The 288358-nt window shown below is 46.7% G+C and overlaps 3 protein-coding genes, 3 long non-coding RNA genes and 1 pseudogene across 9 annotated transcripts; 3 read left to right on the top strand and 4 right to left on the bottom strand.

Annotated features, from left to right (window-relative positions):
- Positions 1 to 775: 775 nt before the first annotated feature.
- LOC126546895 (beta-1,3-galactosyltransferase 4-like) lies at positions 776 to 19603 on the bottom strand. Of its 2 annotated transcripts, XM_050194615.3 has the most exons (3): positions 19130 to 19591; positions 4676 to 4914; positions 776 to 3426 (listed from the first exon to the last, which is right to left on the bottom strand). In XM_050194615.3, the coding sequence occupies exons 1-3, from the start codon at positions 19511 to 19513 to the stop codon at positions 3009 to 3011; spliced, it is 1041 nt and encodes a 346-aa protein (XP_050050572.2). In that variant the 5' UTR covers positions 19514 to 19591; the 3' UTR covers positions 776 to 3008. The 2 variants fall into 2 exon arrangements, with proteins under 2 accessions (XP_050050572.2, XP_054918891.1); XM_055062916.1 differs by having other exon boundaries at positions 3339 to 4914; positions 19130 to 19603.
- Positions 19604 to 23345: 3742 nt separating this feature from the next.
- Positions 23346 to 32678, bottom strand: LOC129380743 (beta-1,3-galactosyltransferase 5-like). Its single transcript, XM_055062603.1, has 4 exons — positions 32584 to 32678; positions 30393 to 30692; positions 28085 to 28411; positions 23346 to 23741 (listed from the first exon to the last, which is right to left on the bottom strand). The coding sequence occupies exons 1-4, from the start codon at positions 32676 to 32678 to the stop codon at positions 23393 to 23395; spliced, it is 1071 nt and encodes a 356-aa protein (XP_054918578.1). The 3' UTR covers positions 23346 to 23392.
- Positions 32679 to 46680: 14002 nt separating this feature from the next.
- Positions 46681 to 144513, bottom strand: LOC126546998 (uncharacterized). Of its 2 annotated transcripts, none has more exons than XM_050194792.3 (3): positions 144144 to 144513; positions 60162 to 60578; positions 46681 to 54853 (listed from the first exon to the last, which is right to left on the bottom strand). In XM_050194792.3, the coding sequence occupies exons 1-3, from the start codon at positions 144405 to 144407 to the stop codon at positions 54659 to 54661; spliced, it is 876 nt and encodes a 291-aa protein (XP_050050749.2). In that variant the 5' UTR covers positions 144408 to 144513; the 3' UTR covers positions 46681 to 54658. The 2 variants fall into 2 exon arrangements, with proteins under 2 accessions (XP_050050749.2, XP_054918892.1); XM_055062917.2 differs by having other exon boundaries at positions 54761 to 54849.
- On the bottom strand, positions 63783 to 66060 carry LOC129380837 (uncharacterized). The gene is made up of 2 exons (XR_008609051.1): positions 64030 to 66060; positions 63783 to 63948 (listed from the first exon to the last, which is right to left on the bottom strand). It is a non-coding gene; the product is annotated as an uncharacterized lncRNA (long non-coding RNA).
- On the top strand, positions 141728 to 230580 carry LOC129380838 (uncharacterized). Of its 2 annotated transcripts, none has more exons than XR_008609053.1 (2): positions 141728 to 143530; positions 230266 to 230580. It is a non-coding gene; the product is annotated as an uncharacterized lncRNA (long non-coding RNA). The 2 variants fall into 2 exon arrangements; XR_008609052.1 differs by lacking the exon at positions 141728 to 143530 and adding an exon at positions 144160 to 144245.
- On the top strand, positions 144999 to 153161 carry LOC129380839 (uncharacterized). Its single transcript, XR_008609054.1, has 2 exons — positions 144999 to 145075; positions 151025 to 153161. It is a non-coding gene; the product is annotated as an uncharacterized lncRNA (long non-coding RNA).
- A 22480-nt stretch (positions 230581 to 253060) lies between the features above and the next one.
- LOC126547488 (U2 spliceosomal RNA) lies at positions 253061 to 253224 on the top strand (annotated as a pseudogene).
- The last annotated feature ends 35134 nt before the right edge of the window (positions 253225 to 288358 follow it).

A 288358-nucleotide genomic window follows, 5' to 3' on the forward strand; every position in this document is an offset into this window, starting at 1 on the left:
AGGCTTTCGCCTTAAGAAACAGAGGACTAAGGGAGACAGCGACGTCCTTGTCTGTCTCCCTATGTCGTTTTTTTTTTTTTTCACTTCAACTGTTCAAGCTCTTCTGAGTATAGTCTGATTTATTTCAGTGGTGGGAAGTACGCAATGCTGTCTGTTTAAGTACAGCTCCGAGCTTTCTAGTGCGCGCACTACAGGGCGTTGCTCGCACTATTTGGACAAGGCGCAATAAAGTGCAAACTTGGGCCGGCTGGTATATGTTGCATCAAAAAACGAGCAAAAGTGCAATATACAGGACAGCGCCCGTCTCCTACTTGTGCCCTGCGTTTCGCGCTTTTACTCGTTCTTTTTTTGGCGGATATCAGTGTTGCCAACCAATTCTTCAAGGACGCTGCGCGGCGGTCGAAGATACCCTATGTTACCCGGTGGGTATTTCGCCAAGACCTCAAGTATGTCTCACTCTACGCTTTCATTTCGTTTTTATATAGTTAAATACATTAGTTAAACAAAGTTAAATGTTTATAATAAATGACGGGATGTTAATGTACTCGACCGAAATAGCAAAGCAATCAAAACAAGCAGTTTTGCCAAATATGTTTCAAATTTTGCGACACAGGTACATTTGCAAGCAGTCTCTTATAGCTAAAATTGAATCTTTAAAGAATGCGCTGCAATGTCGCCTAAGATAATGTTTTGAATATTGTAATACAAGAACAAAAATGAATAATATTTTGGTATGGCAACAAAGGACTGGACCCAAAGGAAGTTTATTAGCACATGATCCATCAACGCTATAACGAACATAAACAGACAATGCAAGCGAAAATATCTGTTTAACTTCTTTTGAAAGCATGACCAAGTGTCCGTTCAGTACATTTCCTTTCGATGTAGTCCATTATGCCCTTCGACGTGCATATTTACACAGTTCCGGCTAGTCGCTGCTAAGGCTTATTTCATTGCGAGGACGGTGTTCCGGTTTTTAACTCCAATTGTACTGGGCTTGTTTGTTTTGACATCAGCCATACTAGAGCAGATCTTTTCAGTATCTGCGTAAGCGCGTGGCAAAGATAATCTGAGCTGAGTCGATTCCGATATATGCTCGAATTCTTGCGTGCCCTGATATGTTTTTATCTCTCCCATTTCTGGCCCAGAATGACGCGATAGACCTTTTTTCTAGGCTGTCTTTCACGTGGCAAATAACGTTGGAAGGGAGAGTTTTCTACTCCTGTTCAATTTTTACAGGATCCGTCAGAAGATTAGCATAACGCTTCTGTAGTCTGTACAGCGCTTGCATCTCCACTCTGCATGGCCTCCGCACGGAAAATATAGGCTCGCGGTATGAACTTGACCGCGTTAAAGAAAATGGGCCAGAGACCGGAAGTTTTTTCTGGACCTCGCGGAGAGTTTTCTGATAAAACTTCTGAGAGTGAACTTGAATGTCGTTTGCTCGCCTGCTTCAACGCCGTGTAGCTATGCAGCGCTTGTATTCTTTGCTGAAGTAGACATCTTCTAACAGCAGCAAAATTTCTGGGTTCATGGAGATGATATCACTGATTTCTATTGTGTTGGTTGGACCATGTTCTGCAAGAAGACACTCGCTCTCTGTTCGGAGCTCTGCTATGAGATTCTCACGGTGAATGAATAATGAATTAATGAATCTAAAATAGGCTTCAGCGACGCAGTTCATGTCAGTCAGGATTTTCTCGTCCTCTCTCTCTCTCTCAAACACACACAGGCGCGCACACGTACGCGCACTCACACATCTGAGACTGAGTGGCAGTTCAGATCGGAGAACGCTGCGTGGTTGGGTCTCGCTAAGCGTTGTCTTGCGACATTGTCTTGCAATTGTCTCCCGATTCCACAGTGGCAATGAACGCAGACTTCCGGATACAAAGGAAATCACGTCATTTCCTGACGTGGCGGCATTTGGCCCGCTTCAGGCCGACCTCGTCGCCGTCTCCAACCCGGTTGCACCCTTGACGGTGTGTGAATGGCGTTGCAAACTTTCGCTACGCTTCATCTCACCTCGGCAGCAAGTGCATTCGTTATTTCGGTGCTCTTCTCCAAATTCGTTTTCTATAGCTAATGGTGAATGCATAATTTACGACCACACACAGGCAGCTCGCAACGTCACTACAGAAGAACGGAGGTGCCATGTGTCACCGCTAATAAAAAAGAAAGAAAGAAAAAGAAACACGGTGAGACACCGTGGGGTGTGCCACTGTTCAGTTGCTGAAAAACAGCTATACTTTGAGTCGACAGGCACTAGCCGATGCCTTTGATTGACGTTACATCAGGCAGCATACACCAGCATACATGCTGACCTAGAGCCGGAATCAACGCTCGGACGCGTCAAACCAGTTTATAAATATTTAACGAATCCTTACCGCATCATATGCATGTCTGAGATTCTCGTGGCTAAATTTTCTGCTTCAGTGAGGTGTGTGACAATCCCGCATGCCTCCGTCAGGAGCGATGGCTGCATCGACAGCAAGGAATTCAACAGAGCGCTCTAGGTTGCACCACTAGATATAGCCTATGGCTGACAATCCACTAGGACCATCAAAACGAGAAAGGGACGCTGGGACCGGGCTAATTGCTCAAGCGATTTAGATCTAATAAACAGATTTAACGCGCTAACACACATTTCATTGCTCATTTACATTATGAATAAAAGACCATAGTGGGTGCTGACAAATAACTTTTTATCTTGTCTTCTTTTCTCCTCGTCTTTTCTGCCCTCACCCGATCACCCTGTGCAGAGTAGCCAACAGGACAATTAATCTGGTTGACCTCTCTCTCTTTCACCTCTTGTTCTCTCTCTCTCTCTCTTTACATGCAAATATATTTGTGACTGCTTGTACTGTTCCTGTGGCACTGAACGGTCGCAGCTATTGCGGCAACCTACTTTGGTTCAGAAACGAAAGTAGTCCTAAATTTTTTTTAATAACAGCCATCTTCCTAGATTTTCTTACTACCCAGATGGCAGAGTCCAGAGCCTTGATGGTGATCTAAACAAACAAACAAACAAACAAACAAACAAACAAACAAACAAACAAACAAACAAACAAACAAACAAACAAACAAACAAACAAACAAACAAACAAACAAACAAACAAACAAATAAATAAATAAATAAATAAATAAATAAATAAACAAATAAATAAATAAATAAATAAATGTTGAGGAATCTCGCGCACCTTCTGCGCCACGATGCCCGTGAGGAAGACGTCCTCCACGTAGAGGAAGGGCGTCGACAGCGCCTCGGTGAAGAGGGGCCGCACTGCCTCGCGCGACATGACGTAGCCGCTGCCGTAGACGTACGAGGGCAGCCAGTCCGGCTCGTACACGGACAGTGGTAGGTACCACTTGGACCCGGCTTGGCGCACCGTCTTCCGGCCCTGCAACACGTTGCCTGCCAGGAAGGGCCTGCGGGCGTCGTGCGCCGCGACGCCTAATGGTCAGACGAGGCATCAGGCCAGCCGCATGAGCGCTATCGGTGCGACGAGGCAGCACAATCAAGGAGCCACACGAGGGCCCATCTCCGCGAGCGTAGGATAACTACTTCCCCGGAACCATGGCGTTATGCTTCCGCCGTAGGTGTAAGTGCTGCGACGTTACAACACTTACGAGCTAGTCGAGTGGCATTCTGGTGGCTCAGCGGTTAAAGAGTGGTACGCGACAGCGTTATCGGGCACCGTTGACGCCGACACTGAATATTCCGCGACACGGAGCCCGATAGACAACAATGGTGGGCCGATCCCGGCGGCTGTGCAGGGCACAGCTCATACCCTCGTAAGGTAGAGGCTACAAGCAGAGGCTCGTAAGCAAGAAAACAGGGGCTTGTGTTTGAGTTTCCGCGTAACAGAATTATGTTTTCTCATATATGCAAATTATTTTCTCGTATATTCAAATTACAGTCCGACGCTATCATGTCTGTAGGTTGTGTGTAAGCCGGACTTTACAAATTTTCTGACTCCTTTTAGTTTGAGAAATTCAATTATTTCAGTAGCGCCTCTGCGCCACGCCGAGGGCCTGCGTCGTTGTGGTTCGGGCTGATTTCCTTCCCTTCTTTTGGGGGGGGCGGGAGAGATGGACAACGCCGCCGACGCCGGATTTTCTGCGACACGAGGCCCTTAACGCTGTTGCGTTAAAAAATACCGTTCTATTTGTGAGATACGTGGCATAAGCGCATGTGACCAAAATTAGTCCTGAGCCTTCTACTACGGAACTTATACTTCGCTGCTTTGGCAGGTTAATCAATCAATCGAAAAATTATAATTCCACGCGCACAACTTTACGGGGCTCTGGACAGTGTTCTGGATAATATTGGTTCTCTCACTGGAACTTAGTTCTACCTATCTATATTGTTGTGTGAATTTAAAAAGTAATATGTTGAAACATATGGAACACCGTTTCTTAAAGTTTGTGATCTTATCTGAAACGCGGTTCCATTTCAGTAAATGGAAAATATTTTCAAAACTTTTTCGCCTTATACTGTTTCTGGAACATAGGCGGAACGAGATTAAGAGTGCACGAATTGGTGGCGGGCAGTCGTGACAGCGGGTGATATCGAAGGCTTCGAAGAAACATATATTCCGAAAGAATAGGTCTGCGAATACAACGCATAAGTGTTCGATCCCTATGTGTAACGTCTGTAGATTGCAATGCCCGTTACCGCGCCCGGTTTCCACCGTACGCCTTGAGGAAGCTTATCAGCCTTTCCACGTTCACGAACATGTCGTCGTCCGCCTTCAGCAAGAATCGGGTGCTCGAGCAGTTCACGTAGGCCCATTTAAGCAGGAACAGGGTCTTGATGGTCAGGTTGCGGTATGTGTCGCGGAAGTCCGCCTGGATGACGTCATTGTGGCGGGCACTCTCGTTGATCAACCTGTTCTGGATGTCTTGACCTCTAGGCTGCAATGAAACAGGGAGAAAGAGAGAGCGGTAATTAGGCTAATGTATCATCATCATCAACCTGATTACGCCCACTGCAGGGCAAAGGCCTCTCCTTTACTTCTCCAACTACCCCGGTCATTTACTAATTGTGGCCATGTTGTCCCTGCAAACTTAATCTCATCCGCCCACCTAACTTTCTGCCGCTCCCTGCTACGCTTCCCTTCCCTTGGAATCCAGTCCGTAACCCTTAATGACCATCGGTTATCTTCCCTCCTCGTTACATGTCCTGCCCTACGTATGTATGTAGGCTAATGTATGGACCTGCATAAATTGGAATGTATGCATAAGAACAGATCGGACCAAGTTCAAAAGCGAACGCGCCTTCCCGTACTTCTGAGTACCGCACTTCGACTGCGAAAAGGGAAAGGGAGCACTTTTTGTATATCGCCACCGCCATTACGACCATCGTCGCCTTAACTATTAGCAAATTTATTACCAAAGAAATATGATCATCGGATGACCGTTAGGTAGGTCAGCTAAGTATTTACGACTGCGTCAATGTTAATTATTGCTTAAAACTTATATAGCTGATTGATTTCTGCCGTTTCCCTTGGGACGGAAAATTACCGGCGATACATAAACAGAAAAAGATGGAGGAATGCATCGCATATCTGATTATTATTATTATTATTATTATTATTATTATTATTATTATTATTATTATTATTATTATTATTATTATTTCTCAAGCGGAGATTACGTGGGTCTTTACCACTATCTTAATATTGCCGACGGGTCTTCAATAGTAGAACTAAGAGATGTTAATGACCAAGTCACGGCATTTTCAAATATTATTCACGATGGAATCAAGAACTTTATGCCACTAAAATGTGCTAAACACTCCAAATTCCCCCACTGGTTTCCTGTTGAATTGGAAACAGCTTTAAAGCTGTTTCCAGACCGTGCTCGCAGGAATGCACAGCATTCAAATCAGGGACACTGGCATATAGATTTTAAAATGTACAGGGCACTCACTAAACGTCTTTAGAAGCGTGATCATTCCATCTATATAGCACATCGGGAAGCTCCGACTTCTAAAAATTCAAAGTCTTTTTGGAGACACGTTCGTGAACAGTCGTCCAACAATACGAAACAAGATATCTCTCTACTTAGCGGCGACAGCCAACATGTTCCAGATGTCGCGGGCGCCTTCGCCCTACACTTCGGGTCTGTGTACGGTGAAGGGTACAGTGACGGAGTTGGTGAGCTTTCCAATCACCCTTTCTTGGATTCAAGTCTATCGGTTTCAGAAGAACTTGTCTTTAAGAGCATCAAACGCTTAAAACAGTCTTTTTCGTGTGGTAATGATGACATTCTACTTGCTTTGATTAAGTCGTACGGTCCTTGCTTGTTCCAGTGCTTACTTGTATGTTTAATTCTGCTCTAAAGATGAACACATTCCCAAAGGATTGGAAAATAGCGCGGGTCGTTCCCGTCTTTATGTGAGGGGTAAAAGCTGCTGCGAGTAACTATAAGCCTATTTCTCTCCTATGCGCAGCATCTAATTTATTCGAGTCAACTCATTAATTTCATGTTTTATTAAAAGTACTATCATTCCTCAGCAGCATGTATTCACATCGGGACACACCACAACTACCAACATGGTTCGCTTCATGATGCATGCCTCTCAAGCAGTGTATAAGAAAGGACAGCTGGATGTCATTTATTCCGACCTCAGTAAGGCGTTTGAATACTCCTTCAAAAGTTGACAAAATTTGATGTGCACCACTCTGTCACATCGTTGATAAAAAGCTACCTAAGCTACCGGTACTGCTACGTTAGCGTAAATGGTCTCGTCAGAACTTTATGCGGTTACAAGTGGAGTTTCTCAGGTTCTGTCCTGGGTCCTCTTCTTTTCTCGCTGTTTACTAACGACATTTCGGCAGTCATTCAAAACACTTCAGGTTTGTTATATGCTGATGACGTGAAACTTTTCAAAGAGCTAAAGAATGTTAATGACTGCGTGGTTCTTCAGAAGGACATTACGAATTTTGCGTCATGGGGCGCTGGAAAGAAGTTTGTCATAAATGCATCAAAAACGAAAGTTGTAAGCTTCACGCGGAAGACTAACAGGACTTCTTTTCCCTATAGCGTTAAAGATGTTCGCCTGCCAAGAGCTCAGGGAACGAAGGACATTGGAGTATATGATTTCGATAACTCTCTGAATTTCTCGCCCCACGCTAAACAGACGAAGCAAAGTGCACTTCGAACACTCGGCGCAGTATTTCGGGTGACGGGAGACTTCAAACAACCTGGGCCATTTGTAACTTTATAAAAGAGCCTATGCCTTCCAGTTCTTGAGTACGCCTCTGTGGCTTGGGGCTTCACTTGTAGGTCAAATTGTGAACTTCTCGAAAATGTGCAAAAAAACGTTTACATCTATATTTAAACATCGATTCTGTCAAAAGCCTTCGATCTCCATAAAGCTAACACAGACACTCACGTTACCTACCCTCACCTGTAGACGCAACAAATCGGATGTGCTTTTCTCCACGAATTAATACAGAAAAAAATCTGCTGCTCGCACTTGCTTTCTAATGTGCGCTTTTACATTCCGCATAAAGGCACAAGGAAAAAGCGCGCCTTTCAGCCTTCATAATTATGTGGCCCTCTGTGTAGAGTGCAGGCGACACATAACGCCCATTTCGAGTGCTTGGATATCTTCATGCCTAATTTTAATATTTTCCTGAAAGGAGTTGCAGAGGAATTTCAACAACTGAACAACAACTCTCATATCTGTTATGTGTTCCGTCATTCTGTAATCCTTTTTCTGTTTGGATTGGATTGGACTAACTTTAATAAAGGTCCTGCAGGACGCACGTCAGCGCTCAGTGGGCGTCTCCCACGCCCACTATTTCACCACTTTTGTTTTCTATTCTCTTCGTGCACGCATTTTATGCTTTTAAAATCTGTATTCGCGAAATTATTATTGTTTTTTTTATGTGCGCGCGCGTGTGTATGTGTGTGTGGGCGTCCACTGTTCTTTTTCTGTGCATTGTTTTGTCGAGTGCATCAGCACCAAGACCTTGGAAGTTGGTCCTGGGCATTTAATAAACACATTTGATTGATTGATTGATTGATAGTGGTGGACCGTTGGTGTGTGTGTCCATCTTTTTACTTGTGAAGGTTACCGCGTGCTTGTTGTCCAGACATCTAGAAATCTCCGTAGATTCATTTTTCTCTATGTCATGTGGTACATTTTGTTGTGTAATGCTATCTTGCGCTATCTTATGTCCTGTTGTGCCTGTGTTGTGTTACATTATGTATGTTATGCATTGGAAACCGCATATGTATGTAACGTAAGCTTATTGTTTCTGTTGATATATATATATATATATATATATATATATATATATATATATATATGCACGGGAACCTAGCTGCCGCTACTTCCCGCCCCCCTCACTCTCCGACTTACGTCTCCCTCCTCCTGTGTGCTTTTTTCTTTTTTTTCCTTTTTCTTTCTTTTTCCCTTTTTTTTCCTCACTGACCTCCTTGCTCTACATACATGTGACTCCGCCTTACTCTTGCCCTGCATAGCTGCCAAAGGCCGCTGTAAATCTACCAAGGCGCCGAAAATCAATCACTGTCACAACTGTTCCTCTCGGTTTGATGTATGTAAGAACGACCGGGCACCCGGTCTGGTGTCTTCACTACCAGGGCCGAACTGCCATTTTTTTGTAAACCCTGATGAAGATCGGTCCACCGATCGAAACTGTCGAAATTAAATACTTGTTCTGTTTACCTTGTAGCACCACTCAAGTTCTTTACGTTTGAAAGGTAGCCTGAAGAATCCCTCTTTGCCTACTACTATATATATATATATATATATATAATGCTATATATAATGCTATATTTCTCACGCGCGCCAGTACCAAGGCCACCAGGTTGTTCCTGGCCACGTTAATAAAATTGATATATCGATTAAGTGCTTGATTGATTGATTATGTCCGCTGCTATGTCGCTCTTCAGAGGCTGTTTTCTGTAATTATCCTTGTAACCTGATTGAATTCATTTTTCATCATTATCATCCGCCCACGCTCAGTGGCCGATTCGGCTATATAGTGGAAGCGTCTTCCTGCGAGCCAATGACGAAGCGGAAGAAGAATAAAATGAAAATAATCTTTACAAAACACGACCGAAAGGCTCCAAATAATGCAGAAGTTCGCAGGAAAGTGAAAATCTGAAATGATTAACAGTGATCGAAGAAAAAATGCTGCTGAAGCCAACTGCCTTCCTTGTTGGACTAGTGTTGATCCCAAGGGCTGTTTTTTAATGGGGCTATGACGAGGGGTGAATCCCGTTCTCCTGCGACTGGCAGCTGGTTTGGCTGTAGTGAATGCAGTGCACATCTAGACTTTGAGTACGTGCGCCGAATCTATGTAGTTCGAACGGAAGTGAATCGCGAGGAGTGCGGTGCCGTTAGATTTGGTGACGAATTACATGCAGGCACACCTGTACATGTACAAGCGCGCTGCCATTTGTGCACATTCACGAAACGTCACCGAACGGTCGGTACGACGCGCAGTGACGCAGCTATAGACCCTCGAAGCATGGCGCTGTTCATTCGACGCCTTCAATGCTGTACGTAGGAAGTGTATACGCCCCGACTGCAAAATGCCGATCGAGCAGTGATCGCGTTCAGACAGAGGATAGACAAAGCGGAGTATCCCTTCATCGCGAAGACTTTTCTGGCAACTAGCGATCACAGCTATTACAGTCGTACCTATCGTAATGTGCATCCTATTGTTACGTGGTATCCTTTCTGTGCCGGCGCGTACAAGCGAACGCCGGCGGCGCTGAACAGCGGCGACTAGCTGATTACGCCATGTGCGTATCGCAAGCTCTGCTCGCGTGCTTTCCGTTTATGGAGCTAAACAACGCGCCAAGGCCGCGAGCCACTGCAATTTCCTGTTTATCTTCTCCTGTGGCTGGATCGCGCGGCTATGTGTGCCTCCAGAAAAATAAACCTTAGTCCTGTATGAATCACACACTGTGGTTTATATTTGTCAAAATGCAAGCGAGTAAACGTCGTAGAGTTCATCAGACCCGCGTTTGACTTTAAACAGAGGGACATAGACGTTTATTAATGCTGAAGAAATAAACAAAAGGCGATCCGTGAGGCGCTTCCGGTTGGATGTACGGATTAAGTGTATTGTTTAGCTCGTATACGTAGGTATAGCAGCAAGCTGTCGTAGTTGGTTTTTCGATGGAGCTCGGTGGACACCGGCACCATATCGACGGCAGGGCCAGATGTGAATGTCCTACGGACAGCAAGCCTGTATACCTTTCAATGCTTCGGCTGTGAACAACACTAGGGGCGTTATAATGTAAAGCTATTACTATCTATTTCCTATTCCATGTTGGTCACTAACCCTCTACAAGTGCTAAAAAAAATTTGCAGTCCACCCCCACTACGCCTGTCTGCCACGCGACATCGCGAAAAACGCGAGAACGCTTGCCATGACGTGTGCACACTGGTTATGCATGATTACGCCGAACAAAAGAAAAAATAATAATTTTCGATTCTACGCTGTTTTAGCTATTACCTCTCCGCTATCTGTCAGAAATTTTCGGGCCGCACCCACTTTCCTTGTCTGTCACGCGGCATCACAAAACCACGAAAACTCACCACGTCAAAGTGACGTGTACGTACTAAAGATGCATTAATATGCCGAAGAAACCCGAAATTTTTTTGGGATAGCCCGAGACTGGGGGGCCCCATTCCAAAAGAAATAAAGGTTGGCTGCGCGCCGATCGCTCTGGCACTTGCTACTTGGAGCTGCCAGGGAAAATGAATTTCTCTCCGTATAATTTTTGCATGGGAATATAACGTTTTCTAGGTGAATCGGCCCGTATACGACATCACTCTGTCAACTCTTGTTCGCTGAGGATCTGCTTTAGTAACGTTTTTAGCCTTGCATTGTACGCCACAGTGATTTTCGACCAGCCACCGCAAGCTAAGCGAAAGGGAAGCCCAGAAATCGCGGACGCAGGCCCCGCCCTCCTTATCCGGTTACCTATACATTCGCTGCGCTATGTCGGACCCATCGAACCCCTCTCCACTTTGGCGAGCTCATCGCGTCTAGTCAGCCAAATATGAGGGCGAATAAAAAATGTTCGCTCCCACTTTTTATTAGCCAATATAAGGTACATACAGGTAATTACAAATTTAACGTACTATTCCACCTACCTTACACTATTTTTCCACATAGTCCCCACACCGGTTCAGATATTAGTCCCATCGCAGCACTGAATTTCAGATGCCCCTGTGCCTTGTCGTCGTCTGTCAGCGACGCACGCGGCCTCCCCAAACACTCATTGTCATGCAAGCCTTCACGGCCTTTTGCGAACTCGCAGCACCACCACCTCACACTTCTCAAAGCGACACCCATATGTGGGCTGTTTTTCCATGTGGATTTCGTTGGTCGTTCGTCCCTTGCTCCACAGAAAACGAATCTCACTTCGTTGCTCGTACGCCGTGGACATGTGAAGCACAACCGCTATCTTCAACAACTGACAGCAGCGCCGTGCCGCGGAGCCACCGGCAGATAAGGCCGCGCCGGTCCAGGAAATGTACACCGCTGGGAATGGATATGTTGGTTTCGCATTTACAACTGTAATTTGGAAAAAAAAAAGGAAAGGGGCAAATACTTTTTGATTCACCCTCGTAGATCTGAAAAACCTGTCATGGTAGACAATGCAATTCGTCAAAAAAAAACAAACAAACAAACAAACGAGGGCCTCCTATAAACGCGTAGAACGTTTGATTGGGCTGGTAAAACAACGCTACGCGTCACCGCTCGATGATTGCTTCGGCGGTTGCGTAAATTTGACGTCAGGAGATTGGAATAAAGTCCGCAGGAATAGTTTTATGTTATATGGCCCTTGAACTCGTACTTCACTTCGTCATTTTTGCCTCTACGTCATCAGATCGTATGAGGCCACGCCTCCGCTGTCTCAGCAATAGGCCACGTACCGGCCGCGACCAATGACAACAAATACGTGGCCCATGGATAAAGTATACATAAGACGCCTGTACGTGTGTATATGTGACAGTATACAGTGCGGCGCATTCATAAGAAGTATTTTCTAGATCGCGATCGCTCATTCAAAGAGGGATAAATCGTGTTGAAGGCGCACCAAAACGGATTAATGCGCCGCATGGGGGTGTACAGCTTTCGGAGCAAAAGCCGCTTGGGGTGAGTTCGTGTGCAGAAAGCTTACGCGCGAGCTCGTGTTTCGCGTAAGCATGGATCGAAGCGCCTACAACATTTCGTGGGGCCTGGTGCGCCGCATACGGCGAATCGAATTAATGGAATGCCTGCGCTAGAAAGCGCAATACGTTATTCTCACATGCACGCAACACGTCTAATAACAGGCGCGGTCATTTTGTTCGCACTTTCCTGACGGCAAGCCCCAACCGGGATCGGTCACACGCACTCACGCGTTACACAGAGTGCCAGAAGAGTTTCTGCAGAGTCGCTAAAGGTCTATGCACAACTGAAGATAGAGCCATTCTCTCCTTAGTGTTTGGTTCTCTTTCTAACCCGCCACCGCCAATTGTCGACATCGTCGCTAAGTCTATAAGGTCTATACTGTAGACTAATCACTGCGGTACCCTAAACTAACTATCGATCAGCTTTGGAAAGACAGGGGGGAAGCGGAGAACGCTCGACAATGTGAAAGAGGCCGCGGCAGCACGAAAGAATGGCGCCTTGTACTTCCCTTGAACTGCCGGTCGATACAGCCGTGCATGAATTCGCAACACCGGCACAATGCGGAAGTGCAGTACCGCAGCGTTTCTGCAATCCTCGGGTGGTGAGAGCGAGCAAACGAGCCTGCTCGAGATGTATGGCGCGCACACTCCAGTGCAGGGCAAGATGCAAAACAATCTCGTCAATCCATCGCAATATTTAGCAAAGCTGCACAGCAGAAATTGGTAGTATCGGATCAGCCTACTATTTTGGTGCGGTGGCAAAAAAATAAAATAAATATAGCATATACAGTGCACATGTAGGAATCTATGTGAAGCGAAACGTTCATGAAGCGTGTAATTAAGTGATATCTCCGACTGCTATATATTCTGCCCACGTCTGGCAGCAAATCGATGACCTTCCTGCGAGACAAGACGGCCGGACGCGCAGAGCCTACACCTTGCGACCTGCGTGACACCGGACTGCACTGTCTTCGGGATTGGCCAACTTTGCTAAGACGACGAGGCTCCGACTGGGGCTAGTTTCTTTCGTCTGTTTATTGATTGCAGGCGCACGTCAAATGTAGAGTGTTCTTTTAGTTGCAATAAAAATTTAAAAAAATTGCCCGTTGCATATAGCACAATTCTAACCCATGAACTCGATAAGGCAGCCGAGAAATCGAAATGCTCAGTTGAATAATTAACATAATTTCACTAGCTAACGTTTTAAATAATTAAGTTAGGGCACATATTTCAATCTACCAATCATAGCTATAGTTAGTTTGCAAGGCATATAGACTTGGAACGAATTCTGAGGATGACACCGGTTTCGAGATATGCTCCGTCAAACTTGCGGTAAAAAGTTCGCTATTGTTACGCTTATTTTTCTGAGTAAATGCTGTTTTATGCATTTAACTACAATTACAAAGTAACTGGAATGCCAATGCATTTCGTCGGACACTTCGATAATTGATATCTCGAAATCGGTGTAGTCCTGATAATTCGTTTCAAGCGAATATGCCTTGCGAATTCATTGGATACAGTTCGTAGGTTAATATATGTGGAAAAATAATTAATAAGAATGTTAATTAGTGTAACTATGTAATTATTTAAATAATGAGTTTGATTTCTAGTAGAAGTAATGGCCGCCTCATCGAGCAATTTAGCTCAAGAGTTACAATTGTGCTATCTGCCACAGGCATTTAATAAATATGTGACGCAGCTTCACACACCTGGTGTATACAGCAAGATATGGTGACAGAGTGGACGCGAAACATGAAATGAAAGGCCAAAAAGGAAAGTCAGTTAAGCACATCTGATTTCACAATAATGTGAACAGCTTCATCTAATGCTCGTCCATGAATTCAGAAGCTGTTTCTCCCAGTGCCACAGAAGGCGTGCTGACGTGATTTACAGAGTAATTTTTAACACAAAATAAGTTTCCGAGATATCACGGGCTTTTTTAGAGCTGCAGCGAGCCAAAACTTTGGCTTCGTTGAAGATAGGCTTGCAGCCGCATGGTATGCTATGACATTGTGGTCTCCAGAGTGGAAGCCCACTTTACAGTTGCACTGTCGCGAGGATCGGCCCACTTTATTCGGCGGGAAACATACTATGCAGACGCACCGATCTCTGGGAAAGCAGGCGTAGAAATTTCCGCGTTAATAAAGAAATTATGCATTGGAAGACGATATTTGTTGCTCTAACGATATTTGGACGCTGTTTGTTGTTTTACTGCGTAATTTCGCAGAGAACAGAGGCCGGCACAGGGGCGGTATACAGAGAAGGGGCTAGACATAAGCCGATTCGTTATACAAGTGCTGTCGAGTGTGTAAGCTATTCGGCAAGACGACGATGACAGCAGCAGCAGCACCAGTAGTTAGCAATGTCCGGGAGGCTTCGTTAAGAAAGCTTCACTGTAATAAGTGACGGTGTCTCAGCCGCGAGCAAAAGACATGTGTGGTTATCACAGTTTTTTTTTATTGCGATAGCAATTTTATGGACACTCCCCAGGCGGCACGTCAGGTCGGGCCAACGTTGGAAACATATTGGCACTTCCTGGCCCAATGACGGCCCAAGATTAACAGCGTGGTTCCAATATTGGCAGTGCCATTCTGAATCCTGGCCCAATGATGGCCTAAGGTTAACAGCGTAGCGCGAATATTGGCTGTGCCATTCTGATAGAGATCCAACGTTGGCCCACAATACACAGTCAGTAAACAATATTGGCTGTGCCATTCTGATAGAGATCCAATGTTGGCCCACATTACACAGTCAGTAAACAATATTGGCACTGCCGTTCAACAAGGCGGGAATTATTGGACCGACTTTCGAACGGATTTGCCAATATGGGTTAATAGTTGGCTTTCTTTGGAGGACATTGGCCCGTAATAAGCCGATTTTCCCATTGTCGGTTTTTAGTGCTCTACGACTTGCTGATATTGAACAACGTGTTTTGAAAACTAATGCACTGATCACAGGCACACTGCGCAGGAACCAGAAATATGCTCTCCCGTGTCAACTCCATGCACGGTACACCGCCATTTTTGTACTTCGCGTTCAGCGAAATGCGCCCCCTAAAGAGAAAAGCCAGTGCACCACGTAGCAAGCAGGGGAAGTCGCATAAAATTAGCCGCTGCTTTATTGATCGTGCATGGGAACATGAGCTTTCCATAAGAAGCAACGGTATTGCGAATTTGTCTGCGCATTGTATATTTTGCATGTACGCTCCGCGGCTTTGGATGATCAGGATTCCGAGGGGAATCGATAATTACAGTGCCACAGAGTTGATGGAATCGTTTTATATTGCATCGAGATGGAGCGCATATGTATTAGTGAAACTTTTGCTTGTTTGTTTAGCATGCATGGCATGTTGCGGTGACATAATCATCATGCTCCTATTCCAATATATTTGTTTTTTCGTGCATGTTTAGTAAGCTCCTTGTATGAATGCCCCTGACAGAAAAAAAAAAAAATTTTATTGCACGTTTTGGCTTTTCCTCTTGTCTTTGCCTGTAGTTGGCACGGCGCATTCCGGATTTTTTTTTTTCCGCCTAACTTTTCGTCCTTCAGCCCCCACTCGCCTCTCCTCCACACACCCACGTGAGCCTGTTCAAAGCTATCAGCCAAGCACTCAGGCAGCTATAAGCTGCTGTGTCGAATTGGCTGCTCTCGGAATACGGGGAAAAGCAGTGGGGTCACTATTGTCCTCCTTGTCTCCCTCCGTCGCTGCCGCCGAAGGAACGCGGTCGCGCTAGGTCCAGCGGGGGAAAGTGGCGTTTACACCGTTTTCTTCATTCACCCTTTCCTTTCACTCTTTCCTTCTATGCATCGCTAGCACGCCGACTGGGTGCAACACCGCCTGAGTGCTTGCCGTCTTGTCCGTGTTTGTCAGCGCACTCCTATCGTGAAAAATGCTCGCTTGCGGTCGTCATTCCTACTGAGAAGCCTGCATCTTGAAATACACAGCAAAGTGGCCACGAATTTTCGTGAGTGTTAGAATTAATATAGGCGAAACAACAACCAGAAAAAAAGTCGGCGCTCGTGGCCACCGTCTTCGATGTGGGATGAACTCGGATACACATCGCATGGAGCATGGATCTTACAATGGTGAGTGCATTTGTTTTGCGCATGTTATAAGTTTTATAAGGAGCAATATCACGCGGTATATATATTACTGAAACAGGCCTGGCTAATGTAGAGTGCCTGTAATTACATAGCTCTTTTTATTTGCAGCCTTTGAATAGTGCCCGGAGTAGAACCACGTGTAAATCTCTGTGAATTTCACCCAAATTCCAGGACTATGATTTTATCAAGCCACGCGCGCGGCCTGATCCTGCTAGTGATACCGAGGAACCACGCTTCTTCTCACTGTTCTAGGTCAAGCATCATTTCCAGCCGACAGTATTTCTTTCTTTTCGTATAATAAATGCCTCTTTTACTAGTGTTTCCTGACGGAACTTCTCGGTTTCCACATTAAAAATTTCGCACGAAGATCGCATTTTGTCTACACAGTCTGAAACTAAGCTTTTTGTGCTGTAGCAGGTTTTGCTGCAATTTTTCAATTATAAAGTGCTACGCTGACTAGGTGTGGGCTGTAAACAAGGCGGACGGATCCTGTGCATTTTATGTCTGTTCTAAATATTACGTTGCACCTTGTACAAGATATGCCATATATGTCGAAATAGTAAGAAGTGTTACCTGACAAATCTCTTGCAAGAAAGTTTCTTGATTCACCCCTTCGAACTCTCTGATCAGACTTATAATATTGTTGCAGTATGGCGATTTTTCATATGAAAACGCTGCCACATACATTTGTCATACCAACGTCTTTGATAATGTTTCTTTTTATTTTACAGTGCAAGCATTTCCTCCAAGTAATGATGAAGTCGCTATAGAATATGGTAGCAATATCAACGAAACCACCGGGTTATCGTGGTCCTCGTGGGGCCTGATCAGCCCGCCGAAATCCAAGCACTGACCAACCTGCCTACCGACGTCAGCTCCCTGCCCTGAAACCTCTGGCCAGCCCACCGTCCTCGGCACCTTGCCCAATTCCTATCCTGAGGGCAGTGCCTGTAAATAAACTGTTTGAAGATAACCCAGCGTCACCCATCTAGGTCCACGGAAAATGCCTGTTTGTGAAAATTTATTCGCAAATAAATTGTCATAAACGTCAATTTCAGTATTCTTTTATTATTATTTGCAAGCATATATGACTTCTGCTTCTTGACATCTTTTTGTCGAGCTTTCCTAGCTACTATTGAGGAAGAGGGTAAGGGGACAATTGCTACAAAAAATGCCGCTAGCAAAATGTTTGCGGTAAGAATGTGTGCGTGCTCTAAAGCCAGCATATCTAGAATATTCGTCATGCAAAGGGCATTGGCTCAAAGCTGGCATTAATAATGGCAACGATATGGCTCAACACTGGTCCTACGCTGGCAGCACGATGGCTGCTGCATTGGCATAACATTGGTCCAATCTTGGCTTTAACGCTGGTCCTACGATGGCTGCTGCATTGGCATAACATTGGTCCAATCTTGGCTTTAACGCTGGTCCTACGCTGGCAGCACAATGGCTGCTGCATTGGCATAACATTGGTCCAATCTTGGCTTTAACGCTGGGCCAGCATTGGATTGGGTTGCACTTTGCCAATATGCCAATATTGGTCCAACATTGGTACCAATTTCTGCCAGCATTGGGCCATGGTTGGACCAATGCTGGTGTGCTGCCTGGGTCCAGGCGCATTTCCAACGTCTCCGTGATGTTCTGTATAACGTGGCCGCGCGCCGTGTACTGTGTGTGCGAGTGAAAGCGTGTGAGGGTGAGCCGAGGACGGAGGTTCCATCTCGCGCGCACAAGGCAGGAAGATGTGTGTGGAGAGTGCCGTCTTTCCTCACGAGCAAGGCTCCGGGGAGGGCACTCTGCTAAAGCCGAGACCACACGTACGCTTGCAGACGCGCGCAAGCTCACGTCTGAGCGCATAGCGCCGGCCGCGCCTCGCGAGGAATGGCGGTTTGCATCCACAAAGACGCGCGACAGCACGCGCTTATACTGGGCTCACTCACAGACGCCTTGGCAGGCGCTGCTTCGTACTTTGTTATCGACAGTGTTTCAAAATGCTTCAATATTTGTAAACGTAATTGTTATATTTTTATAGCAGTTATATCAGCGCAAAAAGGAAAGAAGAAGTAATTTCTTGCATGATATAAATCTGCTTCACTGAGAGTTGAATGTTCCACGCCGTAGCTGCGTAGCCAGGAGCGCATCTAGACGCGTGGCCAGCGTGGCAGCCTGGGCAGCCCAAGCGCGCGATAACAGAGAGGAGCTGTTCCCCGAGATCGCGCCGCGTGTTGACGCGTACGAGCCATACCGTCTGGGCATGCGTGGGCGCGCGGACCCGAGCTTGCGCGTGTCCGCAAGCGTGCGTGTGGTCTGGGCTTAATGCGGCTGCTGCGTATGGCGCGGCTGAGCACGGCCGCGTGGGCTCCATCTTGAAAGCGATCTACGAGAGGGACCGCGTCTAGGTGTGCCGAGGGTTGACAGCTTCGTGTGCGCTGTGTTCTCGCCGCTTAGTTCGCGTCGAAGCGAAAGGCAGCACGAAGGTCAATTCGCTCGCTGCTGCTGCCGCGCTTCCTCACGCCAGCATTTTGACAGTGAGTGTCCGCGGTCATCGAGTGAGATGTGTTCATGTTTGCCTCTGCGAGAGTGACACCATGCGTGCTTGTTAATTTTGTCAATAAGCGAATGTCTACAAGTATATCAGGCCGATGAAACTGCTGTCCTTATTTCGTATAGCTGTCTAATAATGTGCTGTCGCAATCGATGCTTCGGCTTTCGGGCGAAACTGCGAATTATTTTAATGGCACCGGATGACCTGGCTCACAGATCTCGCCAAAAGCAACAAGGTGGGAAACTTGCAGGGTGCGTCGTGCTCGTATTGATGAAAAGAAAGTAAACGCGCTTGGCGCCGCATACCGTGGCATCGGGCTTGCCGACGAGGAAGAACACGCCCGAACCCTTGTCGTCGCCGACGTCGCGGCCCCATGTGGCGCGTATCGCGGCCCGGTGTTCGAACCTGTCCACGGCGCTGCAAACGACGACAGCCAGGTATCGCGGGCAGGCGACGCCCGGCAGCACGGGGAACCCGCGGGTGCCCACCACACGCGGGATGATGTCAAGCTGCCGAGCGTGCCAACGCATGTCGCTGACACACATTCGCAGAAAGGCGTAGTTGAGAGTGAACAGGACCGCCAGGGTCCACATGCCGAACACAGCAAATTTGAGGCGAATCATCATGTGCCTCCCTTCCCACAGGGCCAGGCACGGCTGGGAAAATCCGGAAGCGGTCGCGTGCGACATTCAGTGCGGAATAAACACATGAACCGCAACACACAATCAAATCAAGCGAAGCATAGGGGATGTTAACTGGTTTCTAAAATTGAAATGTGGAATAACGAAAACGCAAATGAAAGTGGACGATAACGTGCCGCCAGTAGGAGCCGTATCGAGGGAAGTGGACGAGGGAACAAGACCACCGTATATTTGCGGGATATACGTATATTATGCGCAGGTTGTATGTTCAGCTTGCACCGATGCCAGGTTTCCTTTTCGTTCGCCTTTCATTATATGTGCTCTTACTTATTAATTTTACATTTCTATGAGCTAAAAACTATTTTCCTGTGTGCTTTGCTTGGCTTTGTTGGCTTCATTTATGATTCTTGCTAACAAAAAAATCGAGTCCCTCGGTTCTGATTATTCCGTGCGAAAGTCGGCATGCTCGGCGTGTGCGTCACTGAGGCGCGTCCCTTGTTCTCAAAGTTTAATCCTTCGACCGCGGCGCTGATTTTGCGGACAAATATACACAACATTAAGTCGGATCGTGAGGCGTCATTGAAATGAAACATTCACGCCTACTTGTCGTGGTGTGGTTTCTTTTTTTCATGCAGTCAAGCGTTCACGCCTTAATTTATGGTTTCAGTGGATAAGAAGGGAGAAAACCCTGTCAGCATTTTGGCTGTCGCCCAAGAGATCTGAAATGCTATAGCGTTTAACGGTGTCCATTTTCTCAGGTATGCACTCCATTTATTTAGCAACTCCCCCTCCCCCCATCTCCCTATACCCTCACCTTTCGCCAAAGGTGCCCGTGTGTGTAGCCCATCTATACGGGAAAGACATGGTTGCCGCTAAATGAACACACGCAGAAACAGAGGCAAAAAAACAACAACAACAACAACACACGTACACACACGCACACACAAAAAGAACGCAGTAATCTGTCATAGGCGAAGTGTCTAGAAGTTTTCACCTTTCATTTGGCTAACCAGCTAGACCGTTCGCGGAACACTTAGTCCACTGCCGAGAATGGAGATGAAAATTTCGCGCTACATATTAGAACGGACAGTATCACGCGGGCGTTCAACGTGCCCCTCGACGATGTCACACAATCAAAGGGGGCCCTGGTGTTTCATGGTTCCAGCCATTTCCTCCCATTAAAGACGACGTATCTGGCTCAACAGGTTGCGGCAACGATGAGACTAATGAACACGTCGACACCAAGGTAATGTATCCAGAAAGGACACGCAAGGAGGAGATCGGAGTGTGCGAAAATTTCGCTGGGAAAGAACTATGTTACCTTAACTTCTATGTGTGTCTCTGTGGGTGCAGTCGTATCCATCAAGTAGAGAAAATAGACGAGTAGCAAGTTCCCTTGAACAGCACGTATACGAGTGGCTACATACGGCGTTTATACGAGTGAATCGAAAATTTCGCCGATATATAGGTTAAGTTCAGTCGTACGGCCTACACAATATGTCTCCATTTCGTTAGTCTATTCATACTTTTTTTATTTATGACTAAGTTGATTCTTACCTCAGTAAAAGTTTTGAGAGTCCAATTTCCTTTTTATTCTTTTAACTTCTTGAACTTGTTGACGGGCCCTTTCACATGCCTTTTACTCTCCTTTTTCAGATAGGACTGAAAATGTCAACGTAACACTGCTCGTTATAATTTGGGCTGCCTGCCCGTCCGAAATGTTGGCAGTATGCTCGCTGTGCGGACGTCATGACTTGCGTTCCCAACGGCGCGAGTAATTCACTCAGTGCGCAGCATACATTTGTGACGGAAATGAGAAATATATGGTATGCGTCCTTCGTATGTGCATTTCAGGGCGCTCAGACCCACTTGTGTGCGTGCGTGCGTGCGTGTGCGTGTGTGCGTGTGTGTGTGTGTGTGTGTCAAACCTCTATACAGTACGCGGAGGTTGGACGACGAAACATTCTCTACGCACGATAAAGACACCGAAGCATGAACGTCTTACAGGAGGAACCACGGATGCGTCGGGTGAGCCTATCAGTCTAGTAGCCCTTACTCACGTGCTGCATTGCGTTATCGCCCAGCAGATGCGCAAAACACATACCTCGAGATAAGGCTGCCGTAGAAGTCTCCTGCCCGCCATGTTATTGTTCTTTTTCTTTTCTTTTACTGAAAGGTGTTCGATTCTGACGCGGTCTGGCGAAGATGATGATTCCACGCACATGCTCACAAAGGACGATTGGTAAAGAAGCAAGCGGTAGAACAATAAGAAAAGATAGAGGGAAATGGTAGTAGCAGTAATATTAAGAATACAAAACCTAGCAAAATGTAAAAAAAAAAGAACAGCCTGGGAAAAAAAGCGATGACACAAGAAAGAAACACACACCACACCACTGCGCTCGTGGTGTGGTGTATGTTTCTTTCTTGTGTCCTCGTTTTATTTTTTTCGCGCAGTCAGAAGAAACATTTAAAGCTATGAATCAACTAGCCTGCCAAGCCGTCCTACTAAAGTACATTTATTCTCCTCTGGGCTCTATTTTATGTGCGCAACCTAAGCAACAAGCAGCAATTTCATGTGTGAACCTCATCGCAGTGTCTACTTGCCAGTCCCGCGTCCTGGCTTTTTGCCTACTGCGCTCGTGGTGCGGTGTGCGTGTGTTTCTTGTGTCCTCGTTTTATTTTCCCGCAGTTAAAAGAAATGAGCAAATAAGATCAGCACTTTTAAAAGCGGTCTTCTATGCACTACCCAATACGCTAATGATTTCATGAATCAATCACGTGAATTCTCCACATTGAAATAAAAATAACTGGCACCAAAATCGGTCAGCTAACTGCAACGTCGTATGCCTTTTTTTTTTCTATAAAAAGTAATATCGGTGCGCTTAGAAAACTTGCTTAATGCTATGTTATTCGTCATTCCAGGGACACCAATTAGAGCTGTGTGAACATATTCTGCGGTTTTACGTGCCAAAACCATGATCTGATTATGCGACACGCCGTAGTGGGGGACTCTGGAATAATTTTGATCACCTGGAGTTGTTTAGCGTGCACCCAATGCATGGTACACGCGTTTTTGCAGTTAGCCCCCATCGAAATGCGTCCGCTACGACCTCATGCTTAGCAGCGCAACGCCAAAGCCACAAAGCGACCACTGTAGGTACAGCAGCAGGATACCTGCACAAAGGTGTGTGCAGCACTTTAAAATGCGTTGTCTACAATTATGCGTTAGGGAAAACACCTGTTATTTCAGAATCATACAATTAGTTGTAATTCGTAATAGTAACGAGGAGGGGGCATGAGAGTGTCATTACACAGCGTAAAGACTGACGACGACAACATCTGCTGCTTGAGCTAACTTAACATTTGCGTCAAATGATGGTCACTTGTGCTATACCGGTATAATGTGAGCAACTGACGCGAACAGAACGAAAGTAGTCGCTACCTTTTTACGAGATTTTTTCTTTCTTAAGTGCTTCCCATTTGCTCGTGGCAAAAAGCCGTCAACTATAGTGTCGCAGTGTGTGTGTGTGTCTGTATGCCATCTTGTAATACTAGACTAGCGCTAACAAAACAAGGACACGAGTAGATACACAAGATCGCCGTGTCTTTGTGTTCGTGCGCTCTTCTCTCCGCCTCATCCTTGTTAGCACTGCACTGGTATTCCAAGATAGCAAAATACCGACACCACGACGAGCGTGCGATACGTGCAAAATGGCCCAAGGCAGATTATTCAACTGTTAAATTGTTGTCGCTTAGTCCTGAGAAACAAGAAACGGAAAGAAAACGCCGTTTGCTGTAGACCTACAAATACGTAGCCGCTACGACCCTCCGCAGACATGTACAGAAACACCGTCGCATATCGTCATTTTCTATTCTCGTATAGCGCAACAGCACGAAGGCAGCAATTGCGCGCGCGCGCGTCGGCCATCAGCAGTGGCGGTCGGTGCCGTTGAGCGGAGTGCAGGCCCCGGCCGTCTGACCACGCGCGAGCGCCCACGCCGTGCGCAGGGTGTCGGGCTTGGCGACTGTGGCGGCCAGCAGCCCGCGGTAAGCGCACGGGTCTGCCAGCTCGTCGCAGCAGGCGAAGCAGGGCGAGTTGAACAGCCTCAGGTGCAGCTTGGACGCGACGATTCCCGTGAGGAAGACGTTCTCGTGGTGCAGGGCGGGCGTCTCCAGCGCCTTCCGAAGCATCGGACCCACGATGGCCCCCGACATCACGTACGCAGCACCGGACAAGTAGACAGGCACCCATGAGCCGGCTGGGCTTCCGTAGTACCTGTAAGCGCGCAGAGATAGGTGACTTGTGTATTTCGCAGTTGCGGGAGGGCTTTATTATTTGTTTATTTAAACGCGAATCCTTCTTCGTCCCAATCCTGCACCTTACGGAAGTACTAGTACACTCAACACAAGTTACAACGCGCGAGCGATTTGCCACATGCTTTCGCGTTGTAGCTCATACTGAGCGCAATATTACGTATCTCTCCGGCATTGCACAATCTTAGCGACAGGCCCAGTTTACCCAATGCACGCCCTTCCTAATCAGGTCAGGGAGACACCGAGTCCTACTTCAGAGTTTTAAGCTAGGGCAGCTTATGCGGTTTTAGACCACACTACGCTTGTCCCTGCGCTACTTTCGTGTCTATGTATAGTTAAGGCGTCGTTGTTTTGTGTGGCTGCTGTACGGCTGCACCCCACAACCCAGCACAGGTTTGACAGCCAGACGTGTGGCTGTGCGCCTCGCTTTTGCGCCTCGCTTTTGTTGAGCATACCAACGTTACACAACTCGCAGTGACGGGCACGCCCTTTTGTCGTAATACCGAGCACAGGTCCACGGGTGTCCGCTTTGTCGCGAAGCCACAGGACGGTTTTCACTTTCGTCTGTGCGACATCCTCTCCTCACAAGCACTCCATCTACGCATCGCCCGTCGCCGCATCCCTCCTTCCCATAGTGCAAACACTGCAGCATCATAATCTGTCCGGATCCAGGAAAAAAGTTGCGCTTTGAAAGCACGCATTAATGTAGAGTATTAGCGAAATATTTGCGGTGAGGAAGTTCCCAAATGTCCATGCATGTGTGGAATCGGTCGTCGTTGATAAGAACACCATGATCCCCATCAGAATTGCCCATGAAATGAGTCGGTCGTATAATCTAATATTTAAAAAGAAGAAAGAGAGAAACTTTTCGAAAAAAAAAGAATGATAATCATATATGACGTACACTTGTTGCTCAATACATTGTGGGTTTAGTTAAAATTTTACAACACCTGGAGATTTATGCAGGGTGTCGAACCAAACTCAAACCGGTATTTTGGGTGCAGATGAACCCAAACCCAAACCGTTACTTTTTTTAACGTGCCTGAACGCGAACCAACCAGAAAGAAAAAAATAGTCGTCAGTTTGGCCCGAAACGGTTCAAGAATATAAGTCTACAACAGATGCTCAATAGTTTGCACGATTGTTTTATTAACTACTACTTCAATCGGCGCACCCTACTAGCGTATTGTTACGACTCACGAGTTGGATTGTGTGCGAGAATGGGGATAGACGGTGGGCGTGTGCTGGTATAACTACGGCGACCTACGCTGAGACACTTGCACTTTTCAAGTCGGCCATGCCAGTTATGTTCCGCGGCCGAGAAGTTGTTTCACGGGCTCCGCGTAGTCAACATTTCTGGTGACGCGCCAAATTGGGCCCTTAGGCCAACTTCTTACTAAAGATAGACAAACACGGAGAGCGAGAAAGACGACGCCCTCGAGGATGGATATCGACCAGTTAAGCTGCATGACTTATTGCAACCACAACACTGTGGTCGCTAATGAATGCCGTCACCTTCTCCGTGAGTGATAACCGCGTCTATGAAAGGCACGCGAAATCGGCTTTTATTGTGTGCAATGGTTCAACGCATGTTTGATGCTTAGTCGAGAGCATCACAACGCTTTTCGAGTTGGAGAAATCATTGGTGGGGCACAATGTGAGTGCTTTTGACTTGCTTTTACGCCGTTAGCAAGCGCAAGACACCGTGCCACGTTCAGGTGCGCGAGCAACATCGACGTATGGCTCAGCACAGTATGGCTCGGCACGAACAGTCCTTGCTCATCGTGCAGAAGCATCGTTGACCTCACCTGCATCTCAAACAGCAGAAAACTGAGCGCAATGTGAAATGCTGGCTTCTTTCTTTGCTACAGACTAGAAGTGTGAAGTTGTAATTTATGTAAAACTATGCCAATTCGCACTGTCTTCGACACCATAGATCACATGTCACAGTTACTCCACCCCAGTCCTGTGGTAAAACCTGAAGCAAAACAAAGATTAGCTGATTCCGCTGCTGTCAAAGCAACGAGTGTGGAAGCTACGCATACCTTACGCTGACGAGGGGATTCTCGTTAATTGCCTCTGTCTTCAATATGAATGCATGAAAGTTCCCCCGTATATGTGTAATTAATTCGTCAATTTCAGCCTCCTCTTGATTAAACATACGCATGCACCATAAGGACAAGTCGATAGTACTATGCAGCATATCGCCTTGGGGTAGGATAAAATGGACTGCGCCGAACCGCTTTGCGAACCGGTTCAGGGTTGTAAACCGGTTCGCGAACCGTTAATAATTTTTATTCCCCCGAACCGAAACCCAACCGGAATGAAATCAGAGCTCGTTGAACCCGAACCCGAAACAAAGAGGTTTTTTCTTCTATTAGACACCCTGCCTTTAGGGGCTCATCGGTTTGCTGCCTCCATGTGTTCATGCTTCACCGTCAACGACTGAATGGCGAAAGCTGGCGTGACAAGCAATAGGTTAGATACACACCAGTCCACTTGTGGGGGAGTGCCAAACTATAGCACAAATAGCAAAGCGTGGAAAGAACGACACCAACAATATATATATATATATACAGGGTGTTTCAGCTAACTTTAGCCAGAGTTTAAAAACATTCCGATGCACTCCAAGCCGACGCGACCAAATGCATGGTGCTCAGTTTTGTATGTAGTGTGTCCCGCTATCTTTTTATTTTTGCTTAATTAGATAATTAGTCAAGATTATTTAACCAACTTCTGAAGCAACGTAGTTAGGCAAAAAATTCAAAGTAGAAAGTTGTAGAGCGCTTTGCAAAGCGTCCGATTAGACAGTTTATAACTTTCTGTCTATTAAGTATTAGTGTTTTTCAGCTTACTGCGGATGCCCGCGAAATACAAAACAAAATACCACGTGGTATACCCGCCTGCGCGTGGTGACTGCAGCGCTCCCAAACTGTCCACGTACAAACGAACATAGCATCTAGCAGGGCGAGCTGCCGCTTAAAAGGCGACAGGGCAGTGACGAAGGCGTTGGCTGCGCGATTTACGCCGGCGATGTGCTTCCCTCGCGGCGCTTCATGACAGCGATTAGCAGACTCAGCGACAGCACACGCGGTTGTGCACGGAACGCTTGGGAGTAGTGCAATCAAGAAGCGAAAGTGGGCATGTCACGTGGTGTTTTTTGTATTTCGCGGGCATCCCCAGTAAACTGGAAAACACTAATGCTGAATAGAGAGAAAGACAGAAACTGTTTATTCGGACGTTTTGCAAACCACTCTGCAATTTTCTAATTGGAATTTTTCCCTAGCTTCGTTGCTTTAGAAGTTGGTTAATTAATCTTGACCAATCATCTAATTAAGCAAAATACAAAAATAGCGTGACACACTACATACAAAAGTGAGCAACATGCATTTGGTCGCGTCGTCTTAGAGTGCATCGGAATGTTTTTAAACTCTGGCTAAAGTTAGCTGAAACACCCTGTAAAGGGTACTGCATAGTACTAAATAAATAAATAAATAAATAAATAAATAAATAAATAAATAAATAAATGTGAACGAGAAGAAAGGGGGTTAACTGATGGACCCGATTTTTGTTGGTCATATTATAAGAAGCCAACAAACACTGACACCACGGACAATAACATAGGGGAAATTACTTGTGCTTAATAAATGAAAAAGAAACGACAAATTAATGGAAATCAAAGTGGATGAAAAAACAAATTGCCGCAGGTGGGGAACAATCCCAGAACCTTCGCATGCGAAGCGAAGGTTGTAGGATTTGTACTTTTGACTAAATTTGTACTTTATACGCAGCAGACTACATCATTGTCATAGTAAAACCTTTCGTCAGCATTTAAATGACCTTTTTTTTAACTGTAAGTGTGGTAGCTAGTGAGACCTACGAATCTGCGGAAAATACCACGTTGTGAGCCACAAACACGTGTTCCTGAGATATCAATGATTAAGAGAGGAATAACAGCGCTTAAGCATACGGGACATAAGGCAGGCAGAGACGAGGATGCGCTAACTTGCACTCGCTACCAGAACTGTAAAATCACACAAGCCATTGCCCACGGACATCAACAATACCTCTAATCAGTTGATTGTTTTGACGCCGTACTCCATTATATCTGATCATCATTGTCGAACGCAAACAACATTGAGGGATGACGTGTCTTCATGAGGGTATCAACAGTAATAGGCGAATACATATACTGCGTCTGTTAATGAAGCTCCCTGAAAAACCGGGCTTAATGTCCTTTTCTCCTGCACATGCTAGAGAAAGCCTAAGCTATAGCTGTAGTACGACAGCTACCGCCACACACACCTTCGGCGTTTGCGACCGATCGGCCTGCTCTCGTGTCGCTTGCCGAGCAGGAACCCAGCGCTGTTGCCGCGGCGCGTGTCGTTCTCGAAGGCGGCCTTCTTCGCCTCTAGTAGTCCGACCAAGCCCGGCAGGTCCACGTAAGCGTCGTCGTCCGCCTTGAGGACGAAGCTGACACGCGGACAGAACGTGTGCGCCCACTGGAGAAGGAGCAGTGACTTGAGCGTCTGGTTCCTAGTGGTATCCTCGAAGTCGGCGCGGATCACGTCTCCGAACACCGAGCTTTCGGGGAGAACCGACGAGTCGTCGCTCTGTACCGAGCCGATAGACCTGCATTTAGTTGTTGCCCGACAAACTAAGCTAACGATACTGTGTGCTTGTAATTTCTTTTTTCACCTCTGCTGTGCCTTAAGCTCTCTCACGCTTCGTATCTGCTATCAGTGCTTTACTTTCAACTCTTGAGCAAGATGCGGTTGCAACATCAGATTGTTTTGACGTCGCAAGCGTCGTATAAGGTGTCACGCATAAGGTGTCACGCAAGGCTCCTTGTGTTAAGGAACCTTGTGTGCACACACACACACACACACACACACACACACACACACACACACACACACACACACACACACACACACACGCACGCACACACACACACACACACACACGCACACACACACACACACACACACACACGCACGCACACACGCACACACGCACACACACACACACACACACACACACACACACACACGCACGCACGCACGCACGCACGCACGTGCGCACACACACACACACACACACGTGCGCGCGCACACACACACACACACGCACGCACGCGCACGCACGCGCACGTACGCACGTGCACACACACACACACACACGCACACACACACACACACGCACGCACGCGCACGTACGTACGCACGCACGCACGCACGCACACACACACGCACCCGCGCAGGCATGCACACACACATACGCAAATACACACACAAACACATGCTCATGTGTACACGCACGCACATCATTAGCGTAGGCGGCACGCCGATGGCAAAACACACTCACGGACCAATATCTTCGCGAAAACGGCCAAATGTCTTGATGGTGAGCTGATAAATGTAAATGTCAGGGGCCCAATTCACAAAGATTTTGTTCCAAGTGTTCTTTGCCATTGGCCAACCGCCTTCGCTAATAATATATCCAGCATCAGGATTAGATGGAATTTTCTCTTACGAACACTTATAGGGTAGAAGCTTTTTTGTGTCGGAATACGGGGTCCCATGAGACCAACGCGGTTTGAGCAGTAACATCAGGCCAGAAGGCAAAATTCCATGGACTGCTATTGGCAACACATGTGATGTTCACCCGTATTATCTGTGCTCTCTGCGTTCTAGCTCTATATCTCGCGACTCATGCAAGAATGCGTGCAGCCGCTGTGTTTTTCTAGTTTTCTGAGCACTCAGACATTGGGCTGTCGAGATGGCACCACTTTGCTGAGCTAAAGCCACGTACGTGACACTGGGACACTCTTGTTGCTTAATTAAGATAAGCGACTTTGATAAAGGCGATGCTTTTTAGCCTACTGTTCAAGCGTATTCCGCAAACATTGGGCTGTTATAATGTCAGCGCAGGCCCCTTGCAAGGTCGTGTATAACCGGTGAGCAAGTTCCTTTCAAGAAAAATTTGCGCCTTATCGGGCTTTTCTTGTTCCCTAAAAATAATCGTCAATAACTTTGGGTTTACTTACTTGCTGTAACGCTGCGCTACCGCTACTTTCAGATCACAAATGGCATACGCGTATAAGCGTCACAAAGCTTTCCTGACAGGAAAGCATATAGCAAGCGCAGAGTGTTAAGCAAAGGAAATGTGCCCAAGATTGATGACGAATATTGTTTGGGGACCCCATAAACACTTAAGGAGATAAACATTTTCTTTAGAGTGTTGCAACAGCAGTAAAATAGAAAGCAGTGATGTCAAGGTTTGGAAATGGCGCCCATATATCACTTCTCAAACGTTTCCTGGATTGAGCTGTTAGTTGACTCAGGAACTCGTGAATCTAAGCATCTGAGCACTAACCACGGGCAGGAAAAGGAACCGAACTCAGTGCGCTTATCAACGGTAGGCAAAAATAGTTGGGGACGGGTGAAAGTTAGAGGCCAGAATAACGAAGAAGTTGATGCGATATAACTCTTCGTACACAAGCAGGCGCCTTCCACTCGGCGGATACTAGGGTAACACTGGAAGGGGTCATTTTGTCCTACGGTGAACTAACAGCGGCGACGAATAGTTTCAACCGTGATTTGACAGCCACCTTTCACGAGCGCTTTTCAGGGCCCTCTGTCTGGCGGCATCCTCGGTGTACCGGCCGAGTAGGAAGTAGACCGCGCTGTGTCCCGGCCGGGCGTCGCGGGCCCACGTATCGCGGATGGCTTGGCGCTCGGGAGCGTGGTCGGGCGCCGAGCACACCACTACGGCCAGGAAACTCGGGCACGACGCGCGCGGCAGCGTCCCGAAGGCGCCTCCTCTGGCAGACGCCAGAAGCCTGAGATTAGCGGCCGCCGCTGTCGCTGCCGCCGGCGGCGGCTGCGACCAGGTCGTGTCCACGCGGCTCCTGTTAAAAGGCAGCGAAACGTAACACCCCATATTTTTGCACATTTGTCCTCTATATGTGTTGCGCAATCGGACACAGTCTGTCTCGTGTTTACGTGTCAGTGTCCTCGCGTGTGCCACCTAAGCAGCTCAACTTTTGCACCACAAAGTCACGCTATATCAACTAGTCACGCTATATCAACGTCGAAGTGCTGCTGCTGAACGTTATTTCAAGTAGGCATTGAAAGCGGCTCGTGTTCCGCCTCCACTTTATAGAGAATGGAGGGAAATGCCGTTTCTCGACAGAAGTGGTCATTAACAACGCACTTCGGCGATTCCCGAGCTTATCTTTTGTTTGCAACAAGGAGCCACTTTCAATGTCTGCTATATACGACGGTGGAGGCAGAGGGCGTTTCCGACAGCCGGACGGTGCGCATTTCCGAGTTGAGACGAAACTTCACTTTGACCTGCGGGTGTGGATGCCTGCATTTTCGTGAATGCGCTTTCTGTATAGTTTGCCCCAAAACAGGTACTTGATCGGGTTCATCACACTCTGCTGTCAAGTGCCAGCTTCCGTCTGTTCCGTGAGTGATCCACGGTATATGCGTTAGAATCTTGTGCAGCCGAAGATAATTAATATCGCTAGGCAAGACCGGTACACATAGGGAATAACTAAATACTGCTAAATTGCGGCACTACAAGCGCTCGTTTCTCATGTTCGACAGCAAGATGTTAGTGAGACTTTGCCACCTGAGGGTACAGCGGAGAGCGCATTGAAGTCTGCAGGGCACCGTGACCGGAAGGTCAGAAACCGGGACCATGGTGCCTTCGCACATGTGAGAGGATGCGATGTCACCAGGATGCCATCAAGTACTGCCAGAGGATGCCATCAAGTGCTTCACATTCTCTCATTGTGTGAGTCCTTGATGGACGGACGCTATCTCCAGTTCATAAATTGAACAGATCTCGTACTCATGTCATACTGGTGTCTCCTGTAGAAATTTACAACTTTCCGCAGAAGGTTCAAACTCAAGGGCAGAAAAACGAAGGAAAGTGAAAGTGAAGCAAGGCTGCTAAATGAGGGAGGGCAGCGATACCCGCACAAATTAGTGCCTTATTATTTCTAATACCGCGCAGCGCAACACTTCCTTTAGAACTTGTGCAACTGTCAACGAATGAAACGCGATAATGTGTACGTGCGACATTTCGTTGCATTTGGCACCTCGTGTTAAGCGTATTGCGAAACCTTAAACGCTCATATTTGGATCTCTGAGGGCTAAGAGCGATATTCATGTGCTTTTCGCTGTATTTGCTGAAGCTCGTGTGCATCACCATGCCGCATCATGTATTCGCGGTTAAGCATGCACATTGTTCGATAGTTCAATTATCTGCGCTTAAAAACAGAATGATGTATTTTGAGGCGATACAGGCAATAAACTCAGTTGCCAGTTCGTGCTCGTCCTGTCGGTGTGTTCTTGTGTGGGTGGGTTTTCGCGCGCAGACAATTGTGGTATCAGATATGCACCAACCAACTCACCAAAATGTGTTAGCACTCACATTAGCCCATTTAATTCGTTGAAGGCTGCCATACTAGCCCACAAGAGTATTCGAAACGTTAAAAAAGTGTGCGTATATATATATAGACATTTAAACCACGCAGCCTCAAATTCGCTGACACATTCCGCTCTTCAGTGATGAGGTTCATACGCTCTGTTGGGCTTACCCTTAACTACGATGATCAATATGCCTAGAAGTGTGTTTAGCGGTGCCCTCGTTCCGAAAACTTGGAAGTCGTATAGAAACAGATGCGCATGCTCGGGCGCAGGTGGAGCCCAACCTCTGCACATCTGTACGCGTCCCCGTACTGTACTTGCCAACACTGTTGCCCTGTCGCACTCAGTGGCTCGACTCACCTGCGCGCAAGCAGGAAATAAATAAGCAGTGAGGTGAAGCTCAGCCAGACCGCGATGGTGACTCGGCGCAACAGGATGATCAGTAGCTTACTCATCAAGAACGTTCTTTGCTTGTTTGCTCCTCAAATAATGGCACTTACCCACTACAGGATATTAGCCAAGAAAGTGGCGCTAAATAAGAAAAAAATATAGTTGAAGAAAGAGAGAAGAAAACTATAGTGCAAATAGTACAAATGGTAATAAAAACTAACTGACTAGATCTGCGTTGGTTATAGTGAAGTAAGACGCATGGCTTGTACAAGAAGAACTGATTTGCAGGCATTTTATAAAAAAATATTTCAATGACAACTATAACATTTCCGAAGGATCAAATTATAATTTCAGTCAGGATTAACATGATGATCATTCTGTGCCAAATAAGAAGAAATAAACGGCCATGAAAACACGTTTGTATCGCTGAAGGCCGAAGCAGAGAACCCGAAAGAAAACTCGCTACACTTTCACTTTCAGTCATGTATTTACAAGCGAAAATGAATGTTACGAGTGGGCGCTTAGAAATAATGCACATAACGAAGACATCCTGAAAAAAATGAGGATCACGCACGTGCATTAAAAAAAAGAAAAGGAAGAAGACAGAGAAACGAGACAGAGGGAGCTCGAGAATTCGAAGAGAAGCGCATGAGATTACGAGTAGCAACACAGAATGGGGACAAGTACTTACATCCATACTAACAAAACTTACCTTACGTTAGTAAGAGAAGTTTCGTTCTCCAGCTGCTCCCAATCGCTTCTCGAGCGTAACCAGAGTGAAGTTTGCAAGCACAAACTGTTTAGCCCAGCAATCAGCGTTGCTAAAAACTTAAAATACGCGTATATAAACGTTCAAGGCTAGTACAGGACATTTGATGGTGCACTAAGTGCACTCTCGATGCTTTGAAGCGCAGTGGTACCACGTGCCCACCTTCGGCAAGTATAGGCACGAACCAGAGTAGACTTCGTTGCGACTTTCGAGGCACACGCTAGGTTTATATATACATATATATATATATATATATATATATATATATATATATATATATATATATATATATATATATATATATATATAATGAACGAGAAGAAAGGGGGTTAACTGAGGGGGCCGATTTTTATTAATCATATCATAACAGGCCAACAAGAACAACTAGGACAATACAGGATAAATTACTTGTACTTGCTAAGTAAAATAAACAAATTATAGATTAATAAAATTGAAAGTGGATGCAAAAACAACTTGCCGCAGGTGGGGAAAGATCCCACGTCTTCGCATTACGCGGATTATCCCCTACTAATTGAGCTACTGCGGCGCCGTTTTCCCATCGATTTTCCGGGGTATTTATGTGATGCTACTAGAACTAACCCTGTGAGCGTTAGCCAGCGCCACCACTCATAAGCCGGATGTGGAACATCCTTTCTGCCGCAGGCGTCATGAGTACGTCATCTTTTTGGGTGAAGACAACTGGTCAATAAACCCACACGTGTTACCTAAATACATCAATGTTGCCGGATTCGAGACCCTCGTTATGTATATAATGCACCAAATTTTAAAAAATTGCCTGTGACAAACAGCACAATTCTAACCCGTGATATAAATTACTCGATGAGGCGGTCACAAATCGAATACTTAATGGAATAAATAAAATGATTCCGCTAATTAACTTTTTAATTAATTTTTACGCACATGTTTTAATCTGCGAATTATAACCGGTGATTTCTCAAGGCATATACAGTTCGAACGAATTCTCAGGACCGCACCAGTTTCACGATATTAATTTTTAGTGCGGGACGAACTGCATTGGCGTTCCAGTTAGCTTTTATTAGAATGCTCTCTTATGCTTTGGAGCACTGAAGTTCAGCTTCGTCATCTCGGGCTGACTTTATGCAGTGCTTTGGTACCCTCACTTGACTAGTTCCATTCGCCATTATGTTTCTTTCTGTAGCGAAGATGAAAGTACCGTCTTTTTCAACGCTTAATAGACACTCAATGAAACTACTGACACTCAATAAAACTATTTAGTTCCCTTTTTTGTAGGCGTTTTTCTGCATTACAAAAAACAATAGAGTATTAGAAACCTCACTTCGCTGTCTTGATTCGGACATATCTGTTCCTTAAGCCTGTATTTAATATTAGAGTCTGCAACAGAAATGTTTGCTACGCAGTCCGGCGCAGTGTCATTGAACCTAATTGATTACTTTGCTAAATTGTATTTTTCTATTTGCCTTTTCATTGATTTTTTTAGGTTTCCCCACATGCTAAGCTCTTTACATCTATGCGACAAAGTCCACTAAACCGTAACTAGGCTGGCTTCAGAGGCAGCAAATGAAGTGGGAGGGCAGGCACCAAGGCAACCAATAGGCAAGCTCTCCCACGTAACAAAGGACCTAATAAAGAAACGACAAAGAATGAAAGTGTCCAACTCAAGAGATAAGATAGAATTCACGGAACTGTCAAAACTGATCAACAAGGCGAAAATAAGGAATATTCGAAATTATAACGCGAGAAAGACTGAAGAAGCCTTAAAAAAATGTACGCAACCTGAAATCAGTGAGAAGGAAACTTGGTATAGGACAAACCAGGAAGTATGCACTGAAAGATAAGCAGGGTAATATCATCAGCAATCTCGAAGGTACAGTAAAAGCAGCGGAAAAAATTAAATACTGACCTGTACAGTACCCAGAGGAGCCACGATACCTCCATTCGAAGCGGTAATGAACAGGTTGCGGAAACTCCTCCTATAACAAGTGATGAGGTCAGAAGGGCCTTTCAAGACATGAAAGGGGGAAAGTGGCAGGAGGAGATGGAATAACAGTCGATTTATTTAAAGATGGACGAGACATAATTCTTGAAAAATTAGCGGATCTCCTGACTGGAAGCTTGCCATTATCATTGAAAAGGAAGGTGTACAATCAGTGGATTTTACCGGCGCTGACATATGGGGCAGAAACTTGGAGACTGACAAAGAAGCTGGAGAACAAGTTAAGGACTACGCAAAGAGCGATGGAACGAAGAATGCTAGGCATGGGACTTTAAGGGACGAAAAGAGAGCGGTTTGGATCCGAGAGCGAACGGGTATAGCCAATATTCTAATCGACATTAGGAAAAAAAAAAAAAATGAAGCTGGGCAGGTCATGTAATGAGAGCAGCATTCCAGGCAAGTTGGTAATCCATTACTTAAATAATATTGCGTGACAAAAAAAAAAAAAAGAAACGGCACGGACGTGAGAGAAGACGACGCACCAAGCGCAACCGGAGGGGTGGTCTTCATGCGTAAACAATTGGAGAGCGTCCGTGCTTTGCAAACGACAGCGGCAATGAGGGAAACAGTGGCACAGGGATCAAGAAGAACATTTAGAAAAGGGCCCGTTGAACTAGAAATGAACTTAATGAGAGCAGCATTCCGGGCAAGTTGGTAATCCATTACTTAAATGATATTGCGCGAAAAAAAAATAAACGACACGGACGTGAGAGAAGACGACACACCAAGCGCTACCGGAGGGGTGGTCTTCATGCGTAAACAATAGGAGAGCGTCCGTGCTTTGCAAACGATAGCGGCAATGAGGGAAACAGTGGCACAGGGATCACGAAGAACATTTAGAAAAGGGCCCGTTGAACTAGAAATGAACTTAATGAGAGCAGCATTCCGGGCAAGTTGGTAATCCATTGCTTAAATGATATTGCGCGAAAAAAAAAAAAACGACACGAACGTGAGAGAAGACGACACACCAAGTGCAACCGGAGGGGTGGTCTTCATGCGTAAACAATAGGAGAGCGTCCGTGCTTTGCAAACGATAGCGGCAATGAAGGAAACAGTGGCACAGGGATCAAGAAGAACATTTAGAAAAGGGCCCGTTGAACTAGAAATGAACTTAATGAGAGCAGCATTCCGGGCAAGTTGGTAATCCATTACTTAAATGATATTGCGCGCAAAAAAAAAAACGACACGAACGTGAGAGAAGACGACACACCAAGCGCAACCGGAGGGGTGGTCTTCATGCGTAAACAATAGGAGAGCGTCCGTGCTTTGCAAACGATAGCGGCAATGAGGGAAACAGTGGCACAGGGATCAAGAAGAACATTTAGAAAAGGGCCCGTTGAACTAGAAATGAACTTAATGAGAGCAGCATTCCGGGCAAGTTGGTAATCCATTACTTAAATGATATTGCGCGAAAAAAAAATAAACGACACGGACGTGAGAGAAGACGACACACCAAGCGCTACCGGAGGGGTGGTCTTCATGCGTAAACAATAGGAGAGCGTCCGTGCTTTGCAAACGATAGCGGCAATGAGGGAAACAGTGGCACAGGGATCACGAAGAACATTTAGAAAAGGGCCCGTTGAACTAGAAATGAACTTAATGAGAGCAGCATTCCGGGCAAGTTGGTAATCCATTACTTAAATAATATTGCGTGACAAAAAAAAAAAAAAAAGAAACGGCACGGACGTGAGAGAAGACGACGCACCAAGCGCAACCGGAGGGGTGGTCTTCATGCGTAAACAATTGGAGAGCGTCCGTGCTTTGCAAACGATAGCGGCAATGAGGGAAACAGTGGCACAGGGATCAAGAAGAACATTTAGAAAAGGGCCCGTTGAACTAGAAATGAACTTAATGAGAGCAGCATTCCGGGCAAGTTGGTAATCCATTACTTAAATGATATTGCGCGAAAAAAAAATGAACGACACGGACGTGAGAGAAGACGACACACCAAGCGCTACCGGAGGGGTGGTCTTCATGCGTAAACAATAGGAGAGCGTCCGTGCTTTGCAAACGATAGCGGCAATGAGGGAAACAGTGGCACAGGGATCACGAAGAACATTTAGAAAAGGGCCCGTTGAACTAGAAATGAACTTAATGAGAGCAGCATTCCGGGCAAGTTGGTAATCCATTACTTAAATAATATTGCGTGACAAAAAAAAAAAAAAGAAACGGCACGGACATGAGAGAAGACGACGCACCAAGCGCAACCGGAGGGGTGGTCTTCATGCGTAAACAATTGGAGAGCGTCCGTGCTTTGCAAACGATAGCGGCAATGAGGGAAACAGTGGTACAGGGATCAAGAAGAACATTTAGAAAAGGGCCCGTTGAACTAGAAATGAACTTAATGAGAGCAGCATTCCGGGCAAGTTGGTAATCCATTACTTAAATGATATTGCGCGAAAAAAAAAAAACGACACGAACGTGAGAGAAGACGACACACCAAGCGCAACCGGAGGGGTGGTCTTCATGCGTAAACAATAGGAGAGCGTCCGTGCTTTGCAAACGATAGCGGCAATGAGGGAAACAGTGGCACAGGGATCACGAAGAACATTTAGAAAAGGGCCCGTTGAACTAGAAATGAACTTAATGAGAGCAGCATTCAGGGCAAGTTGGTAATCCATTACTTAAATAATATTGCGTGACAAAAAAAAAAAAAGAAACGGCACGGACGTGAGAGAAGACGACGCACCAAGCGCAACCGGAGGGGTGGTCTTCATGCGTAAACAATTGGAGAGCGTCCGTGCTTTGCAAACGATAGCGGCAATGAGGGAAACAGTGGTACAGGGATCAAGAAGAACATTTAGAAAAGGGCCCGTTGAACTAGAAATGAACTTAATGAGAGCAGCATTCCGGGCAAGTTGGTAATCCATTAATTAAATGATATTGCGCGAAAAAAAAAACGACACGGACGTGAGAGAAGACGACACACCAAGTGCAACCGGAGGGGTGGTCTTCATGCGTAAACAATAGGAGAGCGTCCGTGCTTTGCAAACGATAGCGGCAATGAGGGAAACAGTGGCACAGGGATCAAGAAGAACATTTAGAAAAGGGCCCGTTGAACTAGAAATGAACTTAATGAGAGCAGCATTCCGGGCAAGTTGGTAATCCATTACTTAAATGATATTGCGCGAAAAAAAAATAAACGACACGGACGTGAGAGAAGACGACACACCAAGCGCTACCGGAGGGGTGGTCTTCATGCGTAAACAATAGGAGAGCGTCCGTGCTTTGCAAACGATAGCGGCAATGAGGGAAACAGTGGCACAGGGATCACGAAGAACATTTAGAAAAGGGCCCGTTGAACTAGAAATGAACTTAATGAGAGCAGCATTCCGGGCAAGTTGGTAATCCATTACTTAAATAATATTGCGTGACAAAAAAAAAAAAAAAAGAAACGGCACGGACGTGAGAGAAGACGACGCACCAAGCGCAACCGGAGGGGTGGTCTTCATGCGTAAACAATTGGAGAGCGTCCGTGCTTTGCAAACGATAGCGGCAATGAGGGAAACAGTGGTACAGGGATCAAGAAGAACATTTAGAAAAGGGCCCGTTGAACTAGAAATGAACTTAATGAGAGCAGCATTCCGGGCAAGTTGGTAATCCATTACTTAAATGATATTGCGCGAAAAAAAAAAAACGACACGAACGTGAGAGAAGACGACACACCAAGCGCAACCGGAGGGGTGGTCTTCATGCGTAAACAATAGGAGAGCGTCCGTGCTTTGCAAACGATAGCGGCAATGAGGGAAACAGTGGCACAGGGATCACGAACATTTAGAAAAGGGCCCGTTGAACTAGAAATGAACTTAATGAGAGCAGCATTCCGGGCAAGTTGGTAATCCATTACTTAAATGATATTGCGCGAAAAAAAAAAAAAACGACACGGACGTGAGAGAAGACGACACACCAAGCGCAACCGGAGGGGTGGTCTTCATGCGTAAACAATAGGAGAGCGTCCGTGCTTTGCAAACGATAGCGGCAATGAGGGAAACAGTGGCACAGGGATCAAGAAGAACATTTAGAAAAGGGCCCGTTGAACTAGAAATGAACTTAATGAGAGCAGCATTCCGGGCAAGTTGGTAATCCATTACTTAAATGATATTGCGCGACAAAAAAAAGAGGTCATGTAATGCGCAGGTTAGATAACCGTTGGACCATTATGGTTACAGAATGGGTACCAAGAGCAGAGAAACGCAGTCGAGGACGGCAGAAGACTAGGTGGGGCGAAGAAATTTGGAAATTCGCGAGCATAGTTGGAATCGGTGGGTGCAGGACAGGGGACAGGGCATAACATATGCTGCTGCTGCTGCTGCTGCTGATGATGATGACAAAGTCCACATCTTTAATTCACCTGACATCTTTTGGCTTTCTGTAATCGCGGAGTTCTTGGCTTATTCCGCATTGTGTGTAGGCGCCATGTACCTTAAAGGGCCCCTCATCAGGTCTGGCCATTTCGATCTGACAAGCGCAGAGCATATAATGCGCAATAACGATCGTGTCTGCAAAGTATATCATCGCTACTCGCCGCGGAAGGACATGAAATTTCAAACCGAACGCCGTTTTCCCTTCTCCTCGCGGCCGCCGCGTTCTAAGCCGGAGGAGGACGTACATGTGGTAGTGCGCCTACGCACACGTGTTTGCACTGTGATGTCCCTCGTGGGGACACGTGACTTCGAAAATTATTCAAGGCAACATCTGTTATTTGTGTAATACGTTGCTGGAATAGACAACTTAAAGCTTAGAGAAATAGTAAGACTAATAAGCCAAATGTGTGCATGTTTTGTTTTACTTCGCACCGCAGCAGCAGAGATGTATTTCCGTTTCGTCTGCTTGTTCGTATACGTCGTGTAGTCGCGAGCGCAGACACCGAAATTATGTCATGTTCTACCGTGTTCCAGCGCGGGATCATGCTTTGTGATTAGCTTGCGTCTGCCTCAGTATTCGTGTAGCCCTGAATTATATCGCTAGTCAGTTGTCCTCGTGCATAGCGGGCAAAATCGTGCGCTGTGAGAAACGAGACAATCATAACAGCTCGCGCGCGACGCCGTCAGCGGAAGCGCATCGCACCGCAAAAAAGCGAGGAGAAAAAAAAATGAAGGCGTATGCGTGACGTATGCGTTACGCGATCTTCGAGGTCCTGTATGGGAGAACGCAGGGAAGGAATTTCGCTCGCGGAGGCTAGACGGGGCAACTGGAGAGAGTGTGTCGTTTGGCAGTGGAGCTCGCCTCTGGGTTCCCGGCACTGAAATATTTCTGTCCCGGCTATTAATGCGCCGCTTTGAAAAAAATTTGTGGCAGAACGCTTCCTAGCGGACACGTAACAACTTCCAGCGTATAACCGAAATTCGGTATGGGGCCTGGTGAGGGGCCTTTGAAGGTCAACAACAGCAGCAGCAACGCCGACAGCAGTATCACTGCGTGGGTTAAAATTACCTAAAAGAAGATGTTAGGTTTACCCTGTTGTGGGTGCGAGCCATAAGTGCAGATCCTCCTGTTCCTCCTTCTCCTCCTCCTCTTCCTCCTCCTGCTCCTCATCATCATTATACACAGTGGCCACATGGCCGACTTTTCGAAGCCGCTCACTATTCTGTTGTGTGCCATCGCATAAAACGTGTCCAAAGCTGCGACCGATGGCGCGCTTTCGTATCCGCGTGCTCCTGCGACTGGTATTGCTAGTGTGGTTCACTTTCGCCTGTCTCCTGGTGAATTACGTCCGGCTCGTCAAGCACAGCGGCACGCCTTCGGCGAACAGTAGCGTGCAGGTGGATGGTGGTGGCAACGTCGGCTCGTCTCGCACCTTTGCCTCGACGGCGGGACTGCGACCTGGCTCGCGGAGCTAAATAGTGGCACTCCGGGTCACTACAGCTTCTATGCTAATGGTCCGGACACTGATCCGAAGTACATCGTTCAGGAGCCAGTCGCGCCAGTTGCTGCCTGTAAGAAAGTGCGCCCAACGTGAATTGTATATAGCGCATGTACGCAGCGCTCGTTTCCGTTATGCTGAACCACGTACATCGGCCATGTTTGTGAAGTCAGCGAACACCGGCAAGACAGGAAGCAGACCGTGGCTCCCTTGCTCGGTCGTCCAATGAGCAACGGGGCGAATGGTTGCGATGGGACGCTATTTTCACGGTGCCCGCTGCGTCGAGCTTCGTCAGAGCAGCGAAAATAGTGATGCACCAAGACACTACCGCATGTTGGAACTTACCTATTTCTTACTTACTTACCTGTTTCTTACTTACTGTGGGAAAACTGTTCAGTGAATCCAGCTCTATAGTTACGTTTCACTGCTATGCTCTCCAGCCGCTCGCCCTCTCGAGTATGCTTTTTTGACCAGTTCCTGGCAACCCTGTCCTGTCAGATCAACTCTGAATCATCGTCCCGTTTCGCCGTCAGTGGGCAGAAATAGGACAGAGTGCAATGTTGAATATACTCTCGAAGCGTCCGCTTTCAGATACACTGTCCACGCACTGGCTCCCGGTTTTGCTCAGACGACCAGGCGTATTCGCTAAGTTACCTATATATTATTTGAACGACTCCTATAGTCCGGAATCATTGGTCTTTCTAATTTCTGAAATAGCTCCAGTGAAGAGCGCACAGTCGTGCGACTGCCTATACCACACGACAACTTTACATGCACTTGCCTTGCGTCATAATTCGCACACTATACTAACGCATAGAAAGAACTGTGTTAAAGCGACTACGCGCGCAGGAAAACCCAGCCTGTTTTGAACGAAGGTGCCAGTGCTGATTGAGTTCATATGCACCCTGAGCCAGAGAGAACCGATATAGCGAAGAACCGAAGTCAGCAAAAAGACCAGCAGTCGGGCTTAAATCGCCGAACTGAGAGTTCGTTCCAGGTTTGTATGTAGGGAGCCTTGTGTTAATGGCGGCACCGTCTTCGGCACAGGTCGATAATTTAGCGGCCGGCTGAATTTTTCTGCTAGCGTCTAAGAGACAGACGGGCGATTTTCCAGTAATTCATCTAAAACATAATCGTCAACCAACCACTGCTGGCAATGTCATCGCTACGACAGCAATAGCAATTGGCAGCTTGTTTTTCTGTCATAATTTTTAACGAAACGTTAAGAAAACACATCTATATAGAGACTATATAGAGGCACGTGTCATTGAGTAGTGATGTTATTAAACTTACGCTGGATATATATATATATATATATATATATATATATATATATATATATATATATATATATATATATATATATATATATATATAGTATGGCACATGATCTTAGTGAATGAGTGAGTGAAGAAACGTTACTGCAGGTCCGGCGAGGACGTGAACTCGTCGCCCAACTGGCTAGTCCCAGGTCGGGACCGGCAGGTCTAGCCCACTGGGCCGGTTACGGGCACCACGGACAGCCAGGATTTGCTTTTCTAGAGCGGGGCTACGCAGAAGCGAGTCGCACTCCTCCTTGATGAACTGGTGGTATGTCGACCCACACTCCCAGAGCATGTGCGCTACAGTGGAGGTCTGCCCGCAGGAAGGGCAGGCGTCGTCGCGATACACGTCGGGGTAAACCTCGTGGAGAACGGACAGACACGGATATGATCTGACTTTTCCTTTTTGCAGACCATTGTCCGAAACATTTTCTCAGTAGCGTCTCACTCCTGACTGAGTATTAGGAGGTAAATAAGGCGTGGCTGTGGCCAGGTAAATTACAACAATTCGTCAGATGCCGCAACTATAGCGCTGAGTGCCGCAGCCATGGTTGTGTGCACGTAATTGGTACCATTTGCTACAGGCGAAGGTGGTTCAGCCTTTGCAACTGCTTCTTTCCTTTCTTAATGTAGACGCGTACCCTTTATCTTTCTTGGTGGAATTTCGGGATGTGTGTTTCTTTCTTTTTTTCTTTTGTTGCTGTTTTTGAACTCGCTGACCTTGGGGTTGGTGTTATGCGTACTACCATGGCCGGAATGAAACGTGGATTGTTACTCCTGTCCTTGATGTGAAACTCCGTGTCTGATAACAGGCCGTTTGCGAGAACACTTAATAACAAAAATAATCGCGATTTTAATACCGCGTTAATAAAGGCTTCCTAGGGGTGGCCCACTTCGTACCAAGTGGATATTTAATTAAGGTAATCTCAGTCGCGCAATTACACATTGAAAGGTGGCGATAAATTCTGCGTAATTCGCGGGCTAGACTTGTTGAAGAGGACTAGTTATTGATTTCACCGTCTGAGAATTCTTCAGGAAAACACACTTTGCAGTAAGGAAACTCCTATGTGAGCTCCTATTGTTTGCTGTTATTTCGACAGGCTCCACGACGCATGGTGAATTCGTCAGATTATTATTATCATTTTTGTAAGTACGCGTGACCTATTTGATGCGATGGGTGCATGCGAAATCTTGGAATGATATAGTAAAATTGCTGGGAATGGTGGGGAAGAGTTAGCGCAGCCAATGGCCGTCAGTCGTGTTAACATGGCTTCCAGCCTTAGTTCGCCGTGCACACATCAACAGCAAAGCTTTCAATTAACCGTCAAATATATTAGGAAAATTTTGTACGCAATTGCTTTTACCACTACAGACTACGACGAACTAATGAGGCTATGGCTACTTCATGCGGGGGAGCAAGGCGATATGTCGTTGTGGACAGTTCCGGCGTTGTTACAGTATTTTAATTATGCCGGTGTGTTGTGATCTGCGAGAACGTGTGGGTGCTTCAGTCAAGAAATTTCGACAAGTTGCCCAGTGTTGCGGCTGTGTAGCTATAGGCTTACGTGTGCTCCTATTTATATCCTAGCGAAATGAGCTGATGTGGTGGCGTAATGGCCATGTCCTTGCGTTGCTAAGCCCGAAGGCGCGTGATCGAATCCCGCCCACGGCAGCTGCATTTCGATGGGGGCGAAATGCAAAAAGTGCCCGGGTACCGTGCATTGGGTGCACGTTAAAGAACCGCAGGTGGTCAAAATTAATCCGGAGTCTCCCATTACAGCATGCTTTGTAATCATATCGTGGTTATGGCAGGATTTAATTTAATTTAGAGAAGCTGATAAAGTGAAGGCAACTGCGTCGGTTTCCATGTAAGAGCGTTTTTATGTGGGTGGACATATCAAAGGTTAACGCAGCATTCGTGCTTGGTCTGCAACCTTTGTAGCCGCTCCGTTAGCCCCTGAAAAAAACAAAGTGTGCCTTGTCGATTACTGCTTGTCGTGATGAGTTGTGTTTACACGCGGCTGGAGCTAGTCGCATAAACGTGTCTCGCTGTAAGTGTCAGTACACGGTGAGTAAAGCAGCTTAGTTATAGGTGCTATGTCATGTTCTACATCACAAACTTGTAATACTTTCTTGGGATCGTCAACCTTGCCGCATATTATATCTCCAATATCAATTTGTGTAGGAAAATTACTGACGCACAGCTATACCCCGCATATATACGACAAACAATTAAATTCTTATTCATCATGTTATCTTCTCTGTCTTTTGCTACGCAGAATCTGACGTAGAGAAGGTCATATTTGCGCTATATCTATCAGAAATAGCAGTGTTCAACAATACCCACATAGTGCGCTTGAAATTGCAGTTGTACGAAATAACGTTCAATAAAGCTTCGGCTGGGGCTGGTTGGTATGGCATCGTTCTGCTTGCTGCGCTATACTGTTTATACGAATGACAAAAAACAAGACAGACACACATGTGCGCAAACTTTCAACTGTTTATTATTCGCGCACGTGAAGGGTATCTTTTACACAAGGTTGTCGACACAATCCGAAAGCCTGTTTTCTTTTGCGTGCTTTATTTCGCATTTGTTTTTGTCAGATTTTGTTTCGTTATTTACTCTTTTACATAAGCCTTTCATCTTTAGAGTAGCTGAAAAAAAAAAGCACTTTGGCGCCGTATGAAGTTGTATGAAGCCTTATGCGATCAAGACTTTGATACCAAATAAGTGCCGTGGGGAAGCCGCACTTACGTGCTGATACTCAATTATCATTGCTCGCTTTGTTAGTTGGCGCTTACTCGAAATCTGCCATTCTTTCACGTTTTGTACATGACTTTTTTCAACGGAAGTAGCCAACCTTATCTACTGACCGCTTCTTTTCACGTGATTTGAAGTGGGTAACGTAAGGGAAACGTGTTCTCGATGCATATAAAATGTAACTTCGTGTTGCAAATAACTGGACCTAAATACAAAAAAATAGTAGTCAAATGAGAAAGCGGTCTACTAAGAAGAGTAGGGCAGACCTACTACATGTGCATCTTTATTGCCAATTTTTACTGTTCACACTAACCTTTCGACTAATAAAAGTATACTTTTATTTCATTCCTCATAAATGCAGTCCAAGCGCTATCACAACACTCGGATACGTGTGCCAGCCCCCAACAAACAACTCACACCTTTGTTTGCTATAGGTGTCCACCCTTTCTGAAGCATTACAGTCGTACCGACTGCTGCATCAAAACAACCAAATCTTAATTTACTTGTGCTGTCCGCTGGAAGCCATGGTGCGCACAGTTTTGAGGTCCGGTGAAGGGGAAAGGTAAACTCGACTGGTGCACACCCTGCAGACCCACCTATTCTGCGGAACCATAGACTTGGCATGCGCACTTGCCAGCGAGTGCAAGGGAAATGATTAAACAATTATTTTCCCCGCCACCTCATCGAAAATCTCCGACCAACGCACATGCATCGGGCTTGAGATAACCGCACCGCTGGTCTTCAACATGGCGGCATAACTTGCGCAGTCTTCAGTTGCAGACACCTGTTCGAGTAAAAGAAGAGGCTTGGGCTTATTCTAAAGGGGGTTCATAAGTGTTACACATGGCCACACAGGCACGGTAATACCTCACAGGCGGGCGCTCAGCTAAATATGGGTAGGTCAGTGTCGCTTCGAATCTACAGGCAACTCTTACGTGTGACCCGGACTCCGCCAAGACTTGCTGGCATGCAACATAAAGAGCGTTCCTATAGGGGGTTCCAGCGATCTGCCAACATTGGAAACAACTATGGGATGGACGTACCTTGCAGCCTAGGTACACAACTCTGAGCCTGATATAGGGAACAGTGAATAGCGCGCACTATTGAAATCGTGCTCACCTTCATTACTAAACGTTCTCGCAAGCTGCACCAGGTGAAACGTCAGATGAGATGCTAGGTGAAGCCTGGCGTACTAGGCCGGTAATTGTCACTCACGCCATAATCAGGCGACATAAAGCGCTAATGTTGAGCATCGGGAAACGGAATATTGATAACGCGAGCAAACAGCATTGTCATCAACGACACATCTTTGCCGAGCGTCTTTTCTGTCGCGTTGTCACCAGGAACAGCCAAACAAACCATTAAAAACCTTTATTAACGTATATCGGGGCTTGTACAAAAGAAAGGCCATAACAGAACAGAAAAACAAGGTTCACTTCATTCGTGCGCATCAGCAATGCTAGACAGAACAGAAAAACAACTTAAAGAACAACCATATGCGCTCGAAGTAAAAAGAATGCCCTTTACAAGCACAACTAGACAGAAGTCAAGGGGAAAGGTTCCCGGAGATCAGATACGGCCAAATTTTTAACAACGCGGGCTGCTCGTAATAGAAGCTTCGGTCGCATCAAACACCTGCGGTATAGATTAATTTATCTTGCGTTAGACTTCTTGCAAAGCGATTTAGCCTACAGACGCACATGTTTTATTACATGGCTAAATTTTTTTTAAGGCTCAAAATTTTATCGTTGTAGGGAAACAAAAGGAAGTGGGGACGGGGTATGCGCGTGCCAGCACGCAACCTTTTTGCGCCGCTTCCATCGCAGCGACTCTGCAACGACACACGATTGTGATATCAGAACTGCTTGCAGAGGCGGTGTCGATTACAGTCAATGGCGTATTATTGGGTTCGAGCCAATTTTTTATATTTTTTTTGGACATCACATTCCGAACGTTCTTTCCAAAATATTTTGTCTAAGCATGCGAATGTGCTGTGTAAGACAGGTACGGGTAACACGATGATGCACAGCTGCAGACGCAAGAGTCAAGTTCTCTTTTTTGCCTTACGTGCGCTGTTTTGCCTTGTGGTCAGGTGTGTCCTCATTCTTTTTTTTTTTTTCTACTCTAGTATGGCATTTTCGTACTAAGTGGTTTTTTTTTTTTCTTGACTAATGTGCAAGTAGTTTCTTTTCTCTCTCTCTCTCTCTCTCTCACTCTCTTCAGTTACTATCTTAGTCCTATCTCTCGTAGTCGTGGTCTCATGTCGTAGTTGAAAAAAAAAGAAAAGTCGTGCAGGCTCAGGGACGCAACCGCACTAGGGTACGGTTGCAGACGGTGCATGGGCACCGTGGTATCAAAATTATTCCACTAAATACACAAGTTGCATTTATTCGCGCACTAGAAAGCTTTGATGACGAACTTATGTTTCAGCGAGTGCGTGGTCTAATTTCGCAATCGTTCTCTGCTCGCTGCCTATTCGTAGTGGGGCCGTTTGTTTTGCAGAGGGTGCTTGGACACTGTAGGGCAAAAAATGACTTTTTTTACTGGTGGCGGCCGAGAGTGCTTTGCGCCGCTCGAGCCCCGCGTACGCAGTCGTATAGATGCTTGGGGCTCCTGCGCTTGTGGCCCCTACGATGGCGGACACGCTCCGCCGTGGTCAAAGGGGTTGGATATAACCCCCTGTCTTCCTGGCCGACCGAGTGTCTTCGCGTCATTTCTGTACCGTATCTACGTGGGGAACGCAGTGGGGGCCATAGCTGAATAAGCGTGAAATTTCTGCAACAAGTTGCACACTTGTAGACCCTGTAACTACTCGCGAGGATTAGAATGAGTTTAATAGATTTTACCTACCATGGCGGAGTGAGCTCTTTCAAACACGGCCGTTTCTGCTCGGATGGACAAACATACTACCGAGCTACAGCTCTCTGAACGCACCGCGCGAGGCTAAATTTAGCTCCGATTGCGTCCCGAGTGGCGCGAAAACAGCCTCACATGAGAATGCAACACATGCATGATCGAGTGATGTTTTTTTTTTTCTTTTTTCGCTCTCTACACAGTGATACCAAAGGAAGAAGAGTGGATATTACCGTTGCAAAGATAGAAGCGATAATGGTACAACATGTTTTTGTTACATGCGGTTTTAGCAATAGATTCCCTCGGACCGATTTTAAAGACATTTCCCGTCAGAAAAGAGCGAAGCAACTTTCGGTCGGCTTCATGAATCGTTTCGTTTGTGAGAACGCAAACCGCGCGACTGAATGTGTGGGCACCATTTGATTTCCTAAAGGTAGTTCAGCACACTCGCAAAGTGCAAACATCACTTGGGCGCGGAAACGCTCGGTTGGTGCCAAGTTGCACGAAACCGTATACTGTTCATAGCATTCTCAGGCTTTATACATAATATAGGATCCTTGCTTGAAGTTACATGCAAGTATCGCCGACAAAACGTTATAACGTAACTCCTCCAACGTATGGCGACCGTCCTCGCATACACGGAGCCCTATGATAAAATAGAGAGGGATATGGTCATCTTATATGTTAGCCTTTGCTAAATCCAGCTATGGTTAAAATTGCGAGGATACGCTTCCTTAAACTTACGCGTCGATTTAGTGACAGGCTGTCCTCGCGGAGGCAGAACCCGGGGAGGAGCGCAGTTGTAAACTTATCCTTGACATAATGTGAAGATTAAATGGGTCGCTTGCTCTGAAGAGCTGATTGCCTCAAAATAGTCCTTTCAATACATACCTCTTGTGCGTGTCAGTCGAGAGTATTTGGTTTATAAATGTATAAATTGAGTCCAGAATTAATCCACCACGTTCAATACATTACGCAATCATCGCAATGCGCGAGAGTCTTTCTTAGAACAACAAGTTCTTTGTGCTTGCTATTGCTGCTACACCACCTGATGGCGATTTTCATACAATTTTAGGTCACCGTTAATTGAGGCGTTGATTCTTCAAGACCCCATGCATATATCATGGGCGAACAACGTGCTTACAAAAATGCGCCGATGCTATTTAAAGGAACGCATAAGAACAATCCAGCTATGAACGAAGTCATAGGGGCCTATGGTGGTTATAAGCGCACTACGGGTCACTTTTGACAGCGAGACATCTAAGCGACGCACCTAATAATTTGCGCTAAATGCAGTGTGCCTTACGCCATCGTCATACAACAATCAACAACGCAACGGAATCAAAAGATCTCATTGCAGTACTGAATCCACAAAGAAGTGAACCTTCCGGCTCCTGTTTCCGCCTACTCTGAGCTGGAGACATGCACTGATATCCTGGCGATATCGGCGGCTTAACGAGGTTAATTGAACGAATGTTTTGGCGGCAGTTATTAATGATCTACACGAGCCATTTTCAAATTAAGAAACAAGAAACTAGACTTCCTTTAACGATTCCCTTCAACTTCTCGATATAGGTGTATTCCTTGAAGTTGTAATTAAAATGTTAATTGGCGTTTGCTTATTAATTGAATAAATTGATTTCATATTCTTAAATTATGTTTATCTGGACTGGTAATTCATCCGCAGTGATGTGATTTGGGTAAATTTTGTAGGCTTTTTGAAAACAGTTGTTCGAAGTAAAAAATAAAGCAAATATCACGCATATGTTGTATATCCAGATCCATAAGCAACTTTTCTTACGTCTTTAAACAAAATATTATACTTCCAACGCATGTGTGTTCTCTTGTGTGTGTCCGTTTATTTGGCGTCTTTATATTTTATAATGAACAGCTACCAACTAGCCCAACAGGAAGTGCTCCAACGCATGGTTCGACTGAGCACTTGTGTTTTTATTCTCCAACACAAATTTTACGCACTAAAGTATGGATAAATGGACTGCAAATATATCGATCCACTCTTAACACATTGAATTGCCTGGATATTTTCGTTAGTGGACCTGTAGGCCACATCGCAGAGTACCAGTCTTCCCTTACGAGAACTGAAGGAGCTGTGATTGTGCGGTGCAGCATTAATTGCTACAATGTGCCAAGATTAAAACTTCTTTCTGGGCGAGTTGGTGCATACTTGACATAAAAATTGTTACAGCGCAATCACATGCAACCACAAGTAAGAAGGACGGGACACAAGCGCTGACTGTCAACTAAATTTTATTGATGGAAAACGGATATCTTATATAAGGGGAAAGGCAGAAGTGAAGGGGGAAGGGAGTGATACTATCGGGGAAAAATGACAATGCGCATCGATGAACGAACGTGCCAGCAGTCAACGGAATCAGGCGCCGAAAAAACAAGAAAACGAAAAAACTAGAAAAACACTATCAAAAGGCGAGGGATACTAACATACATTGAAATCAGTAAGCAGTGTTCCACAGGAGTGGTCTACGCCATTCCCTTGAAGTGTGGAAAGGCTTATGTCGGCCAAACCGGCCGCTGCAATAATGAACGCTTGGGGGAACATGCCCGAAATTTAAGCAACTTAAAGGACAAGTACGCACATTTGGTCGCGCACGTAATTGAATGCACAGGATGCGAGGCTCGTTTGGGAGAGACAAAGATTCTCGGCAAGAGTGCCGACGCGACGGCGCGCGTCTCTTTGGAAGCGTTCCACATACACAAATATGGCAGCAAGTGCGTAAGCACCCCTTCTGTATCGCTTTTTGCTGCAGAGCTTCATTTTTTGGAAGCGACTGCTTACTGATTTCAATGTATGTTAGTATCCCTCGCCTTTTGATAGTGTTTTTCTAGTTTTTTCGTTTTCTTGTTTTTTCGGCGCCTGATTCCGTTGACTGCTGGCACGTTCGTTCATCGATGCGCATTGTCATTTTTCCCGGATTGTATCACTCCCTTCCCTCTTCACTTCTGCCTTTCCCCTTATATAAGGTATCCGTTTTCCATCAATAAAATTTAGTTGACAGTCAGCGCTTGTGTCCCGTCCTTCTTACGTGTGGTTGCATGTGATTGCGCTGTAACAATTCTTATGTCAAATGTGCCAAGAAGCACTACAAACTAAAGTAGATGAATATCTGGGATAACGAAAGTCTCCCGCAAAATATAAAATAACATAAAAGTAATATTACGACATCGTCACGCATGCACACTGATGCTTTCGTGTAGCGAACGCTTAGTATAGGAACTTAGGTGTTATAAGAACGTCACGTAGGAAAAGGACGCTACGTTTCAATCACCACATTGGCGTCCAGATGAAGCTTTCTTTGGTTTCTTTTATTTTATAGGGAAAAAAAGCTGGGGTATGTATGCTCGAATGTTTTTGCACGTAATTATGCAATTTGCTTGCGTGATATTATTGTTGGTGGGCTTCATGTGCAAATTTTGCGAGCTCGTTTCCCTCTGTAACAGGCTACACCATTATGGTGGGTTTGCGGCCACGTGATGGTGAGCATCCGGTAGCGGCATCCGAATCGTTGTATGCATTGCCCTTTGCGAGCACACACACAGAAAAAAAAGTGCAGCACCTTGCGTTATAACCTCGAAAGAAGGGGAAAGAAAGGTTGCCAATAGCACAGTGCTTTAGGCTCCCTACCCGTATTTAATACAAATAGGTTCTTACTCTAGAAGTGTTCGCAATAGTGAGTCCAGATATAATATTATCGTAGAAAGCCGGTCAATGAAGAACGCCTGTGACGAATGAAAACCTTTGTTAGTTCGGCCACCTATTCATAGGTGTATAGGGATGCTGTTGAAAGACGGATGTCCTTGTCGACCAGACCGCCTTATACGACAACAGTCTTCTGAGCCTTTCACAAAGCACAGGGACTTTGCCCCGATTAGTCGTCGAGAAACAAGTAGCTGACGCCGTTGCAAAAGCTAAAAGCTTTCTTTCTCTGAACTGGCAAGTTGAGAGTTTTTCGAAAAGGTATACGCTTTGAGGGGAAGAACTCGTGCGCGTCTTCGCTCCGTCCACGACGTGGGAGTGAGCGCTATATAAGGGTGAACGTATTTCAATAAATTTTGCTGATATAGGTGCGAGACTTTGTGTGTAGGCATAATTCTCGCTTCTTGAAATGGGGAGAAAAAGAAAGCAATGGGACAGGGTAGAAACGACTTGGACTATCATGAGCTGTGGTTCTATTCATACGCTCAAAGAGGCAGGCAGCAGTGTTCAGTGTAGGAGACAGCTGCCAAGAGCTTAGAATAGTTGTAATATCATATGCAGAAGCAGGCACATTTTGTGATGAAAACTTACTGGACGCGCGGCCTCACGCACGCTTTTCGTGACACTTAATTCTCCCCGAGCAGACACCAAGCGTTTAGCATACCATATAGCATTTCGCAAGTAGAAATAACTTAATAAAGAACAGGATATATTGATTTGTCAATCAACCATGCGGTCTATCAACACATTTGCTTTCAGTTGGTATGCTATCGTCATTGTTGACGTCGTGAAAAAAAAAAAAAAACGTGACCATATATTGTCCGCCATTGACATTACAGTACACGAAACGACCGGTGAGATCTAGTCAGATAGATCATCGAACTATTGTGTTTGTTAACGCCAGCGACAAAAGGCGTCTTTTGGCATCTAGACTTAATCTTTTTTTTTTCTTAACAGATTTTGGCAGCACGTCACGCCACAGGCTCAAGGCAGATGTCAAAACACAACTTTAAGCATGTAACTTTTTGCGACATCGACTTGCACCGGAGGTTGCCCCATCTAACCCATCAGGTCAAAACTTCCCTAGCAAGCGTGTACCACAGCTGTGCGTTTACGTCGGGGCAACGACGTTGCCTTTGTTTCTACAGTGCAGCGCACGTCACGCTTGTCGTAAGTACTGCGCTGCTGTACGTTGCTGTGTGCTTCGGCGCCGTCTGTCGAAGGCAGAGTGAGTCAGGCGCATATCAGCACGCGCTACCAAGCTGATCCTGGGCCTCGCCTTTCATTGCTTTAGCTAACTCGATCCATTTAATCAGTGCTTCACCGGCTTCACCTTACGCACCAACCGGGCCTTCGCTATCGCCAGGCAGCGAAATAGCCCAATTTCTCATAGTTGCGGGTAACCAATTGCCCGGCGCTCATGCCGTCATCGTCACTGACGAGAAGCGCAACTGTCAATGTGGCTCCCCCGTTTGGCAGCGCGTGCTAAGAAACAAAGCTCCCCTCGAACTGAGCCTCCGGTGTAGGAGGACCAAACACACAAAGAAGCGCACGAGTCGCGTGCTAAAGACAGCTGCGGCGGGGGCTGTGTACGAGACAAGGAAAAGTGACGAAACGCGACATACTTGTCAATATGCGTGAGTATAGTAAAGCAACAAAAGGCGAACGCTTGAGATAGTACCAAGCCTTAATGATAAAACCATTAAGCCTTTTCATAACATAGATGATATAGCAACAAAAGAGTATGAACATTATTTCAGTACTGCGGTTTCCAGCGACCAAAATGTAGCGCAACGCTTTCTCTGCAGAAGGGAGGAAACTATAAGCGATACCTCGTAGGGTCCCTTCGGGACCAACAACAGACGTAACGTTGCCACGAGGCCGCGTGCGTACCTATAAGAGAGGCACAATGCTTAACTATATGGGTGCGATTAACACAACCAGGTAGCGTCAATTCCTGTTCTTTTATTTTTCGTCTCCTTTTTTTTTTCTTCTGCGTAAACGCAGGTAGAACTGCAGCGACGGCGTGTAACATGTTTAAAAGGCATTGAGTGCGTAGCCGTACCTGTCACCTGGCCGAGCATCATTCGTCACTCCAATGTCTCAGACATCAACGGGGACAATGGTGATCTATGTTCCGAGGCTCAAGGCGCTATACGCTCGCTGCAGTAAATGCCCTGCAGCGACGCCAATCAGCAGATCTCATCACTCGCGCAGCGGCTTTGAAAATTTTGACAAAGACTGCACCTGGGCGCTTTAAGTCCACCTCAAATGCATTGGTATTCTCATGACCCGTAATGTGCAGCAAAACTAAGGTTTCCATTCACACTTAAGTTGGGCCACCGTGTTCCTTAGCGCTACAAAATACGAAATCTGACAGACAGCAGACAGGGCAAGCGCCTTGTCGTGTCTCCTCTCTGTCAGTTTCCCACGTGAAAGGGCCGAACGTCAACCTGTTGACTGTATAGTACATAAACTAGGCCCAGCCAACACAAGTATAGGAGGTGTTGGCCCAGCAGGCAGAGCCATTGAAAGCCGGACACTAGTGGCGCTCCAGTAAGGCCGCTGGAATTCGCTGTACGATGTCAAGTATAGGGCATTCCGCAATCAGGGCCGAGGTGCGTGTGCGACTGCATGCCGTGCGAGTGACTGATTCCGGCGAGCATTGTGCAGGGTGGGCGATGAATACACGTCGGTGGGGTGCGAAGGTGCTCGTGACAGGCATCGAGGGCTTTCGGTGACAGTCGGTCACCGAACGGCCGCTTGCTGCTGCACCGCGGGGGTCGTCGCGTGCCCCGCGCTGCGCCAGCCCAGGTACGGCGTCCGTAGCGATCGGTACACCCAGGGCCTGACAGCGCTGCGTGACGAGCCCTTGTCGCGGAAGGTGACCCGCTTGGGGATCACCAGATTCCTCCGGTCAGCCGGCAGCGATGTCTCAGCTGTCTGCGACAGGATGAGGGCGAGAGAATGAAACAAACTGTGCAGCTGTACAGATAGGCGCACATACTAGCTTTACTGAGTAACTGACCGAGCAGACTACTGATGGGTCAGTCAATGGCCACAGTTATGCGAAAACGTCGCATTGTGAGTGTCTAGTAAAAACGAGCGTAACGGTAGTTCATCGTGTACCAGCAACGCGGTCCTTCGTGGTTCATGGGCCGAATTCGCAAATTCGTTCGTTAATTGGCTCAGAAACTCTCATCCATCAGCATGCAGTACGTATATTGTGATATAATTTGCGGTACTGTGACCACTCGGCATTTTTTTCACGAATCGATATAGCTTACCAACGGCTTCGTAAATATGCATAATGGCTTAGACTTGTCCCAGAAGTGCTCCCGCCTGCCTAGTCTATATATATATATATATATATATATATATATATATATATATAGTTTCAAAGTCAATCTGCACCTACCTTGAAGACAAGAAAGCTTTTTTTCCCAACCAGCAAGGGTTTCGACAGCACCTTTCGACTGTCACACAGTTGAAAGAAACGATCAACGATTTTCAGCTTCCTTGACCAATAGAAAGCAGGTCGACGCTGTATTTTTAGATTACTCGAAGGCTTTCGATCTGGTCGTACATAATGAATTAATTAAAAAACTGATGGAAATGACTATAAATTATGATGTTGTTATGTGGATCCGCTCATGCCTTACAGATCGGACACAATACGTTGGAATAAATGGTAACAAATCTAACCAATTAAAAATAACCTCAGGCGTTCAACAGGGATCCGTTTTAGGACCACTTCTTTTTCTAGTTTACATAAATGATATTGCTCATAACATAAGTAACGACATAACCATCCGGTTATTTGCAGACGATTGTTTATTATATCGCGAAATCAATAACCAAAACGATCAGGCGTCACTTAGTCAAGCCCTTAAAGCTGTAGAAGTCTGGGCCGCAAAAAGTAAAATGAAAATTAACGAATCTAAATCATTCATGCTCAGAGTTACAAACAAAACAAAGCATGTTATTGAGTGTAATTATGAGATGAACTGAACAATTCTAACCGAAGCTGAAACGATAAAATACCTAGGTTTAACAATTTCGAAAGACTTAAGTTGGAAATCACACATAGACAGAATTTGTGGAGCTGCAGAAAAAAAGTTATGGTTCCTTCGCCGAAAATTAAAGCTAGCAACGACACCCGTCAAACTACTTGCATATTTAACTTACATTAGACCAACGTTAGAGTATGTCAGTGTCATTTGGGATGCGTTTCAATCAGGATTAATAAACCGCATTGAGAAGATACAGAGAAAATCTGCAAGGTTCATTCTTTCCCGGTATTATCGTACTGACTCTGTTTCCGAAATGCTTCGGTTGCTTGATTTGCCTCCACTGGCTCAACGACGGAAGTTGGCTAGACTTAAATTTCTTTTTTTGTTATCAAAATGCCACTTCAATTTTGAAACCACACCCTATCTTGCTCCCAGGCAGGCTAGAAACGTCAGATCAAGCAATCATTGCATGTTCTCAATTGCAAAAGCATATCTGGACATGTACGCTTATTCATTTTTTCCGCGAATGATTAAGGAATGGAACAGTTTGCCGGCGTCTGTTTTGCAGTCGAGTAGCACTGAAATCTTTGAGGAACGCGTTAAAAACTTTTTATGAAATCTTAGTGGTGCCGTGCAAAAATTGTCACACTATTCTGGAAATACACACAATAGTCTTTCTTTTATGCTGCTTCCAATATCACTGTCACAATGTTAGAAACATGTATTTCTTAGCCAAACTATTGTATTTGTATTCCGCTATTGGTTTTGCATTGTATTTCCAACATTCATTGCTAACATGTCCTATTTACGTTTGTAAAGTGTTTACATTTTTCACACTTTGTGCAAACCTGCTGTACTCACCCTGTTACGGCCAAGACGGCCAACAGTATTTGAAAATATATATATATATATACCTCTCGCTTTTAGGCGCTTTGTCATCAGCCAGCGCCTTCGCCATGTCGACTAGTACGTTATTGCTCAAAGATCGGCTCAAATTGTTGCGAACTGTTCTCGGATCGTGTCTGAGTCCCGCTTTGACACGTCCGGGATACGAAAATATGTGCAGTCTCGATCGTATAGCGTAGCGCGATACACGTACGGCGAAGATTACGTGGCTGTGGCAGCACGGAAGCATACGAGCAGTCTCTCTGCGAGGAAGAAAAAAGAAAAAGTTCTATATCTCGGCTTCTGAGAATAAGGCCGTGTCTCACGCTCTGCTGGCTGGCTAGCTGGCGAGACTCCGTTCAAGTCAAACGTCGAGCGCCACACACACACAGAAAAAACGGAGCACGTCTTTTGGCCGCAACAATGAAAACTGCTTTCGAAGTTGATTCGCGTATAAAGACGCGAGACATGGTTCATTTCTCGCGACCAAAGTGCATTGCGGAAGCGCAGCCGCCTTATTTCGGGCAAACTATACTTCGAAACTATTTATTGGTTTTCCAAAGATGGAATGTGTAGCTGGCGAGGCTATAGACTCGCAAACATCGCACTGCAGATTTCACTCGAGCACACACTTTCTGTACAACGAGGCTTTCAGCAAACACAGCCATTAATTCCTTCTGATCTTTAGCAGTCGGTGAATTTGTATTCCGAGAAGCGTTGAAGAAGTGAAGTTGAAAGAAATTTTACTTGCTGCGCTTTTTTGCCCGCTTAAGAACGAACGTCAGGATGAGCGATTGATTCCTTCAATATATGCAGCGTGACTGAATGAATGAGATAAAAAAAAAAAATTAATCGCTCGTTAGGTGTGAGTTCGTCGAAACACAAAAGAAGGATTAAAGAAAGGAAGAAGTAGACTTTGAAAATTCTTTCGGCTCTGACAGATTTACTGCAACAGCAGCATTCTTTCACAGTGGAGACCGCCGTCTTATTTGCTTGCTCGTTTGTTCCTTAAACAGTGGCGCTCGCCCATTACGCGGGAATGGGCGATAACCAAGCTGCCATAGGGTGGTTTGAAGTGGGGGTGTTGCGGTTGAAGAATAATATAGTATTAAACGTAATTGTGGGCTGACGTACACGGTGAGCGCAGACCTTTTCACCAGTTTACGCATTGAAGACTACTCGTTTTTCAGCCTCAGGACTCGGAAGCCACAACTTATTTTGCAACGGACGTCCTGAAGCAAAATGATGCCGTGCCACCTATGAGATTTGCCCAAAAGAATGGAATTTTTTCCTCTACATTTGCATTGTCGGTATATCGGGCGCTTTGTCGCTCTGAGCCGCGCGCGCGCGTGCGTGTGTGTGCGTGTACGTGTGTGTGCGTTAAAAAACAAGCAAAAAAAAACTTGAAAATTTACCCGAATGACGTCACTAAAGATGAATTATTTGCCCAGGCGAACATCATTTGCCCTGGCGGAAATCCTTTGCAAGATCAGTCAAAGCAATCTATTAATGAATTAACTAACTACATTATTTAATGTTTTGCTCGCAAACTTTACGGCAGATATGTTTAAATTAGAAAGTTGAAGAGAATCTGGATAAAACTACAGTTCTGTGTTTCGACATTTCGAGATGGCCATGCAGAGTGAAATATTTGGCATTAAATTATTCGTTCAATTTACCTGATTATGCGCAACTGCGAAGCGCGGCTCGCGGTGCAACTCCTCGGTGTTGTTGCTGGGCGATGTAAACTAAAGCTTCGACATACCACGCGATAAAGTAGTCTGTCTCACCCCTGCTGCTGAAGTGACTCCGCATTGTACAGGGAGCTGCGCAATGCGCCAATCTGCACGAGCTATTGGGAAGTAGGAAGCGCGAATTTCACGCCAGTCTTCTACGTCGCGTAAGCGTTGGACGGCGGGCCGTGCTTTGCGGTGCCGCGCGCGTAATCAGGCAAATCTAGCGAATCATGTGACGCCAGTTCTTTCGGTCTACGTCGTCCTTTCTTAATGTAGAAACACGAAACTAGACTTTTAGGACGATTCCCATCAACTTTCAAATATAAGCATGCGCTGCAAAGTTGGCAATTTAGAAGTCGATTAATGTAATTAGTTTAATTAGTGTATGAGGTGCTTTGGTTTTTCTTGCAAAGTAGGTCCGCCTGGTGAGATAACTTTTCTGCAGTTACGTAATTCGGGTAAACTGCTTAGACTGTTCTTACAGAAAAGAAAAGAATGTGTTCAAATTAAAAAGAAATGCGCACTGTATATGAGCTACTATACAGGTTGTCCCACATTACTCGAGCCAAAGTTTAAAAAATGAAAGGCCCTCCGGACGCGAGTTGAACCGAACGCATAATATTGGCACTGGTCTAGAGTTACTCAGGCAATTTTTTTTTTATTTTTCCCTTAAGTGGTGGATTAGTTATGTTTAACCAATCAACTTTTTAAGTATTGGCTGCAGACCCCAAGTGTGATATTCAAAGTTGTAGAGCACCTTGGGAAACCTCTGAATAAATTGTTTCCAACACGATATATCTCAAGTAGTCCTTTTTTCCGCATGCCAAAGAAAGCCCGCGAAATAGGAAAAGATACCACGTGACGGGGCGATACCACGTGACAGTATGCGTTATTACTTTAGCAGGTCAGTGTCCCTTATAGGTACCAAGGAGGCAAATATATACTACGCGGGGATTTATTATTTGATAACGCAGAACAACCATGCGCTATCTGGCATCGCAGTGTATACCTTAAGAGGCTGTTCTACTACAGTACAATCCAGTTCGGTGTGACTTGGATTGCTTGCAGCGCGAGCAATGTAGTGGTGCTAGTGAACGAAGTTTTCTTTTTCTTCGCGCTATGCAGATGGCGAGGCAGCCTGACGACGATACCATAACGTCGTTAGCGTAACGGCATGGACGGACGCACGGAGCAAACGCAATTTCAAGCTCGCAGTTGATGTCGCAATAAATTCAACAGTTTTCAGCGACTCCTGCGCTGCCATGAACTCTGTACCTATGACAGCAGCGGATTGCAGATATTGCAAGCGGACACGACCAGCTTCGTACGAACAACTTCAACAAGATGGATCTTTTCCCATGCCCGAAAATCTTTTTACAGAAATTACACACTGAAGTGTTACCCGTTTGGTGAAGTGTTAGCGTTGTTTGCTATAACCGAGTATAATTTTTTGTCCTTGTCTGTTGAACTGTGTGTAAAATTTGTTGGCGTAGCGGGCAGCCCCACCGCACACGCCGACACACGAACAGAAATAAATAGTACGTTCACACGCGCACACGTGGATGCATGCAGCCCAGGCACGCTTATACGCAGATGACTCGGGCAACGGGAACGAACCTGGGAGGGCCGGAGACCTGCCGGCAGCTTGGCGTCTTTGCCTGGAAGCGCGCGCCACTTGGGCCACTGTGCCGCGTCGTCGCCGAGCCCATGATCCCTTCTGGGAGGCCTGTAGTGCTGCCGGAACCAGTCGGGTAGCTCGAGTTTCAGGAGGGCTCGCTGCACGCGCAGGCTGGCCTCGGGAGTCGTGGATCCCTGCAACGGCTGCAGGCCGCGGTCGCAACCGCGCGCCGACGCCAGAACTGCGGCCATACCCGGAGCAGCCCGGATCTCCGCCGCGTCAAGCTGCGCCCGAGGAGACACGCCGACGACGCGACAGCTGTCGCTGGGCGCCTTGGCTGACGCAGTCGGCATGGGGAGCCGCCGGGGGTGCTGCGTCGTCGTCGCCGCCGTGGTTGGAGCGGGTACGCCGCGCACCTGCGACAGGGGTTCGCGGGAAGGGGTGCAAAACGCAGCAGCGCCTCGTTAAAATTTTCAGCGCGGATGGCGAAGAACACGCGAAAATAAAAAAAAAAAGAAGTGCCAACACGTACCCGCAACAGCCGCCGTTTGCCCAACGTATATACACGCGCGCTCCTTCGGCCCGGATTCTAAAGAGAGACCAATTTCTCCGCCCCCCGCCAGAAGAGCTGGACGCCGAGGCGGCACGAGCCGAGCCGGTCAAAAGGCTCGAGCCCCCTTTTGAACCTTAAGTGTGCCTTTGGATGAATGGCGCCCATTTATGGATTATGATGACTGCATGCGTAGGATGAGAGTGGGCGGAAAAGCATAGGCGAATTTCGCTTGATCTTTTCTTTTTTTCCTGTTTTATTGCTTGTTTAGTACATTCGCATATCCACCCTGCTGGAAGGAAATCCTTGACTGTCGCTTTTATACAGAAAGCTTGCTCACAGTGGTCACGTACGTGTTTCCTTTCTTGTGCATGTTTTCTCATCAGTTTGTCATTCTCAAGTACACGTAGCTCTGCATATAAAGTGCTTTCATTAGCATCCGCAAAACGTCAATATAAAGTAAAACAGCTTTCGTTGCACAATAGAGAACGTAAAACTCTGGGCCCGCATTCACGAAACCTTCTTTCGCTAAAATTGTTCCTAAGAGAAAATATTCAGCCAGTCGTGGTGCTGCACATATTATTAGCTAAGGCGGCTGCCCAATGGCAAAAAGCACTTAAGAACTAAGGGCCGAATTCACAAAGCATTTCGTTCGTAAGTGCTCTCTGCCATTGGCTGGCGGCCTTCGCTAACGGCATGTCCAGCATCAGGATTGGCTGAATTTATTTCTCGCGAGCAGTTCTAGCGTAAGAGATTTTTATGAATACGGGCCCAAATGTCTCGTGAATCCGGTCCCCAGCTCTATATCGTTGGACAACCAAATGTGGAAAAACCGGCGACGAAAACTGCCAACATTTCCAATATCACCAGGTAATCAATCACGCCCAACTGCTTTTACTGTGCTCGATGCGCGCGTATCAGGGCTCATTACTGCGAAAGTGCACAGGCAGCTGCTTCTCTAAACAACGCCATTAGCGAATCATCAATATCTAGCGCGCATAAAGAGCGCAAAGCGCCGCAGCCACGAAAACGACCTTGCACCGCGTGAGCCGGCTTTGTGTGCCGCTGCGGGCTCGCTCACTGGCAAGCCTCTTCCGCTGCGCCGTGCGCGTCGTGATGGAGCAGGGAAGCGTTCGTTGTTTTCCTATAGGCCCGACGGTACGAACAAGGTCGACACGGCTCGTAGCGAGCAGCGCAGCTTAAATTCGCATCACTCCTCTTATCGGCAAAGCATTGTTCAGCAGAGGCGCGTTGAGCACATTGCGAACGAGTTGCCGTAACAGGGCAGGGCGCGCTTTTTGATTATTTCTTCCGTAGTGCATAGCGAGCAGTTGTTAACGCAATCCGCTGTTTGCGATGACAGAATACGACAGTCTTTTGCAATTAGAGCTTTTAGAACGATTTTTTTTAAACTGTAATCAACGCAACTATATATATATATATATATATATATATATATATATATATATATATATATATATATATATATGTATATGTATATATATATATATATATATATATGTATATGTATATATATACACAATTTTCTCATTAAAACTTTTCATATAATTGGAATATTTCAGAAGCTGATCAATTAATTCGGACTAATTATCTAATTAGGCAAATGAAAACTAATTTGAGTATCTCCGAGCGACGGTAAACAACATTAGATTTGTTCTGTCCAGCTACGTGGCCCATGCATATTTTAAAACTCTGGCTAAAGTTAGATGGGACACCCTCTATATTCGCAGTAATTTTACATTGATTTCAGTACACAAACGGAAAGAACAATACGAGACATTGTAGCGGAACCAAACCGTGGGTCTTAACTGTCAAGAAAAATGTGTTCATAAAACTTAAGTTATAGACGCGGGGCAGCAGACTCAAGACTTAACGATTAACTTCGCACATCCTTTGCCGGCGGTCTGCATTTGGAGACACTGTGTATGACACAAGTTCGGGCCAGTGCTGACAACTTGCGCACCATGCAGATGCATTTGCGAAGGCAGAAAGGTAGACGAGAGCAGCATCGTGCTCGTCAGTGGCGTAGCCAGGGGTTGGCACACCGGGCACGTGCCCTCTCGCCGTCCCGAAATTTCTGTCTTAATATGGGGCGTGCCCATATTTCCCTCTTCTCCGCCCCTTCACCCTTCCCGTACCCCTTCAAGTTGATTTCTGGCTGCGCCACTGATGCTCGTGCATTGCTGTTGTCGGAAGTACACTTTCTGAATCATCGCCGTTTCAACGCCTCGATGAGGTAGTCGTACTCCGTACCAAGTCTTACTTATTATCGCAGCACCTCACAAGCGACAAACCCATTGTTTTTACAAAACGACCCGACTGCATGGACGATTTAGGTTACTTGTGGAGGTGGTGTGCTCATTCCTGTCTGGTCAGCTGTATATAACTGGCAGTAGTGCTCGGGTTTTTCTTGCTACTATGAAAGTGGCGAAAAATTAATGCGGAACTCCGATAAATGCTGTAAGAACGAAATTGAAAAGTACATAGCAAAATCTTGTATCGAAACGTCTCATAATGAGTGTCTGCAGCAATAACGTCGAATAAAGAGACCAATGCAATATGACGTCGCCTGTCACTCATACGCAGCGCCTAGCACAAACTACGTGTGCTTCAGGTCTGATCATCGCACACACGGCAAACGGCTCTCACGAGGAATACGGACGTCCGCTGGTACGCAAGCCCGTATAGTCCGCGGCATGCGTTTGCTGCGACCCATGTTGCTCGTAGGTGTATCACGTACAGGTACTCGAACTCGCGATTACGAGCACATTAACTGCATATAACGGGCGACAGTATACCTGTGAAGGGTGGGCTTACTGCGATCGGCTTTTTTCCCCCTGCCTCGCCATCGTGTACAGCAGCATCGTGCTGTCCAAATGGCGATAGTGCACGCTCATACGCATTATTGCGCTGCCACCGCTCTCTCCTGCTCGGGCCTTGTACTCCGTCGCGACCCTGCAACTCGACCACCAGTCATACTTGCGACTCACTAACGCTTCGCCGCCACCACTGTCAAAATTATCCAAGAAAAAAGAAATGGCGACAAGAGTAAGCTGTTCGTCGTGCTTTAACTTTCGCCTTCGTGTCGCTTGGTTTTCCTTTTCCTCTTCGTTTTTCGTCTCCTTTCTCCCTGCTTTCTTTTCCTTTCTTCCTATCATTTTTTTTTCGTTAAGTTTCACTACCCCAGCCATTCCCCCCTAGCTGTTCGCTTCCATCTGGAACGAAAAGACACGATCAGCGATGGGGTCGTAGCGTCAGCGCTGTGGCGGCGCGAGTCTGCTGTCGCCGGGGCTCACCGTTTTTGAAGAGGCTGGTCACAGTCGTCCCCGGCTGTGTCGTATTGCCGGAACAAGAAGAGGGGGGGAGGCCCGACCCGCTCGCGTTCCGAAAGCGACGTGCCAACTTGACGGCCGGGCTTCCTCCACCGCGACGACCGTCGAGCGTGAATGCGACGCCGGCCACGGGGTGTATTATACTACGCGCTCTGGCGTATCTCGAGCTCGCGGCCCCGGCCTGCGTACATCCTGTGTTCTACGGACGGCGTGCAAATCGACGTAACGCGTGGTGACTCAGCCGTTGCCCTCCTCCTAACACCTTGCTCGTTATTGTACAAGCGGATATGGTCATTCGTCCCATTTCCATCACTCACCTGCACCCCTCTCCACCGCTCCACTTCCTTATCTTATTTCATTATCACTGTTTATCATCCTTATCGCATGTGACATTTTATTAAACGAGCAATTCTATCTCGCACATCCGCTGTGTTCCAACCCCTACTCAATAAGGTGGGTCCTGATAAGGGCACTAATCACCCTGCCGTGTGCAAGTTGTTCGATATATTGCACTTTGCGTGTGTTTTATCACCGTACAAATACGAAGCTGGGTGTATAGCAGGTGCAAGTGCTCATGCATTCCATTCATGTTGTCCGAAGCGTTCGATATCGGCACTGGGCTCAAAGCGTTGCCAAGCGCTGCCTGAAGTCAACACATTATAGGCCGAAAACAGCCCTAGAAACGAAGCTGTCATTACGTCACTGCCGCAAGGAGCAGTGAATATCGTATCCCTCTGATATTAAGTTACTGCTGGTCTCAAAAAAAAAAATAATTAAAAAAATAATAAAAAATAAAAGAAATAAATAAAAGGAAAGAAAGAAGAGAAAAAAAAAGCATTTGGTAAACGAAGTCGCCGCATAACTAAAGCAAGGCGTGGCTGCTCAATCACGCACTCTCGTGTCCCGTTTTCGTCATTTGAATTTGTGGAACTTTAATGCCAATAGTAACGCATTTCACCTACGCCGCCTGATTGTTGTGCAGTCTCTCTTATCGGGTATGTGCCATTGTCTTTGAGACATCATCATCATCATCATCATAATTACCACTACCAACCGCGCCGCATTCATCATTATCAGCCCCGTTTGTCTTTATGCAAGGAGTGAGGAGGATAATAAGGAATATGAGAAGAATTGAGAACAGCCGCAGCCAGATGGCGCAATTTCAAGGCTTACGCAAAAACCATCGGGGACATCTTCGGCTTGGTGTGGTCGAATCCGCGCAGAGTCATTCAAAAGCCGGGTATAGAAGTCGCTGCATCCTTTTTCCTACCCCTGCGCCGCCAACAGCTGCCGAAATTTTGTAAAGCGGGGCCAATTCCTTGGCACGCCAAACAGCTGCGCGTGGAAAATCAAATAAACAGGCGACACTTTCAGCGTCGTCTCCGTGGCCTCCATGGACTCTTAACCATACGCGCACGTTCGGAACGTATAGTGATGTACTGTATCATTTAAATAATGCAGCCTTGTATGGCTACAACGAGCGTTGATTGCACATTATGCACATGAGCTCCGACGGCTGCAGTCCTGCCGATCATAGGCGCTCGAATTCGCACTTATATCACTGCTACTAATGACATTCACGAAATTCTACCAAGGATGGATTTGTGGCGCCATCGAGCGCTCTGTGCATAATGTGTCCGTAGAGATCAATAAGCATAACGCTGCATTTTCTGTTTCTTTCTTTCTACGTTTTCCTTGGTTTTCTTGTGTGTACTGTTCCTATAGCACTTATCTATGCGCATTTGCGCTGTCAAAAGTCCTGGACACATCATTAAGAAAATGTAGAGGAAGAACAGGTTCAACACACATGTTGGAATATACGTGAAGCGAAGCTTTATAGTGAAGCGGTTAATTATATGTGCTATGCAATTAATTGCGATGCGTACAATTATGTTTACTCTACTGCGCAACGTGTAATCTCATGGAATGTTTGTTTAGGCACCACAAAGCTGACAACTTTAACCTCATGCAATTTTTATGCTTATGCACTACACCACTGACGAGCCAGGCCGAAATGCAAATACGAAATCTGGAGGACGCAGCGTGTGTGAGACGTCTACACAGCGATGTCACGAGGACGAAGGCTGTGGTGACTGATGCTTCTCTAATAAATACAATCATAACAGGTGTGCGCAATGAGAAGTACAACAGATATATCTAGCTACATCTAAGGATTCTGCATGTCTTGTGTAACAGTGGCACACATATCCATCCTGGATAATTAGTCAATAAAGGGCGCACCCTGTAGGGGTGGGGGACATACGGTATGGCTAAATCAAGGAAAGTGAAGCAAATCATAGAATCCGTTAAATATGATGGGCGCTGTTACATTATAATTGTCGGTGTGCTTTTTGCCTATGAGCCGACATTGTATGTACAGGCTTTATGTCTACGAATACATTCTTTTTTCATTGCGCGGTGCAGAGGTGCGCTTTCCGGCACTACTTTGTCGGTCAGTATACAGGGCTTATTTACTTACTCTTGCATTCGGACGCTCATATAACTTTATATTACAGGGTGTCCAAGCTAACGTTAACCAAGCTGTTCAAAGAAAAAAAAAGATTTAGAAAGCACGGTGCAATATATACGATCGTAAGACGTACGGTGTTCTGAGTACAGTCGATGAGGGTAGCTATATAGGGGCTTGTTGGTACGGCATATCTTAGTGTACAGGACACCGTACGTCATGCAACTGTAAGTTGCACTCTGTTTTTTTTTTTCACCTTTTTTTTCCCTTGAACACCTTGACTAATGCTAGCAGGGACACACGGTTTATCCGCCAAGATACCGACCAAACCATGCAGCATACAGCGGCCAGCATCAGCAGCAGCCACGCCAAACCAGGCGGAGCAGGAAAATAAATCTTCGCTTTAAAAGTGCTTGCAGTGGATACTCGTAGTAAGGGCAGTCGCCACCCAATCGTATTATTGGACATGTCACTATAGCGAAGGCGGCCGGCCAATGACAAAGAGCAGTTACGAATGAAAAGCTGGGTACCTGGAGTCCCTTGCCAGCTTAACTCTACGAGTTACGACAGGACACACCAGACGCTGCTAATCAGGGCCCATGTTAACAAAAAAAATAATAATAATAATCCTTACACAGGAGGGTTCCTCAGTGGCCAGCGTTCAGGTGCCCGCCGCTCAAACAGAGATCAGTATGATAGCAATGTTACCGCAGCGGTGGTGGCCAATCGTTGATAGTATAGCACTTAGAAAAGCTTTGTGAATATGGGCGCCAATTTCTGCAACATGCCTGACATGTGATCGGAAACACCTCTCCGAATTCATTATACACAAGCCAATCATTTAAATTTAACCAGTTTCTAACTATGTATCGTCAGCTTCAATACCTTCCAATGCTTTCGTGTTTCTTTTATCTAGATGCCAATACGGTGTTTGGTTTTGTTGTATGCTGTTCTGTATAGCATATCTTTTTCTTGCTTTAGCCTTTAATTTCGTGAATTATTCCTATATTTTCTTCCCTACCTCCCCGCTTTTTATGTATCATACCCCTTGCCTGTTACAAGATTAAATGACGATGATAATGATCAGTAGCAGTCAGCCTGTCACAGAATCAGCCTTTTCATTAGTACACATAAATATTTCCCTTGATCCCAGCGATAAGGCCCGTTTCCCTGGCTCAGTAGCTATGGCGTTCTACTTCTCAGCACATGGTCGCGGGTTCGTTACCCAGCCGTTACGGCCGCTTTCGTAATGGGGGCGAAATGCAAACAAGCTCGTATATGGATGGCTCTATTGGTGTTCGTTAAAATACCCCACGTGGTCACGATTAATCGGGAGCCCTCTACCACGACGTTTCAGCCCCTGTATAATTTTGGGCCGTTAAACGCGCTCAACCAACGCATCCAACCATGCATCTATACGTCTACTCAGTGTTGCACACCGCTTTCGCAGTCGACACGCGGACTAGACTCTCCCTAGCTACTGCAGTCGATGTCCAGCTTATACGAAGAGAAAACTAAATAAAAAATAAATTCAAGGATGAAAAGGCGCATGGAATGCTGCGGAGGACGTACTGCGTCGAGTGTGCTTTTGTATAAACGGGCAATGACGTACGCTTACGGACTCAACGCGAGACAGCGGGTACAAAAGGTGTCGCACGGCTTAGTGCCGTCGATGGCTGCGGGCCAAGCAAGGCAAGATATATGCCGTACATACGCCGCGCCCGGGTGCGAGATTAACGCACAACAAGGGCGACGAAGCGGCGTTGTCATGGAGGCGTGGTGGCTGATGGAACGTTTTCTTTATTTCGGTCAACAATGCAGGCTTGCTTGATAGACACAAAGGAACGTCACGTGAGTGTATGCGTACGTCTAGCCGCATAGTTGAACTCGTCATCCGAAGCGGACTTAGGTGCGCGGCCAAATATTTTGGCGCAAATGCGCAAATTCGTTCAAATTCGAGAGACGGGGCCCCCGCCTGCCAATCGCGCTACGGTAGGTATTAGCCGAAGACAAGCGGTGTTTACAATCTGCGCGGTTTTTGCGAGCCCTAGGCCGAATTCACAGGTCTCTTTGTTCGTAAGTGCTGTTATTCATCGGCTGATCGCCTTCCCTAATAACGTGTCCTACATCAGTACTGGCTGGCACGAACGCGTGTAGCGTATGAACGTTTTGTGAATACAGGTCCTCGTTCCTAAGTGTTCCTTGCCCCATTAGCCAGCCGCTTTCATTACTAATACATCCAGCATCAGAATTGAAGGGAATTTCGCCCTACAAACAATTCTAGCATAAGCGCTCTCTGTGAATACGGGTCCTAGTCCTTGGATATTCTTGCCGGCCAAAGGAAAAAAAAAAAAAAAAAAAAACGACAGTGATTAAGAAAATAGAAAAAGCAAAAGTAGTTCACTTGTAGGAAAGTACCGTTACTGTGCGCGCTTCGCTTACGTTCGCGAGACAGCTTCGCGCGTGTTTCTGATGGAACTAATGTTTTCCGAATCGGCCAATACACAAACACATTTCTCGGTCGGCTTTATTATTTAAATATCTCCGCATTGCTTACATTTAGTGCGTTTATTTCATTCTGATTCTTGTTGTTGTTGTATTTCTGTTGTGCAACTTAAGAGTAATGTGAAATTCTGCAACCTACACACGAGGCTCCAAATTGCCGAATAATGTATACGTGCCTCGAAGCAGCTGTTTCTGCTTGGCAGAACCGGCGAACCCTGCAGATATCCCTAAACGGCGTTTGGAAGGTTGCCCACGCAAGTGCACGAACGTAAGCTCTCCTGAACAAATGAAAAAGAAAAAGAGCCAAGAAATTATACGAGAAGATAAACGAGCTGTCACTGGGCAACCTCATACGCGAACTCAACCCCGGCGAAGAGCTGTATATATACACGTGTTTCGCACGGGCGGCAGGTCTCGTTTGGGATTAAAGTAGTAATTATACGGCGTGTGTGTATGTATATATATATATATATATATATATATATATATATATATATATATATATAAAGGGGTGAATGTCCGTGCATAGAGTGCTGAGACTAGGGCGTTACATTTCACACGGCGAGCAAATACAGTTCTACAAAGCCAGCAGCAGCAGCCCAGGTGCGTAGGTGCCCGCTTTCGCTTCTCGGCCCCTGTGCTGTGCTCTCTCTTTAGTACAATGGCAAGCATGCACGGTGTGCGCAGGGATCACCGACGAGCACAGTACAATGCTTTTTGCTATGAGGTCCGTCTGTAGCGAGCACTATACACAAACGAGCGCACGGGCCCAACGTTGTGCCCCACTTTGTCATTCTCGGTTTCCCACGGCGTGGGCGCGTAAGCATGCCGGTGAGAATCAGAGTGGTGAGAATCCAAATGAAGAGAAAGAAATAATAATAAAGAAAACATGGAAATAAGTAAGAGTGAACTATTCAGCGAAAAGAAGCTCGCGCTGCCTTTCTGCGGAGGTTTCCTGCTCCAGCTCCCTTCTTCGGCAAGACCCGCGTCAGCTTCGCCGTTTTGATGCCGTGACGCGCATGTCATGTCTGGTGAACAAGCGGCTACATGAACGAGAAGGACAGATAGCTGGAGCGGTCACATTGTTTTGTGTCGCAGGGTGCGCAGTGACGTCGGAAAGTTTGCTTAACTAATTATATGTACGACATCACGGTTGGCGGGCACCTATACTCTTACGACGTGTTCTACGTTATCATTATTAGTCATGTAAAGATATATCTGTATATATACAAAAATCACCAAGAGCAAGAAAAGCTCGCTAGGAATTACCTCCTAAGCGAGACACGCAAGAATCTGAAAAACGCTAAATATTAATGAGGCAAGGTATAGCCAGCGAGGCATTCGTAAGCCAACATCATCCTTTCTTATCGTGTCAATAAAACATAAAAATAATAATAAAAAAGAACACAGAATCGTGAATAGGGGCTCTGGTTGTAGGCGGGGCAAAGCTATTTAATTGGCGGGGTGATCAGCAATTAGTCGGTAAAGATACAAAGAAAATAAAAAGAACAAGCCCTGTGCGTGCGTGCGCCAAACCATCCATACTAGTTTAATACGTATCAATTCTCAACAGTCCGGGAGAGTAGATACTTTTCTATACGAAGGGTTCCCTATCGTCACACGATCGAGGAATTAACCATAAATAAATCAACTCCACCAGACTGTAGAAATCTCCCGCACACTTTCGCCGCGGCTACCCGCCGATAGGCAAGAAGGGCTGCGCTGTCGGCTCTCTCGAACATGCGGCGCGTTTTCTTCCTCATGGCGGCCCCTGAAAGATCGCGGGACTCCACAGCAAGCATTGTACTAGCCAAGTGTATGCCAGCGTTGTTTACGCAACCTAACGAAGCAGATCACGTCATGCGCCACGCTTTGCAATCCCGCGCTGTTCTGACGCAACGTGATGCGGCTCTTCGCTGTTCGCGTGACGGGGCGGTATAAACCGCGCGTTAGACCCAACTGCGCGCTGTCGGTTGCGTTTTATGGTGTGTGCCACGTCATGGAAAATTAACTTTGGCGAAAGCCATCAGAAGAAAGGAAACTTGCGTTTAAGCATCGCGGTTACAGTCGAGACTGAAACGACACGAAGAAAGTAATGATAGTGGCGGGCAAGAATGGAAGTCTATTTTCGCTGGCGATGGCAAGTTGGAGGGGATTTCAGTGCTGATCTTGTCACACAGCTGGGGACGCGTGGATCGGTAGGCGGAGTAAGCTATGCGGAGAAAAGCCAAGGTCCAGCGTCAGCGTCGCGCAAGAAAGATGATGAGCAGCGCACGGCGGCCACACTCGGAACATTTTTACACCTTTATGAGTGCATAAAGGGTGTTCAGTTGTCCCAGGGCTAACACCCTCACGTTTAAAGGGTAAGATCAAATTGCTGGTGGGAACCAATGATGGTGTGTTGTTTGCCGACTTTTTTTTTTTTTTTTTGCGAGTAAAAATGATGGCAACCGTGACAGGTGACATAAGACGTGCATTAAATAAAATTTCAAATCTATTGTTGTCAAATACTCCTGTCGAATATTTCCGTACGCCCAAGGCTGTCAGAATGATTAAATAACTTTGGACTACGTCTTTTATCACCGCCGGTCTAGTTTGAGCTCCGCTGTCGTGCTCAATAAATTTTAAAGGCACTAGCGGTAGGGGTGTTACTCATGGGACAATGCATCGGCAAAGGGTCGCAGCAGAGAGGACCAAGCGCAACGCACTCGAGAAACAAAAGCTGTGAGAAGGAAAAGAGAATGCCCGGCCTATCGTCAACAAGGAACTTAGGCTAGCACACAATGCGACTGAGGCACTGCAGAGATCTTACACAACGTATTCGCCGAGTTTAATGTTGAATTATTGAATACAGGCACATATTCAATATCTAATATTGCAACAGGTATACCGAGGGACATACGGACGGACAGATGCCATGGAGCCGTCACCTAGCATAATAGCGGACGAGTGTACTGATATATCGTGTGGGTCGCGGACTTCGAAACGCCACCAACGCATATGGTGAACATATTGCCCAGCAGATATGGAGAGAAAGAACTTCAAGTGTTTCGACTATGCTTAGGGAATGCCCCAGGAATTAAGAAATAACTGCGACAATTACAATGCCATACAAAGTTACAATGTCATACAAGCAGTTACAATGTCATACAAAGGGCCTAAAGTCCTGCTGCACAGCATTTGTGTCCACACATTATACGGTGTGCGTATATGATATATTTCCAGCCAAATGTGTATTTAGTAAGGGTGTTCGGAAAAGTGAAACACGTGCCGTGGTGGTGTATGGTTGCTCTGGCGCTGCGCTGCTGAGCCCGAGAATGCGGGATCACATGCCGGCCTCGGGATTTGAAATGCAATGCAAATATTCCGGTGTACCGCGCATTGGGCGCACGTCAAAGAACCCCAGGTGGTCGAAATTAATCCGGAGTCCCCCCACTATAGCGTGCCTCATGATCAGGTGGTGGTTCTCGCAAGTAAAACCACAGAATGTAATTTTTTTTTATAAGTGAAGCTGCCGAATACGCATATTTCGAAAAAAAGTGTAACCGAATATGGCATCAAATACTGAATACTTTGTGATTCCTAAAACAACAGGAAATAAGAAGTACGCAGCAAGTCCGTCTGATTAAAAAAAGAAAAAAACGAATTTACATTGGCACGCACATGTAATAGAGTTCACAATTAGACACTCGGACAACTGATTAATTTATAAATGAGAAAACAACTGTTTTCAGCTATCTGTGGCACACCACGGCAATGTAAGTAATGAGACATGTCACTCGGATGCACGTACAGTGTTCTGTTCGCTGAAGGAGAGAATTGTGATGGTACAGCGCTGCAACTTGTTTTAATGGCGGGATGAAAACATGGTAAGACTGACGAAAGAATAAATCAGAACAAATTTATATATATATATAACTTGCTTAAAAGCGAGCCGTTCTTATTGAATGGCGGTAATTTCTTGAGCAGAAGTTATCCATCTCATGCGTTTCGCTCAGAAATGATTGTCCCTGTGTAACAACCGCGGCTATCCTGCAGCAGAATCAAAAAAAAAAAAAAGTTCACATCAATCGTTCTGTCACACTCGCGAGTCCAGCAAATGTCTTTATTTGTTATATATTCCAGAGAAATGAATATTCAACACCTTCGAACAGTGAAATCTCGAATCGAAATGCGAATCGACTAGCGGATACTATTCGATTTGTGTTATATATTTCGAATATTCACACACCGCTAGTAGTTAGAAATCATTGACATCTTGATGAATGCCAGATCTGACGAATGTCGTTCACTTTCACGCTGCACAATAAAAAAGAAAAGAAACAACAATACTGAAATTTGCACACAGTATAGCACAGAAGCTGCACGTGCACATTACTTTTTGTGCTGCGTGGTGCATTGTACATGTTTGAAACATATGCGATCTGTCTGGGAGCATGTGCGTGTTAACGGTTTACTTATAGAGTGTTGTGCAACGCACGCGTTTAAGACTTCCGGGAGCGCATTAATAGTGCTCGGATGAGTTCGTGCCGCGGCGCGGCCAAAATGCTACACGACGCCACCAAGGTGCCCAACAGATGAACTCGAACGCCTTCAGTTCCTGTTCCACCTCGGTTCGTGTGCCGTTTTTGTGAGCGTGACGTTTAGCTTTGCAGTTTCTCTAATTTATGCGTGCGAGATCTCTTCGGACGTGACTACTAAGGGCAGAAATGCCGACGGCAAGAGTGAGCTGCCGGTCAGGCCTGCCGAGAACACAGCACGTTTAGGGGGGGGGGGGGGGGGGGGGCGCTCACCCGTTTGCAAGAGCTGCCGCCTGCAGCCGAGAGTGTTGAGAAGTGGGCAAGCATGGATACGCCGTTGGAGCGTGGGAGGACGTCTCAAAATAGAACAATTTTTATTCTTTAATTTCTGAAACTGAAAGGAAACAACAAGGATGATGATGAGAAATGAAGTAAAGCGCCAGCAGGTTAATGAAAGAGGAGCAACGCGGACGAGAGGCGTAAATGATTGGAACGAGATGAAAACGCGCAAGGGAAAGCGCGTGAGTCCTGGGAAAGAGGAAGAAAATGAAATTGTGCTCCGGGGGAGAAAACAAAAGCGCCGACACCGAAAAGAAAAAGAGAAGTGAATAGAAAGAAAATGCAGCCGCTGAATCGTGGCAAAAGAAGGGTCGAATGCATGCGACGACAACCACAGCGCGAGAAAACAGAAAACAAAGAAGGATAAATCTTTGCACGAGCGTTAATCAACTGACCAACCCGTTCCGCTAGCGTGTCGCACTGCGAAGAACCTCCGTAACAAGCTGTCTCGTCTCTCTTTTGCGCGTGCTATGCGAACGCGGACGGGCGAAGATTCGCAGCGCCAGGAATTTCCTGGCGCACTTCTTTTGTACGCGGCGCGCCAACCGAGGCGAGACAGGGCGTTGTGTGTGAAGAGCGCACGCGCAGAGAGAGAGAGGGGGGGGCGCAGAAAGGACGGACGGATGGACAGACGGCATCGGCACCGCGTCCAGGTTGGCGCGTTGTTTGACCACCGCCGCAGATGAGAAGGGGGTTCTTTGAGGCGCCCGCGTGGATTGCGGGTAGAAAACAAGATAGAGACTATAGGGGCATGGAAAAAATAATAAGCAAGAAAACAGACGCGCAACGCAACGACGCTAGCAGCGCGACGTGCGCCGCACGCGCTGCTCGCGCGCGCGCGCGTGTGTGAAGAACCACGCGCGTCAGGAGCAACGACCCGAAAGGTGCACCACAAGTGGCGTCGTCCGAACTGTGCTCCACTTTTGTTCCATGCGCTTGCGGTTATAATAAGACCGTTGCTTTTTGAAGAGGTGGATTGCAACAGGGCATGCATGGGGGGCGGCATGGCTGGGAGATGCCCGTCTGCACGGATGGTAGCGTGCTCAACTCCAATTAAACGGAGGCCTCAAATGGAGCCGTTGAAACCACCGACGTTGGCCACCTATAGCTCCCGTCTCCTCCTCGTTAGTTCTTTGTTCGCTCCGGAGAACTCTTTATTTATTTTGCTTTCTTTCTTGCTTTGGGCACAGTGCATACCCGGTATCGTGTCTGTGACAAAGGTGCGTTCGCCAGAAAGCAATTGCAACACATTGTTATCGATTGTCGCCGTGTAGGAAAAAAGGAAACAAGATAAACCTCGGTTTTTACGTGCCAAAACCACGATACGATTATGAGGCACGACGTAATGGTAGACTCCAGTTTTATACTGACCGCCTGGGGTTCTTCAGAGCGCACCCAATGCACGGTACACGGGCGTTTTGACATCTCGCACCCATGGAAATGCGGTCACCGCGTCCGAGATTTGGCTTAGCAGCGCAACACCGAAGCCACTACCCCACCACGGCGGGTGATCGTCGCTGTGGACAGCAGAGAAAGAGCAGGCATAAAGGGGGATAATATGGACGAATCGGAGCTTTCGACAGCCTGCGCTGCAAAAAATGGTACTTAGAGCAAGTCTCCCGCGGACATGTTTTCACTGATCGATGATGTGCGTGAACGTAAATGTCATGATGGATATGGCAGCGAAATCCTGACTGGTAGTGGTGGCATGTACAGCACGTAGCCGACTTCATTCAGTCGATCACGCTTTGCAGAATGACGTCAACGCCATACTAATAAAATTGGGGCTGTACTCGCAAAAAGCCCTTATACGTTAGAACGATTCGTAAAAGCAAATTCCAGCCTATCCTGATGCTGGACATGCTAATTAGTGAAAACGGTCAGCCAATGGCAAAGAGCACTTGCGAACGAAAAACTTTGTGAGTTCGGCCTCTGAAATCATGAAAACCGATTCGACAACGCTTGTTACGCACAGTAATGTGAGTGCGACTTTGTAGCCGTTGTCTTGCAGCGCTCTACTCGAGCGAGCTTCTGAACAGACGGGCAAAGGATATGCCACTGAAGCAAATGCATGGAGTTTCGCCCCATCCACAGAGCTAGCACAATTGCACGCGGTATAAGCACATGCGTTAGGACAAATCGGTGCGTCTCCAATGCCAAAATACAAGTTCACCGACTGCTTATCACCACCCCAACTCTCGCACCAATTGGTTTGGTCGGCACACCGCGTTAACTACGAAAGGTTGGTGAGCAGAGTAGAGCCGGCTGAAGATGGAAAGTAATGACAACGCTGCAAGAGAAGTATTTTCATTTTTACTTTATCTGTGTTTTTTTGTAATACGCGGTGCAGACACAGATCAATATAGCGGCGCCTGTTTGCGATGTGTTGTGCTGGAACCGACGGCCTGTACAGCGGCGTCGTAAAGCGTGTTTACGCGCTCATAATTAGCATGCCAATTTACTTTGCTTTCTTATTTTTCTCCGTGAAGTCTCGCAAGACACAGGTCCGTTAGCAACGCCAGGTAAGGGTTCTACTATAATGTCACTGTGACGCTGAGAAGTGCATTTTTCTTTCTTTCTTATTAAATTTCTTCGCCTTCGTCCTGCAGAAAGCTGTAACTGCGAATGCGTGAAAACGCGCGTGCGTAATATTTTACGCCTAAATTGACAAAAAATGCTTCATAAGTGTAACAGCTACTTCAACGGCCATCTTGTGATCCTACGACAGACAGAAAACAAAAGGCGGAGCGCAGGAAACTTGAGCCTTCTAGCGGTGGCATGATGCCGGAGGCCGGAGGAGGAGGAGGAGTAGATTTTAATGGAGAGAAAGGAGGAGAGGTCGGCCTGGAGAGCGTGTCTCTAGCCTGCTACTCCTCACTGGGGAATGGGGAAGTGGGAAATACAGGGAAAGGTAGGTGGCGGATGATTATGATATGGTACAATGAGATACTATATACACGTTGTCCAATATGCGGATGCGCACTGGAGACGCAATACACTAAGAGCAATCTTGTCCATACAAAAAGTAATCTTGCCACAAAAAGTTTTTGCGCAAACACATTTCGCACTGACTACACGTCTCACAGCTTCTATAGGCGATCATCTAAACCAGTCTCACTTAAAAAGTTCGAAAGTGCTTTTATGGCACGTTGGGCACAGTCAACACTCCTCCACGCGCCCAAAAGCTTTTCTTCTGAAAAGGGGCGGGAGTCCAAGCTGTCAACTGTAGATTTGAGTTTTCTGCGTTCGGCCGCATATTGAGGGCACACGCAAAGTGCGTGAGCTATTGTCTCGAGAGTGTGACAGACGCTACATTCAGGGTCCCGTGTTTGTCCAATCTTGTGAAGGTATCGGTTGGTGTATGCCACACCCAGCCGTAATCGATGAATGAGCGTTTCCTGGCTTCTCCGCAACCGAAGTGGATGCCGGAATTGTAATCCAGCGTCAAGTCTATGGAGGCGCTCTTGTCGATGTTCGGGGTTGTCCCAATGTTGCGCCGTAGAAGTTTTAAGGGAGGTATGGAGCAAGGCGTTAATGTCATACCGGGAAAAATGAATTTTTATAATAGTTCCGTCAGTGTGCGCCTGTTTTGCTTCTGCGTCAGCCTGTTCGTTTCCAGCTATTCCACAATGGCCAGGAATCCACTGCAGCACGATGGTATGTCCGGAATGAGACGCCTCAGCAAGCAGATACATGATGTCAGAAACCAGGGGACTATATGCGGTTCTGTCACTCATATAATTGCTGATGAGTTGCAGTGCTGGTTTTGAGTCGCAGAACACCGTCCACTTCTCGAGACTTTGTTGCAGTATGCAACGTACTGCTTCTCGAACTCCGGTCAACTCAGCTGCTGTAGACGACGTCCTGTGTCCTATCTTGAAACGTTGTGCGATCCCCATTCCTGGCACCGTGTAGGCCGCCGCGGAAGAGGTCTGTGTCACAGAACCATCTGTAAAAATGTGTTCGTAATATCCATACATGTAAGCAATGTATGATAGCGCGAAATGCTTGAGGCCAGCAAGCGGCATCTTCGACTTCTTCGTTATTCCAGGGATTGAGAGCCTGACCGTTGGCTTTGCCATCGTCCAGAGTGGAACTTCGGGTATGTCATACGGTTCGAAGTCCGACGGCAATAAGTCTTGCTGCGACAACACGGCTTCTGAGTAGGCGGACACAGGCCGTACGCTTGTGACGTTCGTGAGTGGATGGTTCCTGTGTCTAGTCAGTACCCTTAGATGCACTCGCAATGGCTCATGTTGCAGATAAACTCGAGCTGGGCACGCACGTGCCTCTGCAATAGTGCCCCAAGTAGACGCACATCGTGGTAGTCCTAGGCAAATTCTCAGTGCGCGAGCCTGAGCACTTTCAAGTGTGCGTACAGCAGTTGTCCGGAGGCCGGAGAATGTGTTGCGACAACGTGCTGCCGTGCAAGCTTATTTAAATAAAGAAGAAAAACAAACGGCACTGGTTTTCGGCCGCCAAGTGAGAACCGGCACTATGCCCCCCTCCCGTCTCATTTTCCTAACTCGATTTCCTAACTCCTAACGCGAAGTTTTCGCTATTGGTCATCGTGGCTGTAAATTGAAAGGAACATGCGGCCCCTTGGAAGAGAATGCAGGAGGGCAAACACGCCGTCAAATAATGAAGGTACGATTTTCAACAAGACACCATCGCACGCACATCACGAATTCTCTGCGGGACCTCTGTCGCACCGGCCCAAGGGACACTATAATGGCAATGATAATAAATCTGTTGACTCGGAAAGTATCCATTATTAACCTCATTTCCTTCGTTTCAAGGCTGGGGGCGGGGAAAGTCGATTATTACTGGAGAGAAAAAAAAAAACGACGTGGAACTTCTCTTTTTTGAACTTCGCGTCAAGCTCAGCGCTACCACGTCTGCATGACATCGCGAATTTCAATGTCGTACGCAGATAGGGCGCAGGAAAGGCTCACGAAATTTGCCCGGCCGAGCTTCTGCATCCATTAGATTGCAACGAAAGCGTTCTTTCCCGATGAACCATTAACTACACCCGAGTAGACACTGTCATAATCCATGACGCCACGGTGATTATTACTGCACAGAAACTTCGGGGTAACGTAACCCCCCATCTTTAGTCTTTTTTTTTTTCTTTTCCCCTCTGTTTTATGATTGTCATCATATCTCCTCTCATGCGGGAGCAGTGGCCGTTTTACTGTTGTAGATAAATACTTATACAGTTCAACTTAATATTCCTATTTTGCGTCCATATACAAGTTATAGCGAATAAACATCTTGTATCGTGTCGCATTATTAAGTTGTACCGTATAAAGTTCTACTGTATAAAGTTGGCTTAGTAATGAAGGCAGCTCGCATAGAATTAAAAAAAAAGTACTTGTTAAAGAGAATAAACGACTGAAGAGAGCGAGGGGTGTTAACCGGACCAGCGTGCAAACGCTGTTCTAATGGGGAGCTGTTAAGATTAATTTTGTTACCCCCCCCCCCCCCCCCCCCCGACGTGTCAGCTCTCTAATGGGCAGATCAGGGTACGAGGTAGCGCGCCACTCTTCCGTGAGAACAATGATTAATTTGCATTCTGTCGAGAAGTCCCGAGAGCCTGCCGGAATTCGCCTTCCGCCAGCACTCGCGGGCGGCCTCAGTGGCAAAGAGCGGAAGATGCGACAAAAAACACGCTGCGTATATATCCCGAAACAAAGGGCACCGAAAAACCTAGAGCGCATTGTACACGGAGAATCGTAACGAGGTTGCGCAGTTTACGTTCGCTCGCTCGCCGTTGGGATGAGGGCCATTCTGGAGCCGAGCTAAACGGTAGAACATATTATAGCCGGTCGCTGAGCTCGAGTAGTAGTATACACATATACGACCTGGGGGGGGGGGGGGGGGGAGCGCTTCGTAACATCCAGACCCGACGGCTCGTTGCGTCCGTCCTTCTTCGCTGTTCATCCTCCTCCTCGTAAAACGATCGGCCGCTCGATCGCTCAGTCGCGGCGTGCGCGCGAGACGGGGGGGGGGGGGGGGGGGGCAAGAAATCGTGACCGCGAGGCTCGGCTGCCCGGCCTCGCCCCGCCACTCGATCCCATTCTTTTCCGCGCACTTATCGAGCGCCAGTAGCACGGAAAACGGGCAGAAGAAGAAGAGCGTGTTTTGCATAGAACGTCTCCGTGCAAGCAAACATCCCAAGACGCCATTGTGATCGGAGCGTGCACTGCGCGGGAGACTGGCCTTGAAACGCCAGCGAAGGAGCGAAAAAAAAAAAAAAAAAAAAAACGAAGCAAGAACGACTGAGGCTGATCGTCGTTGGGTGGTAAACAAACGAGGAAAGTAAGAGAAGAAAATAAACACGACTGTCTTTTTCTTTTTTTGGCACTTTGGGGCGCCACCGAAATGGCGCGTGCACTCCGCCCCTTAACTCCCGCCCATCCTTGCCTCTGCAGGATAGTCGTTGCATCTATCCTATCTCTCCTTCCTTTCTTTTTTCTTTTGTTTCGCTTTCGCGCCTCACTTATATTTCTTTATATTCTTTTTTTTTTCCCTCTGGCAAACGCTCACTCGGTGGAACGCTTATGTATAGGTGTATTGAAGCGCGCGCGATCGCTATCATTGTATCCCCCCTTTCCCAAGGAATGCATACGCGACGTCTTTCTTTGCGCTGCTGCCTCAACCAGCGGTCCTTTCTTTCGGCGCCGCCGAAAGAGGCTGGCCATCGCACCTTGTTTGAGCAACGATGATGGTCACGCCGGCCGCCGCGCGCTGCATCGCCGCGCCGACATTGCTCGTGGCCCGCCCGGATCGGGCCATCGGCAAAGAGTGAAGATTTGGCCCCGACATTGCGGACCTACCCCGGCCGCGCTGAAGCAGCGGCTGGCGAATCGTGCGAGCGGAGCATACGTTGGCGAAAGAAAGGATTCGGCTCGAACAGACGCGGCCCTTTTATGTTATTCGCACTCTCCGCGAAAGGAGATCGTATAAAGAGGAGTCAGAGAAGCGATCGGCTTCGTACAAAATAACTCAATGGTACGGCGCCATGAAATCTCCCTCTCTCCAAAGGTGCCATAACCAAATAAAAAACTGTAACAAGACAGTCTTATGTATACATGATTGCGTAACGTCCCGGCCGTCCGGTCTTGGCGGCAAGAAAAAAAAAAAAGTTTGCCAAGTTGCGTTTTTCTTTCTTCTTTGTAAATGTTTCACCTTTTGATCTCTATGCGCCGAGCTGCCGAAGAACTGTAGATCGCGTCAACCACAAGAAGTCGGCGTCACATTCTTACAAGGAAAGCCAGTTTTCAAGGTAACTCGGTAACCACCACACAAGCGCTATGCGGTCTGAGCTGCTCTGAAACTTTGTATAACTACGCAAACGTCTTTGAAAGTGGATTTCTCATTGAACTATAGCCGCGGTGCACCCAAGAAAATATTTTCCTCCTCTTTGCCACTTTTTAAGCTTCTCATTTTTTTCGTCAGTGAACGAAAAGAAAGGGAACCGAGGGGCGCGATGTTTTGTTAGACACCATCACATGAATTCAACGGACAATGAAGCCAAGTAAAGCACAGGGTAAATTAACCGGGGTTTTAATCGCAATGTACAAACGAAAAGATAAAGGGCAATGAAAGTGGACGGAAAAAAGCAACTTGCCGGCAGTGGGAGCGGACGGGGGTGGTGCTCTCTATTGAGCTACGGCGATGGCTGTCCTTCCGTCCACTTTCTTCGGTGTTTGTGTAACCTGTACCAGATATTATCCTGACAGTGTTAGCCAGCACCCGTCAATGCCATGACGTCGGATATAGCGCATAACTTTAACCGCACGCGTGCCGCGGTGCGTGAATTGAAAAGCAGACAAACTCGCCAAGGAACCCCCGTATGCTAACTGAAGGCATCAAGGCTGCCAGAGTCGAGATCATCGCTTTTCAATGAACGAGAAGGGGATTTTTGGTAAGTTAAGTACGATGTCGAAAGACAGGAGGATGAGGAGGTTACAATAGCGGTGAGGGTAGTAGTAGCGAGTAGTAGTAGTAGTAGTAGTAGTAGTAGTAGTAGTAGTAGTAGTAGTAGTAGTAGTAGTAGTAGTAGTAGTAGAAGTAGTAGTAATAGTAAGTCGAGATAATTCAGTCATGGAGATCGGTCAAGAATCGGATTTCCCAAATGCGGGTAATTAAGCGATATGGAACCCGCCGTGGTTGCTTAGTGGCTATGGTGTTGGGCTGCTAAGCACGAGGTCGCGGGATCGAGTCCTGGCCACAGTGGCCACATTTTGATGAGGGCAAAATGCGAAAACACCCGTGTACTTAGATTTAGGTGCACGTTAAGAAACACCAGGCGGTCCAAATAACTCCGGAGTGCCCTACTACGGTGTGCTTCATAATCAGATCGTAGTTTTGGCACGCAAAACCCCAGAATTTGTCAAAGAAATCTGTAAACAAAAATAAGTTCAAGAAAAGTGGAGTACACTAAAGCTGGCCTCAGTTAAAATTAAAGAAAGCGGAGAATTCACGCTTCTGAAAAAAAAAAAGAAAACGAGAAGACGCAAACTGGACTTAACAAGGTGACCACATGGAAGCTTGAGGGACATCCTGAACAGCTGAAGAAACATTCCTATCGTTGAGCCCAAGGGCCGAGGAACAAGAGGAGAGCAGAAGGGGCACTAATGTGAAGTTTGTTTCTTTCATTGCTTATTTCTTTCCTCTTTCGTTTTCAAGTTTCACCAGTGCGATTGTTCAGCTTTGCCGTCGCTTTTTGTTTGTGTGCAGTCTCGTGCTAGTCTCTCGTTTAAGTCCAGAATCATGTTGTCTATTCCACCACCACCCCCATCATCACTTCCAACGCCACAGTAACCTCCGCTGCCACCACTACCTCAACCAACAAGTTCTTCTACAATCGACAGGTTGCTGATATATCCCACGCCGATCATTTTACCCCGAATCATTGCCAATCTAGCTTGTTGAATACTTCGTGCAATCAAACAGTGAACAACGTTGGGAAAAATGCACTTCGCTGCCTGACGCCCATCTCAACCGTTATATTTCCGCTTTTCGTGTAAAGAGTTATGGTGCGGAAGCTCAGTAGATATGGTTTAGCGTAATTACGTATGCGGTATCTAGACTTCTTGGACTATTGTATGCCTCGATGCACAACTGTTGGGACTTTTGGTGCATATTTTAGGTGCATCAAAACAAACTTTTCGATGTTCATTTTCGTGTCGCTCATGGCCTATACTCTGTGGGTTCCCTGTCCGAAGCGCTCAGACTGGCTACACTAAATAAATAAATAAATAAAAAATGAATAAATAAATAAATAAATAAATAAATAAATAAATAAATAAATATGTAGCAGTCTTTGGCTAGCTTGAACAGCACAGCTTTGTCCTGAACAGTTGTCTTTTTGCCTTGACCAGACCTCCTAAAGGTTACAGTGAAATTCCTGCATGAACGAGAGGGCAATAAATTCGAAAGAGCGTTATGGTCGCGCTGTACCTGCCATGAAGCTTCCCCAACTAGCCCAACTTTCCATCTAATTGAAAGAGCGAGCAGCCTTCGCTCTACATGCAGGCTACCTTCAAGCCACCGCACTTGTCCCAATCGTAATCACTTTTTTATGGCCTTTAGCTCCACTTTGCCGTTTTTCAGTGCCGAGTGGGTAGCCAGAATTTTCATTACCGCCTAGCGTTTCCTTCATTATGGTGCATTACGGTGATGCGACGGTCCACCAGGTAACTCAAAGCAGTTTGTCATTTACGGGCCTATCAGTTGACAGCACGCCCAGTTGTGTGAACGGCATTATATGCATGCATCGAATGATGTAAATCACCCATTTTTTTTTTACCAAACTCTAGTAAGGCGAACGTTATATTTCGCCTTGCTTAGGAATGAGAAACTATTTCGTTTTCGATGAAAGGTCGTTTCCTCGAATATTCGTATACGATTTCAAAATTTCGCTATTCAAACACCCACACTTTTTTTTTTTACATGCAGGTGAGTTCATGCAGAGAGTATAGCTTTTTCATGAACTACGAGCGATGGCCGTCTTTGTATAAGCAAAGCGAAATACGCATCATGATTCGACCACGGACGTAAACAGAACAATTTCCAAGAAAAGGAGAAAGAAACATCCGGGTTTACAAACTCACGAACGATGGGATCTCAGCGCGCTGTCTGACTCAAAACATCGACGAGAACCAGGCCGCATATCTTTTTTTTTTTTTTTTTTTGCTTGTCGTTCGGACCATTATTAAACGACCGCAGTCGGCGGCCGCCCGCCTGCATGTATAGACGGCGCGAACTCTTGCGTTCGTTAGAACATACTCTCGCGCTCCGTTACTTGCCTTCCACAAACGAAGCCATTTCCTCAAGACTATATACGCAGAAAGATGCTCAAGGAAGGGGGGGGGGGGGGGGGGGTATGCCGAAATCCGCACGGTTAGCCTTTGTTTTGACTATATGGGTAATGGGTTTCTTTCGCCGTAGATGTAGACGACCTACACTTTTATTGGCGCAGAATGGAGCAAAAGAGCAGCAAGGAAGAAAGAATATCGGGCCACGCGAACAGAGCAAATGATTGTCGGCTCTTTATAACAATCCAAAAGCGGGGTTATACGTAGCAGAGTCGTTCTGCAAACGTTCTCATTTTTGGTCCCTTTGGATACATCGCTGACATTAAGCGTCTGAGTCCATCCCCGTGTTTCTTCCAGTTTCCTTTTGCCTTCTCTCCGTATGCCAGCTTCCTCGGGTGTATTATAGCCCATTCGCACGTCCGAGCTCGCGAGACAGTTATAGGTCCTCCGCAGGATGGTCTTTCTCTAGAGGCACCCAGGGGCGGAAGTTTCTCATTCTGCCCTTTATTAACTTTTAGTTCGTCTTTCGGCAGCGAGACAGGGTAACTAACACAGAGGAAGGAAAATAAAGAAAAAAAGAAGAAGACAGGGAAACGACAGAATGATGGAATGAAACACAGAGGGAACGCTGGCCGCTAGCGACCATTAACCCCCGCCGGCGGTTCGTCCGTTCGCCTGAGAGAGAAGGGTCAGCGTGCAGAGCTACATACACACACGCACACACTCACGCGCGCGCACACGGACACACGCACGCACGCGAGCGCCGAGCGCCCAGACCGTCACCGTTTGCGTGGCTTATTCGTTCGTCGTCGGGAAGGACGAATTCGCCGAGTGTATATACGCGAGCCTGCGTGCGGCTGTTTAAAGAATGAGAAGGCAGGGGCGTGGAGCGAGGCAGAGGAAGAACTCGGCGCCGCGATTCAGCGAGGAAGATGGAGGTGATTTTGGCGGGGCGAAGCGTTTTAGCGTTTCGGCGGAATGGCGAAGCCATTGTTGTCTGCAGGCGACGACATCATCTCGTCGCTCGCCCCTCCACCACTACGAGCACACGACGACCCCGCACCACCTCCTTTTTAACGTCGTGCCAAGGCGCAATGTAAGGGTCAACGCGACGAGTTCTCGTGCTTGGGGCTTGGTTAAGTCCGCCGGGCCGAGACCTCGCTCGCCGCTCCACAGTGCGCGGGACCTTCGTGAACTTTAGGCTGCGTAGCGGTCCCGCCAAAAACGTTTCTCTGATTCCTCGTTCCCCTTCCTTTCTTGCTTTTAATTTTTCGCTTTTCATTCTCGGGTGAGAGAAGCATCTGAAAGGTGGGTCGCAATGGGCGCGCGCGCATTCTGCGCTTTTATTTCCCATCCGTTCGGTGCTCGGCGTCGCATGCTTCCTCCTCCCCCCGTTCCGGTTGCTGCGGATTGCTGTCACCTCTGCCGGGGTTAAAAGGTGATGGACAAAGTGGTGGCAAGGAGCGCGGTCGGATAAATGTAGGGGGGGGGGGGGGGGGACGTTGCAGGGCGGAGTGCACTGGGAGCAAGCGCGACATTAGTGGAGTCGACAACCGCATGCAGTCACGCTTTGGCGTCACCTGTAGCTCAGACGCGCCCGCAAAAAAACTCTCCGAAAGCAAGTTCTGACGAAGCGCCGATAGCCTGCCACTTTGCATCGTCCTCCTTTATGCTGTAGACCCGCGCAGCAACTCGTACCGATGCCTTGAACTCGATGTGGCGGGTTGCGACGCTGCAGTGGGATGGTGCCACGCATATGGAGTGGGGGCTATACGTCAGAGCGTGTAGAGCTGATAGCTGAAAGCTCGTCTGTTACGGCGCAGCTGGCGCGAAGTAATCCTTTAAGTGGCGAGAAGCAAGGAGGCAGCACGTGAGAAAATATTTAATAGAGACGCATGCGCTTGGACGCGTGTGCCGTTAATAACTATAGACCAGGCAGCACTATTAAAGCACACTGCGAAACTATACCGGCCCATGCCGCACCATTAAACTCGTCAATGTGAGAGCGCATTTATATACGTGTTTATATATAGCTCGGTCAGTAGCGGCCGGACCTATCGTTATCATGCGCCCGGCCAGGTATACTTTGTTGTTTACTCACTGGAGGAGAGCGGCGTGATTTATTAGCGGGGCGTTACAGACGACGATGAGTGCTGGCGCGATTAACTAGGCTTCATATGGCAACTGGGCGAACAAAGAGCTATAAGGACGCACTCCGCGCACGCGTGTGTTCACGTGCTTACGTAACGAGGGCAGCATCAGAAAGGAGACGCAAGGCGATCGTGCATCGGCGCAGCCAGGGAGACAAAAGAGGCGCTTGCTCCACTTGTAGCGTAGCACTGGGCTCGAAAACAGAAGGCCGCGCGCGCGCAGGTGGCAAAGGTTGCACGTGCCAGCTATAGCATTGCCGGTGCGGTCACTTGGCTAGCACGTGACCCGCGGGCGGGAACGCGCGGAACCGTGAAGTGAGTGAGCGAGCACGCGTCGGCTTTATTGTCTCGTCGCTATAGCTGCGGTGCAACCCCTTTTGTCCGAGCAGGTTACAAGAGCGCCGGGCTGTTATTGTCGTCACAAGGCGCGCGATCGCGAGTAACCCTTTGGAAAGGTGTGCACCCGAGGTGTATACGAGAGATAAGTGCGCTCGCAAGCTGCTGGGTCGCGTGGTTGCCTCCGTCGCTTGGCCACGCAATCACGAAAGGGCACGGCCCCGTGATGGCGCCGTCCGAGCTGTGAGTGAGGTGCGAACGCATCTGAAGACTGCAGCTCGTCTGGCTACACGCTGACAGGAGATCCATTACCCCTGGAAGGCAAATCGCAAGATCTCCATGCGCTGGCGCCGCGCATACTTTTTATCAACAACAAAGCTGCCGAATACGCAATGTCTCAGAACCGCTTTTGCTTTCGTAACAATGACGTTTAGGAGTGCGAGAGATAACCACGCTCTATAAGCGGCTGCTGCTCAGGGTTGCGTTTTCTCCTCCGCTACTTGGCCACAGACGGAACCAGTGCACCTAGCGCCATAAAATTAGATAATCAAACAGTTCATCGTTAGACGTGGATCGACTGAATTTCCGAGTATGCGAATCGTCGGATATACTTTAATTGGAAATAATTTTACAGCGAAACTGCTAAGCGGTGTTCCACAGCCGTTTTCATATGACGTCAAAATCCGGCGTGAGATGGCGTGGGCGATATCAAATATTAATGAAAGGACAGCCATATTCCCAAATTTTCGCTTAGAAACCTGCTTATCAGCGATTATAAGATCAAGTTGCCTGGCGTATACTTCCCTCGAAAAGACCGCAACTTACTTGAGCAGTTCCTTTGCCAGTAATTCGTAATTCATGTTTCTCACGTCGTTCTTTACCGGTTCCACGTTAGAGGTTATCGTGAACTTTGTATGGCTGCAGCGGTAGAAGGTGATCCTTCGCATTACAACGTGTGTGTGTGAGTGATTTCTAGGAAGGGTGAAGAGATAATTGCAGCGCCGTAACTGACTCTCAGGCGAGCTCGCCGCGTTGCTGCTGCGTGGCTAGCTGTTGGTATTGAGCCGTCATTGTGACTCAATATGTTCGTATTGCTTTTTGTTGATATCAACTTTTTCTAAACCGCCGTTCTCAGCTCGCACGTAGACTACGTTGCATGCTGCTTCGTACGAGCGCCGTCATGTCCGGCTGTTCTCTGTGACGGCTCCGACGCAAGCTATGCAGTGAAAGCTGACGGCGTGGTGCTGCAACGCAGCCTGTGCCGTGGAAGCCGTCACGCAACGCAGCCAGAAAGCAGACACCCCTAGAACTTCTGAAGGTTGTGAGAAATAGCTTATAAAGCTTCGAATGTCATTGATGTATCACATCTCAATTGGCATAGATCTGGGAAGGATTCTTTTTTAAATACAGGTTTAATGTATTCTAGAAGAGTTGATTGTTCGGCTAGTTGGTATCCATACTTGAACTAGTAACTTAGCGCAACAAAAAACCACAGACACAAGAAAGATGGGCAAACACAAGCGCTACTCACAACTGTTTAATGGAAGGATAGAATTGTAAATCCTCTTGTCACGCATGCGCATAGCGAGCAATAAGAACAGTCACATGCACATCAAAGGCGGTTGCGCAAGAAGTCAAATTCAGCATCGAGCAATGAGATAGAAGGCTCACTTATACAGCTATCTCTGTTCTTCTTGATACAGAAGACCTCAAGTGCAAGCCTAGAAGAGGCGTTGCCGCTCCTGCCCAGAATGGTAGTCTCAGAAAATCGAGCGTCGCACCTACACACGCGGAAACATGAGCCACCATATGTGCGCCATTATCCTCCTTTTTCTTTGTGTTTTCCGCATGTTCCCTTAAACGGCCATTCACGCAACGCCCGGTTTGTCCAATGTACAGTTGCCCACAAGGGTGCAAGGGGATGGCATATACAACCCCTTGAAGCACTTAACAAAGGGCTTCTCATACGTAGTGCCGCAGCGCCGGCTGTTCTCACATCAAACTCGAGAGCACAGCTTCGAAAGCTTGTTGGACGCAGAAAAAAACAAGAGGAATGCAATGACGGTTAACAACCTTTTTAAGGTTGTGTGACACATTGTGCACGTAGGGTATAACCTCCGGCCTCACCTTCGGTCGTTGGACATTTCGTCTTGCCCTCCTTGCTCCAAGCTTTACTTTTCTTCTTCTTCTTTTTTTTAATTTTTACGGTGGAGACTCTGCTATAGCGTTGACGACCGTCAAAGGGAAATCACCTGCCAAAATGTGCCCAACTTGGTTTGAAGTTGGACGCCAAGTTAGAACCAAGTTGGGCACATTTTAGCAGCTGATTTCTCTTTGACGGCTGTCAACGCTATAGCAGAGTCTCTACTGTAAAAAAAAAGAAAAAAAAAACAAAGCTTGGAGCACGGAGGGCAAGAGCATAGGTCTAACGACCGAAGGTGAGGCCGGAGGTTATACCCTACGTGCACAACGTGTCACACAACCTTAAAAAGGTTGTTAACCGTCATGGCATTCCTCTTGTTTTTTTCTGCGTCCAACAAGTTTTCGAAGCTGTGCTGTCGAGTTTGCTGCGAGAGCAGCCGGGGCTGCAGCCCTAGGTATGAGAAGCCGTTTGTTAAGTGCTTCAGAGGAGTTGTACATGCCATCCCCCTGCACCCTTGTGGGCAATTGTACATTGGTCAAACCGGGCGTTGCGTGAATGACCGTTTAAGGGAACATGCGGAAAACATAAAGAAAAAGGACGATAAGGGCGCAGATGTGGCGGCTCATGTTTCCGCGTGTAGGTGTGACGCTCAATTTTTTGAGACTACCATTCTGGACAGGAGCGGCAACACCTCTTCCAGGCTTGCACTTGATGCCTTCGTTATTAAGAAGAACAGCGACAGGTGTATAAGTGAGCCTTCTCTCTCATTGCTTGATGCTGAATTTGACTTGCGCAACTGGCTTTGATGTGCCTGTGCCTGTTCTTATTGCTCGCTATGCGCATGCGTGACAAGAGGATATCCATGTACAATTCTATCCTTTCATTATATGGTTGTGAGTAGTGCTTGTGTTTGTCCGTCTTTCTTGTGTTTGTGGTTTTGATTGCGCTAAGTTACTAGTTCAGTCAGGCTTAATCAGGAAACTATACATCGGCCCATTCAGAAAGGAATGCGCACCTAAACTAATTGTGGAGAATTTGGCAGATCGACCTTTTTCTGCGTGTGGTTACTCATAGAGATGGCTACAACGATGGCTTAGTGGCAGAGTACCCGCCTATTGGGAAGGCGGCGCTCGGTGCGAAACCCGGAGCCGTCAAGAACGCGCTGGGTTTTTTTTTCTTTTTTTTTTGTTTACGTTTACGCGAGTCCATCGGGTCAGCTGTTTATGGTGGATCGCATCTCATTTTCTGGTTTTGGTCTCTGGCGGTCCCTTATTCATGCACAGAAGACCCTGTAGTAGCGCATCCACAGCTGTTTCTGTAGAAAGACTAGAGCATTCCACTGAGAACTAAACCGATAAAATTTATACAAGCGCGCCTCCGGCCACGTGCTCGGAGCCACTACGCGCGGATTCGATCACGTACCAACCAAGGCGGCCGCATTCCGGTGTTGACGGAATGCAAAAATGCTTCGCACCACCATTTCGGTTAACATTAAAGAAGCCCAGGTAGCCGAAAATTTACACGGAGCCCTCCAAAACGGCGTCTCTCTAATAACTCCCTCTGTTGCTTTTGTACGTTATACACATGAGTAAATCAAGTCGGCATTAGGGGGACATCAGTGCTCAGAAAAAAAAAGGGGGGGGGGGGGGGGCGTCTCCACACGGACGCCCACATGGGAAATTGCTGACGTGGAATCGGAGGACCCACTTTCTTTTTACTTTTTTTGCTTTGCCCCGTCTTTTGCTTTTGATGTGCGTATATTATAGCGCTGAAATAACGTCAGATGTAAAGGTAATATAGATACGAAGCATGCGCTATTTTCAAACAGCCTATGTTCTAGATATTGCTCTTTTTCAGACGTCTTGCTTTGGAATCAACGTAATGGATCAATCAATCGTTCGAGGTTGATGAATAACAGATGAAAAATGACACAGATGCGGACGACTTTGGCATTCGTATGTCAGTTAGTACGTATTGCAGTTAAAGGCAAAATAACGACGACATGATACAAGTGACTATTATGTCGGGGCGGCGTCACGATTTTGACGACCTGAGAACAACAATGTCGATGACGTCGACAGGTGGTATGACGAGAAAGACACCACGATGACGACTTTTTGTAGAGTGACATCTAAGGCGGCGAAGTCATTGCGAAAGGAATACTGGGAATGGCTGCTGCGCTGAAATTCACACTTCAAATGAACGCGCTTCACTTAGCCTTGTATACCATTCTGGGAATTAGTTACGCTTTTGCTAAATGCTACACGACCTTGAAATACTGGGAGCATCCTCTTCATTTCTTCGAGCCTCTTCAGGCCCATTATTATGCAGGTAACTCTTGCAGGTAGCTTATCATAACTATTTAAATGACGCCGCTTGAGTTATAAGTTATGAATTCTCAAATACGGTTCCTTATAGGTCATTAGTGCTGTGCGTGGCAGAATTGAATTGATGCCCAGCGCTAGTAGTCGCTCATTATTATGCAATTTCCAGTGTCAAGTAAGGCGAAAAAGTCTCTCTCTCTCTTTCTCTCAAAAAGAATGAAGTTAGGGTAGAAATTCCCCTCTGGGGAATTGTCATATAGTGCGTAGCATTCTTTGTAATCATTGCTTATGAAGCATATACTGTACCCTTGAAACGAAGACTGCCGTATTTTAAGACATAAGGAACTGCAAAGAATACCACGCACACTTTGACGATCTCGCCGGTAAACTTATTTTTACTATGAATCTTGTGCTTGGTAAATAAAATTAATGCTGCTGTAGTGCTTTTTCTCTCGCTTAATTTGCCTGCTGATGCGCTCGCCTTCGTTTCAACGCGTTCTCTTCAGAAGCCTGTGGTTGCAAACGCAATTCTCTGATTGCTTGCACCATCCGCGCCTTCTCTGTCCGCACAAGCTCTCGCCTGCGCTCAACACTGCGCCTCGATGAGGCCAACACGAAACGCGCCAAGCGTCTCAAGGCGCTCGCTTGCTCGCCAGGATACACTGGACGACTTGCAGAATGGTGCGCGTCCTCTTACGTGCAGCGGCAGTACTACAAAATTTGGTTGGAAAACGAGGCCTAAGTTCGACCCCTTCTCTGCGAATTAAGTTCGAGTGCTTGCACAGGTCAAGTGCTTTTGCTTTGTTCATGTAAATACTAGGGTTCTTATAAAATAAAAGCTACGTGTTCCAGACAAAGGTGTCATCTTCGGGTGAGTATTGATGACGTGATCTACAATAAAATTCGCTAGGACGTTCAGAGTTCGTCCTAAAACCAGTAACACAAAGGCACACGTCGACCACGTATCTGTGAGGCAAAATCAGCCGTCTCAAGTAACTTTGGTTGGAAAATACCTTTCTTGCTCATGAGCAGTACATTTCTGCAAATGGCTCATTCACACGGGTGTTTCATGCTGTTTGTCGATGCGTGTGTCCAAGGCGTAATGGTTTCGATACCGGGCTTTTCTACTATAGGCGTCGCGTAGTCGAATCCTGCGTCGGACAACTTTAATTGTATTTATTTATTTATAAAACCACTTTGTTTAAAATGATGAGCTTACGAAGTTACAACGCCGTTTGAAGCCAGAAGAACGAAGTTTAGGCAAATATATGCACTAACCACCACTCTCATGCTGGCTGACAAAATATCGCGTCGGAGGTTCGTGCGACAAGTAGGTGGTGGTAAGCGTACAGAAGTTTGAGTATTCACAGAAATTCACCTATACAAGCCTAGATGGTGGTACGGGTCCTTTGGGACAAGAAGCGGAAGAACTAACGGAACGAAGCAGAAAATGACCACGGGCACCTAGGTAGCGAAAGAATACTACGCATTAGAAGTACAGCAACAATAAAACAAGAAAAAGCAAAAACAACTTTAACCGTGACTGCAACAACAAAATAAAAAATAGCACATTTCAGTAACACCTCCACCTCTGAATTCATTTACTGCGACAGCAGCAGGCCCTCACAGCGGACATCTTTCTCGAGAACAACTTCTTTGCAATGCATACAACGTCGTCGTCTACGGTGTTGCTCACTGTGGCCTTCGACATACATGCACAAATTCCACTGCTCTCAGAGCCTGTGTGGAGGCGCAAAAGCGCGCTCACACTACCCCAGACTCTGAAGCTGCGTGATAACGGCGTGGTTAGAACGTACAGCTCAGAAATGCACATTGCCCCCCCCTCCCCCCCCACCGGAGCATCAATGCCAATCCCAGTGGCGGTGGTAGTCTTCAACTTATCTTCGCCTTCGCACTGCAGTTAGGTGGCGATGACTGCCTTCATTGAATTCACTATTTCATCCGTGGACCATAGCCCAAAGAGATAGAGGGAGGGTGTGGTGTTAGTGATGCCTGCAAAAAATGTGCTGGCATTACTAGCATTCTTGTGACTTGTGATAGCATGTGTAGTGTGTATTGTTATGATTATCTTGATTTCTCTTAATTTAGATCCCTCTTTTGAGTAGTTTATTTGAGGTCTTGGGATAGTTGGTCCTAAAGCGGCCTGCCTTCCCCAATTTGGTAAATTTAATAGAAAGAAAGAGAGATAGAAAGGGAAGTAATAAAATGCAGGAAGTTTTACGAAACTTCCGGCCATTTTGCTACCACACACTTAGGGAAAGAGTAGGGTGGAGTAAAAAAAAAAAATAACGACACATAAGACAAGAGTTCCGACTATACACCTGCATTTGACGAGGCGCAGCATTTCTGCTGTGCGGCACTCAAGTCTGTCGCTTTCAGGAACTGAAGAGACGCTCGTTTAAGGGAGGTGCACTAGTCTATGTACCCATTGGCTAGCCTATATATTACACTGGAAGAAGGAGAAAGCGGCTCAGAGGTGAAGCAGAAATGCAGAACTATGGAGCGGACACACGAAGTACCACGCAGCAGCCAGACTCGGCCAGTCATTGCAGTGAGTGAAATGAATGGAGCTCGTAGAACGAACAGAAATACCATCGATACCACGGCCTTTGGGAAAGCACACGTCTACTGCGAGTTTTAACCTGCCACTCCGTGCCCCCTCCTTGCTGCAGCCCTTTTCGTGGCTAAAGCAAACTACTAATATGCCAATAATGTTTTTAGAAAATGGCTGCAGATATATTACAATTAATAACATATATATATATATATATATATATATATATATATATATATATATATAACCCAACAAACAAAGATACCAAGGAATAAATAGGGGAAATTACTTATACTTTGTAATTCAATTGAAGAAAATGCTAAATGGATGGCAATTAAAGTGGATGAAAGAACTTGCGGCAGGTGGGGAACGATCCCACGTCTTCGCATTACGTGTGCGATGCTCTAACCAATTTTGAGCTACCGGTGTTTTCTTTTGGCTTCTCATGATATTGTCACTTGGTAGATGTCACAGGCTAGTGACGGTGAAAAAAAAATTAAATTATGGGGCTTTACGTGCCAAAACCACTTTCTGATTATGAGGCACGCCGTAGTGGAGGACTCCGCAAATTTCGACCACCTGGGGTTCTTTAACGTGCACCTAAATCTAAGTACACGGCGTGACGGTGAAGAAAGCAGCCAAAGTGGGAAAGACGAAACTAGCGTTTTGTTGGGAGAACCTGTGTCCAGAAAAAACAGGCTACACTCAATGCTCAGCGAAAACGGCGAACCCTGTCGGCGATCGTCGAAAATCTGATCTGCGGGTCAAGCGCGTCGGCTTTTATACATCAGTCGTTGAACGTTCCAGAGTAATCGCTGTGCCTTCAACAAAGATCTACATTATTCGCGTCGCGCACAAATGCAATCAGATTGCACAAGTTTCGGTCACAAACAGCGGATGGAAGCATCGATAACATTCCAGAAGCTTCCGATACATGCAGGTGCGTAATGCCCTGTGCGATAACAGTTGTTAGGCGGTGAAACGCGTCGCCCGCTAAAGACAAACAAGTACACGTGTGCATATGATGAATAAAAATCGGACCCCTCGGTTAACCCCGTTTCTCCTCGTTCTTATATATATATATATATATATATATATATATATATATATATATATATATATATATATATATATATATATATATATATATACTTGTTTTTGCTTTCTGACAATTTATTTAACTTTTTAACTAGTCCGGAGCCTACGAAGTGACCACCACAGCAACTTCCAAGTATGTCAATCTCGTGTGAACACATACGCATACTCTTTTTTCCCTAGAACCATAAGAGACTGGAATGATTTACCGAACGCCATATGTGATTCTCAAACTGTAGAACATTTTGAAACCTAAGTTGCAAAATATTTTCTAAATGAATCCTCATGATCTAACATTTCTCGTGTAAGATTTAGAATCTAGTATTGTTATATGTATAATGTTGCGATGTATGTGATGTAAAATGTATGATGTAAGTTGTAGAATGTAGTACGTGATGCATTTTTCGGCTACACATTGCTGCTTTATGTTTCACATAACGGTTGTTAAGTCAGATTTTGTATGATATTTATGTATAATGGCACGCTGTGATTCTGTATTAGCTATAGAGTGCTGCTATATGTAAGCCATGATGCGTTTTGTGCCATATATTTGTACCCTACCCCTGTAACGGCCCAATCGGCCAACAGTACCTGCATATATATATATATATATATATATATATATATATATATATATATATATATATATATATATATATATACAAGGGGTGTTTTATTGTATCGTTCACAGTCACAGTTTTAAATCTTTAAAAACCACCCGGGACATACGTAGCAAAATTTTACTTTTGAGCTAGATTGCTCTCAGAGGGAGAGATTATTTGCATGCAGAATAAAAGTGAATGTCTGACAAATTACATTTTTTTGCTTATTAACTTTTAAGCAAATTACCTTACGCAGTGTATTGCAATTTCCAAATGCATGGTAGCCGCTGATTATTCAGGTCATATCCACGTGGAACGAACTCTATGGATGACACAAGTTTCGAGATAAGCGTTCCCAAAACTTGCGATGAAATGCATTGGCGTTCCAGTAACTTTTGAGCTTCAGGGCATAAAAAGGCGTTTTGTTAAAGAAGTAAATGGGACAGATTTTTTTAAATTATGGAGTTTTACGCGCCAAAACCGTGATCTGATTATGAGGCACGCCGTAGTGGGGGACTCCGGAGATTTGGACCCCCTGGGGTTCTTTAACGTGCACCTACATCTAAGCACACGGGTGCTTTCGCATTTGGCCGCTATCGAAATGCGGCAGCCGTGGCCGGGATTTGTTCCCGCGACCTCGTGCTCAGCAGCCCAACACCATAGCCACTAAGCGACCACGGCGAGTATGTGGAACAATTCATTTTCGTGGCAAATTTGACCGCGCTTATCTTAAAACTGGTGCTAGTTTCAAAATAAGCTCCAAGTGGATGTGCCTTGTGGAATCATTGGCTTCAGTTCACGTATTATACGTGCGCTAAGGTTATACTTAGTGAAATTTTGTTATTTAGTCGATTATGCGCACTGATTTTCACTGCAGGTAATGTACACCTCTTCGAGTATTACAGCTCAATAAGTAGATTTGTGTTCAATACTACAGGCGATTAAAAAAATGCAAAGTGCGCACGTCATATGTATCGTGCTACGAAATGTTATCCGATGCGGTGTCCATGCTTTCTCCGTAACGTACCAAATGCAACGTGCAAAACTTGGTTGCACAGTTAAAACTAGGCGGTGAAAGTTTTCTAATTGTACTATTTTCGTTCGCTTTTCTTTTTGCACGAACTTACGCATATTCTCGCTGTAATATAACGGTAAGAAGAACATAGGATAACAAAAATAAATAAAGATTAGAGTAATCTGGGGCGCTATAACGAAAAGCTATACCAAACTTTTCTATTCCAATTGCGCAATCAGCCCTCCGCGATTGGGTAAAAACTTTTTTTGAGCCAGCCGCACTTCACGTGTCTGTCACGCGACGTCAAGAAAACCGCGATAGCTCACCATCTGATGTGACGTGTACACAATGATTATGCATGATTTCACCGAATAAATGAAAAATAGTTATTTCTGATTCGATGCCTTTTCGCCATTAGCCCTCGGCTATTGGTCAAACGTTTTCGGGCTGCACCCACTTCACCTGCCTGTCACGCGACGTCACAAAACTGCAAAAACTCAGCGCGTCAAAGTGACGTGTACGCGTTAGAGGTGCATTAATATGCCGAACAAAACTGAATTTTCTTCTGAATAGCCGCAGGCTGTCCCGTTCAGAAAGGAATAAAAGATGGCTGCCGCCGATCGCTGTTGCATTGGCTACTCGCACCTGTCGGAAAGCATGGGTTTATTTGCGTATAATAAAACTTTTTGCGTGGCTGTGTAACATTTTGGAGCACTTTCGGAACGTTTACAACCGCGTTCTGCCAACTATTCTTTGCCCAGGATCCGTTTTAGTGTCATTCTTAAGCTTCCGTTGCATGCCGCCGCGATTTTCGATCAGCCACCGCCAGCTAAGTAAGGGAAAGCGGACCAATCGCAGACGCCGGCACCACCCTCTTCATCCGGTTATCGATATTCAGTGCAGTGGCTCGGCCCAATCGAATCCCTCTCCACTTGAGCGTGCTCCTCACCTCTTGTCAGCCAATTAGATAAGACAAGCTGCTCAGTGTAGGCAGTGTTATTCGTTATTCAAGCAAACAAAAGTGACCTCCTATGAACAAGGAAAGCGTTTGATTGGTCTGTTCAGACAACACTGCGGGTGACCGCCCGATGCTTGCGTCGGCGGTTACGCAAGTTTGACGTCAGGAGATTAGAATAAAAACACCTTGGAATAGTTTTGCGTTATAGGGCCCCTGGACTGGTATTAAGAGAAATCTTTTACGCTAGAATCGTTCAAAAGAGCAAGTTTCAGCAAATCCTGATGATGAACATATTGTCAGCAAAGGCGAATGGCCCCAATGGCAAGAAGCACTTACGAACAATAAGCTTTGTGAACTCAGCCAATGAAATTTGCGGCCGGATATCTTGGCAAGTGTCTGAGGAATGACTACGTGTAGATATACGCCATGACGACGCAAAGAAGAGAACGGATTGACACGAAAAACCACCGCTACAAGTTTTCTCCTAAACACCTAACTGGACTGGAAAACTTTATTATGGTCCTGAAGTCCTAAACGCCTAAAGAGAAAAGAAAATAGCTGTGACTGCACCAGATGCAGTAAAGCACAACGTAAAACACAGGTATTTCACCAAAACATCCGGGCCCGATTTACCAGGCGTATCTGCAACCGGCGGAAAAGCGTCGTCCGCACAAGGATCGTTATCACATAGACTACGGCGAAGACGACGCGTAGTACACTGTGCTCTATATGTGTGCAATGCGCGACGAGCGTGAGCGTATACCCCATACCGAGTGGATCGGTTCTGGTTTGCGAGGCAAGAATAAAATAAAGACCAACAGGCCCTAGAAGAAAACCACGCGCAAAGATCAATGAAAACGAACCGGCACATCAATAACAAAGGGGCGCAGAAAAAAAAGAACAGAGAGAGAGAGATAGAGAGAGACGGCGTATCGCGTTCACGCGCTAACCATTTACGATCTCCTTCAGTCGTTCAAAGATCGCGATCATCGAGCGCGGCGATCCTCGCGGAGAAGGGACGCGTGGGGCTATTAACGGGTTCCCGCAGCCAAGCGTGACTGTACTCCTACAGGTAGGCGCTCGCTCGCGCGCGCGCGTCCGCAAAGCAGTTCACGCTTGCAGCGTTTAGTCGGCCCTCTTGCCAGCCAGTCGCCTCCCTCTTTGCTCTGCAGCTCCGCTACGCTTTACAACTGCGCCGCTTCGCGCAGCATTCGCTCGGCAGGGCAACCTGATTCACTCGCCGCCACCCCGCCCTTGGACACAGCGGATGATTCATTGTTCCGATTGCGCGATCGCTCTCTTCAAACAGCGAACGCGCCGCGACTGGCAACAATTGCGAAGTGCCCCCCCCCCCCCCCCGCCTCCGCCCCGAACCCGCGCACACGCAAACCCCTATCTTCTCAAGTGCCAGACCATGCTTAGAACGGGCCCTCCACCGAGGCCGCGACTTCTGTGAAAACTCGCTTCATAAATAATAATAATAATAATAATAATAATAATAATAATAATAATAATAATAATAATAATAATAATAATAATAATAATAATAATAATAATAATAAAAGAAATTCGCGACCGCCGTCGCACATGAGGTCGTTTCTCGGTCGCCATTCTCTCATCGAGCAGAGACGTTGCAAATGCGTTTCGGTCCCCTTTTGTCTCGTCGCCATTTCCTTCGTGCGAGCGCGATAAACGGCACGCCCTTTTCGATCATTCCACTGTACTATACTGACAGGCACGCGAAGCAGTGAAGCGCTCGGGGTAACTGCGAGTGATTCCAGCTGAGCGCAGCCACGTGATCCTGCACTGTATATGAGCGGCGGGCGTCGTTTGTCCGGAGACCTCATTGAAATGACGCCGTGCGTCTGTGTGCACGTGCGTGGCTGCCTTCGAGCATGCATTGATGGAACCGTGCGCGCCGGTGGCCTCGTCGCGGGCGGGGCACTGCAGAGCCGTTATGCGTGGAACCGGAGAAGCTGCGGACCCGTCTAAAGCTTACCTCGAAATCAATACTGGTGTTGGCAGACGCGATAAGAGTGATGGGAACATCAAGGCGGAGATCAACGTCCAGCGGAATTATTCACTCATTTGGCATCTTGTGCCATTCCTTCCGATAAGGGAGACATAGTGGTCGATTACTACGTTTATCTATTATTCTTATCTTCTATTGCCTCTTCTGTCGTACAAGTAATGGCAGCTGCTGATTGGTGGCTGAAAAATTACACGACCTCCGTTGTGACCCATACACGGTGCATCAGGGACTAATGGACAAAGCGATAACGGTGCCTGCACCTTCCGCGGTAACGCAACAGCAATGCATTTATCAGAAAACATGCAATTAAATGGGAGGCCTATATATGAGAGATATTTATCATTTGTCCTCTTCGCCTGAGGATCACCCTCAGCTGTCAGCACTTGTAGTGGTGCTAGGTAGTGTTTGCTAAATCTTTTGGGCGCTTAAACTTCTGCACTGGAAGCTTTACTTCAAGGACGTGAGTAGTTAGTTTACATGTGCTGCTGACTCGATCGAACGCAAAAGCAGAAAACGATACGCAAGTTTAATGCTATTAAGTGAGAAGACTACTGCTGTTTTGTTTAAGGCCACTTTAAGTACGGATATGCTTTGTAGATATCTATACTCGAAAAAAAAGAAAGAAATAAGTGCTACAACAAATAAGTGTGCTGACTCGTGTGCATTTTATGAGGGCGTGAATTGGAAACCGAAAAAGAGAGAGAAAGAGAAATAACTTCATTTATTGTCCAGCGATTTCGGGGGACAACTGCCCGCCTAAATGGCGCCCAGTAGCCCTTGGGCCCTGGCGGCGTACTCGGCTACCTGGACAGGAAGCCGAATAAGACAAAAAAAAAAAAAAATCACCGACGAGAACGATACTCCCCAATGCGAAATTTGACCGCAGGTCTATACGTGTTTTCATTTTGCGTGTCAATATATTGTGTTATGATTATATAGGTACACAGTTCGTATTTTAAAGAGAACGCTATGAGTAACGTGGCTGGCGCGGGCAATCTGTCTCGTGTGGTACATTGCAAACCAAGGGAAGTGTGATGCAACTGCCTCGGTAATCGGGAGATCGCGAGAGGCAGCGCGTGGATGATACGTGGACGCGATTCACAGCAGCCGCCGCAGACAAGACTTTCGTTCGTGCCCCGTTTTCTTTCCATACAGACGACGCGCGCTACTCTGGTGCCATATCGCACCATCATCGGCGAACAGCCCGTCTTGCGCGGCACTATGCTTTCCTTCTCACGCTTTCGATCCACCAACGACGAGAGCGGCCCTTCGTCGTGGGGAAACCGTGCCACCGGTGTCAACGGCGACAACACTCAAGGGAGCGTCACATAAAGCCTTACTCGTAGCCGCTCGCCATTGCCCCTTGCTGGAGCAGTGATCCCCGTCAGACACACTGGTAGCGCGGACTGACCTCAGAAACTGACGCCGCAGACGAGCGTAGCCCTCCCCACCTCACGCCATCCTGACTGCCCCTCGAAAGCACAGTAGAGATCACCCGCGCAGCTGCGGAAGCCATGGCCGCCGGCAACTCGGCGCATGCGCAAGTCGCTTCCCCTCCGCTCCTCCTCCACTTTCCGCCTCATGCTTTCATTGTAGCCTCCCCATCCACTTTCTTCCTCGTGCTCTCTTCTTTTATCTCCCGCTGCGCTCAGCGTTCCCTTTCATCTTTCGCTGTGCTCGTTCGCTCGGTTACGAGGTACGACGCCGAGGCACGCCGACGCTCACCGCAGGAAGGGGCGCCTAAGAGCAGCGCTCTAAAATTAACAGCTGTCAGCTTGAAGTCGAATCTTCAACATGTGACACGGACAGTTCCTATCGTTCCATGCACGTCAGAAGTCATGATCTGTCACTTTAAAAAAATTAGCGAGCCCAGTCGTAGCAGAGCCACTGTAAATAACAGGGGCTGATCGTCATTTCTCGCTCTCTCTCTCTGTCTATATTTACCTAAGTGCGCTCACGTGCCAATTCCAGGTGAAATTCATGAGATGATGCGTGCTTATGAGCAGGTCACATCAGAGGCGTGACTGCGCCCAAGCTCAACGTTATTGACCTGACCGCCGCGATGGCTTAGCGGTTGCGGCGTTGCGCTGCTTAAGCACGAGGTGACGGGTCCGATTCCCGGCCGCGGCGGCCGCATATCGATTCGGGAGAAATGCTAAAAACGCCCGTGTAGCCCTACTTAGATTTAGGTGCACGTTCAAGCAACCCAGGCGGTCAAGATTAACACGGACTGCACTACGGCGTGGTTCGAGGGGCACCTAACTCCTGAGAATGTGTGTGTGTGTGTGTTTTTTTTTTTTTTTATTTTTTTTAGCGTCGTCGATATCATGAAATGGAATAACGCAGTTTTCCACGAATGGAACTCGATACTGCATGAGCGCAGGAAGTTCCTGCCATCTGCAGCATGCTGACGTGTTCGAAAAGTTTCCCCTCATGGTTGTAGCTTTTTGACGCGACAGGTGTGGCGTGATGAACGGGCACTTGTGCGTACATGTTGCCTTTGTTTCTTGATTACACTTGACTTGCACACGTCGTCTTTTCTCATTATTTCCTACTGCCCCCAAAAAGAAATTAAAAGACAGAGAGAGAGAAACAAGTTAATGTAATATAAAAGAACGCGAGACGAGCTAGCAGACTTCACTCTGAAGGTGTAGTGCGTCACCCCTAAATGTCGCAGGCTTCGTTACTATAGCATGAAATCGAGAGTTGGACGAAAACTCGTCTGGTCGGGATTGCTCATATAGTAAAAGGTAAACCGGACGCCGAAAAAGAACATAAAAAGAAAAGAAAACGAGACGCTTCGGCACCCGTACGGGATCCTATATAGTTCACAACCACGGACAACAGTTGTGAACAAGGCCTCCGTATGGGAGCCGAGACGTCTTGTTTTTTGTTTTTATGTTTTTGGTCGGCGTCCATTTTACCTTTGACTACTATATAGTATCAGCGTCGACGGGGTGGCACGATGGCACGATGGTCACAACGCGTGCGGGAGGGGGGGGGGGGGGGGTGTTCTTTCGCAGCTGCGCATATATTATAATACTGGACACGCTCTTTCTTCGCACGGGTAATTCTCGAAATGCCATCATCGCGAAGCTCTCCCAACGGTATGGGCGAGTACACTGCCGCCCCAGTCACAGCTACAGGGTATATGGCACAACGTATACCGTTCCCGTGTGTACATACAGTGCCCTTTGTCCGTGATGTTATCTCGCCTTTACGCGAAGTCGAGCGGTGGCAGCGAGGCAGGCGCCGCCGTTTCGCAATCGAACACCGTGATCAAAGGCGTGCGCGCATCTTTCTTCGCCTCCGCCTTGCTCCCACAGGCGGGCGCCGATTGCGGTGCCGTCGTGTAGCGGCCACGCGCGGGTGCACGGCGCGGCCCTTTAAGGGCTGCTGTGCGTCGTGGGCTGCTGCGGGTCTCCTCCTGCTCATACTTTTCGGTAGCCAAGGGGGGGCATCCCCGAAACAGGTTTCGATTGCTATCGCCGCCATTGTTAACCCTTCGCGGAGCGCGCACCTCGGCTGGGGCCGGGCCAGCCGATCTATCAGCGGCCGCGCTAAAAGGGCGGCCCGGCAACCGAACGGGGGGTTGGGGGTCTCTCCGTATGCGGGTATATGCGCGCTTGTGCGTATACGCAAGTGATCGCGCCTGGCATTCGGCTACGTCCGCCATTTGACTGCCTTTCGATGCAACGGAGCGTCGGTATGTGTACAGATGCGGTCCACGATTGCGTTTCAAAAGGCAAACTTGGGCGGCCTCGCGTTTTCGACAAGATAACGGCAGTTCGGGAGAGGGAGGGGGGCAGCCGTTCCGGATTAATTTAAACCGCAGCGGGGGGTTCCTCTGCGAAATATATGAGCTCCGGCGAAGGCCGTCGCGTTTCGTTGGTGCAGTAACGATCGCGAAAAAAAGTGAACGTAAGTCGAGATCGGGTATACACATAGCCTCCGGCACTAGGCGCCCCGGTCCTGTTAGCCATTGCGGTGACGCTGAGGTATTGTTATATCCAGGGAACCAATGCAGTCCAGTAGACTGTACGTGTGCAAGATGGTCACACGCGATTACAGTTTAGGGTGTACATGCCAAAGTGCTAATTTTATTTCTTCTTTTCTTGTATGTTGACTCGCGGTCGGTACAAGATTGTGGCGTACTCAGGTGGTGCGATGGACATAAGGAAGCTGCTGTACACACAAACACACTACACACAATATGCTTTCTATTAAACAAAAAAATTAAATTGTGGGGTTTTACGTGCCAAAACCACTTTCTGATTATGAGGCACGCCGTAGTGGAGGACTCCGGAAATTTCGACCACCTCGGGTTCTTTAACGTGCACCTAAATCTAAGCACACGGGTGTTTTCATATTTCGACCCCATCGAATTGCGGCCACCGTGGCCGGGATTCGATCCCGCGACCTCGTGCTCAGCAGCCCAACACCATAGCCACTGAGCAACCACGGCGGGTTCTATTAAACAAGGCAAGATATATGAATTAATTCCAACAAAGGTCTCCATGAGAGCTTCGCGCAATCTCTTTTGGTTGAAATGCACAGATATAGGCAGTATGTTGCAATTATTTACAGAAAGCATTCTGCCACGCCAGTGCAGAAATAAAAACGCAAGTTATTCACTTGAACTGGTATAGACATGTCTGTTCTGATGTTAACTATTGCGTTACTGATAACCAAGAAGAAGAAGAAATCGACTGGCAACTTATTGGAAACAAGGATGAAATAAATGTGCATGGCGATTGGCTAAACGAAGAAAGTATTAGAGGGAAGGGCGTCAGGGGCCTGAGTTTTGAGCTTATACGCTGCAGCTGTTTCATCTCCACGCAACGTTTTATGATCGCAAGATCTGCTGCAGCGAAACCGGCGACAAATGATTTTTCAGCAGCGAATGAATGAATGAATGAATTCCTTGTTAGCCCTTGATGAACAAGCCTAATACCTGTCTAAATGCCGAAACCGAAGCTTTGAAGATGACCGCCATCTTGTCTGTTTTGGCAGCCGGCTCCCCTTGCAGGAGCAGTGCGATGTCGCTCGCAGTCTCAACTAGACAGAACTCTTCCGCAAATTCGAGTGTATGCGCTCGCATCGCTGCGCTATTTGCGGAATAAGTCACGCACCACCACTTCACTACAAGGTTGGCTTCTCGTGCACGCGTGCTGGTCCTGTGGTCTCTGTGAGAAGAAACCTCCAGGAGGACGGCTATACAGGGCGGGAAAATGTCATTCACACGCACGCAATTAAGTGCACAGAGGAAGTGCTTTGAAATGCTACTCATAATTGGTCGTTTAAGCGTGTTGGTTCTTAAAGGGGAATTGCATTGTGTAAACACGGAAGTGCGTTCCGAGAGTAGCCCCGACAAGTAGCTCCGTTTTGATTTACTGCGTCAATGCCGTGCTGAGTCAAGCTCGGGTAGGCAATTGACATGACGGGGGCTTTCTTATCTCGACCGGCACCGTGTTTGTGAGGGAATCTGACCGAGCTATGTGTTATTATCAAGTTATTGCTTTCTCGGTGATGTTATCTGAAAGTATTGTTTGCTAGCCTGCAGGCGGTGCCAATTATTCACACCACTGTTGCCACATACAAAAGGATGTACGCTTTATTTTTTTTTCACAGTATATACTCTTAGTTGTGCCGTTAGACGGTGTAGGAAAGTTGCTCACGACACTGAAAGACACAACTGCAGGACCCAAAGCACCGAACTGGCGAAGTACCAAAGCATTTTCTTTGCATTAACGGCTTTCACTCTTCGTTTTTATCAATGCAAGCGCATTGAATCAGCGACTCCTAGGCAGCGCAAGGACTGGAAGCTCAAAGCCGTGACGACATGTCGTGGCAACTACAGCTTGCAAACTATAGTTGGTCAATTTCCACGATGTAGCGAACCCATAGAAACGTTTCACAAGCCCTTGATTATTGCGGTATGAATTCCATGAAATTAATACAAGAATTATGCGGAAAGTCAAGCGAAGTGATCAATAGCCCTTTAACAAGACAAGAAAATTATGGAGCGGTGGCAGAAGTCATAAAGTGTTTGCCACTGGACTGCGTCTTTGGCTAATAATGTGTCCGAAATCCCGATTGGCTGCCACCTGCTGTTGCAAAAAGTTCGCGCGCAAGCACTTTTTCATGATTAAGGGCCTATACAGCTTTATTTGTGTCGCATAGAGTTACTCCGATTTTGTTGATCAATGTTAAGCAGACGCAGCCAGCAGCAATAATATTGCACGCACCCACTTTCCCACGTGTTTGTCACGCAACGCGATCAAATATTAGACCACCATTTCCCGGTGTTGTTGTCTTTCCGCAAGAAAGAGGGAGAGAGGACGCTGTCTGTGTGGCAGGCAACGCGACCCTTGCAAAGGTTCGGTCCGCATTTCGCCTGCGTCAGCTCTCAGAAAAGGAAAATAAAACACGTAAATTTGTCTGATATGCGAGTGGCGGCCCCCGGCCAAATGCAACAGGTGGGGCTCCGCATGAAGTGATAGACGTAGCGTGAATGAAGAGAGCAAGCTGCGTGTAGATCCAACAAATCGGTATAGAAAATCGCAACACAGCGACCGACTAGGCTTAGCCGACGTCGTAAATTCCAGTTAAGCGGTCCTACACAAAATGAGCAACCGCTACCATCCGCACGGCCGGCGTACACAACCTTTCATTATTGTGCCAGTCTCAGCACTTATTCAATAAATATTTCTCTCGCGCGGTATCTGAGATTAGAATACGATGAAAAGTTGCTGGCTATAAAACATGCCGCCCTTGCCGTCCAAGGGTGCAGAAAATTCTTGTAGTCGCTTTGCTGAGAAGCCGCTAATTTAAAATCTGAAAAATAAATAAAGAAACCGAAAACAAAAGTTCTAACGATTTGCCTTTCGCGCGCGCGCGCGTACAAGAGCGCCTAAAAACGAAACAAAAAAGGAAAATGTGTTACGTGCGGAGATTTCGCATTAGTCACTTTTGTGATGCCCTGAGATGCCGAACATGTCTTATCTTCGCCTCACGAGCACCCTCCGTGACTTTCGACACAAAAAGCGTCGAAAGAAGTATACAAAAGAAAATTCCGCTGGATCGGACGTGACCACATTAGGAAACTCGCAGTGGCGTCGCGCCGAACGTGAAGAAACGATAGGGCCTTTAATTAAGCCAAATTAAAGCAGAGCCTCGAGCAGACTCGCCGAGCCACAAACATGCCCGTCACGTCGGGTAAAGAAAACGGCCCGAGCTGCCGAGGAAGCGGCCTCATAGCGGAAGCGGGCCTGAAGCTAGCTCGCCCCGGCGAGATACTTCTTCTGCAGTTATTATCCTTCTGAGGACCTCGCCCCCTCCGCAGACCCTTTCCATCCTTCGCTGCACCCTGCCTTTTTGCCGTTATTCTGAAGAGCGACGGGTCCACGACACGTTCTCTAGCGGTCGGGCTGCGTGAGCGCGCGTATGCCCATTCCCGCGCGCTCATCGCTGCCCCGCGGAAGATTGTGAACCCTATTAAATCGCGCCCTTGTGGCGAGATTGCGGCAAGAGGCACCGACCACCGCTCGGCTGTAGCCGGAGCCTCCCCTCGCCCTCCTCTGTCGACCCTCGACTGCGCAGACGACGACCAATTAGCCGCGCGCCCGAGAAGATCCCAGTCTTCGCATACGCGAGAGAACGAACGGCCGCAGCCGCAGGCTAGCCGAGGAACAGCGAAACAAGAGCCGGTGGGTTGGTCGCTCCTCTAATTGAATCGGTCAGAAGAACAACGTGACTGCGCGACTAATAGTTGCCTCTTCGCAAAGGTCCGCGCCGAACGGCACGCATTTATACGACGGTAGTAATGTTAGGTGCGCTCGTGCGCCCGAAAGCAACACTCTGGGAAGCCGTATGCAGAGGCACCGCGTAGTGGAGAGATAGAGAGAGAGAGAAAGAGAGAGAGGAAGAAGAGAGGCCAATGACAGGGAGGTTAGCCAGTGTATAGACTGGCTAGTTGCCTGTGATGGGATAAGGAGGTAAAGGGAATTAAACATGATAAGAGAGACGAACTCGAATAAAACAAAACAAGAAGAAAGAAAACTGTACTTAAGCGCTATGTAGCACACTACAGTTATCAGTCAATGCACATATGTTCTCAAGAAGTAAAGGGTACATTTGTGTGTGCCACCTGAATTTGGTCCTAAACGATAAGCGGCGACGCGTAGTCAGGGCTTTGGCGTTAAAGGGGGTGCTGTACATTATAAACATTTGTTTGGTTCGTCCCAACATTTAACGGATGGATTCGAACGATTGGCCTAATGAGCCTGCTCAGTGCACGGCTCGACATTGTTCAAGTAGTAAAAAAGATAAATAAAGAAATTTTCCTTCTTCGGACCATCTATGCACTGTAAATTACTGGTTACAACGTTGTAAAACATTTAAATATCCCGGTAATGAATGAAGTTGATTTGCCTTGTGTATGTTGTTCGATTTACACAAATGTCTCCCTTTTGAATATTGTTACTGTGCTTGACAGATTTGTGACAATTTGTGCTTTCCAAAGATGTATCTTTCTTTTCTTTCGCACTTCTTATCTACGATTCGTTTTGTACTGAATGCTTGTAATAAATGTTGCCCTTTAAGTTATTTCTAAGTACGAAGCTACATTGAAAAAAAAAAATGTTTTTGCTAGTAAGTATGAAATGCGGATATGCAATGGCTTTCCCCAGTATTATATGACGCATGCATCCGCAATGCGAAGCGGTTTGAATCGATTATTTTCTTTGTTATCTGTCTCTTTCGACACTTATGCTTCCTGTCCATGTCATCGTGTACAGGGATCAGGGCTCGTCAGGTTGTGCATTAACTTTTTCTTTCCCGATTCTTTCCGTACGTATAAGTTTATGGAAAATAAACACTCTATTTACAGTGCCGAAGAAGGCCCAGCCGCTTTATACGCTTGGCATTTCCTCCGGCGTGCTTGCATAGCCCATGCTCGGCTCCATCTATGCATCTTGCTTGTCATGTGAGGTCCAGACAAACATGAGCCATCAGCATTTCATGCGCCCAAGCCAAGGAGGCTATCCATTTAGTAATAGCTTCCTTCGTCCAAGCTAACCGTAGCGGATGCAATGCAACATGACATGCGCCAAAAGAAGGAACAGAACGATAGAAAGGAAGAGAAGGAACAGAGAGGAGAATTCAACTGCTTTAGCGCGGGGAGTGGTCACACGAACGAACGTCGCTTCCGCTGAGGTTCCAGATGACAGGCTGAAATTTTCATTCAGCCAGCAATAGATGCAAATCGGACATGTGGTCACCGAAAGGAAAGCACCATCCTAAACAGCAGCAGCTGGTGGCTGGCTGGCTGGTTGGTTGTAGGGGTTAACGACGCAAAACAACTGTCCACATGTGAGGGACGCCGTAGTAGACTGTTACGGATTAATTTTGAACCACGGGGGATATCTTAATGTGCTCGCGAACGCTTTTGCATTACGCCTCCACTGGTCGGTAATCGAGATATCTCGTGCTCAGCAGCGCCGTGGCGGGTCAGCGGCAGGTGCCGAACGACGACAGCCGACAAAGACCGTGATGGTACAGTGACGCGTTGGTCTGTTGAAGCGACGTAAAATACTTCGTGGGTAAAAAGAATAGCCACCAGTCACCGTACTATAGTCGGTGACAGCCTAAAAAATTACAAACAAGCTCCACCCACAAAGATGCAGTGGGTCTATCCTTCACATCTGGAAGAGAAACGAGCCAGCATGAGTCCCCCCGCAATTACACACATATTATATACAACCAATAGGCTTTGATTATTTCCCTGAGCCTGTTTTTTTTTCTTCTTTATATATATCTGTCTTCGTGACATTGGTTTCAAGGCCACACATGAATGTCTAGGGCAAATTTCATGGGTGATCCTGATATCGTGGCTCAGGCAAAGATAAGCTTGAAACAGCGAGCTTTTATTTTTCCACTTCGCCAGCATTTATACTAACCAAGCGAAGTCATTAGGCTGCACGCGTACTACAGCTGGATCGGCTCTCTTCCAGAGGTGAAGGATAGGTGTAGGGCGTTTTTGTGGGTTGGGCTTGTTTGTAATTTCTGGGTTGTCAGCGACTATAGAGACAGATAAATGAGGAAAGAAATTACATGAAAATTGGAAGAAAATATTCCTTACAAAATACTGTCACAAAGCTGTCAAATCTAGCTTGTCAAAGCCGTGCAGAAACTTTCATGCAAAAGCGTGAGCGATATTCTTTGTCCATGTTTTCAGTTTTTTTATTACTGCAATGACGAGCGGAAGCGCACTTCTGGTAATGCGCAACGAAGTTTTGTTCGTCTTTAAAAATTATGTGGTTTTACGTGCCAAAAGTGCGATCTGATTATGAGGCACGCTGTAGTGTGGGACTAGGGATTAATTTTGACCCTCTGGGGCTCTTTAACGTGCACCTAAATCTATGCACACGGGTATTTTTTTTCTGCGTTTTCCCCTATCGAAATGCGGCCGTCGTATCTGGGATTCGGTTCCGCGACCTCGTGCTTAGCAGCGCAACACCAAAGCCACTAAGCAACCACGGTGCGTTTGGTTCGTCTCTTTACCAGAGACATGCGTGATACGGTGACCACGTTCTTCCCCAACTCATTTATAGGAATTGGATTGTTAATCACACTGTAACGATGCTTTTATTAAAAAAAAAACAACCTACTTTTGCCACAGGTTCTACCTAATTGTGGCGTTCAGTCAACAGGTTTTTACTTGTAAATTCAGCTGGGGAATATTTTTACCCAATGAGAGAGTAAGAATAAGTCATTGCTTTAATCATTCAAAAAAACTCTGAAGTCATACCTTTCTACCTCTGCAGTTGATAATTTGTAATTAGCATAATATAATCATGCATAGCATAATCATGCAATACGTTATACTTACGTTTCATGTTTTAATCTGAACAATCTGTATAGTGGTGTTCTGCCTTTATTTTTAACTTAGTTAAACATGGTTTACGTCTTACCAGATTTTTTCTTTGTGAAATTAATTCAGGAGTCTCAATTCAACGAATTCACATTTATTGTGTATATTAGATCGCCAGATGTGTTCTTTCATCGTACAGGATGAATAAAATTCAAGTTCAAAGCAATCTTTATACAGGGAACATGTGCACAGACCTTGCAGATCGAGCATAGCTCGAAGCTGCACACTAGTATGAAAAGCACTGTTTGCGCGGGACAAAATACTTACATTCTAATCTCAACCATTTTCGACTGCTCTGAAAGGAAGCTAGCCTTTTATTTATTTATTTATTTATTTATTTATTTATTTATTTATTTATTTATTTATTTATTTAAAGCGATAGCCTTCTGTAGCTACTTTGTCCACTTTGGATGGACGTCGGCCGACCTCACACAATGAAAACAGGGATGAGAGTCAACTTGGGGCCGCTGGGTATGGGCCCGAACAGACCCGAAATTGCTAGCTGCTGTCTGGCCTAGTACGTGTCAGTGGGTACGTGTGCGAGCAGACAACTTCGGTAGTGTGTACGTGATAACGGTATGTGTCAATTCTTCGCCGATCCCCCAGGAGAGCAAGGCACTTGACTGGTTGGGGCGCGCGCTGGTGATGTCACGCACTCGAGTTGCAGGAGGTGAGGAGGACGCGTGCCAGCTGCGAACACCCCGTCGGCAACACACACCTCCGAGGCCCCTTGATGGATAGCCATTGCAGCGAAGCTTCAGCCAATATAATATAGGGCTAGTGTGGTCACTACGGATTTTCAACTGGGGTGCTGTGATTACTGCGAGGTACACTGTTTTGGTACCATTTGTCTTTGTGGTTGGCAGCGAGGTCGCCACTCTGCTCATGCGCCCGTAAGGTTTTGTGGTTTACGGATGACAGGGTGATATGCAGTAGGTTTCACACGAAAGTTATCGTTGACTGACAATCATCTTTGATGGCTTCTGCCGGTGTACTTTGTATTCTTTTCTTTAGCGTTGACCGCAAATATACTGTTTTTGTCCAGTCACAGTATACCATGACAAGCAACCTTCTTGAATCATTTGGCTGTGTCATAATAGATCGTGTGCATCGCAAGCAAAATACTATGATAGGTCATTCTGACAATCTGACGTTTTCAGAAATGACGTGATTTCTGAAAATGCTGAAAGGCGTGGTGCGATGAAAGTGACGAGCGCGGGAGAGCCTAGCGCTGAGCGTTGCACCACTATCCAGTGCGACTACTTAACCAAAATATATGGCCAAAATATGTGGCCAAAATATGTGGCGATCTCGTAGGAAGGGTCACTCGAACCAAGTGCGAGAAACATTGCTACAAGAATCGCGCTATTCACAGCATCAGAACCTTACCTGATGGCAAAGAATAAGGTATAAGGCGATTATAATCCTTTCATAGCCAGTGTACAGCTGGTTCCAAAATTGTTCCAGCGAAACTATGGTGCGACGGCTTGCAAACAGATCACGTGGAAGGGAGGCTATAGCGTAAGAATAGATTAACACAACACAACACAACACAACACAACACTCTGCAGGGAACGCCTCCGAAATATGTGATTAGTGAGCAACTGTATAAAGGTCAGCCCATAATTTCCTATATCGTGTAATCACCAAGCTTTGTTTAACTTTGGCAATTCCTATATTTTCGGGATTCTATGCTCGGCCCGGAAACCTGTATTTTGCAATGAACAACAAAGAACAACAAGGACGACGACGGCAATCACATTTGCAAAACAGAGGTAATTTATGGGACATAGCAGAGTGTGAGTGTAGACCAGTTGGTTATTCATGATTTGGGGAAGTTACCGCAAGAAAACACGGCGACTTGAAGAAAGGGACAACACGAAGCGGTTGTTGTCGCTTTCTTCAAGTCCCGTGTTTTCTTGCGGTGACTTCCCAAAATCATGACTAATTTATGACTAAAGAACGCCGTTAATGGGGACACATTTCTCGGAAGAATGGCTCTAAAGTGACACTTGTAAAGCTACACGTAGAACTATTTTGTCGCTCCGCTAAGGCAGTGTTGGTTACTATTAAATAACAAGGGAAAGTGCTATGCCAAACTGCGCAATTAAACGCGTTTTTAATAGTCAACCGTGGACCCTTCTAGGTGCGGCCATAAAAATCAGGAGGGAAAAAGAGACCTACTACCTCGCGAACGAGTTCCATTCGTGCTCTTCAGCGCCCGACTCCTCTTCGTTTGTTTCTCGGGCCACACGTATATAGCGTATGAATATTCCTGTATTTACATCGGTTTATCGAAGTGAACCGTTACGAACGTTATCGGCGCGGCCTCCCACGAGGGTGTCATGACACTGCAAGGCACTAGGACGGCACGAAGACGCCAGTTCGATTGGGCCAGGCAGAACAGGTTTAGAGTTGAACGCCAGAGACGGACAAAGGATAACGCACGGAGCGGAGGATGCTCTCCCGATAACCTTTTCATAGAACGTAGCAGATTCAAAAAAGGACGTTGCTGCATGCACGCTTTCTTTTTTCTCCAGAACTCCATGTGGAGCCTTTGCATGCACATTCGTTTCTTTGCATGCAAGGTCGGTGGCATACGCTATCAATACATCACCCCTGTCGACTCCTACGAATATTCGCATGCTTGCCTCCTTACTGCCTGTATAAAGAGCAGGGTTACCGGCTATGGAACTTCTGTTTTTATTTCGCTGTGTTATCGTTGCAACCTGAAACCACGTGGATGACCCATCTTTCCGGATTCACTAACTTTTCCTTCATGTTCGTATTTGACTTGCAATATGAGGCGGCTGTGTAGGCAACGGTGTCACAACGAGTTCCCCGCTTCGTTATTGATGGCACTTCTGCGGATACTCTGTAGGTTGTTCTGTTTCTTTTTTTTTCTCTCTTTTTCACAGTCCAGTAAATTACAACCTTGTCATTACTTTGAGGTTACCATTGCAATATATCATCTTTGCTTTTCACGAGGTCCGATTCAAAGTTTCTCTGCTATCAGGACAGCACTTCTTTTTTCTTTTCGCCTTAACTATCAGGACGTTCATCGATGGTGAAGAAGTAGAGTGCTCTAAGCGGCCGAACCGAATCACCTGGGAAAAACGTGATTTGAATAATACTGCAACACCGCTATAACCAAAAACCGTTTGGTGGTCTGGGCCCGGATTTATTTAGCTCTGACCTGCACGGAGCCCTTATACAAAGCTGTCATCCTACACCTAACTTCTCTCTCTCTCTCTTTCACTCCCCATTCCCTTCCCCACGTGTAGGGTAACAAACTGGACTCAGTCTGGTTAACCTCCCTGCCTTTCCTTCTTCCTCTCTCTCTGTCTCTCTCAGCGAAGCCACTGCAGCACTGGAACGCTGCGGAATCCACTATTTCGACAAATTTGGTCGCACGCGGCGCCGGCGATCTCTCAGACGCTCCAGGACCTCAGTATAGAAAACTGCATAAACAGTTTGACCCTCAGTTACACATTCGTGATGCACAATTCCATGGCAGTCAAAAAACATGATCAATATGATTAATTTTGGTTTATTCTACCAAGCCTTTTTTTCCGCGCAGGTCAGCAGTACGGCTTCAAACTTTCACTTAAAATTTAAAGGCGACCTCGACTGCGACACCAATAGCACTGTGTATATGTTTGAATGTACGGTATGCAAAAAACAGTACGTTGGGCAAACAGAAGTATCTTTCAGATTGCGCATTAACAATCATAAAGCCCGCGCTAACACGTTGCCGAACCTGCCCATCTCAAAACACGTATACTTGCCTGCCACTAATTTGATAAACTGAGAATCAGGTCGCTTGAATCTGGGTTCGGTTCGAATACTTACAGAGAAGCCCGTGAATCTTTTCATATTTATAAATTTGATACCGTCGCTTCTGGTTTGAATGAAAGAGCGGGATAATTGAGTTGCCTAATTTTGTAACTTATCGCTTCTTAGCACGTTGCTTTTTCTTTCTGTTATTCATAGAATGTATTTCTGTTATTTTGTTTTACTGGATGGGATGGAACGTCTCTTATCACGTGTTTGTGTTAACCTTCGATTGCCTTTATAACTTCTATTTTTGTGCCTTTTTCTGTCTGTATCTTCAGACATTTTGAAAGGGCCATCCATGTATATATACATTACCTGCATTATCACCTGATATGTTGAACAATTAACACGCGTTTATTAACATGTTTATGTTATGATAAGTATATATATATATATTCGTTTATTTATACAGTGGACTCCGGACAAACGGAACGCAACTTTATGTGAACGCTGGTTAACGGAACTTTAAGCAGAACTACCACCTGTATCATCGGTGCATGTAACAGCAAAAATACGCCAAACATATAACATGGTAAAGCTATAATAACGAAAAAATACTCCAATCCACCTGGAAAGTTGCGGGAAAGTTCATGCAACAAGAACAAAAAAAAGATGTCGTAGATGTAATGGTGTTTCCATCATGAGGACTCCTTCAGCGGGAAGATCTGTACGGTGTAGGTGGGATCTTGCAGTCAAACTGCCACTACTGCTTCGTTCACACCGCCAAGAATGAGAGATCTGAGATGATGCCATTGTTACTGACTTTGAAGAAACAGTTGAAAATATCTTTGGTGAACTTCGAGACGAATACTATGTTTCTATTGACGAAGGCATAAATATTAGTGTTCCGGACGTAACGGCAAGAGATGCAGTTGAAAGTCTCCTGCGCTATTTTGAATGCGAGGGCTGCGTTGAATTATTGGGAATTTTTTTCGCGCGTGAACACAACCTTGCACTAAAGAAGCTACAATACTAAAAGCCTAACATAGCAAAGTCCTTTTTTTTCACCGCAGTAATATCAGAACATTAGGACGCTTTTCGAATAAAATGATTCTTGGTGATTTTTGAGACATTCGTTTAAATTAAACTTTGGATAAGCGGAACATATGTTTCTGTCCCTTCGAGATCCGCTTAAGCGAAGTCTGCTGTATATACAGTGATAAGTATAATACACACAATACGCACTGTTCACACCAACATGTAACCTGCATATATAGTACATCCAAGGACACGCGCACACTCATTAGAGCTGTACTTATTGGAAGATTATGACATCAACAAGTTTGAATAAACTAACAATACTTCAGAGGGAGGAAGAGGAGACAAAGGGGAGGAAAGACAGGGAGGTTAGCCAGTGTAAGTACCGGCTGGCTACCCTGTGCCGGGGAAAGGGGTAATGGGAATAAAGGGAGAAAGAAGAAGAGGGAGAAAAAAAAAACGAAACCGGAAAATTCACACAGGAACGCGATACTTCGCGCTACAACCCTCAAAAACGGTCGCACAATTCGCATGTCCTTAAAAACTTCAGCAAAGCCCTTAAGGCCTTGAGTGCCGAAGTCCGTCTGGACCAGTGTCCTAGAGTTTTTTCCTCTGTAAAGGGGCGATTGTCTTCAGACTTCAGATTGACTTCAGAAATGAGCGCAAGGACAATAGAGGACATTCTATACGCTGAACACACTAGAGTTTTTCGTCAAATATAAAATTGCTGTGGCAAATGGCATGTACACGTACGTGATGATGTGATATACTACATTAAGGCGAATCGCGGGAAGCTTGGCACATTCTTTACTCTTGCTAACCTTGAATGAACTCATAGTGTTTACTTCCATCGGTGTAAGCGCCCTGGAAATTCCCATTATCACGTAATATTTACGGACTACAAAGATTGAGTCACACGTTACCAAGCACTTTTAATAGATATGTGCATCAAAGTATCGAAACTGAAGCACTAAACACTGTCAGTGCAATCTAAATGGTCTTGTAATCGCGAGAGCTATATCTATAGTGTTGTTTAGTACATTTCTTTTCAGTCTGCTTGGAACAACAATGCTAGTTATCTTCTTTTACTTTATTATGCATGAGTGTGATACGTTATGTATCAGTTTCCTTTATTATGTATCAGTATATTTCATTTATTTCTTCTCACTTGTTCTTCTTAACGTTTTTACACTTTTTTCCCGCTGCCATTGCTCCTACTGGGTGTATGGCGCTTGGTCAAGTTGCAATATTTGCAGCTTTTTCGCAGTCTCCCTTTTTCACTGATGTATTTCACCGATGTATACATTTGGAGAAATGATTGATTGATTGATTGATTGATTGATTGATTGATTGATTGATTGATTGATTGATTGATTGATTGATTGATTGATTGATTGATTGATTGATTATGTGCGCAAGCGGCAATGTATAGTAGCGCAAGAGTATTTCCGCAGAAGCTGCAGAACAATTGAATTACACAGTGTTGTGAAGTCGTAAAACCGAATGGACGTTGCCAAAAAAATACCGCAGACACACCGGAGCTGCCACCACTAACGTATGCGACGGGAAGTCTCCAATAGAAGTAATAACTGCCTGCTTTTTTACGGCTCCCCAAAGATAGGAAGGACGGGGAATGAGGGACGGCGCAGTTAGGGTCCCGGATTAACTATGAACCCCTGTGGCTTCTTTCGCATGGTCCTAAAGGAACGTGGCCATTTACACAATACCACCCCTATTAGAACGCAGCACCATGGCAAGCGTTCGCTCCCGCGACCTCGCACTCAGCAATAGAATTAAGCCATGCAATGGGCCACCGCGCGGCGAGTCGAACGTCGTGAACGAAGCTCCCTATGCCTTAAGAAGGCGGGAGGTTAACTACATTGTGTGAATTGCACACGTTTTTGTTTCGCGAAAGGGCAGCATCTTGGCGGGGTCTGATGTCGACAACCTCGTCGGCTCGCTCGCACATCCGTCGATACGGGAAGAGCGATGCTGCACGCCGTTTCGTGAGCATACACTGTATGCGCAGGCATGGCAGCGTCGCGGCTGCGGGTCGCAATCTTTGGCGACGACGAGACCCTGCGCGGCGGTGCGCGAAAGGTGAGTAGACCCCCGCAGGCGAGTTTTCTTTGCCACAGAAACTGATCCGCATGCACGCGTAGTCATCTGCATTGCTGATTGCTAATGCTGCTGAATCAACGAGCTTCACCATACTGACCCCAGACGTTGCACACATTCACAAGGTTCAGGTCGCACCGTCCAGCAGGGAGAAAATGTTGAAAAACAAGGACGCAGACACGGTTTAGAAAAGAGCGGTAGGAAGGTACAGCGTGGAGTGGGAGGGAGGCGAGGAAACAGATATAGGTGCCCGGCCGCGCTTTCACCCATGAGCCCCCGTTTGCTTCCTTTTACTCGCCCTCTGCGCGATCATCGGCAAAAGCACGAGGGCGGGAAGCTGCGCCGAGTAATGAGGCATCGCTGTGGGCCACTCACGCAATTCGGTCCGGCAGTTACATGCACCACCGTGAAAGCCACAGCAGAGTTCGTAGTTGCGAGAGCAGGAGAGCCTCCGCCAGACGACATCCTCCGTACAGTCATTACCCTCCCCCTCTTCCCCTCCTTTTTTTTTCTTCTTTAAGGAGTCTAAATCACGGCTGTTACGCAAGGAGCCGTGCCACTGTGAGAGCTGTGCAGTTACCTATGCAGAATTCATGCCACTTTTAGTGAGTTCTTGACTAAGTGGTTCGTAACTGAACCTTCCAGGTGATGACGGCGTGGAGCGTTTCGCTGACCCGCTGGCGCATCTTTTCAAGCAGCTCAAGAAAAAAAAAAAATCTACAATGTTCCCCTAACATGAGAGACTAAGTATACGATGTGAAATAATGCTTAGTTTTACCGTGAAAAAAAAAAAAACATTTCGGAATTTTGGAATTTCGGCCACTCGGCAGGAAACTCTTCATTGGGTCATCGATCGCACGTTTTAACTTTGGAGAATTCCGCAGCATTCCTTCCTGCAGGAAATGTTCATAGCATTTCCTTTTTGTTTCAGGACAACACTGCGCACCATCCTCTATAAAGTTGGTAAGAACACCACCCGTTTGGAAAATGCCAGGCTAACCCCGCCTGCTTCACCACCACCACCACCACCACCACCCATTTGCTGTGTTAGGCACGATAGTAATCAATCACGGAATAGTACAGGATGCATTTTTGCTATATACAAATACGCGTAGCCTGAGAACACTTTTATCTTGCTGTATTTTGCGTAAATACATCGTAAGAGCAGTTTATAACAGCTGACTAGTAGTAGTAATTGAGTGGAACTCGCTCGTTCAAAAATGTCCCTGGAAAGTTATTTTAGCAGCTTCTTCTGGCGTATGTTTTCGCGTTTCTACTTTCGTACGCTGTCGTAACAACGTGTTATGTTTGAAACCAACGACATTGGGCTTTGAGAGATGGTGCTGTGGAAGCATCTGGTTGACTTTGGCCGCGCACTGTCATGAGGCCACAATAGACGGGTGTGTGTATGCTATTATATTTAATTATATATGTACATGAAATAATTGCGCTTCTTAGAAGAGTCGGCTGCTTCTCCCTTCCAATGTGCCAAAAAATAACCGCAAATAAAGAACGCCCTCGACAAAGAATAAATCGAGCGCGGAATACCAAAAGCAATTGAGCAAGAGCTCGTGGGATCACTGCATAACCATTGGCGTTCATAAAATTAGTTCAGAAATAGTTGTCAGATTGGCACTGAAAGGACACGTCCGTGGTGACCAGGCTGGAGGGCGACCGCCACTTCCGGCAATCTAACCCGCGACCTCGTGGTCAGAAAATTACGAGCTTACGGCTATTGAACCGTTGCGGTGGTCCGTAAGATGATCGTCGCGTTGTCATTTAGCAGATACAGCATACGTACGACAGGCAGCCGTACTGTCGATGTTCTTTTGGTTAGCACAAGTCGTTTTCCTGTGCAATCATCAACGCCCTAACGAAACGGGTGGAGAAAATACTCAATTCCTATCTTCGTATATCGAAGATCTAGTTAGGTATCGGCAAGCTGCTGCTCATGACGCCAGAGATGGCAGGCACTCTCAAATCATTCTCGATAACAGCAGCTTACCGGTAGCCTTCAAAAGAGAAGTCTATAATCAGTGAGAGAGAAAGAGAAGAGGGAAGCAAAGGCAGGGAGGTCAAGCAGACTCACGTCCGGTTTGCTACCCTATATGCAGGAAAAGGGTGTTAAGGAATGAAAAGACAGACAGACAGACAGACAGACAGACAGACAGACAGACAGACAGACAGACAGACAGACAGACAGACAGACAGACAGACAGACAGACAGACAGACAGACAGACAGACAGACAGACAGACAGACAGACAGACAGACAGACAGACCCGAAGATGCGTTCATTCGGAGGTGCACACAGATACTGCAGCCTTTCTGTACGACACACGTGTACCGCAACACGTGAATTGCTCAAGTTCCTGAACTCGACAGATCTCAATTGACTATAATCAGTGCATTCTACCTGTGTCTATGGAGCCGACACTTGAAGGAACACAAATGAATTTCCGAAGAAGCTATGGGCCATGGAATGAGCGATGAAAAAAAAATCATGGGTATCTCGCGCACTGTGGGAACCTATAAGTGAAACTTTCTTTGCTGTTTGTGTTTATTGAGGATATTAGCCTTGATGTTGACGTCGAAAGTTCAAGTTCTTGAGCGGTTAGTGTAATACGAGAGCGGTGAGTTGATGCTAAACGTTACCTTGCGTGTACTACTGCTCTTTGTCTGCAAAGTACACAGAACACACAGCGAGATGTGTTTGCTTGAGGCGCTGTTGTGCGACAGTGTTCATAGCTGCCGAGAAGGTTAGCATTATCATTACCACACTGAGTGTCGCATTGGGGCCGAAGCGTTAATCTTTAATTGAATTATGGGGCTTTACGTGCCAAAACTACAATCGGATTATGAGGCACGCCATAATGAGCGACTCAGGATTAATTTTGACAACCTCAGGTCATTTAACATGCACCTGAATCTAAGTACAAGGGGAGTTTTGCCTTTCGGCACCGTCCAAATATGGTCGTCGCTTGTTACGATTAAACCTACAACCTCAAGCAACGGCATAGTCATTAAGCTACCGTGACGGGCACAGAAGTGTTGATTTGCACGGCGGCTGCTTGCGTAGTTGTCTTGACGCTGCCGTGCTTTTAAGACTGCACGCCCAGCGTCAGTTGCCCGCTAAAAAAAATTTGCATGGTTTTTTTTTTTTCAAGAATAGCAGAAATGCACAGTTGTTTTTCATGCCGTACCTTGAATTTACATTCATCCAGTTTGTGCCCAACTTTTGCCATGTCTGTAGTAGAGTTTCCTTTACTGAAGGGACGCCAAACGAGGCATGGTTTTTGACTTCGGCTTTTCCCTCTTTCGCGCCCCCATGTATGCGAGCTGTCACGAGCGAAGAATGGGGAGGTTGCTATTCTCTCGTTTCGCGACTGCCGTCGCATCTGCTTATTCTCTACCTCCTCTCGCTACCTCCTCCCAAGCATTTTGTCTACATTCCTTCTGGACTGTCGCGAGAGTACAAAAGCTAAGTCGCGTGAGTCCAAAGTAAGCGCTGCAGCTTCTGTTGTGCTTTTGCGGAGGGCTCGCGCTTAATTACGGCAGTCTGAATGGTATTGTGGTGATGCATTGGAAAGGGCTAGTAGAGAGGGAAGTTATTAGTTATGAGAAAGGAAAAGTTGGCGCTATCTTCTGCAGCTCTTGAGGGAGCACGGCTCAGCGCCAGCTAGTATGCCCCAAACGAGTTTCTGACGCCGCCTTACCTCTGTGCTGCACTTATGCCATGCATATACGCACTATCAACCACCCCGCGACGCGGTATGCCAGACAAGCAGTAACATCAGTGGAAAATAAAAATGAAGATGCAAAAGAAAGCTTCGCTTTAAAATGGTAGCCGTAACGTATATATATAACGTTGACAGACAGGAATGTTGCAATATGGGTTACACAGCAAATACGGGTAGACGATAATTGTAGTTGAGATGAAAAGAAAGAAGCGGAGTTGGGCAACTCGTGTCATGCGAGATCAGATAACTGGTGGTCTATTAGCGTAACAGAATCGGCTGGAAGGGAAAGGAAACGCAGGGGTGAAGTGGTGGGGTGAGATTAGAAATTTAGCAGGCATAAGATTGAGTCAGCTGGTGCAAGACAGGGCTTCCTGATAGCTGTGCGAGAGGGCTTCATCCTGCAGTGGACATAAATGGAGTGATGGTGAAGATGACTCGTATTGACCGCGCTAGCCAGATGTACAGCATGGAGCAACAACGCCTCTGGCGAATTTTTTTGATACTTCCAACACTGGTGCCTATGATGCATGCTTTGATGTAGGACTGTTCTGCGACAAGGCTGATTAAAAATCCAGTTCCGGACACTTTCACTCAAGGAAGGCTCGCAAAATTTCTCTACTAGCACTGCAGTCTACGCCTATAACGTATTACGGTAATTGAGAAAAGGAAACACACGTACGTGTGGCTAAACTTCTCAATTACTAATACTTTCTCGCTATCGCGCTTGCGGACGATAAGATGGCGCACTTGGTGTTGGACCCGTGCTGCCGCACCAAAATGAAACGCGAACACGAGAAAACGAACTATAGGAGGCGAATTTCCCTTTACAATTTCACCTCCGTGTATGTCACTGGGTTGATTCACCGAGAGGCATAATTTTGGTGCCACAGCGCCTTTAGCACTCGGCTGCGCCACCATCGCAGATGTCGTTTTGAAGTAATCGGGTGAAAGTTGTGTAATGTCTTCTTGCTCGGGCGATTCATTCCAGCGTGGCTACTAGTAATGGAATAGTACGTACGACTACACTGATGCTATCCAATTGACACTAAAACGTTGTCTCTTGCTGCACACTGAAGGAGTTTCCACATTATGAGGTAAATATTGGTCTGGTCGTGGGACGTTAATCAAAACCACGTATGGATAGCTACGCGTCTTATCGAAAACGACAGGCTGTGAGGTATATGGAGCCGGGTTGTTACGCGTAAGCCGTTTTGCTTTCAGCAGCGCCGCATGCGCTACATGTGCGCGATCGCGCTGCACAGAACGAGTGCTTAGAAGCGACATTTAAGCGAGCGCGCGTGCTTAGGAGCCGATCGGGGCCCGCAGCAGGCCGGCTGTTCACGATTCATGCGCTTTCTCGCTGCATCGTGATCGAGTTCGAAGGTCGCTGCGCACGAGGCCAATGAGCGTCGTCTCCCGCGGAGTTCGCAGGCAAACGGGGTTCCACGCAGGCCTGCCGCCGTTCCTGTCGCCGCCGCCGCCGCCGCCGAAGCCATGATGGCAGCCGCGCGATATTACATAGGTATACACCGCATTCGAAAGCAGGCTCTATCCCGCGAGCGTGACCCAATCTCTCTGCAATACGACGCGCTTTGGTTGTATAGTACGCGCAGAGCGGTTCCGCTGGCGCTGTATGGTAACACAGTCCTCGTAACGCCTAATTGTCAGTAAACTAGTCTCGTTCTGTTCTTTGTGAGCGCACAATCGAGCGCGAGTCCAGGACCGCGCATACGTGGCCGTAGGGGAATCGAAAGTGTTATTGGGAGCGAGGGGGGGGGGGGGGGGGGGGGGGCATAGCTCTTGGTGCTGGTTGTGGCCGTTGATGTATCCTTATTGTGGAATAGTGTGGAACGTGCGCGCGCCATGCGGAAATGATTATCGGTAAAAGAAAGAAAGAAAGAAAGAGAGAAAGAAATCAAACTGCCTGATTTGCAATGCCAAACATGACTAAATTACTCACATATCCCATTACCTAAGGTAAGAAATGATTTACAAGCCGCTCAGGCAGTAGCAAATGAGCAACAGACCAGGTGGCTGAATGAAACGATTCCCGCTGAGCTCAAAGCCCGATGTTGAGCAAACTATGCCATGGCTACAGACATGCCTGAAAGCTGTTTTCAATGGCATCAGAGTCTATCTATCTATCATTTTACTTTCGCCGAACGGAAGTGTTCCTGAAGAAAACGCTCCTGCACTTTTGTATTTTCCTTCACCGCTGGCTTTCCAATGCCACGCAATATTTTGCTCCTAACTTTCCAAATGGTCACAGACAGTGAAGTACGTACACAAAAAGGACGATCGATGGTACAGCTGTAGTTATTTTCCAGCTAAACACGGACACCAGAAATGGACGTTAGCCCGTGGTCTATACTTCGCATTTCATAAACATGAGCACACTCAAATGTCTAGCCAATACCGTGAGCCGCCCTGTATTGTTTGTTACAAGTAGATAGCTCCTATTAGCTCGTAGAAACAGTCAGTTAAATGGCGAAATCTCGCGCGAATACACGGAAAGTCTCGAACATCGGCCAGATACAACAAATGCGCTTATGCTATACGCTTGTGGGTGATTAGCTGGCGCAAGACAGGATCAGTTGGAAATTGATGGGAGAGTCCTTCGGCCTGCAGTGGACATAAAATATGATGATGATGATGATGATGACGATGGCGGTACGCCGTTTGATACTCATCCTGGCAAGCGCGAGCGCCCAAATGTCGTGGCTTTCAATTTTGCGACTTGCAGCGTATGCAGCATGCTGCAGAGCGTCGACAAACAGCGTGGTGTTGCTATGGTTCGAGTTCCTTTGGCGCTATATACAGTGCGCGCTGCGTGCCGTGAGCCACTGCAATGAGCATAACCATCTACTAAACTGTGCAACATGCGCGACGTCTTCATCAATGTGCGACGAGCAAAATGCTCGGTGCTGCTGCCTCCTGCATATGCAGCGTGCGCAAAGCAGGATCGCTACCAAGACTATATGGCGCTACAAAGCGGCCAAGAGGCGCCTTGAGCTTGCCTTTCTTTCTTTCTATCTTTCTTTCTTTGTTCCTTTCTTTCTTTCTTCCTCGTGGCCAAGCGCGGCGCCAATGTGCGAGAGGGGAGGCCAGATGATCACGACTTTCCTTCAAGAAGCGCCGCCGTCGCTGCATGATCGACTTAACGCGCGCCGTTTTTCCGAGGTCTGCGCGGTACACAAGCCGGCGCGCGCCCGTTGACTCGAGACCCGTGCGTGCGCACCAGGAAGGCGCAGCGTGGTGGGCAAATGATCGGCGCTCCGGCGTCCATCTTTTGTAGCTACGTCGGCGGCGCGGAAGGTTTTGCGCTAATTGCCCGAGTATTTCCCGCTCGCGGACGTATATATACGTGCGCGAGACCCGGCCGCCACTCGCATACGCCGCAAGGTTCGCGCATGGCCGAAGCCGCGGCACTCGAGAGCTTCGGGACGCAATCGACGATACACGCTTGCGCGGTGCGGAAGATAAGCCTCCCGCCGCTGCCAGATGCCGTTTGGTTGCCCAATTTCGGATTCATATCTGCGCGTCGCGCTGGGTGGTGCACCAAAACCAGTCGGCCTTCGAGTAGACGTATAGAGAGGAAAAAGGTGGCGAGGTTTCGCTTGCCGCTGGGGCTTCTATAGTTAACCTAAGCTGGTATAGTAATGTCTGCAAGTTACCCTTCATATATATATATATATATATATATGCTGAAGCATGAAATGTCTCCATTGGAGCGCTTCCTTCTTTCGCATTCCAAAATAAAGACAAGCGGATCGTGGTTTTTATTTTGCTTAAGCAACGTATCGAATCAAGATCTTCGCCAATGACACCTTTAGGCTACACTAACATTGTACGTTCGGTGCACCCGGCAGTCTCGACTGAGTTCGTTTCATCTCGCCTTTGGTGCCACGGCGCACTTTATTGCAGCTCTGCTTATTGTTTTATCCTATAAACTGTCTCCCGCATAATCGATATTTGCGGCAAACGCGCCTGATAGCATTGTCTGCGCCAGTGTTGGCATGGAACCTCTGCTAGCACAAATGCATTTAGTTCAGAAAGCTTTCACAAATAAGTATATACATAGCAATAGTTGAGCTTTGTTTTCCTTTCTTTTTCTTTTTCGACCTAAACGAGAAAAATTTTACAGATTATATTGATTTTCTTTCCCTCATCATCAAGCTTTCCTGGCTGCATACCGAACGTGCCACCTGCTTTAGCAGGTCTGCTTCTGATCTCGCGTTCATAGCTGATGATTGCTGTCTAAGCTACAGTGCGTGCATACTCACTCGTTCAGGGCACCTCACAGCAAATAATTGCCCTTGGGAATTCTACGCCTGTCTTGGGGCGCAACGCTGTTTTCCAACATAGTAGATCATCTGAAGGTCTCATGAAGTCGAAACCCCATGTGGCAAAGAAGTGCCGTCATTGACCGTAACGATGCGCGTCGGCAGCTTCAGTCTTCCCGCATATAAGCGTTATAAGCGCAGTACGCCTGCTCTGGCTGCACGACGTTGTCTCTTCTGCGCGCACGTACATGTTCATCGAGTCTCTCTCTCTCTCTCTCTCTCTCTCTGCCGCATATATCTTAGCCTCTCCCCACTGGAGGGCCCGCAGCCAACAGAACGCTCTTCTGGTTAGCCTCCATGCCAACCCGTTCCTCTTCATAGGTCAGGAATGAAATGCAACCGAAAATTTGTCTTCTGTGACCCTCTAAGCAATATTGTCTCTCCCATAAGTCTGTCTCTCTACGAAGCCCGAAACATATATTTGCACTAGGTTTGTTGCAAATGCGTCGCCCAACTAAAAAATTGTCTTCTCTAGTCGGCGACAACCTAAGTATGGAAAAGTTCCCCTGCGATTACGATACTCGCTAAAGCGAGTTTTGAGCGCAGCTGTTGTTTTGAATTCGCGATATATTTTGGCAAACAATTTGACACTGAACGACAGAGTCCTCTCGGCGGCGGCGCTGAGCCTCTGCTCGGGTAGCTCGTTTAGCAGCTGCGGCAGACGAAGCATTTCCACCGGTTGCGTTGCTCATTGTTCAGGAAGAAATGGCTGACACTGCTGTGTAGTATGTTTATATTGTCACGTGGTAGTGGCAGTGAAGAACGACACAGTGTCGAAACTATGAGTTGCAAATTTAACTCTTTATTGGGCGAGCTTGTGCCCAGCAAAACAAAATAACACTCAAGCACAATGGTATGGCGAGCGGAGTCGGCGATCGTCGGAAATCTGATCTGCGGTTCAAGCGCGTTGGCTTTTATACATGACTCGCCGACGGTTACAGTGTAATCGCTGTTGCCTGCGTGGCTTCCAGAAAGTACTGCACAGCTCGCGTCGCGCATACAATTAGATTACAAAAAGCTTTGGGGACAACAGCCAACGGATAGAACTATCGATAACATTCGAGAAACTTCTGATACATGCAGGCGCGTCGTGCGTCGAGGGATAACGTTTAGCATTTGTTAGCCGGTGAAAATCAGTGAACGATGAAAGATACAGGAGTGAACGGACGATGCGCAGAACTCTGGCGCCATCTCATGGAGATCGTTGCAGAATACGTCTTGTGCGGCACTACGCTTTTCTTCTCACGCTTTCGCCATGCCCTCCTCCCCCGCTTTCCGCCTCACGGTTCCCCTGCAACCTCCTCTCTTCGCGCTCTCTTCGCTATCACCGCCTTTCATTCTTCGCTGCGCCCCTCATTGCTTTCATTCTTCGCTGTTGGGCTCGTTCGCTCGGTTACGTCGACGCCGACACTTACCGAATGAACGGGCGCTGCGCTGTAAAACGACGGTCATCTTGACCCTCATTGTACGTATCGCCTTTGCAAATCAAATCTAAATGTCTATTCAATCGTAGGCCGGAGGAAGGACAAGTGTATCCATTAATGAGGTCAGTCGATTTCATAAAGTGAAATAACGCCTGCCTTGCTTCGTATGCCTGCGAAGCATAGAGCCATGGTCCAATCATATTTGTCTTGGGAAATGGCCTACGATCTAGCCAGTTTAACAATGCCCGAAGAATGTTGCGTTCGACGTTATAACTACGAGAAAGACACAATAAGTGTTCGCGAATATCTCTTCAGAGTTGCATGAGTCACCCATGGTGAATCTGCCATACCAATGAGAAATGAATAGGCTCTTGTAAAAACCACCCCTAGCCAAAGGCGGCACAGTGAACTTGCATCCCTCTGGGGAAAGGTGGTCATGATACTTGCAGCTTCAGTGAAGGATCCAGTCTGTGGATGCGGCAGATCGAAATACTCGGGGTATTCGAAGAAGTTTGCGTCTTTGTTTGAGCAAGGAAATATATCTTCGCAAACCGGATTCCCGTGCTTCTTATTTGCTCACCCAACATTCCTACTCCTACAAGCTGTCAGGGTACAAATCGAATATTCGTCTCATCGACGTGTGAGGAGCGCAGCAAGGTTGTTGCATATATTAAAGGCTCGAAGAGTCGCAGCAACCTTGGCCATCCATGGCTCAGTTTCTTTTTCCACGGCGAAAGAACCATAGAGCGCCATGTGGTCTTATAAGTCAGGCACGTACCCAGAGGGTGTCCTGGGAGGCCAGCCCCCCACCCCCCAACAAAATTAAGCGGCATAACGCCCCCCCCCCCCCCTCCCCGCCGACGCCACCACTCCTCACATACGTTCCTCAGGCGCCGCCAAATCAACCTTGGGACTTGACAGCTATTCGGGGGGCAACATTTTGCTGCCTTTTTCACTCCTTTTGGATGACGGTATAGTTATCGGCATTTCCTGGGGTGTGAAGGCCAGTTTTCTCATCGATTTGGTGCCCGCGCGATTAACTTGAGCTGCGTTCAGTTGTCACCATCTACTGCAACGGTCACGCGCATCCCTGTGCACCGCAGTAGACACAGCACCGATGAAATCCGAAGAACAAGCGACGCGCGGGAGGCAGCGACGTGACGTGTGCAATGACGCACGCACTAGGCACAACTCATGATTTGGCGTCGATAGTGCATCGTAGCAGATGCAGCACCGATGAAGTCCGAAGAGCAAGTGACATGTGGGAGGTAGTGACGGAAGCAGTGACGTGACGTGTGCAATGACGTGACGTGTCCAGGCACAACTTTAGTCAGCCGTAGCTCTGAAGGCCGTGGCGTCGGGGTGGCGTACTCGGTTCGCACCCAGATCGAAATTTACCCAATTTTTTTCGAAGGCATTAATTTACATGGAGACAAAGCCGGAAATATCATTACTAATATGGATGAGATCGTTGAAGTGGCTGATGAGTTTTATAGAGATTTATACAGTACCAGTGGCACCCACGACGATACTGGAAGAGAGAATAGTCTAGAAGAATTTGAAATCCCACAAGTAACGCCGGAAGAAGTAAAGAAAGCCTTGGGAGCTATGCAAAGGGGGAAGGCAGCTGGGGAGGATCAGGTAACAGCAGATTTGTTGAAGGATGGTGGGCAGATTGTTCTAGAAAAACTGGCCACCCTGTATATGCAATGCTTCATGACTTCGAGCGTACCGGAATCTTGGAAGAACGCTAACATAATCCTAATCCATAAGAAATGGGACGCCAAAGACTTGAAAATTTATAGACCGATCAGCTTACTGTCCGTTGCCTACAAAGTATTTACTAAGGTAATTGCAAATAGAATCAGGAACACCTTAGACTTCCGTCAACCAAAAGACCAGGCAGGATTCCGTAAAGGCTACTCAACAATAGACCATATTCACACTATCAATCAGGTGATAGAGAAATGTGTGGAATATAACCAACCCTTATATATAGCTTTCATTGATTACGAAAAAGCGTTTGATTCAGTCGAAACCTCAGCAGTCATGGAGGCATTAGGGAATCAAGGTGTAGACGAGCTGTATGTAAAAATACTGAAAGATATCTATAGTGCCTCCACAGCCACCGTAGTCCTCCACAAAGAAACCAACAAAATCCCAATAAAGAAAGGTGTCAGGCGTGGTTCCGCGTGGTTCAAAGAAAAACTTCAAATCGATTGCCCGAGTATTGAAGGGTGCCACAGGATTGGTCGAAGGCATGCCGATTGCCTACGCTCCATTATCATGAAACTGCTTTACTATCGCGAAAAGATAAACGTCCTTAAAAACTGTCACAAACTTAAAGGTTCTAACTTCCATATTTGCGAGAATTTTTCAATGCGCAAATGACCAATCAGATAAAAGATATGGGAGCATCTAAGCCTTTTCGGGATAATGGCTCCATCGTTCACTTAAGCTTTGACCACGCATTTCTTGATAGCATCTAAGCCCTTTCGGGATAATGGCTCCAACATTCACGTAAGCTTTGACCACGCATTTATTGATAAAGTTAGGTACAAATTGGGACGATGATACTAACACCCTCACTAAGGTTCTTTCTCACCCAAAAAGAGCTCTTTCCAACGTCTCCACTATTACCCCCTGACGCCTCAGCAACCAACCAAAAAACCCCTACGCATCTTAAATGTTAATGCCAGAAGGTTCATTAACAAGTTCCCAAGTTTTCTTTCACTGATATCCGCCCACTCGCCACATATTGCTGGTGTAACAGAAACATGGTTGCATGATAGCATATACGACTGCCAAATAACACCTCCAGGTTTTACAGTTGTTAGAATTGATAGACGTCGTGGAAGAGGAGGTGGCATTGCAATATTTTTGCGGTCTGACATTAAATTTTCTATAGTCCCCAGCCCACCTGATACCGAATCAGTTTGGTGTAAGGTCTTTTTCGGAAGTATTTCTAGTATTTGCTGTTATCTACCGGACACCGTCATCCAAACATAGCTCAGCTGCTCGCTTTAACGACGTTTTTTCACGAGCGTATCTCGTCTTCTTCAAAATTGAACTGTCTTAGTGATTTTAACGCCCCCGATATTTTATGGCCATCTTTACGCTCACCGGCTATTATGTGGAAATAAGCAAAGCGCTTTTAAATTTTTCATTATATCTGGGTTTAAAGCAAATTGTTCAATCGTGCACAAGAGGCGCTGCAGTTGTAGACTTAGTTTTTGTTAGTCCCCGCCTTTTAGATAATGGTTTCTCATGTGAAATTGCAGATGGTATTTCAGACCACAAGGCAACGCCTCCTAGATAACACAAGGCCGGTGCACTCCGATTTGTGACATCATGCTACTTGGACCCGAATTTCCATTGCCAAGCCCAGCGTGACGAAGACGATGACGCCAAAACCACCGCGGCTCGATCGGAAGCGTCCCCATTAGATACAGTCGGGCAAGGTAGCATGACGTCACGGATCGAAGTGCACCGGCCTTGTGTTATCTAGGAGGCGTTGCACAAGGCCGCTCTCGTATCTATTTCCGTTCCGGTTGGTAACAATCCTTTTGTTTATTCCACTTTCCCTGATTTTTCACACACCAACGATGCATCTAATATTGATCTTTTATGTGATTCTTTTGGTGATTTCGAACGTCTCGGCGAATATAATGACGTGAACTTCTTGGTGGCTTCTTTTGAAAATATTGTGGCAAGCTGCATCCAACGCTTCGTCCCTCGGAAAACAAAAAAGAAAAAGCCTAATCTTTCCTGGATTTCGCGTGAGATACTTTACCTGTCGCGTCACGTTACTAGGTTAAGGCGTTTAAAACGAAATGGTGACGCCCTTAAAATAGCCGAATTTAACGTAACCAAGGCGGAACGTCGCCTCAAAATTAATTCATCAATTCATTCAATTAATAAAAAATCCGCCTGTATGCTGACGAGTGTATGCTGTATACCGTAATTAAAATACACCTTTCACTTAAGGATTCTTTCACACAATTTTGCAGGTGGTACGACAAATAGCAAATGAATATAAACTTTGTAGAAACAGTCACTTTATCTTCGAGTAAGCGTACTCTGTTTCTTTGTTTCCCGATTCGTTTAATGGCTCATCCCTTGAACGGGTGTCTGAATACAAGTGCCTTGGCCTCATCTTCACACCTAAGAAGTCATGGTCAAGGCATATCGAATACACATGCAATAAAGCACTGAAGAAAATAGGCTATCTAAATCATACATTCCAAAAAGCCCCGCGTGAAACAAAATTGCTGTCATATAAATCGCTCGTCCGACCCATCCTCGAATATGGTTGCCCCATCTGTAACCCTTATAAAGTATCTGACATTAACACCCTCGAATGAGTTCAAAAGAAAGCAATCCGTTTCATATACCGCCGTTATGACTGGGACTTCTCACCCTCATCTCACCTTGTTGCGCTACGTCTACAACCTATGTCCGAGCGGCGTGATTGTGAATGCCTTAAATTGTTGCACAATTTCATTAACACCCCACGCTACTCATTAAAGAACAACTATCTGTCTCCTGATAAATTGGAACCTACTAGGAGTAGCCACAAACTTGACCTTGCACCATTTCAACCACGTACTAATCTATTTAAAGGGACACTAAAGCGAAACAATAAATCAGTTTAGACTAATGAAGCATTGTTTGAGAAACCTGCAGGCACTCATTTAAAAAGAATAGTTTGGTTATTAGATGAGAAAATGAAGGTCCAAGTATCAGTATTTGAATTTCGCGCCGAAACCCCAGCGCCAGTACGTCAGCGTGACGTCAGTGATACCATAGTATGTTTCCGCATTTGGGCCGCGTTGGATAAATAAAGGTTTTCGAACCTTGCCATGTTTAATATTTGGTTCCTTTAGAACACAATGTAGTCCATCTGTACCGCTATATATAATTAGTAGGCCCTAGAAGATGCCATCAAAATCCAAGACGTCAGAGCCCCCAGGTGCGGGAACTTAAGTAGGTGTCGCCACCCGTATTTCGTTCTTGCGCTTTTTCTGGCTTACCAAACGTCTTATCGCCGTAAGAGTGGTGTTTTTGGTGTTGTAGAACGGCAATTTACTGATACAGAAGAAATCATTTTTCACTTTAGTGTCCCTTTAAGTATAGCTTCTTTCCTCGTACTATTGAAAAATGGAACTTACTGCCAGTTGAAACTAGGTCACTGCCTTTAGAGGAATTTTGTTTAAGTTAACTTGATTCATGCTGTGTTTATTATTACTCATTGTATGTTTTCTTTTGAGGTTATCATGATTCCTACGGTGTCGAGGTTGATTTGTGCAGAAGAACGTTTTGTTATATGAAATGCACAAACCCACTCCTGCGATAGTCCAATTGGGCTGCAGCATGTGTAAATAAATAAATAAATAAATAAATAAATAAATAAATAAATGCTTTCACATTAATAAAGTGCTCAGTGAAGGGTCATTTAGGCAGTGACATTAGAAACTAACTGTAGCACTAACTGTAAACGAAACATTTCACCTTAAGCACGTGGCTTAGAACACAACGCAAACAAATACACCTAGCAACAGCATATACTCAATCCCGGCACCTTAACGATTTATCATTACCTTTTCACGTAGCATACAAAAGAATCGGCCCGAAAGATGAACGGTTCAGTTACAACAACTCGCCGTAGAGCGAGAACGACAAGCCGTTATCGCTATTTACAGCGTCACAGATTTCTCACAACAGATGAAAACGATTAGTTGTGTTATTTATATTACGCCCCATCGCACGCGATGGTATCTTCATCAGATCACACATTCAGTCTTTAACTGCACCATCTCTCTCACCTACGCTGCTGCATCACGTTACCGTACCGATACTCCTGGCCCCCTTGTAGCTCCTGCCGCTCTTCCAAGGCTGCAAATCAGGTTCCCACGCGCTGTTCTCCGTATAGCCATAGCGGGACTCTGAGGATCCGTTTCCTATACCAAATGCGTAGCTTTCGAACTGCGTCCACGGGCGCCAACGAGCGAAAAAGAACAGTTTTCGGATCTCATCTTGGCAGCGTGAGAGAGCAGCGGCACGAAATTGGCCTCCGTCCGACCCATAGGGGAAAAAAGGAAGAAAAATTAAGAACCGATCTGGGTGACGGCGGTAGCGCAGGCCGGGCGCGGAAGCTGTTGTGCGATCCATTACGGCTTTACGACCAATTAGGCGCTTTTCTGCCCGCGGGACGACGACGTCGCGTCTGCTGCGCTCGATCGCGACGCCCCGCACCAGCCCTTGGAAAGCGGCGCTCGTGCGCGTGAGTGCGCGCGTATGCATACTACGCTGACGGAGAACCAGAACTCGGGCGCGCCGACAAATTGCTTCTGGACGTTGTGTGGCGGAGGCCGAGCCACCGGCGCGGTTGTTCAGACTGCAGCTTCCGCCGCGCTGCAGTCAGGCCCGGCCTTGACCCGGCTCCGCTGAGGCGATCCGGGACGCGGGATTAATTCCTCCCCGATGGGCGGCAATGTGATCGGTCGCCTCCGTCGTGCGCGCGCATGCAGAATGTATACTCACGCCCCGGCATTGTACGGCCGCGGGCGATGTGTGGCGCCCCCTTCCTCCGCAATTTCCTTGCCTGTATAAGCAGGTGGGATTCGAGAGCGCGCCGTTATGACGGAGCTGCCGCTGCTTCCTGGCTCGGATTGCGCGTACACCGCGCTCGATGATGATGGGAGATTTTTTTACGTGCTTGGACTCGTCGCTCCTCTTAACGCGAGCGCAGCTCGGAGAGGTGTCGTCGAGACGGCGCCGAGACAGCGAACGGCCGGGGGCTAAATTGGGCAGCGCTTCGCCGGCCGAACAACCATTTTCCCGCGAAACTGCATCCTCTCACAGCGTCGCGCCCTTAAGCCTTGCAAGCGCTTGCTGCGCAGTAATTGAGCGTGCGACGCCGCAAGTCGTTGCTACGCACATTTCTTCACGCACTATAGTTTTGTCATGCGTACGGCGGAAAGGAGAAATACTGTCGATCCCAATATGACCCGGCGTAGCGCATGTATGGACCTTTCGTTAAATTAATTAATTAGATTGTGGGGTTTTACGTGCTAAAACCAAGATATATGAATATGAGGCACGCCGTAGTGGGGGACTCCGGAAATCTGGACCACCTGGTGTTCTTTAACGTGCACCTAAATCTAAGTACACGGGTGTTTTCGCATTTCGCCCCCATCGAAGTGCGATCGTCGTGGCCGGGCTTCGAACCCGCGACCTCGTGCTCAGCAGCCCGACACCATAGCCGCTAAAGAACCACGGCGCGTCGGACCTTTCGTTGAGGCGCATGTTTCACCGTAAGCCGTCGGTAACTGCCCAAACTTTAATATACGAGGGGAAAGAATGATTTGCATAAACATGCTGAACATTGTTACTGAACGAAGAAATGAGGACGTCAAACGTTGTAGCGGCGTCGTTAGTGACACGATATTGCGCGTACCAGTGCCAACGTTGAATCACAGTCCAACGGAAGTATGAAATATTACGTTGTGCTCATATCAAGAGAGGAACACGAGATACAGTGTGGGTGAACCGAAAGCTGCTATGGCGGACTTCAGTGAACTGCAAGTCTGGTCGGGAAGAAGAGTTTTTCTGCTGTTAAAGCACTAATTGCTTGTCAATAACCTGCCGCTTTAATCAAAAGCGAAATGCTATTTCACAATACAGAAAACATTCGAAATTAATTAACTTTTTTTTTCATAGCTTACCCTGCATTGACGTCTGTCGAGTTAAACACCAACCAGTGTTTCTCGCATTGGTACTTGCGCAGTGTGCCAAGTATAAATGCGAGAAACGCCGTCCTTTCATAATCGCGTAGTCAAAACACGTAAGTTGCTTTCCGCACAAAAGTGGCACTAATTAGGGGTAAAAGCAAAAGAGAACTCATAGTTTGTTGTAGCGTGTATTAATTAAGCAACTCGCTTCCTGTGGTTACATTAAAGGAAAACTTCATTCAAAGGCCACATAGAACAGCCTTCTATGGGCAGTGGCTGGGACACACGCAGAATCATGGGTGATGGCACACTTCATATAACTCAATCGAAACACCCGTCTGATTTTCACATTATCGCTCTGTGAACACTTTTTTGAAAGAAGTCGTACAATGACAGCGTACCTTATCATCAGTAGTTGTAATAGGGCCGAAAAAAAAGGAGGTTACAACTAACTGCACGTTGCCGCAGCGGTTGGCAGTGGTGCGAGTTCGATTTCCTTTGCGGTGGGCAAAGTTGCACATGCTGCTGCTGCTGATTGCTAATGGCATTCCTTTTAAATCTGTGAGGTGACAAGCAGTAACCTAGCATTTGTAAGCTACTTACGAGCTACTGTATCGCAATCTAGCACCTCGCCTATCAGTTTTATCTCGTAATGTTACCTGTGCCCTGTGACGATCGCGCGCCATATCTTCTGTGCCTTTTTTTTTCACCCACACTCCAAACGTCTCTTGGTTATCTCGACTGCAGACCCCTTAACGCTCCCATCAGCTTTGAACCCCTGCGCTACTGGAAGGTGGACGTTCCCTACGGTTCTGGCTGAGTGAACATCTTGATATTTCATTGCAACGTGCTGAGGAATCTCCGTATTCTTTTTTTTTTTGTTATGTAGCAGACAAATGCCTCACCCTGTTCCGAATATTTGCTCTTGCATGTAGTTGTCCTCATGCAGTGAGCCTGCTCGTTCCTCTCAAAAAACAAGACACTGCCATGGTAAAAATTTTCTTTTTCGATTCTCTTTCTCACCTAAGGCGTTTTGATAGCAGCGCCGCCATTCACGGTGGTACACTCTTTGAGCAGCCCGCGCCACTGTGTACCACAATGGCGTCCCAGACAATGATCGGCGTGTCTCCTTGTGTCACTGGTTTTAGGATGAAACTTGAACATCTTGGCAAATAGCCAAGATGTTTATATTATTATTAATTATTAATTAATTATTATTATTCATATTATATCCACCAGATATAATATTTTAGCCCGGAATAACGAGCTTTTATTTTTCGATAAGCCTAAAACTTAATTTCACATACTAGAGGCCGTTCAACTGTGACCGGCTTCCTGCTAGCGTGGTACTCATTCAAGGGTCAAATATAGAGGCAATTCCACCTTCCATTTAACCGCAAGGGCGCGGCTATGCGGCGCGTGTACCTTGGGTGTACTACAATGGCGAACGTGTCACCACCCTAAAAAGTGAGAAGCAGTGCTATCGAGAAACCCTATTGTGATGTTGATTTCTTACAATCCCCTTTGAAACGGGCCAGTGACCAATAGTCACCTAGCCTGCTTGAGTCATAGCTAGAGCTTGAGCTATACAAGCTTTTCATTCTCGGCTTTTTGTATACATCTCTTTAATCTTTTTTCTCTTCCTCAGAACTTCCCTATCTACCTTGTGCCACTCTATGCCTGTAACGGATCCGCTCGTATCACTCGCTTGCCTGCCTTTTTTTTTTTTACACCAATACTCTAATTGTCTCTTGCTTATCTCGACTGCTGAGTGGTTGATACTTCCATCCACTTTAAGTCCGAGCGCTTCTGGCAGGTGTATGTTACCTACCTACGGGTTTCACTGGGTGAATCCATTCGCATTCCGTTAGGATGTGCTGAATTGTCGCCGGATTTTTACTGCAGTATACACGTACCTCATCTAGTTGCGAATATCTGCGCGACCCTTCGCAACTGAACCGCCCCATAGCGGCTCCTCCTGGAAGCTCTCTGGTGCCACCACGGTCGCGCAATGTTTTCAAGCATTGGGTCAACTTGCGCCGGTTACATCGGGCCGCACCTTGCGATGAGGTCTTACACCCAGCACGAGTTGCTACGTATTCTGCGTCCTTGCGGTGATTTGCGTGTTTTCTGCACGCTTTCTTTTGAGCATACTATAAGTCTTTACTAGCCGCGTTTATATAAATGCGACAGTGGCACATCGCGTCGCACTTCTAGCGCATCGCATCCATGTACACAGGGGCAATTGTACAGTGTACAGTGGCAAAGTAGGAAGACCAATCGCAGTAATGCTCCAGAAGAAGGTAGACTGAAACGAGTAAGTGACTCAAGCGGTGTATACATAGGCTGGTGTATCGAAGGCGGTTACAGAAAAACTGATGGAGTGGACATGATATCCCGAAGGTGACGCCGCACAGGAGGGACACGATAAAACTATAAATAAATGATAAAGAATGGTGATGAAGCGCTTTTCACACACTCCCACGAGTTATTCAACCTCCTTGGTTAATCACGGCTTGTATTACCAGACAGAAACTTACCTACGTGCATCTCTGTGTCTTGGTGTGAAATATGAATATCCTGGCATATTGTATTGGGAAGAACGTCATCAATATTCGGAAAAAAAATTATTATTTTCGTTAGGAACAGCCAGCTTCTATTTACTAATCAGCCTAGCGTAAAAATAACGGAGCCAGATCACTTAATCTGTAAGCGGAGATAACCTAACAAGGCGCTATTTCAGGTGAAGGAGGGGCAAGCATTGGCTTCACCTTTCCTGATAAGAAGCTACGGGAGCTTCCACTCCAGAGTAGTTTTTCTTGAACCTCCGTGGTTGTGTCGCATCGATGGAGAGAGGGAGAATGAAACGGTTGCCGAGTACGTGCCTCCCCCCCCCCCCCCCCCCCCCCCGCTCCCGAAAACCTTTAACTCTCGAGCACCAGTGGTAGTCGTCCTAGCTGTTGGTGCCAATATCACCACACCAAAGACGGGTCCTACTCGCCCAGGACACTGCTTTCTTTTTTTTTATCTCGACGGAAACTAAGCACGCTCGTCAGTACATTTTAGGGAATGCGACTTGAGCTTGGGCATTCAAGCTTAGTATTCCGTGATTAACATTAATTTCGCTCGTATGTATTCAGCCACGATTAATTGGTGGGTATATAAGTTGGGAGGGAAAGCTTTGTTCTCAACGCAAGCCTTCTTCTTTAATGATACGCGAGAATATAAATAGATGTATCCCACAGGACTTTCTTTCTAAAGTAGATCGGCAAAAAAAAAAGAAAAGGAGGAGGGGGAAAGAAATTACGTGCACTTTTTTCTCGCAAGGAATCCGTGAATTAAAGGGTTAAAGCAAGAATGCAAAACAACCCTCCCATCTTCCTCCTCCCCCCCCCCCCCCCCGATCCTATCATAACTCAACGTATTTTTCCCACCTCGCTCACTCTTGGGAAAAATACGCTAACCGCACGACCAAAGTGGGAAAAACATAAAGCACTCAGGCGTTCGGCGCTATTCGTTCAGAGCACGGCTATTTCTGCCATTGCTTTTCTTCGCCAGCAGCCAGGAAACGCGGCAGAAGTTGCACGGAGGAGCGGCCCGCGCGTTCGCGCACGAAACACCGTAGAAGCGCCGACCAAGTGATGCGCCGTTCTTGCAGCGAAAGCGTGAGCTGTGCGACGCATTCTGGCGAGCTGCGCGTCGACGTGGGGGCGGCAGGAAATGTGAACGACGCAGTCCGCCGGCTTCAGACGATGGGGAGTCCCTCGAGTGCGCATAGCGCTTGCCGTTGGAACCATGCGACGAGCTCTTACTCGGAATAGAAAGTTAAAGGAAACGGAAAAGTCAACCACGGGCATTTGCGCAGCAGAACCCCTCGCATTATTCGGCAGTTGTCACTCCCATTAACGTCCGAGGGATGATCACCGCGGCGAACACACTGAACAAGATTAGTCGGCAAGGCGCCGGTAACTCCTTCCCCCTTTTTCCCTCGTGCGTACTGAGAGTAGTCTATTATAATTTTTGTTCTTCCTGCCTGTGAGAGCCTTTTGTTATCGTAATTATTTACTTGAAAAGGAATAAAATAAAATGCTCAATGACCTTGATGTTGTTTTCTTCGTTCACTGCTGCTGAAATATCACGTCCTCTCTTCCATGTCCGTCATGCGCGTAACTTTACTCATTATAAGCCGTCAATAAATAACCCTCGTGGCTGCTAGTTTCCAAAGCAGTTGTCGCTGCGCGTCTGGGTTTACTCGTGTCTTCATGTATATTTTGTTAGCATCATTCGTCTCCGAATAACCCCGGAAGGTGACCGCGGGCGCGACACTTGTGAAGGGCTCGGCGGGCGGTTAAAAGCGACCCATTTCCAATATGCTCTCAGGGGCTGTGCGCTGCACAGCAATTTCGGTGGATGACAAAAAAGAAAAAGAAAACGTAAACACATGAAGCGACGGAAGTTTCAGTGAGGATCCCTATCGACCGGATCAGTTTTCTTCGTGTATGAAAGCAAGCAAGCCGGGAAAAAGATGTGCGTCTATGATGATGAACTATAGGTGCAGCGTCCGGTGAGTCAGATCACGCAACTAATTTGCTGTTTTCTTCACTTATACCCCCCCCCCCCCCCCTCACCTCTCTCATTACGCTTTGTGCGCGTTACAGTAAAAATCGTTTCCATCGCGTGAGAAAAAAGAAAATGAGGCGAAATAAAGACTAAAGCATTGGTGACAGAAAAGAAAGGCAAACTTCAGAAAGAAAAAAAGTTGGTCTTTTTTCGAGATCGCCAGGAGTTCTTATTGCGCGGGGCAGTCTCCTTTCAGGGGCCGGTCAGCATCTTATTACGATGCTGAATTGGGCGTCCATAATCAACTGCTATTATGCAGAACAGTGGCATTACACCGCGTTATGAAAACGAGGTTTGTGTGTATTAGTGTAACGCTGACTCCACTAGCAGCGACCCGAACTGAAACCGGAAGCTGCTGCGTCGGTGCGTAGCACTTGGGATAAGTACGCCTGGTCGCCTAATTAAAGGCCCATTTGAACACACGTTCTGTCAGTTGAATTGGCGTTTAGGGCTACCTCTAAATGCCTGTGTTGTTACAGATATTATATATATACCAACCTTGCGTATAGTGCTTTCATGGTTTTGCTTTTCGGCATACCTGAGCGTTTAGTACACGCGCTATCGAGAATGCATCACGCGTTAGTGTGAATTTCATTTTAAATCACCTGGTAGCACTGGATGGCTACCTGTGCTAAAATCTGTATAGACAACTCGAAAGCGGCCCAGGTAGCCGTCACAAGGGAGATACAGTAACCAAGCAAGAAGCAAATGCAAGAAGAAGCCGATATAGAAACGCAAATGTGCTGCTAACAGAGTCAGCATCAGTAAAAGACGAAATGAACCAAGAAACCATATGAAACCGAAGGACAAGAAACAGATACAATTATAAGCTACATATATCAAACAGCTATTATAGCATTTTAAGAAAAGCTTCTCGCAGTTGAGGTTTCGACGTGTACTGTGTTTGTTTGATCTTGGATTGAAGGAGTGAACATCGGTGGCTGCAGAATTTGTAGTTTGTAGTGCGTAGGAAACGTGATAGACACCACATGTCCATGCTGCGCGTATATATAAGAGGCATATGTTCATGTAAGGCCACGGTTCTTTCTAAAGACTGCCTAAATATTTGATTTGAATAATAAAAAGACGGTAGAACACGATAGTCATACATGGTTATTATGCTAATCATGTTAAATATTACAAAATCGTTAAAAGTAGATACATGGCATTCAAGCCCATCTTGAATAACATTGTTTACATTATTAGAACTTTTTGTATGTTTGATTTAGTTGTTCTTAGCTATACTAAGCTACAATAATTAATTCGAGAGACGAACAATGCAGTGAATCACGACAATATATTTGAAGTTTAACTTTTAAAGGAAAAATACCCATGGCACCACGACATTGCACCGCTGGCTGACGCCAGACTTTTACAGAGATGTGAAATATGTGAATCCCATGTAATATTTAAAGAAAATGTTACACCGAGCAATTTATGTTTCTGAAGCCTTTCAGTTTCATCATCCCCACATATAATGACATGTTCTGTCCTCACTGCCTTGTTTCTGCCTTGAAAAAAAAAAACTAGTTTTTAAGGGTTTAATTTTAAGTGAGTTCAGCATGCACCAGTTAACAAGTGTATCAAATATCTGGTTAGATTCAATTGCGAGTTTGCTTCCGTCAGGATTAGAAAGAAGCATTGTGCAGTCATCTGCGTGTATGACGAACTTTACAATTGAATAAATATTTACAATGCTCTTTATACATGTATAAACGTTAAAAAAAAGCGGTCCCAACACGCCTCCTTGCAGTACACCTGTTGTTATTGGTAACAAAGGTGATTTGTGTGTCAAGATACAGACATGCTGAATTCTGTCAGATAGGTAAGACTGTTCCGTTACGTGCCAATATTTTATGGTCAAGCGAATCAAATGCCTTACTAGAATCAATAAATAAGGCTAAAGTTATTAGTCTGTTTTGAATATGTTCTTTCGCATCTAATGATGCGGATTATGTCGATCTCCCCTTACGAAAACCGCATTGTAAATCTGAGGAAAGTTGAATCCTATCGAAAAAAAAAAAGAAATTGCTAAACAGATAACGTACGATTTTATCAAAGGTTTTAGCAGAGATAGGTATGATAGATATTGGTCAATAATGAATAAATAAGCCACGACGTCGAAAAGGCCTGGAGTCTGTACCATAAGAAAGGAAGCTTTTGGAGCCACGAACAACAGGGTTCACCAGCACTATTGTAGCGACCAAGACGGGCTGGCACACCAGTGTACCCGTTTACCAGACGATGCGGAAAATGAGACGCCGTAAGAACTTAACGAAAACACGTCACAACAACGGGGCAAAGACGTTGTCACAAAGCGGAGAAAAGTGTCGACACGAGATTGCACAGCCGGGAAAACGCTATACGGGCCCAGAAAACGCGAAGGCAATGTCGACGCAACATGTTCCGACGTGCCTGAAGCCACTATTCGCTGTAACATTCGGTTGGCTGTCGACTGTCGTAGTTTTCTTTATCCTAAAATACTTGACCCAACGCGACAGTCTTCTTTTTTTTTAATTAAAATAGAAGAAAGAGATGTAGTCACCTCATAGTGGTGACGGCTACTCTTTTTCGCATATCAGAAACAACAATATAAAACAAAAATATATGTAATAAGAAAATGAGAAGAAACCACGTCATAGGGCCAGAAATTCACAGCACACAGTCCTACACACCTATGAACACATAAATATAGAAGGCAAATGTAAGTCGCACCTCAACGAGTTTGTAAACAGTCACAAACACACACCTGCGGCCGTGATGTAGACTGCGATGAGCATATAAACAGATGAGGAATTGCACAGGGTTAAAATAATGCACGCACAGAATACAAAAAAGTATAACACGTTGCCTGTCATCCTGGACTGAAGCATTTTGCTATAAAAGTAGGAGGTTTACGCCACACTGAATGAAGCACAAAAAACTGAACTTCAGCTTTGGCTGATAAATTCTTTTAGTTGCTAATAGTGCTGTATAAGGCTTGTGGAGTTTTAGCACGAGGCTTTTTGATCACCATCTTCGAAAACAGAAAAAAAGGAAAGAAAGCTCAGATTTCGAAAGCAGAATATTCATCCATGGAAAAAAGAATTAGGTGTAGAACAAGAAAAAAAAAAAACGCAGCCCACACTCCACACATAGGTATAAAAGAAAACTGTCATTCAGGGGTCTAACGCAATATATGCATTTATTCGCTAGCTTGTTTTCCCTAAAAGAAATAGAAACAATAACATCTTATGAGCTTCCCTCCCAAATGTCCTGAATCGCGCTCTGAGTTGTCGATAGGTTTGGTTTAGTACGCACATAGGGAGGGGGGGGAGGGGGCGCTTAATTTTGATCAGCGGGACGGGAGCGGATTGGTGCCGGAGTTTAACGTGTTCCACCGACATAAATAATTAAACTGCATTAAGCTTCGTATTTTACCGCTACATGAGGCAAAATAACAAGCCAATAGAATGCTCTCAAGATATCCTTTAAGCATGGAAGCTACCCTTACCCCAGCGATTACCGTTAAGCCTGACTTTAGTGCAACTGTGTTCAATGCCATAGTATTCTACACTTTCATGAGTCAGCGTTGATATCCTTTCTCGTATTCGAAATTGCACCTTGCTCGATTTCATATCAAGGACATATTTCCCCACGTTTTCAGAAAGCGCCCTAACCAAATGTAAAAAAAAAAAAAAAAGGGGGGGGGGGGGTCGGGGAAGAAAGGTAAAAGCGTATCCTATGTCCACGTTCGTCACCCTCCACTCCAGACAGTTTCTTGTAATCACAATGTACAACATGAAGCTCGAGCAATAGTTTCGCTAAGAAGCCATCATCAGTAGATTCAGAGACGGCCGTTGCTCCTATCAATTGCAATTAAAGAAGAGAGAGAGAGAAAGAGACGGAGAGAGAGAGAGAGAGAGAGAGAAACGGAGAGAAGTGAAATGGGAAAGGCAGTTATGTTAACTGGAAGATAAGCTTCTGTGTTTGCTACCCTACAGTGGGGGAAAGGTATGGGGGAATACGAAAAGAATAGCGCAGAACGAAATCAAAAGCAAGAAATATATTAAGAAAGCGAGAGAGCATTATTTCGCGTGTTTTCGCGCGAACAGCGTCAGAAACCCTTTGCAATGTAATAGCAGTCGGAGAAATTCAGTTTATAGTTAGCACAAAGCAATTATTTACAGCTGTATTCCACGAATGTGCGTTGCCGCAATCCGCTGTTTGTGCGTGCGTCACACGCGCATGCACAGCCACAACGAGAAAATGCTCGCGTCATCACGCACTACGTCGCCCATTCGCGCTACCATCTCTCGTTTGCCAGTTTCTCGCGTGCACAAGACTCCCTTTCACAACGCAGTTGACCGCGGCAGTAAGTTTGACATTTGCAGGTTCCTTATCCATTGTTCAGTTTATTTTTATTTTCAGGAGTGTGATTTCTCTATTCTTTCTCTCTAAATGTTAGCATTGCGGTAGCAAAGCTAGCTTTGTTTGGTCTTACAACTATGCTGCCTTTCTCCCTATCAGTACACGTCAACTGAGCTAGCTTACGCGCATGCCAGCGCACAGCGCCTAAACTAGCTCGACGTGTAGAACGTAAACTGACATCAGCGTAGACGCAATCAGAAGCGTACGCTGCGAAGGAAGCTCGCTCAAGCACTGGTATTAGCGCCATGACAGAGCGCTATCATTGCATGCGCATGATGTGCGCGTGAAACCAGTATACTGCTAAGAGCAGCTAAGGCTATATCGGTTATATACACTGCTACCGGCTACGACGTCGCCAACGTCAAGCTACTGAGTCATTCATTGCCGCGCATGCCCTTCCTCCCACCGGCGACGTCACAAATTGCACTACGCAAAAGTGCGCTCTTCTACGCAGTGTTTGGGGGGTGTTTAGACGCCTCCAAAAAGGAAAAGGGGGAGGAGGAGGAGGGGGTGTTCTGGCGGGAGAGAAGCGGCTATGGTGGTGCACGGAGGCTTACTTCTGCGTCAGGTACCGCCGCCTGCCAGCGGCTGTGGCTTCCGGGGCCCGAGTGGTTTCTGTGGCGAAATGCACGGCGGCTGAACGCATCACGAGAGCTCAGGTAGCAGTATTCTTGGCGTTCCTGACGTTCCGGTGGCGGCTGGCGGCGGTGCTTGAAGTCGTCGCTCGGCGAGCTCCAGTAGACGCCGGCACAACTTCCGACACCGACGCAGGAAGGGCCACGTTCCGCGCCGCCATGGCTGCTGCCGCATGCCTGTATCATGCTCGCCCGACGAGCAGGGGGTACTCGGCGCCGACGAAGGTCGAAAAACTTGGCGTCGCAAGCTCCGCGCCGCGCGGTTATTGACACAGGGCGCTCAGAGGGCACCAAGAAACGCAGGCGCCGTGAAGTGAGCGAGCGCTTACTCGCTTGCGCGCTCTTGACTCGCGACGCAGCGTCCAGGCGCCACTCGCGCGCGACGAACGCCGAAACACGCAAAACGTGTAGGCGTGACGCGTATGAACTACACTAAACACACGCGCACGTACACTGGCGCACCAGCGTTGCCGCGTTTGGCGCGCAGAGTTTCGCTGTAGTAGTGCTCGCGCTGGTTAACCTGACGCGCACCGCAGAGAAAGGCACGCGTTCGCCGTCGTAGTCGCGTGATCGCGGCGTTGTTCTGCACCGGCTCGCCACTGGCCCGCGCGTCACGGCCGAGGCAACAGCGGGCGGCCACGCGGCAGAGCGACAGGCGGCGGAGGAGCATCGGCGCTGCGCCATGACGGCGGCAGCCTTGCGGGCGGCGTCGCTGCGGGTCCTGCAAGGGAGCGAGGAAGGACGCAAGATACAAGCAGAAAGGAAACGAGCGACAATAACAAAGTGCGGCGAATGAAGGAATAGGAGAGCGCCGGCGGGCCGCTAACGCCGACACAATGCGTCCGGCAACAGCTGTGAGCGTGTACGAGGGCCGCCGCAGTCACGGTCGTGGAGCGCGTGCGTGTTTGCGACGTAGGGGGCAATTTTTTGCTTCTTGCGCACAACGTGATAATTAACGGGGAAAAGCAATGCGTCTCTCACCCTCTGCCCCATCTTTCCATATAACAGTTGTTTGCCGCTTCCGCGGCTATAGTGGTTTCGCTGCGAGACCGACGGGGTCGTAGAGTAAATATTTCTTAAAGCTAACTGCTCCCCTTGCTTATGTGCTTTTTTTTTATATATTTTCCACAGGGCTCCTCGGGTCAGTTAGGGGCTACCTGCGAGCGTAAAGCGTTGATTGCCTGAATGTCCTTGATCCGGATGATTGGTGGTACAGCTTCACAGCTGCCGCACCCACGCAGTTCTGTGTACTCCGGAATTCTGGGTTTCGTACTTCTTTTTTCTTTTTTTTGGTCGTGTGCTTATTGCGCGATGGTCAAAACAAAAGCCTCCTGGGGATATATCTACAGACGGCTCTTGCGTGTTATAAAAACAACAGCTTTTGCCTGTTGGACAGACAAGCGTTCGTCATCGAGCTGAATATTGCGCAGCTGTTCGGAAAGAAAAAGAGGCGGGGGCTGCACATATCGCTGCATATTGCGCTGAAGACCTCTACTCATAAGTGAACAAGCGAAATAGTTCAGCGTTAGGTGGTGGTTCGGTGTTTTGTTGAATTGACACCATAGCGTAAACTCGTGTGTGGTTGTTTTCTCCAACTGTTCGTATACTTGACCGCCTGTTAACGCTAATGTTGCACGGGATAAGGCTTCATGCAATTTTGTGTGTACGTTGATAACATCGTTTTTCAGAAGGTATAGGATACATGGAGTAAACGGAAACTGCCTGCTTTCAGACATCCACAATGGCTGACCCGCGTAGCTCTGCCTATCTGCAAGGGGCTGCTTCCAATAACTCTGTAATCGCAGTACAACAACAACAACAGGACGACGACTACGCTGATGATTAGGAAGCGCTTCTGCTTTATATTCCCGCACAAACATCACTGGGGAGTGAACTTTAAAGTTTACACCAGCCGTAAAGGAGGACAAAGAAACGAACGAACGAACAAAAAGAAAATGTGACAGACGAGTCTCGCGCATCCATTTGCCCTTTTCAATTACTCCTTACGAAACTCCTCTAATACCAGAAAAAAATACAGTTCATGTTCGCCTAGAAGTAGCGAGCAATGACCTGAGCAACAACGGAAACATAGAGCAGCATTTGCAAGTTAGATTTGACCTGTTCCGTGACGGCGCTGACAGTATTCTTGACAGCCCCTCACGTGTTGCTGCTGTAGTTGCTGTTGGTTCTCTGCTATAATATTCAGTTAAAGAACTCACGCCGCTTTGGTTACATGCCGACGTTCGAGTGCCAATGAACTCTTCCTGTTGTTAGGCCCATACGGACAAAAGAAAAGTTAAATAAACGCAGGAAAATAAGAATTGGCTTAGTTCAAAATACAGTTAGTATGGGGAGCGGCCAAATATAGCAACCTTTTGAGCAGAGAAGAAACTCAAGAGAAAGGGCGGAAACGACTTGTCCATGTCTTTTTCTCTTGTTCGCAGTAAATGTACCTTCGCTGAGAGCTTGAACGCGATGTTTGACGGCTAACGCAAATGAAAGTTCCAGGTGGACGTGTCACAGAAACAAAAAGGCCCTCTAAGCCCATGACGTACTTAAAAAAGAAAAGAAAGGACGGAACGCATAATTGCTCCGACTAAGCTTCTCCTAGACCTATTTTTGAGCCGTTTTTCTTTTTCTTTATTTGCACTGCGTTGCTTTGTGCTCGAATTTTATCTGCGGCACCAGACCATCAAGGATTCGGAATTAAAACTTTTTTAACGACAGTAAAGTTGCACACGAACTTAAATAGTATATGCTTGGGTGTGGTTTCACTCGCCACCAGCCCGTTTCAAAGGGGAATCCAATCATCATCATCATTACCATCCTAAGAAACTCGGTATCCAGAAGCAACGTCACTGCAATAATGGTGAGCCCACATGGGCTGATCTGCGTAGACCATTTCGCTAGCATGGCAGATTGGCGGAGCACGAAATAGGGAATATTTTAGAGAATATATCAAGTAGGAAGATTGCGGAGGGCACCCGAAAATCACGAAAAGCTTTCTTCCTGCGCCACGTATACTTCATGCGCTTGCGCCTATTGAAAGATAAAAAAAGGGGGCGGGGGAATACATGGATCACGCTTTCTGCAAGCGAGATAATATTAAATACTGTATGCTAAAAATAGCATAAATAAAATAAATCTAAGATTTTGTTTTATTTAGATGTACATCTTATCGCAAAGAACTAAAACCAGGCAGCGGTTTGCCGACATTTACTTTTATGCGCTGGGTTATGCATGTCACAAGATGCAAACTTCGTTGAGCGACGCTGCGACTTTTTTTTTTTTTTTACAGCGAAGCTGTATAAGGTTAGCCGATTCGTTCGTCCTTCTGTCCGTCTGTCGCCTGTATGCCGAAAACTCCTCCGGCGCAACCCCATGCGCATGTGCGGAAAAAAAGAGACACAGAGACGCCCGATTGGCTGCGCCAGTAGTGACGTCGTTGCTCTGCGTCGCAGCCGAGCGCGTGTGCAGCAGTATCTCTCCCGCCCCGAAATTGGTAGGCCACGCGTCATACGTACTCCTGAGGAGCAGGGAGCTTTCGATCAGCAACACCGCGAGCAGAATTGGGAACGAGCTAGTCTACTACGCACCGATGCTGCAGCCCGGGCACAAGAACAGGGTCGTGAAGCCGAGCGCAAGCAGCAATTGTGTACCGAGGATCCGGCAGCGTACCAAGCCGTCGTTTAATGAAACGTCGGGATTAACCCAATGATAAACACCGGGGCCGCACGTTTCAGCTTCACTGGTTAACCATCTGTACGGAGTGCTTGGGCGGTGACTTTTTTTTTTTTCTGTGCTCGTTGTGATACCCTGCCCTTGGCAAATGACAGGTTGGGGACACGAAGAGCAAGGTGCAGTGACAAAGTATTGCGTGCCTGTGGATCAGCCAGGCTGGGGAAGGAAACCTGCTTTCAGATATGAAACTGGATTAATTACGTCTTGGTTGGCTTGTCCTCTAGCAAACATTCTTTCCTACCCTTCGTCTTTGTTTTAACGTGCATGGAATTCGCACCTGAGCGCCAGCCTGAAACTCGTTAGCTTTGGTCTTGGTAACTTTATTTATCATCATCATTTATTTATTGCCCCTTAAGGGCCACAGGTTTGGGCATTACATAAGGGGAGGGTAGCGAAAGAAACATATATGCGCAGTCATTTTATTAATTAATGAAATGCAAATATCAATATTAGCGAGAAAGTCGCTAAAGTGGGCGAGTTCTTAGTGCCCTTAACGACAACTTTGCCGTCTTGTAGTCTCATCGACTTCAATAGTGATGTAAATAGCCAGTAAATTGGCCTGGTAAAATTTCTCATGGGACTTCAGCTAAGTTGAATGCACCACGTGCCCCCCATTTTATCCCAAGTTGAATATATGCGCTTTCACTTGTCGCTACTTCTGAATACCCATTAGTGATTAGCTTATTAGTGATCCGTCTGGTTGGCTTCAAAGCGGTTTTTTTGCGCAATTAAAGCACGAAGAGATCAGGCACCGTTTAAAAAAATAGCGGGCTCTTTTTTGTTTTCTCATTCCGACTGCTGACTCGCCACAGTGAGGGATAATTTCAATCTATGGTTTAAAAAATAACGAAGTTATCTAATAGAGGGGGGGGGGGGGGGCGGAGTACCGATAAAAGAAAATGAAAAAAAAAAGTCATGCAAGTCATCATCCTCACGACATGGCAACTTTTCGCTAAATATGTAGTATTTTGGGCCTCGACCTGGTCACATTTAAAAAAAGAAGCAGAATTTACAGACACTGGTTAGAATCTTCGGTCCCACGCCCGTTTGTACATGTTAGCTTCTAGCTCAACAAAGATGACAACACAGCGCGCTGCGTCGCCGTCGTCACCGTCACCTTCGTAGTCGCGTATGTTGCGCTGAAGCTAACATGTATACAACTCGCACCAACAACACGTACTGATATACTCCGCTCCCCACTGCCTTTCAAGCAGTTATGGTCGGTCTGGCACACACAGCATCCACGATGCACGAAACGTAGCATCGCAGTTACGTACGAGGTTGAACCACTGAGGCTCCTGAGAGGCCCCATGGCCCCACGTTTGCGCGAATGCCGCGTGTCTGTTCATAAAATCGATGTTCGTCGCGGTATGTCGGCCGAGAAAATCGGAAACAGATCGCTCTTTCGCCACAGACAACGCGTTGGGTGACGCTCGAAAGCACGAGCGTCGCAGTCTGCCGTAAACAATCCTATCCAATGACCGCAAGTCACCGCGCGATGCGTCCGTTTTGCGAGCGCCGCGACAGCGGGTGGCCATCCGACACCGCAGGCATGTCGAACCACGGAGTTCCGTTGGTTGCACGTATGTGCAGCAGCGTAAGCTGGCTTTCCTTTTTGTGTGTTTGTGAATATTCTCTGCCTATTTGTTCGCTCGTTGCGCAGTTGCTATTTTTCTTCTTTTTTCCCCGTCTTTCTGGGAACGCATATACTATAGCGTTTCGTCGACGTCATTGCACTGCACACACTCGTTGGAGTGTACGGTCACATCCGGGACGCTGCGTGCTTGGCATGCCTTTCTCTCTCGCGTACGGGCTGCGTACGTTTCCCCGCACAACTCGAGGAGCACTTTTTCCTCTTGTTTTGTTTTTTTTTTCTTTAACGCGCGACGAACAAGCGCCGCTGCGGCGAAAGCGACACGCGCCCCTCGATCCGCGACTCGTCCTTCCGTTGTTTACACTTCAACAACACCGAAGACCCAAGTTTTCTCTGTTGCTTTCTGGGATACCCGACAGTCGCGTGCGCGAGGGATTTCTGGGCCGCTGTCACGCCGTGTTCACAGCAGTTATTCCCAACACGCGCTTGCGACAGCGCCATGTGTCAACTGCGGCAGGCACGGAAGAAGTGGGACGGGCTCTTTGAGGCCCTCTTTGCTTTCGCTGGTCTAGTTCACCCTGTCTTCTGCGCTGTTCATTCCTTCGAACCAACATTCCAAACAGTTAACCTTGTTGGCTCAAACATTGAGATAGCCAAGAATTCATTCATTCATTCATTCATAATACGCTTAACGCCATGATAGTAACATTCTCGGTTACTCGAGTACAAAAATGCTTCCAATATTAAGGTCCTTATCGTATAAAAAACAAAGAGAAATACGGAAGCGGGCTTTTCCGCACATTACCTATTATTGCGGAGATGCCAACTTTGGTGAACGCGCCTTAGCTAAAGCTGTGCAGACACCTCTGAAGCCGAGTTTTAAGGTTATGAAGATGTTATGTAGAGGTTTTAAGGTTATGTAAATATTGTCATAGCAAACATTGATGACTCAAAGTGGTGAGTTGGGCCATAATATAGCTCCACACTAACACAAATACAGAGAAATTCGGCACCGCAATCGTTCGGACACCTTTGAATTGTAGGTAGGACATGCATTTTTCTGTACGAGTTCGATTGGATTCATTGAGAAAGCACACATCGGTGTCTTCTATTGCAATTTCGGTGTCGATTGTGTTGTTCGGTAACATCGCAACGTTTCCTTAAATCAGTCAAGTAATGTACACGTTCACTCATTTGTTCAATTACGTAATTTCATATTAATTCATTATACAAGCATGTCATCACGTTGTCATATCTTACAATACCCCCCTCCCCCCCTCCCCCGTCTATCACCATGTACATAAGCGTGTTTTCTAAAAGCATTAAACAAGGTGTTACTTTGCGCCACGCACGTCCACTTTTTGTTGTTTTATGCGCGTATTATAGTCTTTCCGTCAGTGTAATACTAAGCGCAATACAATGAAGAACGTCCACCAACTAGCACCGTTCATTGCTTTATTGTTCATAGCACCGTTCACCGTTCAAGCCGGAGAACAAGCCTTGCCCAACAGCTTCACGTGCTTTCTCGCCTGCCCGCCCCGACGTCAGCAAGCACGCAGCTGCCTGCGGAACTCACTCGTCCAAAGGAGCACGCAGTGGAACGGCGCAAGCTGGCGTTCCAAGCGGAGTATATGGAATCTGCATCTGTCAGACGCGCGAAGAACAAAGTGCCCTGAAGAAATTCGCCCCCAAATTTCACTCAAATTTGCGCACCTCAAGAAATCGCTGGAGCTGCCGCCCTTTAAATGACGAGATGAACTCATCAGCGTCACGTGTTTATGAATCGAGGCAACAGCGTGAAAACGTGCAAATCACGTCGCTGTGGCGGCCGCATTTACGCTTGCGATGACTAGCCCCTCATTATACTTGAAATGTCGTGGCATAAGGAAACGTAACGGGGCTGGTTATTCACGGCAGCTTGCCTTCAAAGGTGCCGTGAATGATGCCGTGTATGAGAGTGGCTCGGTGAAAATATCGTATACACTCTTGCTACCTTTATGAGTGCGATCTTAACAAGCCAGTTGGACCACATTCCGGGCGAAGAAGGCACAGTAGCGCTATATACTTTAACAAAGCAAGCAGCACCTTGTAATGAGGCGCAAGCTCGCGACGGCAATAAAAGAGGCTGTGCCGACTCGCACTCTGAATGCGTGGGGAGGCGCTGCCGCATGAAATTAGGCACGCGCTCCTGAGTGCGTGCAAGACAATGGTCGGTACTCGGGCGGACGGCTTGCTTATACGTGTCGCCGCAAGTCCTTTGGCGCGTTCGTACACTGTGCGGCGTTGCTCCTGCGTTCTGCTGTGCAGTACGCGCTCGGCGATCCTAGCGTGCATGTATGCGTGAGGCAAGACGAATGCCTTTGTCCTGCGCTCGCGCCTGCGTCTCGGGCCCTGCGGCGAGCGCGTCGATGGCTTTTCCGAGAACTGCGCGCGCGCGTTCAAGCGAGAACATGCGAGCGCGCGCGCCCCCCAGTTCTGCCGCTAACGAAGTGCCAGACGGAAAAGAAAAGCACTCGTAGCCCACGCTTCGTTGACATCATGCCTCACAACGCAACCAGCGCGGCGCTGCTGTCTCGCTGATCTGCAGGTCACCCGTTGAAACGAAGAGCACGCAATGCAGTCTCTCAGTAACTGTCAGCTTTACCGGAGCATGACGATGGCAGCTTTAAGACGGCGACAACGGCACGACAACTACACTCTGTTGGCTGATACCTAAGACAGCTAAAAGTTGTTTTTGGAGGAGAAGCACTGAAAATTGCTGTCGCGCTGAAAGCCCCTAACGAAAGCCTGCTAACGACAGTGCTTCACTTGACCTTGGATTGGCTTAGTTTAATGGCATTATCGACATTACAAATGGGACTTCGCGTAATTCTCTCCATCGGTCGCTTGGTCAGTCATCACAAGATGCCACTGAGCATAAAACATGTGCTTGTTGCGAGCCAGGTGCTGTAATCACCGCATCACGGCAGTTTCATTGAAGGGCCGAAATAGTGGGAGCGTGTTATGCAACTCAACCCACATGCGCTTAGGCAGTCACAGACGCCAATTTGCACGTGCTTCGCGGCAGGCTAGCCTGCCATTGCAAGCACTGCGAATTTTTTAGCGATAAGGGAAAAGCCGGCTTTTTATCTGTAGCCAGGTTTCTCGTTCGATGACTAAGTCTGAAGCAGTTGTCAGAGGCAATGTCAGTGAATAAGCACTCTCTACACAGCGTAATATGGTGTAAGCGCATCACAAGTGAAAAATGCGCTGTGAACGACTCACGTAAATGCATTTATCAGAGGTAACGTGGGTTTTCCTGAGCTATATCTACATTACATCTCGTTCGCTCTCAACAACGAGCATTTTTTAGCAGTATATGTCTCTGTGAATTGCACTACAACCTTGAAAATCAGTTATTTGACTGCCTCTACACCCATTGTTATCTACATATATCTCTTAGCTTCCACCAGAACACCTCCACCCCATGCCCTGGTGGCTCCTTGTGCAGCACATTCAGCCCGTTCGGCAAATTTTCCTGCCCCAAAGCAACACCTGATGTGCTACCAGCAAGGACGGCTCGGACGATGAGCCATTTGGACAATAAAGTTCATATTTCCCTCTTTCTGGTTCTTAGCTTATCCATGACTACAATTTACAGTGATGCACTTTGAGCGTTACACTACAGACTGGCATTACGGACGCTCAAACTTGGTTGTTAAGGGCATCACTGCGTTGCGCTGTAAGATTGCTGTTCCACCTTAAAGTAGGAAGTGTGAGCGGTAGTAGCCACTTTATGGCCACATCTGTCGCAGAAAGCAGTCGAAGTGGTGCGCGAACAATCTATGAATCAATGCCCGCACGAAATCGGGCTTTGATGCACGTATCCTGCCTGTCAGATCTGATAGTAGCTCGAAGCTGCCAGCGAGGATTGGTTTCTTTGCCCATAATAAAAATTTTTTCGCGGCAGTATAACGTTGCCGAGCCCTTTCGGCACGTATGCACCATCTCTATGCCAAATCATATTCACTGAGCATCCGTTCTGGTTGGCATTTTTTAACACCCCGTTGCACGCCGCCGCCATCGCTGACGAGCCGATGCAAGCTAAGCAAGCGGAAACGTACCAATCAGATACGCCGGCACCACTCTCCTCACCCGGTTATTTACTTTCATTGCGCTAGCTTGGCCCCACAGAAACCCTCCCCAATTCTCCGCGATCCATGCCTCTTGTCAGCCAATTAGCTCAGAAAAACTGGTCGGTAGGCAATACTATTCGCTTTGTTATCAAAAAAAAAAAAAAAAACCTCACTTCCTATAAACGAGAAGAGCGTTTGATTGCGCTGTTGAAACAACCTTGCGGGTCACCGCCCGTGGTTGTCTCGGTGGCTACGCAAATCTTGCCTCAGGAGAACGGAATTATGTCAGAAGGAAATTACGTTATAGCGCCCCTGGATACAGAACGACAGGACAGCGACGTTCATCTGCGACATCAGCACTTCAAAGCAGCCTCCATTCGCCTTCACCACGATGTGGTCTTTGGATCGGGGAAATTTTTTGTATTTCGTTCACGCCAGCAAGAATGAACATGCGCTGATAGCGATGGTCGTATACAACTAAAGAAGCTTCTTTGGAAGCGTCACTCTCCTGGCGTGGAGCTCGTGTTAAACGCCACCCTCCACTCGGTACTCGACTTTCTTTTACGATGCAGTGAGAAGGAAAGCGAAGAGGCGATGCCTTGTTTCTCGCTCGTAGCCCAGCGGCGATAGCAAACTCACTCGACAGGCAGCGTGCACGTGTGGTAGGCTCGCTCGAGCAGCGCGCGATAGCGGGGCGCTGACACGGTGAAAATAACCTCCTGCGCGCGCGCGAGATGCCGATATCGGCTCTCGTGCCACAGGGCCTGCGACTGCCGTACACCGCGGCGCACTTCGTGCAGAACCTGTCTGCTATCTTTTCACCGACGCTTGTGTGCGGGACTTCTATCAACAACCGGTGTTCAAGTTGTCAACCGTGAAACAAGGCCGATTCAGTATTGGTGACCTCGCGCCCTTTTCGCTGCACCCTAGCGTATTTATAAACGCGGCCAGAAATAGCAGGCGCTGTCGCACCTCGGTGTCCCATTTTAGCGAAGAAAGCGCCAAATAAAGAAGTATCGCGGCGAAACTTTTGATAAGAGGGTGACAAAAATTGTTTGCCTTGATGCGTATACTATATAGCAGAAGTGCGAGGCTGCTCCGTGTATGTTTCGTACAGCTTTCCTTCAGCGGTTCTAGCCAGAGCCACTGTTATGCCATATTCGACCGGTCGCTTTTCTAATCCCTCTCGCTTGTCGATGCATCTATTCGGCTGGTCGAAATGGAGCGTTGGTAATACATTCGGCTTGTCCTTTTCGAGCGCTCGCATTGGGTTCAGAGCGCTCTGAAGCACTTCGACATGCTCTGACATATATTGTCGAAGCGGTTAACGGGATTGGGCTCACGTATGGTCATGTGACTAAGTCTTGGGCTGCTGCTATGCTCACATCGTTTCCCTTTTGGCAGCTATCTTGCGATCTCGGCGCCTTTCATGCCACTGCTTGACTTCGCTCTGATGTGTGTCGCTTGCGCGTTACACGCCAGACACGCTCCACACCCCGCTCCAGAAAGAAAGAAAGAAAGAAAGAAAGAAAGAAAGAAAGAAAGAAAGGAAGGAAGAAAGAGGCCGTTGGAGTGCATTGGTGTCGCCCGCGCTTCTGTTGTCTTCAGCCAGCTCTAGCCAGCAGCCCCGCCGGATGCTTGCATTGTCTTCTAAGCCACTGTGGCACAAAACCGGAAGTATCTCGCAACTCTGCTTCATTTGATCGGCGACTCTGAGATTGCGGAGCAAGTTCAGCTTGCCTGTTTGTCCTCTGGCTCGGATTCTGAGCGTTCGCGGGACATGTAGACTCCTATACGGAGGAGGAAGGTGACCAGCCAAATTTACCATTAGATTGAGGTTTATGCTCCTACAAAGTGAGTCTAACAGCGCACTTCTGCCTCAAAGAACATTATATACGTTACAACGGTTGCCTGTAGACTTAAAAGCTATTCTGAATTCCTTATACGGCGTTTCGAGTTAAAAGATGCCAATCGAATACGAATAGTAAGTCCCGAATATCGAATCGGATATCGAATAGTCAAATGCTGACGCGTGTTTTTTACAGCGGGTATACTTATTTCGGTATACATAGGTACCACGCCTATAATGACTATTAGTGTTAAAAGGACAGCTAACTATCAGGGACGAAGGACCAGTTTTAGACGCAAGATCACTAATTGTCGCGCAAAGAACCGCACAAATAGGCTCTCTACAACTTTAGAGCCTGACTCCAAACAAGCTTTATTAGGATGAATGGCTGTGGTGTGACTAGCTTTCGAAAAATGCTAAAGATATGGTCGCAGAACAAGGCCAATAAGCATAGGTCGACGCAGTAACTGGATGCTTCCACACACTGACCCACCAGTATTTTTTATTCGTCTATACACTCACTCCCACTCATGTGTTCTCACACTCATCGGCCCTCACTCAAGCTCCTACTCACGCCCACACATACTCGCCAACGCTCACTCGCGTTCATATTCGCTTTCATTCAGTTAATGGCGTCCACGAATGCTCGCGTCCACTCACATTCACCAACACTTGAGTACGTACAGACGGTCACTCACTCATGTTCATGCTCACGTCCACTCAAACTCACTGGCACTGACTGCCGTTGATACCCGCGTTCAATCACTGTTGTTGTCACTCATTGGCACTCTATCTCGTCTGCTGAATCAGCGTGGAGCGACTATAAGTCAGTGAGCTCATGAGTGAGTATGCTGACCTATATATGGCCAGAATTCGTGGAAAAAAGAAGTATGCTGAAGGATATGTGGGTCCCTAGACACATGTAAAACGGCCCATTGCAAAAAAAAAAAAAAAAAAAATCCCAAGTCATAGGATAAAATATATAACTGCTACATGACTAGCCTACAAAAGCATTAAATAGCAAAAGTCACGGATTGACATGTAGGCTTGCGCTAGTAAACCGAAAGCAAAGCTTGCACTACCCATTTTGTTTCTGCATTGCTTCGAAAACTTTGTTGTCTCACTTCGGGCAATCTGTTGGGGTGTGTGAATATTCGAAACTTCTTCAATAACGAATCGAATAGTGTCCTATTCCACTCGGTCTTCGAATCGAATAGGCACTATTCGGAAATGCGAATACTTTTCGAATATTTACAAACGTCAACTGCACCCGGATAAACATAAGATTGGAGCAAAAGTATGGTAAATTCTGCCCCCCCCCCTCCCGCGGGCCTAGTATAGACATAAAACATGAGAGCTTGCGTAGTGGAGCAGGCTACGTCATTTAGGTAGCCATACTTTACAGGCTGTACAGCGATCATTCGCACTCTCTGAAGAGTCCTCTGCATGCGAAGAAACTACTTGTTTGCTGCTGATGCTCCATTCGTGCTTTTAATAAACAACGCTTCATAACGTACTATGTAATGAAAGAAACTTGCTAACTTTAAGAATACAGGAATGTGGACATCGTTTTATACCAGTTGTGATAACGGCTATTCATTATTCAAAAATTATTCGAAGGGTATTCGATATTAGATTCAACTGGATTCGCTCCTGGCACTATTCGATTCGTATTCGGTTCGGTCTCAAAAATCACTGTTCGCAAACGCCTAATAATCTTCGATACTTTGTTTAGCAAACGTACAAAATAACCAAGACTTCACCATTCCGCTGTCGCGAAATATTCATGTAGTCTTTAATATTCGGATACGAATATTTAGTATGGTATGGTATGATGAACTTTATTTAATGTCCTGAAGATCAACCCTTAGGTTGACGCAGGCGGCTCCCACGTCGGGACAGTAAGGTTTAACCTTACCGCCGTATCATGGGCCTTCTGGACGGCCTGTACTTGATCGGAAAGAACTCCACTGTGTAGGACTCGCCGCCACCAGTCTCTCTCCTTGACACAGTCTGTGAAAGTCACAGGACACTGCCAAAGCATGTGATCCAGAGTAATGATGCCATTACACTTCTCGCAATTGATTGGTATCTCTCTTTCAGGATATATCTTGTTAATAAAGTTTGGACTTGGATAAGTTCTTGTTTGCAACAATCTCAGAGTCACCGCTTGAGCTCTATTGAGCTTAGCGTGTGGCACTGGGAATTCCCTTCTGTTCATGTAGTAATGCCTCGTGATTTCATTATATGTAAGTAATTGGTCCCTGTTCTCCTCCTGTATATTATTAAGGTCCTGGTCGCGTAGTGCACGGATAGTAAGTCCTCGTGCAGCTGCGTTAGCCATCTCGTTTAAATTCTTCCGAGATGGATCGACAGACCCCATGTGCGCAGGAAACCAGCGGATTTCGATCTCTTGGCTGTCCAACTCACCGATCAGCTGGGCAGCCCTTTTGGTTACAAAGCCATTGGTAAAGTGTCTAATAGCCATCTTAGAGTCACTGTAAATCTTCGTCCACTTATTATTCCTTAAAGCCAATGCTATCGCTACTTGTTCCGCGACTGTCGTGTCTTTAGTCATGATTGTAATAGCATCCCGAGTGAGACCATCTGCATCTACTACTACTGCCGTAAAGGCTTTCTTTCCTCTGACCCACGCAGCATCTACAAATGCCACATGTTCTCTGTCGTGTTCTATCTCTTGCAGGAGAGCTTTGGCCCTTGCCTTTCGTCTTTCCAGGTTGTGCACCGGGTGCATATTTCTGGGGAAAGGAGTCGTCTTGATTATCTCTCTTATGCTATCTTTTAGTTCTACTGTGCCTTCACCTGACATTTTGGATTCGGTTGGACACCATCCTACCTCTTCTAGTATTGCTCTACCTGGCCTTGTTCCAGAGAGCCTCTCTCTGTGGGCAATTTGCTGAGCTTCTATTATCTCGTCTATTGTGTTGTGGAGCCCCAGTTTCATTAATTTGTTATCCGGGGTGTTAATCGGTAACCCCACTGTTGTTTTGACTAGCCTTTTAATTAATCTGTTCAACTTGTTTAGCTCTGTCTGTGTCCAACTGAGCATCCCAGCTACATATGAGAAGTGGCACAAGGCGAAAGCGTGGACCAATCTCATGGCGCTCTCCTCTCCCAGCCCTCTGTGTCTGTTACTGATTCTCCTTAGAAGTCTTATTACCTCCACAGTCTTGCTAGTGATGTGTCGTATTGTTCTTCCATTTGCCCCGTTTGCCTCCAGGAATAACCCTAAGACTCTTATTTAGTGTGTAGTTTTCTATTCGTATTCGAAACGTCGAATATTCGCCCATCTCTAGTTTTAAACTATAGGGCCGAATTCGCGAAGCTTTTCATTCGTAAGTGCTCTTTGCCATACGCTGACCGCCTTCACTAAGTTCTTGATGTCCAGTAACAGGATTGGTCGGAATTTGCTCTTACGAACAATTCTAGTGCATGAACGAATTCCAGTCGATCTTAATGCTTGGCATATTTTTAGCGAAGGCACCCAACCAGTGAGAAAGAGCACTTACGAACGAAAAGCTGTTTGTAATTTCGGCCCTTGTTGCGTGAGTGAATCCTATAGGAAATGAAATCAAAGGCGTGGGCGGGCCGATTCCGATAATGCTATCACGCTACAATCGTTCAGCCTAAAGACTCAGCTTCATTGTCTCTTTCTCCGGGTTAGGCGTCGCTGTCTTGCCGAGTAGACTCAGCGGGGGGTCTCTCACACAGCTGTTGCGCTCGCGTCAGAGTGACGTGGAGTGAGAAAAACTTGCGTCGCCGCGGGCTTGAACGAAGCACAGCTATGACGTTAATGTGAATTAGTCTGGATAGGAAGCATTTGAGTAGTGGCGCTGGTTAATATGCCACAAATGGTGTTCGTATAGTTCAGTGCGGCCGCTAAGGACATTTACGAATGTCGCACTCGGGAAGTACAATTGATGATGTATTTGTAAGATGTGTAGGCGCGTTGCAAGATGTGGAGACGTCAGGCATGTGATTGGTACCTCTCTGAACATATACGCCCCCACTTATATTTCTATCTGTACCACGAGGCCAACAGCGTCTCGGTATTTAGAGCTTGTGGGAAACCATCGCCGGTATAAATATGCTGGAATATGAAGCAGCGGCGATTGCTCACTTCGTTTAAGAAATAAAGAAGTCAACTTAATTCAGCCTCGTGTGTTGCTTCAGCGCAAGCAATGCCATCCCATGCAGGACATCAACATAACATCGACATAACGTAACATATTATCTACATTAATGTAATGTTACATACCATCAACACATTTAGCATGAACACATACATGTACCTCAACGAAGCTTTGTCTCCAACGACGATTCAAATCTCAGAATACTTTTTTTCTCCCTCAAGCCAAATGACTTTACTGTGATGCACCTCGATACCTCCGAAGTTGGCTAAATCACTGTGAGAAACGTAAGCAGTTTACGTGGGGTAAGTAATTCAAGCGAGTGGTTTCTCGCTCCCCGGAAACATTACTCCCTTCGCGAAACAGTGCCACTATACGCGCCGCTCGCCGACAAGACTGAGGAGTCGCGTTATTTCTCTCCTCTTCCCAATTCATACTCGCAATGCGCATGACCTCACAGCGCGCGCTCGATGACGTCTCATCCTTGTGCTCGCATCCACAACTCGCACCGACATTGCAGGTGATTTCGTTCCCATTCCCAACCTTCCACGGGCCTCGCTGATTGAGTCACAGCTTTCTTAGCCTTCATCGCATACATAGCGACCCACCCAACGTACCGCGAGCCGACGCGTCAACACGGACGACCGACGCCACCTGTAAACACAGTCGGCCACCGGCGCTACCCTTCTCGTTCTAATAATGTGCAAAAATCCACCGCCGCACCGACAACGGGAGGCGCGCGCACGCATATTGCGCGCGCGCTGCAGCTTTCGCTCAGGCAGTCGGTTCACGCAGCGCTCCCCCCCCCCCCCCCCCCCCCCCCCACCCCGGTCCCGCAGAGCTAAGTGAGCGAGCGCTTGCGCTCGAACGGCCGACGCCCACATTTCCTCCCCTTCAATATATATGCAAAGCGCCGAGACCGCATTCACTATTCCGCAGCCCGCGCGGCCGGAGCCTGACAGCGGAAAGTTGTTCGCGCGCGCTTCATGCCATGATCCCCCGCCGCTAATGGCTTCAGACTGAACAGAGACGACGCCCGCGGAGTCGATGGATGCCATGGGTATACTCGCTTGGCGGTATACTACATGGACGCATATGCACTATATGGTATAGAACAAGCGGGCACGTGTTCTGCACGCGATGATGCGAGGCAACGAAGCTGTCTGGATTCCTCTCTCAGGAAGCTGGGACGCGGCTCGAGATATTCCTCGGCATAAGTGAATATATCGGAGAGACAACGACGACGCCCATGCGCAGCACTTTACGTCGGTGACTAGCGCTTATGAGGTCAAGGAACTCGGCGCGATGAGAAACGGAACGGGCTAGCGCGAGAGAAAGCAGTACGGATTGATGTGTTCCGCGTTGCAGATTTTCATCTCTTCTTTTTTTTCGCGCGCTCTCGTTTATCCCGCGCGCGTGCTCGCGTTTTCTTATCCGCTTCTCTCTCTGTTGTTCTCTCTTCACTTTCTGTCATAACTTCAGAGTGAATTTGCTTAGGTAGCGGGTACGCTATTCCTTAAGCCAGTTTTTTTTTGCACGGAGTTCACGTGCATCAGTGGCATGTATACGGAAAGCTTATTACTTATGCGCGCGTGCGTTCTGACGCATTCCCCCTTTTTATATTAACAATACCTTGACATGCCCTGCATACATGTGTACGGCCTACGGGGAGCCCTTTTTCGCTTGTAATTGGATGTAACGAAACCAGCGCGGCACTCCTGGCCAGTAGCAAATCGTGTCAACAATGGAGATACACGCGTGCCAAGACAGACGTAAGCCGGCCACGCTTCGAGCAACTTTTGGTTTCTCCTGCATTGACAGCTCGAGCGTTCTGATTAATAACCATGCTAGTTGTAGCTCTCGCTTTATTCTCAAAGCCTTCAGTTCTTTGACTTTGCAACCGGCGTCTGCAGTCCGATAGAATAGTGTGTATTGGTATCGAATGTGCAGCATACGGGACGTCCGCTGGATATGTGTGCGGCCTCCTCACTGTAGAACTGGCAGACAAGAGACGATTTTTGGCGCCTCTTTGCTGCACACCTTTTACGCCAACTCAGAACTGACCTTCGGTTCACTGCCGCGTTTCCTTCGCAATGACGACGAAGCTCGTCCGTTACATGCATAGATGTAAGGTACAGTCTCAGGGGCCGAGCGAATCTTATTGTAAGAAAGGTGAACAGAGTCGTCTTCAGGGACGCGCATGCGCCTACCTCTTACTTTACGCTGGACTTATGTGAATGGGGAAAAGACAGAAAGGCAAGGGCGAGACAATGGGGGAAACAAATGGAGCGGAGTCGGATGGCGAAGATGATGGTGACGGAGCTGCGCTATCCAGCCACGAGCTTCACAGTGTGCTCTGGTGGACACAGGTCAACGCATGGCTGCCAAAGTTCATGCGACGTGAATGTTTTGCGCAGTGCACAACGCCAGAACAATTTTTCAGCATTATCTGTTCGCTTGAGAATGACCTTCATTATGGATTCTGAAGCTTAGTCCTCAGGGTACCTTCATTGTTTTGGTTGACCTCCGATGCGGCAATCCCAGAGCGGCAAAGAAGGTAATGTATTCAAATCCACTATTACTCTGTGCAGTCGGAGCAGTGTGTCCGGACAGAATTCGCAGCTTTTAAAGTAATATTTGCCCGTGGCCGATCACCTTCTCTTCTCCATCATCAGGATTGGCTGGAATTTTCTCTTATACGAACAATTATAGCGTAAGAGTGTTTTGTGACTACAAGCCCTGAAGCGTGTTCTGCAACAGTTTGCACTATGTCAAGGTGAATCAGCGTCACTGAAAGCCAAGTCCGTTGCCCAGAAATTGAAAGGGCACTAACGGGAAACGGGAAATTAGCTTAGACTGGCAACCTGTATACTTTTCATTAAATGCTTGTGCAGCAGGCGTGGGTATCATGACGTGGGCCGGCTACTATTTTTCGCTTAGCGAAACAACAGATAGCAAGGACAGACTGGCGATATTGTAGTCTGTGTACGTAAATAAAGGTAAGGTGGCGGACAGAACATATGTGTGTGTGGTACTACGAACAAAACATCACACTGCATCGCTAATATTCTTCCAAAATGCTCTTTTCATGTGTTCGGCAGGAAATGTAGAATAATATGCAGAAGAAATGAAATCATTTCTTCAATTTCGCGTCCACACAGTGGTACTGCGGACGTCAATGTGGCGCCGTAGGTTTCATTCCATTCTCGGGCAATATAACGTTTCCAGATGTACCAAGGTCGGGTCGTTTTGTACTCGGAAATTTAATGTCATCCTTATTTGTCGACAAACGTTTAAATGTACCATCGTGCAGACGCCGCGAAGACATATAGTGCCAGAGGAATCTCGTGCGAGAATTTCTATATAAGTGGCTTCTCCACTCAGCTCTCGTGTTCGTGTCCAACTCTTGCTCACAGACTGAGATATTTGGTATTCCAGAGGTGCAATATAGAAATATAAGTCAACCGGATAATTTTATTTGGTGTGTCTTTGAAACTTCCTTCCCGTACGGTGCGAGCAGCTCCTTTGGCGGAAAGTTGGGGCACTGAGTGCATGTATAGTAAAGGGGAGTGTTGATGTCATGGTACATATGCGCGAGGTCGGCGACGTATTTAATGTGTGCCTGAAGGACGAGCTACGTGGTCGCGGTGGAAGAGGGGAAAATGAGCGCCGAAAAATGGCGCCCTTCTTAGTAAGTGGAGCGCGGAACGTCTTTACGTCAATGCGTAGCGTTATACTCTCACCTGCCTGGCAGAAATGTTATAAGTGGCTATAACCGCAGACATGTAAACCTTGCAAAACAAGGCATTGCGGTTATGTAATGGGATGCGAACTACGTCCGAAAAGTTTATTACGCCCTGGTATCAAATATCTGCAGTCTCCATAGAGTTCGAATCTCAGCGGTACCTACCGAGAAAGCTAATGTTGTGGTTGAGTGAGTGAGTGAGTGAGTGAGTGAGTGAGTGAGTGAGTGAGTGAGTGAGTGAGTGAGTGAGTGAGTGAGTGAGTGAGTGAGTGAGTGAGTGAGTGATGTCTCCCGATGAGCTTTGGTATCAATTTACGTAAGATTTCAGCTTCGACCAGGCGCATTTGCCTTGAAATTTTGCTGGAAACAATGCCTTAAGACATCAAAGAAAGAGAATACAGTTACATTAGTACCCTATGCTCTTCCCCTTGTGCGTACGTGATGATGGTGTAGAGGGACGAGTGAACAGATGAGGCATGAGCGTGCGAACTTGGAAATACTCACTGCAGTCGTTCGGGATGCATCAAGGGACCGCAACAAGACTCTCAGAACCAACTAAACCCGATTCTCAAATTCTCAAAGAGGGCCGTCTATTGTTCAATCCAGTTAACCTAGTCCCGTGACAAAGGCGTCCAGTCGTCGAGACACAGCATGGCAGAAGAAATCTTTAGATGGCTACTTGAACGGAACTGGTGCACAGAGAGCCCACCGGGAAAACCTGACCACCGTGACTTCTTCTCTCGCCTTTTTTTTTCGGCTGAGCTGTCAGAGAAGTGTTTGTCTCTGATGTTTTGGCCGTAGTGCCGCATTTAATCTCGTATTTACCACTAACTAGAAAGAACCAAACAGGCGACTGCAGTCCCGAACCGACGCCACTGACTGGAAGGAAGCAGAAGGTGCGAGCGCGCGCGCGCGCCTGTGTGTGTGTGTGTGTGTGTGTGTGTGCGTGCGTGCGTGTGTGCGTGCGTGCGTGCGTGCGCGTGTCCACCGATATACGGCAGATGATTTATACATCATCGTTTCCTAAAACGGGTCTTAATGATCAGACCTCCTGACTTTTCTTTCCGCTAGAGCAGCCGCCACGACCCACTGCAACAACCACAACAACAACAAAAGAAGGTGAGTGTCGTGCTTTCTTTGCGAGCGGTGACGCAGCACCGCATAGCGCTGCACATCGCGGGCATAACAACTGCACACGCATTGTCCATACTTCCGGTGGCAGCACTGCGGCAGTGACATGATGATTAAGTTCTGATAGGGCACCATTGAATGTGTCCCGAATAGATACAGACAGGAGCGACCGCGAATAGATGTCGACGGTCGGACTCTCGCAATACAGAAGTCTAGGTTTGCCGCTTCCGCCATTACCTTCAATCAGACTCCGACTGTGCCAACGATGCAGCATCGCATAAAACCATGGCACCCATCCGTTAGCTGTCTGCTGGCCCGCGGATTTCGATCTTGATGCCTGCGGCCTCTTCAGCTCAAACGTCAGCCATATACCCGCAGGATCTCCTCTAGTTTTCCAGGATAGAATCGTGTCCATCTACACCACGGTGACGCCACTGATCGTTCATATATAAGAGGCTGATGCCGCACGTCCAAGAACGAGGGCGGCCGATGTTGCGGCACGACGCTGATCGACGTTCACCGCGTTTGATTCCGTGAGCGACCCGCGACTGAGGCGACGTGCACAGCCCGCAAATTACGCGGGCACGCGTCGTGACTTACGCGTCTTTGTTTTCTCTTCCGCGCACTGTGCACATAAGCGCACGGAACACGACAACGCCGTTCCTTGAGCGAAACGACAGAAAAGAAGAGATCATAAAAAAAAAAGAAAAACTGCGAGCGGCGTTCTATGTATACGACGTGCGCTAGTGCGCGCCCACACAACCGGGCGCGATGGTTCGGAGCACTATAATCGAGCGCCGACGAAATAAATCATTTTCTCATCAAGCCCGCGTCGCTTCAACCCGTTATTACAGCGGCCGCGCCGGACACCGCTCATCCGCCGGCACGTAGCGGTGCACACCGCGCCGCTTGAGTTCTATTTCTCGCTCGCTCTCTCGTCGCTCATCGTGGGCTGCATGCCTATAGCACCGAGAGAGTCGGCACGCGGCGAAACGCTTCAAGCGTTTCACGAGCTCGCGCGCACCTCGTGCGGTCACTGGCAAAGAAGAGTGACGCGCGCGGCCCGCGGCGCATTCTATACATCGCCGCGGCCACATATCACGACGCCGGCCGCGGGTTGACGAGTTCGGGTCATGGCACGGGGCGTCAGAAACGGCCCGCGCATCACGAGCCTTCCCTCCTCCCGTTCCCCCGACCCGCGCGCTGATGCCCCGAGAAGACTCGGTCCCGCCGCGTGTAGGTGCACGTAAGCTCGTTTCTTCGCACTTAGCCCCAATCTGTCTTCCGCGCGCGCCACACAACACCGCGGAGGAGGGAACAGTCGAAACAACGACACGTTCAGGCGCTCTGCTTATAAGAACGAGATCAAAGGCTATCCCCGCCCGCTAAAAACAGTGGCGAATGATTAGCGGTTGCCTTGTTTTGCTTCCAGGAAACAAGCAAACACAGCTCGAGGACAGAAAGAAGACTGCGGGCGGCGATTCAGGCGCGGGCTAGCACTGCGTGACCGCCCCAGTTCGGACGCTGCGGCTTTTGTACCGTCGCCTTGACAGAAAGGAATCGACATCGATAACACGAGCGGATTGACGAAGCATGTAGGGACGTAGACGCACTGGCCGTGTACGAGTCATATACCTGGCCTTTTGACCGCGGATGGGAAAGGCCGGGTTGAAGGATGGTGCGACGCCGCAGTAAGTGCCCGGCGCTCCACATGAATCAACTTGGCGGATGGGACAGCTATTGCGTGCCAGAACGTCGAAAGACTAGAAATAGCTTGCGTTTGGCCTTCTATTCTGACTGCATGGTGCTGCCTTGCGAGACCAAATGCGATATCCAGTTCATGCTTCACATACTTGATTTTCCCATACTTCAGATTTATTTCTGAAAGCGAATGTAATCCGCGTGTTTAAACTTTGTAATTATAAGCTAAGTCTGGCGTTCAAACGGGAGGTAAAAGAAAATTTAAAAGTCCTTCACGAGTTATCTAAGCTCGATAAAAAAAACAAGTTCATACGCCACTCATTACACAGAACAGTGGAAGGTGGTCACTGCGCGGGCAAATTATTCTATGAAAAAAATATCACCCACACTGTTAACCCTTTTAAACTTATTTCATAAATCAGATACTGAGTTACAAACAACTTCTGTACGAACACTACGCGAACATTTCACCAATCCTTGCTCACACGATAAATAAAGAGTATTATCTAATTTTTTTTTATTTTTAACTTCTGCGACTGTTTCATGTGAAAGTGCATTAATTTTGAATCTTTTGTATTCTGAATATGTGTGCTATAGCTGCCTGCTTTGTAGAGGTGGCTGCAGGATTCAGTCAGGTTGCTTGTTTCTCAAGCGACTTTTGCTCTCGCAGTCTCCTTCATCGTCGATGGAAATGAACAAGTTAGCACCACCACCAGCACCAGCACTACCACCACCACCATTATTATTATTATTAGTAGTAGTAATAGTAGTAGTAGTAGTAGTAGTAGTAGTAGTAGTAGTAGTAGTAGTAGTAGTAGTAGTAGTAGTAGTAGTAGTAGTAAGAGTAGTAGTAGTAGTAGTAGTAGTGGTAGTAGTAGTAGTAGTAGTAGTAGTAATAGTAGTAGTAGTAGAAGTAGTAGTAGAAGTAGTAGTAGTATATGTGCATATAGGCGAACGAACACCTTTGGACACAATGACCACATGAACCCGAGTCTGAGGTGTCGTGGACATGACGAGGACGAGGCCTTTGGCATGCAAGCTGCAGCTTACATATGATTTGGCACGAACGGTTCACCGAAAGGCTATGGCATCTTAACGCTTGAATCGACAGCGAATGATGGCGCTGGAAGGTAAAATACGCTTCTTTTTAAAGCGAAGCTTTCTTTGCCTCTGCAGCGCACTTCTCCGTTGCTGGCTGCTGCTAGCTGTCTTGCACATTTGGCCGGTGCTGGACCTAGTGCAAAGCCGGCACCGATATACAGTTGCGTTTATTTTTCTTTTATTACTTATAGCATTAAAAACTGAAGAACTGCAAAATTTACTCGAATTACATCACTACAGATGAGTTGTCTAACCACGCGGACATTACTTGCAAGAAAAACCAAAGCAATCTATTCACAGATTAAACTAAATTATCCGTGAAATCCGTTAATCGTTCGTCGTCTGTAGAAGGAGTGTGTTGGTAAAGCCACGCAGCGAAGTTGGGGTGCACGAAAGGACGGACACCCCCTTGCACAAGTCTTGCCACGATGTCCTCGTCTCGAATGTCTTACTCGCGACCACCTTCGGGAGCCTTGTCTGCGCCGAGACTATGCGACCCGACTCCAATTAAATTCGATGTGAGGGACTCCACCGAGGCGTCCCCTTCAAAAGCGCGCAAATGAGCCCTGCCAAACAATGGTGCTTCTTCATTGCAGCCTGCCAGTTGGAACCCTCGCTGTATCTGGACCGGTCTTCTGCTCTGCTTGCTTGTCGCTTCCCTAGCGCGAGTCCAATCCGTGGAGTAAGCTTTTTTTGTGTGTGTGTCACGCGTTAAATATACCACGGTATAGGCGAAATATTTGCCCTTAGCATCTAGCGAACGCTCCGAAGAACCGGTGAGTTTGTCGAGCTCCGCCTGCAGAGCGATGTCGTGCCACTCACGCTCGGGAAGCTTGCGACCGCCGTGCCCCGTCCGAAGCTACTTCCGCTGCAGCGAAGGGCGCACTCGGAGCGGTGCGCGTTGGCCGCAAGTTGAAAAGGGTGGCTTCGTGCAAGGGTTCGCCAACAGACCCTCACGCGCAGGGAACGGTGGCATGCGGAACAAAGTAACATTCATAACCTAAAGCACACTCTAGAACTTACGCGTACGCAACCGAACGCCGGAATTTGGGCCAGAAGCATACAAACACAGTCATACCGACGATACGCGCGAGTCTGAACTTATCCGTGGCCCTGCGGCGCGGCACACGCCGCACACACACGCACTTCCCACGGCAGTCCGCAGCAGTCTCCCTCCCGAGCTCGTCTCCGCAGGTTGTTTACAACGCTTCAGGCAGCGCGCAATCGTTGCACCGACGTCGCGCGAACGTAGTACGTTCGAGATATACTTGCAGCCGGCGGATGGCGCATGTTCGCAGGCATATCGCCATGCCGCGATCTCGGCGATCCCAGCAATATTTAGTTAACGTCTCGTTACAAGTTTCACCGCAGATGTTAACATTGTAAAATTAAAGGATATAGTCATAAAAGTGTAGCTGCGGCTTTCTACATTTCGAAATGGCGATGTAGAACGAGATAACTGGCGGCAAATTATTCGTGGAATTTACCCATTTACGCACGCGGCGTCGCGAAGCGCGGCTCTCCGCACAACATTTCTGTGACGTAACAGTGCGGCGTAAAATGAAGCCGGCGTCGCACTCCCCTCTACCCACGAGCTTGTTCCGATTGGCACTTTGTGCAACTCCCGACTGGACGCATGGCCACTTCGGCAGCAAAGACGAGACAGACCGCTTTATCGCTTGGTATACGGCGATGCTTTATTTTACGCCGCCGTATACTACGTCACAGACGAATTGGTCAATTGTGGTCATTGCTTCTTTGTCGTGCCGTCTTCATCACACCGCCGTCGTCGCCATCGTTTTGCCGTCCTCACAATGCCGTCATCCTGCCGTCGTCATCGTTGGTCGTCGCCATTCCTTCGTTCATGGTGTCGTCATTGTCACGCGCCGTCATAATCATTCCGGAGTCGTCATACCATTGACGTCGTGCCGTCATCGTCGTGCCGTCGTCATTATCCTTTGGTCGTCATGCGTGTGACTCTCACGTTCAAGCGCCACAAATGTATGCTGAGCGAGGTGTTTCCCGGTAAAAACGTAAAAATCACTGTAAAAATGTTTACGCACTTCAGGGTGTTTTCTTGTCGTACTGGTAAACACCCTTAGCGTTAGGCCCTTACAAAGGTCTATAGAGGCCGACAACGGAGCTCTAACGACGTGCGACGACAAAAATACGTAGTTGAAAAGTATGTAATCATTATGACAGCCTTGGGGGCACAGAAATATTCGACAACAGAATTTCACAGGTAGAGATATGAAGCACTCCTGTCAGATATTTCTGTGCGCTTTAGGGTGTCAGGCTGATGACATAGTTTTCAACTACGTCTTCTGTCATCGCACGTCTAGTTAGAGCTCCGTTGTCGGCCTCTATAAATGCTTTTGTAAAGCCCTAACGCTAAGTGTGTTACCCCATTAGCGTTAGGGCTTAGACGAAGCTTCAGCTCGGCACCAAGTCCAACGCGGTCTATTCAAATACATGTAAAACGCAAAAAAATGCTTTTGTGAGATAACCTCTGCACTGATTTTAATAAACTGAGTTGCATTTGAGAGATAAAGTTAAATTCTAGTGAATTTTGGAAGCGGAATGTCGATTTAGGGCCTGAATTTTGTGAAAAGAATTTTCAAAAATATGAAAGTTCGGAAAAGACAGACGCACGAAGTTTATAAATTAATGGCTCTGCAGTAAAATAGATATCGCGGTTCTGTAAACGGCATCCATTAGATCATTAAAATCGGACAAATTTCATATATCAATTTAAATTCTACGTGAATTTGTTACGTTGTGTACAAGGGTTGTGTGCAAAGCTGTATTTCCATATTACTGAATTTAAAAAAAAATATGTGTGCCTCATGAATTTGGTCCGCTTTAGATGTACTATCAGATGCAATTCACAGAATTGTGATATCGTTTTTTCATTGCTGAGTTAGAGAGTTGTAAACTTGATAGCTTCGTTTTCTGAAAACGGTCGGTTTTTGTCAATTTTTAATAAACATTGACGATCTAAATCGAAAATTCAAAACAAACGGTCACTAGATTTTAAGTTTTTCTCTTAAATCCAATAAGCCTCGTCCAATTTGGTGCAGTGGTTGCAGAGAAAAACGAATTCTCCTTTTACATGTATTCAGATAGGAACAACCGAGGTAAAGCTTCCTCTTAAGGGCATAAACATTTTTTACTGTGTAAGCACGGTCATCTTGCGCGATCACTGTACAACCTATGGCCACCACGCGAAATCGTGTATACGATATGCTAACGTTCTACCACTCCTTTAAAACCCGCCGTGGTTGCTCAGTGGCTATGGTGTTGGGCTGCTGAGCACGAGGTCGCGGGATCGAATCCCGGCCACGGCGGCCGCATTTCGATGGGGGCGAAATGCGAAAACACCCGTGTATTTAGATTTAGGTGCACGTTAAAGAACCCCAGGTGGTCGAAATTTCCGGAGTCCTCCACTACGGCGTGCCTCATAATCAGAAAGTGGTTTTGGCACGCAAAAACCCCATATTTAAAAAGAAATAATTAAAATTACCACTCCTTTAATAGGCATCAGCCAGCTGTGAACCTGGACGAATGAATCAATTTGATGTGCACATGGCACGGAGCGGTGTAGCCCGAAGGCAACTTCAGCCCCTTCCTTCGTTTCAACAGTCTTGCGAAAGATTCGCTCGAAGAAGGCTCAATTTTCAGTGCCAGCGCTGCGACACAGCTCGACCTTTCCGGTCGCAATTAGAATTGTTTCTTGAAGGTGCACGCGCCTCAACTCTCCCGTGTTAATGGGTAGAAAGCTGCGCGTAAGTGACCCGATCGCCGAATTCTTAGGACGCGCGAATCTGCTGGGATAGGGCGTCAATGTGTGTCCGTACAGCACTGCACGGGTCTTTGGATCCTGTACGAATGAAAGCTGCTGCTGCTGCGTCTGGTGGCGGCACGTGACCTTCGATGACGGCGATCAAGGCAGAGCAGAGAGCAGCCCGCGCGTGGCAGCTCACCGCCGGCGGAGCGCTGCGGGTTGATGGACGCTCACGACGCGTCTTGCTCGGACGTCGTGCCTTTGACGTGGTCGGGAAGCCGGGCGGCGAGCTCAGCGTGAGGTGAACACACGTGGAATGAGCTCCAGCAAAGCCGCTTTAAAAAGAAAGAAAAAGAAAAGGGCGAATATGTTGTTGGAAGGGAAGGAAAAAGAAGGGGGGGGGGCGACTACGTACAACGGCATCGCCATTTTAAAACGTAATGTACAAAGCACTGACAAAAAAAAAAAAAAAAACTCCGCGGGCGGGCATGCGCGCGCGCACGCACGCACGCAATTGGAGGCACGACGGCCATCGCTAGCTTACGCGGAAGAGCAAAAGCATTCCGAGTGATCCCAGTATACCAACCGCCTCGCGTCCTTTGATTCCTCACAGAACATCCAGTGATTGGAAGTTGTTTTTCTTGCTCTCGCTGTTTGCGCACTCCTATAGCGCTCTTCTTTCCTCGTAGCATTTTTGCCGCTGAATGTCCTTTAATTACATGAGCCATGCTCTTCTGAAGCGTTCGTCGCCTGTTACATATTTTAAAGCTTTTGGTGTTGGTGGTTTGCATTGGCTCGCTGCACTTGCCTTCGCCGTTGTAGTTGAGTTGTGACCTTTGTTTTTCTTTTTGTTTTTCTTCTTTTTCAACATTTGCTTGTTTGAGCTTTACCCTAATAGCGTCAGCGCGCTCGCGTCCATTACCCCTTAGAGTACGCAGCGCTCCCCTTGTCGTTTCGTTTCGGGTTCATTTCCCTTCGCTCTGCCAGCGGTCAATAACGTCGGCCGTTCGAGGGTCACCGACTCACAGTCACCCTCGACAAAACCGTCCTTTCAATTATGGCTGCACTTGCTGCCTCGTTATTGCGCGAGATTCCAGTTGGATGTTGTTCATTGTACATCATCGCTTCGTCTTGCCTCACTCGATTATTTCTTACCGTGCTCGACTGTTTCATGTATTAAACACACACATTCGCACCCTCGCGTTCCTCTTTTCTTATTGATTGTTTGCTATTTAGTTTAGCGTAGACTCTCAAGAGCCTTCCGCTGCTGACTCGATTTTGCAAACGGTTCGCTGCCGTCTAGATTCGTAATGGTAATCGTTGAAGCATTTTTTTGCATACGTTTCCTGGATTCATGCCAAGCGTTATAGTTTATGTAGGTTTTCCTGGAGCACATCTTTCTCGGCGACAGTTTTAGGACGACTTACTAGAGCTGAAGTGGCGGAAGTAATGTATAAGTAAAACGAGGGTCGCCATGCAGGAAACTGCGAGGCATTCGCGGGCTTATATATGTTAACCCGCGTGAGCCATTAGTTCAAGAAGCGTGCGGCACCATCACGATCTCGGTCGGTCCTATAATCACGTGCATGGCGTGTAGCCTGAATGTTTCTGCGAAACGTTGGAGCCCCTTAACTGCTTGCTTCAAACCAGCGGATTGCGTTGATCACCGTCTATAGCGCTTTCAGGCGCTTTCGGGAAAATACACTTGAACCAGAAGTGCTGGGTGGGAAGAAGCAAGTGGGGTACAGTCAGAAAAAAAAAAAAAAAAGATCTCGCACTGGTCGAACAGTTCAGGGTGCAAACAACCTTTGCACATTCTTTTTGAAACTGAATATTTAAAAAAGAATGTCGTGGCAGAAGCCATCGCAGATTATTGTCAAAGTCAATGATAGTTGCCTTGTGTAACTTGCTGCATATCCCCATGGCATCCGCAAATCCCAAAAATTCGGCAGAACCCATCTCATGATGGCTGCCGACGGTAATGCGTTTAGCAGCGAGTGAGTATATCCACACAACGTATTGCCACCGCCGAAATGAGTTTCGGCGGTGGCAATACGTTGAACCAAGAGGACAATTTTTATTACTCATATCATAAGAAGCCAACAAACACTGACACAAGGACATCACAGGGTAAATTACTTGTGCTTAATAAATGAACTAAAGAAACGATAAATTAAAGGGAAGCTGAAGAGTCTGTCGAATTCAATAAGACACTCATATACGGATGCGGGAACCTTATAAACCATGTAGGTAAAATTTGGGTTTTTTTTTTCAATTAGGAGCGACGTAATCGTCGGTTGAAATTGCGCTGTAGCTCCGCCCACCGTCGAATGCCGCGCGCTGCTGCTGACGCTGACGATGCGAGCGGAGACCGGAAACCGCGGTGTTGTGACGTCAACTCTAGTGTTTCGTTCCTTCGCAGCGTCCGCGACCGTGCCTGACCGCGCTTGTTTCTGCGTGCGTGCCATCGTAATCTGCTTCGATCGACCTTACATTCCTTTGTTGGTGCGTCTGCGTGTCTGTAGAGTGGTAGTCAACGTGCGTGGTAGTCAACGTGAGTGGTAATCAACGTGAGTGGTAGTCAACGTGGTAGTCAACAGATGAAAGTCACTACACGTACTGCATGAACCGGGAAGCTTTTCACGCGTTTAAACCGTCGTTGTAGATTGCCGACAGCTTTAGACAGCGCACAAATGCCGACGATCGCATCCCCGCTTACGTTCCACGAGGAGGCATGCAGGAACACAACACTACAGTTGTTTGACCGGAAACGAGCTCACTAGATCGGCGAAAGATCGGCGAGATCACTAGATCGCTTTGCAAAAAACACACTCACCAACGAGCATTTCCAACACGAGGAGATCCCAAGACTTTGCTTTCGTTCGCGTCGAAAGCACTGCTCGCACCAGCATCGTTTGCTTCTTCGAGAGGCCGGCTCTTCGCAATCGGCTCGTACATGTAGGGAGTAACGCGGAACTCCTCAGAAAAACGCAGTCTCTCTAAATTTTCCATTACCGTCTCAGAAAAACAGCACCAAACTACCTGGCACCGCGCTTCATGTGTAGCGGCAGCGGTCGGTTACTAGAGTTGACGTCATGAGGCGCCCGACCAGTCACAGGCGGAAACGAGACGCGCGAGCTGGGCGTGTCCACTGCTGCACTTTTCGTCGAAATAAAATATATTTGCGCTTTCTTTCGCTCAATTTCGATACGATATTCGAATTCGGAGGGTTGAAAACCATTATGTACAGATGTTCACTCATTTTTTCTGGAAAACCTTTCAGCTTCCCTTTAATGGAAATGAAAGTTGTTTTTTCATGCACTTTCATTTCCATTAATTTATCGTTTATTTTATAATATATAATATAATATTCTCCGCTTGTAGATTCTTTTTCAATACAGATTATTATATTCCCTCACATTTTCTCTGCCAAGTGTCGGGACATATTAAGGCTCTCTAAAATGACAGGCATACGTCAATGTATTTCTACGAAATGAACAAATAAATAGTTTCGTATGAAGGCCAAACTACGGCGAACAGAGCCTTCTGCTTCATTTAAGCTATATTTTACTAAAAATATCAAATAGTAGTTTCCTAGTACACGATTTGTTTGCATTTTTGTGCGCAATTTTGTTGTAGATCTTCTATTCTCCATTGTCCAGTATTTCACATTACCTCTTGTGTTTTTAGAAATGTTATTGCGCCATTGCCTTCTGGAATAAATTGTGCCTGCGTGCCGTCGCTGTAAATTATATGCCTGTATTTGTTTTCTGGACCACAGACGTCTTCAAGTCAGTTTTTTTTTTGCAGTTCTTTTTGTTTGCTGTCCATTCCCTAATTGGCTTTGACGCCCAAAACACTAATTAATTCCTTCATTCATCTTTGCGCCGCACCACTTCGATCATCACCACCTTAATCTACTCAGCGCTTTTTTTTTTTCAGACGTAACATCTTCTATTTCTTAAAAACCTTTAAAATATACGTCACACAAAACTCTGAACGTGCTTAACATATTTTGGGAGAGTTTATGGTAAGATAGGTAAAGGGCGAAAAGTGTTTGGCACTAAGGGTGTTCCGCAGGAGAAGTTTATTATAATTTATAAGCACACATTTTCTAAACGACCTGTTTAGGGAGTAAAAACGTTGCAGGATCAGTGTTTTATACGCGGCTTTAACGCATCGGTGATCTTTATTTATTTATTTATTTATTTATTTATTTATTTATTTATTTATTCATTTTTATTTTTATTTTTTGCTTCTGTGAAACGCCTTGTCTATGTTTTCTCCATGGTCGCGCAGTCAATATTCACCAGGCTGTCCATGTACTCGCCGCATGCAGCTTTATGTAGGATTGGGGCGGAATTTCCTGCGCTGTGCTTATGCATAAACGTTGCACGAGATTTTATATTGCAAAGGATGAAAATAAACCCAATTGTACATATCACATTTGGTTGCATAGGATTCAATTACCCGCTTGACGAAAGCTTCATTTCACATAGGTTCCAATATGTGCGTTGGATCTGCATGTTTTGCCTTACTTCTGTTTATGACATATCAACTGCATGGCTGATACAAAAAATAAGAAATAAAAAAAGATCCGCATTTAATAGCCCAGTAGGTACATGGTGGAAACCGTTGGGCTTATGCTAAAATCATCGATGTGACGACAATGTTTATTATTAAATAAAAAGAAGAAAATTAAAGTAAGGAAATTACTGCTCACCGCACTGTAACTGTCTAACGACCTCTGCTGACACTTAACGGCGACCCACAGTGGGAGTGGAGTTGATAGACTGAGGAATTAGGGCAGGAGGAGAGGACAGACTAGGACGAATGATACTATAAATAAATAAATAAATAAATAAATAAATAAATAAATAAATAAATAGAAGCGACTACGCCATCATGAAAGCACCACCAGTTCGTTAGTGCTGTCCCTTCGGCGAAGTGTTTCTTAACCCGTCCCCGCACAGCGGCACTACTTAGTTTATGTGAAGCAGCCGGGATGCGAGGCCAGACTTTTCTTGAAAGTCGCAGAGTGTTTGTTGAGCTGCCTCCCGCGCGCGAGGTGGGCCGCGTGGCCACAGGTGCATCTCGGCGCCGTTGGACGGCAGCCCGTGCGCGTGGTAACAGCCCAAGGTCTTGTTCCTTCCGCGGTGCCTCAAACGCACTGCGGCCGAAGGAGCAAGTGTCTGTAGCGGCGAGACCGAGGCGTCGTATGCGCGCTTGCGTTACTTGCGTCCACAAGCACCCGACACGCAAGCGTAGCAATCCCGCTCGTTGCTGCCGCAAAATATTGCGTGCGGTGATGTCGGCAAGCTTCTCTCCGCGCGCGATGCACAGCATAGAGAGTTGCTATTGGAGGGTGGACCGTTGGATGACGAGCCGCATGTCCCGGTTACGCATGGGAACATAAGGTAGTGGTACATAGATGCCGTCGCGTCACCACACCACGCGTAAGGCCGCGAATCTGCTGCCTAAACTGGAAGTTCGGTGAAACATTCTCAGCATTCGTAACTAGGGGTCAAGTTTAGCACGAGGCTTATTAGTTATTCTGGGCTACAGCTCTCACAAGCTTCATTGATCAGCTGATTGATTTACGAACGAATCAATGGACCAAGCAATTAATTGACGTCAATAAATGAGCTGGATTAATGTCTGTCCTTATACAGGGTTATTGCCAACGGTGACGACATCAACAAAGACCTCGACATCTACGGGTCCGCTTCCATAGGCGAGTTCCAAGCGCGTGCCATTGCATACGTGCGTGCATGACTTGGCAGGGTTGTAGAGCTAGTGGAGACCTTAGCGGGAAGGGGATACGACACGTTTGTCCCACTGAAGAAGTAAAGATGAAACAACATGGTTCGGCACCTATGCAGACAGGTTGTAAGTTCATAAGCGCCCAGGAGGAGGGGAGGGTGAGGAGGGGGAGTGGAGCGGCTGACGGCGACCGACCCTGTCAACGCCAAGCGCCGCCAGTCTGTACGTGCCGCAAAGTTTGACAATTTTGCTTAGTCCTACAGTGTCGCGATTTGCAACAAGGAAGGTGCAGTATAGTTGTCTGGCAACACGGGTATCGCTGCATGTGGCGGTACTGTGAACGACTAGGGCCTACAACCGAACTAGAACCGTGACAGAAGCGAAACCGCCTTTATGTTTATGGCAATGCAAGAGAACATACACAAGAAAAGAAGAATGGACAAACGAGCTGTCAGGCATTATAAAATTAAATCTGTTGGGTGGGGAGGGTATTCAGCGAGGGTCCATTTAGTGAACATATTCGAAATGTCTGCTGCTGAAGTGCTGATTGACTGTGGACGCCTGTCTCCTAACGCATACCCCAGCCCAGTCAATCGGAACTCCAGCAGCAGACGAAATGGACATGTCCACTAGAGGAGCACACTTACAAAATACCCCCCCCCCCCCCCCACTCCCTGTTCTATTTTTGTTTTCCGGTAGAAAAGAAAAAAAAAATCAAAAGTCGGGACATTTGGCCGTCCCGACCGAGTCAAGTCGGGAGACGGGAAACTTATTCAAAAGTTGGGTCTGGCCCAATAAATTCAGGGCTGGTGACAACCCTAAGTGGAAGCGCGCTTTGAGAAGTAGTGCAAGTTAAAATTAGATATATGAAACCTTACACATGAGAACAGAGTATACTATGAAACCGATAGAGCTGCACTGTAACTGCAGGGAAGCAGCGCTTTATTAGTTTATTTGTCGCTATATGCGGATGGATAAAGAAAAAGAAAGAAAAAAAAACGAAAATATCCATGCATCGTATGGGCTACCTATAAAGCGAAGAAATGTCGCCACTTGCCCTATTCCCGAAAGCATTCTCGAAAGTAGTGAGACGAAAATGCCGTAAAATATATATGAATGCTCCTCTAAGGACATGCATGCGTGCGAAGTTAAAGGCAAGATTTTGTTTACCCTTTAATACACTTACATTCTGCTCTAAAGAAATAAAAAGAAAGCATCTAGTGCTTAAAAGCCACTGCCAAGTGAACTTTCCGGAAGTTTTCGTGTGAATGTACTATGTATGGCGCGACTATAGCGCCTATGAAGCGATAAAACACGCGATTTCGCTTATGCGATGTCGAGTTATAGTGGCACTGCACCTTTTGGGTTTCGCATTGTTCTTCATACGCTGTCATACTGGGCAAAGGGTTGGTCACACACCGAAGCAGCAAACGCTTTCACACACGACTACAACATGTAGTCTAACAAATGTCATTGCTTCTGCGCGAAAAGGCAGCTGCAAAAACGCTGATTGCGGGAAGTGTTGGCCAAGTTCTTGACCAATATATGACATCGCACATCGCGCAGGGAAAAGGCCTTCATTTAGTTTACTGGTGCCACGTTAGGCTTTGATTGGCGCTTTTCTTTTGTTTAGATGCTTACTTCACGCAAAAAAATTTCGTCGACTGTCCACTAGTAAAACAAATATGGAAAAAGCTTTACGGCAGATGCGGTTCACGGAAGGAGCCCGCAAGTCCAAGGACCCGGTGTCGAAGACGATACGAAAGTACTGCGGCGGTGTGCCAATCGAGATGTCGCCGTAGTACTGGGCCTATAGGAGAAAACATTGCCAAATTATGTCTACGATGGCATCCTTTTAGAACACCATCTTCATCACAACAACACTATCTGCTCGGTCGTTCGTCGCGTTGATTCTTTTATTAACTTTAATTTTTATGCCTTGGGGCTGATGCATCCGAGTTCGCTTTACTTCATCCTTGTAAAACAGCAGCCTGTTTATGTATTTGTGGCTGTGCATCCTGTTTCCCTTTATCGTAGAACGCCTATTGGAGCCCATATAACATAAAGAGTCGTCCAAGTTAAACTAACATTAACCTTAATAAATACACGATGCTAGCAACGCGAAATTGGATTGTACAAGTGGTTCATGCGCTTTGCCGCACATAACCTTAGCGAGCAGTTAGAGCTATCAAACGCATAATTAACGAGAGCTTCTTAATTGACTTTGTCGCTATCGCAATTATGGTATATTTTTATACTTGAAACGTGAACACAATCGTTTTTGAAGACAACTGCACTCAGTTCGGTTCTAATGGAGTGCTTTTATTACGATATATTTATCATCAAGTCTGATACTCAGTCAGCTGATTTCGCATTAAGGGGCGTTGATCTCAACGCAACGTCAAGCGGTGAGGGAACGTCAATGTGAGGGAATTGGGAAAAGTCAGCAGTTTTCTTGGTTTCGTCAGCCGATAGCAAAAGCGCAGCTGTTATCACCTTCGGCCAGCCTATAAACGACTTGCCACACGCAGTAAGCTATGTCACAATGGGGGCTTGACATTGTGTCGAGATTCATGCCGCTAAATGCGAAATTAGCTGAGAGAGTGTCAAATTTGATCAATATCTCGCAACAGTAGCGCTCCAGGAGAATCAAAGTCAAGTTGTCTTCAAATACGATTCTCTTAAAATTTCAAATATAAACATTTACCCCAATCACGAAAGCACGAAAATTAATTAGGAGGTTTTTTCTTAATTATGCGTTTCGCGACATTGATTTGTAGCTGACATAGCGATTTTATTGAACAAAGGAAACAATCAATCCTTTGCATACTCGATCATTGCATACAGTGTCTCCCATAAACCATAACGCAGCTCCCATATCACAAATTGGTTCAGTCCTTATGCGTCCGCACGTTACTAACTTGAGCTCTTTGACAAGAGCTCAAGTTACGTATTTTTTCCTCCTCCAAGATTTCATAATCACCTAAGTCTTGTTTGGACAGCATGTCAAATACAAGAAACAAAACTTGATATTCAAGCAAAGATAACGCATAGTAAAAGTCGCGCCTATATATATTCGCCGTCGTTGCTCAGTTGCTATGGTGTTGGGCTGCTGAGCAAGAGGTCGCAGGATCGAATCCCGGCCACGGCGGCCGCATTTCGAAGCCGGCGGAAACACCCGTGTACTTAGATTTAGGTGCACGTTGAAGAACCCGAGGTGGTAGAAATTTGCGGAATCCTCGGCGTGCCTCCAAATCAGGAAGTGGTTTTGGCACGTAAAACCCCATACTTAATTTTTTTAACACCCATATAGTTCCTCAAGGTCCACAAATACTTTATTTCCCATGGACAATACTCAAGTGAAGCGGACGGCATGCCGATGCCTTCATAAGTTCCCCACATATACCACATTAGTCGTATGAGCACCCTGAAATGACGCAAATACTCTAACGCCCACTCCTGCAAGAGACCGCCCTCTCATCCGCAGATACGCGCAGAATTACCACCTCACATTTACGACTGTTTGGTTTATTCGTGTGGCTGGCAAAGGCAGCAGTGGGTTAATGAGAGACATATATATATATAGTGGACGGCTTCAGGTTCATTTTGGGCTGCCTGCGGTTTTTTACGCGTACCTAGATCTACGCATACACAAGCGTTTTTGTAATTCGCCCCCTTCGAAATGCAGCCGCCGGGGCGGACAATCGAACCCGTGACCTCGTGCTCAGCAACAGATCTCCATAGCTTCTGAGACCCCACGGCGAGGGATTCGCGGGTGTTTAAGTGCAGCTCTTCGCCCTCCTGATCTAGAATCGGTTGGTTGGCTTTCATGTTCCAAAACATACAGTTATATGAACAAAGCCAACCTTGAGGGGTTAATACTGACCGACCACTTGGATTTCTTGGGCGTTTGCATTCGAACGTGACTGGAATGTGTCTACGTTATAATTCCCGCATTGAACGTAAGGTAGAGCCCACTCTTTCTGTTTTGCTTTTTGAGCGACCTTCTTGGAGACACTAAGCACTTGTACATTATCTTAGCAGATTGTAGGGCCATGGAAATGCTGCGTCTTTAACAATTTAGCATTCAGAATATCGGATTCAATATTGCAGCGTTCCGACGCCCCCAAGTAAGCTCTACTTTAGTGGCTTTCCAGATGCAAGCGGAATGCATTCAATGCAATGAAAGATATTTCGTTTTATTTAAGATTGACCCAAAAATACAGTTCACTATTCCACTATTCCGCTATTTCAGGAAATGGTTACACGTTTTCTCAAGACCGTAATACATAGATTTCATCTAGGCACAGCGTACACAAAGTGTCTTTTTACGATAGAATTGGACGAACCGGAAGTGCGGCGTGCTTTTGCTCGGAATCAGAAGAAGATATTGAACACCGCTCGTTCCACTGCAGTATTCGTGATCAGCATAGAAATAAATTACGAGATAAATTGTGTGCTCTGGGCAAACGGCCACTACTCTCATTGTGAAAAATCCTGGAGCCATACCGAACGATTGAACTGCAAAAGCGTGCTGTTAGCACCTTAAAAATTTTGGGGGGAATGAGAAGAATTACTAGAGCGTAGTAATCACGTTCTGCGCTCATGCGCGGCATTTTAATGTTTCTGCGAAGTGCCTTAGATCTTGACTTTGTTACAGCCGGTGGTGTGAGCTTTTGTAATATTGTATGGTAGACTGCGCTCTCTTGAAATTCAATTGAATTGCACGTGGTTGTTGTATGTTCCGAAATGGCATTACTTGCTGTGCAGATTCTGTGTTGTGACGTACCACGCACCGATTTGAACATAATGCGATCACTGCGTTAGCGCCTTCGGGCATATGCTTACCTTTTATGGTGATATTGTATCGCTTTCTTGTGTCTGTTTTAGCCTGCCTTTGTTACGTACTGCAACTGTCTTTCTTTTTCTCGTTTGTTTCTTTTAGCCGGCCAATCTTTCATAAGTACTATGTGTGTCTAAGAGAAAAGTAGCGGGCATCACCCATGATGCCAACCTCTCCTGCAGACACATTTAATAATAATAGCAATAAAATCCTATGCTTAGATCATGTGTTCTGAGCACCAAACTGCCCCTGCGTCACGAGGAGACATAGGTTGCTTTTTTTTTAAACCCTACAGAATTTTTAAGGATCGCTTGTGGCAGATAGCGGGATTGTAGTCTTTGAGCTGGACTACTCGAAGCGGTCGACATTACTCGCGCGAAAAATCGAAACACATAATCGACTAATTAACAAAAAATCAATCAATAAATAAAAGAATACCCGCCGTGGTTGCTCAGTGGCTATGGTGTTGGGCTGCTGAGCACGAGGTCGCGGGATCGAATCCCGGCCACGGTGGCCGCATTTCGATGAAGGCGAAATGCGAAAACACCCGTGTACTTAGATTTGGGTACGCGTTAAAGAACCCCAGGTGGTCCATATTTCCGGAGTCCCCCGCTACGGCGTGCCTCATAATCAGATCGTGGTTTGGCACGTAAAATCCCGTAATTTAATTACCAAAAATAAATAATTATCATTTAATTACTTTACCGCACATATTGCAATTTAAGAATTCTAGCCGGTGAGCTTGCAAAGCATATTCACTTGGAACGACATCTAACGGCAACACAGGTTTGAAGATATGCGCCGTGAAACTTGCGGTAATAATGCCCTATTTATTTATTTATTTATTTATTTATTTATTTATTTATTTATTTATTTATTTATACATACTGTAGCTTCAATGACGCTATTGCAGGAGTGGGATATACAACAAACATACGAACATTTATAAACCCGCTTCCGTGAATTCTTTCAATGGTAGTGTACGGAATTTCCTGGTAATGAATTCCAGGCTTCAATTGTTGATGGAAAAAAGCTATGTTTAAAGGAGTCAGTGCGGGCGAGAAAGGTTGAAATATTTAGGGCCTGGTGACTCCTCGTAGACGAAAGCTTGGAAAAAAGTCAAATAGATGTCTAGAGAAGAGAGGCGAGGAGAAATAATAAACGTGTAAAGGAACTAGGGTGGTTGCTTGGACTAGTTGGTAATTCATGATCAAAAATATATGATTCCACACAGCACTGTACAAGGCCACTTGGGCATCTATTGCCGGGACTGCGGCGGCGTGCCCTCTTTCAAGATACTGAAGCTTTAGCGAGACACAGCTCACCCGGGAAATTGTGGAAGCTGATTTCATCAGAAAACTGTGGTAGTATGTGCGTTAGTGCCCCCTCTATCGCGCTGACCCCTAGTGAAGCCACGTATCTAAACAGATAGAAATCGTAATGTTCGTTTTTTTTTTTCAAGTGACCATGCTCTTAGTACAGTGACTTGCTGTTAGAACACCCCTTGTGACTGCCTTTCATTTTCTGCGCATGACCCCTCTTGTATATATATACACACGATGTGGCAACGCAATAAAATATTGTTGGAAGTCAGCGCTCTGTATGTCGTCTCTCGCAGTCCTTGTCCTTCGCGCTGTACGTTATTTTTGATTGTGTAAAGGAACATTAGGCTTTCAAGATGGCGACGCACTGCAAGACTAGCGAGACCAAGCAGAGGAAGAAAATTAGACGGCGAAGAGTACTTGTCATATCTCCTGCAAATAAAACGCACTGGCGTTTTTTTTTTCGTTTTTTTTTTTTGTACAGATTCTAGTTTTTTGATGTCACAGTGTCTCTATGGATTCCATAAAAGCAGCTATATTCAAGGATGGGACGAATGGGGGTTTTATATGTTAGATGTTTAGTTTCGTGAGCAGCAAGACGCAGGGTACTATGTAAGTAACCTAATCTTTTGAAGGCCTTGTTACAGGTAACATCGATGCGTTTTCACAATGACAAATCGTGTTTTAGTAAGATACCCAAATATTTGAATTCAAAGATTCTATTTGAAATAATATTATTAAAGGCATGCGCAAAGAAGGAAGGGCATGAACGTCCTGTAAAGGATGTGGAAACAGTCTTGGGAAACTTGATATTCATTTGCCATGCTTTGGACCTGTTACGGAAGTCAAGGAAATAATTGTTAAGGACAACATGATCAGCTGGAGATTTAATTGTATGGTGCAAAACGCAATCATCTGCAAAATGGCGTATTTTAACTGAGATGTGTTGGGGGAGATCATTAATATAAAGCAGGAATAAAAGAGGACCCAGTACTGAACCTTGGGGAACCCCTGAAGAAACCGGCATCAAGGGTGAGTTGGTAGAGTTGAAACATACATATTGAAAACGCTGGGAAAGAAATCCGATATCCAGCCAACCAAAGATGCATTTTTTAGCATAGCGAATAGCTTGTGCATAAGTTTAGCGTGTGAGACAGTGTAGAATGCGTTTGCAATGTCTATAAAAATAGCATCAATCTGGTCGCCTATGTCTAAAGAGCTGCTGATGTCGTGAACGAATTCTGTCAGTTGTGTTATAGTGCTGAGGCCGCGTCTAAAACCACGCTGGAAAGTGCTTAAGATTTTGTTAGTTTCAAGAAATTCCATAATATGTTTAAAGATAATGTGTTCGAGTAATTTACATGAATGTTCTGTTAAGGAGATGGGCCAATAGTTAGATAATAATTGAACATTACCTGACTTAAATAAGAGGAGAATTGAAGCAAGTTTCCACGAGGGAGGAAGAGTGGCCTTCGAGAGAAATTTTCTAAAGATAATTGGAAGATATCTGCTACGCCAAAGAAAGTATCGAACGAGAAAAGCGGTCGGAATACCGTCAGGACTACATGACTTCTTGGTGTCTAAGTTTAGGATTAGGCTAAGTACACCCTCAAGGGACAGTGACACATCGTCGATTGGAGGGAATGGTTCAGAATCAAAAGCAGGGATTACCGAATCGTCAGCCGTGAAGACAGAGTGAAAGTAGGTGTTAAAAGAAGAAGCTATTGTCTGTGCATCAGAAAGTGCAACATTGTTAATTGTCAGCGTGTCCGAGGATGACCCAGGTGGTAGAATAGCTTTCCTAAATTTACGGGGATTCGTCTTGACTAATTTCTGCAAGGTTACCTTATACTAAAATCATGTTGCGACATCCATTTTAGAACTTTTTAGCGCTAAGAAACTACATGAGTTTTCTTGAGTCGCCAGAGCTTTTTGATCAACGTAATCAGGCCACATGGCGTGATAAATACAAAAGGTCCCTAGTCATCTAAGAAATTTCAGTGTTTGTTTTCTTTGTTTTTAAAGGAACGAAAAGATTGATACACTTACTGACAAGAGTTTTGAAGAAACTTGCCAAGGTATTAGTATCAGTAGTGGTACTTAGCTCAAACTCATGAAAAGAATCAAATAGGGCGTCTGTGAAAGCCAAATCGTCAGCGAGGTTAAAATCAGGAAATGTGCAGTAAATATAACGGGCTTTACGGACGATGCCTGGAACTGAAATTAACACAGCCTTGTGGTCAGATATTTCATCAGTAAGATCGCATTCATATCCATAATTAATAAGGGATGTAGTAAGAAAAACAAGAACTGAAGTTTGACGAGTGAAATTTTGGGTGATTTGGTGCCGGAAACAGGAAAATCAAATGTGGACCAACTTCGGACCGATAACTACTTCGTGTCCGCTCCCTTTTTTAGATGACCAATCCACGCCAGGGATATTGATATCGCCCATGCACATAACGTTGGATAAATTATCATAACTATGCAAAAATCCACTTAGATTGTGTAAATACTCAATATGAGAACCAAGCGGACGGTAAACGACCCATATAATTAAAGACATGTTTTATAGTTAGACTTTTCGCCCCGAAGACTCAGAATCAGGTGGGGCAGGGAGAACAGAAAAGTGGAAGAGAGTTTTAATAGAGCAACACCGCCTCCTCTCACGAACTGTCTGTCTTCACGAACCACTTTGAAGCCAGGGAGGGTAACTTCAGAATTATGCACACTATCATGCAGCCAGGTCTCAGTAACATCGATAATATGTGGGGAGTAAGACGAGACTAGGGAAGGAAATTCAGAGAAATTGCTGACAAGGCTTCTTGCTTTAATGTTTAAAATGGAAAGTTTATTGCCAGTACCATGTAGTCAATAAGATTTGGCCCTAAGAAATGTTTCGGCGAGTTTAGATGAGCCAGCAGATGATCTGACGAGAGCATTGGATGTGTTATCGCAATCGTATCGTACCTTGTCTATAAATAAATGACCAAATCAAAGTTGAACAGATGAGCCACTATCCCTGTGAGAGCAGGACGCCTCCCAGAGCTTCTTGAGAATATTGCGAACCTGGAGGGAGAAGTCTTCCGAAAGACGAAAGCCAGTGTTTTTAAGTTTATAGCAATTCTTCAGCACCAGCACCTTATCGTGAAAATTTAGGAGCTTCATACTAATGGGGCGTGACCGGCCTCTAAAATTATTGCCGAGTTCATGACACCTTTCGATGCGCGGATATGCGCTCTTAAGAGTGTCCTGGAACCAATTAGCAAGATTGGAAGAAAGTTCCTCGTAAGTGTCGTTAGGGCCCTCACTGATACCGTGTATAATAATGTTTCTACGCGACCTGTTTTCTACACGGAGAATTACTTTTTCTCGGCAACCACCGCAGCAAACTTGACAAGCATTGTTGCATTTAAAAGAAAAACGTAAAATCTAGTGACTGTTGGTCTCGAGTTCTTGATTTAGGTCGTAAATTGGAAAAAATCGTAAATCTTCAGAAAACGAAACTATCAATTTTACGACTCCATAATTGGGCCATGAAAAGTGATATCTCAATTTTCTGAATTGCATATCATAATACACCTAAAGCGGACATAAATTATATGTTACACATGAATCTAAAAAAAAATGTGTAATGTGTAAATACCGCTTTTGCAGAACCCATGTACACAACGTAACGAATTCGCGTAATGTATAAATTGACATATCAAATTTGTCCGCTTTGAATGATCTAATGGATGCCATTTACAGAAACGCGATATCAGGCCTTGACAGAGAGCTATTGATTTGTAAACGTCGTGCTTCTGTATTTTTCTAACTTTCGAATTAAAAAAAAAATTTCAACAGAATTCAGGTCCTAAATCAAAATTTCGCTTCCGACAGTCACTATAATTTAACTTTCTCTCTCCAATGTAACAAATCTTATTAAGATCGGTCCAGGGGTTATCTCAGAAAAGCGTGTTTGCGTTTTACATGTAATTGAATAGGCCGCGTCGGAGTTGGGCCCGAGCTAAAGCTTCCTCTTAAAGTGGTTTAAAGCCGCATCTCCCGGCATTCGCACTCTGTACCCTCAGTCAACGAAATACCTACATTTTCTTCTCGCTTCATTTTGCCGCCGCACTTTACATATCTTCTTAATCTGCTTTCGTACTGAGACGTGAGCGAGTCGTCTCAACTGAGTGGGGCTAGCGTCGACGCCGCAAGAGTGAGCACCGGAATTAATGTTATTGCCTTTGGATTGCTCATCCCTCAAGGGTAGTGCGAAACTCCGCCCACAAGTTGCACGAAGATGGACCGGGTCGACTTTCCGCGCAGTTTCGGAGGAGGCAGAGCAGAGCAGCACGGGTTGGTATATCCCCATAATCGGCGCTGCCTCATTGGCACCAAACAAAACAAGCGCCTAGCTGCCCCACGTCCTATTAGTCCGAGCATCTCTTGTTACGAGCATCTCTTTTTTGTACGCATATGCACGCAGAGGTCAGGATAACCCAAAGTCAAGATAAGAATTTCTTTTGCACTCTTTTTGTTTCTTGGGTATATCCCCGTTGTGCACATTCTTAGATATACGCCGAAAGTTATGCGTTCGGTTTGGACGTTCAGAACAGTAGACGTGAGCAAGGCGGAGATAGATTTTGTAACGCACTGATTGCGTGCTGAGGGTGAAGTGCTGCCCAGTTTAAAAAATATCACCTTGGCTCACAAAGGTGCAGTAATTGCTTCGTAAGCTTGTGACGGGTGAGTAATTTTCCTTGTGTCGTTTAAGAACATGTAAAACTTTTTCTTAGGCGTGGTCAATTGCTTCACTCGTTTTTTTTTTCTTTTTCGGGTTGAATTCACATACTAAGATCCTGTGTTTGAAACGTTAAGCTATATCTTAATTAGAGATAACATCAAGATGTCTACCCCAATTAGTTTCCATAGAAGCGGCGCCGTACCCATACGATGGAGCGGTGAACAAAAACGAAAGAAGGAGAGAGAGAGAGACACACAGAGAGAGAGAGAGAAATGAGAAGTGATGCGAAAAGCGGGGAGGTCAGCCGGAAGACAAAGATTCTGTTTGCTATAGCCTGCAGGGGGGAAAGGGTCAGAAAGGTGAAAGACAGAAACGTGAAAATGCAAAGCACACATAGAGGGAGAGAGAAGAAAAACAGATGCACAAGTACGCACATAAGTACGCGGTAGTGTCAGAGTCGTTCAACTCAGTCGCTTGAAAGGAGTAACCTCATTAGTGCCTTTATCGACTTCTGGTGCAAGGATGGTATAAACTGATAGACTACTGGCAGCTCCTTGGTGTTTGACTCAACCACAAGTTCAGCTTTCAGTAGCAGGGATTCCTACGGAAGCAGGATTCTCGCCAGCTCTCAAGCAGATACCTATACTCATGCTGCAGGAGACGAACAATGACCATTTCATATTTACACTAATGGCTCAACAACTGTGGACCAATAAGCAAGAGCTGTGATCTTACCCGTGAAAGCCGTCACCATTCAGCTTAAAACCTCTCACCGGACAGCGTCGACTGCCGCAGAGCTTGTTGCCCTTCGCAGCGCACTTCGTATATGATTCGTGAAGAACCACTACTCAAATGGAACGTCTGAAAACGAGCCCTGCAGTGTCTTTTATCTACTCTGCGGCGTAGACAACAAGATCAACTATAGTGCTGGAAATATGACAACTATATCGTCAACTGGCAGAGAAAGGACATGGCGTCAATTTTCGGTAGTTTCTAGGCCACTGTGGCATCATGGGCAACGAGCGTGCAGATGAAGCTGCTAGGAGTGCTCACAAAGGTGGCGAGCAGGAACCCATCCTGCTTTCAAGAACATATTCAGCAACAAAGTTTCGCATTTTCGCAAGTGGTGTCACATGATCCATGTGGGACACGCCAGGTTTCCGGCGTACCCGTCTGCACCCCCTGGAATCATCTTTCCAACTCCGCATTCCAACTGGACTATCCAGAACCGAAATAACTGTTCTCTGCCTATTGCAGCTTTTTTTATGCTTACTTGCCGCATCGTAATTACTGGCAGTGCTAACTGTGACGATAGCGACAACGAGGAAACCATCGAACGTGTCCTCTGTTATTGTGCTCGCTACGGCACTCCGAGACAGTTGCTCGTGACAGTGATGGTACGCCTTGACGACCGGCTGCTTTCTGGAAAAAAAAAAAAAAAAGAAACGAAACGTGAAACGAGACTACTGTCTAACGTAATTAAGGTTCAGTGCAACCGCATCGTGTCACTTCCTGATCGCGCACGACCTACTGCAGCACTGAAATTCTAAAAGAGTTCGCCACAGTTCCCTACATTGTGACGCTTCACGGTAGTTTCGACACCTTTTGCGCGGGTGATTCGATATGCCATAGCCAGAAAAAAAAACCTGCAGCGTCCATTTACGCATCGGAAAGGTCGTCTCAAAATAAGGTTTCTAGCTTTCTTTAACTTTCTGCGGGTGCGCTGAAATATGATCAAAATCCAGCGCGAAGGATCGCAGAAGAGGACGTTGCGAACGTTGCAAATGTATCCTCTTCTGCACTTGTTTCTTTTAAGCTTGAAACTCAGAATTCTGTGGAGTAAGACAGCACGTGAAATGGAAAGACACAGACCCCCAGTTCGGCTGCTTACATGACGCCTGCGCCAGAAGAGTTCTTCCGGAGTTAAATATGTGCTATTGTGTCGAATATACCAAACTAAGAAAAGCATCGAACTGTTTCAAAGTGATCGGTGAAACTCGCTGCTAGATCACTGGACACGCAAGCTTCAAGAATTTTATGTCATTGAGGTCATTTTGCAAGCCAAAATTCGAACACATCTGAATGCCTATCTGAAGAAACAAATTTCTCATTTTTGCCTTTTCGATCGCAGCCGGTTACATTAGGTATAGGAGGAGCGGTAAAGCTGAATGACATCCCGTTTAGCCGTTCCCGTATATGTATATTCGCAACAAGTGGTGAACGATAAGAACGTAGGAAAATCGACAGCGAAAATGTTAAAATCACAATTTACCAAAACCACAGAGCACAGAAAATATATAGACACAAAGGTAAATGGGACATGCCCGACTAAACAAATGCGCATTCGTAGCCTGTGCGCTTTCAAATCATTGAAGACTAACATGGACTAAATAAATAACCATGGCCTGGAAGGGTTCCCGTCCTCGCGTTGATAACAATGTGATTTCCTATCACGAAAGTCACAATAAAGATATGCTCCGTCACCGTACAAACGGTGCACCCTGCACTTGCGATTGCAACTTGTTGGACGGTCCAGCTTTTCATTTCATCCTGCTCGTCAGGCCATTAAATATGCCATCTTTATCAGCTTCTTCTCCCTATACATTATTATCCCTTTGTTGCTATGCTATTCATGTGAAGGTTCGTGTGGGCCCAGTATCTCAGACGTGCAACGGAGAATACAATACACACATAAAACTACTTTATGACAGTGGACAGGGCCCAAGTATGCATGCAGACACATAAATGACAGCGGCAAATACCTAAGCATCACAGTCAACGACGAAAGCGATCGTGTTAGTCTCAGTATAACACTAACAATCTCCGTCATCTGAAGCACGGCACATCGCGCTCTAGACCCAACGTGCAGTGCTCACGAAGTCATCGACCACTCACTTATGCCGTTGCGACCAACACAGGCGTCGGGCAACGTCTTGATTTAGTCGTCCACGACTTGCAAATAGGCACGTCGTAGGTGCTTGCGCCGGAAACTTCTCACAGGCTGCTGGTAGAAGTGCGGGGTCATTGCGTCCTCCTTGCGGGCCTGGTGGCGCCCGCACCGTGCGGCGGCCCAGCAAACGGTGTCCGAAGCCCCAAGCGCCCGTTTTAAAATGATAATGACGATGATGATGACGCCTTATTTAATGGCAGAAACCCACTGGGGGGGATAGGCCCCGAAACGGGTGGTAATATTAGAAAAAAAAAAAGGAAAATGAATGAATAATCGAAGATGAGAATGCAACCGATAATGAATGAAATAAAATAGTGTATAATAAGGTAGTCAGCCTTGAATAGCCACGAATAGTAACATGAACTTAACATTAAAAATACCTAAAGTAAAAGGTGGACGTAAAGAATGAGTACGCGGTAAATATTGAATGATAATATTAATAATACTATTTTCGTGAATTTGTGTTTTTGCTATTTGAATTTTCTAAACTGATAATATATTGAAGGAGGAATAAATCAGTCATGGAAAATGGGAAATATTAATAAGACAGCTTGTTGTATCAGAGAGGTAACTATAAATGGCTCGGCAAACGTACCTGTGGCCAACGTTACTAGACTAGGTTCAGTTTTCAAACTCCCGTGACTGCGTGGACCCACCACCGATCCTCGCATCTCGTGGCGCTGCTGTCGCACTTTGCTCGGTCAGCACGGCGCGGACGGGGCGACGAAGCACCGTCCGTTGTTTATCTGTTTTGGCACGTTGTATACATGCGTGTTTTGCTGCAGTCTCGGTGCATTTTTGCGACACCCTTGTGGGTTTTAAATGCCGTGCGCGTTCTGAAGAGTTTACGGGTCGTATCATCCAATTTTATTTGGTGACGCGAATGCATATTTATGCTCCGTTCCTGCAGCGATAACCTACTTTGAATGTGTAAGTCTGCTCGCAAGGGAGCAAAGCTCACGTAGGTTTCAACATTGCACTTGTGAATGCGGTGCTCTGATGAAAGAAATAGTTAGCATCATTTTTTTTCATCCCGAAATGAAGTGCTGAGAGTGCGTATACACTCTGTGTCCCAGCTAACTTCAGCCAGAGTTTTAATATGTGCGAATGCCGCGTAGCTGGTCACAACCAAGGTAATGTTGTTTGCCGTAGCTTGGAGATATTCAAATTATTTTAATTCCGGCTAGTTAGGTAATGTGTAGTTAATTTATAATTAATATATATATATATATATATATATATATATATATATATATATATATATATATATATATATATTCAATTGATTGTTAGTGGATTACCTAATTTAATCATTAATTGATTAATTCACCTAGTTAGATAATTCATTGCCACCACCAAAGGTCGAGGCTTCAACTCTCACCAACGACCGTGGGTTCTAGTGCCTTAATTAATTTACTGTGCCTTAATTAACTTCGCCTAATTCACTCTGCCTTAACTGGCGTCGTGAACTACCTCGATTGGTTCGCTTGGGCTCCCGTGACTTTTTGGACCATCGTGTGGTCGCGCTAACATCGCCTCATGAGTCATACCATGCGTTCGCATTAATAATTATTTAGTACTAAGCAGCAACAGCTGATTACAACTACTAATAAGCTACTTACAGCTACTCATCAGCAACAGCTGATTAATAGAGCGCAGTGGACGGCCGGGGCTGCTGCGGCCCTCGACTAAGGACTCCACAGCGCATTCTGGGGCAGCGCAGCAGCATTTTCACAGCTACGTAAAATTTTTTAATCAATCTCCTAAACTCGAGACTATACAAACATTTAAAGACGCATCGGTGAAAACACTTGCCGAGTACGTAAGTTGCGAAGTCGCCCCTTCGCAAACGCAGAGCTGCGCCCGCGTAGAGCTACCTGCGGTGCTCCCGTCCTCTGGCGGCAAACCAAGAATCGGGGGCACCCGCGATGTACGGCGCCTACGGAGAGTTTGACAAGTGAACCTGTCTAGTAACGTTGCCTGTGGCTGTATCCTAATACCGCTGCTCCAAGTAAAAGTAGAACAGTACTGTATCAAGGCCACCCTAGATTACGATGCGGAATTTCCAAACATCGTTCTCGTTGAGTAGGAAACCGCCGACACGATAGCAAAAAGTGATCGATGGATTCCGGCTCGTTGCAGAGGTAGCATAAAGGGGATATACCGCCGGACCCCATTTGTGCAGGTAAACATTTAGTGGAATACGGCAACGCAGCCTTGTAAATGATACATCGCTCGAAAAACGGAGACGGCCGCTCACACAACTTCGTCTTGTTTCTTCCCTTCAGCTATTCGGTACACATCACCGGCAAAACCGAAACTGAATCATGAAAACTCGCCAAGAAGTTGTGTGGGCACCTGAAATCATCTGTGCAAAGGGAAGAACGAGCAGGTGAAAACAAACTAAACCTGAATGTGTCAGCGTACACGTTCACGGGGGTGCGCGCGCCGTATGCGTTATTCAAGTTCAGACGCTGAGTCTCCTTTTTCTTCTGCAACACCGATGGCTTACGCTTGATACAGCGCTGTCAAGTGAAACTCACATAAGAAGCAAGTTTTCTTTTGTTGTACTTGTTGGCTTAACAATTATTCCTTAGTGCAGTTTAAAGGCACTACCACAGCCTGTACGCATCGCCTCAACCGTTTTGGCGCTGATGGCTTTGATTACAGATATGGCACCGACACTGGAGCACTGGTACCACTAGTCAGCCACAGTGCGCCAAAACCCACCACCGGCCCAAACCTGTGATAAGCATTAGAGGTAGTGGGCATGCCTATCTATACGCGTTTTCGGAAAGACTGACTACAAAGTGTAAAATGAACGAACCGAACACAGTCGTTTGTACTTTCAATGACTGTGACGGCGTGTGGAGCCGTGCAACACACACCGGTTGTAGTTACATGGCAAGCGAGCTATTGGTGAAATGCTTACGTAGTTGGTACTTGAAAAAAAAAAAAAAACAACTTTGCGTCCTCCTACCTATGCTCTGCTCATGTCCTTTTTTTCCATACTCTCAACCCCTCGGCTGGCCGCCGATATGGTGCCAGCGCTAAACAGTTCGTGCGGCCCGCCGCAACGACCCTTCTTCATCTTTCGGCTATAAGAAAAGCTAATAAATGAATAAATAAATAAATAAATAAATAAATAAATAAATAAATAAATAAATAAATTTACTCCCTACCACTTCAAGGCAATGCTCGGAAAGAGGTCTTAAAGTCTTCCTTAAAATTCACACGTTATGAAAGCAGCCTATAGTCAAGCCACAAGGTGAGCAGGGGGTATGGAAAAAACGGCGTGCGGCCCGAGAGAATCTGCGGACCTCCCCATGCCTTAATCGAGCAAGCGGTCGCCCCATTCGCGTTATGCGTTACGCGACAGCCACGCACAGTGCGCGTCCGTGTACACATACATATGCCTCCTCTTCCGGCCGGAAGGGGCGCCGGCCACTCAAGGCGGGTCGTTCAACCTCCGACAGCTGCCGGCGGCGCCATCAGTAGCGCCGCTGTCGTGGTCAGCTGCAGATCGCCGACCCGGCTGCCGCTGCCGGTGCCGCCGTGCTTTCCCACTGAGCGGCTCCAGTCGCGAGGCGTGCGATCGCGTTTCTGCCGCACGCGCGCGCCCGAGCATCGTCCGGCCAGTGGTGGCCGTGGTAGTCGCCGCTCGTGGCTGCGGCCGTTCGCCTGGCCAGTTTCGTTAGGCACGGGGGACAGCGGGCGATCGCCGCTTACTCTGCCGCGAGCCATTCGTGCTAAGAACAGTCGACGGCTGCATACACTATTACCGCGGTGGCCTCACTTCGTAATGGCGCACATTCTCACGCTTTGTCCCGGTTCGCTTTTGTTGAATCTGAAGCTTATGACGACCGAGGTAACTGTTTAGTGTAGCTCGTAATTTTTCTAAAATGGAAAACCTCCAGCTTGCAGTAACTCTTTGGTTCCCTAAATGGTATTATTAAAGTAGCGCTTATGAGCCTTGTCTATATACTCGATACGTTTAGAGAGTTGTAAGCGAGAATCTGAAGAGCCCCCGGCTCGCCGGAAAACAGCGAAAGAACGTTACTGCAGTGCAATCATAGGCGGAAAGTGCTCCTTTTTCCGGAGGAGGGGGGGGGGGGAGGGGGAGGCCGACCAGGCTTCCGAACCCCATATATATATATATATATATATAATGTAACAGTTGCACTTGAAGAAACTTCATGTGACCTTGTGACCTCGAAGAATTGTTCTCTGAAGTGACGGGCTTATACGAGTATTTACAAGACCTCGTAGTATAAGCGACAGTTCAATTTCACAGCCTGAGTCTTCTCGCACCGCCAAGAATCTCGCGTCTCTCGGTGATGTAATCTTGCTTCGTGTATTTGTCGTATACTTCCCTACCACTAATAGTGATTGGCCTTTCCCGAGAAACTACAGGCTCTCTCTCTCTCTCTCTGTTATTTTTTTACTGTAAGTTCGAGTATAAGCGCTGCTGCGCATGACTGCTGTTGATTCTGATTTCGAATGAATCCGGCTTGGCCTCATTTCGATTATGGAGAGAATTATACAGGGTGTCCCAACTATCATGCACTAAGTCTTTAAAAAAGAGCAATTGCGTTACTCGAAGAAAACCTAGTGCATATTGTTTCCAGTACAGTGAAGTAGCCGCCAATAGTTTTTTCGCTACTGAGATTTATTTAGTTAATTGAAATTAGTTATCTAACTCGAGAAGTACTGTCCTAGTTATCAAAGTGTCAATTAGTCATTTATAGGCACCCCCAAATGACATCCTACTGTGGTGTTTTTAGCAACGCACTAATTTCGGAAAACTTTTTTCCGGCTTGTAAAGAAACCCCACGAAATATCAAAAATATCACGTGACTGCGCTCCCACCCGCATCATAAAGCAGCGCCCTCAAATAAGCTGATTGAAAGCAACTGATTAGCCTGTCGCTAACCCGAAGAGAAAGCTCATCACCTTAATTATGGTACGGAAGGAGCACCAACAGCAGGTCTCGCGGCTTCGCAGCTATTTGTTTCTCTCATTTCTACGTCACACTTATTATCCGTTTCTCAAGGTCGACTGATCACATTGATAACAAAAGCCCCTTGATAACGCGGCCGAGCCGCCGCTCTTACCACGCACGAAACGCGAAAAGCAGCGGAATGGGCAGAGAGAGAGAGAGAGAGAGAACAAACATTTAGTAATGTGAATCAGTGAGAAAGAGTTCTTTCTTCCCTCAATTGAGGCGGGTGGCCTCCTCAGTCCAGGTAGCCATTGGTCAGTGATGCTTCCTTGGCCTGGTTCACCAGCTTTCGCTGGTCCTCCAAGTCAGCGCCCCCAGCATGGCCTCCCACTGAACCCAATAATCAAGTAGCTCAATCAAGAACCGAAAACAATACCACAGAAAACCGCCAAGAACCGTGGAATAGGCATAGATTGTTTCAAAATCCTGACTCTGTTCGCACCGCATCGAAAGAGTGCGCGTGCAGTTTTATTGCTGTGTTTCGCGCCAGAAACTTGCTTCGGAATGAAGCCAAATTAAAATGACGATTTTATTTTTCATGAGAGTGTATGCCTGCTGCAAAAACAAGCTTGTGGCAAAAAATAAAAGGGAATGAACAGACCGGGGAGCGACCCACGTGTAAAGAAAAGGCAGAACCGAATTGAATTGAATTATCGGGTTTTACGTGCCAAAACCACTTTCTGATTATGAGGCACGCCGTAGTGGAGGACTCCGGAAATTTTGACCACCTGGGGTTCTTTAACGCGCACCTAAATCTAAGTACACGGGTGTTTTCGCATTTCGCCCCCATCGAAATGCGGCCGCCATGGCCGGGATTTGATCCCGCGACTTCGTGCTCAGCAGCCTAACACCATAGCCACTGAGCAACCACGGCGGGTAGGCAGAACCGATGTGTTCAAGAAAGTAAATGTACCACTTTTAAATGAGCTGAATTGGTAATTAGGACGTCTGCACAAGAAACCACTGAAAAAGAAAACCGTCAAATATCAGCGTACTTTTATCATCTGTGCATTCGTAAGCGCCGTTGATGCCTAGAGGACGTATTGGAATAGGTGTCCTTCTGCAGCTACGTAATGCTGGGACCGCTTTACCACATCTTCAGTGGCGTTCTTGATGACCGACGCTCGAATTCTACGGCAGACATCCGTTATACTTCTCTTAAGCTAATCTGACGTGCGTCTCGATCAGGTAAGCACGATCTTTCAGATAAACCCAAAGAAAGAAATCGAGTGGAGAGAGGTCAGGTTACATAACCGGCCAATCTACAGGCCCGTGCCTTACAATCTATTGCGCATGAAAAGTCGCATCCAGCCAGTTTCGTGCTCGGCTGCTGCTGTGTGTGGGTGCCATATCTTGATGATACCAGAGAAGTGGAAGACGTGACAGCGGGACTTCACTGAGAAACTCATCCACCCCTCCTTCAAGGATTTCGTCCACGTAACGCTGTCCAGTCAGTGTGGGATCGAAAAAGATGCGGTCGATTATAGCACCAACATAAATTCCGAGCCACACATTGAAGGACCACTGGTACAGGTGCAGAGTTCGTTTTACCCAGTGTGGATTGGAGTCACTCCAATAGTGTGCATTATGCTAATTTTCCTGGCCGTTTCTGCAAATATTGACTTCATTGATGTTGCTCAAAAAGTCCGGTATCGGCTTTTCTGAGGAACCAATTCAAGAAATCTAGACGATTCTGCATGTCCCTATCTTCCAATATTGTAACTCGTTAAGGTGGTACGCGTGAAAGGTCGAGTGATTTAGGATCCTCCAAACTGATGACTTGGAAATTAGTATCTGGGCGGCCACGTCCCGCATGCTAGCCTAAATGCTAAAATGCTAAAATAAATGCTAAAACATCCGTGCATAGGCTAGGACTCAAAGATGGAATCCTCCGCCGCTGTTTCTAGAAGCTGTCGGTTTGTCTCAGGTTTTCATAATTTCTGATTATAGACGATGCGTTTGGTCTACCGCCACACTTCCATGACTGATATATTTTTCCAGCCTTCCTCTTGTTGCCATTTGCAGCTCCCAAGGCAAGTATCATGCTTTGCTTCTGTTCGTAGAGAAAGACGCGTGGCGACTGGGACGAAACAAAACGCACCTTTAAACCCTTGCACTGAGTTTGTCAATTCGCTTTTGTGGTGATAGGTTTTGTGGCAAAAAAAGAAACAAAAACTTCGCTGCACTTTATCTACGCTGAGACAACAGCTCTGACAGCTTGTTTCCAACTAAACCCCAAACGCGATGTGTTACTTCGGCCGGGGCGCGGCAGATAAGGCTCGATCCCGATCTTTTTTCTTTATTTCCTTTATTTCGTTCTGACTAACTCCGAGAGAGCCTGTTCGAATGCGTTGCTTTATGATGCGGGTGGGAGCGCAGTCACGTGGTATTTTTCATATTTCGCGCGGTTTAATTATCAGTCGGAAAAAATTACTACGCAATTAGTACGTCGCTGAAAATGCCGCAGTTAAATGTCCCTTGGATGTACCTACAAATGGCCCATTTACACTTTGATAATTTGGATAGTACGTCTCGAGTTAGGTAATTATTTACAACTATACCTAAATAACTATCAGTAATGAAAAAATTACTGGCGGCTTCTCCACTGTACTGTAAACAATATGCACGAGCTTTTCTTTGAGTAACGCAATTGCTTTTTTTTTTTTAAATCTTGGTGCATCATAGTTAATTGAGACACCCTGTATATATTTATGGCCTCTGCATGCAAGTGACGATGTTTCTATCCCTTATAAACGTTGTAGCTTATTAAAAGAGTTTCCCTTCTTTTTTTTTTCGTGAGTCGTTAGCATTACTTACTGGAAAGAGAAGCAATACTGAAACACATATCATTCACGTGCGTTTCACACGCCATTGATAAAGACTGTGCCGAAGGGGTCACTGAAGTCTGCAGCTCTTTTTCAGCGTCAAAAAAAGCATGCAAAGGAATTCGAAATGAGGTGAACATACAGCAACTCATTCATTCTCTAGGGACAGACTATCCATACCTTAAGAAATAATTGTTAATTTGCTACCTCCTCTTTCAAAAATGAATCAATTCTAGCGTTCTACGTGCCAAAACCATGATTTCATTATGAGGCACCCCTTTTTCAAAAATATAATAAACTTGGTCCTGTGTATATATTTAAATATATTGTGTATGTGCAGGGTTTTTTAAAGTGGAAATTTAAAACAATGTTGAAGTGAAAAAATACGGATGAAGCAACCGCCATTGATGCTTATGATGGGCTTATCATCCTACTGTCAAGATTTGAAGAAATAAAGCGAAATGATGAATGAAAAGCCATGCACGTCCGCGCCAATAATGATGCAGTAAGCTATTAGCCCTAATAAAATGTTAGGTGAAAAGGTAGAGGCAAGTCAAAAGAAACCTGAAGTGATGTAGGTGACAAAACTCTGGTAATGACATTTTAGGTGTGTGTGTGTGAGGGGGTGGGGGGGGTAGCCTTCGGCATCGTCGGAGGGAGCCCCCCCCCCCCCCTTCCGGAAAATTCCGGAGGTGGCTCGGGCCCCGGAGCGCCCCCGTAATCGGGGCCTATGACTGCAGTTAAAGAAATATTGAAACTCCTAGACAACTCCATAAAGTTCCCCTGCAGTCTGAAGAAATGTGCAACTTGAAACGTATGCAACAGCAGACGCGCGTTGTCCACTGTTCCGTCCTTGTAGCAGTGGCATGCCCTGCATTAGAATGGAGGACATGTCCTGCATTATAACATGTCATACCGAATGTCATGCATCCTAACATGCAACATATAACACGCAATATACCTCAACTTAGCGAACCCTCCTCAAAGTGGCCTTTAGTAAGATGGCCTTTATTCTTGCTGTTCTTGTTTTTATTTTCTTGTCGTTTCTTTTTTCCTATCTTTTTGCGAATTTGCTTCATGAACCGTCGAATGCCGCATAGAACACGTACAGCGCAGTACACCCGCCGCGGTAGCTCAATGGATATACGGTGTTGCGCTGCTGAGCTCGAGGTTGCGGGTGCGATGCCGGCAGCGGCGGCCGCATTTCGATGGGGCCTAAATTCAAAGATGCTTATGTGCTTAGATTTACGTGCACGTTAAAGAACCAAGAAACTTCCGACCTTTTTCCGTGGGTCGAACTGAGGAGCCCGGGGGGCACAGAGCAGCACGACGAACCCACTGACAGCCTTCAGAATTCCACAGAGCTGCTGACCCCTTGCCGTGGAGGCCGGTGGTATGCAGCTTGGACTTCACCCACGACGAAAGAGGAAGGCGACGCGGTTGACGTCAACACCCGTTTCGCCTCGTTCCTGCCAAAGAGATTTAAGGCAGAACCGGCCCATTGCTGGAGAGAGAGAGAGAGACTCGCCACCAGTCGCCCCGGTGGTCTGGTGCACCCTTCGGCACCGCTGCTTGTATGCTATTACCTGCTATATATGTAGATACTGCATGAAGATTTTCGTATCCTCTTCGTCTGCTCCAAGAGTCCGTCTCTCGTCCTCGACCCCGAGTCGCAATAGTAGAGGCAAGTTTCCGGCTGCAGTTCGTACTGGCGCATGTAATTATTTTGTTCCAGCAAGACGTTTCCGGGATGGTGTCGTCTTAGTTAACAAATAGCACGCATAGCACTATTGGACTGGAACACTGTATTACTTGTCACCTACAATCACACGTAATACGACAGCTTATCTGTTAGCCAGTCGCCCATTTTATTAGGAACAATCATATTATCACAATCAATCATAAAATAACAAACACAACTGTTTTACACGTTGGTTTGTTGTATTTGTGCGCCCCAGATCGCATCTGTCACGCCTAAACAGACGCGAGACATTTCCTGTAGTGACTAGAGTAAATCCATAATACAAGGTTTCAGAATATGCGCCACAGGACGTGTGCATGTGTTCTGGCTCTCTCTTTCTCTATTGTCTTCTTATCTTTCTACGCACACATCTCTTCACTACACACACACACACACTGAACGGCTCTAAAAATCTTAATATTTATTTTTGTCGCATTAACTTTCCATATTTCGTTCATTTGTCTGTTTCTCATTCTCCACTGTCGGAAGTCATTTCTGGAAAGTACCTGGGACCGCCAGTATAAAGAGCCAGAGGTAAGCGTTTACGCATTTGGCACCCGCCTATAAAATGCGGTCGCGTGCGTGCCAGGAAATCAAAATTTGCGAGGTGTGAGCTCGCGATGAACAGCCGGCAATGCCTTTCGCAGGTGGAATCGCCGCGCTCCGCGGCCACCATTTAGTCGAACTTTCCCTCTGGCACAATTTAGGCGCATCGTCAGGAGTGCGGTAGATGAAGTGGTGCACTCGGGAGAGAAAAGCGAAAACTGGAGCAAGAAGCGAGCGAGAGAGAAAAGCGGCCACAATTTCTCCGAGAATAACGCTAAACAGAGACTGTGGATGGAGCCGCGGGCTTTCAGAAAGCCAACGGTGCACAAAGAAACTAGCCGAAATTTAGGGCGCATGCAGTATTACGCGCAGGCGTAAAGCACGAAGGACTCTGCCGAAATAGCCACTCTCGCGCTTTCCCCCGATCAGCGACGTCGTGACGGGGCCGGACTGTCATTTCCTTCCGCGACGCGACCGCGTGCATCCTGGGTTGGCTTTCACCGAATCGTCTTCTTCTCCTCCGCTCGCGGGACGACGCGAGAGAATTCCGCCTACTACGGTTAAGTTAGTGCGCAGGAGTGTATGGCGCGCGCGCGTCACGTGGCTGCTCCTTCCGGCATCGCCCAGCTGCCCGAAATCGCTCAATGTAAGCTGGATGAAAGCGTTTCTCTCTCGGTTGCCGCGCGCACTGGGTGCCTAAAATGCGCCGCAATGCAAGACTGTGTGAGACGCCGTCCACAAACACAGACAAAAGTCAGTTTCGACGAGAAATGGAAGCGACTGCGTAACATAGATTCCTTTGCCATTTGAGCGCCATTGTTCTGTATTACAGGCAATTGTTATTGTGCGTATTATGCAATTCTCGCGTGTACATACATACATACATACATACATACATACATACATACATACATACATACATACATACATACATACATACATACATACATACATACATACATACATACATACATACATACATACATACATGCATGCATGCATACATACATACATACATACATACATACATACATACAAAGAGCGTGTAAATATCCTACGTATGTATCGACAATATGCATTAAGTATATCGAAAGCGATAATGCAAGTCCTACGTTCTCGGCTGCGTGAAGAGTAGATGCTACTGGAAACAATGAAATATATCACCGTGGCGTACGAGGCCTTGCAGCTCTGTCCTGCAAGATGATCCAAGAACGCCATCACGCGGCGCCGAAAGGCAAGACGAAGCACGCTCGCATTATTACGTTTCGTTCTTTGACTATATATATATATATATATATATAATGTGTGTGCGTGCGTGTGTGCGCGCGCGCTATGACACCGCAGCGATAACTCGAGCATAGCGGGAAAGCACTGCGTAGTACACGCAATGCTAGCGTATGCTAGCGCCTAGTGGCCGTCCAGCCTGCCGACAGTATGGGCTACGAGTCCTCGATAACTCTCCGTTTACTAGCTCTTTCTCAAACCAGATGCACACTTCATCAGACAAATACTCAAGCGGGAAACGTCTTTGTACTGTCGGCCAGAGCAGTAAGTCTTGCACGTGTGTGGCGCACGTGGTCTAGTCGCAGCGAACAATAGCTGCATTAAAAAAATTTTTTTTTTTAAGTGAAATTGATAGCGGAAGAATCAAATAAATAAAACTGATACACAGACCGATTGAATTGACAGGAAATCACAGAGTGAAGGGCTGAGAGTGACGTCATTTTGATTAATGGGTCCATGAGTGCTTATACCGGGAAACTCCTTCCAGACGAATTAGTCTCACAAAATGCCATGATACGGTGAGTGCTTACGCCGACACCGGTGAAACAAAGCGGAAAATACGGTTCGGGCATAGTAGAGCTGGAGCCTCTTATATGAAAGAGGCTCCAGCCTCACCGTCTGGCCCCATTGTCCTCAAAATTTCTTCTTTTCGTCATTGTCCTCTTGTCCCCGTCCGCATTTTTTTTTCTGAGCTGCCGCCTTTTTAAATATGTACCAACATGCCCAATTTGCCGCATTAATTTCTGTTAATGCAATTTCACTTGACAACAGTTGTTGTTGCTGCGGAAAGCCCGCGGCAAGGGGCTCCCGTAAAGGAATACTGACGTATGATTTAGAAGGTGTACAAGGTCTATTACACGCCTCTGGCACGTAAAAGGATTGTATTTAGAAAGTGGGGAGGTTGCGAAGCGCTTATACCTTATATTTTAATGCGAAAGTTGGTCTCGGAACGCCGAACTTGGGGTCATCGACATGGTCGTGACGCCGCAGTGCAACAGTAAGGCAAGCTATAATGACCTTCTTCATAAAAAGGTTTATGAAAAAGAGTGCCGCGCGCGCGTTTCTTCTGGCTGCGCTGGCGTGTGGCAGGAACGCGGAGAATCAATGCGTCGTGGCGTCATGCTGCATGCATCCACTTCACCAGCGAAACAGAAACTGGTTTGTAGAAACAAATATTGTTATAAATTATTTATGGCACTCTGACGCTTGCCAGCATTTTCTTTTTCTGTGGAATTTAGAGGGTCTTAAACTTCACTTAGCGAAAAAAAAAATGAGAGGAAGCGCAAAAGGACAGAAGACAATTCGATAATGCCGTGTCAGTACTGTTTAAAGCGAATAGGCTGGCATAGGAGCGAGCAGGGAGAGGGTGACGAGCGACCATTTTTCTTTAGAGAACCGTCATGATGATGACGACGATGTATGTATGTGTACTCTGCGCTGTGGGTGTATAGAGCAGTCGAGTGAGGAGGAGGAGGATGGGGGGGGGGGCAGCGAAAAGGGCACTTCAAAGAGGAAGCCAGCCATGCGGTGCCTTTGCTGTGCGATGCTCTTCTCTATCTGCGTCTCTTTTTTTGCCGAGTTTGAACGTCGGCGACGGCCGCGGAGTGCGCGCTCACGACCGCGACGTCGCGGACGCAGCAGGAAGGAAGCGGCCGCCGCACTGCTCGAGCGAACAAAGCCGCCCGCGTGCCGGCTCTCGAAAAACAAAAACAAAAAAAAGGCTGCGCGACAGTGCAGCTTTGCGGGCCGCCACCACCGCTTCCGCAGTCGCCGCTGTTCGTGCGCGTGGCGGAATTCGTGCGTTGCCGGCACCGGATGCGCGGGTTGCACACGCGTGCATCCACGGGGGCGCTGCACCAGATGGGAGGGATGGGAGCTAGCTGAGGGCAGCTGTAGTTTTGTGCCCATCTTGTTCGTTCTCTTTTTTTTTCACCTTCGCTTGGGAAGGCTAATACCAGGCTCGAGGCAAATTAAAGCTTGACTCGCGTGCGATGCTCTGGCCGCTACGAATTCGAAATTTGTTAAATGCCCCCGTACTTAGACATAGAAAGGGATAACAGTGGTCTAAGAAGCAACGTCGCTGGAGCTGTTTGTACAAGGGGACTTGTCTTTGTCAGTGCAGGAGGGTTGAAAGGGCTCCAGCAACAGTATTTGCTCGACCACCTGTCATGGCTTCGAGCCTTTATCTTTCTGCGAATTTATTTCTGTCTTGTTAGTATACGACGCCCGGCGACGTCCGTGCCGTACGTGTTGCTAACCGCTCCCGCTCTAATTGCAAAATATGACCATTGAGAGGCCGTTGAACAGAAAGTGGAGGAACAAGACTAACTTAAACCTATATGCCTGGCATTCTAGTCCGGGTGATGAGGATGGAAGATAAACACACGCACGGCATTTGAAAGGTACACGGAGGTACAAACTGAACGAGCTTTGCAGGAACTGCGTCCCACAGGCGCATTGTGTGGAAAGCCGATGCGGTGCATCCCAGTGGTCTAGCACATTATAGTTCTCGAGGCTCCAGTTATGCGACACAGATTCGAAGTAATCTTTACAGAAGCCTTTTTGAGGTTGTGAATCGTTTGCAAGTAGAAATTAGGTGCTATTGTGGGACCGAGCATTCTGCCTGAATCTGGAGCTGCAATGCAGCGCATGTGTTACGGCAATCAAGGGCCGAAAACTAGTTTTCCCTCGAGAGTAAATTATTTCCTGTTAGGATTAAATTTTTTTTTGCGTCCGAAATTGATTCTGGTCAACTCTAACATCTAAGAATTATGGCCACAAGTAAGACCACGTAAGTGGACTGACTGGCAAAATGCAAGAAAAAAACGGCCTCTTGCTAGAAATTGCGTATTGTTGTCTGATGCGTACTTGCTATTACGACACACTCCACAAGCATAGGTTACTCGTTTAAGCCGAAGGTCGAGGAAGCCAACACCCACTCGATGACTCGTGTCCATAATTATGATGCTTTGCTTCAATCGTGTTTCTCGTTGATGGATTTTATTTGTCTTTAAACATCATTAATAATATAAAATATCACTTTGACTACCTCACGTGTTAGAAGCTTATGCAAAAATAAAGAAGAAAAGAAAAAAAGAAAACTCAGGGAGAGACGGCTGTTTGTGTCTACTCTTATAGTCCCCTCGGAAAGGCAGTTAGGTCGCTCTTCGTCGAAGGCAAAATCCGCGAGCTTGGGCCATGCAAGGCAGATTTTTTACTGTTTAATTTTTTTTCGAGTTAACGCCCAGTTCGCTTCGTTGAATTCCTTCCGGAATTGCGTCATTGATGCACTGTCCTGATGGAAAAATGTCCTTGCGAATGTGGCAACGTAAATGAAGATGTACTTCTTATTTTGTAGCGCTGTAAACACTATGAGTCAAGAAGCCCACAGATGTCAACTGACTAGGCCTGGTCGGAGTCCTATGACATAAAAGCTGTTGGACGCGTGGGAAAGAAATATTTTAGTGCGATTACCAATCTTATCACAATCCACGCGCTTTCCGGTACAAGCACGTTACGTCACATATTTTCGCCCATAGGAATGACGTGGTGACAGCGATTTCGACAGGTCTGGTATCTTGAGGCAACATAAATTATGGAACTTCCAACATTTAAAAAGAAAAGAAAAAGAAGAGCGATGTTTGTGAGCCATACCTTGCAGCAGAAATCCTTCTAAGACTTTGTTATACACCTTGAAATAGGTACACCAAAGCCCTGACTAGTTGATGCATTCCAATGGAGCAACTGTTTGTGTTCCCGAAAAGCTATAATTGTCCCTCTGTTAGCCTCGAATTACTGTCTCTCGGCTGAGAAAACGCGGAGAGTAGCATAGGTGTGTATGATGGCTCGTTCAAACTCTCATGAGCACATACACTTCTGCAGTGCTTCAGTGTTTCTCGGGTGTACATTCATATCTACGTGCGTTAGGAAGTGGCAACTTCATTCGTGCGGACTAACGCACTCTCCGTGACTGCTGCTGAATTCTCAAGTAACAGCGCCATTTCTCGTGCGAAGTTTATCACACGATATGCCCTTCCAGCTGTTTTGCTGAGTGCTTAGCTGAGATAACAACTTTAAAAATTAGCACGAGTGTCTACACTTTAGAAAAAGAACATTAAGAATTACGCTGATCCCACGTACTGTGGTAATCGACGTTATGTAAAGCATTGTGCAGGCCGCTGGCTATTCAGTCGGTGATTTTCCTACATACTCATTTGTTCTAGAAAGTACGGCGAATACGATGACCACCCACGCTTCACAGCTCCAGGACCAAGGTCAGATCACCACGGCCCCCGTCGAGCGGTTCATTTCGGCCCTCAACCGAATTTTGACGTCAGAAAGAAGCCGCCTTCTTCCTAACCACGTGAATGAGCTGCTGAAATAAATTCTGGGGTTTTACGTGCTGAAACCACGATCTGACAGAGTTTACAGAGTTGTAAACTTGATAGTTTCGTTTTCTGAAAATTTTCGATTTTTGCCAATTTTTAATAAGAAGTTGACGACCTAAATTAATAATTCGAAACCAACAGTCACTAGATTTTAAGTTTCTATTTTAAATGCAGCAAACCTCGTCAAATTTGGTGCAGTAGTTGTAGAGAAAAACAAATTCTCCTTGTACATGTATTTAGATAGGAGCGCCGGAGCTAAAGCTTCCTCTTAAGTGAAGTAATTACTGGCAATATTTGTCACAAGAGTTGGAGTCACAGACAACGTTGCTAGCCATACGCGAGACATCAATGATACAAACTAAAAATCAAATATGACAGTCACTTCTCGTATTCCCTCAGCAACCTCCCTCCACCCCCCTACCTCCAAGCCCCCCCATTCCGAATTTCGATTTCTGGAGAAACCCGTACCGAACATAGTTCGGTGCTCTTCATAGTTACCAGATCGACGAACGTGTTTGTGTGAAGTGTGTTACGGGAGCCTACGTGCGACGATAGCAAGCAAGAGGATGGCATCACGTTAATGTGATGACATACACCCGTCATGGCATGACATGTCATGCCTTTCATGTCATGTAATTTGAGCTATTCCTGCCGTTCCGGCCATGACATGAAAGGCATGAACTGGCATTGCTGGGCTATTCGCTAGGCCCTGTCGTTACGCAGGGTTCCTTGCCGTACCTGCGACCGACCTGGCGGCAGGACTGCACGTGAACGCTCCTGCTGAAGCCGCGGGCGCCCTCTCTTGTCGAAGACGGCCAACAGGCCCGGTGCGCGCGAAGCGCACGACATCCGCGTCGCATACCGCCCCAGTGGGAAGCGATCGTTTTTCAAGGACTCTGTCGGAAAGAAAGAGAGAAAGGGGAACGCCAAAGCGAGAGGGAAAGCGGGCAAAGTCAACAGGCCCCCACGCCGGCCGTGTACTCGCTGGTGAAGTGTGCGCGATCCCGTCGGAAAACAGCTGCGCAAGCGGCTGCCCTCGTTTCAGAGAAAGTAAACGTCGTAGCACGTATAACGCACGTGCGCGCGTGCAAGCGCTTCCTGCGGTGCAGGGCGCATCACATGCCGAGCTTTTTCTGCCTCGCTACGGTACGTGCTACCCGCTGTGGTTGCTCAGTGGCTATGGTGTTAGGCTGCTGAGCACGAGGTCGCGGGATCGAATCCCGGCCACGGCGGCCGCATTTCGATGGGGGCGAAATGCGAAAACACCCGTGTACTTAGATTTAGGTGCACGTTAAAGAACCCCAGGTGGTCAAAATTCCCGGAGTCCTCCACTACGGCGTGCCTCATAATCAGAAAGTGGTTTTGGCACGTAAAAAACCCATAATTTAATAATTTAAAACGGTACGCGCGGAAGGCATTGGACCCACCGGAAGCATTGCCCTTTATCGGGCAATTTGACTTCAGCCACATGGCGATTATGAGCACGCTGGCAGTATAGTATGCGCTCAGAAAATGCTACTTCGCCGGTTTAGACTGATTTTAGAGGTGTCTTCGATAAGGTCTACAGGGTGTCCCACGTAACTCGAGCCAAACATTAAATATATACAAGTTCCACTTAGCTGGACAGAACCAAGGTAATGTTGTTTGCCATCGCTTGGAGTTATTCAGATAATTTTTGTTTCATTCCGCCTAATTAAAGGATTAGCCTCAATTAATCAACTTCTCGAATGATATAATTAGCTGAAGAGTTTCAGTGAGAAAATTGTTGAGCAACATGAAAAACTCCCGATTCAGCTTTCTTTTGCTCGATACGTGCTACATAAAAGTGTTTTACCGAGCGTGAAAGAAGCCCGCGAATACACGCAGAGTGCCTCGAGCAGCCAGCAGCAAATCACGGCATCCGGCACCAAACAAACATCAAGCAGTACACCATACGTCACGTGATACTCTTGATTGAATGACGTGCATTACAATTAGTTCAGTCGAGCTTATCGATGCAAATGAGACTTAAAGTTACTTGAAATGCAAAATAATGTTCGACCTGGCCTGTATTCGATGTTTCTAGAAAAGCTGGCCATTGAAGATACCTGCATCGTCGAAAAGTTGGCTATATGCAGTCGCGCCCAACCGCAACTTGCCCGCCATGAAAGAAATCAAATTACCCTGTTTTGCTAGCCATATGTTTGGCTAGCGGTGTTATACACCACCAAAAAGAAAAAAAAAATACATATGTATATACTTTGTGAGCAAAACGTTTATTTGTGGAATGAAACTATATATAGGTAGTGAACTCGGTAAAAACACTCAGTGTCATTTTCTCAAGCCTACTAACATGGAATGAACATGTCCGAGCACCTACAGTCTAAAATGTTCAGACTTTATACGTGTCAGACATTATATGCCTCTTAAAGTCAAGCTTATACTCTACAATGCCTTAGTGGCTTCACATTAATATTGAAGCTTTGTGTGGTTTAATACCGGTATCGCTAACTTGACAAAATTACACCTATAGAAAGGCGCGATTTGGTACATAGCAAATGGCCCATAGTTTGACGCTACCGCCAGCCTTTTCGTTCATTACGATATAATTCTTATGTTTCATTTGTACAGCTCACACTCTCACACATACAAAACTTGAGATGTGATGGCATTATAATATTTGGCTGGCCTCCGAGAAAACAACAGCATGAAATGCACCAGAGATAAAGAGCCGTGATTATTCTGACCTCTAGAGCAAACAACTGCAAGCAGTCGTTATGTTAGGCATTAACTTATCTGTTAAACGACATATACACGTTAAACGTTGATCTTCTTCATAGCCCACTCTCGGTTATTGGAAGAGTTTGCCTATGTAAACTACCTGCTGAATAAGTTCCACCGTTTTCCACAGTGTATTCTCTCTCTCTCTCTCTCTCTCTCTTAATTGTTGACGTTTAAGTGTTTCTTTTTTTTCTTTATTATTACTATTATTTTTTGTCTTTAATAAGTCTATACTATACGTTGTCACTTGTCACAACGAATTTCCATCTTTAGGAGGGTTTCGAGCTTTTTCGCTTACGGTCTTTACCGCCACTGCATGTAATTATTTCTTTTTTTACCCTTTCTTATTTTCTCTTAGATATCGTTAAAGTGCTACTGCGCCATATCGGTGGAGTGTCGCCTGCACATGCGCGGCTGGGGGCCGCTCAATTTGTCACCATGCACTTCAATTGTCGAAGTGTCTCGCGCATGGTCTTTGCCGGCACTTTATGCGCATCTTTTTTTTTTTTCTCGCTCTTTGTTATTCTTGATTGCATGAAATTAAAATGCTTGTCTACCATGGCCGGTGGGGTGCCGTGTACATGCCCGGCGTGGTGACACGCGGCACGCGTAATGCTGGCATCATCCCAGCGTCAGGACGGTGCCAGCAGTCGCTAAAACTTAAAAAGGAAAGGAAGAAAATTATGGGGTTTTACGCGCCATATCCACGATCTGATTATGAGGCACACCGTATTGGGGGACTCCGGAAATTCGGACCACCTGGGGCTCTTTAACGTGCACCTAAATCTAAGTACACGGGTATCTTCGCATTTCACTCCCATCGAAATGCGGCCGCTGTGGCCGCGATGTGATTCCGCGATCTCGTGCTTGGCAGCCCAACACTTGCTAAAGCTTGGTAGCTATGGAATACGGTTAGTCATTCGTCATGATAAAGAAACAGATGTGAAGATATCCATGCTGTCATTTTTACGCTGATGTTGCCACAGGCATCTTACCGAATTTGTACTCTATATTTCACTGCAATTTCCGTGCGTTGTTTACCACATGATGCATAACCCACATTTCATGCACTGCAGTGTGCATAAATATATATGTCAACACAGCTGCGCTCACGCTTATTCGTTCTCAGTTGTATTGTTTCCTACCCTGCCGTGTGTCACCATGTAAATGGTGTCGTGACCTTACTTAAGTAATTACGGCCTTTAGTACTGGCCCTTCCTGTAAAAGGGAAAAATAAAATTGACTGATTTATTTATTTACGTATTGACTGATATTATAACTAAACAAGATCTTTCCAGCAGTCAAATGAACTTCAGCGCACTTGGCTGATGGAATTATCTTATTTACCGGTAAAATCACTCGGTTTGGAGAAATTTACGGGCTTAGCCTAATATTGCATGTAACAAGTGCAGTGACTGAAGTAAGCAGGCAGTGTGTACCGACGCACAGGACGGGTTCCTTACAAACAGGCGCTACTTATTGAATGTATAATATCTTTGTTCGATAAACTATCAAGCTTGCAGGCTGGAACAAGAAAGAAAGACAGAGAATAGACGCATTGTGTCTTCCTACGAATTCACTTCACAGAATGCATTTTGGTTAACAGGTGAGCGGTTCACAACAAGTTGTCCCAAGACTCTTTCGGAGAAATTACCATCTTGGAGGCGTTCGTTGAGCTCTTTCCATTGAAGCTGGCCTGCTTCGTTGTTGGAAGCGTTAGATATTCGCTCGGGTCTACACGAATATCTTGATCTGCGGCAGCGTTAATTACGAATTGAATCAGCCCGCATATTGTCTCGACGGGCTCTCCCCTACCCTTTAAAATCCTTGAGAAACGAGGTCCTCTCGTATTCCACTGCTCGGCGGCCATCGATTCGCACCACTAATGAGAGCTACTAGCGTTGCACATGGCCACGAGTGTAAGTACTGCTGCACAGCTGGGTCTCAACAAATGATTGTTGCCTCGTTTTATGCGTAGCTTCTCTTCTCTCTGTGAGTAGCTTTGTTTTGGTTTCGGTTGGATTCGAGGTTCAAGACAAAGCGCAAGTGGCATTGAGATCTCCCACCGGGGGAATGATTGATGGCCTGGATAGGCGCCGGACGCACAGACAGCGCCGTCTAAAATGGGGTCACTCAACAACAACGTGTTAGCAACGCCAGTAAACGATCGAGCGGAGCAAGGAGGACGGCGCAGGGTTAATCCTTTCCACTTTGAATGCCAGACGTTGCCGATGGTGTCTCGGCGGCTGAGCATTAAAGTGCAGTGGTGCCCACATTCAGCATGAAAATAAGAAGCGAATGCGCATGCCATGGTCCGGCACGCTGGTTGCCATTTCATGCAAATGTCGACAAATATGCAGACGGACTTTCAGCGGCCGCTTTCCAAAGCACTATTTATTGACGCAGGAATTGAACACCTTAGCCGGCTTTCGTTCGCCGTCTCTATTGATGTGACGCCAGTGCTTTTGCGTCACGAGGCAGCGAAACTACGTGCCAAAGCAGGATTGCGATAAACAAGGGGTAACTATAGCGGACGGTGAAAACAAGTGCGCGTGACGACGTCCGGCATCGCGGAGCGACGCTCTCATCGACGCCTTTAGTCGGGCGAGTTCAGCTTCCACCAGGCTGCACAGAACTGCTTCTGACGAGCCGCGCGCGGTCCAGCAACAGGACGAAATGGAGGCGAACCAACGCGTGCAACAAAGACGCAGCCGTCGGGCGCCTCCTGGAATATGAGACGTGAATAGGACGTGTTCATTTCGCGATCGCGTCACCGCCGCTGCCGCCACAACCGCCTCGTGACGTGCGAGGTCGCCGGCTCCTTTGTGCAGCGCGTTAAACGCCCGTGCGGCCACGTCTCCGGGCTCCTCTCGCACTTGACGCACCACCAGGTCTCGGACTCGTCTGTCGCTTTCTAGATCAATCTTATTAAGCGTTCGAGTCCACGGTCCGCTGCAGCAAGCCCGGTGGCCTGTGCCTAATGATAAGTTCGCGCTTGCAAGGTTACGGAGCGGAGGCAAAGTGCCGACAGTGCGCCACACACAGTAGTAGGTCAAGCGACAGAGCAAGCCCACACGGCAGGTCTAGCTTATCCCGGCTGCATGCCTGAAGCTTTCCAGAGTTGGCAGCAGCGCCACAACACGCAGCCTAGCGAGTGGTGGAAGAATGGAAATCGCGCGATAAATTTATTTATTTATTTATTTATTTACTTATTTATTTATTTATTTATTTATTTATTTATGCGATAGCATTATATGGCTCATGAAGCAGAAAATCCGGCGGCGTGGCGGGAGATGTACAAAAAGTCACGTGGTCACAGAGACGCGCTCGTGCCACTGCTCGTGCTTTCGTCGTCGTCTTCTTCCACCGCTGACTCCGATGCCTCTCATCATGTCAGCGTTCTCATACTGCCCCTCCGTCTGCGAAGACGCTGACGGCACTGGCCCACTGCCAGTCGGTGCGGTGATTTCGGCGAGTTCTGTCGTGCGTTCCGGTGGACGAACCTTCGACGGAGATGGTACAAAACGTCCTGTGGTCACAGAGACACCGCGCCGGTGGCCGGTCTGCGCGGCGCTGTTTATTTTTAACATCACTACGCGCGCCTAGAGGGCATTATTATAGAGGGAGTTGCCTTTACGAGATCAACAAAAGAAAAATACCTGTGATGTAATCTATAAAAACAAAACAAAGAAATCGAACATCAATGTCAGTGCTTCGAAAAAGACAAGTTCGCTTGTCGAAACGTTGGCTCCCGCTTTTGCCTTGTTCTGGTTTTCCTCAATGTCAGTAACAGTCACACGACGCGACACGTGTCAGTCAAAGTAGAAAGACACACTATAAGAGCTGGACTGGGCGTTGGTTAAAATTTCTGCATCTAGACTGCGTTTCATGCAAATGCTGCTTGAGCTTATAAGTTGGCAAACGACTCACTGGACGTCATAACAACAGTATTAGCTAAGTTTTTCCCTTCACCTATTAGACACGAAAGAAATTATGACTGAAACACGGGGTGCGGCACTCAATTTCTCTGATTTTCTTGGTATTATACCTTCTTTCGGAATAGTATGCGAGCTGTTTCAAGTACTTCTGGCGATCGATTTCGATGTTGTCGTGGGCTAATTGTTTGAGAAAAGAAAGCCTGAAAATGTGGCGACGGGTTTTTAGTGTATCCCAAAATAGACATTTCTTTAAGGGCTGTAACGCAAACGTTACGACGGAATAAATTAGTCGCAAGACATGGTGCGCGGTTTTGAACCGCTTCTAATTTGTTAATTATTAAGTTAGTGTAAGGATCCCACATGTTTGCGGCGTGTTCTAGAACGGACCGCACGTTGGTTGTATACAACAGTGTTCCTACCTCGAGAGTCTGCCTAAAGTTTCCTTTAGTGAAATTAGGGAGGCGGCTGAATTTTAAGGTTACCGTTTCTACCGTGTGTCCCAGCTAACGTCAGCCAAGTTCAAAGAAAAAAATGGTAAAAAAAATATTCTTCTGCGAGATACGATTATAAAACGTACGTTATTCGGTCGGCACTCGTCTGACGATCGAACGCCGTAGGTGTCAAATTGTATCTTGCACTGCGCTTTTCCTAAATCTTTCTTTGCTTTGAACAGCTTGGTTAACGCTAGCTGGGACACCCTGTATGTGTTTATTCCACGTGATATTTGGCGAGTAAGTTACGCCTAATTTAGATGATACTAAACTTAAAATTAGATTGCGCCTAAAAAATTATACTGAAGCAGACGACGCGCGCATTGTACACTACGTTGAGGACGTTCTTGCGTCATAGGACGAAGATAATGTGAACTTGTTATTGGGCGCGGTTCAAGATTTAAAGGCCGTTTTGTATCGATAACATTATCCCAACAAAAACAAGCATGTAGACAAACTTAACCCCTGGATAACCAAAGAAATAAGACATTTAATACGTAAAATAAGCGACTAAGAAAGCGAAGGTCGACCAACGTTTCACTTATAGCTGAGCTAAACGCTTATTTGGCCGTTAACCTCAGTGAAAGTTGAGATCGATGCTTGCCAGTTACTCTAGCCAATTTGCGTGCGACCAACCTAAAAAAAAGGGGAAAAAAGAAGAAAAAAAGGAATTCCTGTCAGGTTAAATAAAGTTAAAAAAAAATGATACCCATCCTTCGTAACGGGAACATGTTCAGTGATGAAACTGAAATTGCTAATGCGTTCAATCCCCACTTCCACAGTGCATTGTCGAAGCCTGGCAGAAATGACCACACGCGGCTCTGTAATGTCAGAAGTGAGATTTCTAGCATATTGCTGGAAGGAATTGTTGAACTTGTCTTGACGCAAAACAATCGACAGGTCCTGATGGCACTCCTGCTGCCTTTTTCAAGCGATAGACTGGCATTGTGGGAAAGCTTTTCAGAATAATATTGATCAGATCGATAGAATCCAGTGAGATCCCAGATGATTGGCGCATCACTCGCCTGATCCGGGTACGCAAGAATAACTAACTGTTAACTAGAAATTACTTATTATCGTTCTTTGTCCCTTACGTGTATCCTATGCAAACTGTTCGAACACATCTGAGCTAAATAATTAAATCGATTTCTCGGTCAGAATCACATCATCAGCAATAAACAACATGCTTTTCACCATGGCGTTTCTGCTTGTACCCAGCATTACTACGTGTGCACTTGTAGAAGATGAGAAGGGTGAATCGTCAAAGCCTAAACTCACCGAGGGCTGCGCAACGCCTTGTTTTGCAGGTTTATTTATACCGCTGAAAACTTTGGCAGTACAATGACTGCCAGTAACTTGGCAGTCAGCATATATAGAAACTTTTAAACTGCCCTAACGATGGGAGTTCCGCTCTTGAAACTGCTGCCAAAAATAAACTTGTTTTCGTTTTTCATTGCACCACCATTTCTTCAAATAACAACTGGCGCATTCATATATATATATATATATATATATATATATATATATATATATATATATATATTATTCTGACGAAGGCCGTGCCACGGCAGAAACGGTAAAACATTAAAAATGCAATTTTCATAAGCGTGCTCCTTCGTTTCATCAACTACCTATGCACCGGACCTGCAGAACTTTTCCTTGAATTATATATATATATATATATATATATATATATATATATATATATATATATATATATATATATATATATATATATATATATATATATATATATATATATATATGTATGTATGTATATATATATATGCACTTGGATTGTCAACCATTTGTCTTCACCTCGAGTGCCCCTAAGTTATGCACGAGAAAGAGGACAACGGAGATAGCAAGGCTTACTGCGATCATGCGTCTGTTGCACAACCTAATCCGATCGTTTTTCTTTGACTAGCTTGAATGCTTGGCTTGGCTCACCATGGATTGGACGCTTGGTAGTTCGGCTCATTATGTAGGCCGAATTTGACCGCGTTCAAGTGTGTATAAGCAGTTACAGTGATGGATATGATCACTCCGTGCGAAAAAGAGGCCACTTCGAAACACAATGTGTTCATTGATTCTCTTCAGCTGAGGTGTATGGAAAGCCAGGTACCATTTTCAATGCACCTCCACCCCCCCCGCCCCCCCCCACTCCCCTGCCTCAGCTCCTTCAATCTCTAATCTCTTATAACATGCACGGCTCTGGAAGATTTCCCAGAGAGATGGTTTTTTTTTTTTTCGTAGTATTATATGGTACCTAGGAGATGTTGTCGCCTTTAATTGGCGCCGGCTGCTCCTTTTCACATAGAGACATGAAACAAAAAAAAGGAATTAACTTCAACACATTAAAAGTAAAGGTCAACTCCAAATCGCAATAACAGAATGTCCAGTCACATAAGTACACTAATGTCACCCTAAAACTAAAAGTCAACTCGGAAACAGAACAACACAAAGTCCAGTCACAGGTGCACTAAAGTAAACACAAAGTCTGGTCACATAACTACCCTAAAATCAGGGCACATGGGAAAGCACAGACTAGATTCAAATGAAGGTACATGAATCCAGGCATTTCATTAGCCAAAGTCGGGTAAAAAAAATCCCATAGAGTGAGCTTATCACAGGTAAACACTCTACTCAGTAGTTTCCCAGAGTATTGCTCGCTTCTAGAAATCTTTGGAGGGCCAGTAACGAGCGTCTTTCCAACGAATATGTTGGCCAGGAACCTAAGATGTTCCCGAGTCTGAAAGGCCTGTGGTCTAACTCCCCTAAATCACGTGTTAAACGTTGTCTGTGTGTGTCGTGTCGCGGATATTCTAAGAGAAGATGATGTACATCCTCATCCACGTGGCCAGAAGTGCATTCTGGACTGTCAGCCCTTGGAATTTATTGTAGAAAGTGTTTTGTGTACGCGGTACCGAGCCGCAGAGGGTGAATGAGCGTATGTAAGGCTCCGGTTGTATCCAATGTGGACGGTATTTTAAACTGAAGCGAAGGGTCAATGTGAAATAAATCTGAAGATTTCCAGTTCTGATCAAACCAAGTCGCTTTGCAACCACAGGCTGAGAGCTGTCTTAGTGTGTGCCGCAATTCCCCTTGCGCTAGAGGGAGACCATATGCGGCGTTATTAACGTGCGCTTGTCCAGCTGCCTAGTCTGCTGCAACATTCCCAGGGATATTGCAGTGGTTAGGTATCCACTGGAACATTATTGTGCGATTCTGTTCACTAGCTTTTGTGAGTTCCTTTATTGTCTCGTTAAAAAAAAAAAAAAAGAGTCATTTCCGGGTGGAGCAGGGCGGTTATCGAAAAAAAGTGACAGCGAAGCATGCCAAGAAGGAGCGACCTCACAAGAACCGAGTTTCAAGAAGCGTTCGCCCGCTATTCAGATATATCGAAGCCCGCCGCACCACCCGCAGCTGGGCAGCTAGGGGGCGGCCCGCCCAAGTGGAAATTGCATCAACGAATCTGAGAGGGACGTGCCCTTAATTAACCGTGCCAGATGTAATGGGCGAATTAGCGACGCGGCAGACCGCTGCACGGTATATATATCGTGAGCGGGCCTAAACAATTAGCCGCTTCATTTGAAGTTTCTCGGGCGTGCGGTGGACGCATGCAAGCGGGGCCCACTCTCATTGCTGGGCGCCGCTGCCTGAAAGGATTTAATTGGCTCCATCTGCTGATTGCGACCCTTCATTCGGGTCGGATTCTGAATCAATAAGATTTTTTAAATATATAACGCTCTATGAAGATCTTTGGAGCGATTGTAAAGCGTGCTCGATACTTTTAACATTGCCTTTTAATAGTTTACGAAGCACTGTGCATCACCCTAAACCAGCTTGAAGGGAAGACCTTCCTCGTTGAAGAAGTTCTTGGAACCGTGGTCTCGCATATCCCAGCTGCAGAAGGCCGCAAAAGCGCTGCTGCGATTATTGAAGCAAACCCCACTGAGAAATCGCCGCGAAACAGCGCTGAGAACTACTATCATGTCGGTGACTACAGCGCACAACTATTGGCTTTCGATCGTTCCGCTTGCCTTCTCCTTTTGTTTCCCCCAGTGGAGGGTAACAAACCAGGCTCACGGCTGCTTAACCTCCCTCTATTTTATTTATCATTCTCTCTTTCTATGAAGCGCTCTGCATTTCTCCTCCTTAGTTAATTGTTCGGTAAGAGTCCCTAGAATAGAGATAAACTGAATGGCAAAATATCTTAACTACGTTCTCCCGCCGAAGTGAAATCACTCAGTTGTATGTGGCGTGCAGATGCTGTATGCAGCGCTGCAACTCTAAAAAGCACCGCTTTCTATCGACAGCCTAAATTTGCTTATAGTATACAATATGCAAATATTTTCAGTCTATATTTTTGCAGTCAAAACACGTGGCTTTATGCTGCTGTAGAAACGTGAAGGAGGCGTGCGCGCTCCTCCCAATTTGCAGCCTCTTGTTTTTTTCTGTTTTACTGTTTTTCTTTATTTTATTGCGCACCATATTCCCGTGACAGTATACGTCCTTAATTATGACGGTGGAGGGGGAAGGGGGGGGAGTATTTCGTCGGTAAACTCTCTGTGAAGATTCCATAAACTCTTGCAGGCGGAACATTTCATTCCGACGCATTTAGTTCCAGGCTGTTAGCGGTAAATTCTTGGCTGTGGCATGCAGTGGTGTCAATCTATTTCGACGGAATATAAACCGTGTCCTCAAAAAAGTCACAGGGATAATCGTAACACTAAGCTTCTCGCTGCAAATGTGTTTCTACGCCTCGCTTTTTTTTCTTTCGTTTTTCTTTCTTTCTTGCAGTCAGCCGAAGTTTGCAGTTTACGCTTTCTTGCCATTGAGATTTTCTGCGCTGAATATCTAACGACCTGTGTATACGGGAAGCTGAGGCAAATATAAAAGCGTGTAATACCAAAGCGTGGTAACCAAACTTTCAGCGAAATACTGACTGTATAGTAATTGAAAGCCTTGTTAGCAGGAAGCGAGCACTCAGCCATGCCTTCTCTCTAAAGAAAGGTTAATGTTCTGGAACTCGTATGGATATCAAAACGCACCATCGATTTTTTTTCTTTGATGGAATCTTTCAGTTACCTCTTTCCGCACATACATTCTGAGAGATGATAGCACCAGTTGCTGGTGCATCGTCAAGCAGCAAAATATAAAGTCTCTATGTCGCGAAAACACGATATGGAAAGTTTGGCGTAGATCTTCGGCGTACTGAAGGTTGATATAGCGACAAATCGAATGAAATCAGATTATCAATAAACATTAAGTGCGCCTTTCAAAATTTCAGATAGTGAACTGCGTGCAGCTGTCACCGATCCATTGTTCGTTCGGGACGTGGTCCTCCAGCCAGCATTCAACGAAGCGCCACTGTCTCGTTCCTAGAGCTGAACATAGTTGATTGGTGCGTAGGGTTTAACGTCCCAAAGCAACACTTGCGAACTATACGCTTTGCGGCAAAGACCACCAGGAGGGGCAGAAAGCCTGCCGGCTCTAGAGAGAATAAGGCACACTCGTCAAAAAAAAAATTGTGAGAGAATTACGCATGAGCGAATGAAACAGATCTAAAAAATAATTGCTCATTGATCATATTATTCGATTTCATTCATGTTGTTTAATGGCCCAAACCAACATTTGAGCTATGAGAGGGGTCGTACAGTCGAAGGCTCGGGATATAATAATTTGTGCACATTTGTGAGGTGCACTCAAAGTGGGTAACATGAGCATTGTTGCATTCTGCCACCGTTGGAATTCATTTTATGATCAGTTGTAGGAAGACGTCGAAACAACAATGCGAGATGGTCGGCAGATTTGTGAAGCCATCATCGCTACCTTTGCTTGTTGATTGAAATGCCCTTACTGAGCTACCACATATGTACTATAGCCGATAGCGTGCAACCAGCTCGTATTACTGTTTGCACTACCATTGCTTTGATGACACCACTAATCCTTTGATGACCAGTGCCGGTCAGGAGCAACAACACTGCAAAAAAGACATAACGAAAAAAAGTGTTTTTTCCTCTATAGAAGTCTTGCGGAATACGGCGAAGTTTTTTGTGGCGAAGATGAAGAGCAATGACTTCTAGAGGGGACAGAAAGAGAGAGCAGTCCTGTGTTACATGATCGGCACATGTTCATGCCGGAAGGTCGCTACTCGCGCTTATACACGTGCCTGCTTCGCAATCGTGGCATAGGAAAAAAAATTCTGGCTACGAAACTGTGAAGGGCGTTCTATTGATGCGAAATAATCTAAACGATATATCTCGCTAAAGAGGTGTAGAACCTATAGCTATACCGAACAGAACATTCTGCATATATCTCTTTCTATCCCTCTTGGCTTTACTTCCTTGCAAATTACCACCACCTCCTCATGCAAATTACTTCCGAACCAGCAACCTTTCACGTGTCGCAAGCAAAACACGAGCAAGGTTGTTTTGAAAGACGAACTCTTTCCCCAGGGACGTCAGAACGCTTAGGCCAAGCTTTGCCGAAGTATGCGGCCGCCGCCTCTGTAAGACCGAACGCTGTTGCGGGCTCGTCGTGGGGATGATGGATGGTCCTTTTCTTGTTGCCGAAAGAGTCAAAAGACAGATGGGAGAGCCTCTATTTTCTTCTCGCTCATACAAGCAAGACAGCGTCCCCCCCCCCTTAAAGTCACCTCCATTTTACTGAGCTCTGCAAGCACGCGAGCTCTTCGTCTTCTTTCGACCATGGTGCTAGGAAGCAAATTGTAATAGTCGCTTGAATAAGACTGTATATGAGTTCCATAGTTTCTTTGTTACTTTTGCGTCGGACTAGCGTAAAACGAGGACAGTTAAGTATACGCTGGATGAAAGCGGGCGTGGGACGATGAGACCAAAAGGAAAGAGGAGGTTTGGGGGGGGGGGGGGGGGAGATTAGGTAGTGTGCGTTGCTTAACTGAGATGGGAGTGGGGAGGCGTATATAGATACGCGGCTACCAACTATACCATATAGTCGCGTTCTCTATTTCGGTAAAGTAGAATTTCAGAGATTCGTATCGATCAAGTGTAGCCGTCTCAAATGATTTAACCTTCACCTCGGAAAGAAACGAGTTCGAGCTAATTGCTCTTATTGATCACTGACGCTTTTTGCAGGTTTTCCCTCCAGCTCCGAAGATAACATTCTGGCCAGCTCAGTTTGATCTAAATGTCACCATAATGCCTCTCCGCTCCACAGAGAGAGCGAGATAGAAAATAATCTTACAAACGGCTAGTGCACTAGGTTTGCATACTCTTAGCACTTACATGAACACGCTAGATTAGGAGCTGGATATGTTACCTAAGAGGGGGGCTGTATGGAAGTCCAAAAGGAAGCTAGGGAGACACAGGAACTAGTGTGAATTCCGATTTGCCCAGAGTGTTTCCACTAATTGACGGGACACTCTTCTGGGCAGTGAAATACAATTACACAACAGGTGGCGATGCTGCAGACTACTGGACCTGTATTTCTTGCGAGGGCAATGTACAGTTTACTAACTGGAGAATAATTTTCTTAACGCGTAAAATTTCAAGAGTTTGCCACGTAACATTTGCTAGTTGTTTCTCTATACTAAATAAAAAATAGAGTTGCACCAGAGAATGACCAACACATTACAGTTAAGTTTGTCCCACTAAACCACGGCAGTAAGTTTTTATTATCTAGCTTATGCATTTTGTACTAGGGCGCAGTCGTGGTGGCCAGCGCCACGCTGAGCGTGTAGTAACAACAGGTCCATAGTATTTTGTCCCCTTTACGGCTGCATTGGGAGTAAATACATACGTGCTTATCCAACATAGCGATAAACTCATCTTTTATACGTGTCAGCAATGCGATGTTGCGGTAGGTTTCACATAGGAGCGTCAGCTGTGAAAGGGAAAGTGGCCAAAGTAGCCGCCTTGTTCTTTTCTTGCGTGCGTTATAATTCATCCCGAACTTCTGTTCACATGCGCGAAGTTTAAGTTTTTACACTTTACGAGATGATGGTAATCGAGGGAATAATTGCTTAGGCGTTAAATAAAGTATTGCAATAACCATTGAACTATTTGCCGGCACCCTGGCCTGTATATGTACAGGTGGGACAAAATTTTGCGGAATGTGCGAGTGCATGCCAAACTGAATTTGTGTGCCCCGTTAACGAATTAGCAAGCAGCTGCTGTCGGGACCTGGCACTGCGCACGCGCGTTCTCTCGTGCACCTGGTAAACGGTGTTACCAGACGCTTCCTCAGTCAGATGACGCGAGAATACACTTTGGATAGGCTTCAGTTTGGTACGCGCTGGCAGATCCCGCAAAATTTTGTGTTCGCCTGTGCATACGCCGCTCGCTATCACCATTGTAGCAGCAACTATTGTGTACGCAGGATCGGGTTGCAAAAACTAGAGACGACTATTAATATCATAGCGAACGAAGTTACAGCGATGACGTCGGCTGATGGAATCCGACCGCTGATTCGTTTTCTAAAGAGATCTTCCATAATCAACGTATCTTACACGCAAGTGCACGGACGATGCCTACAATTCTAATCACAGCCAATGGTGCATGCCTGCATCTACGCATGCACTCCTCTCGGTGCTCGTCGCCCGCTTACGAGCGAACCAGCGCGTGATCGTTGCGAAATATTTCTCATCGGTCACGCGCTACTCGACGCATGCCCTTAGCGACCCAGCGACGACAATCGAGGGAGACTCGGTGCCGGCGACACGCGCGATCCGTCACCGGAGGAAACGCGAGCGGAGCATGGGGGGCGAAACCGTTCGAACCCGCAGAAGAAGGACGGCCAAGTCGCTTCGAAACGACGAAACACTGGCGGCGGGACAGCGATAACCACTGCGCCATGCCAAACCATTTGCATGCAAACGTGCCGCTCCATCAGACCCGAGCGCTTTGCGGTGGCTTAGCTTCTGCCGGGATGAAAAAAAAAGAAAAAAAGTTAACAGTGAAAAGAAAAAATGAAGAAATCACGTATTGGAAACTGGGCCACGCATTATTGATCGCAGTCGGTCGCCGCGGAGTGACGAATCGAATGCGCAGATTACTCCGTGGCCGGTGACCTTCTGCGCGCTTTTGGCGCCAGGCGGAAATTGTCAGCTATGGCACTATATCCATTTGAACTCCAGTCTGAACTGATCGATGTCAAAATTAACAGATGGAGACTTCTGATTATACTTCGATCTCTATATCTTGCCCGTCCTATAGGTAGGCGCTCGAACGCGTCGTGACGGTGCTTGCGTTTCTTCCGGGAAATTGAATTCGGCTAGCCTGCGTCGGAAGAAAGTGCCGACTTTTCAATATGCACTGCTGGCTATGAGCAGTGCGTGTCGCACAGCAACCTCCACCATATGAAAGCACCCTGATGCGCATTGTGACGAGCCTGAATTCCGCTCCATCACGTTTTTTCGCGGGGAAGCGACGAGTGGATGCAATTGAGAAGTACGCTGCGTGTAAGATGGCTGCCAGACTTTGCACCCTCGTGTCCGGAGAAAGTTTCAATCAAGAAGGCTTACGTTAGCGCGTATTGTGATAAGATATTTTCCTGATAAGACTTGGATACAGTTGACACTCGCAAGTTGCAGCATCACAGATTTGCCAGGGGCCTGCTTCGGTGATTATTTCGTCTTTGTGGCATGCGACGTAGCAAACATGCTACAGATAGGTTCTTATTCGAGGACATTTTGCAAGTCCCAACCATGATTGTACATATTCATTTTTGTTATGTTGCTGCATAAATATATAGCCCCTCTACCCCCTCATGCAATGCGTCTTAACTGTGGTGAAACATGGAAAAAAATATCAGGATTTTACTGCCTCTTATCAAGAATACATGGCGATAACCTTGGCCTAGAAAGTGCTTTAGCTATTGCTCAGTACACGCTGTTTTAGATCGTATTATTAAACTATGTGTATTTATTTATTAGACATCTGTTGTGTTCTAGATACCACTCCTACCTTTCCCAACCCACTGTCTAGCGCTATTTGGAGGCATGAGGTGAGTCCGAGCGGAGACATGCCGTGCTTCAGAGCGGGATCAAGCGCAAACGGCTTATCTTTGAGTGATTCTGTGCTGTGATTGTGACCGGATGTGATCGTGCCTCTGTGATCTGTTCATGTCTCTCTCTTTTTCTTTTTATTAAAGCGAAGGTTTCTTTGCCCCTTCCTTCGACTTTCCCACTGCTACTGCTGCTGCTGTCTGGCACTCGGCGTCGTGGGATGGTTCAGAGCGTGTATATACATATGTATATGTACGTACATGGAAGGAGCGTCCATGGAATCGCCGTGCGACTGGCCGCTCGAGGCACTTTGCGTGTATTCGTGGGCTTCTTTCACGCTCAGAAAAACACTTTCATGTAGCACGTATTGAGAAAGCTGAACAGAAAGCTGTATCGGAAGTTTTTCATGTTGCTCTACAATTTTCTCATTGACACTTTTCGTCCGACTATAATATTTGAGAAGCTGACTAACTAATTAAGATTAATTATGTAATTAGGTAGAATGAACGAAATAATCTGAGTATCTCGAAGCGACGGCAAACAACATTGCCATTGCCTTGGTTCTGCCCGCTACATGGCATTCGCATATTTTTAAAGTTTCGCTAAGATTACGTTGGACACCCTATATATATATATATATATATATATATATATATATATATATATATATATATATATATATATATATATATCATAAGCATCCTTCAAACGTATAGCTTTTTGGCTTCAATTATCTAGCTTGTGACACGACATGGGTGTATCGCAATGATGCTACACTCTAACAGCATTTGGGTACTATCGTATTCAGTATGATCCTGACTCATATATTGCATTCTTGGAAAAGAGCGCCTGCGACCGGCCGGCGGACTTTCGCAACTATATTTGCAAGCGCTCTAGCAAATGTGGAGAGTGTTTTCGCCTGCTCTACTCTAGAGGAGTAGAAGCCCAATCAGTCGCGGATTGTTTTGTTGCCATTTTCACACCCTTATACGAAACTTCAGGTTTCAATGCTGGTGTCAGTCAGCAGCACGCGACTGGTCCTACATCTAGTGCTTTGTTGTTTGATGAAAAGCTCGTCAGCGAATGCCTTCAGCGTTTGAAGCATGATCCCTCTTTCGTTTAACAGAGGGATCATGTTGTGCGGAACGGCGGGAGACATGGCTTCGAGCTCGCGACGAATTAACCCCGTCAAATTTTCTTGTCCAGACAGAGGAGGCCCACGTGGCTGTCCTTCACACGAAGACGCCGAAGCCATATTTGGTAGCCTGTTAAACTGCTCCGTAATGCGGTGACTCTTCATCCCTCTGAAATTGCGGCACTCTTAGATAATCGCGTCCACCGAGTCATAGTTCTTGCAGATAAGCAGGTTGAATGCGTCATCTGCCATGCCCTTCAGGATGTGGTCAGTCTTGTCGGTCTCGTTCCTGTCTTTGTCAGCTTTACGACAGAGCGCGAGTACACCTTGAATATACCACGTAAGATTCTGCTGACGTTTGGGCACGAGTAGATAGCTCCTTCTTCGCCGCAAGATGACGGCCAAAGGGCTTTCAAAAGAGGCCTAGAAGCTTCTGCTTGCAGACGTCCCAACTCGTTATGTCGTGTTCGTGGGTCTCGTACCATGCTAGCGCAGTGTTTCGGAGGCAGAATATCGCATTCGCTATCATTAGCGTTGGGTCCCACCGATCATTTTCGCTTACACGTTCATACCAGGAAATCCAGTCTTCAACGTCCGTACCATCGATACCATTGAAGGTCCCTGGGTCTCGAGGCTGGGACAACACGACGCAGGTCAGAGTCTGTGGCACCGGAGGTGGGGCGGTCGGTCATTGTGGCGCCTTGTCTGTCGATCATCGTATCAGGGCTCACGCGGCGACCGCTGCGGAGCTTCGTGTTGGTACCCCGCACCTCCACCAAAATGTTGCGAGGCGGAGACAAGCACCAATGTTGTTTATGCAAGGGCAATGCTGAAGGCGCCAGCTGATACTAGAACATGGTGGCCTAAGCGCCCCAGCAACAACAATAATTCTTCGTCATCGCCTCTTGTCTGCACGTCCTGTTCTGTATCGCGACAATATTATTCTTATTATGTTACTATTCTTCTGAAAGTTGGTAAAAAAATGTGTTATTATGTAAATATGTAACCACATCATTGTACTGACTCTGCCGGCAGGGCCAAGTCGCAAGAGTCCTCGTGGACTTAGACAGGCCGGTTTCCTTGTTTTGCTTTCGGATGTGTATAAATAAACTATTATTATTATTATTATTATTATTATTATTATTATTATTATTATTATTATTATTATTATTATTATTATTATTATTATTATTATTATTATTATTTAACATTTGACAGCTCTTACATTTCTTACCCCAATGTATACCGGGATTACTTTTCAGTCTCGGATCAAGGCGGGTTTATGCTGACCTTCAATTTCTTTGCAAGATTCTTCATGGAACCGTTAACTGCGCCAGCCTAATCTCGTATACTGGCATCAAAGTCCAGCAAAAAGCTACGGGGAATCATGCTTCTTTTTACGCTAATAAATCATCAAATAGCAATTGCAATGTATTGCGACTTCCGATGACACCTAATAACTATTCTGCATATGTCAAAAGCTTTCAGAGTCCGCTTTCCTCTTGTTTGTTGAAGCTACTCAACATTGATTTTTTTATTGATACTGCATGTATATGAAAGGATGAAAAAGGAGAGATCTAGTGGTCATTCGGGGTTAATAGACATGTTACATTAATTTCATGTTGTCTATATAGTGCGCATCATATCAGCGAAAGGTTTCTGCCTCTAGCCAGTAGGCTACTGATATATGGCTCGAAATACTGCATTTATGGTACGCTACATAAGGTTACGCGTCGCATACACGATATATGCGCATATATATCCTAACTAGTTGCCTTTCATGCTTCGTACATTCATGCCGAATGTGCTCCCATACTGGTTTCATACACGTCATAAGCCGTCATTCTTTTATGCGCTATGCAATTTCACCGTAACAGTGCACAAGTACGAAGGCGTCATGGCTGTTACAGGGCACTCAAACAAGGATTGATTAATTGCCTATTTGCAGTACACCTCCGTGATGATGGTTGTACTCGTTTTAGCAGCATCGGCAGCAATGCTAGTAGTGGTAAATAACAATGACGCCAGCGACAACCGCTTGTAGATGATACGCAACTTGCCTGTCCTTCTAATTCACGTAAGGTTACCAAGTGCGGGCGTTTATTGTTACCCTGCCTTCTGCGACCGCACGGTCGTGCGCGCGCGCGGAATAAGACGCTGCCCCGTCTCACGCATGCGGACGGCCAAATGGTCTTTCCGACTTTTCCTATTTTCTTAGCTGGTCAGAAAAGGGTTAGACCGCTGTAAGCTGTGCGAGCGTGGTCCTTCGTTTCACACACGCCGGCATTTTAATACTACTTTAACACTAAGGGGCTTTTGTCCCGCGGCCTTGATCGTTTCGGCCGCCGCTGCCGGTTTCTCTCTCCACCCATGAAAACGGCGCGCGTGGGACGGTGCGAACCGACGACCAGACCACCAAAGTAACGCGCGCGCACACACACAGGCGCCGTGAACCGTCCGGTTTGCGTGAGCCGCTTTATGCGGATGGCGGTGCGACCAGTGGTCGCCGCTTCGGTTGCCGCTTCTGCTGCTGCTGCTTCCAGGGGCACCACCCTAGACGCATTCGCGCACGTCGACGCTGGGAAGTCACTCGTTATTATTACTGGACTGAAAACTGCGCGCGCCCACGGGCGGTGCAAGGTCTTCCCAGCGCTGTAACCGCCGAGCCTTGCTCGCGCACCAACGCCGGCGAATGGCACCACTGCGCCTTTGGATATTCGTGGGGCCAATGCTGTCTCACGTCCGATTGCATATCGGTGTCTATTAGACTTGATTGCCAGCCCGTGTGACTGTGGCGGGCCGGAAGCCGGAGTCTGATGATTGCGCAAGCCCGGAACTCACCCGTGGCCCCTTCCGTTTATGCTGATCCGACCACACAGTGGCCTAGCAAAATGAGCTTTTTTATATTTCTCTGTAATATTGTACTTGCTAATTCATATGTCCCGTTAAGTGGTTGTTCTTTAACGCCCGCACGGACGCGCGCGCTCGAGACGCTAACTACAAAACAAATTTGCTACCATGTTCATGAGAAAAGGAAACATCAACCAGATGATCGCTACAATGCGCTTGTGGCTGTTCACAAAGACGCTGTCACAAGTACTGCAAGTTTTAATACGATGACACATCTTTTTTATATATGAAAGGGACTGCTGGAATGCCTATGACATTTAACATTTGAGCTGCGTCTATTTCTGCTCCTGCAGCTAGCCTCTGTAACAAGCGCACTTTGCTTGCCAGGTTGCTCCTAAAGATTCTTCATTTCTTCTTAGCTCTCTTCCGAAAGCTGGCCTGGGGGCTGCCGAAAGATCTCCGTAATATAATGTTCTGTTTACGGGGGGCAGCGGGCAGGGCAAGTTGCGCGTAATACTAGCTGCATCCCCAACGTTTGTTTCGCAGTTCGTGCATGAATATGAACACCGCAGGCCACCACATTACCAAGCGCACTTATATGCGCGTAGCATGTTTATTATTCGCTGCGGCTTGAGAGGGTAAGACGAAGTGTGGAGCTATTGTGTACTTCTCTCTAGCTGGTGAGGCAAGTCCACAACGCGCCAGTTAATTTGCATCGGTTATTCCCGAAGTTGGAGACTTGTCGCTCACTTGGTAGTGAAATTTCTCCACGTGCTAAATTTGGTCGGCTCCGATGTTAATCTGATCGAGGTTCTCTTCCTGCTAGAATAGCGAACGGATCGTGCTCTGATCGTGCTCGTATGTGCGTGGCGTCATATGACATTCAGCCATTCTGCCATGCATGGGCCTCAAGCACGAGGAAAATTCGCATGCAACAGGTGCACGCGCTGTCATGCAAGTCGCTCACGGTGTACCAATTTTTGTTGCATAATCGCCGCTGAACGGGGAACCCTTCGTACAACAGCTATATGCGTGCCTTCTGTAGCGATGACCACGACGCTCGTCCTCCTACTGCGCAGATTGGTCGCTTAAAACGCTCCCCTCCCCGCTCAGATAGCGGACACGCACGCTACGCCAGATGCCCGCACCGGCCAGTTATTAGGCGCTCAACAGAGGACGAGGGGCCGCCGCATCGTGCGCATGCGGGTTCAAGATCGCCACCAGCGGTTACAGGAGCCGTGCGGCGCGCGTTGCAGTTTGTATCGGCCCTTCTCCGCTCAGCTCGTGGGACGAGCGCGGTGCACCGCGACCCATTCGCTACGCGATCGCTCTCTCTCTTTCTTCGCCTCTGCCTTTCCACGTTCTCATCGCCCCGTGCAGTTGATTGCAACGCGCCGGTGCTGCGGCAGGACGCTACGTGAGAGAGCCGGCGTATGGAAAAACCCGAGAAAAGCGGGAAACCGAGTACACTTATGCTCATTGAGTGGTATCGCATGCTTGTGTGGTCAACGCTTATTTGTTGCTTCCATAACGTATACGTAACTGTTCGAAAAGCAAATTATCTTGAGCGCCACGACCATCGCAAGTGGAAGACACCACGCGGCAATACATAACCCGTAAGTTACCGCGTACGTATAGCCTCCTATGTGTCAGAATTCCTCTTCTCGCCAATAATTATTCAATTTGCTGGCTCCAAGACTTCATAAGGCACAGTCCGATTGGCTTACATAATAGGGGTATGTTACTTTTTACTGACTTCTCTCATAAAAGCAACATAGTGTTATGCTTTGAGTCCGAAAGCAGTGCTGCCAAAATTCACAGGGGGACTTAAGGCCCAATAATAATAATAATAATAATAATAATAATAATAATAATAATAATAATAATAATAATAATAATAATAATAATAATAATAATAATAATAATAAAATGAGGAAGCAGCCAATATGCAGCTAAGCCGCAATACGCTGTAGCTAAATTCCCTCCTATATTGATATAGCTATGTATATACCAGTACTAATTTCACGTTAAGAGACAGGAAGACAGTGGTGGGGATTAGAGAGTAAATGAGGGCAGTCAATACTGCAGTTAACATTTAGAGGAAAAAATGTAGCTGGGTAGCTTAAGTAATGCATAGGGTAGAGAACTGATTGTCTATTAGCGACCAAAAGAAAGGAAGTGCAGTCGAGGACTGCGGAGAATCAGGCAATGTGGTGAAATCAGGAAGTTCGCAGGCATATAATGGGGTCAGCTGGCGCAGGACAGGGGTAGTCGGATATCGCTTGAAGAAGCCTTCGTCCTGCAGTAGACTTGCCATGATGACGAGGATGACGACGATGATTATAATGATTCGTTTCACTGCGCATTTTTCTGTTTAAGTCATCTTAAGACCGCGTGAATTTTTTGTCGTAAAGCTTAACGTAAATACTTCACTGCTGTGCTGAACATTTTCCTTTGGTTCAATATTCTGGCACACTCATCATTCGTTCAGCGCAGCACTGAACCGTTAGGCAACTCCGAGAACTATTTGCTCAGTTCAAAACTGTTTGACATATCCCCAATTCGTCTTTACAGAATAGCGCACACGGGGAACACCTTTGGCGTACATGTGGTGACCTGCGTGACAACGAGTGGCAATGATTGCCAGATCGGAAGCAAAGGAAGGCCGGCCATGCAATCACCTCAGCCCCGAAGCCACGAGCGATATGTGACGCTGATGACGAAGGTGCCTACACGGCATGCGGCCACCAGCGGGTGCCAAAACAAGTATAGAAAAGAAAAAGCACTGAACCTTCGGTGCCTACCACAATGAGGCAATATATAGACATAAATATACATATAGACAGTAAAAGATGCTGAAGAAACAAATGAAACGGATTTTAGCCTACAGCGACTCTTTTACTCTAATTCAGTAAAGTACACCTGAAAAGGAGCAGGGTAGATGGATATAAGTAGATGGAAATAAGTAGACGGATATCCACTCGTTTCTGAAAAATCCTGGTTACGCATTGCTATCTCTGCAACTCTTGAGAAGCATTTTCAAGTGAAGCTTTCTCTGCCTCTCACACTCGCATCGCGGTTGCTTGCAGCTGTGTCGCACGATGGGTCACGAAGGGTGAGCGCCCACGCTACCCTCATTGGTTGGTGGGCTCGATTGGTTCAACACAGTGCCAGCTTTAAGGCTAAGCTTCTTTTGCCTCTTTACTTTCTTGCTGCTGGCTGCTGTCTTGTACGATGGGCCGATACCTGAAATCGTGAAAACCAGTCCCGGCGATCCTGAAAACAGAGATAGACCGGTCGACCAGGGGCATTATACACCGACCACAGATGCGAGCTCCTATACAAACAAAATGGGACCAAAGTGAGGAGCAACTCGTAAGAAGCGTTGGGCGGAGCTTAAATGTCTTCAATATACGCAGCGAAGTGTGTAGAAGACTATAAAACTTGAGAGAACTCTCAGATTCAGCGTCTCATCCGAGAAGTTACCGAGTATTTGAGCGCAGGAAACGAACGGTACAGCTTTGTGAGTAAATTTTCGCCCCTCAGTCAGTATTTGTCAAAAAACGAGAACCAGCACGAGACGACGGCTCCATGTAGCACACGTTTGCTTTTGGAGTTTTTCGAACACACGAGATTCTGAGGCTAACCTATTGGCCCGGTGCACTTCCGCCTCGCGAGAGCAACAATATCGGCTCTGAGAGTGGTCCGAAGTCGGACCATCGAACAATAACGGTGCAATATCGAAAAACGCCTTCTCACACACAACACAGCGAACCGCTGCCGCCCGCTCAGGCGTTTGTGAAATGCGGACCGACCTATTGTACGACAAATATACTCGGAAGTATGAATGCGTTACTGCACGTTTTTCGGAGCTACGCGTGCGCTAACCAAAGTAAGTGAACCATGCAAGGCTGTGAAAGGCTGCGAGAGGAGGAGAAGGATAAAGAAGGGACGCTTCCGCTACCGGTGCTTCGGTTGCGTCGACAAGACTGTCATTGCGCTATCGAAGAAACGCCAGTAAAGTGGCGCCGTTATCAAACTGAGAGGCCACATCCTGGCCGCAACCAAGTATATAGTATACCAGCTACTAAGAGCGGCTGGACCTCAATATAGCGAAACAGATTGCCCGCTCCGCAGTATGCGATCTTCCGTGTCACGAAGTGCACTTTCTGAAGGGTGCCTCCTAGGGCATATGCACATCGCGAGAAAGCAGTGGGATTTAATGCCATCCGGTTTACTTTTAAATACTTCAGACATTGAAAAAGTGAGAATGCGGAAAACTGCAAGGACGAAAAGGACGAGGTCGTACGGCTCCTACGTGTAAACGGGGAAAAATTCAGTTTTAGGAGATGCCCTCTTACTAGACTTTAAAGGGTATCCTATATTAAGGGAAACTTTGTTTGCGAGCCCTGCTTGACTTTCTCTGACCGTGGCTGAGTGCTGCTGTCTTGCCGAATAACTCACACTTTTAAAATGAAGTTGAATTACGTGACTGAAACGAAAGTTCGGGATAGTCGGCCTTGCAGAAAGACAGGCAAATCACAGCGCAATACAGGGTATCTCGTTCCAGCTGTCGTCCCTTATCTGCAATACGGGGTGGCTTACGCTTTATTTGGGAATCACCTGGCCCGGTAGCGGAATTATGTAAATCAAATCAAAGTACACAGTCGTGCTTTCATACACAGCCCCTTCGCATCTGCACGGGTTGCGCTTGCACGTGCTCTCGCGCACCCGTGCTACGCAATATAAAACACACACGCGCACACACGTACACACACGCACACGCACACGCACACACACACACACACACACACATGGCGATCATCTCAAAGAGCTAGTTGGCTCGAAGAGCAGGTGGCCGCGAGGAAAGGAAAAGTCTGGCAACTAAAAGAAACATATCGAGGACGGACAATGAAGAGTGCTTCGAGCAATTGAAAAACATCAGGATAGCAATTTACACAAGAAAACTTCGAAAACAAGCACTGCTAATGAATTTTGTCAAAAGCTTTTTCGTAAACCAGAAAAACATAACGCCAGTTAGTTGATTGCGGTCACCGGCTTTAGATCAAGAGAGCCGCTTGCGAAACGCGAGTTGTGATGAGAAACGTTGCGGAGTCCGAATAGTTCATGATGTGAAGTTATAGTAGACGTTCCATAATTTTATTAGGAATGTTTACAAAGAGTGGGGATGGTATTTTGACAGGGAGCTCTTGTTTACAAAATGCAATGACCTTATCCACCCTCTAGCCGTGAGGGGGCAGCTTGTGTAAGGGAACTGTGAAAATAACAGACACAAACGTACACCAGATATACCTGCATGCTCACACTATAAGACGCTTTCTTTGGATTGCAGAAACACATGCTCGTGAAATGAAGCCACCAGCACTTCCGTAATTCTAAAACAGAATAATTGAGAAAGCGGACAATCCGTAAAGCGGAAGTTTTCTTATACGGGCGCTGACATAAATGTGCGGTAATAAACAACCGCAAAGGACTGCAGCAGTACGTGCATTGTCCCCTAAATGGGGTATACAACAGATCTCTTGGTCATCTCTTCCTCCCTCGGCGTACACGCGGGTTACACCTAACGTGGCACTATAGTGCCGTGGCCGCCGCATTCTGTGTCCGAAAAAAAAAATGTAACGGAGATTGTGGCGCACGTTAGCGCTGCCCCTTGAACCGTGTCCACTCAGGTTAACCACAACTTTCCTCTGTATGCGGTGCTTCACGAAACCTTTGTCGAACGTCGTCGTTTTATCACTACGTACATTCGCGCTGATTCGAGGCGTTGCAAAAGCCCCATTCAGAATAGCGCGTCTGAAGAAAATAGTGCGACATTGCGAAATATCAGCGTTCCAAAAAAACCTCGTCTTGAAGTTATCGAAAGGCCCCCTGCGGCCCAGCATATTCTCCCGTACACCTTGTGCCGCACGCGGCTCCATTACCTCGAAATCCACAGTGCTGGAAGCTCATTGGAGCGTATCTTCTCTGCTTTGGTCGCGGTGTCTGTGCCGGAGGCAGAGTGAGACAGGTTCACGGTTCACCACCGGTGCGGCTGCTCTTTCGTCTTTTCACGAAGTGGCAGACGTAACCGAATTCCATTGATTGACATAAAAAAAAGATAAAAAGAGGGAACGAACACACATACACACAAGCACATACGCATGTGTGTGGGCATATATTTGCACCCCATCAGTTTTTTTTTTTTTTAATGCTCCCTTTAGTCGCGTTTGTTTCATCGTCTCCTGAAACGCGACACCCACTGACAGAGCGCACACACTGAAGGGCGTACGCTGAAGTACTGTAAAATCTCGACGACCGGCAGAAAAGAAGCTTCGAGCAGGCCAAATAAATGTTATGTAGGGCGAGAAAGATTCTTTACGTAATAAGACTTACTGTACACACTGTGGGCGTACGTGCGTGCGTGCGTGCGCGTGCCAGACACGCGCTACATTCACATGACAGCGGGCGACAGCCGCTCCAGTGAAGTGTTGTAGAGAGATGAACGTGCGCTCACGGTATGAGACCACAATGGCGGCCGGCCAAATGAGCAGCGAGAAAACACAAATACAAACGAACAGGCACATCTTTAAATTATAGAATATTAGCATGTTGATATATGGTTCTGTGACACTTTGACAGAACTGTAGTTAGATTATTATATTTAGTTGCGCTAGGTGTATGGCGTAATCAAACGCGCTTCAGCTTCAGCCAAACGAGAGCGCAGTGATCTCTCTTTTGCATTGCGCAACTCTTGAGATGCATGCACGGAAGAGTATCGCCGGTGCGGCCTTCTTGTAACGGCCGTGTCGCGCTTTGTTTCATCGCACTAAACACGTTTTTACGCTCTCTGATTTGGCGGCGTGCGCTTACCAAGCGTGTTGCGTGTCTGAATCACTCGTGACGCGTGGTAGAGTCACAAAAACGACTCCTAAAGGTGCACGAGCCGCTCAATAGAAGCCATGATGCCGTGGAGCAGGGACATGTTCGGTGTGCTGTGTGGCTTCTGCAACGAGACGCATTGCCGATTGCGAATGCTAAAAGTTCTTCGCTTACCTGACAGTGGTGAGCATCGGTTGTGTTGCGACTGCTGTAGCGAATACCGAAGACAGCAGTAAATGTGACCCAGGTAAGCAATGCTCCTTCTTCAATTATGTTTTTGCTGGTGTGTGTGTGTGCGTCGTATATTTCACCGTCAATTCATGCTCATGCTTACGCTACTCAGTTTTATAGAAGTGCGCTAATTGCTCACTTCATAAACACTAATTTTTTGTATCTCTCTCAGTTACCATGTTGGTTATTCCTGAAGCTTAAGTTTATGCTGCACTTTTGTGCGGACACACAGCATTAGACCTCATGGACGGAACTGGTGCTTTGTGCTGATGTGGTCAGATTGGTATTGATAGTTTACAAATGTATTGTAAACCATTCTTATTTAAGGAATATTAATACCAGTAATTCAGTTTGTAATCACTTGATATTGCGTTTTTAGTGTTAAAGTGTCACGTTTTAGCCGTGTTGTCTTTTGTATCGGAAGGGGATATGAACTTACTTGGGAATTAACCTCTGTGGTTCTTTAGTTTTGAATTTTTATTGTTGTCAAAATTTCTTAGGCAGTAGAGCATACTCAAATTATGCGTCCTTAATTAATTGTGCTGTGGTAGTTTGTTTATTTGTTTGTGGTTTATTTAAGCCCCTTTCATTACATGTTAATAGCTGTTTTTGCAGTGCGACACTAACAAGTAAATATAAGATTGTCAGATTACTATTTTGTCCTTGTAGACTCCACTACCCAGCAAGGAGGTCGGAGAATTAGCAATGGACATACTGACAGCAAACATACATCATTGTGCTCGCAATAGAGATGAGATCGTCTTCCTTATGATAGTCTAAAACTTATATGTATTTGTATTAAACATATCGTTCACGAACCTTCAACATTTCGTCATCATCATCATCATCATCATCTTCATCATAATTTATTATTCCTTTAAGGGCCCCATGTGGGGTATTACATAAGGGGGGGGGGGGGGCAAAACAATAATACAAACATCGAAGGAATGGTCATGTCAGGCACGTACCCAGGGGGGGGGGGGCCCCGGGGGGGCCCGGGCCCCCCCCCCCCCCGAAATCGAGTGGCATACCCCCCCTATCCACCCACGCCACCACTCCTCACACATTTCTAGAGCGCCGCCAGATCAATGTTGAGACTTGGCAGCTGTTCATCGGTCAGCATTATGCTGCCTTTTTCACTCCTTTAGGTGGCGGTAGTCATCGGCATCTCTTGTAATGTGAAGGACAGTTTTCTCATAGATTCCGCACCCGCGCGATTAACTCGAGATGCGTTCAGTTGTCACCATCTATTCAACCGTCACGCGCATAGCTGTTGCTTTTGTTAGTTCAACCTTCTTTGTTTAGGCTGATCCTGGGACCAGGAGAAGGATGCGGCTGTTACTCAGCTGGTCTGTACTCTCATGGAACGAGTTGCTGCCGGAGAAAACGCCAATTCGTTTAACTTCTCCCTTTGCTTCATTATTTCCTTGAGTTACGGCTCGCCGCGACGCTGGCAGATGCCCGGAACCATATACACGTGATATGGGTTATATAAGGTGGGGAAATACAATAATGTGAAAGAGCGTCCATCATGAAAACCTGCAATGACCCTTAAACCCATAAGCAAGATGACTGTCGCCCGTTACCTCGTCTGTTTTTCCCTAATTGTATAGCACTTTTCGTGCAAAATTCGCAACCGGAAACAAAAATCGCAAGGAGTTGAGAAATTAAGCGATCTACTAACGGAGAGAGCCAAGGCAACAACCAAACTGCAAGCAAAAGCGAATAATAAAAAAGTTAACCGTTGTTTATGAGAATATTTATGGATCAACATCTTTTTATTTAAAAAGGAACTAGAGAAAACGCCGCCGCCGGAAGTGGAGAACAATTACTTGTTTTGAATGACGCTTCTACAGTTATCGGTCGAACCGCCTCACGTAGCCACTTCTCTGCTCTGCTTATGTGGGTGTTTTTCTAACCTTTCGCGGTGAGCGCAGTACGTCTAGAATCGCAGAGTCCTGCGCTCTACGCGGTTGTATGGGACTGGCGGCCGCACAGCGTTACGCAATTCGCGGAACTGTCAAAACTGATCAACAAGGTGAAAATAACTGATATTTGAAATTATAACATGAGAAAGACTGAAGAAGCCGTAAAAAATTAACGCAGCCTGAAATCAGTAAAAAAGAAACCTGGCACAGGACAAACCATGATGTATGCACTAAAGGATAAGAAGGATAATATCATCAGCAATCTCGAAGATATAGTAAAAGCAGCGGAAAAATTCTAAGCTGACCTGTATACAGTACCAAGAGGAGACACGATACCTCACTTAGAAACAGTAACGAACAGTATACAGAAACTCTCCTATAACTAGTGATGAGGTCAGAAGGGCCCTGCAAGATATGAAACGATGAAGAGCGGGAGGAGAAGGTGGAATAACAGTCGATTTAATCAAAGATGGAGGAGACATAATGCTTGGAAAACTGGCGGCTCTTTATACGAAGTGTCTATCGACTGCAAGGGTCCCAGAAAACTGGAAGAATGCAGACATTATACTAATCCACAAAAAAGGAGACGTTAAATAATTGTAATATTATAGGATAATTAGCTTGCTCCCAGTATTATATAACATATTTACCAAAATAATCCCCAATAGAATAAGGGCAACACTGGATTTTGTCAACCAAGGGAACAGCCTGGCTTCAGGAAGAGCTACTTTACAATGGATCACATCCATGTCATCAATCAGGTTATCGCGAAATCTGCAGAGTACAATAAGCCTCTCCATGTGGCTTACATAGATTACGAAAATGCATTTGATTCAGTAGAGATACCAGCAGTCATAGAGACACTACGTAATCAAGGAGTACAGAACGCTTACGTAAACAGCTTGGAAAATATTGCTACATGCGTGTGGTATTTGTTTGAACGAGGCGCGTGGGCGCCATCACTCCAGAAAAGAGGAGGAAGAACGAACTGGGCTCGCTCTGTGAATCTAACCGGTCAGCGCTGCAACCGTTGTTGTAAATGTAATCTCTAAATAGTTTCTCGTCTTACTGACACGTCCTTCGCGTAAGAATATGTACAGAGGCTCTACAGCTACCTTAATTCTACACAAGAAAAGCAGGGAGATACCTATAGAGAAAGGGGTCAGACAGGGAGACACAATTTCTCCAAAGCTATTCACTGCGTGCTTAGAAGAATTCAAGCTATTAAACTAGGAAGGCTTAGGAGCAAAGATCGACGGCAAATATCTCAGCAACCTTCGGTTTGCCGATGACATTGTTCTATTCAACAACAATGCAGACGAGTTAAAACAAATTATTGGAGACCTTAACAGAGAGAGTGTAAGAGTGGGGTTGAATATTAATATGCAGAAGATGAAGATAATGATAAATAGCCGGACAAAGGAACAAGAGATCAGGATCGCCAGTTGGCCACTAGAGACTGTGAAGGAGTACGTTTACCTAGGTCAATTAATCACAGGGAACCCTGATCATGAGAAGGAAATTCACAGAAGAATAAAAATAGGTTGGATTGCATACGGCAGACATTGCCAGCTCCTGACTGGAAGCTTACCATTATTATTGAAAGGTAAGGTGTGCAATCAGTGCATTTTGCCAGTGCTGACATATGAGGCAGTGACTTGAGAGCAAATTAAGGACCGCGCAAAGAGCAATCGAACGAAGATTGCTAGGCATAACGTTAAGAGAGAGAAAGAGAGCGGTTTGGATCAGAGAGCGAACGGGTATAGACGATATTGTAGTTGACATCAAGAGGAAGAAATGTAGCTGGGCAGGTCATGTAATGCGCCGGTTAGATAACCGTTGGACCATTAGGGTTACAGAAGGGGTACCAAGAGAAGGGAAACGCAGTCGAGAACGACAGAAGACTAAGTAGAGCGATGAAATTAGGAAATTCGCGGGCGCTAGTTGGAATCGGTTGGCGCAGGACAGGGGTAATTGGAGATCGCAGGGAGTGGCCTTCGTCCTGCAGTGGACATAAAACAGGCTGATGATGATGATGATGATGATGATGATGATGATGATGATGATGATGATGATGATGATGATGATGATGATGATGATGATGATGATGATGATGGAAGTGGTGGGCCCCCCCCGAAAAAAAATCCTGGGTACGTGCCTGGGTCATGTACAAAGCAACAAAAAGCAACAACTGAAAAGACACTGCAAAAAAAAAGAAAAACAGCTTTTTGCATAATTAGTTGAAAATGTTAGGCTGCTGAGCACGAGGTCGCGGGATCGAATCCCGGCCACGGCGGCCGCATTTAGATGGGGACGAAATGCGAAAATACCCGTGTACTTAGATTTGGGTGCACGTTAGAGAACCCCAGGTGGTCGAAATTTCCGGAGCCCGCCACTACGGTGTGCCTCATAATCAGAAAGTGGTTTTGGCAGGTAAAACACCATAATTTTTTTTAATTAGTTGAAAATATGGGTGGTTAGTAACTCGAAATTTCGAAAGGTTTCGCTCTACAACAACGGATTCCGGAAGCGAGTTCCATTGTTCTATTGCAACGGGAAGAAAGGATTTGTTGAAAGCGTTTGTAGAACCACGAAGGCGTTGGACACTTAAAGAATTGAATAGGCGATGTGATGAGAGCACGGGTGGAAATAAAAGCGAGAAACGAAGGTCAGGAAAATTATAGCACAATTTATGGAATAGGCAGAGTTGCAAAATTATACGTCTTGATGCTAAAAGGGGCAGACCAATAGATAATTTCAAGTTAGTAACGCTGATAGTGTTGTCATAATTCGATAAGATAAAACGGGAGGCACGATTTTGAGTAGCTTCGAAAGTGTCAATCAAGTACTTTTGATGGGGATTCCAAATTGTAGACGCATATTCTAATTTGGTACGGATGAAAATTTCATATGCTAGTTTACGAATCGACGGAGGAAGCAAGGATAGGGACCATTTAATATAGTTAAGGGATCTTGAGGCATCGGCTGTTACTTGTAGAACGTGGTTCGACCAATTTAGTTTGTTAGTGATGATAACGCCAAGGTAGCGGTGACTGTCGACCTCAGATAAATTCACAGTCTAAAAAGTATGGAAATTTAGATATAGAGCGTTTACGTGATACATGCATTAACTTGCATTTGGAGACATTTAGTTCCATCATCCAGCGTAAGCACTACTTGTCAATAGAATTTAGGTCATTTTGCAGAATGGATTGGTCAGTGTTAACTAGTGACACGACGGTAAATAATACAGTCATCGGCGAATAGACGTATTGTAGATGATATGTCTCTTGGGAGGTCGTTAATGTATATTAGAAAAAGGAGTGGGCCGAGGACGGATCCCTGCGGCACACCCGATATTACTTTGGTAGTATCTGAACAGCGACCGCCAACACAGGTGAACTGGAGGCGATCTGTCAGGAAGCAGATGATACATGATAGGATTAGTGGCTCGAGGTGAAGACATGAATGTTTGGACAGTAGTCGATGACGAGGGACGCGATCGAAAGCCTTTGAACAATCTATGTAAATTACGCCAGTCTGAAATGAAGAATCTAAGTTGAGGTGGAGATCTGTGGTGAATTCAAAAAGTTGTGTTTCGCATGATAAGCCCAGACGGAAGCCGTGTTGTTTGCTAAAGAAAAAAGAATTTCTGTCGAGGTGGGACGCTATATGGGGATATATGCTATGTTCTAAGTTTACAGGCAATACATGTAAGTGACATCGGGCGATAATTGGATGGGTCGGAGCGCTTACCAGATTAAAAGACGGGGGTTACTTTGCTTAGTTTCCAGTCTTTGGGCATAGTACCCTCGCTTATAGACTGCGTAAAAATGATTTGTAATATCTGGCTAGAAATGACGTTAGTGGCTTTGAGTATCTTCACCGGTATGTTGTCAAGTCCGGGGGACCTAGATATTTTAAGTTTATTGATTCGGCTCACGATACCTTCAGCAGTTACATCAATGGGAGGCATTTCAGTGCCGCAAAATCTTGGTCAAACAGGGATGTTGGTGGAAGATTCACAAGTGAAGACGGAAGAGAAGTCTGAATTTAAGACGTCAGAACGCTTTTCAACTGGAACATGGGACCCACCAGGATTAGTCATGGTAATGTTTGCGACTGATGTCTACTTGGTGCGAGTATTTTCCAAAATTATTTCGGGTTTACACGGATGATATTGAGAAGATCCTGGTGATAAAATTTTTTTCTTAGAACGCTTCAGAAGGGCTGTTGTACTCGCGCAGGCAGTTTAAATATTTCTTCCATTCCGGGGCAGAACCACATTTCTTTGCCACTCTGAAAAGACGCTTTTTCTTTTGTGCTAGTTTTTTTTAGTTGGTTTGTGTACCAAGGCTTTCCCATGACACCACGAATGCAAACAAGGGGTATATAATTGTTTATTAAGCTGAGTAGCTTTTGCTTATACAACAGTCAGTTTCCGTCAACAGACCTTCTGAAATCAGTTTCTTTTAGGTATTCAAAAAATATTTATTTCACTGTTAATTTTGGAAAAGTCAGCTTTATTGTAGTCCCGTATTAATTTTATTGAACGCTGTTTGAGTGGAACAGGGATATTCAAATTGAAAAGGACAATACTGTGATCGCTCAGCCCATTGACACATGCTAACGACTGAATGTATTCGGGTTGAGAAGTGAGGACCAGGTCAAGGGTGTTTGAGCCACGTGTAGGAAAGTTTACGGTTTGTGTAAGGTTGAAGTGTAAGGCTAAATCAAGAAAATATTTTGACTGGCGGGATGATGCTGTTAAATTGTCCCAGTTGATATCCGGAAAGTTAAAATCACCACAAATAATATAGTTAGCACGTGGGAATTGAGAGGTTGCATCTAAAATGGCAGTTTTAAGTTCGTCGATGAAGGAACGGTCACAATCGGGTGGGCGATAACAAGATATGAGTATGCATGGGCATGTCGGCATGGATATGCGCACACAAAGAATTTCTTGAGTACAATTGTTCGGGAGCTGGTAACAAGGAATGTCGGGAGCTGGTAACAAGGAATGCTGTTTTTCGTGAAGACAAGAACGCCACCACCCCTCATTCTTTCCTATCGCGTCTGACAACAGTGTAGGGGGAATCTGCATGCAGTAGCTCAGTGCTATCTATGTCAGGGGTTAACCAAGACTATTTCTGTCTATTTGCGCCATTCCTGGTGCAGCTGTATAAATTTATGCTGCGACGCAGCGCTGTGCTCAAAGGTCTTTTCATCATTGCTTTATGGCCGTGAAGAAAAAAAAAACAAGCAAGGCAAAATCTATTTTTGCTCGTGAAGGGAAAAGATTGAATTACCTTGTTATGTATATGCAAATAAAGTAATCATGCCATTTTCACTAAATGTTTTATGTCAGCTTCTCTTCTCACAGCTGCTACTGACATCATTTACGTAATTACCAGAATGTGGGTGCTGCCGCCTCATACCTCCATAAATTTCTTTTCGATACAGGCATGGTTGCTTGCAGAAATGCATAGTGATTCTGAAATGTGCCACCTTTTCGGATGTCGTGCTTTCCACTTGTGCAAAATATAGTCTGCAGCAAAGAAATATGTTGCGGGCCGAACCTGTGTACAATGCATTCACCTCTACGAAAACAGCATACTCTGTGTGTTACCAATTATTCTGTGTTTGGCACATTTAATCCTAAAATTCCCACGTAGGGGTCAGCTTATTTCAAAAGGTGCAACTCTTTTTATGCATCGTGCCTTCTATACTAATTTCTGCAAGCTGCCTTGTGTATCTGACCTGCGCTGTAACATAACAAGCCGGCAAAGATGATTTACACGCTGTGATGCAGACTGTCTTTTAATATTAAAAAGTAGAGAATTTGAGACGAAATGTTGATTTCTGCTGAACAAGTTTTATAGCAATCGCGGCAGAATTTCCGCAATAATCATTAGTACGAATATTACCGATATTTGACTGATTAGCGCGGAAATAACCAATTGTGGTTAACGGCAGAGCTGGTCAATCAGCACTCCACATCCGTTTGCAGGAAGCATTCTGCTGCAGAATAGTCTGAAAAGTACATACTGCAAACATGCCATAAGATGCACTGTTGGTCCAGTTCAGATACAGAGTTTTGTTGCAGGGCGCGCAGCAACAATAACTGAAAAGAGCAACGCACTTCATTGCAGATTCTGAGTTTCAGTTTCTCATAACTGGTGCCAGGCACCATTTATGGCAAATTGGTATGGTTTCAGCACTGGCTGCCTTGGATGTGCAATGACATGACCTCTAACGGAATGAAAAATTAAAGCTAATTAGTGAAATTTTGTACCTGAATAATTGTATTGACTATCGCGCAAATTCTTATACGTCCTTCGCCGCTATGAAGCTTTCACAGCAATAAAATGTCATTTTGTCCTAAGACCTCTATATGTTTTTAATTTTAGTCTATGAGCCATGTCGAACAATTTTGGACATAGCCCCTGCGGCCATCTTTATTTTTTTAATATTTCGTGTAGGCATGCAGTCCTGCACGTCTTCACCCGCGCGTCCTCCTGCGCATGCCTATGAATCTTGCACATTGCTTCTTCGGCCATCCGTTGAATGTCACTGCAATGCACTAGCGTAACTCATTGGGTAGCGCTTTCAAAAAATTGTACTCGAGAAGGTCCGCCGAAGTTCAACAACTTTCCGTTACATACGTCGAAAAGGTACCTTTTTCTGATAACATACGCTTTTACGGCGCCTAGTCGTAATTTCCCTGCTGAGTTATAGCATCTTTTTAACCTTGACCAAAGCGCTGCTATAACGTAGCAGAGAAGTTACGACTAAGTGCCTTGTATGCGTATACAGGGTGTTTCAGCCAACACTTTCAAAAATCTTTACAAGTTGCCTGTGGCAGATATCACAATTTCAGTTCATGAGCTGGTCTACTCGAAGCGGCGGACAATACTTGCACAAAAAACTGAGATGCAAAATCGACTAATTAATAAAGAAATCACTAATTAAGTTGTTAACTAATTACATTATGGCCAATATTGCAATTTACAAATTATAGCCGTGGAGTTCGCAAGGCGGATCCACTTGGAACGAATTTTCAAGATGACACCAGTTTCGAGATATAAGTTCCCGAACTTTGCGGAGAAATGCATTGGCGTTCCAGTTAATTTGCTAACAAAACGTCGTTTCATGCACTGAAGTACACAAGTAAGCACGCAGGCGCGTACGCACACACACGTACAAAGAGATATCCGAGATATCCCTGCTTCCCGCGTTAAATGAACGACCCTCTTTTAGCGCCAGACTTGTCTAGTAATGTCAGCACGAAACTGTATATGGCCTAATATCTCGAAGTTGCACTGTTTACTATTAAAAACACTGAACAGCAGGGTTCCAGATTGACTGTAAATTGTTACCATCTATGATCCTTCAACACGTACATAAATTTAAGTACCCCCGCTTTTGCATATCACTCCCATTGATATGCGACATCCGCAGTCGTTATTTGACCCGCGTATTCTACCGACAAGAGAACTCCACACCACTGCAATGGAAATGGCGCGATGTCAGCGGATGCGCATCACCAGTACTGACAGATTGCGCGGTATATTCTGCACAGGGAAGATTATAATGTTGCGCAGAAAGTGATAGAGAGCTGGGTCCGTCACCTGCCATCCAAGTAGCATAGCCAAGGTGTCGTGAACAAAGGGTCATCAGTCAGGCATCTTGATGACGACACCAAGTATACGATATATATGCTCTCGATTTTCGAAAATGTTGCTGCTTTCTTTACCTAGCGTGATGGTGACAACAAACTCGCCATCGCAGCTACGGTAAGGATACTGTTCTAAATGTGGTGAGTTGGTCGACATAGGGCTTTGGGCAGTGCTGCAGCTAGGACAAGGCAAGATGGATTGAGCCGACATATTGTAGGGATTCCTTTCAATGGATTGCATTCATTTCTTATCCACCACACATGGCCGGTCAAACCGGGTGATAACATCGTCGGAGTATGATATGGGCTTGGACCATTGACGAAGCGTTGAAAGGAAAAAAATAGGAGTAAAATATGTCGCGATGTGCTACCCCTGAATTCGCGTCTTGCGATATTTCCCTATATCAACGTGGAGCGAAAATCGCGCTCCAGAGCCCGCTATTAGCACTGGCTTTGAGGACCATTAGAGCGAGGCCGTGTCACTGGAATAGGGGGGCCTTCCCTTAAAGCTTGGCTCGCCGTATAGCGCTAAGCCGCGCCGGCGCCTCTCTCAGCTGTGCGGGAGCCAGTTGGGATCGCGGAAGTCCTTGAACCGCTCGACCTGTTCAAATCGCGATTCGATTTGCGCCCGCATCGAAGCAGACCCGGCCGCGGTTCGCTGCGCGCGCTCCCCGGAGCCACGCGTTCTGTATCCGTGCAGTTGTGTGCAAGGCAGGCGAAAAACCGAGTTCGCGGGACACAAAGGCACGCCTACCCGTTGTCGAGATAGCGGATTTCCTCATTCCGACAGGCTATGGTAAACTACAGCGGCTTGTGACGCAGGCGCGCGACTGCTGAAGCATGCCACACTTATTGTCCCGAAATTGCTCACGTTGTTCAAGAAGAAGAGAAAAAAAGTAATTTTTAAGTCTTTAAACCGGTTGTAACTTAGGTTTGGCGCGATAACTCTGTCACTGCATTTGCTTCGATCTTAACCGTTGCAAGCGGATCATTTATAAAAATAGTGAAGTCACATTCCTTTTGATTGTGGTAGCCCACGCCTTTTCTATAGTGTCCAAATGAATGTATAGTATTTTCGCTTGAGCAGGCACCTATATGAATACACTAAGTTCTTCGTTGCCGTCTTCTGTCCTCTTGAGATACGGTTCTTCGTAATCATCATCACCATTAATTATGCGATCCTATAGAATGTACCCTGATTGGGCTTTAAAATTAAAGAAAAAAAAAGAAATAAAGAAAGACGCAGGGAAGTTTTACAAGGTGCAACTTGTCAAAGTTCGCTACATTCCGTTCGCTACATCGAGCTGGGATCACATCAATCCCGCTCTGCATTGCACTGAACAGCAAAGGAAGAGCGTAAACTTCTGCGCAGGTCCGGGTTGCTCGAGCAGAACAGTGCACACAGACGAACTGCGGGCCATCTTGTAATTGCAAAGGCGTCCGCGTTAGTTCTGTGCGCTTCTGTTTGCGGACGACACTTGCGAGCTCGCAACGAGGTGAGCCCGCCCTTTTGCAACCGTCCTTTTTCGCGCGCCCAATATATCCACCTCGCATGACTTGGAACTGCGGGAAAGGGGGAGTTAACGCTAGGCAACGCAGAGAGCATGCGGGCGATAGAACTTCAATAAACGTAGGCCCAGCCCTCTCACCCACCCGCTTGCCCGTTACGCTGCGATGGTCAAGACCGCGAAATAACTCGGCATGAGGCACCGGTCACGTTCTCACAAAGCCTCCGTGACCTCTAGTCAAGCTGCTTTTTTAAAGTGTTTCCGGATCATTTACCCGCTACTTCTTTCTCGTTCTTTTTTCACATGCTTAACTGTCGAATCTGGTTTTCAGAGCTATTTTTACGCTTATGTAACAGTTCCGGTTGAGCATCTCCTGCGTAGTCATCTTAAAAGAGAAGAAAATATGTTTTAAAAAAATGCTGTATCACAATGCGCGCCGATTTGCGTCGTTGAAGCACGACTGCTCGTGTTTTGTTATGTCTGGCGCACTAAGGTCTGTTGAGCGTAATTTGTTTTGTACGTATGACAATACAGATTCTACACATTGCGTGAACATTTCATTTACACTTCATTCGTTACGGGCACGCGGAAGTCGTCTCTGCGCGAAGCAAGCACGCTTGTGCTCAGTTTCTGTTGAAATATTACCCGAGAACAGTGTCACAAAGCTTTCAGTCGGGCTGGGAGTCACTGGATATTTAAAGGATAGCTAGGAGGAATAAATTCATTTTCCTTCTTGAAGCTATAGGGCCGCGTGGTGCCGCGCCCATTTGAAGCATTACAGTGCGACCTAATGTTGTGCTCTTCTACGTGCTCTATTTTCTAATGTTTAGTTGAAGTGAAAGGAAAACAACTGAGGAAACTGGCAGGTCGATGCCACTTGGAGGGGGAGAAAGAGAGGAAGGAAAGGTTAACTAAGAACTTTATCCCCTTGGTTACTCTATAGGTGTGGGGAGGCTGATAGAGGAGTGAAAGGAAGTGCGAGGAGAGACAGAAGTTGTGATCAATCACGTGCACTAGACAAGGCGCAGCGTAATATGCTTCTGAAACCCAGGAACCCCTAAAATAAAAGCAAAGACGACGAGCACCACACCGAACGAAGAAGAGAGAAAAAAGAAAGAAAAGAAAGGCAGCCCTAACCTTCATTTGTTTCTCGCTGTTGTGTCTTTTTTGTTGTGTCGTTGTTCTACAAGAACATTGTCACCATGAGCGCCGCGACTCAAATGCTACACAATCAAGCGGGAATTACCCTGCATAGCCCTCAAACAGCATATAGGTACGCCGCGCTATAAAGTATTGTTCTGCGCGACAGCGCCGCGGAATACTATGTTGTTAAATACTTAAAAGCAGATATTAGGGCACGCACTTATGCCACTTGCAGAGGTTCTCGCGTCATGTTTTCGAGCATCAAAGGCGGCGGCCTAATGAGCTCTTTGCAGCACAAACGTCAGCCGTGCTGCAGGAGCCGGCAAACCGCTGCATTGGAGCAGTAGACATGCACGAATGCGGCTGTTGAAAAAAAAAAAAAAAAAAGAACGAAAGAAAGTAACAATAAAGCAGCTGCACTGCGGTTCCAAGCAGTGCACGCGGGAGCGCCAATCGCGTCGTGCTAGTTAAGTGCGCTGACCATTGCGTCGTGCCATACAAAGCGCGCGTTCCCGCGCACCTTCGCAGGTCATTCACTCTCAGCGGCGCGCTAGAAATGGGGGCCGCTCACCGGCGACGACGGTCATAAATCTCTGCGGGGCGGAAATTTTCGTCGAGGTGGCGCTGCGGAGCCGGACGCTTTATATAATGAGAGTTGCGTCCGCGCGCGTGTTTATACATACACGCGTGTGTATACACGCGGAGCCGCACTAAGGCCGCCCTTCATTTGTCATATTCTTGCATAATTGCCCGACTCCGGTTTCCACCATTTTGTTAAGTGGCGCTTGTGTAATCTTGCCTACTGCGGTCAGAAATCAAGGGCTCGACTCGCCTGTGCACGTAATGAGACGCGGGATCGAGGTGCGCTCATGGTGTACTGCCACATTGTTCCGCATATTTTGCCCTTTCCCGTATGAGAGCGGTATACATAGCGGGCCTTTAATTATGATCATGTTTTGGCCTCAATATTTTTGTTTCTTCTGTTGTTGTTGTGTTTTTTTTTTTTTTGTCTTCGCCTGCTTGCGTACTTAAAGAATCCTCGCTGACACCCGAGGGGCCCAAAGTTTATTAAGCTCGTTCTCATAATGTCCTTATGTATGTATGTATACAGGGTGTCCCCACTATCATGCAACCAGTAGAAAAAAAGAGAGAAAAAGAAAGGTTAAGTTTGCTCGTACCGAACCGCGTACTATAGCGATAAATATGAGTTGTAATACGGCATACACCCGTCAATTCTTTCAATAATAAAAGTGGCAAGTGACGAGTTTTTTTATACAGGGTGCTACCAGTAATCGGAATGGTGCCCAGCAAACTTTTGTCTAGGGGCTGCCTTGCTGCTATACGGGCACTGTATGGCACCATGGAACCATGTACCATGAACCATGACTCCATGTATGGCACCCCCTCCCCCCCTCCCTACACGCACAATATGGACTCTCGTGTTGCAACACATATTGAACATGATAGTACGTGTTGTTCATCGTCGAGTTAAGCATACGCCAGCAATTTTTTCTTGATGACAGTCATTTTACTTATTACTTCATCTATCTCTTGAATTACAGTTCTAATTGTCAAGTTGTGAAGGAGAGGATGTGGACAATTATAAGAAACATCGAACTGGGGTATGTTTAGTAAAATGCTATAGTTGCCCGCTGATTTTTATCGGCTGAGAAAGGGCCGCAAAATGCGATAAATACCAGGTGAACACGCAACCGCCCGCACCAGAAAGCAGCGCTCTGAAATAAGGTGAGCCTGTCTGAGAGCGATGCTTTCCGTTCCAGTTAAGCCATAGATGGGCTAGAAGGGTGCAGTCCCGTCGTGGATGAGAGTCCGGACGACAGACAAAAGACAGAGAGAAGAAAATGAGGTCAATCAGACGCACGTTCTGTTTGCTACCCTGTATACACCGAGGGAGGGGGTTAGTGGATGGGAAAAAATAGAATTACTGTATATGCTACCACAGGTAGCAGAGTTGCGCGTCTGTTTTATCACGCCGCTAGCGCCTCTATTGGCAGAGCGTCATCACGTAATAGTCAAGCAACCGTGCATTGCGGAAAAGCAGATGCTCGGGCCAATTTTTGTATTTCCCGACGCCGCCGCTGCAGCGAACTGGATTGACACAAGTTATCGCCAGTCAAATTCAAAGCGAATCCGGCCGACATTGGCGTTTGCTGTTCGCGTGCGGGCTAGCTGCAGAGAACTAGCTATATAGCTATGTCAATGTAGCTATGTCAATCCTGTGAGAGAAAAACGTTCACTACACTCCCACAGAAAGTTGCTTTTGGTATCCCTGCAGTGAAAATGCACATAATGAAGGTACTTGCAGGTGTGGCTGATATCCAGTGCCTGCTAGTAGGTGGGTACGCTTCTACAGCAAGTCTAATGGGGTACCAGTGTCGAAATACTAATGGTTGGTCATTGATTCACCAGTAATGTTTTAGACTGCCTACACGTTGAGAGCTTTGGCACATAAGCAGGTATCCCTAATGCAAAACCGAGTACCCATTATCCAGTGTTCAGTGCAGCGCCGGATTATGGGCCCAGTGCCGCGCGCTGGATGCTGGGCAGGCGCGGCGAACTCGGAGGCACTGGGTACTGCTGCGAAAAATAACTATAGCGCGTTAAATACGCGGTGCCTGGACACCGTATATATTTTGTTGGAATACAAAAAGCAACAGAGAGCGATTTGGTGCAATAAAAAAAGAAAGAAAAAAGCTCCGACCAAGATTCGATCGTCGGACCTACAGATCCCACGCCCGGTACTTTACTACTGCGCCACGCCAGGAGGAGAACATGAGTGGATAATATGCCATGTCAAGGATCGAGAAGCAGTTTTAGTTTCACAAAGATGTCTCGCTCAGTCATGGTAGATGCGCTATCGCCCTGCATATGAAACTCACGCCTGTACCACAAAGAAAATTTTGCTGTCCGTATTCAGTAGCATGCTCGGAAGTGCCACAACATCGATTTTCACTTGCGACTGGCATTTTAACTTTGAAAAAAGTCCTAAATGAACCGCCGACCCGGGATGCTGTATGGGCTGTTACTACTGATTTGGATAGCTGTTTCTTGTTCTTCACGCAAAGAATATGCAACGTTTTCTTAGTTCAGTGATGCCTTTCAGTTGACACGTCTGTCTAGTCATATATCTTCGTCAGAGAAGCGCAGGCTAGTGCCGGGAGCCTTCCGCGACAGCACATATATACCTGTGTTTATGACGCGTCACATCGGCGCTCATCGCTACTTGTGCTGGCACTGTAAACATGAAAAAATGGTTTATTTAAAAACACCGATGCGAAAGCTGAAATATAGAGCGATTTATCCGTGTTAGACTTCTTGATTCCTGAGCCTAGGCGCGCCGAGAGCGTGCAGACGGACTCGGCGGATACGCTAGGCCTAAGCTTCGGTGGGGACCGATCTCGGCGCCTTTTTCTTGACGATCTTATGCAGTCAGCTGTTTCGATGCGCTTTGTTTGCGATTAGGCGGACAAGCAGTCCAAAAGCGATGGAAAACCACGAACTGTCGATCGACGATACGGTAGGCATGCCGCCTGCAAAAAAGGAGTGCGGCTTCGCCGCATAGATTTGGTTGCTTCCCAGGCAAGATGGCGGACCTACGCGCAACTCTGCTACCTGTGGTAGCATATACAGTAACTCTAGGAAAAAATAAGGCATGAAAGAACATTGAGGGTGTCGCCGGTGGTGCCCATCGAGGGAAGGGAAGACGAAGCTGCCAATTAGGATCCAGGGAATGAAGGAGTGAGTTTGTAACCTCCCAATAATGCCGCTGGTCCAATATTAGATCACGCGCAATTGCACGAAGCTTTTCGCTGCGCCGGCTCTCGAAGGCGGGATGGCAGCAAAGCTTACTGCGTCGCGAGCATGGTCGGGTGGCTGCGTCCACTATATCGTTTTATTTAATGCCGCAGTGACTATAGGTAACCCTTGAAATATTGCGTCTGTCAACGACGCAAGCGGCCAACAAAGCTTCCGTCCGGCCTACCCCAGACCATCGACGTCCCTACCGAACCATTCATCCGCGTTAGGCTGGACCTCCTAGACTCTATTCTGACGTCAGCATCAGGAAATAAATGAGTGACTGTCGCTACCGACTGTACCACGTAGTACGCTATTACTAAGGCTCTTCCTACAAGCTGCGCAAGGGACGTCGCCGGCTTCGTTCTCCTTGATGTGATCCTGAAGTGCGGCCGGCGCTCCTCGGCATGTTGCTTACTGACAGAGGCCGGTTCTTTCTATACAGGGTGGTTGAAGATATTCTGAGATCCAGTTCTACTCAGAACAATATCGCCACCGCTTACGGCCTGCAGAGAAATGGGCTTACCGAGTGATTGAGCCACACACCGACTGTCGTGCTTTCAATGTGTGTCTGTAGACCATGCACCGCCATTTACAACGCCGCTTTGCTTCTGTTGCCTTTGTATATAATTACTGCTGTCGTGGCACCACCGGCTACTCACCGTTCTATCTGTTGTACGCACGTCAACCAACGCTTCCCATGGACACATTACTACCTGCCACGCCGCTTTCGTACACTGACTACGCAAATGACTCAGTCGCCCGGACCGCCGCAGCGCGCCATATCACACGTCAGCGCCTCGTGATGTCGCAAGCATCTCAGAAGTCCTTGCATGATCTGTGCCACACAAACACTTATTACCCTTATGGCTTCCTAGCACTCCTATGGACTCCGTCTCGACGTGTTGACCTCTCAGAGAAGCTCCTGTCTCGCAATAGTATACGACGGTCCCTACCGCGTTTTGCGTCATGTCCCACGAGTGACTTATGAGATATCATCAATAGTGCCCAAGCCGACCCCTAATAGTCCTATCGCGGGCATTAATCATATTGTGCGACTCAAGCCGTATGCGCCGGCCCACGATGTGCCATTCCAACGAGCACCGCGTCGGTGCTCCCACCCCCGAGGAGCAATATGTCACCGGGAAGACAATGAAGTTTTGGTGTCTACCTCAGATGAAGAAGTGGAGAAAGGTCGCGCGGAGGGCGACACCATCTTGGTTGATGACTTTCCTCTCTTGATCCACCTGCAACATGTAAATAGTTGTAAATATACATTTTCTCCCAACAGTATTGCGTCACTCCTTTGTCAACTGCGCGATGGTGGACTTGTCTGATATCTTCGACGAGCTGCTCATGGGATCCGTGACACAGTGCGGAAAAGAAGCTCTGGAGAGCTGCCTCGCAGAGTCGCAGGAGATTCACCGTGGATTGTGTGGTTCATCATTAACGAAACAAAAAGCCTCATCGAGGCCCGTGAGTTCAGCCGCTGTCATTAGTGTTACATGAGATGTTTTCAGTTGTATGGCGACATATCTTGCTGGGATTACTACCATACCTGTTGAACTAATAGAACGGGTAAAAGTAGCAACGTGCCCTGTTTGGGAGCAACAAATGACATCTCAGCTTTATTCGTGATATCCGAAACGGTGAGGAGCACTTCAAGTGTTTGTAGGCACCATTAGGACGAGGATGTGCGTGCTGCAGGCATGTAGTTATCTGGCAATGAGGCACGAGTGACAATGGACAGCGGTTATAGCGCTGAAAGTTGTGACTGCCTTTTCTGCAAGGAAACAGGCAAGATGGGGAGGGCAACGTGTCGAATAAGCTTCCCGAGAGTATCGATGTCTATGTTATGACGATCGTTGCCGCTGGTGCATACGCACTTGAAAAAAAAAAAAAAAATCGTGAGGCATTCCACTATGTGAAGGCGGATGACCAGCGAAACTGTTTAGCACATGACATAGAGGTGACACAGAATTTTGAACAAAGCTAAGAACTCATTTACCGTGGTTTTTATACCCATTCCTGCGGACGACGGGAACTCCGCCCCGAGGAACGGGAGGAAATTAGTCACGCGTGACGTTTCGACGGGACCGCCACCACGGGAGAGCGGAAGGAAAGGAAGGTAGATACGCGAGCGCTTGGAACGCCGACAAAGAGAGGGCGGTACGAACGTAGACATAGCCGACGCGGGTCAAAGTGTAGTATCTGTTCTTATCAGCTAAATATCTGATACGGGTTCTATTTAAGCCCAAGATATTAAACTTATTTTTGTAAGTTGGCGGAATGCTTGCAGCCTTGCTTGTTGAGCGCTTGTAGCATCTGCCTTACGGGGGTATGAGCCATTACTGTTGATGATAGATGCTTGTTTTGAGTTTGTTCTTTATTGAAACGTACGCTGTTCTGCACGCTGTATGCGTTATTACAATGAATCTATGCACTGTTCACTTCACTTTGCTGAGTGCTTGTAGCCTCTGCATTACGAGGGGGACGAACCATTGGATTATTGCTTGTTTGCAGTAATTGCTGATGATGATAATTTTTGTTGATGCACACGAAAAATACATGGAACACTAGCCATATACAGCTTCGCTGTAAAACGAGGCAGGTTTTTAAGGCTTGAGCTTATATACTGTGGAGCTTACGCTATTTTTTTTTTTGCAGGTGTTGCCCTGCACAGGCAGGCTGTATCTTACATAATTCAACAATACAGCATCATGGTGCCTATTATAGAGCCCGCACGTTCCATGAAAGAGGAGGCTGACTGCAGTAAAACGCATTCTCAAACTTCCCGGTGGAAATTTATGGGGCACACCTGTAGGGTCAATGCTACAACATCATAATGTTGGGCACAAATATAACAGTATTACGTATTGTATGTACGTGTTAGTACATTTAGGTGATATAGACACTAACATGTATAACAAGTTTGTTGAATTCCGAACGTCACTCTTGAGGGCAATGTTTTGAAAGCTGTCGGAGAAAATAAATTATAGGCCAAATGAGATTAATTAATTCCACACAACAAATTTTCCATTAAAAAAGTGAGCTGAAGGAAGGTTGGTACAGTCGAATCCGATTATAACAAACATGCTTGTGCACTTAAATTAGTTCGTCCATGTCAGAACGAGAAAAAAGGGGGTTAACCGAGGGGCCCAATTTTTGTTAATTATATCATGAGAAGCCAACAAACAAAGACACCAAGGAAAACATAGGGGAAATTACATATACTTACTAATTGAATTAAAGAAATGATAAGTTAATGGCAATGAAAGTGGATGAAAAAACTTGCCGCAGGTGGGGAATGATCCCTCGTCTTCGCATTACGAAGAGCATCGCACGCGTATTGCTACACTTTAACCAGAGTTCGTGCGTAAGCTTTGAAAGTGTTACCTTGAAGAAAGTTTCATCCATTTTGAGGATGCGCCGTTTCAAAGAAATGAAAGCCGAGTCCTTGAAGTACACAAGGCCGCTTCATATACGTTCCAATTCATGCATTTCTGTATTCGCAAATGTTTATTCTTTTGTGCAAAATTTAGGAATTTCCATCAATCGTCATGGTTTAAACTTATAATGTGCATGACAAAAAGAAGGGGAAAAAAAGAAAAGAATATCAGCTGCAAGATGTATTACGTTGCATGCCCGGTTAGTGTGCGGTCTTGTAGAATACAAGCTGATATTTTTTTTCGAGGTTAGTTGGTGGAATTTAGCTAAATAGTTTAGAGGTGTGAAGAGGTACACCTAAAAAACTACAGGTTGTACTGGCGCTAGCCTTGTCTGTCCTTTCTTTTATACGCGTGCCTGTTCGCGCATATGTCGTCCATTTAGCCTTTTAAGATTGATATAATAAACTAATATTGTCACCTCGGCAATTAGATATATCCCCGAAGAAATTATCCTTTAGCGCCTGTCTCCAAAGCGCTGGTTGTTCAGAATTTCGGTCATAGTTTCTTTTCTTTTCTTTTCTTTAAGCAGATTATGTTTAGAAGGTGTTGGCACCTTTAAACGGCCCGGCTATTCCTGTTCACATAAAATTATACACAGGAAAAAGAAGAGCTAGGTAGTATTGAACAAAATGAAGGGCACAGGAATGAAAAATAAAGTAACATAAAGCTAGTCCAAAGTCAGAACGAGACAAAGCTCACAGGAAGATGGAAGTTTGACGCAGACAAGTACCCCCTGTCTAAAGATTGGCTCCAGCGACATTCCTTGTTACGCTACCACTGTCAGGAACTCAAAGTAAGGACACGTAAATGCAATGTTCCGCTTTGGAGTTCTTCCCAATGGGCGATCTTGAAAAATCTCAACACATACGGAGTATAGGACCTCGCTCGCTGCCGCCGCTTCTGCTACGCGGAGTCGATGCATGCGATATTGGCGCACCATTGTAGTCGCCGGGGAAAGCAGGCCATCGCTCATCTACTCGTTCGTCGTCCCCTTTAGTTGATCGCAAGCGTGGCGCCGTACTGGCGAGTACTTGAGCTAGAGTAGTCAACTGACAACCGGATAAAAAAAAAAAGTCTGCGTGAAACTGGCCTTACTTTACCTGGGCTGTTAGCATTTAGACACATGTAAAGCGACTTTATGCGAGGATCGATTGATTCATGGACGGTGTTATACGTCCCGAAGCAACATGGGTGGATAATTGAGTACTCTGGAGTAATTTTGACCACCTGGTATTCTTTAGCGTGCACCTAAATCTACGTACGCCAGTGTTTTTGCAACTCGCCTCCGTCCCAATGTGAGTGCCGCGGCCGAGAATATAGAACCCACGACCTCGCCACAGACGAGGAGAAGATGGTGGCGGGCCGCAACAGGTCACCTGTTTCTGGGAACGAGGATGCCACAGCGCAGAATACTGGTCGCAAATTGATTGGAAACGGTTTAGCCTAGCTGTTGGAACTGGTTTCAGTTCTCGCGCCGATGACACTTGATAAGCAAAAGACGGAAGGGCATGGGTGCTTGTGACAGGCGTGATTCCTCGCGAAAAGATTTAGAGGGCATGTAGCATCCGCAACACCGTGAAATGAAGCAGGTGCCCGACTCTATGAATGCCTCCCCACCCACGACCACGAAATAAGCCCACTCGAACGCGGCGAGCGACAAGGCGGAATAACACGCAACCTAACGGAAAACTTCGCCAGGTATGCGTATACGCTCACGCACGCACAAGCGTACATGCGCTGCGCGCCAGTACGCATAGCCCACCAAAAGGAAGTGGGTGTATATCTCGGAGCCCTTTGTATTTTGATCTCGCTCGGGGAAACTCCTCGCCAGATGCCCATCTTTTGTTCCCGAGCACAACACGACGACCGCGGGATTCAGCGCGTCGTCGAAATGCCGCGCCTCCGCGTGCAGACGGAGGCGCGCGCCCGTTGCATGCATGCAGGGGTGCCCGCTCTCGCTCCTCCTTGGCGCGCCGTGATGGACGACTCTTCTAACCCGATTCGCGCCTGACGCCTTGGCGGGCGCGTTAAAACTGTTACGAAACGTCACGCCTGCCTCCTCGTTCCCACGCGCCCACCGCCGGCTCACCTCGACTCGGGCGGAGAGAGGGAGAGATTATAACCGGCGGGAAAACGATCGAGGCCTTCCCGACGTGCGACTCAATCAACACAAAGGCATCCACCACGCGTCTGAGACACGCGCTCCTTTCTTTCATCTCTTTCTTTTCGTCGCGCATTAATTCTTTGTTCGTTAGCATGATTGCACTGTCGTTGTTGATACCATTATTTATCGAAGGTGTGAAGCTTTACGCATATATATACTCCGCTCCATGGGAAAAGGAACGTTTATTTCTTCCTGCGGCGACGGCTGGTAAGCGTATCCTTCAGCCAACTGCCATCACGTCTGTCACAGGTATTATCGCCACGTTCATCATGTCTCCTTAGCAGGACAATGTGCAAAAAAGAAAACGAAAGCTTTATTTATACCGACCCAGGATTGGATCCCAGAAACTCGACATGTGGCCCGTCGTGGCATCATCGTAGACGTTTCTCTTATCTTCATGATGCCGCCGTCGCTGTCACTGGGCCAGCTACAGCTGTCTTGAGTGGTACTAAAGACTTTCGTCTTAGTAGGCTTTTACGGCTTTATTGTTTGCTTGATAACACCTGCAATTGTAAATATAAATCTTGAGAAATAAGACCTGATTAAAGATTAAAGGAAAGCAAATGGAAAATATAGACTAGGAGGTCAAGGAAAACGAAATCAATTTATCTTGAGCCAGTAGGATTTTCACGACAGAGGAACAGTGATTGGTAGCCATGCCTGAGATATATAATGTGTTCAATGTCGGCTTACATCTGCACCTGCGATCGTATAACTAGATGCATATTGTTTGTTACCTCTCTGCCTTATACATTTAGCCATACCTACCTGGCCCCTTGCATTGCTCTGCCAAGGTTCTTGTTCGGCTTCCCGCTTTATTTTAGGCAGACAGCATATCTACAGAGGCTATAGGTAGCAAACACTTTATGAAGCTATGCATTGACCAATATTACGATTTTTCACAAGCAGAAAACGGCCGATCTAAGTAACCTAATCCTGAAAGAGCTATAGTTCATAAAAGGCGGGTTATGTGCTGAGCAATCTCCAATACTTCGTGGGTTTAAGATTCATACGTTGTAAATTGCTGTAAACGTGTTCGTGTATGTAATGTGCGTAAGAAGCCGCAAGAAACCTACAGCCTGTTTTCGCCACTCCTTCTCCTTTTGCTTTTTATTTCTTTGCCCCCTTCCTCCTGCGTATAGGGTAGTAAACCGGACGCGCGTCTGGTTGTCCTCCCTATCTTTCCTTTCTGCTTTTCATCCTCCTCCTGCATAGCACCCATTTCTTACCGTGTCCCGTTTCAGTGATTGCCAGGAGAGAATCTACGCAGTCTCTTCTCATGTAGTATGTACTGTATGCGACATTGACAGTGGAGTGCGAAGAATACCAAAGCGACAAAGCGAGAGTCGTTTTCGAGGACGTCAGAGGGGCTTTATGGCAGAACCATTTATTAAGTAAGGGCAAGTAAGGTTTGACATAGTGTAATTTTCCAGTGCAGAAATGGTACAAAGTTCTTGTCTATTTGGTTGTCTCTTTCCTGTGATAAAATTTGCATATTTGAAGGTCTTATGGAAGCCAGTCCCTTGGCAGACGTTATGTCGTTTGGAGTCAGAGGGAACGATTTACGCCTAATGTAGAGGTTTTAATGCGAGTACGTTCTTTCCCTATACTCCTACCACTCCGGCCTGGCAGGCTGGGTATCTGTCCGGCCTCGATACAATGAGCGTGTAAGAAAGAAATGAGGAAATTTTAATTCTCTGTGAGGAATCGAACGCATGTCTGTAGCATGGTAAGCTACTAACTGTCCCCGGCGCCACGCTAACAGTTGACTAGAGAAGAGGAATTGTACGTATCATATACTGTATACTTTGGCAGGCATCTTCCCGTGCACGAAGTGATATTTTTTTATATAACGTTCGTACCCTTGTCTCAACTTTTTCGCTTTGTTTCCCTGCCATTCTGGGAGCTGCCGCTACCTCCTTGCAGCAATGGTTGAAGAGAACTCCGAGGACATTCCTGGTGCGCAGCCGTCAAGTCAGAAGAAGGGTTGCCGCATCAACGCACAGCACAACCAAGAAGGATAGAAGGAAAATAAATAAAGCGGAAAGGCTTACCCGTCCAGAAGAATGACCTGAGCTCCCGAGGGCATAGCGCGCTGCTGAGTTACCTCAAAACGCACCGACCTCGACGGCTGCAGCATCTGTTGAAGCGACGTTGGCGGCTGATCTCTATAGGGCATCAACATTTTGCGCTTTCTTATGAATGCCATTCGCGTTATATACAACGACATCAAAACTTCGTCTGCGAAAAGCACGCTACAGGTGCTGGACACTTTCGTTCCAGTGCCTGTAGCCCTTGGATGAAACCATGGCTCGCCAGAAGCCGTCGTTTCGTGCCGAGGTCCGGAACGCGTCGATATTAAAATGAAGGACCTCAGAGGACTTAAGTCACGCAAGTCGGACTTTCGGCTGTTTGTGGCCGCGAATGAGTTCCCCATTATCGTCATCTGCGAGCCCCTATCAACTCACACCATACTGTCCGGGTATGAATGGTTCATGTCCGCCACGCACGGAGAATGCGGCAAGATTATCATTTTCATACGACGTGACCTTACGTGTAATCCAGTGCCACCTGACCATTAAAGACCGGTACGCGTGTCTGACAGTGAAGAAAAGCAAGCTCACTTTCACAGTAGTTGGAGCATACATAACGCCCTCAAGTCGGCTGGACTGTGAGCGGTTACGGCGAATCACGACAGTGACTCCACAGCCTTGTGTGATGACTGGAGATTTGAATGCCCACCACTATCTCTGGGATGCTCTAAGTTGAACTCGAGGGGCACAAGATTAGTGTCATTCGCCTCCGAACAATAAACTGTAAATAATGGAAGCCCCATTTTTTTCTTTGTGGAACTGTTTACAGTAGCTGCCTACCTCACCATTGTTTCACGTTCTTTCCACAGAAAAGTTAGGTGGTTTTCGGATATTGAAACGCAGTGAAGTGACCACCTCTCCACTTATCTTAGGATTGAAGGGCTGACGGACTCTAAGTTACTCGGCGTCACCCACTTTATCAACCGGGAGACGTTCAAATCAATTGTGGAAGACGGTTGTCGGGATGGCTTTTCCTCTAGCCTAGAGGACATTATAAAATGTGCCCTAGAGGATGCCATGCAATCGCTTTCGAGAACGTCTACACGCACCAGCTACGACATTGAGCTGGAGAAGCTTCGTACAATTCTTCGCCGCGCAGAGCGAAGATGTAGGCGTACAAAGTCCGTACATGATTTGAGATTGGCTAGACAAACTAAAAAAAAATTCAGCGTTGCGTGGACAAACTCGCATTGCACAGATGGATGTCGTTCTGCAAGTCTTTGGATCCACAAAAACAACGATTCGTGTTCTTCGTAGAACCCCTCAACAGCGCCACCTTCAGCTATTTGGCCCTTCACCAACAATGCAGAGATATTGACGTCGCTGACGATTTCTGCAGGAGCATTGCTTTTTGAAACTAGCTCCGCTAGAACATCGACGCTCGACCACTCACCGATTTCACGCGCCCCACGCATGGACAGTACTTTCTCTGCGGATAATCTCGAAGCTGCACTTGCCTTGCGCAAGCGTTTGTCATCGCCAGGACTCGACGGTAAAGCTATACCGTGCCTTATGTAATCTTGGCAAAGAAGCTCGGAAAATGCCCCTGCTCTTGTTCAACAGCTCCTGACAGACAGGCACGGTTCCCCAGGAATGAAAAACCTGTGGGCTAATTCCACTGCTCAAGCCTGGCAAGTCGCCTGGAGGCATTGCATCATACCGACCAAATGCGCTTGTCAGCTGCATCGGAAAACTAATGGAGAAGATGGTTTTAGCACGATTAGAATGGCACCTCGAACAATACGCAGTATGTCCAGACGCAATGACCGGTTTCAGTGTGGCCATTCTTTCATAGACAACGTTGTCGACTTGGTGACGTACATCGAGCACCACAAGTTCTGCAAACGATTTTATGCTGTCCGGTTTCTGAATGTTAAAGGACCATATGATAACCTAACGCACGAACCGATCATCAGCACGTTAGAGACAGTAGGGCTTAGCTGCAAGATCTATTTCTGGATTAATAGCTACCTACAAACAAGATCATTTTTTATACTTACCGAGGATCACCCATCCTCCCAGGATTACAGTAACTGTGGGGTCCCTCAGGGCGGGGTACCGAGCCCAACGCTCTTAACTCTAACACTCATTGGACTCGCCGATATCCTTCCATGCACCGTTTGGCTCTTCATCTATGCCGATGATAATTGTGTTTGGACTTCGGGTGTGATGCGTGTCGATAAGTGCAGAAAAGAAACGGGGGCCGTCTTCAGTAAAAGACACGAGAACAAGCATTGGAACGAAGAGGGGTCCGACGAAAGACAAACCTCAAGCGAGGATGAAACCCTCTCCCCAAATCGAACGAAGGGACGGCAGTCCGGATCGACGGCCAGATAGGACCAAGGGACAGAGAAAAGAAGGCAATTTTGTGGGTTGATGCTTTGAATATATTTAATTGTTTCCTTTGTTACCAAAGATTTCTCGTGTCACTTACTGACGAGCTTCCGTCAACAAAGTGTGTTCTACAAGATGCGACATGGTGCCGAAACCCGGGATGGAAAACATCGTGTCAGAGGTGCGCAACGGCCCGCGAGAAATAACAAGGGAACGGCGACACGGAGAAGCTCAAGGCAAAGCGAAAGACTCTGCGGCGACAGGACATTATCATGACACAAGAGCCTACCGCAGCGTTAGAAGGTGCAGACATCGTACAGCTATCGGCTCTTCTAGAACGACTTGAAGTGAACAACAGCGAACTGAGAAAGGTCAACACCGACTTGGAAAAGGGCCTTCCGGACGACACCTTCCAAGAAGGCTACGCCGAATCCGTGCAGTATGACGACAAAGCGAACACCCTGGGTCTTCTCAAGGCTAGGATTACCGCTCTTGTCACGACGATCGTTTCGACAAGCAATGTGCAAACAACGCAGTCAATGCACACACGCCTATGCCAGTCCACCAACATGGAATCAAGCTACCCAAGCTGCGTTTGGAGACCTTCAGCGGTGAGCTATCCTCTTGGCAAGCTTTTTGGCAATGGTAGAAGCCGGCAATGCAGGACAATGACGGTCTATAAATGTCACGAAAATTCCATTACATAAGGTCGCTTTTCACCGGACCAGCTATGGCCGCCATTAAAGGACTGCAGGCAACAGAAGCATGCTACAAAGATGCCGTAGACATACTACAGCGTCGACACGGTGACGAAGAAAAAATACAGCAAGAGCATCTTGGGAAACTAGGGCACTACCACAAGCATTTTCGTCGGCTGATGTAAGGGGACTGCGTCCATTGTTTGGCTACATACAGATGCACATTCGTGGTCTGCGAGGACTAAGCGTTAGCGCATCCACGTACTCTGCGATGCTGTGTGAGATAATCCTATCATCGCTTCCTCAAGATATGATCGTCGAATTCCATAGACAAGCAGGCCGAATCAGCAAGCTTAACATGTCCGCAAATCAATCGGAAGGACGAGTGTGTTCCTCCCCGAGCGTAATGGCTACCGGCGTCGACGGCAACCTTTCCGAAATACTCGACTTTCTCTCATTCTAGAGATAGAAATCAGAGGGCCGTGCAGCGAGGTTGTGAATTCGTCTATATATATATATATATATATATATATATATTCTTACATATATCTTCATATGTGCATATATATCTTCCCGTGCTCCGCCCCGGGCACTAAAGTTGAAGTGAATAATGATGTATTGGAAGTTGATGCATGCGCGTGCGTGTGCGCGTTTGTTTGTGTGTGTGTGGTGCGAATACTCTCGCATAACTTATACAACCATGATAAATGGTTTCTCCAGAAATACTTTTTAATTGTATTTTTATTTGCACTTTTGTTTCTTTTTTTTAGTAGTTAGACGCCTTCAGTATCGAAGGGAATAGCCAGTCGCACGTAGAGGAACCACGGAATTTCCATGAAGCGTGGATAATTTTTTGCTGCGTTATATAGTCGTCATGCATAATTTGCTGCGCCTTCTTTCCTCTCATCTCCCCCTCCCTATCCATGCGGAAAACATCTGCTTTTTGAAAGCATACGTCGAGCTTCAAGCGTGCGTGAATATCCCGGTGACCTTGCTGCGCACTTAACGCATGGGTGCATCCCATACCAAAGTCAGCTTCTGCTTCATTTAAGCTGCAAAGGCTTTGCTGTCTGTATGCACTCGATACTTGCACGTGATTTAAAACATAAAAAGTTACTATAAACATAAATAAACATGTTGCGCGCGGAATGAACACCGCAAAGAAGAAGGGCGTTCCGCTGTTGTCAGTCTTCTTCGTGGTGTCCATTTCGCGCACAACGTGTTTATCATAACCCGAAGATCCCGAACTAACCCAAGGCCGCGTCATTTTATACTATAAACCTAGCGCAGCTCGCTCTTGCTCGCATGTGCAACTCTCAACATCACACACAGATATAACCGCAAATTGTACAGAGAAACGTCGGGACGTTTCGTTCCGTTTTGTTGTTACACCGCCGAGCATTTCTCAATGATATTCACCTCCAAGCTCATGCACTATTGTAAAAACTACGGAGTTGTAATTCTAATTCTCGCTATTACAGAAACAGTGACGCGCGTAGCTCGCTGGTTCGGATGAGTCACTGAACTTTATAAGTGACGTATCTTGGATGATAATAATTCTGTCATATAACAATGATAATTCAGTGAAAGTAGTTGCCGGCAAGAATTAAAGCAACGCAAGCCTGGCAATATAAAATGGTTTCCTTTGTTTTCCGTCCTGAAAGCTCGCTTCTTACAAAACCAGTTAACACTCAAACGCTACAGTGTGTCCAGAGTGGGCCAATACTCCCTCTTCTGGTCTGGCATTGATAAGGGAGCAAAATCTTGATAAGAAACCACCTGAGAAGCCGCGATCGTTGTTTGAGGATCTGGGGCGCTATAACGTAAAGCTGGGCCGTATAACGTAAAACTATTCCAATATGTTTTTATTCCAGTCTGCTCACGTCAAATTTGCGCAACCGCCGACGCAAGCATCGGATCGTCACCCGCAGGGTTTTCTCAACAGACCAATCAAACGCTCTCCTCGTTCATAGGCGGTCACTTTTGTTTGCTTGAAAAACGAATAACATCGCCTACACTGAGCGGCTTGTCTTATCTAATTGGCTCATAAGAGGCGAGAAGCACGCTCAAGTGGAGAGGGATTCGATGGGGCCGAGCCACTGCACTGAAAATCGATAACCGGATGAAGAGGGTGGTGCCGGCGTCTGCGATTGGTCCGATTTCCCTTACTTAGCTGGCGGTGGCTGGTCGAAAATCGCGGCGGCATGCAACGGAAGCTTAAGAATGACACTAAAACGGATCCTCAGCAAAGAAGAGTTGGCAGAACGCGGTTGTAAACGTTCCGAAAGTGCTCCAAAATGTTACACAGCCACGCGAAAAGTTTTATTATACGCAAATAAACCCATGCTTTCCGACAGGTGCGAGTAGCCAATGCATCAGCGATCGGCGGCAGCCATCTTTTATTCCTTTCAGAACGGGACAGCCTGTGGCTATTCAGAAGAAAATTCAGTTTTGTTCGGCATATTAATGCATCTTTAACGCGTACACATCACTTTGACGCGGTGAGTTTATGCGGTTTTGTGACGTCGCGTGACAGGCAGGTGAAGTGGGTTCAGCCCAGACACTCTTGACCAATAGCCGAGGGCTAATGGCGAAAAGGCGTCGGATCAGAAATAACTATGTTTCTTTTGTTCGGTCAAATTGTGCCTAATTAGTGTGTACACGTCATATCAGATGGGGAGCTATCGCGGTTTTCGTGACGTCGCGTGACAAACAGGTGAAGCGGGGGTGGTCCAAAAAAGCTTTTGACCAATCGCGGAGCACTGATTGCAGAATCGGAATAGAAAAGTTTGGAATAGCTTTACGTTATAGCGCCCGCTATTCCAAACTTTTCTATTCCAACTTTGCAATCAGCCCTCCACGATTGGTCAAAATTTTTTTTTATTTTTTTTGCCTGTCTGTCACGCGACGTCACGCAACCGCGACAGCTCCCCATCTGATATGACTTGTACACACTGATTATGAATTATTGGACCAAACAAAAGAAAAACAGTTATTTCTGATTCGACGCCTTTTCGCCGTTAGACCTCGGCTATTGGTCATAAGTCTTCGGGCTGCACCCACTTCACCTGCCTTTCACGAGGCGTCACAAAACCGCGAAAACTTACCGCGTCAAAGTGACAAGTACGCGTTAAAGATGCATTAATATGCCGAGCAAAACTGAATTTTCTTCTGAAAAGCAGCAGGCTGCGCCGTTCCGAAAGGAATAAAAGATGGCTGCCGCCGATCGCTCAGGCACTGGCTCCTCGCACCTGCCGGAGAGCATGGGTTTATTTGCGTATAATAAAGCTTTTTGCGTGGCCGTGTAACGTTTTCGAGCTGTTTCGGCACGTTTGCAACCTCGCTCTGCCAACTCTTTTTTGCTGAGGATCCGGTTTAGCAGCATTCTTAACCTTCCATTGCATGCCGCCACGATTTCCGACCAGCTGCCGCAAGCTAAGTAAGCGCAAGCGGACCAATCGCAGACGCCGGCACCACCCTCTTCATCCGGTTATCGATTTTTAGTGCACTGGCTCAGCCCCATCGAATCCCTCTCCATTTAAGCGTGCTCCTTGCCTCTTGTCAGCAAATTAGATAAGACAAGCCACTCAGTGTAGGATAATATTATTCGTTTTTAAAGCAAACAAAAGTGACTTCTTATGGACGAGGAGAGCGTTTGATTGGTCTATTCAGACAAACCTGCTGGTCATCGCCCGATGCTTGCGTCGGCGGTTACAGAAATTTGACGTCAGGAGATTGGAATAAGAACATATTGGAATAGTTTTACGTCATAGGTCCCCTGTTCCGGTCCTTTATTAATTATTCGTGTTGCTTGGCACGATAATTAGTGCCCAAATTTAACCGTAGTCAACTAAAATGTTGGGCATAAATTTGTGTGCCCGTGCAACCCCAGCCATTCCGGACACCGCCTTTAGTTCACAGCTTTTACACCGCGGGTCGTACGGACCTTCAAGATTCGAAATTCGCGTGATGGCACACGCAGTTTGTCATCGCGAAAACACTCATAATAAAAAAGAATACACATAATAATTAATAACATACCGGGACCACGCCAACAGCTTTCACCGCGGAGCGCGAATCGGAGATGGCAGATCTGATAACCGCGTTGACTACGGAGCCATAGTCTATAATTCTGCTACGCCTAGTACTTTGAAAATATTAGATCCTATCCACCATAGAATTTCCTACGAGCATTACTAAAGAGAGAGAGAGAAACTTCATTTAGTCGCCTGCAGAACGACACCATGACTAAATGGCGCCGTGACGCGGGCCCTGACGTCTTCTCAGCGGGTGGTCTCTACTCAACTCCAGCGCGTGTTACTCCTGCGGTCGGTCGCCCTGAAGGGCAACGTTCCGTCGGTTTCGCTCGGCCTTTGTTTTTCAAGAGCCGCCGAGACCTGCTGGACGGCCCAGGTTTGGTTTTCGTGGTCGTAGCATTCCGCCGCAGCCGCGAGTCGCGGCGGAATCGTTGTATATATATGCTGCTTCTTCAACCTGTGCTGTCCCCCTCTGATATTGTGTTCCATCTGTTCAAAATGGAGGCCGCATAAGAATTTGCAACGCTAATGAGTTATACTCCCAGAACTGCACTGCTTTTCTGCTAATCATCTGTATGACAGAAACCGCAACGCCATATGAGCCTCTAATTCAATAAAGAGCGAAGTTATCTGCGTTGTTTATTGATTTGGGTGCTCCAGTGTCTCCATCTCAAATCGGCAAAGGCACTTTCTCACCATGTCATTAGTAGCGCATGCTTACTAAGCGCAACGGTCTCACTTTATCGTGCCCACGGTAGCAGTATATGCGCTCACCCTCGTCGCCGCGCAAGAACTATTTGCACCCTCTCTGGACCTGACGGGGTGCCGCGCACTGGGGCTGCGCGAATCGCAGCGAAGGCGAGGAAGCTGTTTACTCCGTGCCTTGCGGACGAACCGTTGTAGTCTACAAAGTTTTTTTGCGTATGGGCCGTGACAGGGGTATCGCTTTATAACCCACCGCGCCTCTAACCACCAAATCGATTTTTGGAGTAAACCTTTGCTGTAATAGCGTCCATAATCCAACGTGAAAACCCGCCGAGTTTGGCTACGTCATAGTGCACAGCGATGGCTTTAAAATCAACCATCCTTAAATTTTCGGCGCCGACCTCCGTCACATTCAATAACCCTCGCATTGCAACGCAGCCTCCCTTGAATTTCTCTACTCTTCACAGAAGCAATAGCACAGCCATACACTTACACGTAAGGCGACAGCGATCGTCTAGCAATTTGGTTAAATTTTCGGCAGACATTTACACCAATAACCTATTTTTAACGGAAACCGTAATCGCAACACATGCGTCGTCACATCAGCTCGTTAGCTTTCACCGTGTCTTCACCAAATTGGTAAAGCCATAAGCGTGAAATGCACCACCAACCACACGAAACTGCGGGTGAGAGGCTAATAGATCTATACACTTAAAAACTATTTGGATTCGGAATTAATCATTCGCATGGAATAAATAAAGCTTGTGAGATAAAGCCAAACATTGGCGATACAAACAATATGTATGCGTCCCTCACCAGCTCCCCGAGTTGCACCCCTACCGTACGCACTTCGGATGGCCGCATGGTGCAGACTGCACAGTCATGGCTCGAAGCGCCTTCTGCGTCACGGTGACAGGCAAGTTTCCTCCCTCCCCAGAAACCGGCGTAGTTCCTGCGCGCGTTAGTAGCCGCTTTTTCCTTTCCCTTTAACCACGGCGATTAGCAACAACTGGGTGTTGTTGCTCTTTTTAGTAGTAGGAGTACCTTCACGGCAACTCTTGAAACGAAATCGCAGGACATTGCACAACTCTACGAATCACATACAGATGCACTACTGAGGGAGACTTTTGAATTTTTTGCACCTGTAGTGCTACTCCACCGCACAGTAGCCGAACAAAAGCTCCCCAGGAAAAATTGCAGCAAGCGCAATAGAACTAAACTGGACCTACATATACAGGGGGATGTCGAGTATATGCGACTATAGTACAATTAGCGGATGTGTTCTCGCTACGCTGCAATCAGCACTTTAAAAAATCACCCCATGCATTTTATATGGCTCTGCAAACGTGTCCCAGAAAAAGAAATCCACCCGTGAAATTAAACGAGGCGCCCCATGTTGCCTGTGACGATTGTCGGTATTAAGAGCCTAATGTGCAATTTGCGAAAAATGGGGCATTGATCAGCAATCGATTATAAAAAATATGCTTCCCATAGAGTTGCGCCGACCGCATCGCCCCGGGGACGGCTTTGCCGCAGTAGTCGATGTCCCAAATTCCTCGACTTGAGACTCGTACGTGGCGTCCGAGTTCACATGCGAATCCCGTGTCGCCGCTTCTAAATATACCACGCATACTTTAAGCGGACGACGCATACAATGGCGGCAAAACTGCGTCTAATCACCGTAACACAATTATCCATGATTGCGGGCACTATTCACAACTGACGCATACGTAGTCAGACGTCGCTGCTTCTTCCTGCGACTTTCCCAGGAGGAGGCTGAGTGTGTATATCTTGCCACCACGAGAGCTGTTGACCTCATGTAGGGCCACTATAACCCATCTAGAGAGAGGTTTGCCTAGCGCGAACATCCTTGGCCAACTACCGTGGTTCACCGCTCAAGCTCTTGACAGGTGGCGTTCGTAAGCCGCTTCCTTGACCTCCGGTTTATTTCTGTGAAAATCTAAGCGCATCCGCTGGTCCTCGCTCCTTGCTCGGTCGTGATGGAAGTGGACCACCCCGCACGTCTGCCGGTGACGGCGGCGTCAGCGGCGGCCGCCTCTAGAAAATGGATCGGTCAACAGAGCGACAGCGACAGCGAGGACACCCATGTTTACTCTCTCAGCAGTGAGGACCCCTCCAATGACGACTTCCAGTTTGTGCAGAGCTTCAGAGCGAAGAGAAGGAACACCAGGACGTCTTCATCGTCAAGCACGCAAACAGTAAGACACACGCAGAGGCCAGACGCCAATACTACCATATTTGTGCCCGTGCTTCCTACCGTCAACATGAAGCTACTTAACAGGCAATCTGCGTCGATATCACTGGAAGCCCTGGCGCCAAACGAAATATCGAACATTCGAGTGAATACCCGAAAAAATCTACTGACGGTTGATGTCCAGCATGTTGGTGCTATGACCACTCTACGCAGCGTAACGGACCTCGATGGCATTCAGGTGCGCTCTTACATCCCTCTGGGATCTGACGTAGTAACCGGCGTTATCTACGACGTAGACGTCGCCATCCTTAATAACGACTTGCCGATTCTTATCAAGCCAGCAAATGATGAGGCCATTGTTGATGTTACTCGGCTAGGCAGTCCACGCTGCGTGAAGATTGCATTCAAGGGTAAATATATAATCTCGCATGTTAAGGTGGATCACTCCAGACATGCTGTGCGACCTTTCAATCCGAAACCTCTTCAATGCCGCAAATGCATGGAAACTGGGACACGTCAGCAGTGTCTCAGAAAATCAGGCAGCATGCACCTGCTGCGCCGAACCCCAGGCTGCAAATAAATGTGGCGGCACTGTAATGAATTGTTCGAACTGCGGCGGGTTACATGAGACTTCACCGAAGAATTGCCCACATATTAAGAAGGAAATGGCCATCTTGAAAAAGATGGCGAGATATCATTCATCTCATTGCGAAGCCACCGATAAAATCAGGAAGCGACGTTCCTGTCGACGACGCTCCTCAAGGAAGGCTGTGGTTCGCAGTCATGGAGATGAAAAATCGGTCAAAGAGCGGACACGCACTGCTACGCGCCAGGTTGCAAGGTCGGGTGCCCTGGCTTTCGTGAACTAAACGGACGGGCGTGGTCCTTGTTTAAAGCCCCTAAAGAAGAAGTCCAATGAAAGCAGTGGGATAGGAATTTGCACTGCAAAGACAAACCACTCTCGGAAACATCGGCGGTGTGCGAAAGACATCTGGGAGCGCATTCGTCATGCGGGATTATGTGCACATAATCGACGGTAAAGAGGTGAGGATCCCTCGTGGCAAACCTTTGCTGACCGCTGATGCGGTGCCAACCTTGCTGCCCTACTTGCCAGCCTACCTTTCCAAGGAAGTCCGACAAAAAAGACTAGAGAGAAAGCGTCCAGCTGCCTGTGCTGTGGCACCGGCCGAAAAAGTGAGCTTATCGCGTCGCGACTTTCACGACTTCTGTCTACATGACACAAATGTGCAAGACGAGAACGCGAGCCCGAAGCGGACTGAGCCCAGTGAACCTGCTCCATTACCGAAAATCGCTGACAATCTCGGCCTTCCGAGCACGTGGACAAGACTCCATGTGCCCGAACTACTGTGACCAGAAATCCATTTGTTGTCGCGCACGAGAAGCTGCTGGTGTTGAGCATTGAGCCATATGTGTAGTCATGTATACAGTATTTATCATGAAAGAATGTATCTTTTTTGTGTATGACAGGTGTCGGTTTGGCCTGTACGAGAAGCCTTGAAGCTCGATGGAACTAATGTTACTCTTCAAGCCATACCTGGGATCAGAAGCTGCCACATCAACCCATTTAGAAAAAATAAGAGTCAGTTACGCGTTTCAGCTGTTTGGCGATACTGTCCTCAATGGCCTCCGCCTCTACAAGACCGAGCTTGAAGCAAGCTGGGGAAGCCTAGAACCAGTGTTCACATTTTGTGGGTAAGTCCTTTCCACAGTGAACTTAATATCTAAACATGAAATCTATTTTTGGTCGACTGCAATCAAATAGAATTACAGCGCTGTTTAGTGTAACAACAAATTACTATCTTCAGTATTTTAAATATGTTTTATCATACATTTGTACTACAGAATGATTCGAGACTTGATAGAAATTATGACGTCCCGGTTCCCTGCCAAAGCCCTGCGGCCTGGACCTGTTGCTGAGGACCAGTTTCTGTCTTTCCTGGCCTACCTCACAGAGTTAGAACTTAATGCTGGGGGACAAGGGTGCTTCCTGTCCACACCTAAAGCAGTGGGGCTTTCTTTCATTTAGCTTTCTCACAAATCCACAGCTAATGCATTGAGAGAGGCGTGAAAATAGTGTTGCAGCCATGTTTTTCCTGGCTTACCTCACAGAGTTAGAACTTAATGCTGGAGGACAAGGGTGCTTCCTGTCCACACCTAAAGCAGTGGGGCTTCGAGTCACTGTGTCTTGTGTCTTATCCAAACTTGATTATTTGTCAAAACATGTTGGCTACAAGTACATAATGACATCAAAGCTAAGTTAAGAGCCCATCGAAAACCTCTTTGGAATTGCAAGACAGTCATCGGGGTGCAAAAGTCATCTCACGCCACAACAGTTCCTAATAAATGTTAGCTGCCTAAGCTTCTATGGGCTAGCCAAGTCTGTACCAAATGGGAATGCGGGGCCAGGTGTGTTGACGTCCCTCCTAAAGCCAAGTGGAGTAGGCCCTAGGAAGCAGAGCAAGAAGGACCTCATTGAAAGATTGATATGAGATGGCAACTTAACTGGTGCAGAGTAACACATTGAATACCTCACTAATGTTGTTCCAAACCAAGGCCGATGCGATGGCCGATGCGCTGTTGCAACGAGTGATGCAAGACTGATTTTTTACATCTGTGGATTTGTAGCAAGGAAGTTTGTTCTCAAAACAAACTGTGAAGAGTGTCACACATTGCTCCTTACAAGCAAGGAGAGTGTAGAGTTGCTGGGTGCTGCTGATTATACTAGGCTGAAGGACAAAGATGGTCTCCTATACCCTCATGGTCGCCTGTTCCGGTGCATCTGTAAACTGGAAGACCTCTTCAGTAGTTGCTTCAGCTTACAGGAGCTTCATGATGACAGTGTCATGGACATTGTTCATCTGATAAAGAAAAAGCCGCAAGAGAGAATGGATGTTTTAATCATTCCGAGTCGCTGACAGTGCAAATGGTTGCCTTCTATGTGACCATATGTCTTCACTTCTTTGTGAGGGATCTTAATTGCACCAGGTGCCAGAAACGGGAAACTGCTAACTACCTAAAGTTAAGCCGCTGCACATGAGCGTGTTTGCTTGTTTTTCGCGGAACCTGATTTCGTTATTTTACGCTTTCGTGTGAACAGTTTTCGAACACCAGCTTTGAACAAATTGTGATTATACCTGCTGCTTGAATCAATGATTTGAATCTTGAATCTTGAATCAATTATTTTTTAATAAACATTTGGTCTGTAAATTTTTTTTTCAGTTTTGTATTTATCTGCTTCAGTACTAAATGAAATGATGGCTTCATCTTGTGTGTTTGTGGAATAAGACAAAATCATAACAAAAGAGGAGAGGTTGGCCGCCCCAGGAACCGGATGCTCCAAAACAAAACAAAACAAAAAACACGCAGAACACTTGGCATTGACATTAGATCAGTAACACATAATAGCTGCACTTAAGGTTGGCGCAATTGCGATGTTTTCACTGCATTACTGGCGATGCTGTCTGCTAATGCCGCAGATGCGCGTGTCTGCGATAAGAGAACTGGCGCCAGTTCGAAGTGCCAGGAACGTGCTATTTGCCTCTCACAGGAGGTGCTTGTACTAACCCGCCAGTAAAACGACGCAGACGTCGCTATTCAGCGCAAGTTCTAAGACGACTGGTTACTGCAGTAAACGCGAAGCTTCACCCACTTCGTACCTTGCGCCGTCCGCTCAGCTGACGTAATCTGACGAAAACTTAGCTCTGCTGAAGTCATATTACTTTGATTAATTCGCTCATAAGGAACGAATAACATTTGCAGCGGGAGTACGACGCATACATGCAGTAATAATAAAAGAAGACTTCCGTGCTTGGGGCTGCCTCGCCGCTTTCAGTGCTTGCCTGTGCTCTGTTAGGTGCCGCTAGTGTCGCCTGGTAGGGTTAACATTAAGTGCCTCACGCGCAGCCCACCGCTCTTTCCACTACCCAAAGTATTCTATTACACTGTAGCCCAGATACCCCCACTACGACACCACGCATACGGCTCCTTCATACAGGTCTGGCAGGTATACAGCCTCGGTGTAAAAATGACCCAATATATTTACGCTTCTTTTTTACTGGTTCATACGCCCCCGTAGGCCCTAAGGGTATTGTAAATGCGTTCCCGGAGAACACGATCTCTCGGCACTAATGTTCACTACATTGCCAAACTGCGATCGTATATGTTTTTCGGCCGCCAGATTGCACGCAAACAGTATAGAACAAGAAGCGCGCGCGATCGAGAACAGTATCAGCGGCCCGCTGCAACAGCTTCCCCGCAGTACTCAGATCTCACCCCCCCCCCCCCCCCCCCCTATCTCGCGTGAAAACACCGGCGCGCATTCAGTATCCTATTCCGGTATCAGGAAACCTTCTTCCTGGTTGTCGCACGCCACATTCACAGCTTTGGCCGCCAACCCTAGCTGTTGTGATAAGCATCTTGACCGATCGGTTCCACAGCGCGTGTGACGTAGTGCCGGTGGAGGCGTGCTGCACGCTTTTAAAAGGCAATGACTCCAACGCACTACCGCTCCCTGCTGCAGGCGGCGCGAAGTGAGCGTCATGTTTCGCTCAGGCGGCATCGTAGGCATCGTATTTCGGCGTCACCCACCAGAGCTTAATTTCGTTTCGGTTTTCGCAAAGGAACTTTTCCGCCTGCTAGGTCCCATTGCGCGCGATCGAGAAAGGTAGCGGCCCGCTGCAGCAGCTTTCCCGCAGTACTCGCCCGCTCGTCTCACGCCAAAACGCTGGTGCGCACTCAGTTTCCTATTCCGCTATCCCCAAATCTCTTCCCCGGTCCTCGCACACCGTATTCACAGCTATAGCCGCCAACCTTAGCTTTTGCGATAAGCATCTTCACCTATCTCTTCCACAGCGCGTCTGACGTACTGCCGTTGGAAGCGTACTGCATGCTTTTAACAGGTGATAACCCAAACGCACTGCTGTTCCATCATATGGTTCCATGCTGCAGGCTGCGCAAAGTGAGCGCCAGGTTTCGCTCAGATGGCATCGCACTCCGGCGTCGCGTTCCGACGTCGCCTCGAAACTCGATTTCGTTTTTGTTTCGCAAAGGAAAGCGACAACGTGCGATTGAACGACAACGGTTGCTAGGGCGCTACCAGCTCCATGTGCATCGGCGTCTCGTGCCGCAACGATTCGCGCCGTGTGGGTACGTCCAAACTTCCCGCCAAAATGCCCCGCTCGAAAAAGCTGCTGACCCAGGCCGAACGAGGATCACAAACGCAAGTTTGCGGAAGCCGCGAAAATGACAACGCGCGTCTCGGGCCGTTCGGCCCCCACCAGCTCGGCGCGCGTCAGCTTCTTGTGCTGCAACGATTCGCGCAGGGCTTCGCATTACGTAGATGTCGACTAAGTGAAGCTTGCCCATTTTTTTCGTGACCTCGGATCGTACGTATTCCCGGTTAGCATGTATTTCTCGCGCTTCTTTTTATTCAATCACTCATGAACGAGGTTCTACTGTATATAATATGGCTCTATCTTGAAAATAAAGTATTTTGTTGCAAGTAACCCTGCGCGTGAGTTTCTGTGTGCTTTTTCTTGGTCCATGTGCCTCCTAAGCGCTACAACTTGTTCGTTTCAAGGACTTGTTTTTTTCTAAAATTTATTCGTCAAAGTAATCTTATGTGGTTGCCTTGACGGAGACAAATGTTTACTGAAAGTACTCAGGGGACTGAAGAAAGAGAGACAAAAGAACTCTTTAATGAAAAGTAGACAATTCCGCCGGCGAGTACATTGTCCCTTAACGTTACTATGTGTAGGGAAAAGTATCGAAGGCACAATTAAGGCCCTACGAGAAAATCTACCTACGCTTGACTATACATATAACTTGTGGCTGGAAACATAAATACAATGGGCACGTATACCCCGCTAGACCTAAGAAACCTAACCGTGAACAAGGAACATTCTTTTTTTTGCTTGCTAAAGGCTTAAATCTTACAGGTACTCTTTGATTCATTTTGTAGAACAGGAAACCTTCAAAATTGGGAACCAGCGTCATGTTATTTTTTTACGAACGTAATGATCTCGGCAACAATAACAAAAAATGGCAGCTGCAGGGCGCTTCTTCTTGACCTCCCTTCACTTGGAAACCGCTGCGGTGCATTCGCTACCGCGGAGGGCGTTCTTCGAGCGGAGAGGTTCGTGACCTTTACAAACAGCGAGAACAGGCCTATGGCAACAATATTAAGCCACGTGATCGGGGGCTCCAGCGACTTCTGGATATTTTCGCTTGCTTCATCGATCTTCTCAATGGAGCACTTCTCGGAATACCGCGTCATACTTGTACGTTTCAGGCATACGACTACCTTGGACCGTTGATGTTCCTGCGAAGTCGCTTTATTATTGTGACGATATTGAAGAAAAAGAATGTGTGGCTGTAAGCTGGTGAAGTTCGACTAGGAAGCGAGCGGCGAGCCTAAAAATATTCATTCATTCTATTCATTCATTCAGTTGAACTCTTCAGCTTTCGACCTAGCAGAGTAGTTGAGTATGGACGAAAGGTGTGGCATGAGTGACGTGTAGCATGCCACTGGTAGCGAGTAGTCAACGAGTTGCGTATGATTATTGACCTTGCACAAAAAATATCAAGAAAAAGAAAGCAAAAGGTCTTATAACACACCAGGTACCCTCGGCTGCACTAGCTAACACCAAGACCACCACGGTCTCCAACGATCGAGATAGCCTTCGACTGGACATCGAACGCAACGCGAATAGAGATGGTGACCATGCTCCTCGCATGTCCTTTTTTCGGCTGAGAGTTGCTATACTGTATAAGCACGGTCATCTAGTATGTGCACCCTGGCTCAAGATCATGGAACGTATGAGCTATAACAGTTTGTACGAGTTGGTAAAAAATGTGACAGTGGCTTTGAATAGAGACAGAAGAGACAGACCAGCACAAGCATTGTGATCGGTCATTTACCCGAAAAGCGAGACGAAGGTGGTAGAATTGTACTGCGTCGCCCATAGCAGATCGACGAGTCAACATCGGTATCATTGCCACGTATCATGTCGGGAATAACCGAAAAAAAGATGGTGATTATTTGCTGCTTCTTGAAGCGCTGTCACAGTTTAGGTCAGTTAAAATAAAGAGCTGTGTTTATTTTTCAATATAAGCGAACCGGCAGTCGTCCGATAACTCTAACTCAGAGTTTAGCCTGACTAATTTAGCTCAAATATATCTTCAAGACTGTTAATCGCTTATAGGCACAATAGTTTTTCGAGTATTACGTTCAGCTCCTAGTTGTTCTGGCGGCACGTTTCTCACGAGATGATAATATGTAAGGTATAAAACGGCAACATTCTGTTAGCATTTTCTCTAAAACCTTTCACTTCATTTAAGTAGAAAAAAGATCTTCCGACGTTTACGTTCTTGTGAGGCAGGGCGTAGCTATTTTTATGGATTGGTGCATTCTTTATATTACAACTTTATAGTGTATACGTATAGCTATGCTCACAAAGTGCATTTTCTCGTTAGGTAGCCTCATTTACGCGGCAAGTTACATCAATATGCAGTGCACTCCATTAAATTTTCCGCATGTGCCCTTCAATCAGGATGGCATACCTTATTTTTCACGGGGAAGAAGTTCATCCTCCCTGCAAAGTTAAGTTCGCTAGTCCCACAACACCATGACAAAGTCGAAAATATGGTGTCTAAACATTGCCATCAAGTACATCAATATCTAAACGTAAACATTACTCCTCATTTTGCTTGGTTAGGCACGCTTTGTGTAGCTGGTCGCGTAACGCGTGCATTCATGAAGGCATAAATCCCGGCGGGAGTGCGCGCGCAAAAGTCGAGCTTTCCGTATACTGCCCTTCGCTCAGTGCGCGCCTCCAAAGTGACTTCACATCGGTGCTCAAGTAACAGACGCATATACGGCGGGCTTCGAGCGCTCACTGCGCTTCCGCCTACGTTAGATTTTATGCTAGCATCCAGAAATTCTCGACAAAAGTGCGCGCATTGACGAGAGAAGTGAACGGTTTCGGATAAATCTCTGCCAAGATTCTCCAGCTTCCTTGCGTAGCCCGAGCGTTTCACTGACCCGTAAGTGCGCAGCGCTGATGTACCTTGGTGTCGCGAGCAAGCACAACGGCCGAAGCAAGAACAAAGGAGGACGCGAAAATAGACCGCGAGGCAGTTGTGGTTTGTTGTCGTGCTGGCCGTAGAACAAATACACTCCGTGTTTGAGTGTGTGCGTGCGCACGCGGCCTTGTCTGCCTGTGAAGGGAAAAGGGGCCATAGCTCTGCAAAGGAGCAGCTTGCCCCTGGTAATTCTGGGCAGCGCTGGCAAAAGCTGGCCCACCTAAGGATGCGCGACCACCTTTTTTTGAGCGTGAGAACGTCGGATTCTATGTTTGTGCGCGTATATAGATTTGCGCAGCAACTCAGCGCCGAACAATCTAGCGCTTATGACTACGAAGACTATCCTTTGCAGACATGACTCTTCGAAAACAAGAAAGAGGCCGCCTCGCGCAGTAAGAAACTATTTGAACAGCGCTAGCTCTCGCAAATCGCTTCGCACGGCAAACATTTAACTCCTTTCGTACAACGCAGCCCCGGAGTATACTCAAAATAGGTACGCTCCCGGAGCGCCGTTAGCTCTAAGGCTGCTACTGTGCCAGCACGCTTGAGCGTCTCGCTCTGGCGAAATGGATTTCGCGCCGAAAAAACGGCGATGCGTGCAACAAGCTGAGAGTGACACGTGCATATACGATCTTTCCTTCTCCTTAGTTTGAGAATCACACAATGGAAGGACAGCGCGAGTGCCTGCGGGCAGTGTTTCGAACGCGTTGCTCGATGCAATTGAATGGTCACGCTTATGCGCAGCCTCCGCCGTCCTGCACGCAACATTCTACTGTGTCGGGCCGCGAGACTGGCGTCCGCGACAGGATGAATGCAGGGTCAGCGAGACATGGCGCCCGGCTTCGGTGTCGGCTCTTGTCCTCCTCGAATGTCGGAGCCGGGTGACTCGTTCCTCTTTTCGGTGTGGTCCAGCGGGTCCGTTGGCGGCCGCGACCCCGAAGTGTGCGCATATATGCGCCACGGAGCGTGTTGCAAGGTGAGCTCTGTGGTCGCAGGCGAAACGGGCCTCTCACGTATGTGCGGCGCCCTATGCTCCTCGGAGACGAGAATAATTGCGACGCAAGAACGCGCGCCGCCTGGCTCACCCCTCCCCTTCCATTCCCGCGCCACACATTCGCAACCCCCCCCCCCCTCCTCATCCTCCTATCCCCTACCCCACCAACGCCAATCCGCACGCACAAGCTGCATGCTTGGCTGCAATACGGTACGCGGGACAACCGATGTGGACGCGTCTGACGCGGTGGTTGGTTGGCGGAGATCGCGTTGACCGCTATAAGCAGGAGGAATCCTGCCACAGGCTGTGCAGTCTCCATGCCACAGGTATGGAGGCACTGTTCTCTTTGTCGCGCGGGTTATGTGTTCGCGTATTCTCATTCTTCGCGGGACGATGAAATGGGAGCGGTCGTTCGCGTATAGTGCTATTTGCAGCGCAAGTGCGGACGCCTAATGGCAGCGCGCGTGTGTTTTGTCGATCGATACTTCGCTCAACTATCCTTGTAAAAAAGCCACGGGAGCTTCTCGGCGTGACAGGAAAGCTTAGAAGGCGAGTATTGGCTGGGAGATGCCGTGTAGGCGTGCGACTAACTGGTGATATGAAAAAATATTTGGCACGACGAAGTTATGTACCGCATACCACGCAACGTATGAGGCAGAATATGTGGTAGCGCGTTCAGCGTGCATGACAAATTCACATCGTGATTGCGGCGTCACTCAGGCAGCAGTTCAAATCAACAGATGGATTCAGTCACATTATTTCGCTAATTTATGTGGTTCAGCCACGTATTTAGTAATACAAAAGTCCTGTCCGGTGTACCACATCCCAGCTAAAGTTAGCCGAACAGTAGAAGACGAAAATAAAATAAACACAGTCTGACGGCCGAACACCGTAGGTCTTGTAATCGTATCTTTAGCTTAGGAATTTGGCTAACGTTAGCTGGGACACCCAGAATATATTAAAACACAGGCAATAGAGTTGTTGGTGGGATGTTATACCTCCGTAGTTGATTTTACGAAGGGTGGCAGACCGTTCCGTCTATCGCTCTGTAACCCGAACGACACTGCGCATCCCCAACAGGTCTTCGGCATCTTTCTTCAAGCTACTGGGAACCATTTGAGCTCTTTCGCACACGGTAAAAGGCAGAAAAAGCGCCGTAAAGAAACCGCACCAACACGTCGTCCAGCCGCTGCGCCACTTGCCGAGTGCCCCAAGTGCCCCCTCAGAACCGGGGGCGCCGCCATGCAGCCATGTTGCGCGCGTATGAAGCTTTCCCATAGCGAGACGGAGCAGTTTCGTGATCAGTATAAATGTATTAAATGAGTCTGGTAATACCAAGGGACCAGGACATCGTAAATAAAAAAAATGGGGGGATGGGGGCACAATCTCTTTCCGAAAAAAAAAGTGTGTACAGCATTTCTTATTTTTTTGCTGCTCGGAACTGCCCTTAGTCATCGGTAATGTAGGGCAAGCTGAACGTGCACGCTACGCACCATAAGTAACACACCGTAGTCGTTCTCTTTTTCCGCGTGTTGTTTCGCGAGAAATGGCAGACAATATTGCTCTAAAAAAAAAAGTGCTTGGTCAACTCCTCCTACCTCCTCTCCACCACCGAGAGCACCAGGCACGTCACATGAAGAATCTGCGTGTCTTTGATCAATGCCGACAAAGAACGTTTCCAAGGGAATATCATCAGTCCGGTTTTAGTTTTTATTCTTGTTTCAAAATCCCGAGTTCCTTTTTATTCTTTGCCTGACTTGCGTTTAAAGCATTTAATTTTCACAGGAATATTTAGTTGAAGGAAAGCACTACTTTCATTCGGTCCAATATATAGAGTCAGCGTACATGCAGTGCCTTTGTTTGGCGCATGTATTGGAGTGGTTAGCTGCCGTAACGAATTCACAAATCGCAACGTTAGGGATGCGACATAAAAGATGTGGGAAACATAAGACTAAGTAGTTATATTTAAACACATGCGTACAAGGCGGCAATCCCTGTTCACAGTTCGCAAGGAGACTGCACTAAAGGTCTTGTTTACTTCATAGGCTTAACGTGCTCAAACTTAGAGCGATGGGAAGAATTAGGTGCCGTAAAGGTAAAGACTAATAAGAATAGTGATCGAATCCCTGTTAACAGTTACTATTAGGAATCTTTACGTTTGATTATTTTTGTTTATCTTAGCAACAGTGTTTATTTTCTTAAATTTAGTTATAATTCAGAAGTCCCAGTAAGATATCACGTGAGGGGTGGGCACAGAAAGGACGGGAATGAGGAAGGTGACGTTACAAAGATGAGTCAGAACACACGATGGGAGACCTAAAGCACGTAGTATATGCTGATGAGTGCAGTTTGATGCGAACACAAGATTAGCATTACTAATTGGGATGCTTTCCACCGCGCTCAAACCTAACATGATCCACAGAATCCCCCCATCCATTCAAAAATGGCTTGGTCAAGTTCAACCAGCCCTGAAAGCGACTGCGACACTCGTAGCCACCACTGCGGACACCCCCGACGTTGACTCAGTTGATTCACACTTACTCCACCTTTGAGGCGCACGTAGAGGCCTTACAAAACGATGTGAAAGCCAGCGTGACAACCGAAAACTAAAACGACGCATAGCCTAAATCATGACAGAGCTGCAGAATACACCACCTCCTTCACGTCCAACAATTGACGCACCATGTTCAACCGACTCAATGGCAAGATGGCCACTCCATAGACGTGGTCACACAACGTTTCCCTATCATGGATCCCACAGAAACAAAACAACACACCAACAACAGCATCTGCACCCTTATATGCAACACAAAGTTGTACAGCCAGATTATCCAGGCCCAAGCATGCGGACTATCTCATGATTACGTCATAACGCTTGACGACGTGATCACTGAAGCTGAGCTGCGAGCGGTTTTACACAGTTTCCAGCGCAACGCCATGACCGGGGCGGATTGCATCCCATACAAGTTCCTCCGCAACCTCGATGACCAAGCCATCCAAGAATTCCCATTCAGCAACTCATCCAACAAGCCATCCAGCCACTCTGTCACCGGTACCCTACCACCAGAATGGCGCCACACGGACATAACGTTGATCCCCAAGCCAGGCAAGCCCCTGCACTTTTTGTTTACCCCAACCTCACCTTTGACAATCTAGCCTCCTCATACTGTGGCCTTCCGCATTTACGACTACATCCGCGCCTTCCTCTCCAATCGCACCGCCACTGTTGGCATTGAGGACATGCTCTCCGATCTAATTCACCTCACTGGTCGGTCTACTCCACATGGCTCGGTCCTTTCACCGACCCTGTTCAAGACGATAATGGCCAGGCTCCTGCCCCTTCTCCGACATATTAATCATGTGCCCCATATCATCTATGCTGATGACGTAACGCTCTGGATTGACAAATTATCTGATGGAGAAATTCAAGATGCATGCCAACAGGGTCCGAGCCTTAGTCACTGCCGGCCATCTTACATCTGTAGCCGAGAAATTCGAACTCCACCTTGTCAACCCCAACAGACGTAGGACAACTCCCCTAATACAGATAACCTCTCAACTAAACGACCCCCCAATCTCTTGCAAGGACCGCATCCATATTCTTGATCTTCACGTACAATTTAAATATCAAACCCACCCATACAATGCATCTCTTACGACTGCAAATCACCCAAAACACCCATATCATCTACATGATCCGTCGGATCACCAACTTCCCACGCGTCCTTCTTGAAAAAAGACACCCTACGTCTCGTTCACTCTCTCATTGTTAGCCGCATCATATATCACCACCTGGCATACCACAATACCATACCGAAACCGCTCAAATGGATATCCTTCTGCACACAGCCATCAAGACTGCGCTAGGCTTACCACACCATTCCTCCACATACCATCTTCTCCACCTGCGCATGAACAGCACCACTGGCGAAATCATCGAGGCCCACAGCCACAATCAGGTACACCGTCTCCATCGCACACCGCAAGGCCTCTCTATTCTCACGTGCATCGGGTACCGTCTACGCACGAATTCTCTTACGGACACCAGCGTCCACATCCCTGCATATATCGCGATAGCATTCGCGTGGCCCCCTGTTTCCAAAAATAGACACCGCCACTCAGGCCGACGATGCGCCAGTGCTCAAGCACTGATGCGCGTATTGCGGGACGGCACCAGTGCAGCACCGATCATCTACACAGATGCAACCCGATACCTCTTGCTCGACGCCATGAGTCTAGTGGTCACCGACGCCACAGGTGCTCCGAATGCCAGGCGCATGCGGAGCACCTTACCCTGGCCATGGCACATTACCGGCCATCGAGCACATTACCCAGGCCATCGCTTACGCCTACACCCTGTCACCATAGTTACTAACACCAAGGATGCCTGTCGCAAGTTCACCTACTGTACCATCTCCCCCTCTCTCCTCCGCATTGTTCCCCGTAAGCCACCTCTCACGCCTGTTAAGATGCGCATCGTCTGGGCCCATTGTAATGAGCCCTGGTAATGAGCGCGCTCACGCGCTCGCCCACGCGCTCGCCCACGTACTCGCAAAACGGGCACCAGTGGATAAGCCATCCGCCTCGGACGCCTTTACGTCCCCGGCTATACAGACACATTCGCATACTACCGCAATGCCCGCTTCTCTTTACCACCGTCTCACACGCCTCTGGCTCACTGTGAACCTGTCACGTGTAGCCAGCATCAGACCTTATTTATTTATTAGGTGTGTACTACAGCGGGACTACTCTTTCGCACGTCCTTCTCCTGCCTCGAAACTTGAAACCGCTTCTACCTAATACAGTATCCGCCCACCTGCCCGTATTGCGGCTCTCGCGTTACCCTGTACCATTCCTCCTGGGCGTGCCCCAACCATCCCAATCAAACTGATATCCCCTCACACACCCTCTCCTCTTGGGACGCTGCGCCAACTCGGGCCCGGTGGCCCATCTCCGCCTAATACAGTGAGCTCAGGATATTGCGCGGCTTGCAAGGGCCCTGGACTAAGGGTTCCTCATTCAAAGGACTTTCACTTAGCAAAACCTTCACTTAGCAAAATAAAGGTTTCTCTCTCTTCTCTCGGAAGGCCATTCAAGTCTCGGAACGTTCGTACAAAAGATGACTGCAGAAACGTAGTGGTGCGGCCTTGTGGCAGATCACGGTGTTCGGATGGCCTGTGCGATGAACACGATATGCTATTTCGATCAGCTGGCTCTCACGTGATATGGAATGAAAAAAATTCACCAACGATTACAATAGTCCTATAATGCAAAATTTTAGCGTAGCTCCATACGTGTTTTCATTTCACGATATATTGATATATTGGCTGGTTCCGCCACGTTCGCTCGCTTACGCCGAGGGAGGAAGCGAAGTGCCGGAACAGGAGCTTACGCCGACGCGAAGTGCAGGAACAGGAGCCAAAGACCTGCGCTGTAAATAACGGGAAATATAGAGAGGTGAGACATTCGGCGGCAAAAGGAAAGAGTCGAAAGCTCTAGCTTAGGTTTTAAGAGAAGTGACGCTAGTGTGGTATGAGTAATCCGAAAGAACGAATCTAGCGATCTCAATATAATGACGACGCAGACATCACAGTGGGCTTATGGAAAGCAGAAAATTCAGCAGAACCCATCTCACGATGACTGTCTACGGTAATGTGTTTAGCGTTGAATCAATATAGCGACACAACGTATTGCCACTGTCGAAGCGAGTTATTTATTAGGTGTGTACTACAGCGGGACTACTCTTTCGCGCGTCCCTAAATACACTCGGCGCCATCTAGCGCCGCCACTTCGAAGCCTGCGCGTGGTCCTTGAAATGCATGGCACCCCGGTGCGTGCGAACACTTAGAAACGCGTCATGAAGCAGCCGGGCTCTTCTATCAAGCTTTGTCCAGGACACGCTGCGCCATCTAGTGGCGCTGCCAAGATTTCGGCGCGTGGCTTCTGAGACGAGAAACGGGGTCCAACCATGGGCACATACTAAGTTACCCAAGTTGACGCGATGTTTATTGTAAAGCAGCACATACCCAGTGCATTTGTGGCGCGCAGCCTGCTAAACCTTCGGGTTGCTGTCCTTGAGGAACCCTTGTTACGCGGGCTTGTTTCAACTCAGCATTGCACAAATTTAAGGGATTTTTTTCTCATTGTAGAGCGGCACATTCCCAGTGGCACGCACCTAGTTACCCAAGTTGGCATCGAAAACGTTAACTGAAGAGCGGTAGACACCTGCTGGGACATACCCAGTGACCCAAGTTGGCAGCAAGGAGATTGATTGGATACTAGCACAGATCGAGTGGCACATACGCAGTGCTCGAAATTGGCATCAAAAAGTTTCATTGAATAGTGGTACGTACACAGTCTCGCATCTGCAATGACACATGTCGGCGTAAGAGAGGTTCGTTGAAGAGCGGCCCATATGTACACATTGTCACATACTCAGCAACCAAAGTATGTCCGATCGACGGTTGTTTTCGAGCCCTTTTCAGCATCCCGATGCGCTGTCCATTCGACCATGGACGATCCAGTGGCCCAGGTTGTCGGTAAAACGGTTAGATACAAGCATACATGGATACAAACACATATACATAGATACAAACATAGATAGGCCATGAAAAGTGCGTGAAGTGCCCTAAGAATGGTAACCCATTAAAATTGGGGAGTTAGCTGACAGCAGACCTTACGCTTCGGTAATAGTTTTTTTTTTAAACGACGTAGTTTTACTTCTTTTCTTAGATGGCATTTATTTGGACTAGCTGTAATAGCCAATCAATGTCGGCAATCAGTGCCGAAGCAGCGCAAACCCCAATGTGATGATGTGGATTGTGTGGCCACGACGAGGCGAAGAAGGAAAGATAATGATGATGGGGATTGTGTGGCCGTGACGCGAGGAACGTTTTTTGACGCCCACGCTCTGCAATTCAAATATAGTTTTTTTTTTTTCTAAACACAATGGAAACCGCCTGCTCCTTGGCCAATTTCCCATAGTGGGTATGCGCCAGTGTTTGGAAACAAGACAAGACAAGAGAGCATCGAGCTTGAAACGATTTGGACGGCAGCTCGCTGACCGGCGGTTCGAGTCGCGGCTTTCTTCGACAGGTTGCCCTGCGGCCATGCGGACCTGGTGAGGCCGATGTCCCGCTCTGCGCTTGCTGCTCACCCGGCGACGGCGGCCTGCTGTCGTAGCGGCCTAGTGGTGTATTTGACCTGAAGGCCTGGTGGCCAGCGATGTTCGCGGCCTGGAACCAAGGAGGCACCCGCCTGCGGACCAGGTGATCTGATGCGCCCGTAGCCTGTGGCAACAATGGCTGGCTGGCTACTGACCTGTACTGCAGCGGGCTGGTGTTCTGCCGACCTCCTGTACAATTCCACTGCTGCTGCCACGACACGCTCTGTACAAGCCATCTCGGGAGGTACCGGACTTCTGACTGCCTCGCGGAGCGGCCACGACGACAACCGCCACGGCAACGACGGCGACACACCGGCGAGTAGGACGGTCGATGTGTGCTTAGGCGTGTTAGGAATTTCAGCCATTCTAGACTACTACCATTGTCATTTTTCAGCTGTTTGTTGATTGTGTAAATTATCGTGTCTGTGGAATATAGTCTGTGTTGTCCGTACAAAGCACCGGCCTGCCGTGCCAACTCTTAAGGATCCTGGGCCAGCATTATCTTGTCACACACAGGAACGATGAAACAAAATGCACAGGGCTGTCTTCCAACAAATATTTATTTGGAAACAGGCACATTCATAGGATGTCAATTTTACATAAAAAAGCCAAAGAAACAACTTACCAGCATGTATAGAAAGAATTTGAAACATAATCTCACATAATGCCCCTTTGTGATGTTATGTGAACTTCGTTGAAGGTCTGGTGTATGTAATTTCTCTGTCACCCATACGGGACGCATTGTGTTAACGAAAGGCTTCGTAAACACAACTACAGTGTGTAAAGCTGTGTATGAGGCAACTGGCGTTTATATATGCTATTACGGCTGCACACTAGTGTTCCAAGACTGTTTTCTTCTTTTCTTTTTACTGTGAAAAACCCCGGTTCGAATCAGTCGATAAATAATTGAGGAAGCGGAGATCAGCGACGAAGCGCAGATGGGTAGCTCGTGCGTAAGTATGGCTTCAGTACATCTTACATGCAAAGAGTTAGTAATTATTTCGCCATCACATGGCGATGTTATTTATATTACCTTTCATATTTTTTTTTCTACACGTGCCGGTCATATTCCGCTTGTTCCGTTCTCATTAGTTTCTCCTTGGCATCCCATTGATGTATGTATGGGCGCATTGTACACGTTTCCAAATATATTCCTTCGACGACACTGCTATGGCTGTTTATTTCATTGTTCCTGCAGTTTGTGCCAATTCTGTTCCGATTGCTTGCCATAGTTTCTGTCTTACCCCACGTCAGCCCAATTTTAATTATGCCTTATCTGTCCGATGAGCATATTAAAAATGTTCATTGGTTTGAAGCATAATTTCATCCGCTCTATTTTTTTTCGAATTCAAATGTTGAAAATGGCTATGGCGTTATTCTGCTGAGGACGAGGTCGCGGGTTTGATCCCGGCTACGGCGGCCACAATCCGATGGGGGCGGAATGCAAAAGTGTTCCCGTACCATGCATTGGGTATACGTTACATAACCTGGTCAAAAGTAATACGGAGTACTGCACTACGTTGTTTGTCATAGCACACTAGGCAGTTTCGGGACCGCAAACCACACAATCAAATTATTTCGTATAATGTTGAATAAGGAAAAGTGAGTGGTTCTTGGCAGACGTTTGTGCGAGTATACGTATATTATGTTTAGCAATTGATGCACCTTTATACAACGACAATATACAGCAAATCGTCTTGTTCTGACTGGCGCCACACTTGGTTGCTCCGTAACAATACGAATTATCACAAGACAAGTTGACAGACGGGCTGTACGTCGCACAACACACAGGCTGCAAGCCATAAGATGTTTTTTCGCAGTGGAGGCGGCCTGGCAGAGAAATGTGAAGTGACACCGATAGGAATGTGCAGCGATCCAGTGCTCCAGCGTTTCCGCAGCTTGAATTGTCAAAAATAACTTACACACATGGCCATAGCAGAGCTGTGCCACGCGGTCACTTTAATAACTTCGACGCTGACTGCCTAAATTTAAAAAAATCTTAGCCGTACAGTGTCCAGAGACTTAGCAACAGTGACACTTCCGTCGTGGTCTTGCTGCAATAGGTATTACATGGACACTCCAGGCGAATTTCCGCTGTCTTCATCGGCGTCGATGTGATGTTCCGTATAAATACCGAGTGCGACAACATCGCGTCACTATGCCCTTTCCTTGCTTCAGTCTTGTTTATGTTAGAAGTCGCAATGTATGCACTGTGCACCGCCACGTAGTGCTTCAATATCATTCTCCTGGCTTGCTACTGTGACACTGCTTCGTTTTGCTTTATTTATTACCATGTCACTGAGAAGAAAACTAAGAATGCAAATTGTGATTGTGAAGAGCACAGCTCAATGAAGACAAAGACGCAGAGCCCGATAACTATACTATCCACATGTTGGGATATACCTTATAGTTGACCTGCCTTATAGGGGAGGTCGACTTGTATATAGCGGAGGCCCAGAGGTCGACCTCGAATGATTAAAAAATTATGGCGAGAAACCAGAACTCAGTAACACGGCGTCCTTCAGTCTCTTTCGCTCTCTCTCGCACACATTTTTTTTTTTTCAACAGAACTGCGTCAGTCCATTCTTTTCGTTATATCGTCGTCGTCATAGCGCCGCAGTCGTTGTCGTGCCGTCAGGCCAGCTCCTCATCCTAAGCTCCGCTCCGCCGTATTCGCCTTACGGTGAAGTATGGTGAATAAAAACAAAACTTTGGATGGCATCGAAGCTGGAAATCGCACTGACGCCCCCGAGGCAGCGTGCAGGTGGGTGCGGGTCATACTAGCCCCTTATCCGTCACGCAGCGTTTGACAGTTATAGTGCGGGCTTTTGTTCGGCAGGCAGACCTTGAGAGTGGTGGCGTTTGTACATGTACTGTTAGGGTTGGCGTCTGACACCACATGGCGAAAGGAATTTCATCCGACCATCCTCGTTGAAATGAGGCGTGACTTCTCCTGCGATGGTTGGCGTCCCGTACCTCGCGCAAAAAGAACTTTCTCTCACCCGACCTTCTTCCACCATGCCTCGTCGAAATGAAGCGTGACTTCTTAATTCGCCATGACCGTTTCGAGTGTCTACTTGTCTGCCGGAAGCCCCGCAGTGTACAGCCTCTTGTGTGTGTGTGTGCGTGTGCGTGTGCGCGTGTGTGTGTGTGTGTGTGTGTGTGTGTGTGTGTGTGTGTGTGTGTGTGTGTGTGTGTGTGTGTGTGTGTGTGTGTGTGTGTGTGTGTGTGTGTGTGTGTGTGTGTGTGTGTGTGTGTGCGTGCGTGCGTGCGTGCGTGCGTGCGTGCGTGCGTGCGTGCGTGCGTGCGTGCGCGCGCGTTTAGAGAGGCCCTTTCCTCGCATTGGACCTAGAAGAGAACACGAACCCGCAAAGCGCAGAAGAGGCGGACAGACGTCTACGATTCCGGGAGGCAGGACGACTTCTTCCTTTCAGCAGGCTCGGTATAACCAGAGGAGGAGGGGCCCTCTTTCCGTGCCGGTCACGTGACATCGACGGAAGCAAGATACCGCCCACGATTGTAGA

This window comes from Dermacentor andersoni, chromosome 1, assembly GCF_023375885.2.
Source record: "Dermacentor andersoni chromosome 1, qqDerAnde1_hic_scaffold, whole genome shotgun sequence".
NCBI classification, from domain to species: Eukaryota; Metazoa; Arthropoda; class Arachnida; order Ixodida; family Ixodidae; genus Dermacentor; species Dermacentor andersoni.

Coding starts and splice junctions, on each gene's coding strand:
- LOC126546895 (XM_050194615.3), bottom strand. CDS start 19,513: ATGTCGCACGCGACCGCTTCCGGATTTTCCCAGCCGTGCCTGGCCCTG. Junction 4,915..19,129: donor TCGGCAAGCCCGATGCCACG/GTATGCGGCGCC, acceptor GTTTCATTGCAG/CCTAGAGGTCAAGACATCCA. Junction 3,427..4,675: donor TACGGTGGAAACCGGGCGCG/GTAACGGGCATT, acceptor CGACGCCCGCAG/GCCCTTCCTGGCAGGCAACG.
- LOC129380743 (XM_055062603.1), bottom strand. CDS start 32,678: ATGAGTAAGCTACTGATCATCCTGTTGCGCCGAGTCACCATCGCGGTC. Junction 30,693..32,583: donor TATTTCCTGCTTGCGCGCAG/GTGAGTCGAGCC, acceptor GCCTTTTAACAG/GAGCCGCGTGGACACGACCT. Junction 28,412..30,392: donor CTGAAAAGCGCTCGTGAAAG/GTGGCTGTCAAA, acceptor AACTAAATGCAG/GTCTATCGGCTCGGTACAGA.
- LOC126546998 (XM_050194792.3), bottom strand. CDS start 144,407: ATGATACAGGCATGCGGCAGCAGCCATGGCGGCGCGGAACGTGGCCCT. Junction 60,579..144,143: donor CGGCGGTACCTGACGCAGAA/GTAAGCCTCCGT, acceptor CCCCTGTCGCAG/GTGCGCGGCGTACCCGCTCC. Junction 54,854..60,161: donor CAGGTCTCCGGCCCTCCCAG/GTTCGTTCCCGT, acceptor ATCCTGTCGCAG/ACAGCTGAGACATCGCTGCC.